The sequence below is a fragment of the Vanacampus margaritifer genome, chromosome 20, assembly GCF_051991255.1.
Source record: "Vanacampus margaritifer isolate UIUO_Vmar chromosome 20, RoL_Vmar_1.0, whole genome shotgun sequence".
Lineage (NCBI taxonomy): Eukaryota > Metazoa > Chordata > Actinopteri > Syngnathiformes > Syngnathidae > Vanacampus > Vanacampus margaritifer.
This window is the reverse complement of record NC_135451.1, coordinates 6,442,540-6,706,597: the sequence shown is the minus strand read 5'-3', so window position 1 is coordinate 6,706,597 and position 264,058 is coordinate 6,442,540. Positions and strand designations below refer to the sequence as shown.

At 38.2% G+C, this 264,058-nt stretch overlaps 7 protein-coding genes and 3 long non-coding RNA genes across 18 annotated transcripts in view; 5 read left to right on the top strand and 5 right to left on the bottom strand.

The window, feature by feature from the left end:
* Nucleotides 1-20,753: 20,753 nt before the first annotated feature.
* Nucleotides 20,754-27,118, top strand: pi15a (peptidase inhibitor 15a). Its single transcript, XM_077554602.1, has 6 exons — nt 20,754-20,817; nt 20,906-21,203; nt 22,489-22,607; nt 23,539-23,671; nt 24,757-24,872; nt 25,847-27,118. The coding sequence occupies exons 2-6, from the start codon at nt 20,943-20,945 to the stop codon at nt 25,980-25,982; spliced, it is 765 nt and encodes a 254-aa protein (XP_077410728.1). The 5' UTR covers nt 20,754-20,817; nt 20,906-20,942; the 3' UTR covers nt 25,983-27,118.
* Nucleotides 27,119-36,555: 9,437 nt separating this feature from the next.
* LOC144040424 (cysteine-rich secretory protein LCCL domain-containing 1-like) lies at nt 36,556-61,208 on the top strand. The gene is made up of 15 exons (XM_077554594.1): nt 36,556-36,787; nt 36,957-37,345; nt 52,592-52,710; nt 54,710-54,842; nt 54,932-55,047; nt 55,939-56,039; nt 56,138-56,326; nt 56,944-57,004; nt 57,287-57,353; nt 57,451-57,581; nt 58,447-58,490; nt 58,569-58,641; nt 58,714-58,789; nt 58,865-58,998; nt 60,244-61,208. The coding sequence occupies exons 2-15, from the start codon at nt 37,070-37,072 to the stop codon at nt 60,293-60,295; spliced, it is 1,572 nt and encodes a 523-aa protein (XP_077410720.1). The 5' UTR covers nt 36,556-36,787; nt 36,957-37,069; the 3' UTR covers nt 60,296-61,208.
* On the bottom strand, nt 39,649-47,032 carry LOC144040426 (uncharacterized). Its single transcript, XR_013289726.1, has 4 exons — nt 46,878-47,032; nt 46,718-46,782; nt 43,907-44,567; nt 39,649-40,850 (listed from the first exon to the last, which is right to left on the bottom strand). It is a non-coding gene; the product is annotated as an uncharacterized LOC144040426 (long non-coding RNA).
* Nucleotides 49,624-50,538, bottom strand: LOC144040425 (GPI alpha-1,2-mannosyltransferase 3-like). Its single transcript, XM_077554595.1, has 4 exons — nt 50,345-50,538; nt 50,104-50,220; nt 49,917-50,022; nt 49,624-49,847 (listed from the first exon to the last, which is right to left on the bottom strand). Exons 1-4 carry the CDS (start codon nt 50,371-50,373, stop codon nt 49,695-49,697), a joined length of 405 nt encoding a protein of 134 aa, XP_077410721.1. The 5' UTR covers nt 50,374-50,538; the 3' UTR covers nt 49,624-49,694.
* An 18,134-nt stretch (nt 61,209-79,342) lies between the features above and the next one.
* Nucleotides 79,343-132,646, top strand: dok6 (docking protein 6). 3 transcript variants are annotated; one of them, XM_077553968.1, is made up of 8 exons: nt 79,343-79,600; nt 111,876-111,983; nt 113,597-113,711; nt 118,573-118,692; nt 122,678-122,867; nt 123,187-123,325; nt 125,234-125,339; nt 131,189-132,646. In XM_077553968.1, the coding sequence occupies exons 1-8, from the start codon at nt 79,535-79,537 to the stop codon at nt 131,365-131,367; spliced, it is 1,023 nt and encodes a 340-aa protein (XP_077410094.1). In that variant the 5' UTR covers nt 79,343-79,534; the 3' UTR covers nt 131,368-132,646. The 3 variants fall into 3 exon arrangements, with proteins under 3 accessions (XP_077410094.1, XP_077410097.1, XP_077410096.1); XM_077553971.1 differs by lacking the exon at nt 79,343-79,600 and adding an exon at nt 80,890-80,910; XM_077553970.1 differs by lacking the exon at nt 79,343-79,600 and adding an exon at nt 102,524-102,644.
* On the bottom strand, nt 118,187-131,266 carry LOC144040119 (uncharacterized). 3 transcript variants are annotated; one of them, XR_013289647.1, is made up of 5 exons: nt 131,134-131,248; nt 128,993-129,066; nt 128,258-128,327; nt 128,121-128,164; nt 127,042-127,823 (listed from the first exon to the last, which is right to left on the bottom strand). It is a non-coding gene; the product is annotated as an uncharacterized LOC144040119 (long non-coding RNA). The 3 variants fall into 3 exon arrangements; XR_013289646.1 differs by lacking the exons at nt 127,042-127,823; nt 128,121-128,164 and adding an exon at nt 118,187-119,090 and having other exon boundaries at nt 131,134-131,266; XR_013289645.1 differs by lacking the exon at nt 128,121-128,164 and having other exon boundaries at nt 131,134-131,266.
* Nucleotides 132,426-140,253, bottom strand: cd226 (CD226 molecule). Of its 2 annotated transcripts, XM_077553967.1 has the most exons (7): nt 138,661-140,253; nt 138,282-138,481; nt 136,325-136,660; nt 134,909-135,283; nt 134,259-134,361; nt 133,095-133,149; nt 132,426-132,849 (listed from the first exon to the last, which is right to left on the bottom strand). In XM_077553967.1, exons 2-7 carry the CDS (start codon nt 138,454-138,456, stop codon nt 132,802-132,804), a joined length of 1,092 nt encoding a protein of 363 aa, XP_077410093.1. In that variant the 5' UTR covers nt 138,457-138,481; nt 138,661-140,253; the 3' UTR covers nt 132,426-132,801. The 2 variants fall into 2 exon arrangements, with proteins under 2 accessions (XP_077410093.1, XP_077410092.1); XM_077553966.1 differs by having other exon boundaries at nt 132,428-132,849; nt 138,282-140,253.
* A 130-nt stretch (nt 140,254-140,383) lies between these two features.
* rttn (rotatin) lies at nt 140,384-182,605 on the bottom strand. Of its 4 annotated transcripts, none has more exons than XM_077553962.1 (49): nt 182,405-182,605; nt 181,902-182,089; nt 181,653-181,842; nt 181,463-181,552; nt 180,953-181,046; nt 180,666-180,780; nt 179,964-180,126; nt 179,549-179,711; nt 179,288-179,472; nt 176,274-176,389; nt 175,109-175,264; nt 174,824-175,036; nt 173,690-173,802; nt 173,494-173,620; nt 173,178-173,303; nt 171,625-171,741; nt 170,967-171,106; nt 170,232-170,403; nt 167,984-168,083; nt 167,378-167,463; nt 166,830-166,947; nt 164,906-165,002; nt 164,712-164,777; nt 164,436-164,624; nt 163,730-163,972; nt 161,877-162,030; nt 159,622-159,788; nt 159,280-159,499; nt 158,383-158,511; nt 156,383-156,493; nt 155,659-155,817; nt 154,033-154,110; nt 153,338-153,539; nt 152,157-152,257; nt 151,988-152,075; nt 150,659-150,851; nt 150,463-150,553; nt 150,058-150,208; nt 149,823-149,960; nt 148,780-148,982; nt 148,593-148,698; nt 146,883-146,980; nt 145,680-145,757; nt 144,164-144,290; nt 141,595-141,788; nt 141,238-141,511; nt 141,057-141,160; nt 140,760-140,829; nt 140,384-140,644 (listed from the first exon to the last, which is right to left on the bottom strand). In XM_077553962.1, exons 1-49 carry the CDS (start codon nt 182,433-182,435, stop codon nt 140,565-140,567), a joined length of 6,714 nt encoding a protein of 2,237 aa, XP_077410088.1. In that variant the 5' UTR covers nt 182,436-182,605; the 3' UTR covers nt 140,384-140,564. The 4 variants fall into 4 exon arrangements, with proteins under 4 accessions (XP_077410088.1, XP_077410090.1, XP_077410089.1 ...); XM_077553964.1 differs by having other exon boundaries at nt 174,836-175,036; XM_077553963.1 differs by having other exon boundaries at nt 179,973-180,126.
* Nucleotides 182,606-186,272: 3,667 nt separating this feature from the next.
* On the top strand, nt 186,273-194,784 carry socs6a (suppressor of cytokine signaling 6a). Its single transcript, XM_077554816.1, has 3 exons — nt 186,273-186,448; nt 187,074-187,148; nt 188,697-194,784. Exon 3 carries the CDS (start codon nt 188,824-188,826, stop codon nt 190,432-190,434), a length of 1,611 nt encoding a protein of 536 aa, XP_077410942.1. The 5' UTR covers nt 186,273-186,448; nt 187,074-187,148; nt 188,697-188,823; the 3' UTR covers nt 190,435-194,784.
* A 63,807-nt stretch (nt 194,785-258,591) lies between these two features.
* The window catches only part of LOC144040048 (uncharacterized), a 6,591-nt gene continuing 1,124 nt past the window's right edge, over nt 258,592-264,058 (top strand). The window contains exons 1-2 of the long non-coding RNA XR_013289616.1: nt 258,592-258,699; nt 259,927-260,108. This is a non-coding gene — a long non-coding RNA (uncharacterized LOC144040048). The remainder of the gene's footprint in view (nt 258,700-259,926; nt 260,109-264,058) is intronic.

Below are 264,058 nucleotides of genomic sequence, written 5' to 3'. Positions count from 1 at the left end.
AAAAACCCACCCGGACCCTTTCAGAACGTCTGCCACGTACTGTTTGCTGAGTGGACAGAGGTGGGAGCTCACCGTGTTGACACTACCGTTAAAATGACCCCCCGCTGGCTCGCCCCTCACAGCTTTGTGATGAAATCCTGTGCCACCATTCATCGCCACATGTGCTCCTCAAATATTTAACCTGGCCCTACATAAACAGCGCTGCGAGTGAACCTGTTGCGTTACAAATCACGGCGCGGCCAAGTCACACACACAAGGTCAGATTTTTTTATTGTGCTAATGAATTTTCACCATCTTCTACTGGTCATGTCGTGACTTCATTGTTATGGCTTGACGCACACTTTTAGTACAGTGGGACCTCCAAATGTGAACACAGCCGACATTTAGTGGTTGACTTCAATTCAGTTGAAGAAATAGTTCTGATGGAAATAATGTAAAGTGATTAGTTTGTTTCGAGGACAAGAACGCTTTGAAATATAAATGTTTAGCTAAGCCTGATGTGTGTTTCATGAATTTTCGTCCATGTTTAGACACTCAAAAACATCATTTTTCTGTGCAAACAGTGCATCGCCATGGCAACAGCGTGTGATGAAATACAAAAGCTTTCAACTTCTTTAGATGAGACACCCAAGTTTGAACATAAGAATATGTAGGAGGAGCTTGTTTAAATATGACCTCTATAAAGGTAAAAAATGGCATCGAATTATAAAAGAAATGCAAAATGTCCGACTTCCTGTTATGTTTAGCATATGACTATGAAATACTTTTTTTGTAGGTCTAGTGCTGTTACATATGCCTCCCAATTTTCACAGATCTAGGCGCAGCATCATTTTTCTTTGGGAACAGTGAATCGCCACGGCAACAGCATGTGACTAATGACTTTTCATTTTAAGCATCTTTAAATGAAACACGCAATTTTGAAACCGATCATATGAATTTTGTAAGGAGTTCTTTAAAAATTACTCATCGTTGAAGACACCTGACATGTAATGAGAAGGTACAGGAAAGTGTAACTTTTATTTTTTATTAATTTGTGTATGTAAGTAGTGTAATTGATTACATTAATTGGGTTGCTGATCTTGTACTGAGCAGCCATTATGTCACAATAAGCACCTGTTTCCTGTTCTGTGGTTGTCATCAAATTTTTTAAACTTGCCATTAATTGTATTGTTCTCTGTACTACTCTGTGTGTGACAAATTTTGATTAAACCCAAATACTACAAATTTTCCAGCATTCAACTTCATTCTTTGGCTATCAGTTAGTGTTATATGTACATAAATGTCATAGCGTTTCCAGTACAAAATCAAAAGTTCATTGAGGAGCCAGCAATATGTTCAAAGGGTCATGGCAGGAATTCTTTCACTACTGAAACAAATTTATCATTACTAGGCTACTAGGCTAAGGAGACGTGTTATTAATAGCAGGTGTATAGCTGTGGCATGCTTTGGTGTAAATATCAAATAGATTAACTCTTTGACTGCCATGGATGTTAAAAGACGTCAAGTAAAAACCTACGGAGGGCCGCCAATGACGTTAAAATACGTCATCCAATTTTTTTATATATATTTTTTTGATACGGGTGGAGGAAAGCCTTGGCCAGCTGCTGTGAAAGTTTCAAGCAGATCTAGTTAGCCTAATGACTATTTTTGGCCCCTAGATGGCAGCAATGACTCTCTTTTGACAAGATTGGGTAGGCGTCAGTAGAAGACGTGAGGCGGAGCTAGAGGGGACAATAGTTGGGGAAGGGAAGAAAACATGGCGACCGGTTGCAAGCAGCTCACGGTCGAGCAGTTTTTTTCAAAGAAGAAAAGCATCGACCAACGCTAAAGAGCACATTGATGATGATGATGGTGACTCCGAGGTTGGAAGCATTGACGCGGCAGTAGAAGACGTGAGGCGGAGCTAGATGGCTGAAGAAGCGAACAATGGCGACCGGTTGCAAGCAGCTCACACTTGGGAATTTTTTTCAAAGACGAAAGGCATTGACCAACGCTAAAGAGCACATTGTTGACGACGATGATCATCATCGATGATGATGATGGTGACTCCGAGGTTGACGCTGAAGTTGCAAGCGTTGACGCGGCGGCTATGACGACGTCATAAAGGTTCACGGGCTAGCGATGCTAACACCGGAAAACGCGGAGCACAACTGAGCACGCTCAGGCAGACGTTCAATCGGACGACGAAGAGTTCCCCGGAGTCCAATGCATATTCACCGGAGTAGTGGGTACAGTCTGCTACTTACTATTCCCCGGAAAAAAAGGCCGTCAAGAAAGTGTAACGTCTGCACGCGAAACGGACAATGAAAGTGAAAGTAATCTGTTGTGCGAATCCTGCTCCCTCTCCTTACACGCAGGAGAGCGTTACAAAAAGAAAAACTGTATTTGAAACATCCACATAATTGTAAGTAGTACCACAGTTGCACACATTTGTAAATAGTTTGCGAAATTCTTTTGTCAAATTGTTACACTGTTGAATGGAAATAAACGTATTTTGCAACCAAAAAACACTTTTTCATTGTTGGTGATAGCGTTTTACAGAAGTAAAGCACTATTTAGGTGTTTGTGGCATCATTCATGGACAAAAAGAAGTGTAGAGTTCACTAGAGTGCATGAAATAACATCGTTTCACAAAAAGCTCTTTTTCTCCGCTTTTTGTTTCAAAACAGAGCATTTCGGTGAAACTAACCATTTTCTATTGTTGATTACTGAAGAACGGAATAAGGTAAAAACAAACTTTTTTTTCTGATGAAAGATGAGAGTTCAATCTTTCATTTGGTAGTATGTGTGTTTCCATAGTCCAAACACAACATTTTCTGTGGACCTTGAAAGATCAGTCAAAATGCTTAAATCGGCTGGCACTGGCGACAACCCGTTTCTGAAAACTTCTGGCAGTGAAAGAGTTAAAAAAATATATATAGACAAATTTTTCGAGCGTACTTCATGCCATGGTGAGATTGGCTAATTCAAGGGCAGATCTGACTTATAGTAATCACAAACAATAAAAAGTCACATTCTTTAATAGTCATTATTTGATTCGCAAGGTACAACATAGCTCAAAAACCGAGTCTGTGACTGGATTATGTGAGCAGACTAACAGGTGAAACTATATATGGTATTCCAAGCAGGCACTGGGAAGCAGATTTTGACATTGGCAAGATTGCGTGGCCTCTTTGCCAAATACAATAGTCAGCATAATGAGAAACACTTGTTCCTCAGAATGAACCATCCACGCAGCCCTCAAGCAAGAGGGAGCCTGGGCATGTTTCACTGTGTTTAACATTATTGATTATGTTTGGTGGCTTTGGCTTAGAGCCACTCAGATATTCCCATACAGTGTCAGCCACGGAAACGCTGGCCTGAGGGATGCAGGAAAGCATGAGGGCAGTAAAGAAATGAAACATTGAATTCATGACTTGGAATAATGCTTCCCCAGAAATGTGACTTTTTCTAAATTGCTGATTGCAAATATTATCCTATTTTATTTCATCTAATAGATGTCCAGTTTACACTATCCATATATCACCACTCAAGTATTTCCTATTCCCAACCAAACTACACTCAGTTTACACTCAAGCTGGCATCCATGTACAGTATTTGACAGTTCATACATCACATTAGCTGAAAAGAAACCTAGCGAAGTAGTGGAGTGAGCTGCCAAGGTAAGATGAATTTGTTCTCATCCATTTGTCATCATTCATTTATTGCTAAGTGACAAGTTGGCACTTGTGTCCGTTTCCTTCATGCTCCATCATGGATGACGGTGAGTCTATACTTTTCTGGCTTAACATAGCATTTAACAAGTGGTACTTTAACATACCGCATGTCCCGATTAGCGCAAGTCATAACACAGAGAATTTTCATTACAGAAAACACATGTTGCTAAATATCATTACATACACATGGTAGTCTTTTTTTTTCGGACGAGTAGCAGTCAGTCAAATGAGATCACCATGTTTTCCCGTGTTGTATTACCATGGCATTGAAGGTGAGAAGGCCACATTGGGAGCTTTATGCTTTTGGAGGTTGGGTGTGAGGGCTCCATTTCTGGATGGCAGCACAGTACTAACAAACACTTGCACTGATATGGAACAACTCCTGAAGCTGAAAACTGTGCTCGCTGTGTTTCGGACCCCGTGAGTCAGACTTCTCCGAAAATGTCGCACGGCAGCAAGCCTAAATATTTTCTCCGTGGATATGGACGCCTTAGCAGAATCCCATGAGATCTTGGTGGTTAATAATGTAAATGAAGCTGTGTGTGGAACGCTAGATACAATGAAAACAGGAAAGGCCCTAGAATTGAACCCTGTGGAACACCATTTGTTATTGTTCTACCTGTGAACTGATATTGCACATATTCGTCCGACCAATTTCTTTTTTTGCAAGCAATTTTTTGGGAACGTAATTACCTGCAGTCAATGATGACCAAGCGAGGCATATAATCATGAATCATGCGTGAGTCTTGACCTCTGCCGAACCCCTGAGATTGACTCACAGAACCCAGGTGAGAGGGTTGAGGTTTATTGCCCAGTTTATTGGTACTTCTACAATGAATAAAGCGTTGTTATGTTCAGTTAATAGCCAGATGCTTTCCCCCGTTGAATGATCCTAACATCTGCTTTGACCACCAATGCCCTCATGCCCCCTCGTTTACTCCACCAGTTCCACGTAGCGGCTCACCTACACAGCCAAAGCAGTGGGCCGGGTCTCAACTGGCCAAAGCCATCTAAATCCCATCATTAACTCAAGGAGGTTCCACATAAAATAAAAGTCCTAAACCACTGGAAAAGTATATTATTTTTGTCTCTTATTGAGGGCAGCACAACTGAATAACCAACAGGTCAAATGAGGTAAGAGGAAGGATTATGTGTCAAGCAATTAAATTTATGTTTGGCTTTATTTGGACTCGCTTGTGGGTGACCGTTATTTGGATTTTGGGGTGGGTGATGTATTATGCTGGATAATTTTATTTCTATTGCACACAAGCAAAATGGAGCATCACTGTACAAATATAACCACAGTTGTGCTCTCTGTCAAGTAAGGCCTGAAAATGAAAAATCACATATGATGCCCTCACATGATATGACCTCAATAAGATCATCCATTTAATTAATTAGCAAAACATTAACTGAGGGCAGAATTCTGTTTCTGAGAAATAATGATTCCACTGAAACTGCAGAAATTTCCATGAAATGAGGGATTTCCAGCAATTAGGAGTAAGAATCCATTTTGAACTGTAGTCATCACTAGATGGGTAGGTGGGTACTTGAGGTCACAGTGAAATATTATATATGTTTATGTTTTCTACTAAAGTTTAAACCAATGTTATCAACTGATTGAATCTGCTCATTGTCTTGTTTTTTCATACTTTTTTTGCAACTTTTATTCCAAAACAAAAAACAGGAGAAGAAAATTATAGGACAGGAAATGTTTCTATTGTTCATAGTATAGTAATTTACGGATTATTTCTAATTCTATTACTCTTTCAGGGACGTGAGGTTAGGGTAGGCAAGTGAGGCAGTGCCTGCTGGCTGTTATCTGCATGTGAAAAATAAAAAAAGAAAGAAAGAAAATAAACTTTATAAGATTACATAAAATTATGTTCCGTTTGAGTTTTATAGTCCGTGCTTTATATTGATTGTGTTGTCAATCCAATAATTATCAATTATTTAATCATTAAAATATCTGAATTTTATAGAAGAGAATTAGGGCCAGTTAAAAGAAAAAAAAATGGTTGGCAGAATTCTGACTTTATAAATATTAATATTAATTCTCACTTCATTCTATTCTGACTTTAAAGTCAGAATTGTGAGAATAAAGTGAGAATTCTGACTTTAAAAAGAGAATTCTCACTTTAATCTAAAGTGAGAATTCTCACTTTAATCTCAGAATTCTGATTTTCAAGTGAGAATTCTGAGATTAAAGTCAGAATTCTCATTTGAAAGTCAGAAATGTGAGAATAAAGTCAGAATCCTGCCAACCTTTTTTTTCTCTTCACTGGCCCTAATCCTCTTCTGTAGAATTTGTCTTTTCTGTTCAAATGCGTGTTCTGAATCAAACAACCCTCCCAGGAGAAACTGTCCCGAAGATAAATGATGGTCCAGATTACGCGTATTTTATGTGCTGCAGAATACTTGGGCAACTGTAAAAGAACATCTGAGCGTGACACGCTTCCAAATCGATGACGTATAAGTTATTTCCCCGAAGCAGACGTAAAGACATGAGCGCTAGCTAATACATCTTGTGCTGAGCAAACAAAAACAAGCGAAAAGCTTTTAAATCATCACTCCTTTGAATGACTTATGCCTGAATTTGTACGAGGCTGTAAAGAGCGCGAAGAGAAGAGAATGTTGTTTCCAGGGTCTTACTAGTCTGTTCTTTGAGCGTGTTTTACGTCACTGCCACCCACTGCTTTTCCTCTACATATGGTTGCCTTGTAGGAATGTGTTTCCTTAGCCTGTTTTTGATGACATGGGTCACCATATTGACACGGCACATGCTGGGAAGAGCTGGACCGGCAATCCTGTGCTGGATTGGTTTTAAGTGCTGTTAAGTGATCATTTTGGATTTCTGCTCAATTTCATGGTTACATTTTTGATTTACGAAACATAAATTCACAGACTTCATGTAAGGTGAATCAATGTCAGAAAAAAAAGTGGTGTTGTCATATGGTGTGAAACAGCTACAATATTTCTTGTTTCCCCGTTTCAGATAATCACATCCAGATCTTCTCATTTAAACATGGTGAGCAGAAATGCAGATTTACCTGCATACAAACACTTTTCGAAATCTACAACTAGTGTCCCTCCAAGGGGTGACTGCACTGTGATTGGCCAGCATTTCAGACACTCCTTGTGCAATCATTGTGGGGTCTCAGGTGAAGGTTATACTTGTACTAGAGAATGCAATTTCTGGAGAAATTGCGAAGGCTAAGCGACTGAATGAAAAATTGAGGAATGAGTTGGAATAATATCGAATGATGTTGAATGATATACAATGACCTGGAATGAGCTGAACATGTTGAATTTGAAATGGTTTGAATGAGAAAAAAAAGAAGAAGTAGAAATTCGAAGAGAAAAACAAATAATAGTAATAATTTTTGGCTTTTATTTTGAAATTTTGAAGAAGAAAAAAATGTTGAAGAGATAAGTTGAAGATTTTAAAGTTGGAATGGTTTAAATCAGTCAAAAAATATTTAAGTAATAATTGTCTTTAATTTTTTTTATATATATATTTTATGTGGTAGAGATAAGATGGACAGTTTAAAATCGGAACTGTTTGAATTGGTCAAAAAAATATAGAAATTAGAGGAGAAGAATAAAAAAAACATCGTCCTTGGCTTTTATTTTCAAAGTTGCCAACAATTTGCGGTAGGGATAAGCTAAACAGTTTAAAGTTTGAATGGTTTGAATTGGTAAAAAAAAAAAAAGAGTAGCAATTAGCAGAGAAATCAAATTGTAATTTTGGGCTTTAACTTTGAATTTACAAAAAATGTGGTAAGGATAAACTGAACAGTTTAAAGTTGGAATTGGTTTAACAAATGTACAAATTAGAGGAGAAAAACAAAAATCATAATTTTTGGCTTTTATTTTGACAAACAGTAAAACAAAAATTAGAAATGAGACAAGAAAAACTAACAAAAAAACTTTGGTTCTTATTTTGAAATATTAGTGGCGGGTGGGAGGAATGCGATAGGGATTAGGTGAAAAAGTTTAAAGCTGGAATGATTTGAATTGTTTAAATAAATGTAGAAATTAAAGAAAAGCACAAAAAATAATGGGAAAAATGTGCTTTTGATAAGCTCAACAGTCTAAAGTTGGCATAGTTTGAATCATTCAAAAAAAATCTAGGCATTTAAGGGGGGAAACAAAAAAATCATATTTGGCTTTTCTTTTGAAATCTTGAAAAAAAGGGGTATGAAAAAGCTGAACAATTTAAAGTTAAAACTGTTTAAGTGGGTCAAATAATGTAAAAATTATTGGGATTTTTATTTGATGATTATTAATTAATCAGCCTCCACACAATTATTAGTAAGTGCTTACCCCGCTTCAAGCAAAACCTGATAAGTGAGTTGAACAGTGGAAAAACAGTAAAGTAACACTTCTTCGGCGCTAATCGTGACCAGCTGGAATGGAAGTGAAGTGAATCTGCAGCTAAAACAGAACGTGCTGGCTCTTGGATTCCCACTCAGATGCCACTTGGATGCGACTGAACGCAAAGTTGAGATATTTATGTCCATTGGAGTTGTGTCTATACACTTTGGTGTCCATCCAGACTTTGCAGCATGTTTGAGACATCAACGTTAATGTGTGTAGCATTTGGCATCAAACGTCAATTTGGCTCTTGGAAATAAGTTGTAAATGATTTATCTATTTACATGCACAACTGTTACAAAAGAACACTTTTTTTTTTTAAATAATCATGCTGCTCAGTTCTGACCTTTGATGCCGTGTGTTCTGCCGTGGGCCAACTGCATACAGCGTGTTTGTTATCTGATGTGAACCCGAGAGAACACCTGTTTTTCTTATTGATGGTCTAAGTAGTTTATATTAAATTCCCAGGCAATAAACTTGGTTGAAGAACGTCATCTGATCCGCGAGTGTTAAACACACTGCAATGCTTGTTGATCATGATAGATTTTACACAAAATGGAGACAACAAACAAAATATCTACTACATGAAACACCTGCTTTTTGTTGTTAACCTCATGATTGGTAATTAATCTGAATAGACCACACAGGTCAAACGTGGGAAGAAAAAGAACTGATATGAAAAAACTGAATATAACCTCTACAGTTGGCCAAAACTGGAATGGGACTGAATCACAGTAATAGTGGTGATGATGCTGCATCAGCACAGACTGCATCCATCTGGAATTACTTTCCCGACTCTGCGGGTCAGAGGTGTAATAGATGATGCTGAACCGTGGTACATCCCATAATAAGAGCAGACAGACAGCACGCGGACATTTATGTTCACTGTCCTGCGATTGGCGGGCATCCAGTTCACTAGACACTCCACTTCAGGCCCAAAATCAGTTGAGATACCCTCTAGATCTGTGGTTCTCAACCGCGGTCCTCGAGTACCCCTATCCAGCCTGTTTTCCATGTCACTTTTAGCCAACACAGGTGTTTCAAACAATCAGCTAATAAACATGCTATGCATGAAGCCTGATAACAATTCTCAGCTGTGTTGGCTGAGGGAGACATGGAAAACAGGCTGGATAGGGGTACTCGAGGACCGGGGCTGAGAACCACTGCTCTAGATGATAGAAAAAGGATGCTTAAAAAAAATCAACTTGTGTGAAAAAAAGAAAGTCACGTACAACAACAAAACAAAAGATGAAACCATCTGACCAAGCCAAGTGAACCACATCAATGATTAAAAGAGCTCAAATATGAGTATATAGGTACAGTATCAGTAAATTCAATAGGGCACCGCCAGGAACGTTTACTTCAGGGTTCATAAAAGAATCTACTTGAGTGTCTGACCACTGCACTCTGATGCCCTTCGTTTAGCCAGCCTGCATTTTTTTTTTGACATGTGACTTAGCGACACGCAATTATATTTTGGCCAATCAAAAGCCTGAAAATGTGACATCAGCTGACTTCATCGTTACTCGTCCGAAATAAATCAATATAAACCCAGTAGGGGTCTGAAGTCTTCAGACTCAGGTCAATTAGAGTTTCAAGCAAACATGGTGAAGTAGCATTTAGCTGTTATGCTACACACAAAACGAAATCAGCTAGCAACAGAAGTGAAGTCAGCTCAAAGTGTCTTTGATTTGACATTTTTCTTTAAAATAATCATTGTTTATTGGGGGGAAATGTAAAAGTGCTAGTGGCATTGGTACTTTAACTCTTTTGTTTGTAAATGCTTTTAAACGTACTTCCAACTATGTGAAGCGCATTGAGTTACAGGCATACTTTTGATAAACATTTTAACAATCTAAAAATGTCAAGACAAGTTAACTATTATAAAATGAAAGTAAACTGAACTAAAACAAAGACTCTTTCAAGATGTTCACCAAATAAATACATAAATAAACAAACAAATAAATAAATAATTGTAAAAACTCTGAATGTCTGTGCACGATAATTAGAAGTGTACACGTTTTGGGCTGTTTAACTTTGGAGGGCCCATAGTATTTCCATTACTCATGAAAAGCTAATCTAAGCCACCTGAAACCACTTTTGTCCATCTTTTGAGGGTCCACACAATAAGAATTATGCCACAGTAGGGAGCGGAAAGCACAAGGCATTTAATGGACTGTTATGAGCTTCATAACTGGTAGAAAAAGCTGAAATAAATCTTATAGTAATGGAAGCCCAAATTGTAGCATGTCAAAGTTTTGTTGGTTTTTCAGTTGATCCCAGACTGTAAAGTATCTGCCGCTATCATTCCTCCTGTCTAACATCTCCCTAGCTCAGCTGCTCAGAGGTAACAAAAACAGACAGTAAGACAAGAAAATGCCTGGTGCTAATTGTAACCATGTGCCGCTGTGTTTCCGTAGCGATTTTCATACGCAGAATGAATCGAGGACGGGAAATGCGCTTGGGCTTAAGGATGATGCGATACGTGTGCGCTCACCGTCCCGCGAGACTGAACAGAAGGCAGCAGCTGGTTGCATTTGTTTTGGCCCAGAGTCCAGCAAGACTCAGACAAATTTCCTGGTCGATAACAACCAAATTCTATCACAAGCAGCAAAGGTTTAAGGAAGAGAAAAGAGATCATAATTACTTTTGTCAATTTTTTTTTTTTTTACAGGATTGGCAGTTAGCAACAATTTTGCTTATAGCATCTTGAAAACAGCTGTCTTCTACAGATGCAAAACTACTTTCAATGTACTATTTTTCCACATTTTTGGTTTTCAATATCACATTTATCTGTCTGTCCATTATTCGAACTTCATTTGTTTGCTTCCCAGACATGTCTACAGCTGAAATCTACATTCTCGGGGAAATGTGGGTAAGCAATACGACGAAATGGAGACGTCAGTGAGAAAGAAGCATGTCATATTACAACCCAGTAGTGACAAACTGGAATCAAAAGAAGCACATGGCTATGACATATTGAGGAAATAGATATTAATGAGTCTTAGTAAACGTAACTTAATGGAATTTTTACCAGAGCAGTAACGTCTTTGTCTTCAAAATTGGTGAAGCAGCATGTGGCCCATTGCCTTAAGTTTTTTTGTATGCTCTATTCCAATTATAAAATGGGTTCCATCTTAAGAAAACAATGGTGGTTGTTTTAAAGAACTCTGTTAATACAGAGTTGAGTGAGGGGAGTCAGCATGATTTGCAATACCAAGTTGAGCAATTAGTTTAGCACAACTGGCTATCTAGCTCACCTAAAGGAACACTTCCTGAAGAGAGCCTGATTGGATGAAAAGGCTACACTCTGTTCATTTTGTTCTTAAGTAAACCTTTCACTCTAACTGGAAGAAAAAAAAAAGTTTAAAAAAAAACCCTGTAATTTTCCGGCCAGAAAAATACTGCGAAATAACAGAAAATTACTTTCTCGTAATTTTTTTATTTTAACAAGATTGTATGTAATATATCAGTAAAAAAAAAATTGTGATTAGTATTTCAAAATATGGCCAATAACTGTTGAAAAACTAGATATTGGGTTTAAAATTGCAACAGTTTACTATTCATGTATCTTATAGCATTTTTCCACCTTTACAAGTCTCAAACTAATTTGCATTTTGACTAGTCATTCCCCCTCTGATGACACAGCATTAGGAGTTAAGTATTTTGCTCAAGGATACTTCAACATGTTCACCAAGGGGTTCAAACCTACAACCTCAGGGATACTAGACGACCACTCTACGACTGATCCACACTGCCACTGTTGTTTATAATTTTAGATCTCATGAAATGTATACTTGGTAGTGCTGATGCCTCAGAGGCTTTTGCTTTGCGTATTATTTACCCTTTCAAGCTTTGCGCTTTACATATATCTCATTAGATGTCCTTTCAAAATAAATGTTAATACAATGAATGCTACTGTCTTGGACATTACAGAAATTGTAGATATTTTTGGTTTAAAAAAAATTGTCAATTCACAAAGAATTATGGTAAAATTATGAATTTTTAGTGTTAATTTCTCAGTACATATTAATGTTTTTTTTCCTGTTTTTTTTTTTATTTTAAAGTTGAATTTTTACATTTTATTGAATTAAATAACAGACAAATGTTTGTGAAATTACAATACATTTGTGAATGATTTTTAACAATCAGTATATGTATTTCTAATGCCCTTTTTTTGGGTAGAAGAACATTAATATTGTGTGTTTTTACATTTACAGTGATTTAACATTATTTAACATTTGACATGTAAAATCAGAGTTTTTTTTGTAAATTTGATATTTTTAAAATACAGGGAAAAAAGTAAAAACATTTAATAAAATTATGTTATATTACAGTTGTTTTTTTTACAGTGTATCTCTTCAATTTGAAAAAACAAAAAAGATTTTATTTTTCAATAAAGACGGATTTGGTGAATGCGCATAGGATGGTGGGGTTCAGTACATCTAACAAGGTTGAAAACCACTACTCTACAATTACCCCTCACTATTTGTGCAGGATTAGGACCGGACCAGTAAACACATTTTGCATTATTGACGCCCACTGTAATGCATTAGGAAAAGTAATAACAATGAAACCGGATAAAAATTCTACACAAGGAAAATGTGGCAAAAAAAAAGTAGACAAACCTGCCCTCCCCCCAAAACTAAATTATTTTAACATATTGGAAAAATATTTAGAGAAATAACGTATACGTTGAAACCTTGGATTATTTATTAACAATATCAGCACAGAACACCTCTGGAGCGAAAAAGATTGTGTTTCCTATGTTTTTTTCATGGATCCGATCAATGACATCATTGATTGACATTACAGCTGATCACCGATTTTGCATAAAAATGCAAATTATCTGCTAATCCAATCCAACCGATCAGATCTGTGTCAAGTAAAGTGGACCTATAATAAAAAATCTGATGATGAAAAATGATTGGAGCCTGTTGCCAACAAAAATTAAGAAATAGACAAAACAAAAAGAGATAGAAAATATAAACAATGCAATCAATGGGATGCACGGTCTTATTTAGGCCACCGTGTCAACGTTTTATTGATACAAGTCGAACATTTACTATGGGGAAAGATTTGGCAGGATGGGATTACAAAACATTCCTGGAGTGATTATGTAATGTTTGGAATGGTGCTCAATATTCGACTTTATAAGCCTGGTTCCATTGGATGTTGATGACGTGCTGTTCCACTCACCGTACTTTACATTTGAGAAAGACAAAGTACACGGCAAAAAAGAAAAGACTTAAGTCGTTGTCAGGAATCCTTTGTGCCAAAAAGATATTCTTTACTTATAGTAGTAGGCCTAACAGTTAAAAACATATATATCTTGCACAAAATGCATAAATATCCTCTAGCAATAATTTCAATGAAAAGCTAAACTATATTTCCTTGCTTGCGTGCAATCAAACCTTCAGGACCAAACACGGCCTCTTCCTTATTTGCTCCATAAATCTTCGTATGTTTGCATTGAACCAGAAGAACCTTGCTAGTAAATTCTTACATGCGATGCCACCTGCTGCAGCGGGTTCCTGACCCACTAAAAAGGGGGGGGGGGGCGCAAAACATGTGAGCTCACCTTGTTTCGAGGGAAAAACAAGCGTGAGGAAAACCAGTGGGTGAGGAATAAGCGAGCCAACCAAATAAGCAACTTCACCAATGCATATTTTTGCCATCAAACATGATGTTTCCAGGCAAAGTTTACCCCAATTTCTTCAAGGCCATCTATGTAAAACTGTTAGCAAGTCACTTCAGGCCTACTAATTGATTATTATTGAACAAAATATGAGTCCTTGGCCAGTCATATCTGACGCACTTTGGAGAAGCTGGGAAACACAAAATCCACTGGCGGGAATGACGAAGACATGGGGCCAAAATTCAACTTACAGCAATCCACGGGGAATTGTGCTTCATCGTAACTTTAAATCCATCACTTTCAGACAACACAGAGCCCAATAAGGCTTGAATGGTTCTGATAAGACGGGTCCAAGAAAAATAGGCCCACTGATGTCATAGCAAACAGAGCCTGTATGAAGGGAATGAGTGATGATTGCTCTTTCATTGGCATTGAACCTAAAGTGGAAAAAAAAAAAGTTAAAACATATTGTATAGGGCCTTTTTTTTTTTTTTAATACAGCATATAAAATCATAATTTTTCAGGAGAGCCCACAAACAATATGTTTGTTCAACCATTAAAATTGCATCATCAAAGAGAGCAAGCCATTTGCAACACTTTGGATTGGTCAATATTTCGTATGACAGCCACCCATGTGGACTGACCAAAAGATTTTGGGGGTCGGGGGGTAATGTGAAATTTACCAAATTGTGACACATATATAAATATATATATATGTTTGATGTGTCTGTTTGTTCTTATATTTTTGACAGTTATAAATGTATGAATTTAAAGCATTGTGACCGGATGTATCAAATATGACACAAATCAAAAGTTGATTTCTCCCCAAAAATGTGGGTTTGTTCAAAAGGACCTATAAATACTTACAAAGAAACATCATTTTCTCTCATATATTTTATAGTTCAGGCTTTATAGGGTTAAATGGCAATGTGTAAATATGCAGCCGTTTTGTTTTTTAAACATTTTCATTCAAAAAAAGGTGTGTTCACGGTTCCTTCGAGTGTGGGAAAATCCTAAGAGATTACAACAAGTGGGGAAGGTGTGTGCGTGTATTTGTGGATAGGGAGGGTGTATGGAGGGGATCCTCAGAAATATGTCGCTTAGATTGTGTATCTATTTTTGACATGCTACATTCCTTCGCACCCCCCTCGCATATTCTCACCCATCTATAAGACATTTACAGCCATCTTTGATGCTCGGGTCTTGTACGATGGTACTGAGGCGGGCTTGTGGTCAAACACAGACATTGCTCAGAGTTCAGCTGTCGGCTGCGAGTGAGACAGACAAACATGGAAAAAAAAAATAGCGGGAAGCTAAAGTTAGAGCAGAGATGTTTTATGGCAAACCTTCCTGACGGCAGGTACGAAAAACTATCACCTGGGACCCAGCAGCAGGCTGCCAAAACCAAAGTTAACCATTACAGAGTTTTATAAAAAGCTTCTATGGTAGTTTTTATATGTGCGTATGCTCCAAACTTTATTTACATTTTATGACAGACAACCTTTATGATTCTTTTAAGATGCTGTGTCCACATTGATTTTTGTTCTTGTTCTTCCCACAAATCTTGCGAAGCACTCAAAATGCAAAAATCTGGACAAGCAATCACTCCACAGCCAAAACGAGTGGAACGTTTTCACCATTACGCCTTGAAGTGTGGACATTATCACAAGGTGAAAGAAAAGCTTCAGTCCTTGTTGCCTAAGTGGGCGTAAGAAGATTTGATCCTTGGCACTTAGAAGGAGCTTTCGAGTGGCGCAGGAATCACGGAGGAAGGCTCCGACTCGCGGAAAATGTGTCCAGAGTGCAGCGGGGACATCTGGAGAACCGTACCATTCACCGTTGGAGAACATGCAAATTGTTATGTGGGATTATTTTATGCCCGCTTATCTTTTTTGAGCCTATTAGGGCCCAATCAAGGAGCTACCTGCCAGAAAACCAAGTACAATACCACAAGTGATACCATTGTTACACTCGTGATTACTTCATTTCAACACATTTATAGGAGGAGCCTTTAACTTGGTTAGTAAAATAAATGGCTGTTACAACCAAAACAATAGATTGAAAATCAATTGTTTATATTTTTCATCAAGTTATTCTTTGGCTAAATAAATCTGACCACGCCAAATTGTCGCAGTAGCACTTGGTTGTAATTTTTGAAAATTCAGCCCTTAACTCTTTTACCGCCCAAAACGCTTAACCACTTATACTAAAATGACAATGAATGCCGCCAAAAACGTTAATTGACGTTTAACGACAGGGTTTTTTCTCAATGGGCAAAGCGTTTGTCACATTAAATCAAATTTGCGGAGCGTCACTAAACAAAAAATATTAGTGTCAAAGTCACTGTTGTGAAGAAAATGTATCTTTTTACAAAAAGCTTGTTTTCTCCTTTTTTTCCATTTTGGCTTGATGTCACTCAAATTACCTATTTTCAAATGGTGATTGATAAAGAACAGAATTAGGTAGAAAGATAGTTTTTTTTCTAATGAAAGAATGGAATCCAATTTTTCATATGATATCCACCATTTTTATGTAGTCATAGCCTTTTGCCTTGAAAGATGAGTGAAAATGCTGGCACTGTCGGGGTTGTTTTTTCGATAAGATTCGGCAGTAAAAGATTAAAGGCGAAGTCAACCCCCAAAATTTTTTGTCCGACAATAATAGGTTTTATGCAGCAGCACTAGCCTAAATATGGTATTCTGGTTGATATCATGTTAGTGGAATATGATTTAAGCAACAAAATTTTTATCCATCTCAGGGGGCGGCCATTTTGCCACTGGTTGTCGACTGAAGATGACATCAATGTTGCTCAGGTCTCAGGTAACAACCAATCAGAGCTCACCTGTTTTCTGAAGCCGAGCTGTGATTGGTTGTTACCTAATCTCAGCAAACATATGGGGCGGCCATTTTGTCACTTGCTGTCGACTGAATATGAAATCAACGTTGCTCAGGGCTCAGGCAACAACCAATCACAGCTCACCTGTTTTCTGAAGCTGTGCTTCAGTGGCAAATGGTTGCTGAAAAATACATCTGTATGAAATGATATTTCTGCACCTGAAAAGTTAATCACTTTCAACAAAATTATGGAGGGAATGAGAGCAGAGGAGGAGAAAAAATGGAGACTCTGGCAACAACTAATCACAGCTCACCTGTTTTCTACAGCTTAGCTGTGATTGGTTGTTACCTGAGACCTGAGCAACATTACATCATCTTCAGTCGACAGCCAGTGACAAAATGGCCGCCCCCTGAGATGGATAAAAATGGCTGGATTTTGCTTCATTTCTGAAAAGATACAGTTTTGGTATGAAACATCAATTTTAGCTAAATTTAATAACGCTCCATAAAACTTAATACCTTCAAATTGTATACTCACATTGAGTCCTCTGTCTGAGGCACCTGCCAAATTTCATGCAACCTTGATGGGCATGGCATGCAAGGTCCAATTTACGATACGGGTCAGCTGTCGACAAATCATCATCCAGACTATCTCGACAACAAGAGGGGCAAACATGCAGTCTGGGGTGAATTCTTGACCTGAGCAAATCAATGTTATGACTTTCGGGTTATACAGGGTGATGGTTGAGCTGTAAGCACTGTACTGTTTACCAACTGTCATTGTAGACATCCTGGGAAAACTATCAGTGATATTTTATAATCACTGCCGTGTATGCAGTCAAAACAGAGTAGGAATTTAATATGGAATCGAACCGAAATCCAGTGAGCGTGCTCTTTGATCCGATTTATTGAATTCATCAACTGCTTATTTCACTTTGGACAAGGGTGGAACAAAGAAGTTCTACGAAGTTGAAACTTTGCAGTCAACAAAGCCTCAACAGAGCCAACAAAGGATTTTCTATAAGTAACGTAACATGATCCAGACTCATTATTCAGCAGCTTTATGTGGAAGACGGCTTGATATTAAGAGACCAGGCTTCACACCAATGTAAACCACTCATGACATGTCACCAATTATTTTTGCCTCATAGCCAACAAAAATCAACTCGTGAATCACAAACTGCCTCTCCCAAATGAACCATATTCCATTTCTTTTTCGTGGAAATTATTGCAGACAAACGCTGCTGAGAGAAATATTCATTTAATTGCTACTACAAATTAAGGATGAAATGGTGCATTAATCTTAGCTTGGCGCACAGGAAGCAGGTGAAGACAATCTACGACGGCGTATTAGGGCCACGTATAAGTATATTTTTTTAGAGAGCAAGGGAAAAATTCTGAGAAAAATAACTTGCAAATTTGCCACTTTATATAGTGGCAAATTTGCGACCTTACTGTATAAAGTAGCAGATTTGCGAGAAAAAAAACTCTTTTTGGTCGGGTTTTAGAATAAGGAGATAGTAATGGCTTTAACCATATCAGGTACAATCAGTGGTACTTTAACTTTAAGCATTCACACTTTGAAGCGTTGGGTACTGCCAGCGACAAAGATGCCTCGCTTTGCGAAGGTCCACATCCTGAGGATCAATCATTGAAGTTAATTTGTTAAAATAAATATTTACTTGTACATTTATGTTTCCAGAGTTATTATTTACAAATTAATACATTTAAAAAAATAAAAAATAATGTTTGTACAAGTAGCTAAGTTGATGTGTCGAATATGCTGCTCTTCGTCATTCACTTGCATTTACCTAAAGTATGCTAGCTTCCGATTGGTTAGTGTTTAGTCAGCTGATAGGGGAACAGGTAGTGTTGTCGCTCTAGCTGCCGTGTATGATGAGTAAAGTTTAAATTAAGAATAAATCCATCACCATCCAGCCTTTTCATTTTATAAACAGTGTCCCATTAACCACCAACTATTTGTCATAAGTTTATGAGTTTTTTTCTCGCAAATCAGCCATTTTATAAAGTTGCAAATTTATGAGTTTTTTTCTCTGAATATTGCCCCCGCCCTCTAAAAAATATATATTTATACGTGGCCCTAATACGCTGTCGTAACAATCCATTGCTTTAGTGTCTTTTTTTAAAGCACATAAATAAAAAAAATAATATTGAGTCACATGCAGAAGAAGCCTTGTGGCCTTCCCATGTGCGGCTGTTGATGCCAGCAAAGTTGCAATAGCTGTGGGTGGAAGGCCCGGGTTTAGCCAAATGTGTGCGCTTTGATTGCTGCTGGAAGAGCAGACTGATGAGATTCAGTTACTTGAATTGAATTGTCAAACGTGAGTCACTTTTTTAGTATTAGTGAGATTTACATCACTTTTTAAGATGTTCTACTTCTTTCTTGCATGGTCCTCATTTGGTCCACACTGGCATCAAAACTGGTCTTTAAGAGGCCTGCTTAAAGGGGAGAGCGAATGCACGGAACGATTAATTGTTGTTAAATAAACGTTCCAAATGAATCAAAGGCTTTTCAAAACAAACATTACCTCAGAGCAGCATACACCCTGAACTCCACCCTAATTATTCTGCTGATAGGCCTTGCAACAAAGTCATTGGGTTCACTTGCTGCGTGGGCCAGCAATTGGAAAGGGAGGGAGCATCATCTGGGGGCCTTGAAGAGGCGGCATGTGAAAAAGATGAGTGTGCGCGCGCGCGTGTGTGTGTGTATACTCAAGAGTGGGAGAAAAGATGAGTGTATCTTGAATTTCCATTCATTTGTTTTGTCCCCAGCCAGTGTCTAAAATACACAATAATCGAATTATGTGGGTTATAATAGAGGTTACATTATGGTCAGTGGATGAAAATATTGAGAACATGTGTGAGTAATACTCCAAATACTTTGCAGATGTAATAATGCAGCGTGACCACAATAGTGAGCGACTCCTCTATAAAAAGCTGACTTTGTTGCTAAATAAAGTAAAGTTATCAACTGAAGTGTTAATTTAACAGTATGCTCATTGTGTCTGGTGCAGGTTACAGTGGCGGCGAATTGATGCAGTGATTCTAGTATTTTGGTGACCCAGAGACACACTATTTGAAGCTTGTGACCTTTGAACCCAGTTATGTTGCAGCATCTTGGATTCAAAATCAATAGGGGTACTCGTAAAACTTCATTGCCTGAAAGTTTAAAAACAGAAGCGGGAGAGATGTTTATAAACATGTTTTGATTTGACAATCATGTCACTCAAAAACATAAGTCCAACAGCGGCAAATGGAAGCTGAAAAAATACCTGTATGAAATATTTCTGCACCTGAAAAGTTCATCACTTTCAACAAAATTATGGAGGGAAAAGAGAGCAGAGGAGGAGAAAAAAATGGAGACGGAGAGGAGGGAAAGAAGGGGGGAAGAGCAGGAAATTTCTTCCTGCGTCACGTTGCTTTAATGCGTTCAGCAGCTGCCAATGAAAATGATGACCGACAGAAGTGTTATTTCTCTCCCCCCCCCCCCACCCTCCTCGCTCTCGGCATCTTGCCCTGGAAAACCACACAACTTTAGCCGCACGACGAACAAGTGTAATCGACGAAACACGAGGCAAAAGTCACCAATTCAGCTACTGCAGCCATCTTTGGAGACACCTGCACGATCCATTTGGGGTCCAGCATAAGAACTGTATAAAAAAGAAACCCACTCAGATTGTTTTTGACACGTTCAATGGTGTGGACGAGAAAAAAAAAACTTGTATGCATGGTGACAAATTTGTTTGGATAATTGATCTACATTTTATAAAAATATTGATTTCAAAAGGGGGGGGGGCTAAACTTTCTATCCAAGGGTTATGGAATGTAACGGACACCATTTTATTAAATGAATACCTTCTTGACAATTAAGAACTGCTCATGCACCTCTTCCATTGGATATGATGGCAATATACTGAACAAAAGCCTCTTATTATTTTAAAACTAAAGCACACCTCCTGGTTGCAAGTTACACTTGAAATGAAATTAACCAAATAATAAATCTAAAGGAGGGTTAATTATAAGTGATGCTGAATTTCAGGTGACCAGGGGAGGGGGAGAGGGTGGTCCTCTACCTCCTCGTGCACTTCCTGCATCGTCCACTGGCTCAACTATATAAACCCTCAGAGACCAACTTCTCCCGTTATAGTTTGCAAAGCTGCAGAAACTTCAGGCAAGGACAACTTCAACCATTTCCTTCATTTTCTCACTTGCTAGCGCTGCACAAGAAAGGTAAGATAATAATTTATTGTCCAACGACAATTTAATTAACTGCTAAATTGCGCTGAGGCAACAAATCTTTTATTCTCTTCCATTGCAGATCCGGCTACGACGCGAAGGATATCCACAGAGCAAACATGCAGCCTCACTTACTTGCGTTCATCTTTTTGTGCGTACATTGTGGAACAAGTGCACTGACTGTCACCGTCACCGCTGCGCCCTCCCACGATCTGCACGCGGCCAATTTCAGCAGCATGGACGCGGGGATGGACGGCATCTCTTCTTCTAAGAGCAGGAGGAAGCGTTACATTAGTCAGACCGACATGGCGGCTATTCTTGATTACCATAACAAAGTGAGGGGCAAGGTGTTCCCCCCGGCGTCTAATATGGAATACATGGTGAGTCTTTAATGAGCACACCATCTTGGAGTAGACTTGCATGGTTAAGATAAATGCATTTAATGGAGCCAAAGTGTTGTTTCGGTCATGTAGTGGAGCGCCACTGGCAAGACTCCAAAATGCACAACGCAGACATTTAAAGGGAAGTCAACCTACAAATGATTTTCATTATTATAATATGTTCTATGCAGCGCCACTAGTCTTAACACAGCATTCTGAATAATATTATATGTGTGGAATATGAATAAAGCAGCAAAATGTATCTTTTTTACCCATGTTGGGGGTGGATATTTTGCCACTTGCTGTTGACTGAAAATGACATCACAGTAAGGTGAGCTGTGATTGGTCGTTACCCGAGCAACTGTTATGGCATTCAGTCAACAGCAAGTGTCAAAATGGCCGCCCCCTGAGATGGATAAAAAATTGGTGGATTTTACTGCTTAATTCATATTCCACAAACGCAATATTAATCATAATGTTGTGTTTAGACTACTGGGGGCTAACATAATATTGTTAATAAAATTTTGAGGTTGACTAAAAAGTCAAAAAACTAAAAAGGTAAGAGTCAATTTGCTTGTTGAAATATTGTAGCAACTAATATTAATAGCAATGTGAAGAAATCATCCTTATTTATTAAACATTTAAAAATGTAAGCACATTTTTTTAAAAATTAATTTACATTGTTTATATAATGTTACTGCTAGTGCATAAATTAAAGCAACTCATGATAATAGCAATGTCAATAAATCATCTTTAAGCTATTTATTCAACATTATATTATCGCTTTATTAAACATTTAAAAATGTTAAATTTAGATTGTTAATATAATGCTAATGGTTTTAACATAATTGTTTAGTTTTTTTTATTTTTCGAAATAATAGCTTTATAGCGATGTGCTGCTCATTGCAGCTCAACTTGGTTACCAAATATGGTTCCTTCTACAAAGTGCTGTTTCTGACTTGTGCTCATATTCATTAATCATTATTCATTCATCAATAAAGCTTTTGTGGAGTTAGGTCATCATTGTATGAGAGTGAAGCAATGATCTACATGTGCACGCGAGTGTTTGGTTATCTAGCCTCCATATTGGAAAACTGGCCAATTTCCTTTTAGAACTGTGAAGAAGAAAAGATTGGATCAAAGCGTCACTTCTCTTCTGTAACAATTTTGATGGATGCCTTATCTCAAATCTGAGTGCTGAATGGGACTTAGATGGAGCGGATCTTGTGTTTATATTTTACTGTACGTGACTTGTGTAATGGTCTCCAATTGCATGTGTGTCTAGTTGTGGGATGATAGCCTGGCCAAGTCAGCTGAGAGCTGGGCCCACGCCTGCATCTGGGAGCACGGCCCGTCTCACCTCCTCAGGTTTCTGGGTCAGAACCTCTCCGTCAGGACAGGACGGTAAGTGAACTTTGAACCCCCACCCAATCAACCGTCCCCGCCCCCCCTGTGCGACATCTGCTGCAGCACTCTCAGCAGGGATGATGCTGCTGCCTTGCGGTCACGGTCATCGCTTTGCAGGCCCCTTTTCCTTTTTCTTCCACTTGAATGGTGACCTAGTGACTGCTGGAGGAATGCTCGTGTGACCCCTCAAATAAACACAAGCTATGTTTTCAGGCTTGACCCATCAGGACAAGGAAGAATCCCGTCAGTCGCTCTTCACTTTGCATGTCAAACATAATTCATCAGTGCATTTTTTTATTGAGCACAACTGCTCAAAGATGGACCTACAGTATGCAAGCAGAACTTCCCACTTTGTATAATTTTCTGTCACGATTCATATCAATTTATTTTCCTCTGGCAAAGGTTTCTGATACAACATTATCTGATAAATTGATCTTCAAATAACACGGAGGGTCAACAATATAGAAATACAACGGCGACTGCATCGTCACATGGCACGCTCATTTCCTGCCATTTTTATTGTTTTTTATATTTATAGCTGAGAAGTGTTTCCATACAAATATCCCTACTAAACATTTTGTGCTCTATATTCGTGCCCAGCGCAAGTCTGGCTCATGATGTAAATCTGCGCATGGGCGGGCTAGAATACTTTTTGGTATACAGTATATATTTTCTTGTGCCGTTGTGGGCGTGAACTCAGCTGACTTGCTTCGTGGCCATTCAAGGAGATTGCAGGTGTTATTTTGCTCTACGTAATAACAATTACCTTGAGTTTAAGATGTTTTTCACCAGTTCCAGTCCTTTAGTGAACGTAAGATCAGTAGTTACTGGCTTGGTTTACGTTTCATTTTGAACTCTGAAGTTTCATGCAGTTTTACAAGCATATTGTATATTTCAGTGTGAGGTTTTGATGGTCTTCTCGTCACAGGTATCGTTCCATCCTTCAGCTTGTGAAGCCGTGGTACGACGAGGTCAAAGATTACTCCTTTCCTTACCCTCGCGATTGCAACCCCCGATGCCCCCTCAGATGCTACGGTCCCATGTGCACCCATTATACGCAGGTAGGCAAGCTGTTATTAGAAGCTGTTATTACAAGCTATTTTTAGGGCCGGAGTGAACAAACAGCCTTTTGAAATTTCTTAGTTTCGTTGACATTATGCACTATATTATTTTTTAGGTCAAATAAATTGACATTTTGAGGGTTCATCCTGGTGAAGCTTTACACAGGGAAAAGTTTCAAGCATGACCGTAAAAATATCACTTGGCAGCATGTTGTACCATGAATAGACCCACACAAAAAAGACTCAGAAAGTCTAATACTTCTGCCTAAGAACACAATCGAAAAACAGTTGGGTCAAAAATAACCCAAATTGGGTCAAAAGGGGACTAACGCAACTTTTTGGGTTATTCAATTAACCCCAAAAGTTGGGTCAAATGAATAAGTCACAAATCAACCCAAAAAGTGGGTTGTTTATTTAACCCATTTAGCCCAACTCTTAGGGGCGAATAATTCAAAAAGGCGGGTCGGTACATTTTTCACCCAATTCCATTGGGTTATTCAATTTACCCCAAAAGTTGGGTCAAGCAAAAAAACCACAAACAACCAACAAATTGGGTTGCTTTGTAAATTATTATTTAATTTGACCCAATGTTTTGGATTAAATAACTCAAAAGGTTGGGTCAGTTCATTGTTGACCAAATTCAGTTGGGATATTTAATTAACCCAAAAAGTTGGATCAAATTAATTACCCCAAAAACAAGTAAAAAAAATAGGTTGCAGTGTGGATTTAAAAAAAACTGTTTTTATATTAATAATTTTATTGATTTGTTAAATAAGTCAAAAAAAAATTGACCCAATTTGAGTTATTTTTTAACCAACTATTTTTAGAGTTCAAAAACAGCAAATTTGTAGAGTTGTTCAGCAAATAATGGAAGATAGGTTCCGAAACTTGAATTTGCAACTCCCATTAAGTTAGCTGCACAAGATCTGAAGAAGGAACAAACTTGTGTGCTATAAAGTTCTGGCCCTGAAGATTTATTTACGATTTATAGGTTAATCATTTATAGGTTTTAACATTGTACTGAAGAGGGTAGGGCGGCTTGTCCATCATAGCATTGAATGACAATTGTTTTGTGTATTCTGCAGATGGTGTGGGCGACCACCAACAAAGTGGGCTGTGCTGTTCACACATGCAACAATATGAACGTTTGGGGTTCCGTGTGGAAACGGGCGACATATTTAGTCTGCAACTACTCGCCAAAGTAAGTAGCTCTCATGTTGCTACATGCCGCTTATACCAATGAACCTGTTAACCTGACGACGGCAGCTCTAAACCTATCGCCCAGTCGGGCCACTCAGTGCCGACCTGTGAAATGCCACCCATGTCGTTGGGGAAATTCAGATAACCTCAATACAAGCCCGTGAGCAGGTACCGCATAACTAAAGCTCTTGAGAAGAAAAGAAAAGGGGGGTGGGGTGGGGGGATTCCAAGAATTAAAGCCAATTTGGATTTACGGGCAAGGTTATTTAATCCCATTGGTTTGAGATATATGTGAGGCACTCTGCCCATTGATGACCTATTTGTTTGACTTGTAAGAGTCGATATGACCTGGTTTTTATCGCTTATTATACCTATTCATCACTTTAGTCTGACTTAACTGCAGCTGCAATTTGGCTGTCATATGCTGGACACACTACAAATGTATCCAACTGTGATTTACGCATGCTGAACACAAATCAAGTTTATTTTTATTTTTATGTGTTTATAACAGTACTTAAGATCTTAATTTGCCCAAAAATGGCAACTGCAAGTAGAGCAACCAAACTTTGATGATAGCTGAGCTGGCTAGCTATCATCAGAGTGTGGTCTTTAGCTAGCTAGGTCGGTAGCTAGCTAGCTAGCTAGCTAGGTCGATAGATAGATAGATAGATAGATAGATAGATAGATAGATAGATAGATAGATAGATAGATAGATAGATAGATAGATAGATAGATAGATAGATAGATAGATAGATAGATAGATAGATAGATAGATAGATAGATAGATAGATAGATAGATAGATAGATAGATAGATAGATAGATAGATAGATAGATAGATAGATAGATAGATATGAAAGACAAGGATGCAGCAGAGATAATGATCCTGCTTTTAAAGTAAAACTGTTTCCTGTTCTTGGTTTTATTCATGCCCACTTTCAGGGTCTCTTCACACTGACCGCTGTTGTGTCTTGTAGGGGTAACTGGATTGGAGAGGCTCCCTACAAAGTCGGGGTCCCATGCTCCGCCTGCCCTCCCAGCTACGGCGGCTCGTGCAGCAACAACATGTGCTTTCCTGCTCTGAAGACGAACTACCTGCACTGGTTCAAATAAACAAGGCCATTGGTCAGCCACTCTACCACAGAGACACTATTACTAGGCGGAAGGATTTGCACAACCGGCATGGACCAGTCTATTTTGTATATATGGCTTATTTAAAAGACATAAAGACCCATTTGAAGGCAGCAGACAATTTTGACGATGTGTACATGAACTGTAAATTAATGTAACTTTACAAGACCTTTTTTGTACTTGCTTAGACTGTTTAGTTTATTTTTATTTATATGTAGAATGGGTCTTTAAAACACACACATACACATGTGGTCCTACGTATATTTGACCATTGACAATGTCGCAATCAAGACCCTAACATCACGATAGCTGCTCATGTCTGCTCACTATGGTGCTATAAGGGCATCACACCTCCATGTTGTGTGCTCTTGCTTTTTTTTGGAATGTTGGGATATAACTTCAAACGGACGCCAGCATAGCAACACCACATGCTTCATTCTTGGGCATCTATTTTTGGCCGGTGAGGAATTGGTAAAAGTGCACTTACTTAGAAAGTTCAAATGTACAGTACATTTTCTTTTTATTGTATTTGTTTTTTTGTTTTTGTTTTTGGATGGCACTGTCGTCAAAAGTCAATGTTTTCCCCCAATGCATTAATTCCATTTTTTTTTTTTTACTTCTCTAATCTGTTTGTCTCAAACTTTTGCTTAGAATTAATGTTTCTAAAGTACAACGTATTGAACCCTTTATTCATTTGATAATCTTATTTGTTTTATTGTTATATTTAATATCCATTTGTTTTGAGATTGGAAAGATCCACTGTTTTCTTTGTGATGCAGTTTTGGAGCAAAACACTCAAGTGCACCTTAATTGTTTGTAAATGTCCAAAATACCCCCCAAAAATGTGTATGTGTACATAATCATTTTTATCTTGATTATCCTTAAACTACAATTAATGTATAAGTTATTCATTTTTATATTGGGGAAATATTTAAATGGCATTCATTTTGTATCGCGTTATGTAGAGATTGTACATAAAACAAAACAACCCGTATGCAGTTCATTGGCAATTAAGCACTAGCACAATATTGGCAAATGCCTTTATTATTTTTTTTTTCAGCATAATTGATCAACTCAAAAACAGGGGGGCTTTGCTGCGAATGAAACAAAACAGGAAATGTTCCGCACTGACTACAAGCTGTTTATGCAATGAACTGCTCACTTGCTTTGAAATGGTTAATAAAATGGTTTAAAAGTGGTCTAAATGTGTGATGATAATTTCAAATTGAGTACAATTTAATAAAATGCATACAAACTTCAAGCAAATATTAACATTGTTGCTCCATGTTGTGTAAACACCTTCTGCACCTCGGGGCAATATAGCGATGCATGGAGTATGAGGAGAGATAACAACAACTCCTCAGCAGCACTAGTGGTCGTTCACAGAGGATAAAGAATATATGCCTGTGATTATTGTTATATTATCTGGCCACGTGTTGCCCAAATGTTCATTTTCAAATATCAGCTGTTTAAAGGTTTTAATCCTACCACATATATGCCAATTATTAGCACTCTATGCATTTTTATTCAAGTGTTAGCATTAGCAGTAAGCTAACTGAATTAAAGGCTAAGATGTGGAAAATGAGATGCTTGAAATAGACAAGATCTAATTCTCTTTCACAGTAAATTTCAGCTTAAAGCCTCCTTTAAAAAAATGCTGATTCATTCCACCTGCCAAAGTGCTGCTTATCAAATTGTGACGTAAATTGAGCCAACTGTCATCTTACAGTGCTCGTATCTCAAGTTCATGCTCGCAAGTCAAAGAAAAAAAAAAGTTAAAATGTCACTTTCCTGTACAGATAAAGGTTTTATGAGAGTGACAGTTTGAGTCTGGAACGGATGAATTAATTTTCTATTCCTTCGACATTCAAACAGCATCCTTACCGAATCATGTTCAACCTTAGAGGTTCCACTCTATCAACATAACCGTTAAACAGTCCAACATCCTGCGTGTGAGAAAAACAGCAAAGAGGAAACACGGGCAAGTTGCAAGGGAGCCTCTTGTCTGAGTTTGTCCAGCGAAAAGCTTTGACCTCAAAGCGGAGCGAGGCGGGAAGCAGACTGGAATGTCAGAAGCCGCAAAGAGCGAATTGAATGTCTGTCACCTCCAGGCACACAAAGCAAGAAATATTTTCTTAAACACTTCGTCAATTAAAGTACACCTGAAGACAATGACAAGGAAAATAGTAGAAGTTGTATCAATGTGTAAAGATGATTTAATGTTTTTTGCAGATGTTTCTGCTTTTTCTCTTTCTTCTCCCCCGTTTGGGATTGCAAGGTATGTGTCTGGGTCAGCCTAAAAGTTGGCGCTGATGTCGGCAGACTATCAAACAAACAAACAACTCAGCCCAATGTTTTATTCATTAGCCAAACACGTGTGAGCCCAGGTGCTCAAAAGACATCTGCACAGGTGGGAATGTAATACAGCCACGCAGCTTTACACAAAAACTTTGCATAGTATGAGGGATTCAAGCCATTTCCTGCACTTTGACAATGCCTGGAATCAAACAAATGAGAGATTTCTAGGAATTGGCTAGTTGAAGTTGGAAAGTGCTTCAGTGTGTGGAGCCAAACCAAAGATTGATGGCTTTTTCATCGGCACAATCAAGATTCGAAAGGCAAGCTTGCCGCTGTGAACGCTCAATCTCGAGGCCACCCAATTTGCATGATAATGATGTTATAGTGATTGCTGGTTTCCTAAAAATTGTCGCTGTTCGGATCTGTTTGTTTAAATTTGATTTCACACCCTCTTCAGCTTCTTGCTTTCCCCCCTTATTTCATATAAGAAAAAATTCACAAGCATCAGTCCAGGTTGACCAGTGGTGTCCAAACTATGGTCCGGGGGCCATTTAGGGGCCGCCCATTTTTTCAACGGCATGCGGCATATACTAAAAACTATATTTGTAGAGTTGATGGAGACTAACACTACTACTAATTAATTCATTTTATATTCTGTAGAGTTTTTCAAGATATGAAAAGATAGAAATTAACTATTAACAAGTAAAATGGGGACATTTATCTTAATAAAATTATGGTGAATTATGGATAATAGTTTCTCCAAATTGTGAGTTTATAACATTGATTAAGTGATTGCTTTAAAAATGTTCAGATTACCACAGATTGCTCTTGTTTTGGTTCTGAATTTACAGATGCGGCTGCTGTTTAGTGCAGGAGCGGCTCTAATCTAATTTGATAAAGGGCTGGGCCACCCCAATATTTTGAAAATAATAATAATCATAAATTGTCTGCCTCATCACATTTTACAATACAATATTTTTTTCAAAGTAACCCGTCCATCCATCCATTTTCTTAACCGCTTATTCCTCAAAAAGGTCGCGGGGTGCTGGAGCCCATCCCAGCTGCCTTCGAGCAGTAGGCGGGGTACACCCTGAACTGGTTGCCACCCAATTTTCAAAGTAACTTAATATATTAACAACATACAATTGCTTGATTTAATAATTTTAGCGTGTTTAATAGATTAAAATTGTATTATTTATTATTAAAAGTTACCCTTGCATCCTTCAATTTTTCTGTATGTGGCCTGAAGTTCTGTATATTACTGAAATAGACCATTTATGTTCAGTGAAATCTATTAAGACTGTTTCATATAAGTAAAAAAAAGGTTGTCTTTATTTTATTTTTTTAATTAAAAAGCACATTACTGTTAAAAATGCACTTCCAATAAAATATTGGCCAAATCAGTTGTCATTTTTATGTTATGTTAAGTAGAACGTCGACGTCTGCTAAAAGTAACTAATAAAGTAACTTGTAATCTAACTTAATCTAACTTTAAAATCAAGTACTAAGTAAAGTAATTAAGTTACCTTTGAAAAAAATCACACAATCAACAAAGTAAACAAGTTACATTTAAAATCAAATAATCAGTAAAGTAACTATGTTACTTTTAAAACCAAGTAACCAGGAGTAACTAAGTTACTTTTAATGTCAAGTAATCAGTAAAGTCACATTGTTAATTTGAAATCAAGTAATCAGCAAAGTGCCGTTACTTTTAAAACCAAGTAATCAATAAAGTTACCAAGTTACTTTTTCAAGGTAACTGTGACAACACTGTATGCGACACAGGTGGCTATGACTGGATGTCGTGAATTGCTAGCATGTTCAGCTAGCATAGGAACCCGTAATTTCTATTTGACGTGTTACACAGAAAGCCATCACATACTGTATTTATGTCCCTCATTTGAAAGTAGAGCAATGTACGTGCATTCACATGATTGTGCCGACATATGTGCTTCCCGGAGCCTGATGTCAGCCACTCGAAGCGTGTTTTGGGAACCTCCTCCAATGTTGGCACAACCATGTTAAAGCCCTTTTGCGACCATAAATCTCTCGGGCAGACCGGCTAACGGTAGGACCACGTTTTTGCACTCGCGCTTCTTTTAAGATGGATGCCCCTGACTTCAAACAAGGCATAAAAAATAGACGTTTTCACATACACAAATCACTCTCAAGGTCTCAGGTGTCTATTTTTGTCCATCAACCTTGTTTGGTTAGGACATACCGCCCTAACATTCAGGAAAGTGTATGCGAGTGACACACACAAACAAGTGAGCGTTTAAAAACTAAAACTCCACGCTGGAGCGGTTGCAGCCTCTTTTCTTAACTACTTGCTTTATCTTGGCAAAGTAAGCTCATCAAACAGTTCCGAAATAAATAAATAAAGAATATTTGGAGTACTGTGGCAGATATTCCCTTTTATGAGGAAGGTCATGAGCTGGAATCAGGACTTATATAGTCTAAATTCACATCATTGATAGATTTAAAAAGTTACAAATAAAAAGTTATGATAGAGTACAAGGTACAAGTCTAGGCCAAGATAAGACGTGATGGCTTAGTAATGCTGTAACATATTGATGCCACAAGATGGCAGCAAAGCGCTGCCTTTACATTAAAACAGGCTTTTGGTCTGAGCACAAAAACAGCAAATATGTGAGAGAGTTTCAGTCAATATTGTCATTACCATTATAAAAAACAAGTCTATTGCACCGTTACTGCCAGAAGAAGTCTACATGAGTAGATTCTAGACCCCTGAGGTCTAAGAACACAAACTGAACCAAAGGTGGCTGACATTTGCTGTTTACCCTTCGTACTCTTTGTCTTGGACGAGGCCCTGCCAGCCTCTTTACAGTTCGGGGCCCAGCAAGGACATCAATCGAGACGTGGGCCAACATCATCATCGTCAGAGCTGAGAAAGTGAGGCCTTAATCAGACAGGCTTCCCTCCACCATTTAAAAAAAAATAAAACTTTGATGCTTCAAAACGGTGCAGACTTCACATGATGCATTGAAGCATTATTAAAACAGAACCGCATTTTCATAGCACACATTTTTACAAGATTGGGTCATGAAAACACTTTATCAGATTAATTTATTATCCTCTCAAAAATGAAGCCAATCCACTTATTAAATCAAAAATTGTGTCCAACTATTTAAAGAAGATATCTGCAGATTAATCCAACAAGCATTTAGTCATACATACCAATATTTGATTCAGACCACAACCAGATGTTTTAAAGAACACTGACACTTAGTGGTGGTCTGAGGTCTGTGTAGAAAAAAAAATTGGTTTGCTTTTATTTTTTGAGTTCGCAGCAGTTTGACATACTGTGCAGAGCCATACACAGAGAGAGTTTGGCCAACTCGGTTTTCGGCAGGGTAACAAGATGGCGTCATGTGACCATGATTAACCACGCTGTGATTGGTCAACTGCTGGTCACATGACAAATGACGCTATCTTGTTACCCTGCTTGAAACCGAATTGGCCAAACTCTCTCTCTCTCTGTATATGGCTCGGGTACTGTGTAGCTAACAGCGCTCTCTACTGGTACAATATTGCTACTGTAACATTTTCTATAAAAACTCTCATGTACCATTTAACAAAGGGGCATCACTAGGTTTCATGAGAAGGAGGGGACTTAGCTGGGCAAACTCGGTCCTCGAGGGCTGGAGTACTGCAGGTTTGGGATGTTTCCCTTCTCCAACACAGTTGATATATGATCAGCTCATCAGCAAGCTCTGCATAAGCCTGATAACGATCCTGTTGATTGGAATCAGCTTGTGTTGGAAGAGGGAAACCTCCAAAACCTGCAGGACTTCGGCCCTCGAGGACCAAGTTTGCCCTCCCCTGCTGTAGGAGATGCACAGATGGACAGATATAAAAGGAATACAATAAAAGTTAAAGTCATCATTAGACTTAAAGTGTTATTTCCATCAGTATTTTAATATGGTACACAAACACATGAAGCATTTTTATAAAATTAACCATATATATATATATATATATATATATATACAGTATATGTGTGTGTGTGTGTGTGTGTGTGTGTGTGTGTGTACACATTGTATACAGTGTACGAAAAACTGTAAGCAAAAAAGGTAGCTGTGTTTGTCATAAAGTGAGTCTAACATTTTCAATTAAGATACATTGAATTAATTATTAACTGATCAACAGAGAACAAATGACATGAATTTGGCTCAAAGCATAGTAACTGTTTGCTCCCAAATACTTCTGATTTTTCGGTGCATATGTGAAGGAAAATATTACTCAATGACTTCTAAATTAAAAATGAAAGTAATATTGAAGTGTGAAGTTTTTTGTTCAGTTTAAAAACTATGTATGTATATATATATATATATATATATATATATATATATATATATATATATATATATATATATATATATATACCATTGCCTATGATTGAGATCTTTCAAAGTTTTTAACCCCAAATTATTTTTCTTACATTAAAAGTTTTATTTGTTCATTTTAAATTTCTAAAATGTAAACGTTTTTCCCGTACTTTGTTAGGTGTCTTTAGTTCTTTTGAGTTTTTTTATTTTTGCTGTACCCTTAATTATATAGCAGACCGAGTTTCCTTGTGTAAGACATGTGCTATAGCTGCCTGCCTTAAACTTGTTTTAAATATCTCCACTTTCTGTTCATTACTCTCAAATTAAATGATGCACCTTGACTGACATGTTTCATATTCATAATATTAAATCCATATTGAGTTTTATATGATTGTTAGACTCTCGCTGTCTCTAAAAACCCGCTTCACATGCATCGTAGAGTAATTATTAGACAATATAGCATAGGACTTTCTGTTGTTAGCTGGGCCGTGGCAACGGCTAACTAATTGCTACTACCAGCAGACAGTGATGAAGACGAACTTTCTTCTTCAGAAACTTCCTTCATTATATCCATCATGACTCTCTTTCTCGGTCGTGATGGACGTTAATGGGCTCTTTGCGCAGCTCAACTACTTCCTGAATTTAACACCACTCCTTTGTTTCCTGTCTTTCACGATTGGACAAATTGATTAATCCAGGTGTGTCTGGCCATTGTCCATCAGTCACGTTATTTTCCTCAATGCTGCTTGTGCATATTTGGAACACTTGGCTGACAGAGACACGTTCAACTACAAGCATGGTCGCAATCGAGACCAGTCAAAACATGGACTGGATTTTTACTAGTAAGGACGTTTTCGACATGATTAAGTGGAATGGATTGGATACTGACACACGAGAAGTGTGGACGACTTTACACTTGGAAGTAAAGTGAAGCCAACAGATTTATGATTATATTTACATAAATAATAAGGTTATGTGCCTGAATATTTAATTCATTGCGCTTTCTGTATACTATACGTTTAAGGTTTTTGATCTTTTTTTTTTTTTGTAAAAAACAAACAAACAATATTTATATATTTATGGGGGGGAGGGGGGTGGAATGAACAACCAATTCATTTAGGGAGGTCTTAAGAACATTTTAGGCAGGCTTGAGCCCCGTAAAATAGGTCTAATGACGCCATTGCCATTTAATCCAATTGGTTATTTATACACTAATCGTTTTACTTGTGGGGATGAATTGTCTTTTTAGTGAGGAGTCAGGACAAAGTTTGTATTGATAATAAATAAATGCTAAAGTGACTTTCCAATCCATTGTGTGACCGACATGAACTGCAATTACATCTTTTCACCACAAAGGGGTAGAGGCAACTAAGCCATGCTGTTGTGTGTGAGCTGGCCACCCCTGCTGATACTGTCTCATCTGCTCGATGGCCTTGACATCCTTTCCTCTCACGCTCACCCCGATGCTGTTCTAAAGAGTTCTGACCTCATTCCAACCCAAAGCATTATTTACAGAGCACTAGCAGATAAGGCGGGCCAACAAAAGTGTTGTTGAAGTTGTTGTGTCTGGCACAGACGATGCTTTCTGCAGGGTTCGTGGAGTTCAATGGAGGAGGGAGTAGATGTAGGGGCCAAGCAAACAATGGCTGCAAGCATGAGATAAAGAAACCTGTTAATTTGAGCTAATGATGCATTACAGTGGATTCTCAAAGAGAAAAGACAAATGCAATCTGTTCTGGATTTGGTCAACCTCCAATTTTATTTTATTTAATTTTTATTATTATTATTTTTTCCTCTTTTTTTCATTCGGTAATTTTACCGATTTGACATGTCATCATCATTGCTCTCTCTTTTTTTAATTTTAATTTAAATTTTTTTAAATTTTATTTTGTATGTGGGTGAGAATGTGTATGTGCGTGTGTGCGTGCGTGTAAGTGTGTATTCATTAGTTCACCTAAAACCTATTAAAAAATCCCATACCGTTCACCTAAACCGAACACTTCCAGCCAGAGTCGTGAGGCCGTCAGGAGACCCAAAGAAGGACCAAAGAAAAAAAAAGAAATTTTATGACATTGATAGGAAATACAGTGCGACCTCCAAAGTTGAACATCTCAAGAGGTACAAAGGTATGTGGGATACAGACAGACCATATTAAATCATTAAATATAGATTTTCCACTCCATAAAAGTCCAATAATGCTTAATGCTAACATATAATGCCAAACACTATAGATGGGCTAATGGAAATTAGCATAGATTATGGTCAGAAGCAACACACACAAACACAGCATACAACAATGCTGCATAATTTCTTTGCTCTGTAGGTACAATGATGAAGACAAGGAGGAGTGTCCGAGTGTCCCCAGGTGCTGTACCATGCCCCAAAACTTTTCCTAGAAGCCTGTTTGTTTCATATAATGGAAAGTTAGCATGCTGAGTCCTCGTGATTAGCTACTGTTTCCACATGTGCCGCATGACAAAAGACAAAATGTGCCTGTTGCCATTATGTTACTGGAATTCGCTCTTGTGTGTTCGAGAAGGGAGGGTGGAAACGCTGACGACAAGTTGGGCCTTCGGAATTAACAGAGCGTTGGTTTGTGTTTTAATCCCTCCCTCCGAGAGAGGTCACCTGTGAACATTTAGGAGAAAAGGGGCCACTCTCACCGCATTGCCCCATTGAGGGGGCACTCTGTTTTAGATTAACACATTTTTCAACAAAGTCAGCCACGGAGGATGCTAAGCAACGTGAAAATTTGGAACTAACAATGTTCGTGTGGATATTAAGTGGTCAAATTATAAAATAATGGATAACCAAGGACTTCAATGTAGGTTAACACAATACAGTGTTCCCTCGCTATAACGCGGTTCACTTTCCGCGGCCTTGCTGTATCGCAGATTTTTTTGGGTGCAATTTTGTATGCATTTTTTATTTTTTTTTACAGTAATGTACTTATTTTTTATTTATTTATGAAGGTTTGAACAATGAGAATCTTTAAACAAGAGAGAAATGTGAGAAATGTGTGGTGATGGGGTTTTAGAGCCTTAAAACATTTATAATAAATGTAAAACATAAAGCTAACTACTTTGCGGATTTATTACGAGTATTTTTGGAACCTAATCAATGTATATGACTGATGTGTATAGTAAGAATCGATGTGGACGGGTTACTAAGCCACGGCTTCTACCCGTCAACCCTTCTTTCGGATGTCATTGTTGCAAATGATGTGATATGATCGATGTAACCTGTAATAATGTGTCCCAAAAGAAAAAAATAATAAAACAAATAAAACAAAACAACCTAACCCCAGAGGAAAATGAGGGAACACTGTACAACAAAATATATCCATTCATCCATTTTGTATTTTCAAGGTCATGGAGGGAGCTGGATCCATTCATGCTGACTTCAAATGAACGGTAGACTCAGCTTACGTCATAATTACGTCACAAGTCAAAATGGTGGTCTTGGTGAATAGAACCTTCCGCTCTTTGAAAAGCATTGGAATTTGGATCGTTGTACTATAATTTGATTTGTGATGATTATTTCAATTTCAAGATGTGATGAAATGTCGTTTGATTACTATAACATCCAACCGCACAACAACCTTTAGGCATGATTTTCTGAGAGCTTTGTACGCTTGTCACAGGAATATCACAAATGCCCGGATGTGCTGAATTTTCCATAGACACTATTCGCTGCACACAAATAAGTCGTCTAAATCAGTATAAATATCTTCTTATAATAATACAAAAAATTACTAAAACATTTTTCTATTAGAAATAGACGTGAATAATATGTCAGAATATATAATAATTAAGAGAAGTTCAAGGCAGACCAAAAAGTGCTCCAGCCACTTGGCAGTGCGCTGGAGGGGCGTGGCCAGGGGCAGCAGCGTGGCGGAGAGCTGTGAGCGGAGGATAAAATGTTGCTAAGCGATGCTTGAGGAGGCTTTGGTGCAAAAACCTCGAAGACTCAAGAAAGTGAAGAAAAGGGCAGCCAAACTTCGGCGCGTGTGTCAGTCTTCACTCCCACCTGAGCTGTCCACGTCACTCAAGCTTTTGAAGGCGGATTTAGAACTATTGCTGCTGCTTGTTGCACACTGCCAGGATTTCATTCAGTGGACTGCAATTTAATCCATTTAAGGTACGTTTTTATGAATAACTACTCTAACTCTTTTGTTCAAGAACTTTAGTCTAGTGGTACTTTTGTCTGTCCAGGTTTTAGAAGTTAAAATGTATTTCTGACATAGTTACCTTTCAGCTGTCTTAACATTTGCTCTAAAGCAGACTGTTATTTTTTTTTTTCTTGCCAGGATAAATAATCCAATGCTGAGGAGTGTATCTCCATCCTAACACTACAGCCATTTCACCTGGCGTTTTCTGGGTGGTGCGCATAAACACTGACAAAAAAAATAAACAATAAAAAATGAGACTGGCGTCACCAAACCGGCTGTCCCTGCTGCCACCGCTGTTACTACTGCTGCTGTCGCTCACCCAAAGGGCCGTTTCCATGGCGATGCATCCCAACTCCACCGACTGGCAGCAGATTCTGGATAAGTACCTGGATGAGGACGGCGACTGGTGGGAGGCCAAGCAAAGGGGGAGGAGGGCTATCACTGACAGTGACGCACAGCTCATACTGGACCTGCACAACAAACTCCGGGGGCAGGTGTACCCTCAAGCATCCAACATGGAGTACATGGTGAGTGGAATACCTTTCTCCTCCATTTTCATTATTTGTTAGCATGTCTAAAGCCAAAACAATAAAACAGTAGTGTTTTGCCACCATATTGTGGCATTTTTCTGCCAAGGAACACAGTTTAAGTGAGTTGAGGGGCTTCATTTGGACACAAGTAGTGCTTTTGCCGCCTTCTTGCAGCATCTTGCTACCAAGCAACACTGTGGAAGTGAGTTTAGGGGATTTATTTTGACACAAGTAGTTCTTTGCTGCCTTTTTGTGGCATCTTTCTGCAAAGTAACACTGTGGGAGTAAGTTGAGGGGCTTCATTTAGACACAAGTAGTGCTTTGCTGACTTTTTGTGGCATCTTTCTGCCAAGGAACACACTTGAAGTTTGTTGAGGGGATTTATTAGACACAAGTAGTGCTTTGCCACCTTCTTGTGGCATGTTCCTGCCAAAGAACCCTGTGGAAGTGAGCTGAGGGGCTTCATTTAGACACAAGCAATGCTTTGACGCCTTCTAGTGGCATCTTTCTGCCAAGGACCACTGAGGGGCTTCTTTAAGACACACGTAGTGCTTTGCTGCCTTCTTGTAAATGGTAAATAGTACTTCATTTTATATAGCGTGGCATCTTGCTGCCAAAGAACACAGTGGATGTGAGTCGAGGGGTTTCATTTAGACACAAGTAGAGCTTTGACAGTTTTGTAGCGTCTTGCTATCAAGCAACTGTGGAAGTGAACTGATGGTGTTTTATTTAGACACAAGTAATGCTTTGCCACCTTCTTTTGGCATCTTGCTGCCAAGAAGCACTGTGGAAGTGAGTTCAGAGGCTTCATTTAGACACAAGTAGTGCTTCGGCGCCTTCTTGCGGCGTCTCGCTGCCAAGAAACACTGTGGAAGTGAGTTGAGAGGCTTCATTTAGACACAAGTAGTGCTTCGGCACCTTCTTGCGGCGTCTCGCTGCCAAGAAACACTGTGGAAGTGAGTTGAGAGGCGTCATTTAGACACAAGTAATGCTCTGCCGCCTGCTTGTGGCATCTATGAGCAATATTAAACATTTTTAGAGGGGTGCCAATTATTCGCAGGTCTTTTTTTCTGCAGGGTTCGGTCCTTACACACTATACATGGGCACTACTACTAAATGATGCACTATTATATGCGACCCCAGTGTGAACTTGAGAAGTGTACTTGTGGGCCGTACAGCTCCGTGACCGCCACCAGAGCAGCTGGCACTATTCCCACTAAACACCTTTATACACATTAATCCCTACACATGTGACTTTGGTTGTTTTTTCTGAAAAAAAAGTCAGACATGATGCCAATATACGCATAACTTTACTCAGGCTATCAGATATAGTACATTTAACTGTAGGCTCTTGGTCCTCGTGTGTATGTGTGTGTGTGTACTGCACCAACTGCAAGATCACTTTTCACCATGCAATTAGAATCAAGAGCACGGCACCCCGACTTGTTTTACCAGCTGCCTCACCCCCACCAAACACACACACACACACACACACACACACACACACACACACAAACCACACACCTCCTCTAAAGTCAAGTGCTCCACGCTCGGCCATCTGGAACGCTAGCAAACACGCTACATGTGTAGCTGCCGCCTGGCCGCCGCCGTCAGTGGCCACCAGCGGGACCGGGGCCCGTTAAAAATCAATACAGCGTCCAGAAAGTAATGACTTTTTTATGTCTCACTTAAAGTGCTACGGAACAAAAGGCAGTATTATTCCACGGTGAAGGAAAATAAACAGTTCCTGCTGGGGGCAATTGCTGGACTATGTAATTGTATAATTGAGAGTTTGGATTTGAGGACCCAGTGTGTGTGTGTGTGTGAGTGTGTATATATGTGTGTGAATGAATTGGGGCTTGGCAGGCTTCTAGGTGAAGCACACTCTTGTGGAGAAATGCTGAGCCAGCAGCCAGCAGTGCATGGCTCCTTTCTACTGTCTCCCGTTACTGTTGGCTGTTTTCTTCCTTTTCTTTGCTACTTTTTTTCCCTCCTCAACATTCAGGGGCACCCAGGGGTGAATTATGGGGAGGAGAGCAACAAGAGGATGTGAGGTTGGAGGGAGCGTTGGCAAAGAATAGGTAAACAGAAACAGGTCTAAAGATGATATACACAGATTTGAAAAATTGAAAGGAGAGAGGGTTTCAAAGATTTGAAAGGCAGATGAGAAAGGTTGAATAATCAAGTGAGGTGAGGGAAAAGTTAAAAAACAAAAACACAATAATGGGTTCTGGAAAGAAACATAAAATCAAACTATGCTGTGCGGTGTTTTGTCAGTAAACCTCAGGAATGAAGTAGAATTATATGCATATTATCACACAATTTTATTTGTGAACATGTTCACATTTTGTGTGTTTATAACAGCACAGATCAAAAATCAGATCCACTTCCGTTTTGGTGGAATGGTGGATGAAACTATTACAAACTCAGCCAAAAGCTAACTAACGGTTGCTAAAGTACACTTAAGCAGGCACTCAGACATTCTATTTGTAATACTTGGGTCAGTAAGTTCTGGTTAAACTTCTGGACGGTCATTTGTGCATTTGAGGACACACGGCTAGAAATGATAAACAAATACTCATTATCCTGCCCAGCTAGTCTGGCTAGCTAGCTGGGCTAGCTAGCTAGCTAGACAGCATTGAAGAGTAATGAAAAAATAATCTTCAGATGTTTATATATGCATTATTAAATATATTACTACTAAATGACGGCTGAGACGATGGCTGTGACAAAGACTTGGCTGTGACGAAGACAAAACACATGGACTTCCACACAACATCGACAATGCACCCACACTGAATGAACCAACACAACAAAGGCCCCCCCCGTCCACACAAAAGCCAGTTTCAATGTATCCTCACCAGTTTCTTACTGTTTAGGCCGTTTGTCCACAAGATGGCGAGGTTTCGGAGATTGAAACCGATCACTTTTGAAACCGGGCTCCATAGTGGAAAGATTTCAATACGCGCCCCGTACGCCGGGCTCCATAGTGGAAAGATTTCAATACGCGCCCCGTACGCATCTGTCTGAACACCATATGCAGAATACTCCTCCAGTGAGGACGTAATGGTCGCAGCTCGATGACGACGCATTGTCGCAGATTGATGACGAATGCGGCAATTCTCGCGTGACTGCGCGTGAACCCTCAGTGTAAAGCCGTGTCATGGTCGTCTTGCGCAGCCTCCTTAGCTTGCTTATGCTTTTGCAGCAAAATATTTTGCGTCTTTGTTCCCACGTTCAACAAGCGGTGTTGTACTTGAATCACCCGCCATTGTCACTTCTCCTGTGTTCATCTTTTTCATGTTTTTGATACATGCAAAGCCATGTTTGCTCTGTAGATTGCAATAAAGTTAGAAAAAAAAGTGCTCGTCTTCTTTGCCGATTCTTCTTCTACGCTTTCTGTAAACTCCCTGTGGCTGCGCTACAGCGCCACTCCAGACTTGGCATGTACATTACAGCCGTTAAACGTCCTCAGCGTCTTCTTTTGAGACTCGAGACACACCTTGGGAAGGGAAAACACACACAGGTGGACATGGTTAGAGATAACGAGACAAGGAAAGAAACCAGGAACACATGACAAAAATACCAACCACAGACAAAAACAGCAAGAACACCCTTAACAAAAACCCAACCCCCAAAGAACTGAAACATGACATTAGTATGACATTAGCGTCAGTTCGTGAGATTTTAGACTACGAAGGGTTCGGACTTACGTACAATTTGCCTTTGTACGACTGAAACATTGTAAACTGAGGACCCCCATGTAATTGAAGGGGGTGGGGGGGGTGGCTTTAAACAATACTTAAAGCACTTTGGAATCAATTTCTTGCTTACAGATACCTTTAGCAGTGGTACGAATTTTCACAAATCAGTACAAGGCATGGGCCATTTTGTTCCAAGATATCCAGAATAGCATAAAAAAATATATATAGAACATTATATATTTTTGGAAAAAAAAATGGTTTTACTGGCTATCAACATCTGTGGGGTTCTTTTATTTTGAAAAATTACTAAAGCTCTTGCCAGTATGTCTTTACTGCTCTACCATGTTTGCCTCATTTATAATGCTGGGTAAATTAAGCCCCCAAGCTAAGCACACCTAACATAATTTAAAAAAAAATTCTATATAGAGTTTCTTTAAAGAGCCAAAATACTGCCAAGATAAACAAAAATACCAGAAGTACAGTTAAATAAGAAGTCATTCATTCGAAGCCTGTTCTTTGTCATGTATGACTAACATTTAAAGTATTTTGCATGGTTGTGGCTGGTCTGGAGAGACGACTTCATTTTGTTTTGAAATGCAAAGAAAATCAATCCACTCCGAAAGTCCAGTAGTGCACATTGTGGTTGTCTATTTGAAAGTAGCTCTGCTTGTTTCCCGACTTCCTTTTTTGGTCCGTGTTGTTGGAGTGCTGTCACCTCTCAGAAAAGCTCACAGCGCCACTCTACTGGAAAGACTTCATGCGCCTCCACTCTGCCAGTACACTCATGCATGCAGATGCAAATCCAAACATCCCTCACGCACATGCACACACATCCGTCCATACGTCCGTCAGCTGTGTTATCGTCTGTTTTGGTATTAAACAAGAACCCGGCTAACCCTCTGTGGCGATCACCTCCGAGACTTTAAGATAACATCAATTCAAATCCCCACATTTCCTCCTCCCCACTTTCCCGCTCACTCTCTGCGTAGCCATCTCCCTCTCCCTGATCCCTGTGGCTTCGTTCCCATTCTGTCATTATACAACACAGAAGGAACAAAATATTCCTCTGGATAACCAAGAGTTCAACACTCTTTAGTGATCCAAAAATCCTAGGTTGGGGACAGCTGTGACTCAACAATGAACATATAAAAACAGAAACATTTGCCTTTATTTTTGGAACAAGTTTTTATGTAAAAATGGCAACAACAAAAAAGACCACATTTAAAAGGTTCTATGCTGTAATTCCAGACCAGACATTTCGTCTGTTTTTATACTTTTGGTTAGATTCTTTTCAATCACTATTGTTTCCATCATGGAGGTCAAGTAAAAAAAAAATATATTTACAATATGTTCCATGTGACACCACTCCAAATATGTTATTGTGATTAATATTTAGTTTGTATAATATGATTTAAGCAACAAAATCCAGCCGTTTTTATACATCTCAGCGGCGGCCATTTTGCTACTTTCTGTCAACTGAAAATGACATCACCGTGCCTAAGGGCTCAGGTAACTACCAATCATGACTCAGCTTGCAATTTTCACATGACCCTAACTCAAAAAGCCAAAACCATGCAGTCAACTCAACATTCAAACAAACTTTTAAGTCTGTCTGGGGTCACATGAAAAGCTTCAAATACAAAATTATACGCTCAGATTTGTTGCAATATGATTGCCTGTCACGTCGCTAGAAGGATATGACGCATATCCCATGACGCGCGCCGTAAGCACGGATGCCGCCATATTGGTGTAGCGTCGCTGGGAGTCTGGAAGCGCTCCTATCCCAGCATGCTTTGCAGTGCTAATGATTGAAAGTGTTTAAAGTACATGTTCTGTGTTAATTATTTCTTTAGTTAGTGGTCTAGTTGTTTTATTAGTGATGCGATCTAGTTCACTTTTATGTGGTGATTTTAGTTTTGCTCTGACACCGTGATTGTGCATGACGTGGAATAATGACTTGCCTACATTGTGTGGTTTTGAAAGTGAAGGTGAGAGAGATCTTCTGCTCACAGAAAGTAAATTGTGAACTGTTCCACACGACCTTGTGAGCGCCACGTTGGGTTTGCGCTCATGAGAGGACAAAAAAATAAAATAAAAAAATGAATGGACCGAACAGAACGTAGGCGGGCCGAACCGGAACTATTAAACCGATCGGCTTTGTCGGTTTTCAAAAACCAGCCGTACAACACACCCACGGAGAATGACAAAACACCCTCAGTAAATCAAAACTACATTTAAAATCTGCCTCCAGATCCAAAAACAAGTAAAACTCACTCACACAATTGTTAAGTTTATAATCGAAATCTCATTACCTATATAATAATTCCATCAAATGTTTGCAATTCCCACTGGTTACCACACTCTACTGTACATGCACAACTCATTATGGAACAGGAAACCCAAATGTGCAAAGGAAGTAAACCCATACTGTTTGGAATGTGTCCAGGACGAGGAGGAGGAGGTGAAAGTTGCTGCAAATGAAGTGTTAAATGAAACAAACAACTGTGTGTGTGGCGAGATGGAAACAATACAAATGATTGTGTCTGCTTAGCACTCGAGCTTGATTCTACGCTGAATTGTGAGCTAGTATTTCCAATTAGCATAGTGAAAACAGGACATTACACACTGGCACTGATTCGCAGCAGAGGTCATTTCGTAACCTAGATAAGGTTTCTGGTCAACAAATGATCTTGATAAGTCATAGAATCAGTGTTTCAACGCTGCTGCCTCTAGTTTGAGTGCTGAGTGTTTTTATTGAACCACATGACAGGAGCAAAATGCTGGAAAGACCTAATAGCATTCAGGGTGGATCCTTAAAAAGTCTTCCTAAAACATATACTAAAAGTTTACATACTTGTAGTACAGTGGCCAAGTCCGGGCCTCGAGATCCCCTATCAAGTCCGTTTTCCTTGTTTTCCTCCTGCAGTGCAGCTGAATCTAATGATCAGCTAATCAGCCAGCTTCGCAGAAGCCCGATAACGATCCTGCTGATGAATCAGGTGTGTTAGTGGAGTCACATGGAAAACAGGACCGAACTTGGGCACCCCTGCTGTAGTATGTATTTAGAAGGCACTCGCTAAGGAACCAAAATTATAGGTTACATTTATTTATAAAGCCCTAAAGATCATACTTTCAAGTAGTGTACTTAAATATACTATAAAGTATACTTGAAAGTATGCTTAAGTATAATTAATATACTTTATAGTATACTTTTAAGTGTACTAAGATGTTCCAATTTAGTCCCAAGGAATTTACTTTTAGTACAACAATAAGTGCACTCGCAAAATAAATTTAGTATATTGTATATTATGTACTTGATGTATACTACTTTTTGTTAAGGAAAAGCCTTGTTAAAGCTTGAGATAATATTAGACATTGTCTGCAAGTTGTTCCAATGGTTGTAATTGTCGTTCATAAATGAAAATTCTTCTTCCAACTCTTCCCTCAGGAAAATGAGTGTGAAATATGTCCGTCGTTTTCTTGTAGTTATTGTCCTGTAGAAACACGGAGATCTCCTGCAACATAAAACACATCAGCATTTAGTAAGCTGTCTGCTTTTAAAGTCACTGATAGCGGCTGCGGGTCATTCAAATGAGGGCAAGCTCTGTTTTTGTTGATTTCCTTTTTTATGCCTCAGACAGATCATCTAATCATCACAGTAGCCGAATGTCTGGGCCGGCCGACTGTTCCATAAACCCCCAGAGATGCTGAGTGTCTAATGGGCAAGAGAAAGCCCAGCATTTATCCAATGACCGTCCAGTTTTGCGTAGTGGAACGACCCACTCTACACGAAGCAGCGTCCGACTGTGTAAATAAATAAATCAAAGTGCCGTGGAACTGCAGAGATGAATTAGAAGAAAGTCATGTCCATTATTTGTGATAAGTAGCTGATTCTGAACAAAAGATGAAGGTATTATAGCACATAAATTGTACACACAGCTGTGCATATTTCCTCACTTTATTTTTTTTCAGGGGGAGGGGCATATAGGGGAAGCTGAGCTTCCCTTGCAGTTTTAGAGAAATAGCCACTGGATAAGTCAATTGGGCATTTATTACCTCAATATCCAATTTAAGAAGGCTCTCGTGATCAGTGAACACTAGTAGTAATATGACTTGGCGTAATACAACTAAATGTTACTTACTAGTGAGGAAAACTGTGCGCTAGCTGACATCTGCAACTCTCCTAGTGAACAGAGGTGGCAAATCCAGGTCCAGAAAGTAAAAACCCTGCCACAGTTTGGCTTTAGCCTCACCTGCTAGTTAGCTAGCTCCCAAGCTAGCTCCCATGGTGCTCGTTTACCTGCTAGCTAGCTAGCACCAGGGGCTAAAGCCAAACTGTGGCACGGTTTTTACTTTCTGGGCCTAGATTTGCCACCTCTGCTAGTGAAGCATTTGTTAGTAGAATTTTATAATGTAGCTCGTTTTACTGGTAGCACAAAATCACCAAGATGCGCAACTAGTCAAAGCAACAAAGGTCCTGTGTAAAAAAAGTACTTGCCTCCTCAATATTCACATGGAAGAATATGACCCAAAGAACATACTAGTACATGGACCTTAAGATGGATATCAAGGATATTGAACAGAGGTGTCAAATCCAGGTCCAGAAACTAAAAACCCTGCCACAGTTTGGCTTTAGCCTCTGATGCTATCTATCTATCTATCTAGCCAGCTAGCTTCCTAGCAGGTAAACGAGCACGTTGGGAGCTAGCTAGCAAACACCTGGGGCCAAAGCCAAACCGTGGCAGGGTTTTTACTTTCTGGACTTGGATTTGCCACTTCTCATACTAAAGAAATGCTAAAATAGCTTTCCACAAGCCACTTTGACAGATGTGACAGTAATTTTATCTTCTCCAAAACGTCAAAGAGAACCAAGTGAGTTGGACGTGACTGTGCGTGTGGAAAAGAAGTCCGCAACCAGAGAAGCGGGTCATCGTAAAATATCTCTGCTGTGTCCACATAGCCCGCTTGGCCAAGATCAGGCGGGCACTCGAGGAATGCCATCTTTAGTGGGCAGTGGACATGGCTGCAAGGAGATAGAAAACTTAACATCCTGTTTCAGGTCTCCATAGCTCGTCATCACCTGTAGTAAGGTGTGGAGTGGCACGGCATGAGGAAGAGGACATCTGGCTCGGGCACTTTGTGACAAAGTGTGCGCATGTGGCTCATGACGTCCAGAGTGCCACGCTGGTGAATCAGGCCCGTGTAAAGGGCTATGAGCAGGTTGGTTGTCAACAAACCACATGCGGCTACTCGGCGCCACGTTCTCATTTGAGCCACCGATATCCCTGTTTGCACACACCAAGGGTGGGCAAAGTGTGACAATCAGCTCCACCAAGCATTCATACTATGGCCTATGAAATACTATAGGGATTTTTTTTTCTTTTAGGAACCCCCAAAATTCTAAAACGAAAAAAAAAGTGTGAATCTGCAAATCTGTAGGTGCCAATATATGGAGTTGACTCTAAATGAAAATGTATTTATTATTTTTTTATAACTATATTTTGTGAATCTATTTTGTAAAATTTATGAAATAATTGTTTAATAGAGTAGGCTATTTTAAATAATAAGAAGTGTCATGTAATTTTTTTTTATGTAACAGAAGAGTGAAACAGACTGTGAGTCTATGGAGTCAATACTGTTGTAAAAGTTTGTAATAGGGACTTACCACAGAAGATCATACAAAAGGGAATAACAGGATAGATGTATCTAAACTCCTTGTGAGGAAGCACACTGAAAACAATTCAAGCATGGCGTGAGGTGACTAAATAGATTAATATCAGTAGGCTTGAGTGGAGAACAAGCAAGTAAGAATTACGATGCATTACCTGTATACACCGATGGTCCAAGCGATGGCCAGCAGCAGAATTCTGTATTTTCTAAAAGCCAGGAAGCATCCGTGAAAAAAGAACGGGAGATGGGGTCCAATTACGACCGGAAAGCCCCGAGTGAGGTACCAGTGCCAGGGGTGGGTGCCGTATAAGTTGGCGTAAGACGTTTATCTTCAGGAAGTTGAACTGTACGAAGATCCACTAAACAGAAAACAGTTGACAAACCAAAAACATTGTTTCATTTACACTACACCAGTGGCGAGCGGTGACCTTTTAAAGTGGGCATGCTGGAGTGACACATAAGTGAGCGGCCGCAAGGGCGCAAGTGAAAAATGTATTTCATTTTTTTTTTTTAAATATTAAATATTTAATTGTTATTTTATACTGTGGTGACTACCACCGCCTTAACGGGAACACACTCAACAAACATTAGTTCCGTGGGGGAATTATGTCAACGAGCACCACAATACCACCGTGTATAACATTATGCGCATGCTCGTTGTCAGACAAGCTGCTTTACTGCCAGGTTTTTTGCCATTCAACTAAAGCACGTACAGAAACCTCTCACAACCAACACAACTTGATTTCTCATTGCGCATGTGCGAAGCAAGATGTTGGCTTTTCAGCTCTCCGCGAGGAAAACAGGACAAATTACACAGGAATTTAAGACCAAAACAGTAGATCTAAGGTATTGTATAATAGAAGACACATGCTTTTATTAAAGGGCATTAGTATCTTATTATGACCGCTCGCTACTGCAGTACACACTATAAATATGTTCTTGAGACAAGGTACACGTTTCAATTTTTTTTATCTCAGGGCACACCATTAAACAAAAATGGACAACATTGTCTAAATGAGGCTCTCACCTCACTTCTTCACTAAAGTTTTTTTTGATTAAAGGTTCCAGTTTCTAGAAACTATTGATCTATTCATCATCTGTAGTACATTAGTGAGTCACGGATGAGATGGGGCCTATCTTTGTTGACTTGAGGCGAGAGGCAGAATCAGAGGTGGCAAATCCAAGTCCAGAAAGTAAAAACCCTGCCACAGTTTGGCTTTAGCCCTAAGTGCTAGCTAGCCCCCATTGTTGTTGTTTTTGCACTCACACAAACACGCACGGTCTCCCAGGCGGGGAAGCGAACCCACGCCATCCTGCATCGTAGGCAAGTGACGGTACCACTCCACCACCTGGAGTGCAGCTAGCTCCTCATGGTGCTCGTTTACTAGCTAGCAGGTAAACAAGCACGATGGTTACTAGCTAGCTACTAGCAGGCAAATGAGCACTATGGGAGCTAGTTAGCTAGCACCTGAAATGCACATGAATCAGGTGTGTTAGTGGAAAAAAACATGGAAAACAGGCTGGATTGGGGCTTTCGAGGACCGAACTTGAGCACCCCTGCTGTAGTATATACTTAGAAGGCACTTGCTAAGTGACCAAGATTATACGTTACATTTAGTTATAAAGCCCTAAAGATTATGTGACTGGATAGCCTAAAGGTTAAGGTCGCTACCTTCAGTACCAGTGTTCGCTGGTTTGATCCCTGTCAATTAATCACTGGGCTTTTTGCCGTAAACTAAACTGTGGACATAAGTGTAACACAAAGTATACTTAATAGTGTACTTAACTCTTTTGCTGCCAAAAACGTTAAATGACGTTTAGTAAAAACCTACGGAGGAGCGCCAAAGACGTTAAAAGACGTTCACCAAGTTTTTTTTGGGGGGGGGGAAACGGGTGGAGGAAAGCCTTGGCCAGCTGTGCTGAAAGTATCAAGCAGATCTAGTTAGTATAATGCCTATTTTTGGCCCCTAGGGTAGGCGTCAGTAGAAGACGTGAGGCGGAGCTAGAGTGTTGAGGGGACAATGGCTGAGGAAGCCATAATGGCAACCGGTTGCAAGCAGCTCACGCTTGAGCATTTTTTTCAAAGACGAAAAGCATCGACCAATGCTAAAGAGCACATTGATGATGATGATGGTGACTCCGAGGTTGACGCCGAAGTTGGAAGCGTTGACACGGCGGCTATGATCACGTCATAAAGCCTCACCGGCTAGCGATGCTAACGCCGGAAAACGCAGAGCACAACCGAGCACGCTCAGGCGGACGTCCAATCGGACGATGCCCCGAGTCCAATGCATATTCATCGGAGGAGTGGGTACAGTCTGATCACGGAGAAGACACTGGTTATGGACTACGATGCCACCATGAATGGAGCGGATAAGATGGATCAACCACCCGGTATAGGAACTGAAGGACAATGAGGAAGCCAGACGTAACACCACCGTAACGTCACCGTATCATGATCCTGAGAGTAGACTTGATGGCAACATGGCCAAACACACTGCAGTATATACTTGCTATACCCCGGAAAAAAAAGCCAGCAAGAAAGTGTAGCGTCTGCACGCTAAGGGGCCATCGCAGTAAAACTAATCTGTTGTGCAAATCCTGCTGCATCCACTTGCACGCAGGGGAGTGTTACAAAAAGAAAAACTGTATTTGAAACATCCACACAATTGTACCACGGTTGCATACATTTGTAAATAGTTTGCCAAATTGTTTTGTCAAATTGTTACACTGTTGAATGTAAATAAACGTATTTTGCTATCAAAAAACACTTTTTCATTGTTGGTGGTAGTGTTTTACAGAAGTAAAGCACTGTTTAGGTGTTTGTGGCATCATTCATGGAAAAAAAGGTGTCAAATTAACTAGAGTGCATGAAATAATATCGGGGGGGGGGGGGGGGGGGATAGGTGTCAGCCAGATACTGATCCCATATAGCAAAATAGAAAGAGAGCCAGAGAATGAGAGAGAGAGTTCTACAATGACCAAGGAGACCTGCTGCTGTGTGTTTTAAATGCTGGCACGGAGAAGTAGGACAGAGCCAGGCAAGTGATGGTGGCCTCCACACTGTTCGTCAGCGTTCTGGTGCAGCAGAACCACGTGAACCACAAGCACATATGGCAGAAGAACTGCACACACACAGGAACACCGATACAGCCAACATAATTGACATTCACCCTGAAAAAAAGTTTACTCACCGTCCATTTTGCAATATCTCGACCTTCAAGTGTTTCGATGAGGAAGAAGTATTTAACGTCTGCAAACGCAGTGACGAGTGCATGAAGTAGTCGGGGCGTCCATATCTGCAAGGAAACCCAACCAGGTTGAATAACAAACCACGTCTGACCTACATATTGCTGAATATAGAAAATAAAAACACGTTCCAGAAGATGCACAGAGTCACAGTGTATCCAGTGTAGTATTTTATAGATGACAGCAAAAAAGACAGGATAGGTGATGCCCCTTATGCCGTCCTTCCATTCCCATGTCATATGCCCATAAGTCACACTGTTAACGCTAAATGCAACTGCCTGGGACCCAGTTAGGTGTTACGCACACTACCACTAGGACAAGCACTCCATAAAATGGGTGAATGGTGTCAAAATGAATTGACTTGAAAGGATATTTGAAGACCATGTGATGGGCGACCTCCATAGACTGCCAGTACTCATCTGGAACAAAGCTGCTCTGAACCAGGAAACAGTTGGCGACACGGAAAATTACAGAAAAAGCTGCAACTCTCAGCACTTCTGTATGGAAAAAGAAGGAGGACTTTACAGTAGAGTGAATAACCGCAATTACCCGAGTTAGAATTAGGAATAACAGCATAAAAAAAATGGCTTGACTACTGTGTTGTAGCAGTTAATATAACAAATCACTATTTCTTATTTTTACATCATTAAAGGCTGCAGTTACGCTTTTAGGCCAGAGGTGGCTATCACGAGTAAAAAAAAAAAAAAAAAAAAAAGTGACCAAGTCCACAATGCTTCTTTAAAGACTACAACGGCTCCCAAACATTATTTTGTATAATACTGCTGAAAATGAAGCAGATGACGAGGATGATAAAACTGCCAGCATTGAAGCAAAAAAATTGTGGGCCAAATGTAACGTCTATCAACATAAGTACTTGAGGTTTTAACAAACTTGCGGACATCCTGTTTGGAGGTTTGTGTTTCTGGAGTAATGAGCAGACGAGGGAAGAGGAGGAGGAGGAGGTGTTAAAAGTAGTGTATGTTTGAGAGTTACAGTATTTCAGTCCTACTCTTGGATGAGATTTCAGCTTTAACTTCCATGGCCCAATGTGTGAAATGTGGGAACCTAATTTAAACTCTCCTGCACACACACATGGGCGCACACACACACACACACACACACATACACATCTACGTAAACACAAATTGACTCTTCCAACCGGTTAAGAGATTGAAGGTGTGCCATTAAAATGTAGAATATGGTGTCCTTCAAAGAAAATGTTGTATATCTGTCGTTAGCATAACATTTTTTACGGTCGAATATAGGTCAGCGTGGAGGGAGATAACTTTTAGCATTCCAAAAATGTAATATGAGTCGCCACAGAGTTGAATTTTAAATTTTCAGAGTCAAATCTTTACCACAAACATATGGTAGGTATTACTTAAATGTTTTTTTTTAAATGGAATATAACTGCATGTTATGAGAAAAGGCAAGTGAGCTGAGTAGTAATGAATAAATCCAACATAATGCTGTGAAGTGTTATGAGTTTCATGGTGGATGACAAAAAACTTTTATGGGATGTTTAAGCAAATCCCTGCGATATGATCCTATCCATCCTTCCATTTTCTGAACTGTTTGTCCACATTAAGGTCGCAGGCAAGCTGGAGCCTATCCCAGCAGATGTTAGGGGAGAGATTGAATACAGCCTGGGTTGGTTAGGGGTGTCAGCGAATTACAGTTTTAAAATCATAATTAATCGCATGACTTCAATAGTTAACTCACAATTAATCGCAATACGCAAATTTTTACGTCGGTTCTAAATGTACAATTAAAGGTGACAGCTCTTTTTATATTATATCTAATCTTTAACATTAAGTAACTTGTGAAATTCTGCACATTTTTCAAATGGTAAAATGCAACTTGACCCGAGTTTCTACAAATATATGCATTATTATTACATTTATTACTGCTAAATTTGGACGTGGATGTGTCTGCTGTGTTGCGACTGGAATTCCTCCAGTACAGGCTTTCCAAGTAAGGGGCAGTCATTAGTCGCGGGTACATTTTTTTTTAAAAGGAACTTTAAATCAACTAAAAATTAACACTCTAATTTTGACACCCCTAGTATATATATATTTCTTTAATAAAATTATATATGAAAAAAAAAATACAGAACCTAAATACTAGGGCTGGGAATCTTTGACTGTCTCACGATTCGATTCGATTCCGATTTTTGGGTCTGCGATTCGATTCAGAACGATTTTAGATACAAGATGACTTGATTGACAATGATTTCTGCTTCAATTTATAGATGCAAAGAATTGTCATGATCTACTCCAGTCTGACTCGCTAATGCTAATTAGCGTGCTACTCGTGGCACTTTTATCACTCAAAAGAACGACTATTCATTCAAAACACTTTTTTGGCACACCCCTACTAAATACAGGATCTAAGAGTGACAATTAGAGGAACATAGCACTACATAGCAACTACAAATATCACAAAGGACATAGCAACTGACAACATCATAACAACACAATTACCCCGTGACCCAACCCAAAACACAATCATAACATCAAGTGTGCTTGCTACAAACTGATTATTTTTCACCCCTAGTTGAAATTGACCATAAAACAAATACGAATAAAACATTGTATATGATATTTCATACCTTGTTCAGGAATGGGACACCGAGCTGGAGCGCACGGCAGAGGAGTGGGCCGAGACCTGCCTGTGGGAGCACGGTCCTGCAGGCTTACTGCCACAGATTGGACAGAATCTGGGAGCTCACTGGGGGAGGTAAATAGAAAATGTCATCAATATACAATCAACATGAAGATTCCGTTTCATGCAGATACAGTTCAAAGCTGAATAACTTAGTAAAGGAATAAATGATCAAATGAAGTACGTTAGACTCAAATGACTGTATTTGATAGTTTTAAATACAAAAATAGTGGGGAGAGCCAAGTTTTAATTGGATAGGGAAGATGTTGCTGGCAATGTGTATTTTCTTTCCTCAAGGGTGGCGACGCAAAAAAAACTGTCATGGTGAGGACGTTTGCCTTCTGCAGGAGTGTTGTCTGTGCGCTCGCTGCCAGCTAACCACTCAACTCCCACGACAGCAAATGAACTGTTTTGTGTAGTTGGAACGGGCAGCGCACACTACACACAGACTAGCTGTCTTTTTTTTTCTTGCAAACAATCATCAATTCTCCCAGAAAAGCTGCAGCCTTAACCTACATCTATTAGTGCTGTGTACATATTGTGTATGCACACTTACTGTAAGTCCATGACAGCCATAGCTCAAATATTCGGTGCTCAAATGATAGCTTTCGTGTGAGCAGCTGCTAATACTTCTTATAACCTGATTGCCCCTTTTGTAAACCACCTGTATCGCTTTAAATGTGAATATAATGTAAACTAATTTGTTTTCTAAATGAAAAGGTTTAGGAATGTCTCTTTCTTAATGTTATGACCTCACATTTTGACACAAAATAATGCTATAGTGGATGTAGCTCAGTTTCCAAATCTGAATGGCAGGTGCAAATGTAATACCCCTGTGCATAACCATGACGAGGAGGTGCATGCAAAATGAAAGGCGAGGGCAGAAGTGATCTTTTCCACATGTGTAAACATTTTTAAAATGCCAGAAACAAAATTTGCGGCGAAATATGATCTATTCAGCAATGCAATGCAGCAATGCAATTTCTGAGCCAATCACAAGAAGGTGTCATGCCATATCCCTTTCAACTCTTCATTTTCTTGCATCTGCATGGGTCATTTCAGCACATGCTGGCAATTTATGCTGTTCAAAATTAGAGCTGTTAAACTATTACATTTTTAATCAGATTGATCACATCTTAGCATTTTGATTAATCATGATTAATCCATCCATCCATCCATTTTCTTGACCGCTTTTCCTTACAAGGGTCGCGAATCATGATTAATCACTTACGGTAATTAAAAAGGCTTTTTTATCAACATTTTTGGCCTGCCATATTTGAAGAACAACAGTTACGTGTTAATTATTTTTACGCTCAATGTTTCGAGGACATCTTCAACATTTTTTTGATCTACTGCACACTCTCGTCCTCCTGTTTTTCTATTTTTCTAATCAGTTAAGCTAAACTTGCATAATTCAATTGCAATATTTTTTGGGTGAGTTAATGCTTTGACTTTGACAGCACTACAGCCATTATATTACCCTTTGTTATGGAAAAAGGGACACTGGGCAGATACATTCTTTTGCCATTCACATGGAGAGAACTGAATCAAACAAATTATGACTTGTATGCAGTTACTTCTTTCCACAAAATTATCTGAATAATGGATTTTTTTCGTGTAACCATTTGTCTTCCACTAACACTTCCAATCCCATCACTTTAAACTTAATTTTGCAATTGCGCAAAACATGGTGGTCTCTCTACCAATTTCAACCCTGTTGCCAACAGTACGCGCAATATGTTAGCACGTGCTATTTGGGATCTTGGGAAATCAGGCCTTTTGTGTCTATTCTGCTTATATAAATTCCAATGATCGTCCAAAGTCCATGTTATAAATATCAAAGATAATTTAAAATTGCTAGTCCCGTGTTATTTGTCACCTTTAATGCCCATTATAGGCTAATAACCTACTAAACAGACACAAGTACTATATGGAAATTGAGTTTGCATTGCTCTGCATTAACTATAAAGACGCTTGAATAGAAAGCAAGACAGTGGCATCTGCCAGAGCTATCGCTGGATATGATATTTCATGTTGTGGTAGAATATTAAATACCTCCTCTCATTCCCTGCAGGTATCGCCCCCCCACCTTCCATGTCCAGGCCTGGTATGATGAAGTGAAAGACTACTCTTTTCCTTATCCCCAGGAGTGTAACCCCTACTGCCCATTCCGATGTTCCGGCCCAGTTTGCACGCATTACACCCAGGTGCAGCTGGACCCGAACCACATTTTCAGGATATTGAAGTCTTTATTGTTATTAAAGACACTTTTTTTTTTATGCTGTGTGTTTTGCAGCTGGTGTGGGCCACCAGCAGTCGGATTGGCTGCGCAGTCAACTTGTGCTACAACATGAATGTGTGGGGACAGATTTGGGCCAAGGCTGTGTACCTTGTGTGCAATTATTCACCGAAGTAAGTCCATAACAAGAGCAAAATGGTAGCCTGATATGGAGGCCCAAAACTGCCCCCCCCCCCCAAAAAAAAGGACTAAATAAATGACTAAAAGTACAAATAAACACGGGTATTAAAAATATAATTAAAAAATAACATACAAAAAATAAATATAAATGGAAATAAAAACAACAAAATTGTCTGCAGAATGAAATAAATAAATGTGAGAGCAGCGCATTTTTATTTATTCATTTTTAATTGTGTTTATGTATTTATTTTGACATCTATATTTGTTTTTATTTTTGGAATCTCATTTTATTTCTGTATTTATTTTTACTATTATTTATCTATTTATTTAGGGATATATATATATAAAACACGTTTTGTTAAATATTTCCATTAAAAAAAATGTAAACATCGATTCGGCCGCATATCGAATCAATTCAAGAATTGCAAGCTGTAATATCGCAATATATTGCCGAATCAATTTTCTTAACACCCCCTTTTGCAGGGGTTTTTCTTGCAAATCTGCCTCTTCATAAAGTAGCAAAAAGTTTTTTCGCGCAAATTTATAAAGTGGCAAATTTGCTAGTTTTTTTCCTCTGAATATTACCCCCCTCTCGAAAAAATAAATAAAAAAAACAATTTTATATATATATATAAAACATTTGTTTGTTTGTTTGTTTTTGTTTTTGGGGTTGTTTTTATTTCCATATAGATTTATTTTTTATATTTAATTTTTTAATTATATTTTTCATAGCTGTTTTTATTTTCACTTTTAGTCATTTATTTATTCATTTATTTATAAGCCGTAGTCGTTATTTATTTATTTTTTTTGGCTGTTATGGTCCTCCATAGCCTGAGAGTGACAAGGTGAGAATTGTTTTTTTGTCTGTTATCTGACTTAAACAGGGGGAACTGGTGGGGCCATGCACCTTACAAACACGGGGCCCCCTGTTCCGCATGCCCTCCCAGTTATGGAGGTAGCTGCAAGGACAACCTCTGTTATAAAGGTTTGTGTAAGCGTGTCTTAATATCAGTCAATTCTAAGGAGAATACTGACAAAATGTTTGCTGTATTGATGCAATGTTTTGTGTTGTTTTATTCAAAGGCCACAGTGCCCACCTTCCTCCGGAGGAACCAGAGGAAAACAACTTTATCGAGCCAGAGGCCGCCCGTACTCCGCAAAAGATCCGGCCTCGGGTTTCAAAGCCTGAGACTCCCACTTTTCCTGCTCCTGCCACCAAGCCCCTCACAGATGACCTGCCAAAGAATGAAGTGGTCAACACACAGCAGATGTGTAAGCTGCCATTTGACTGTTTATTCTGGGTCTTGTTTCATTAAAAAAATAAAATAAAATAAAATAAGCCTTGGGAGGTGCTCAAGGCGGTCAAGTATTGTTACAAAATTGGGTCGTAACCAAAGCATTTATGAATGGTTGCTTGACTAGTGCTGAGCAAGCAATAATGACTTACAAGCACAATTGGGCCTTGAGCGCAAATGTTATTCTTGTAATTAATCCTAAATAGCCTTGATGTTCTGCAGGCTGCAGACTGCAGCCTTTATCTGTCATCTTCCTGACACGTCCTGACACTCGTAACATTACCAGCAGGCAGGCGAGGAATTCTATTTTAGCTTGATTCTTCCGAGTGTGTGTTTTCCTTTTGGCGATATAAATAAATAAATAAATACGTTTTGGGGACCACGGCAATATTTAGAATAGAACGTTTTTATACATTTGTGGGAGCAAATGGATTAAAAGATTCACATTAAAACAATCCTTAATGAAAACACTGTAAGGACTAGGTCAGTTTGGTTGCTTTTTTATAGCCAGTCAGCCGCATCAAGGCAGCTGAATGTTTCATGTTCGTTCTTGTAAGTGCAATCAAAACTCATTTCTTTGCACCTTCCTTACAGCACAGCTCGTGTCCTGTGACACCAAGCTTCGAGATCAGTGTAAAGGAACGACGTGTAATAGGTAAGGATAAAACTATAATGGCACCAAGTAAAAGCTTAGACCTCCACCAAGGCCAAAAACATATTTGGACTAAGACAAAATTATAACCCATATCTCACATGAGCCTGAATTTTGTCATTCAGGTTTATTAATCACTATGAGGCAAATATACTTTTATTTATCTGGATCTGCATAAAATCCCACTCAAAAATAGACAAAAATGCAATGAAATCAATCTTTTTGGCAGAGTTAGTAAAAAGTATTTTTTTTTTTTTTTACATCTCTAATTCTGATAATCCACAGATATGAATGCCCTGCAGGATGCTTAGATGCTACTGGGAAAGTAGTTGGGACAGTTTACTACGAAATGGTGCGTAACACACAACGGGAGTTATCGCTTCCTTGTACAGTAACTGAAAACTGCCAGTTAACATTCCCGTCTTGTTTATGTCATCTTATTTCTGCAGCAATCCAGCGTGTGCCGCGCCGGTCTACACGCTGGTGTCATCGATAATGATGGAGGATGGATGGATGTGACGAGAGAGGGAAGAAAGGACTTTTTCATTAAGTCTAACAAGAATGGAGTCCAGTCACTGGGGTGAGACCGCAGCTTCAGCTCAAAGCGTTGGGGGGGGGGGGGGGGGTTCTGGGGGGACGACACTATATTCTCTAAAGTGTCTACTCAATACCTTCTCAAAATTAAGTTTTTTTTTTTCATTGGCAAACGCACATACAGACAGGTAGCGGCCAGATAGCTAAGAGATAGCTTTTAGCTATGTTAGCTACTTCCTGGTTCATGCATGATGATGGATGGTAATAGATACTGAATTTAATTTTTTAACCTTTCCTAGCCTTAGATAGTTTTGCTCATTGAACAATTACTCATACAGTCAAAATACACACATTTTCCCACCGGCATTAGAGCCAGTTTATTGTGTGCTGAAAGAAGGGACTGTACTCTTTTCATTAGGGATCTGAGCCAGCTTGTGATAGCAAACATTCAAATATTGTGTTATTATTAATTATTCAAATTTACTTGGAACAGGGCGATGAATGAATGAATCACATTCTGCTTCACAATTTCTCAAAACAAATGCAGTATCATTAAGTCATGTGTAGCAGTCAAAATGTTCATTACCAAAACATTTTGGAAATTGGTTGTGCCGTTTCTGTGTAATACTGCTCACAACAGCAACAAAAACAATACATCTCGTATTTTGTTCTTTATGCTTATGCTTGATGGACGTATATTTATGAAATGCCATTTTTGACTGGAGTTCATTCGAACATATTTGCAAATACACAAACATATTTGAAAAAGTTTGAATGTATTTGAGAGTATGTTCGAAGGTACATGCAAATACGTACGTACGTATTTAAACATTTACGCCACATTGGCAGCTCCACTGTATATTTTGACGTCAAGTGCAAGATTGTAATGTTATATTTCTCTCTCTGGACAGGAAATACCAGAGTGCTAATTCATTCACCGTATCCAGAGTAGCAGGTACACAAGCTACTAGCTGACATCTTTGAATTGTAAGTAAGTTACGCTTTAGTCTGTTTTTGCTGTGCTGTGTTGCAGTTAAAGCGATCACCTGTGAGACCACAGTGGCACAACTGTGTCCTTACCAAAGGCCTGTAAAGCACTGCCCAAGGTATGACCTGCCGTACCGGCCGCTTCTTGTGAATAATAAGCATCTCACAGGTTTTATATGTTCCCTTGATAGGTTGTACTGCCCAAGAAACTGTTTAGAAGAGAACTCAAACATATCCAGAGTAATCGGCACCAGAATATACTCTGATGTAAGTATTTTGTCCGCAGTTCATGCGCACTGGAGTACAACAGAACCAAATCATGCGTGTTGCTTGTTCTCGTAGAAGTCCAGCATATGCCGCGCGGCAGTCCATGCCGGGGTCATCAGGAACAATGTGGGCGGTTACATCGATGTGATGCCGGCGGACAAGCGGAAACTCTACATCGCCTCCAGTCAAAATGGCGTCGTCTCAGAAAGGTATTTAATGATGGCCTTGCCAAAATGTGTCCATTTTTAATTCATGCCAGGGGCCGTTTTAGGACATATGGTGATATCTTAACACCTATAAAGATGGTAGCGCAATCAAAGCAGTCAATGTAGAGCCTTGAAATTAATTAGAAAGGGTTGCTTGGAGAGTGAAAGGAGTCATTTGCATACGGAGCAGAAATTAATGGCTCTCAGGTAAAGTGAGCACTTTCTTTCCCCGCTTCTTCCCTTCGTGAATTTAATCTTTTCAAGATACAGGCAGCTTATAACTTCTCATGTTGTTCCTATGGGAGAGTGATAAGTATGCCTCTTGCTTAGAATAATTCATTTTTGGGCAATTACAGTTGAGAAAAAATACTGAAGAGAATGTTCTGAGAAGCACTTAAAGTTTATCAAAGGAGGGAAATGCCAAAATTCAGACATCTGCTGCTGAAGTCTACTCGTATCATGATGCTCCTCTGTTGATCACAGTCCCTGAAGGGACATGGATAGAAAAAAATACACTTCTTGAAAATCTTTTGCAAGAAAACACTCACCCACTGACCAGACTTTAAACAAACACAACAATGATGGAGCCCAGTCACTTTTGGGAGAGGGCAATAAAAAAAAAAATTTTTTGAGCTTGACCTGAATGATAAAGACTTTGAATTTGTGCCAGTAAACACAATTTGCTATAGTGTATCGAAACAGAAAGTGTAAGTTAAAAAGACTTTTAGGTTTAGTAAAGCATTAGTGTGGCTGTTTGGCAATTGGCAGACAGAGGAGGGAGTCGGAGAGAAAGCCGTATTATAATTATTGTTAGTTATTATATTATTATTATTGTTGTTATTATTATTATTATCATCATCATTATGATTTATTGTTATTATTATTATTGTTCGTATCATTATTATCATTATTATTTTTGGCTGAGCAGTCAGGGTAGGCTGGGTAGCCCTGACACCTCCCCTGCATGTGAACAGTAAAAAATAAATTAATAATAATAATAGTAATAGTAATTCCACTCTAAAACTGAATGGTTGAAGTGACAGAATTCCGGTTATGCGTTACGGTAGACCCAATGGAACAAAACACATGGAAGGTTGGAATTGGACCTTTTCCAACAAATTTGCTTCATCGGTGTCCTTTCGTGGCAACGTTGGCGTAGAAAACCTTAAGTGTAAGTGTGTACCTGTCATCCACATCCCTCACCTTCAACCACACTGACTCTTCTTTTTGTGTCTTTTTTCCATCCAGTCTTCAGAATCCTCCCGGCGGGAAGGCGTTTCGGGTGTTTGCCGTCATTTGAGTGACTCCCTCTTGCGCACATCAATAAGGGCGACGTGCCCCAACAGAGAGCACACGCTTGTGGATAGGCGCTAATCAAAGCCTGTTGTCACAGTCAGTGGCTGAAACGTTTTTTGCCTTCGCTACACTGGCAGGGGTCGGAGGTTGTCGCCATGACAGCGTAAACAAACACTTGACACATACATGAAGAGAAGCTGTGTGAACACACCCACCGTACAATTTAGTCTGCTTTTGTGGGAAATGATTATAAACTGTAAATGTATGAAAGTATGAATGGTTTGCTCAAATTGTTTTTTGTACATATTATAACTTTTACTTTATTACTGTGCCTTTTAACAGCTTTCTCTAGAATTTTATTTTTGTGAAACAAAAAAAAAACACATCAAATATATAATTAAATAAAAGATTTATATAAATTATATATCATTACAGTGAAACTTATATAATTTTGCTTGTGTGGCACATTTTTATTGGGCTCTCGAGGTTTGTTTTAAATGTACGTGGACATTTTTAAAATCTATTTTTATATGATTATGCTATTGATGTATGAGATCGGTATGGTGTATAAAGAATACTGCTTTATGTTGTGATATATTTGAAAATTTACAGCGCTTTTCCTGCTGGCAGGAAGTACATAGCCAACCTTGAGAGTGATTTATTCAAAACCTATACATGTTTGACATTATTTGTGTTTGAATATTTTATATTATATATCCCCGTCCATTCAAAAAGCAATTTTGCTGTCATATCTGTAACACTGATTGTGTAACAGTTTTATATTTTGCATTATGGACATACTGTACATATCTTCATCACAGTTCATTTTACTGTGTTTGTCCTAGGCAGTATATTTCCTACCTCAGGTTATTGGGGAAAAATCTTTTTGCAATTAAATATTACAACTCTCCAATTAATATTTGCTATTGATTATTTATGTATTAAGCTTGATGACGTCTAAATGAATTTTATGGTTTTATATGTATCTATGTGATTACATGTGTCATGATGGAACATGAGTGGATGAGGGATGGTGGGCCCAAATGCAGGGAAAGGTAAGCAGACAACCATGACTTGATGGGACTGGACTGGTCTCCATGACTGGACAGGATGTGAGTAGACTGGTCGCCATGACTAGACAGGACGTGACTGGGCCTGATTTGACTTGACTTGCTGTGGAGTGGCTATGATTTGGCTGGGGCTATGGCTACTTGGCTGTGACGAAGACTTGACACACGAACTTCCACACATAACATAGACAACGTACCCACAGCAACTGGACAAACACAACAGACTAAGGCCCCGTCCACATGAAAGCCAATTTCAATGTATCCTTAAAAGTTTCTTACTATTCAGGCCATTTGTCCACACGATGGCGCGTTTTTTGGAGCTTGTAACCGATCACTTTTGAAACCGAAAGATTTCAAAACGCGCCGCGTACGCGTCCGTCTGGACACCACATGCATGATACTCCTCCAGTGATGACGTAATGGTCGCAGCTCAATAACGACGCATTGTCGCAGATTGATGACGTATGCGCCAATTCTCGCGTGACTGCGCGCGAACCGTCAGTCTGTCCACAACAATGGCGGATAGCCGTGTCGTAGTCGTTTTGCGCAGCCTTCTTAGCTTGCTTATGCAGCAAAATATTTTGCTTCTTTATTCCCGCGTTCAACAAGCGGTGTACTTGAATCACCCGCCATTGTCACTTCTCCTGTGTTCGTCTTTTTCATGTTGTTTTAATACATGCAAAGCCATGTTTGTTCTTTAGATTGCAATAAAGTTGTTGTTTTTTTTAAAGTGTCCGTCTTCTTCGCTGATTCTTCTTCTACGATTTCCGTTAAGTCCCTGTGGCTGCGCGACAGTGCCACTTCAAACTTGGCATATACATTACAGTCATTAAACGTCCGCAGCGTCTTCTTTTGGACACATGCAAGTCTTGAAATGCTTCTGTGTGTACAAGATTTGTTTGAGGAACGAAGCCGGCTTGGCTTCTGTCTGGATGGGGCCTAAATACACCAACACTAATGAGACACACCTGGGGAAGGGAAGACACACAAAGGTGGACGTGGTTAGACATAACGAGACAAGGAAAGAATCCCGGAACACATGACAAAAACAACAAGAACACGCATAACAAACAAAAGACTCATCTTATCCCTGCTCCTTGAACATGTAATGGGTCATGATCCTTTCGGTGAAAATGTGCTCTAAGAGCTCATTGCCAATATGTTCTTTCACATTAGCTCCAACCCAATGAATACAGTAAGATGAAATATCCTCTGGGAGTCACCAAAGTGGCCAGCTTGGTGAGTTTTTTTATGACAACTGACTTTCTCACGTGAAACCCCCAGGTTGACCCTTATACTTCAGCACCTTTTCTCCCAGCATCCGTATGGATTATTCATCAAACCTTGGGGAACTGGAGCTTAGAATTGCAAGCTCCCCTTTCAAGGCATGTCAGTAATGTTGTCAACCCTCATTTGCTTCTCAGCAGCTATGAAGTGAATTGACTGATCCATATATGCTTGCACCATATTCATGTCTGACAGCGTTATGACGTCCAGAGGCCTGCCATTGCTTGTGACTCCAGCTGTCAGTCTGAGTTACCCCTGGAGAACAACTGCTAAATCATACATGCTTTTGTGTGCATATGGGAATTTTCCGCAAATTTGTACATCCACCTGCAGCACCAACACAAATACGAATAATGGTGTGCGTGTCTGAGGTGAGCGGACATTAATTTACTCTAATAAAGGGATTTTGAACAGACATTACGGTAGATTCAGGAGACATAAATCTGTGGATTGATCAGCTGCCTGTATATACATTCACAAGATATCAGAGCAGTGTCAATATTACCATGGGAGTGCTGTAGAAGATGGTGGCGAAGGCATCAGAAGAAAAGCAACAATGTGAGAAAGAGATTAAAACGCAGAGAAAAGGATTTAAAAAAAAACGGGGGGAAAAATTAGCTTTTTGTGTTGTCCAATACACAGTGACATCTTGGGGTTTGTTCAGATTTGGAAATTGTTTTTCTGATAATTTTCTTTTGGGGGGTTGGGTTGTATTTTGGAATATTTGTTTTAGTTTCTGTTCTTCAAAAAACTATTTTTTTTGAATTTTTAAAAAATAATTTCCTTCAGTTTTTCTGAATCATTCCCTCCCCCATAAAAAGAAGAAGAAAAACAAAGCTCCCGCCCCAAAAATTATTCAGAAAAAAAGTTACATTTTTTTCCCCCCAAGTGAATGCAATACGCTTCAACTACTGTATATGATGATAATGATGATTTGGAATAGAATGTGCAGTATTCCCATTACATTTGTCTGCATAGAAATAAACGTTATTAAAAAGATTATGAGCTTTACTCTCTTTTTATTTTTAAATACATTACAGTAGGCCTACTAATAATCCAATTTGTACACCCATCACTCCAAAAACAGTTGGGTCAAAAATAACCCATTATGGGTAAAAAATGGACTGATCCTCTACTTGGGTCAATTTGACCATTATTTATGAGTTATATTACACTAAAAGACCCATTTCTTGACCCATAAATTGGATCGGTCCATTTTTGATCCATAATTGGGTTACTTTTGAGTCCAATTGTTTTTAGAGTGTTAAAACTGCTGGGTCAAAAACAATCCAATTTTGGGCAAAAATTGGACCGACACGCTACTTGGGGCAATCTGACCCAAGTTTCTGGGTTTTAATCCAAAGTAGCGGTCCAATTTTTGATCAGAATTGGGTTATTCTTATTTTGACCAACAACTTTGGGTTACTACCCAGAAAGCTGGGTCAAATTGACCCAAGTAGTGGGTTGGTCCAATTTTTGACCAAAATTGGGTTATTTTTGACCCAACCTCTTTAAACCCATAAAACACACACCACAGTCAAGCTGTAAGTCGAGAATCGCTGACTCACGCACCGCGCCTCGAATAATCGCTCTGCGTCTGGGCAAGGACGGGGACCCATTAGATTCAAAGTGACAGAACCACGGGCCCATTAGAACTGGGAAAAGACAGATGAGATGAAAGACAAGACTGCAGCCAGCAGTGGCTCTGCATGGTGCCACCACTGTTTTGAGAGTGTCGCCTAAAATAAGGGAGGCCATTAATAAACTCCTCACTGTTGCTGTCTGGCGCTTCGTGCAGGACTGTGTGAAAGAGACCCGAGGAGAAAGACTTTGTATGTGCTTTGGCATTTGTGCACACTGTATACTTGTGCAAGGCTTGTATATTTGCCTTTAATTGGGTTGAAAGGCTCTCTTTTCACATACGCATGTGTTTGTTTATGTGCTATGTCTGTGCCACGGTGGTTGGATGGGAATAAGATAGTAGCGATGCGTTCAGGGAACACCTCTGTGAGAAGTTAGGCTTGCCAGGTGTAATGACTGTTTTCATTCTTGTCAAACCTTTACTTTGGCATATGAACAAAACATAAACTTTGACAGGGAGGGTTTTTTTGCACCTCATGATCCAGAAATATGACATGCCCATAGCTGCACTGTGAATGTGTTTACCCAAAGATGAAGTGGGCACTTCGGTAGTGGGGGGGAAAAAAAGAAGAAAAAGAGCATTTTCCCTGAGTGGCAAGGTGAGTCATAATTATTAACTTATTTCAGGCGTTCACGCTTTTAAAGAAAACCTCAGACAAATCTCCCTCATTTGATTTGTATTAGTCATCCATGCGGGGGAAAACCCATCCAAAATGACAGAAATTGTCAGCAGGAAGTTAAGTCTTCTAATTCAAATTTAAGACTTGTAATGACTTAATGATAAAGTCAACCTTTATCAAGGCCAAGTCAAGTTCGAGTCCACAAGGTCTGAGTCCAAATCAAGTCCAGATGAGGTCAAGAGTAAACCCTAAGACATAAAAATACTGTTTTCACGATCACAATCATGACTGGATGGGACGTGAGTGGACTAGTCTCCATGACTGAGTGGACTGGTCGCTGGGACTGGAACGAGCGTGACGTGACAGGTCCTGATTTGCCTTGACGTGACTTGCTGTTGAGTGACTTGACATGGCTGGGGCTATGACTTCTTGGCTGTGCCGAGGACGACTTGGTTAGCTGTGACGATGGCAATATGGCTGTGGCGATGACTTGGCTGTGACGAAGACTTGATGCACGAACTTCCTTCCACACATAACATAGGCAATGCACCCACACCGACCAAACGGAAGCAAAGCCGGCTTCGTTCCTCAAACAAATCTTGTACACACAGAAGCATTTCAAGACTTACGTGTGTCCGAAAGAAGACGCTGAGGACCTTTAATGGCCGTAATGTATATGCCAAGTTTGGAGTGGCGCTGTTGCGCAGCCACAGGAGTTAACGGAAATTGTAGAAGAAGAATCAGCGAAGAAGACGGACACTTAAAAAACAAAACAACTTTATTGCAATCTAAAGAACAAACATGGCTTTGCATGTATCAAAACAACATGAAAAAGACGAACACAGGTGAAGTGACAATGGCGGGTGATTCATGTACAACATCGCTTGTTGAACGTGGGAATAAAGAAGCAAAATATTTTGCTGCAAAAGCATAAGCAAGCTATGGCTGCGCAAAATGACTACGACACGGCTATCCGCCATTGTTGTTGACAAACTGACGGTTCGTGCGCAGTCACGCGAGAATTGGCGCAAACGTCATCAATCTGCGGCAATGCGTCATCACTGGAGGAGTATCCTGCATATGGTGTCCAGACGGACGCGTACGCGTTTTGAAATCTTTCCACTCCGCTCCGAAACCGCGCCATCGTGTGGACGAACGGCCTAAACGGTAAGAAACTTGTGAGGATACCAAACTGGCTTTCGTGTGGACGGGGGCTAAATACACCAACACTAATTAGACACACCTGGGGAAGGGAAGACACACACAGGTGGACGTGCTTGGACATATTAAGACAAGGGAAGAGATCAGGAACACAAGACAAAAAACACCAACCAAAGACAACAGACCAGTGGTTCTTAAACGGATACTTTTAGCCATTTTCAGCAGTAAGAAGATCATATTTTGTCTATAATTATTAATGTCATAACATCATTACTTTTCATGTGCAATTAATACCTTAAAAAACACATTTTGCCAATTGCTGTTGACTGAAATTGACATCACAGGTGCTCAGGAAACAGGTAACGACCAATCAATTCATTTTGTTCACCAGTATCTATACTGGTATCGGCCCTCGTCGCAACATCAATACCTTGAAATACAGATACCTGGTATTTGTGCTACTTTTGCCATCACATATACATTAAGTATGATGACATACAGTAAGTATGCCGCAAAGCAGTTGTAATAGCATTCCTACTGTAACTCACTTTGTGGCCAGTGAGTGTATAACATATGGGGAATATTATTCTTTGCAGGTGATTCTAAACCCATTATTGTGGCTGCTTAAATGTCACTGCTTAAATGTCACGTTGTGCAGCAATTCCAAAGCCTTCATGGCCACAAACTGCTGCAGACTAAAGTTGCTGCACAACTACATCAACAATACTATACTCACATTAGGTAGCGAGATGTTTTAGTATTCCACAGCAGCGTCTGGCAGCATCCCCATTCCCCCGTTAAATGACACTTCATAACTAATTCATACTGTATATGTGCTTGGGAGTACTGTAAACATTATACTGTAAGCACACTAGAAATGGTTTGGATCGATATTACAAAGCAGCCGGACGACAGGGTGCGTTTCTCCGAGTCAGCTGTGCAAATGAGCCGGGACCTTCCTGTGTATCCTGCCAGATGTGGGTCAGCTGTGATTGTGTTGACGATAGAATAACAACAGTACCGTAGCCCGAAAATGAGGCAGCACAAAGCCGAAGATAACAGAGGAAACGGGCAAAGTTTCAAAGAGGTCGGGCCGATCCGGGGTGCAATCAGATGAACTGTGTGTAGAACGAGCTCTTGCTTGGAGAGGAAAGGAAAATAAATGTCAAGAGAGAAGTGGAGCAGTGTGCGAGATGCTCTGCACGGCAAAAAGGATCAACAATCCGGCCATGCATTGACAAAGGGCTCGCCCCCTCCTTTTGCATGATACAAGATAAAGGATGTGGGACAGCTTTGGGAAAAAGTATGGAAGACTACAACTACTATTTCTGGAATAGTATTTCAACTAGAAATAGAACATTGCTTGTTTGTTTGTTTCATAGCACATAGCACTGTTTTTCTCTATTGCTCTGCTATTGGTATTGTATATTAATGCAGGGTTTCTTTTTGAAATAATATTTCACAATCCTTGTTGTGATATTAAATGGTTGTGTCAGAGATATTTATCGAAAGTGTGCTATAAACACGTTTTGTATGCGTCAGTGCAACTTTGTGAGCATTCTATTTGAAGGATCATTAAGTGCAACAGCTACAGCGGATCATCCAACATCACCGCAATCTGCTCCGTAATGCTGGCTGACGTCCAAATTTTTCTCATTTCCAAACAATGTCTCCCATTGGAAATGATGTGAAATTGACAAATTTGTTCCAACTATTGCCAATATAAAAGCATTCTTATTTGTACAGGCAATGTCATTTTAACATTTCAAACAGTCATAGACATGTAAAGGGAAGTTAAATAAAATAAACTAAAATACAATCAAATGAGTCAGCCTTTGAAGATTGCATATGCGGTGAAGACGAGTGAACCACTGCACCATCAGTGACTCAAATGTATATAGTATGTTGGATATACTATAGCAATATGTCATGTGATTTTGTATAGATTCTGCTGGAATTAATAACATATCTAAATTGACGTGCAATTTCTGTAGAAATTGCACGTCAAGGCTGAAAGGCTGAACACATAGAAGCATGTGGAATGATGTGGAATTATTTGAAATGATTTTGAATAATATGAAATGATGTGGAATAATTTAGAACAAATTGGAATGAATGTGGAATAATTTAGAACAAATTGGAATGAATGTGGAATTATTTTGAATGATGTGGAATTGGAATTATTTTATATATCAACTGATATGAAATCATGTGGAATGTCTTGGAATGATTTTGTATCACATGGATTGATGTGGATTTAATTGGAATGATATGAAACGATGTGGATTCTGGAATTATTTTGAATGATACAAAGTAATGTGGAATTATATGGAATTATTTGGAAATCATGTGTAATTACTTGGACTGATTTTGAATAATACGGAGTACTGTGGAATGCCTTGGAATGATTTTGTATGATCTGGATTGATGTGGATTTACTTGGAATGATATGAAACAATGTGGATTTATATTGAATTATTTCGAATGATATGGCATGATGTGTAATTAATTGGAATGATATTGAATGACATGGAATTATATACAATGACCCGGAATGAGCTGAATATGTTGAAGTTGGAATGGTTTGAATCAGTCATCTGGAGGTGAAATTTAGTGAATTTTGTGAATCGGAATAATAAATGACGTCGCTTGGATGATCTGAATTTGGGGTGAAATTGTTTACGCAAAATTGGGACATTTTGGACAAGTTTTAAAGGTGAACTAAATGAGCTGAACGATTCAAATTTCAAATGGGAAGAAATGCTAATCTTTTTTGATGATTGTCTCGTTGAGAATGAAAAGGGAATTTATTGTGGGTATTTTAAAAATAAAAATGCTAATTTGTTGGTCAGAAGGAAATTTTGGCATGTTGAAAATCATTTCGAATGATTTGAATTTCAAATGGAAATTATGTAAATGACGTGTAATGTTAGATGTGTCATAGGGAATGAATTGATAACAACTTTTTGGGGTAATTAGGCCACACCAGGAATGAATGGTGAATTTTTGGGTAAAAAAATGTTGAATTTGGGGAAACCTGAATATTTGGAATGACAAAAATACTAGCCCCCTTGGCCTGATATTTTTTGTTGAAATTGAAATGATGTGAAGCGTAACATAACACAGCACCAAGAAAAAGCAAAACACACTTGAGGAGTTTAATCCTTCAGATGCTCACTAAACTGAAGTTGTGTGAATTTTGCTGATGTCACACGCAACGATGGTTTTGACTCCAAGTTTTGTTTGACTTTTGTGGCTCATTTCTTCCAGAAATTTGGCACCCGATGCTTTCTGTGTGTTTTGTGTGTGCTAGGATCACAGAGTTCAAAATATAAATAGTTGCAACAAATCAAGTGCATTGCAATACACTGTAAAAAATAAAAATAATAATGGCAAAGGCTTGCTCGTTGGAGTCTGACGTCATCACTGACCTTTTATGTATTTACAGAGGAGGTTTCAGTTCCACTCTTTTTTTCCACGCTCACACATGAGCCGTTGTGAGGCCAGCCCAGGAGGTAAAAGAGTTGCTTTGTCCCAAACCTGGACGGTGAGCTCTCGAGTGGCGCGCTTCTGCCAATCCCTGAGAAGAGCGCATACAAGAGAAAAGTATCACCTGTTTTATATTAAACCTGTCAGATTAAATAAGAAGCCAACAGCATCACAAGGGTGTGTTTGGGTAAATCTCAGGAGGGCGTCCAAAACGGCAGCAAGGCACCACGAGGGCTGTTCAAAACCAATTAAAAGTAGATTTCATGACCACTTAGGGCCTCTTATTAACTCCTAAAAAGTTTTGGTTGCCTTGGAAGCTGCTTTTCATGGATCCTCTTTCCCATTTGTAGCTCTGAAATGTTTGGGGAAAGGAAAAGGAGGGCAAACTCTCCCAGAGTGGGCTAACACATTAAATAAATAAATAATTCCGACTTGCTGGAATCAGTATTAAATTATGAGGCACCAATCTTGGCAGGAGCAGCAATAAACTGGCACTTTAAAAACCAGCATAAATTTTGCCTTCTACACTGGATACAATGATGCAACTAGTGTCAAAATAATGAAGCAAATATAAAAACAACAACAAGTAAATAGCATGTTGACTAAAAGACCACTTTGTTTTCGAGTGACATGTCAAATGCGACTCATACCCCCTCATGACAATCTATTGAGAGACATATAAAGCAGCGGTCACCTTATCATCCTGAAGCTATATTAGGATATTAAGCAGCCCTGTCAAACAAATCCATATATCACTGCAGACAATATTGCCCTCTACAGGGCGTATATGTTAGTCATGCTTGGCCTCTCTTTGTATTTTTTTCTTGAAGGTGAGAAAAGGCTCAAGCACAGCAGGACTCTCATGAGGCAGCAGACTTCCTCCAAGGTTTAACTATCCGAATTGGAAGAAAATTAAATTGTACACCTCCAGCGATACCAGCCTCCTCTATATGCTTTGTTTGTTTGTTTTCCTCCTTGCATTATAATTCTTGGAAACATTTTGGCGGTAATAATGCATTGTTAATAAAGGCTGGGAAAAATCCACATATTTACCATTTATCTTCCATGTATTTGGATACAATGTAGTCTTACTTATATACCAGTGATGGCAAAATCGAAACTGTGTTTTGGTACGTACTGGTGTCGGTACCAGATGTGATCGGGCTGCTAGATTGTATAGGGTCGCCCACAGATGTCACGCTACAGGATCGGCTGGAAATTGTCCGTTTACAATTGTTCAATAAAGTTATATGAAAAAAAATTGACGGTAAACTATTGGAAATAAATTAATAAAGATTTCATTGAAAAAAACGAAATGTACAGACTAAAATTGTAAAAACGTGAATAAACCTAAGAATATAAAAAGCAGGATACTTTAAGATTGAAGAAATAAGAAAATAGATTGAAGCGCCTTCGCACTTGCTGGTGATGTCACTACTGCAGCACTAACAAATACACGATTCACTTAGGGTTTTTTTTTTTTTTTTAGCTGTTCACAAATCACAATACATCACAGAAACTGTTTAATGATAATAGGAACAACATTCTAAACTGACAATAATTGTCACATCTCAGGCAATTAATTTGTGTATTTATCATTTATTGAATCAATTTTATTATTTATTCAATATATCTTGCGTTTATATTCTTAGGTTTATTTACGTTTTTACAATTTCAGTCCGTACATTTTGTTGTTTAAATTACATCTTTAATATTTTCTTTCCAAAGTTTGACGTCAACTGGATAATTTCCGGCCAATCCTGTAGCGTAACCTGTTCGTTGGGCGATCCCGATACGATCTGGCAGCCCGATCACACCTGATACCGACACCGGAACACAGGCGTTCCCAAATCTGTCTCAGAATCAGGATGTCACGTGATAGTTACCTTTTGCATTCTATTACGCCTCCAATCGTCACATTGTTTCAGCAAGTGAACGTGACCCCTTTTCTAAAATTAAATAGAATCCCACCATTGCACTATATTAAAATGTCTTAAATCTGAAATAAATCCAACCTTAGTATACTTCGTATGTAAAATTGTCCTGGATGCTGATTCATCGCCCTACATGATCAAATGTTAATGGGCGGTAGGTTTAGTGGTAATGCACCCGCACAATGTGCTGAAAATAGTCCGATATGCAGGTAACCCCGGTTCAAATCCCGCTCCGGGCAGCTTGTTTTTGCAGGTCATTCATTCATTTTTCCTCTCTAATGCTTTCTGTCAAAACTCAAGATGATCTGTCGCAAAAAGCAAACAAAACAAATGTAGCTTACAGGTTTTCGATTAAATGTGATAGTACTGTTTTTTTTTTCAAAGCATTAAAGTCGTGTTGAGAGGTGAAATTAAAAACAAACCAAGTATCAGCAACAAAAAGCTCATTTGTACTTCTATACTTATTTTGACGGGGTGGGGGGTTTTCAGTTTTTGTTTCCAAATATTATATTATAATATTTCTCTCTCTTATGACGTTCATTACAATTACAGTATAGGCCGAGTGCCAGTTGTGTAAATGTAAATGTAAAAAAAGGTGATGACAGAGAGCAAATAGTTAGTTTCTTTACTGGGGGACTGGCAACATTGCTCTTTGATTGTAATATTTTACAATTGGCCACCAGATGTCACTGTGGGGAGATGTTTCGGACGTTCCAAAAGATCGATTCCTTTTGTGAATCAATTGTTTCAAATGATTTGATTGTTTCAATGTTCCATTTCTGCCATCCATATACATACCTACATACCTAGCACCATGGCAATACTGTGTGTTTTTAGCCATGTCAGGGGCGGCCATTTTGCCACTAATGCTGCATGAAGTCAGACAGTCCTGACTTCAAACCAGCAAGTGTGTACGGGAACGGGGCTTGAACTCGGAAATCCAACTTCCGAAGTCGGGGGGGAGGACCCCAACCGACCCACTACAATGGGACGTCACTCAACAATGGCGACCGCTTTGGAAACACAGATCGTAAATGGTCAAACACAATTTACCCGAGAATAAAATTAAATAGTTTTCTTCATTCATAAATATTCGACATAAGTTCATGTAACACAATGTTTGTAACGTATGCCGCCATCTCCCTGCAAGAAATTATACATTGAACTACTGAACTGTATGGAATGCTTATGAAATAAGATAAATACAATACATGAAGCAAAATTGCGAGAATTTAAGTTTGCTGGCGGTGTATTTTGAGGACCAAAATAAAAAAAATTGTATCACTTTTTGGTTGTTTACTTTTGCCTGGAGCGCTTTCGACTTCCAACCATCCTCAAATGCAGCATTAGGTAACAATTAATAACGGCTAAGCTTGCGAATGTCACATGACCAAACTCAGAAAACAGGTGAGCCGTGATTGGTCATTACCTGAGCAACTGTGATGTCATTTTCAGTCGACGGCAAGTGACAAAATAGCCGTCCTTTGAGATGGATAAAAACAGGTCAATTTTGCTGCTTTATTCATATTCTACAACACAATATTTATCAGAATGTTTTCAAACTAGTGGTGTTGCATACAACATCGATTTTTTTTGTGTTGACTTATGTATATATATATATATATATATATATATATATATATATATATATATATATATATATATATATATATATATATATATATATATAAAACATGAATAGCCTAAATGACTACATCTATGCATCTAATACATGTAATCATACCTAGCACAATAAGGGTGAGTGCATTATGATCTGGCATTGATACCAAATAAAATAATGTGAAACTGAAGACAAGATACAAGGCATTACTTGAAATGAAGAACATGGCGTGTAAATTTTCAAGCCTTTCACAGCATGGGAACGCTGATTAAAAGTAAGTGGTCACACAATTGACCTGGTCACTGATCCAAAACACTGATGAATTCAGTCACCAGTTCTCCAAATTAACTTTAACGTTAGCGGGGAGTGTGAAAAAAAAAAGTGAGAAATGGAGGGAAAAACATCCCTTCCCTCTCTGGGGAGCGGAAGCTATTTACTCTTTGTCCAAATGGGGAGAGAACGAACATGATGAGCTCTGCTCTTTCTGCGAGAAATGCAAAAGCAGCAGAATAAGTCTCAAGAGAAACGGCCCAGAGTTCAGAACCACCGTGACATTGAACAGACCCCAATTTAGGACACAAAAGACCACCAGGAAGTGGATCCTCTCACTGATAATGATACTTTTACTTTTCTATTCAAGGGTTCTCATGCTCTGCTTTGTAAGCAACAATTCACTCAGGGTTCATTTGCATGTACAATTCTATCTTGCTTGCTAATAGAGACCTTTCTTTTGTAAATGGCTTCTATTGCAAAGCGGACCCTCAAAGAAAGGTGAATAAAGGGGTTTAGTTACTCCATGAATGAAGAACAATCGTAATTTGGATCCGCTATGATGAGTACATTTTTAAAGCTATTTAGTTCATGCACATGGTTGAAGTTTGTCATTAAGATTCACACATTACAATGTTAAAACATTGCAATTCCAAAACTAAAATGCTTGTTTCGTGTGTTCCATCAATCTAAATGCACTCATGTCTCACTTGAAATGTACATATAAGTCAGAGGTGGCAAATCCAGGTCCAGAAAGTAAAAACTCTGCCACAGTTTGGCTTTAGCCCCAGGTGATTGCTAGCTAGCTAGCTCCCTAGCTACAGTAGCTCCTATGGTGCTCGTTTACCTGCTAGGGAGCTAGCTAGCTAGCTGGCTAGCATCAGGGGCTAAAGCCAAACAGTGGCAGGGTTTTTACTTTCTGGACTTGGATTTGCCACCTCTGCAAATCATTTCATGTATTAAACCTGAAGCGAAAAATCCAACCCTCTATGCTCACTGAGCTAACGTCTGATAAAATTTGTTTCACATGACGCTTATAGTGTCATATTTCTAGAAAATCTGGCATAAACTTGAAATTGCACCACTTTCGGGGCATTACACTTTGAAAGTTTCACTGCAGTGCCATTAGGCTTTCACACCTGCCTCAACAATGAACTAAAAGGAACATTTCCCCATTACCCCTCCTGGTGAAGGACGGAGAGGCCCTCCAACCTTTTTTTTTTTTCCTGTATGAAGTAAATCACAAACATGTCATGAGTGAATCCTCTGAGAGTTCAGTCGACCTTAGCTGTTCCACATGGTGTGACCAGCTGACGTCCTTCGAGCATGCATGACCAAGGACCCACTTTTCTGAGAAATGGGCATATCCAGCTTTTTTTTTTTTTATGCCTCTAGGCTTTGACATCTAATCAAAGCCAATTCCCAATGTGCCTATTAACATATCAGGCTGATGGTGGTTGCTGTTAAAAGCTTGAGTACTGAACATTACCATCACTCTGGATCTGCCTACATGTTAAAAAACAACAAGAACATGCTGACCTGGCATCTAGATGCCTTCTCCCACTCAGTCACCCCCTGCTTATCTTTTTGTATTCATTATTTAGCTGCTTGTGTTTGACTATTTGCCAACCAGCGCTGTCGAGCTCATCATTTTGGCTAACTTGAGATTGTTCTCACTTTAGGTATATTTAATTAGTCTCAGTTCATGGTGGGTATAAACAACATCAAATCACACCAGTTAGTTGCACTATATGGGGAAAAAAAGTTAAGGGTTCCAAAATCCAACAAATCCTTGCTAATGTGAGGTTCAGCAAAGCGCGTTGCCTTGACAACAGTTACATAAGGGAGCTCGGCATTTGTGAAAACATTTCTAAATAACGACTAATGTAAACTATTTCATGACAAGGTCCAGGCCTCCTAGAGCTTCAGTAGTGGCTCAGAGTTGTTTTAGCAACACCAAGCAAATGCACATTTGCCTGCTTTGTCTATGACCTTGATGAAGGTCTCTCTTCTTTTGAGCGAGTCTCGCACATCTGACCTTGTTGGCAGCCATTCATGTATGTCGGGGCCATATGCTGAGCTGTGTGTGCGTTCGTTTGTGAGTGTGTTCGCACAGATGCAACTTCTTTACCTGGCCAGATGACCAACGTTGTTTCCACAGAACTAGAGTGACATTATATTATTGTTACATTAATATTACTCCTACTACTACTACAACTATTACCAATAAGAATAATAGCATATAACGCTATATATTTTAATTCTAGACACCAAGAAGGAACAGCATTTCAGATGTTTGGCTTTCAGCTAAAATAGAAATAAATCACAATGGGGTAAAATACTACAAATAAAATACAATAATCTGATTAAATTAAAGGGGACATTTTCTTGACAATAATTTGTTCTATGCTGCCCCGTTAGTCTAAAAAAAGTATTCTGATTAATATTGTATTTGTGGAATAAGAGTTTAGCAGCAATATCCACCTGCTTTTATCCATCTTGGGGAGCGGCCATTTTGATTTCACATTCAAACACATAATTCAGCCTTTTTGGGTAGAAGTCATTGCAAGAGTTATCTAAACATCACATATTTTCTATTGGATTAGATCTGGACTCCAACTAGTATCAACACACATTTTTTACCGGACTAAAACTAAACTAGACTAAAACCCTCATGAATAAACAATAACTGAGACTAAATCAGTACGCATTTTCGTAGACGAATGAAGACGAGATGAAAATGTATGTCACCTAATAAAAACTTGACTAAAATCTATGGACATTTTAGTTCTTGAACAAAAATGAGACAAAAATTATATGATTTTGTAAAGTCTTGTCTGTGACACCGTCATGTGAAACACAGTGACACACCTCCTTTCAAATCTGCACCTAGCGAGTGCAACATGCACAAACACATGGGACAGACGTGAGGTGGATTAACGGTGAAAGGTTTAAAAACAAACAAACAGGAAATATAATTAACATTAATTCAACAGCTATAACATTCCAACAAAAATGTTAATCTGACCGCTAACTAATGCTGGCTATCTTACCATTTCGTAGCATTTAGCCATGGCAGCCACTTGTCGATATACGTACTGTAATTGTTTGTGAAGTTGTTTTTCATCAAAAAGATGAGAGAAAATTTTAGGTTCAACATTATCTGCTGACAAAAAAAAATATATATATATACAGTATATATATATATATATATATATATATATATATACAGGGCTAAAATGATTGTCCTGACTAAAACTAGACTAAAATGTTGACAGTTTTTGTTGATTAAAACTAGACAAATTAAAAAAATAATAATAATCAAACTTGGACTAAAATAAAGATGCTAAATTTATAGTCGACTGAAAATGGACTAAATAAAAATGGGATGAGGTTGACTAACTATGATAAAAACTGACGAGAGTAATTGAAACTGGACTAAAACTAAGACTCAATTTTTAAATGTCTGATATAATTAAAACTAACTCCAACAATTCCAAAACTTTCAAGAGTTGTGTTTACTGTCTATTTCACCTTTATATATATATGTCAAATTTAGGCAACAGTAATCACCATAAGGGCTGGAAAAGAAACATAGTGACAGTGACAACATTGTTTTCTTGGAGAGAGGATGATGAGGTGCACGGTGGAAGTGGAAGACGGCTGCGTCGCACAAAGAGGATTACGGAGCCAAAACAGCCTTGACAAATCTGAAGTTTGAGGACACTTCTAGAGAGATTTGCAGACTATCAGAGACAAGCTGTTGGACGGGTGGCAGATTGCTCTGCCCTTGTGAAAACGATACAAAAAAAAAAGATGCTGAGTTTCACCTTGGGATGCGTGACAGAATTGTGCTCCACAAAAAGGCATCCATGTGGAAAAAAAACACACTTTTTCAATGAAAAGTAGGCCCACGCTCATGAATAAATTGAAGTGCGCGCTACAGGATAACGGTACCCTTTTGTTAAAAAAAAAGTGGCAACCTTCATGGACAGTATGCCTCTTTCTTATTGCAACATTTGAGAGTGTAAATAGAGGATGTTTGATCCTCGCTCACGGCTGCTTATCTTACTCCATTCTATGAGCCATTTATCTTCTTTTCCTTTTAATCTATATAAGTAATGGCAGCCTGTCATATCAATACAGAGTAGCTCAGCCATCTGCTGTCTAATGCCAAGAAAATTCCCCGACCATAATTCAACAAACCGAGCCGCTCGCTCTACCCATTGCTTTGGCTGACATCAAATTTGTCTTCTGTGCATTTATTTTAAGTGCTTTTTGATTGCTTGTCCGCAGCATTGTGCCTGTAGAAGCCTCGCGCCGAGCGATGTGCAGTCTTGGTTCTTGTACAATTTATGTGATCATTTAATAGGGCACTGGACTATCTGCTTTTATTATTGGGCAAATCAAACAACATCAGTTCAAGGCAACCTAATAATGAAAAAATAGTGCTCACATCACACACATAGAGGCAGTCTAAAATTGCATTTCCCTATTAGCAGCCTGTCTGGCAAAAAATATGGAAATGATATTCATACTCATACAGGCAATAACGGAAAGGCAAGGTACAAAGCATGGTACAAATTAGCAGCAACTCTAAGCTCTGTTGTACATTTGCATATTCCCTTTAATCATGGGCGCTAAGGATTTGACTGAAGACTTTAAAAGTTACATTAGAAGTTGTCTAAAAATGTTTCACAGTGTGTGCTTTTCTTTTTTCTCTCCATCATCTTTACCCAGACATACTGTACATATGTCAGTACCTGGCTGCAGACATACATTTATAGACACTTGCCTATGCTATTGACTAAGAAAGTATGTCCAAACTTTTGACTGTTTGCATTGTTCATGCAGAAATTTAGCATAATGAGCAAAACATTTGATTTCATATTGGCAATACAAGTTAATAACTCAGGCAGCTAACATTTTTTGTTTTATAATGCGCTTCTTTCATCTACCCTAATAAGCAAACCAATATTTGACTCGGTTTAATGCTGTGAATTTTGATTCCGCTGTAGATAAAATACATAATCAGATAGCAGCTCTTGCATTGGACTTACCGATTATGAAAAATGTTCAATGTGTATGCCTCAATTTGATATTTGAATTTGATGGACTGTAAACTGCTTTTAAGTGTAAATGTGAGTTTGATTAGTTGTTTGCAACTCTTGCTTGGAGTTGGCGTGTTATGCTAAAGCTAACATGTGACTCTATTTTGCATGATGATGAATGGCTGTCAGGGGGAAGCGAAGCCGCTGGCGGCCATCTTGCGTTGCCACTTGCTATGCCCGCCTAACTTGAATACATTTATCAGTGGGGTTTTACAGCATTTTATTGTGTTTATTTTTTCTTTCTGGTTGATGCATTTGTTTTTTGTGCCCAAACGAATAAAATGTAAACACAAAAAAGGTCTCTTATAAGGTATATCTCCGGTTGCTTTTCTACGATTCATCACCATCATGTTGTCAGAACAATCAACAATCAAGTAAAAGTAAAGACAATCATGAAAAAAATCACTGTGAAATATAAACCTAACTTCTGGAGGTCACGATGTTGAGATAATATACTGTGAATGATCGCTCTTAGAGAGGCTCTCATTACTCCATACAAACAGAGATCCAAACGCACTGATGTGTGATATGTGCGGAAAAAAATAATGCAAGTTGATAGTGGCAACGTAAGATGGCTGCCCTCTGTTGCCCTAATGTGGATGTAAGTTGGTATGGAGAAAAAAAAGTTGTCTGTATGGAATACATTACAATACAATATGTGTTATAACAATATAAGCATTAATATTAGCATAATTAAACTTTAGCACCTTTATTCACGACCCATCCCTGACCCCCTTTTGTGTCACAAATGGTGCGGTCCAAGATTCGCGCGGGTGCCCCTGCTCCAATGAATCAGCTGATGAATGGTATCTCCCGCCTCCCTCCCGCCTCCCTCTTCTCCCCGGATGGACAGCTCCGCTGAAGCCGGGCAGCCTGAGCGCTGACACGAGAGCAGGTTGCCCGCCGCTCGCTTCTCCTCCTTCCGGATGTCTCGCGCACAGAACCTCGAGTGAGACGTTTGGCGTCACGAAGCAAACACGGCAGAAAACAGGGTTGATTTATTTTCACTCGCTAGCGTTGGGGAGCTCCCCCTTCGACCATGGCTTCCAACTTCAACGACATAGTGAAACAGGGATACGTGAGGATACGGAGTAAGAAACTGGGGGTGAGTACTGTTGCACTTGCTGACTAGCCTGGAGGAGGAGGAGGAGGAAGATGTGCTTTTAGCATCAGGGGCATCTGGATTGGAAAATTGGGCTTTAATTGCTCCACTTCCTGCTGTGAGGTCTTCTTAGAGGAGATTAGAGCAAATGTTTCTCATGTCGGGGTAGTTAGGATGATTGACAGTAGAATGTAGACAGTAGAAAGTGCTGTTTTTTTTTATCATTCAGGAAGTTGACTGACTCCATGTGTTTGGCTGCACGTGTAATTACCTCGGAGGACATTTTAGAATACCTTATAAACTATACATCAGCGGAGGGGAACATTTTTCCTGTCAGGGGCCATTTCAGTTACTGCATTAAAAAAATATGAGGCCAACAACAACAAAATTATGAGCATGTTGAGTTCAGCGTTTTTAGTATTTTTTTTCTCCATACCCTGAGGCTGTATTTGTTTTTAGAAGTAAATGGCGAGATGGATAAAATCCTACTGTTCCCCAAGCCAGCTATACATTAAAAAGCCACAAAATTAGGTACATGTATGCCTTTATAAAGATTATAAATGAGTTCTAATTGACATCATAAATACGTATGTATATTATTGTGTTTGTTAGGTACATAACATCGACTTATACTATTTAAAATCAATAGCGTGCTTATTCAAGTGCAGAAACAATTCAGAGAAGTTTAAATGAGACATTTTAATGGCATGCAGTGTAATTCCATATCTCGGGACAATTGCAATTATAAATGTGTTGTATAATTAATACCTGTTTGACGATGTCAATCAAAACTGTAGCTACTGTATTGTGACCAGCGGGTGGATTTCCCCCCACACACACGACCTCCCATGTTTGCTAATAAGTATAACATTTCAAGTCTGCTCATGTTCCATTTTGCACCACGGGCTACAGGTCTCATTAATGAGGTCTAAGGTTGTAATTATCAACCTGGGGTGTACATCCTCATTGTGTATTAGCAACGTATCACCTGGAATTGGTATGACGGAGACCAAATGGCTTGACTACTTAAATCAAAACGAACGACAGGCCGCAGAGTTATTCAATTATAATGGCCATATTGTTGGCAATGGAGCCATCTGGTTTTGCTCATTAATGATAATAGAGGCACACCTTCCCTCTGTTGAGGTGTGATGATGGAGGCTGTGAATTGCGTCATCACACAGCTTCATTCCTCCTCCTTCTTCTGCTCTCTTTGATGCCACTGTGATAGTCATTGTTTTTAACCTTCTCTGCATGGAGTGAGCGCAGAGCTGTTTAGGAGCAGACGGCGTTGGCTGTTAACATGCAAATCGGTGCGTATAAAGTTTTAGGGGATTGATTTTTTTTTTGCATGGGCGCTGAGCTGAATGCATTTCTAGGGAGCAAGCGAGGACGCTGGCGGCGTGGTAGAGTGGAGGTGTTTTTCCCGCTACGCATCCCACCCCGCTTCGTACTCTTGGCCGTCTGGCGTATCATCATGGAGATGAAGCCCTTCAGAGATGGCCTCAGTGGGCCTCTGGCATGTTAAGCGCTTAACGCTTATGAGGTGTTATGCAAGTCTGTTTTACACGGAGATCCTGCAAAATGTCACTTTCACTCTGTGACAAGGCATCCAGCAATCGGAATCAGGTAGAATTCAGTGAGGACTGCGAAGAGACCTGAGGTGCTATTGAACATAGTCAAAGCAGAGAGCTGAATTGATGAACAAACTAGGAATTTATTGACAGTCATTAATGATAATTACATATATTTATATTAGGGATTGCAAATCAAAATCAGCTTGGGCTGGGTATCGATACAAATTTCCTGAATCAATTTGATTTTGATTCACAAGAGTTCAATTTGATTCAATTTTGATTATTTTTCCATTTGATTTGATTAAATTCAGTCCAATATCAATTAATATACATATATTTATGGAACATAATTTCTTCTTAAATATCATGGACATGATCTAAAAAAATAAAAATAAAAACTCCACAAACATTAAATTCGCATGCGCACTTCGAGTGTTTGTAGCAAGTAGCCGCTGAGCTTCGGGTTCAGCCATCATCGTTGTAGCTCCACCGAGTTCACCGCGTTCTTTGAAAATAGCTGAGAGCCACAAGCCTTCTTTGAAGCGAGGCCGGCTGCAGAGATTAAAGAGATTGATGACGATGAAGATGAGGTCGCACGTTAGCGAAATTTGAGAGGCGTTTTCCCTGGACGAGCAGCAGAGCTGGTAGGAGGGTCTTCCGCATGCGCAGTTTTTCAAACGAGACAAACAGACGTTTGGCTTCTACTTTTTGAGAAAATCCTTCAATCCATTTTTTAAACCCAGCCCTATCAGCCGCCTTAATCTTTTGGCCGTTTTACAAGCAGGAAGTAGAAATTAGAAAGGAATGTAATAGAAAATTCCCATCAATTTCATTGAATTTTAAGGAAAAATGTCACGTTGGGATATATAGGTCTTTAAAATTCTAATTTTTTAAAAATCTGTCATTATTTTTTTTTAATTGGATCAAAAATACTAGTATCAATACTTGGTATCGGTGTCAGTGTTTACTCAAGATTTGAGTTCTTGTACTGGTATTGGTCTGAAAAAAAAAGGTCACGAAAATCCCTAATTACTGATTAGTTATACCTTACAAAAATGGTTGAAATTAATTTGATTGATACATTTTTCCATTCAAATCAGCACAACTGATGACGAAAAAAATGTAGCAAAAGTTTTTCATTTTTCTTCAAATATTTGCGACCATTCCCAGCCAGGTTTGGAGCAAATGAGAATTAAGTTTGCGTCCCAGAAAGGCCCTGTGTGTTTTCTTTTTAAAGGTCTCCTAAATATCACATTTCAAGGCAGTTGACCTTCTAATCCTCCCACCTTGCTCTCTAATGTAATGCGGTGCCCTTCAAAATGCGTTAAACTTTTATTTATTTATTCTTTTACCAGAAAACACTCATGAGGTGTCATTAAGAAGAATAAAAATACATCAGCGCTGTAATTGATCATTATCATATTGCATTTCGAAGTTGTGACATTACATTTATGTCAGCTATTTGTAGACCAAAGTTCTACCAAAGTCAAATGAAAATGTGTCAGGCATGCCGACTTCTCCATCACTGTTGCCATGATGGCTTAATTAATCATGATAAATGTTTAATTAGCATGCACATAAAAATGCACTTAATTCTTAATCAGGCTCACTGCTGCTGCTGAGATTGCTACACTTATTTTAATTAAATCAACTTTCTGCAACTTTTCCGCCATCTAGCGAATCCTCCTGATGATATACTGATGATTGTGATTGGGTAACATTTTCCTGTATTTATGCATTTATTGATTCACTCTTTGCATCTAGACACCTGTTTTGTTGCGTAAAGCGCTGTAGCTTGCTTGATCTGGTACCTTCGCCCACAAGCAGTGATTAACGCTCTGCGGCACTAGTAGCTTGTTAAGGCTTTCCTCCCATAATTTGTAATGCAAATGAGATTTCCAGCCTCAGAGGAGTTAAAAAGGAGAGACGAGTTTCATGCTGCGCATTTATAAAGGCTGATTATGACGTGTTTTTCACAGAATCTCAACTTGAGCATTTGGATAGACGGGAAATTGTATATTTACTAAAATAATATTTCCTATTTCTGTTTCAGTGTCAGATTAATTTCTGTTCTGCTAAATTGTGCGACAAGCACACTCACTCGCCTCAACATTTAGGTACACCTGCATGATTTAATGATCTCCAATACCATCCATCCATTTTCTATACTGCTTGTTCTCACAAAGGTTGTGGTGAGCCTGGAGCCTAGCCCAGCTAGATTCACAAAATGATACTTGAAATTATACTTGAAGTACAAGTATCGTAACAGAAAAATTACTTTGTAGAAGGTAAAGCGACCATGTAAGGCACAGGTGTCAAACTCAAGGCCCGGGGGCCAGATCCGGCCCTCCACATCATTTGATGTGGCCCATGAAGGTAAATCATTTGTATCAATGTTTCACGTTTCAAGCTAAAATACCAACATTTTTTAAATAACAATTATAGGTATTGCAAGCTTTTTTTTATTTTTTTTTATTTTTTTATACAATCCCCTCTTTATTTTTCTTCTCTCTTTTTTATTTATTTTATTTTATTTTTACTGTTTTGATGTGTATGCCTGTTAATATGATGGACCATTTATATGTGTTCAAAGTCATAATGACCCACTGAGGGGAACCATAACTACACAACAAAAATTAGTTTGACACACATGATGCTAAAGCTGCTCTATTATGAAAAAAATATTAATCACGATTATTTTGGTAACAATAGAAATCACGATTAGGACAATCAAGTATTATTTTGGTACAAAACAAGAAAATGTTTAAATGTAAAAAAATATTAATACAAATAAAATTCTTTGTAACATTATAATTATGCAAGTTCCTTTTTGATGATTGTCTTTAAATTAAATTAGTTATTTTAAAATTTAAAAAAAGGTGCAAATGAATAAATTTAAACAACTCAAACTCCAAAATTTGTATTAATCTTTTTTGTTACAATTATGCTGATTGTGTAATTGTGGAATGTAATAATTGAAATTGTAATTGAATTTAGATTAATTGCACAGCCCTACATGATGCTAAAGTATTTCTTAAATTAAATTCTTAAAATATCCCAAAAAAATTTAAGTAATTTTAAAATGTAGGTGTTTTAAAAGTTTAAAAGTTAGGGCCTGATTATGGCCCTTCAAACATCATCCAAAATAATCAGCCAAATGGCCGATATTTACAGATTATATTTACTTACATGAACTCTAACCATTTACTGCAGTTGTAAAAATTGTCTCATTATTTACAGTATTACACAAAAATGTATACCATAATCTTGTATCCTTAAATACGTACTGAATACTGTATGAAATTAAATTTGTTGATAAACTATTCAAAACCAAGCAAATCTTAATAGTTTAAAAGCAATTCTTAGGTGAGCAATGCAAGTTGTACAAGGAGTCGACCTGGATGTCACTATTTTACACACAACCTATCACGTCACGATTTGTTTGACAAAAAATAAAATAAAATAAAAAAGTAACAAAAACATCATGCAAATCAAATCAAACATAAATATGCTAAATATGACACACATTCATCTACTAGTAACACAAACACACATATGAGAAGGATGACCTCATACATTCATTAATTACATGCATTTGGCCACGCAATGCATTCTGCGAACTGAAAAGGAAAATTATTTTTTTAACAATATATTAACAGTTGACCCCCAGTTGTTTGCACGAAATAGGGACCAGGCCAGTCTGTATAGTGAATAGTGAAAACGTGTATAATTGACATCCAGTTAAATGCATGAAATGTTACTTTATGCATATTTTTTTTATTTAATTGACCTATCAATTGGTAATCTGTATTTTTTATTTTTTTGCAAAAATTGGCAACGGCTTGAAAAAATCCATATCTGTCGGGCCCCAGAAAGTAAACGTCTTTTGAAACGTCAATTAAAACTTACATGAAGAGTGGAGCAGCGTAGCAAAAGGAAGAAGTCAATGTGTGCAGCTTCGGTAGTTAACTTGACTTTGCTCAAGTAAAATTGAGAGTTTCATGCCGAGAACAATACAAATTGGAGTGCGCCACAGTGGCAAGGAAGTTGCCACGCCAACAGTTTTGGCTGAGCTCATCAGCATCCGTCATTGATTGGCTCATTTCCAAACGTCTTCATGTGTGAAGGTCGAGGTCACGAGGTCAGCGCGGTGTTCTGCAGAGCGATCAAATGATCAAACAACACTTTCCCTCCTTTTTCCCCGCCATTTCTTTTCACCAACTTGACTGGAGTGGATTGGCGACATTAGCCAATTTCTTTGTCTCTTTGTGGGCAGAGGAGAGCATGGCGCAGTGTTCTCGAATGCACCGTCAGTCGCACATATGCTGCCTTTTCCTCACCTCGCATCCCGTTCTCTCAACCACCCCCCCACCCTCCGAGTGTCTCACCCGCCATACACCCCACTTTTCACAGCCTCTCATCTCTGCTATTTTATCTGTCCTCCTCTTTTCTTCCCCTTTATCTCCCTCCTCACCTTTCTGTCCTTCACCGCTTTACAGACAGCACAAAAGCATCCTATTCATCACCCCACACTGCACCTTCCATAACCCCAACGGGCTATTCCCCCTGATACACTGCACAGCCACACACATACGCACACACAGAGGCAATTTGGCACGGCTCAACAGTGAAGAATTGGCACACACATGCATCCAGCAAACAAGAAAACAACCTACTGCTAGAGGACAGTGTATAGATTCTCAATTAATCTTAATCGCCCGGCTTTGTACCGTGCACTTTTCCTTTGCTAGATATCTTGGCCACGAGATACAAAAACAAGTAAATGGGACCCCACGCGGAGGAAAAACATTTAATCTGGCAGTGACACAGCAGAACTCTCAGTACAAAACAAGTGATGCTATCAGCGGCGCAGAAGCGCTGATGACCTTTGAGTCGTTTGACTTTCAGTCCAGGTACCTGTTTGCTGGGTTTAGCTTCATTGGGCTAGATTGGAAAGGTAATCTGTTGAATATTTCCCCACAATTTTATCCAAAGTTTCAACAAGACCTCTCTCTTTTCCACTGAATTAAATCACGGTTCTGAATTTGGCCAAAATGTTTGTGAAATATGGGTCAACGTATGCTGCACCCATAGAGATCCTGACGTTGACGTCACACATCCCAAAATGGCCGTTGGCGCAACCATTTTGGCAGCATAGAAAACTCATCTGCCACTTTGAGTAAACGGCAAACGCCACACTCTAACTATAGACAGGTTTCCATTCAATTGTCTCAAATTTTTTAAGCAAATTTACTGAAAATGCACAAAACGGACATGCGACTTATGCCCGTTTCCATCTGTTCTTCTTTTGCGAATCCATCAGTAATTTAAAAGACCAGGAAGCGACTGCTCTGTGCGTTGACGTCGTTTTGTTTTCTAATTCTTGATACACCGTAGCGTTTCTTAGTTTTTTTCCATCTAAAATAGCATTAATATTCGCTTTTTTAATTTATTCCCAAAAAAGTAGTTTCGTCGTCCCTCCAAACATACCTTACTTTATAGTCCGACATTGCTTTGGGACTACAAACATACGTGTGATGTAATATCCGGTGCGACGTATATCCGGTTTTTCCATTGTCAAAATTCGCATTTTCTTTTTTTGGATACGCTTCAAAATAAAAATAAAAATGTGGCGAATTTTGGGCCCCTTTTCGCATTTCTAGCGTTTCCATTCATTTTTATTTTCACATTTCTTGAAAATTGGAATAAAAATGGGTGGATGGAAACCCAACTAATGATTGACAGCTGTTGTGGACCAGCTGCCACAACGAGAAGAGGCAAACAAAGGATGTAGCATGCTACAGGCTACAAAAAAAAGGAACCAATGCGTAGCCAATGTTGCACTTTGTTCATGGCTGAATCAGCAGATGCTAACTCTTAGCACACGCAAAATGTGGGGGAAATAATCTGTTTCGTTCATTTGTGCTGCTACGGTTTAACAGATATTACAGAGTTGAATTTAATAACCATAAAGAAGACTTTTTACGGTATAAATGACGGCGGCCGCTGACGATTTAGCAGCTGCTTAGTTGCTAACGTGCATAAATAACACTGCAACATTCGCGTCAAACTGCCAACTTCGATGGCATTTTGACCACACATAAAGTGGAAATAAATCCGGATTGTACAAACTTGTAAAGCCTTTGTATGATCAGATTTGAAAACACTCACCGGTGTAAGAGAGGAGGCAATTCCACGTAGCAGCTTCGCCAAGTTGAAAAAAGCCCTCCTGACACTTCATTGGCAATCCAACGTGTCCACCACACGCATGTATATCATGTCCTTTTCATCAAAGTCACTGTCAATGCTCTTGGGCAGCAAGTTGACGGATAAACGCTAGTATTAGCCCTTTAAGGCATTGTAGCCCATTAACGCTGCGTCAATACTTTCCTGCCGCAAGGGGGCGTGTTCAGAGAAATAGTCACGTGTTGTCAGGATCTCTATAGGCAGCCAAGGGTTAGGTTAGGGTTAGGGTTATTATTATATATTTTCTTAAGTAGGGATGGAAATCACTGAGCAACTCACAAAACAAACAAATACTGTATATCAACATACATTCGTGATTTTTTGGGCGGGGGGCATCTTTATCACTGTTAAACATTTCAGATGATTACCATACGCTAGATTTAAAATCTCAAGAAGACAACCAAAGTTAATACATAATGTGGTTTCTAAATGAAAATTGTATTTATCAAGGGGGGAGAATTTAATTACTACAAGTGCTACTTCAGGACTTGGATGACTTGCTGTGATTAATTGAACAATTAACCACCTCGTCTACCAGAAAATCCTTCAAGCGAATGTCGGGCCATCAGTTTGTGCTTTCAAGCTCAAGTGCTTGCAGCAGGACAATGACCCAAAACATATCAGCAAACGAAAAAGAAATATCTCAAAAACCCTCCATTATAAATGAATGTGTTCAAACAATTCTGCATGAGTAGGCCAAAATTCCTCCACAGCAATTCAAAAGAGTCATTACCAATATGGCAAACAAATTGATTTCAGTCATTGCTGGTGGCACAACAACTTTTATGTTTAGGAGGCAATTACTTTTTTTACATGAAATCGGTTAGGTTTGTATTTTCCTCCCTTTATTCAATACAATCTTCATTATAAAACTGCATTTTATATTTGGGTTGTCTTTGCGGCATATTAAAATTTGTGTGATGATCTGAAATGTTTCAATGTGCCAAATAGGCAAATTGGTCATTAATCATGAACGTGCCAAATACTTTTTTATGGCTTTGTATGGATTCGCAATTCTGTCATTAGTGTTTCCATTGTTGGACAGTATGATATGGCCCAATCCCTATAGCTCAATCACACCACATTAAGATTCCAGCAGGCGGTAGATATCCTTCCATCCTACACTTTTTTGACATTTTATTGAATTATTGATATTATGTTAATTGACTCAGAATTGTTTACATCTGCATCACGATCCATCACTTACTCCCACTCCCATTACTCACTATACCAAGAAACACAAATTCAAGAAAATTCACAAACTTATCACCCATATTAATTATGGAGACGTCACGTGAGGTGCAACGTTAGAACCCAAACGCAGACAAGAGGTAGGAACAAAAATACAAAGTAATAACAGAGAGGAACATAGCAAATGTGCAGTATAGCAACTACAAAATAAAAATGACTAGACAAAATAAAACTACAAGGCAAAATAAAACCTCATCATAAGAGAAGGGTAACACTTTTAAAACATCCCTTGCCACTCTGAAATGCATATTTCTTTCTATTCTGACCATATTGGCCATTTTTTCTACTAATGAAATGCCACACTCTCCAACATGTTGCATCACCACCATGAGCTGATGATACAATTAAAAATTAAAAGTAAAGCTACAAACGACTTCCTAAAAGAGAAAATAACAAACTGCAAATGTAATATTAACAGCAATTGTGACATAATAGGGACAACGTTGCTGGTTATTGTGCAGCCCAGCCGTTATGAGAGCACATTGGTCAAAACAAAAACCCATTAAAAATACATTACACCCCGTCCCGGAGTTAGATGTGGAAATATGATTATAGCAGTCGGAATTGTGGCTGTAAACAATGATCAGTAATTCAATAATCAGTGATATACACTGCTGACGTGAAAAGATGATTCATGGTTAATGGACGTACGCAGACCCCTGCCACTCTTGAATAAATGGAGTGACCTTTTAAGATTTGGCATACTTACATATTTGTGGTGTTTAAGTATGTAAGCATATTGGTTTGCTGAATACCAGATTTATTGATTGCCTTGACATGCCTTGTGTCAGCACGGTAATTGGAATTAAATCAATAAAATTCACGTCTCATAAATCTTTATTTTTTCTCTCCAAAAAAAAAACTAAACAGAAAAAACAAAAACAAAAAAAACAAACAAACAAAAAAAAATCTTTATTTCAACACATCAAAATAAAAAGAATGCGGAACTCCATTTATTGTAAAAAGTATGCATAAAATGGTTTGTGTTATTCAGTGCAACCTGCAAAAGAAGAATCGATCCGGTCTTGACTTTGAACCACTTCTTATCGTCCATTATACTAAATCATCACAATATTATCATCCACCGTGCAATAGACCATACATCGAACACAATCCCTTTAATTATCCTCGACTGTAGAAAAACTATTAAACTAGCATGCGAGTGCAAACAAGACCACATTAAATCTTTTTATTATGACTCATATCAGAGTTTATCTTCAGGAGATTACGGCATGAATAGAGCGTTGCAGACTGATAAAAACATGCACGTTAGTCGAGTTATTATTCTTGAAGTCCTTTCCTGACCCCCCCGCTGTCGCTCCATTACTATCCCGGTTTGCACTGCTCCTCCGTATTTGGTAGCTATCAGCTCTTTTATCACGCTTTTGTTGCACTCAGCTGTTTGGGACTAACAAGTGGGTAATTGTGCCCAACGAACTGTGGCCTGGACATGGACAGTGCATATTGTCATGGTGTGTGTGTGCTCCCCCTTTGTATGGCGCAGTGGCACCCACCAAAAACAAAGGGCAAAGAAAGAGAGAATAATGCGCCTATTGTCCCAAGATGGCACAGCCGTTTCAGATAGGCTCTCGCCACTACCGCGCGCTTACCATTAACAATGACAGGGCGTCCGGATTTGTGCACGTAAGGGATTTTTTTCACACCGGGAACTGTACTCCTCTGCGCGGCGTAGAAAAGATAGAGTCAGCAAGACTGGCGGCTATTGAGACTTTGCTTTCTAAACAAGGACAAATGTCACTAAGGTGGTCCAATAAAATCTGTATATGTCCATTTTAGAAATTCCTTCTGATCTCCAATCTACGGGCCACCATTTTTATTTATTTGAGTACCATGTAGAAGTGGAGTGAAGAAAATTGCTTTTTTTTTTTTTAATACCATTGGATTTCTGTCTAACAGTTGCGTGGCATTTCATATCAGCTCTGTTTTGATGGTAATGGAAAATGGGTTTTTGCTTTTCTATCTTGGAATGCTTTGAGACTGTTTCCTCATTAACATGCTGATGACACAACATCGGCAGTAAATGAGCGTTCAGTATCTTGCTGAAGAATGCATTATTGACAAGGATTAAACCCGCAGCCTTCGCGTTGGGAGGCTCCCCTGCCACCTCAGCCAAGCCCACCCCGATGGACTCGTCAAGTGTGATAAACTGTGGCGTGGTCATTTTGTCTTTTGTCTCCAGGTTCTTCTATTAAACAAACACTTGACAAACTATCAGCCCCTATTGGCCCAGATGGATCACATTCGTAACAGGATAGAGGAAACACAGTCCAAAAGTCGTTATTCTTAGTGATTGATGTTCCTCGATTATAGAGTCGCTTTCTTGAATAAATCTGTCCAGTCCGCACTTAAGAATTTGAATCCCGGTGTTGATCAAAAAGCTTGCGCAATTAGTGATGTCTACATCTTGAGAATTTTGGCTGATTTGAATAAACACTGTTTGGTTGCCAGCATGTTCTTCAAATAACTGGACAAGCTTTCATGCTTTTATTTTTTATGTCATGGGATGCTCTTGCTGTCTTGTCGATCAGGCTATTTGTATCTTGCGGGTTTGAATCCCTTCACAAATGCATCTCACCAACTCGTCACCATCCATAACAGTTTTGCTGCAATGTTTTTCAATGAGCTGCTCTGTAAAGTGTTATGTGCAATAATCCTATTGGAGAAATGCCATACGGACTCCTCACAACTATTTAATCTTAGAAAAAAAAATATTCAATACGTTTTAAAACTTCAGTTCAATATGACAAAAATGTTTAATAGTAATGAATCATTGATGAGTTTTGAGATTTAGTAATCTTTTTTCTTTCATTTCCATCCTATCTGCGTGTTTCTTGGCCATAGGTTGCAGTTGTATACAGTTAAAGTTTTGAAACTTCACAAAACCAAATGACATTATCGCAAATAGAGCTGTCAAAATTAACGGATTAATTGACAAGTAATTGATTATCAATTTCATCGTCAACTATTTTAATAATCGAGTAAAGGTTTGGAGCCATTTTTTTTTTCAAAATGGCCCAAATCCTATAATTTCAGCATTTCAACAATAATTGTTCACTGATTTCTGTAGTCCTTCATTAAAGAAGACTTATTATCTTTTAAATAAGACATTTGCAAACATTTACTTTTACTTTGAAAAGCAATGACCGAACCAGTAACTGAATTAGTTTCCAAAAGGTTGGTGAGTACAGCATCAATTTCTCCCATTGATATTGCTGAACTGATCTTTTGTTGGCTTTTTTATCACAAAAAAATACTAAAGGAACTACAACAATTAGTTAATAAACAGTAATTAGGGAAAATTGTTTTGTAATGCACTTTTATGCGAAATAACATTTTATTTTAATCGATGGAATAATCGATAAATAATCGATAGTGACAGCCCTAATCGCAAGTGACTTGCTTGGCAGCTTTGAGCCAGATCTTCCATTCGAGACTTTTGTCCAAAAATGCCAAAAGAAGAATGTGGGCCTTAGATTTTTTTTGGGGGAAAACAGTTGTTTATGACCAGGCAGAACATTGTGTTGCTGGTTTTGTTTTCACACTGTGTGAGTATACAGCCTGTTAGGTTTCATGGTGTCCTTTTGGCAGGTGTTTCTATCACTGAATGTAGGCTTACAGATCTAATCATCTGTGCAAGTTCTAAAATGTTAATTTGAAAGCAGGTTAGGGAAAATTTAATGTACAAAATCAAATAACAGTGGGCCAAGAATGGAACCTCGGGGGACTCCATACGCTGATTAAATATGAACGCTTCAAATGGTTTCCCATAAAGTAGCCAAGGAGCATTTCATCTTTGAACACACTTGATTAGCATGTCACCAGTAACGAAAGTGCATTTCTTTTTGATTACATTTCCTTCCTGTACGTCTTCTTAATAGTTCTTGGCTCAATAACAGTCACTCACAATTTAATGAGTGATAAATAATGTAAGCTGAGTGATTACGACAATGAGTTTTAGTTCCGACATATATTTCACCTCCCATGCAAATCTGAGATTTTACACCTCTCTTCCGTACTGTATTGCTACATTGAGCCCCTACACTTGAGACACACCTATAAAAGACCAGACTGAGAGGAATCCATCATGGTTCCATTAACACTTCCTCTTCATCCTCCTTTCCTGGCCATCCTCCACTCATTAATCAACACACAAGCCCCCCGGGATTTACTCGGCAGTCAAGCTCATGTTCGTGTTTGTGTGTCACACATTGCAATCTTGTATGTTTGCATGTGTGCCTGATGTGCATTTGCAGACTTGTTTGGGTTCAGGGTCACTTTCTGTCACGGGGTTCTGTATGACACATGTTAAAGAATGGGATGCAATTTGTTTGTGCAAAACTCAAGTAAAACTGATGCTAATTGTGAATAAATTATGTCTAAAAAAATTAAGCAGTTTATCTTTTGTTGCCCTCCAATTTTATGGAACCTAAAGACATATTTTCCCCAGTGGCGTGCGACGTTAGAAGTTCTGCTGTCAAAAGATATTTCAGGCAGGGATTTGCAAGACTGATCAAACCGTTTCAAATTCAGATTAGCCGCTGTCGTCCTTTGAGTCCACATTCTAATAAATTACGAACAGACTGTGTTCCACTTTGTATGCGGCGTATCAAAAGAACCAAAATACCCCCTCCCCTTATTTTTAAATCACCTTTGGACTGTATATTGAGATCCACTCCTGCTGTTACCTTTCATCAACCTGCTTGCCACGCATATTCATGCGTAGCCAAATATAGCCCCAGTTTGCCTCTGTCTCCCTGGCTTTGATCCGCTCAACATAGTAAACATTATCATAGTCCTGCTCGGAAAGAGTGTACATATAAAACCTGAGCTGCTTTACACGCAGGTAAATATTCTTGTTGCATCGTGTAAATTTACCCACACTGTCTGTTTTTATGTGGCACTAATTGTTAGGTCGTGTATTATTAATGTGGCGGCAAAACCTTGACCTTGGGTTTGTGTCTGCGTGGGAACGAGGCATCCAGTGAATGTCACCTGTCCACGTGGGAGCTTTGTTTGTTTCTGTTTGTTTGGAGATTAGTTTGCCTCCCCTTCCTCCCTCTTTCAATTCTCATGGGAGTTCTTTTAATAGTAAGGTGACAGTTTATCTCTCTCTGCGCGCCGTCTTGAAACTTTGCAGCTGACTGCCGAGCGTCGCATGCCTAACCGCCTTCTGGTTTTGTTCGTATCGCATCGTTCTAATGAGCAGAAATGACCTCAAGTGTTGCAACAGCTGAGGCAATGGCTTTTTCATATTTCTGCAAGGGTGATTGTTCAGGGAGGGAATTTTAAGCAAGGTCTCGCTTGCCAGGGGAAATGGAGCACACAATAGTAGTGTTGGCAGTGACGCTGTGAGCGGATCATTCAAAGGTCATGAAGGAGAAAAAATGGCTCGTGGGAGTCGTAAACAATTGGAAACAGAAGGTCATTGGGAAAAGTTCGTGGGCGATGCGGAAAGGTCATAATATGCTTATTTACAAGTTGATACTTTACATTAATTTGTAGATAGTAGCGCATCGTCTGTGTGTCTCTGAGTCACATTTCTCTAACCTCAAACCCTTGAATAAATGAGTCAAATGGCCTTTTTAAAAATACTTTAATGTGCATAGTTACTGGGTTTTTTTGCACTCTTGTCTCTCTTCACTATCACAAAGAATTAATTTATAACAATCAATTTGTGATGGATGTGTAGACTTTTAGATTTAATTGTGGGAAGCATTCCCGCATATGTTATTGTGATTTTTATTCTCCAAACTTTTTTTTTTTGCTGTGTTACAACTCCCACATAATGCTTTCCGATTAACACCGTTCAAATTCCAACTTGCTTAAAAAATTCACGCCTCCCGGGGTATATATCGTCTGATTTCACATTACTTACAGTATTGGCACAATTTAACGTTAAATATAAACTTTTCCCCATTCATTTTCAATGGGTCATTAAAAATTTTCAGTCCCACTTCCCACGCCCATACATACACCTTATCATCATTACAACCTTTCTAATACTTCTCAGTGGTGCAGTTGGTAAAGTGCATTGTCCAGTAACCAGGAGGTTGCAGGTTCAAATCCCACCTTCCAATGTACATTACAAATATATCCATGGCCATTATATAAGTGGTATACCAACTGACTACCATATCAAGAAATGCAATATAATTTCACTTAAATGCATGCTAGCTTTCAGCATCAGATGACACTTTTCAAAAATAAATATGCCATTAGCCATAAATTCAAACAAGTCACGTTATCTTAGTGGTTAGAGCAATTACCGTCTAGCATGGAGTATGTGGGTTCAAAACCTGCATGGACTACATTTGAGTAATTTACTTCATAAGCACATTTATTAAAATCTTAGCATTCAGCTAATTGCATTTAGCTTTTCAGCATTCCCACACAATTTCTGCAGATATTGCACTTTGTCTATTTCATAATGTTTAAGTACGATAAAATAAATCATTTAGGAGGAAGCCATTTTATGCTGAGTACCTCCATTTTTAAGGCCTTTAAGAGTGTTTGGACAATTGACTCGCAATAGGTTAATTGGCCAAGCATTCTCCATTCTCTTGTTACTTGATATCAGGTTTTGACAGCATTTGACAGCTGTTTGACTAGTGCTGTGATGTGTGATGTCCACGAAGAGCTAAATGTTAATATTCTGAAATCCATTTTTCCATTGAGCTCAACTGACCATTGCTGTCATGTCCTTGGTTAGATAACAAATATTAGACAATTCCTTGCCAGCCCCAGTTCGCAAGTTTTGTTATTTGATACTTTATATATTTACACTAAATGTGTTTTTTTGGTTGCTGCAACGGGCTAGTTGCATTTCAGTTGGTTTGGGTGGGGAAATTTGATTTCATATACAAGTAAATTGAGTTGACTCTTTAATCAAGGTATCACTGTATGAGAGACTAGATCCACAGTACTGCTCTCCATTTTATTTTTGCCTCAATATCTTCAAAATGTGATTAAAGAACAATAAATTCCACACAAACCATCGACTTCTTAACAATAAATTAATCAGTTCTAATGGCCATCTCACAGATGAGTTATTTTAGTAGCCTTCTCAGCTTGTAAAAATGCAAAGAGTGAAACAGATTGCACTGCAAATGTTCAGTATTGAACTGTGCCAAACTGCACTGCTTGGTAAAAATGAAGCTCGTTTGACTTTAATAAGAAATGGACTAATTAATTTGCTTTGCATTGCTAATGACCCACGATTTGAACTACAAACCAACTTTTCCCATTGCAATGAATACATCAACGCATCAAAGATCCATAACCCATTAATAATTCCTGTGGCAAAATGAAGCCTATTTATTACAACGAACTTTTCACCCCTGGCAGTTGCAGTGGTCGCCTAGTCAGATTAGGATGTAGCACGTTTAACAATGGCGTGTTTAAAGTTCATTGCCCACTCGCACACACCTCCCCCTCCTACCATCCCAGTGGTTCCCTCTCATTTCAGAGCAGTATCTGTTGGCTGAAGTGATAATTGCATTCCTCAATGATTTCATGCTGGGACACACACTAACACTGAACCACAGCCCACTTCCTGCAAAAGGCAGTGTGTGTTCTTTCTGTGGAAGAGAGACAAAAACAATATGACAAATTCCATCGGACACTATTCTGTGACACGAAAGCGCTCTTCCTTCGCACACACGCGTGTTTACTCGCCGGCGTCATCTTTGATTTGCACACTCAGTCAAGTTAGTTCCAGCGAGGACAAATCTTTTTTGTTTGTGAGCCAATGACTGTCGCAAAGCCTGCTGCTTTCCTAGCTATGTTTATCAGAGGAGCAGCCCAAACATTAGTGAGCAAGTACCTCTTCAGAATTAATCCATGAGAGAGGGGGGGGGGGGGATTACTGCTTTTAGGGCCTATGATTAAACTCAAATAACAACTGCACAAAGTACCCTGGAAAACACTCCAGGCTTTATAATGTCCTGTTACAAATTTAAATATTTTCTAGAGCAGCACAGGGTGGTTTCACAGACTTGGTTTATACTGTATGATAAACAAGTGGTCAGCTAATGATAATTAAGCTACACGATTGGTGGAGTTGCGTCATCGCATGGTTGCAAAGGAGCGGCCATTTCATCCTCTGAGTAACCATATTGGTCTTGAACAGAGGCTAGTCCCACATGGAGTGAAGCACGACAGGCTTTGGGTATACAATGCAACCTTGGACCTTGGAAACTGACCTAAGAATTCATTAATAATAGTCCCAAAAATTCAGAGAAGACAAAAAATGCATTTTCTTTGGCTTTTGTGAACATGGCATTACGGATAGAACCATTATTGGCTGGGCAGATGATCGGTGCAGATATTTGTCATTTTGCCTTGTTTACAAATTTGAAAGCCAATCAAGCTGCCATCTCACCGAATGCTTGCAAACTTCGCGAATCTTAGGTTTTTGTCAGGGTTCCTAACATTTTGCAAAAGGTTGCAAAGATGTTATCAGACTGTTTTTCTTACTTGTGGCAAACAGTTTTTCTTGTTGCAGAGAAATGTTGCACATGTTCAGACAAATTTTTACTGCGGACATCTTTTGTAACCTTTTACGAACAAATACCGGACAAATACCTAAAATTCCCTAAGTTTGCAAGCATTCGTAGCTCAGGAGATAACAGCTTGACAGTTTTAAAACTGGTTTAACTTCAGGATTTTTATATATTTAAGTAAAGTGCTGCTCAAACGTTTGTGAAGCTCTTGAGCAATTTGGATTTTCCAATTGATTCAACCTGATTTTTTTGTTCAATCTGAACCATTACATTTTATTTGAAATAACAGGTGTAGGTTTAGTATTTCAATGCATTGTTTTTTAAAAAATATATATATTATTTTTTAAGTCAATTGTGTAGTCAAAACTAAACTAAAAAGAGTTTTTGGTCAGTTCATGTAGGTGCAATAGTAAGTGAACCCTGAGCTGATTTGCTTAAAACAAGCAGTCAAGTAGGATCAGGTAAGACCAATTGGTAGCTCAACTAACCACTGAAATGGACCAGCGAAGAAATTGTGCATCACTGACTGAAACAGAGAGACAAAACCATATCACTTTAGTCTTACCCAGGTGAACCCATACAGGTCAGTCATGCTGAGAGGAAGAGAAATCTCAGGGGACCTCAGGAAGTGGGTAATGACAGCACATCTGTCTGGGGAAAGCTATAAAGTCATCTAAAAAAATGAGCTTCATCATTTCACTGTGAAGCAGATCATTTGCAACTAGAGAACGGTGAAAATTACTACAATCCTGCCTAGAAGTGGATGACCTTCTAAAAATATCAGCAAGAACCACAAGAAAAATGATAATTCAGGTAAAAAGCCTCTCTCGAACATCACATCAAGGGATTTGCAGACCCCTTTTGCTGCATCTGGGACACATGTGCATGCTTCAACAATCAGAAGAAAAGTCAATCGACAAGGCTTTAATGGAAAGCTTGCTAGGTAGAAGCCTTTGCTTTGATCAAAGCTGCCCATCTCAAATTTACCAGAGAGTACCTGGACAAACCTGAAGCTTTTTGAAAGTCCCTTCTGTGGACAGATGAGTCCAAAATTGAACTGTTTGGTCACAACTAAAACAGTCATGTTTGGTGAAAAGTCAACACTGCATACCAGCAAAAGAACCTTCTCCCTACAGTGAAGCAGGGTGGTGAGAATGTTAAGTTCTGTGCTGGCTTTTCATCCTCAGGACCTGGACAGCTCCACATAGTCCAGGGAATTATGAATTCAGAGGAATATTGTGAAATTCTGGATCATAACCTGAAGCCGTTTCTTTGTGAAGTTACAGCCTGGTAGACGATGGATCATGCAACATGACAATAATCCAAAGCATTCCAACAATACAACCAAGGAATGGCTGAAGAACAACAAGATTCATATTCTGGATGTGCCCAGTTAAAATCCTGATTTAACTTCTTTCAAAATACTGTGGCGGGACCTGAAGGGGGACAGTTTATGCTAGACGCCCATCCGACCTCTCTCAATTGGCTGCATTTTGCAAGGAAGAGTGGCAAAAATCCCTCAAAGTAGATAGTAGATAAATCACTAAAGAAAGTGTTTGGATGAAGTTATCATTGCAAAAGGAGGTGCAATGTCTGATTAAGTGAGAGGTTCACATACTTTTGCACCCATGAAATCTGAGTTTTTCTTAAATCAACAACTTTTGCTCAATAATGAATGACAATATTATCATTCTTTTTGTTCAAGTCCATTATTTTCAATGTCAGCATTGTAGATTGGGTTATGCCTAAACATTTAATAAGGTTATTTTAATATTTTATACAAAAAATCTGACCTTGCCTGTAGGGTTCACAAACTTTTGAGCAGCACTGTGTTTATTTCAAATTTAACTTAATTTTATAAGAGATGCTGCTGAAACTGGGACTTCCCTACATTTTTTCGTTTTTGTTCGTAATTAAAAAAATAAAGAAATGAAATATCAGTTGTGTTTTAGATTTTTTTTGCTCAACTCAACTCTTTAAAAATACCATAGAGTTTTGTTTTGTTTTGTGTTTTAGATGAAACCCATGGGCAGCAGATACAATGAAAACAGCAGAGGCCCCAGAATTGAACCCTGTGGAACACCGTATGTTCCGTTATACATGTGAATTCATATTGCACATATTTGCCTGATCACTTTCTTTTTATGCTTGACATAGTATGAAGCGATTACACGAATAAATAAATCACACGACGTGCCATCACAACAGCCACAAGTCGACTACTGAATGCACCAAATTCCCTGCAGCACAGCTAGGCCAAGCAATGTAGCGTGATCACCTGCAGCCATTTTTGGCCAAGTGTGGAGTATCATCATGAATCATTTGAGTCAGGTGTTTGTCTTGATCTCTGCTGAACCCTTGAGACGGACTCACTGAACCCCTGGGGTTTAACCGAACCCAGGTTAAGATCCACTGAACTAAACCTTTCAGGTCCTCATTTCGCTGTTATTAGCGGTGACTAGCTTAGTTTAGTTTTGCACTTAAATTACAATTATTTATGCAAAAATTCACCATATTTAGTGTTTTGTGATGGTAAAAGTGGAAGGATCCACTGTATTTGCTCCCTTGTTGGCCTTAATACAAATCTTAGAAGCCTCAGGCAATACAAGTAGTAACATCCTGATTAATAAGCCTTTGCCCTCACTGCTTGGAAACCTTCAAAGAAGTTTGTTCTGTTGCGCATTTGTAGTTCACTCTCATCTTTTATGCATACAGTTCAGTTGATCATTCAGCCTGGCTAAACGTTTCACATGATTGGACAACTCATCCCAGTCCCTTTTAAGAAAATAACACTGTACTAAATTGTTGCTGTCTCTCTCTCTTCGTGCCAAAGTCAAATCCGTCTTTGTCTGCATGTTATTGTCGGACTGCTGCATGGATTAAATAGAAATTACTGTGTGTTTGGGTGTTTGTGTGCACAAAGGATTGCCTAGTAAAGCAGTAATACATAAAGAGGTTTGAATGAGGGATGGCTAAAGAGCAGGCAGTTGTCATGGCGATGACTTAAAGGGAAATTATTCCTTGCTAATAATGTTTTATACATGCATGTGAGCACACCGTGGCCTCTTGTAAGTGTAAGCAAAAAATATAAATGCTAGCTTGGCTGCAATCAATAATGAATAAAATAGGTTGTAATAACTTGTGAAGTGAGGGTAAATTATCGGCTTGCGATGCCCACGGTGTATCCCTTTCTTTCCGCGTGTGTCTATCTTCAGTAATCTGCAGTTTTATCTGACAAACCCGGCATAATAAACCAATAAAATATATGATCTTGTTGAAAAGCACATTTAGAACTGCCATCATCATAGACCACGGAGAACTCAACCTTGGTCTTTGCTATCAATGTATTTTATTACCACTAATAAAAAAAAAACATGTCTTCACAAAACGACAAAATGTAGCACTAATAGAGAATGCAGTTAAGATGTAGCCGTACAGCGGAACCTCTAAATTTAAACAACCTAAAGGTTGTATGATTTGTAATTGGAAATGAGCTGTTTTTCTAGTCTGATTTTTGAATCACGGCCGATTTTATGCTTTGTGGGCCGTCGTTAGCCGTGCAGCGAAGAATGGAAACGATTGGCAGCTCTCAAGCTTGGACGAGCGTCACATGAATGGATAACTGAATATCTCGGTCAGCCCAGACAGTTATCTCACTGAAGTATAACTGGATTTCCCAAGCTCTGACTCACTTTGCCCTCACTGTGCCTGTGCAAAGTATGTGACGAACTGGCGAAAATCATGCTTCGAAAGCTGCTTTTCATCCATATTCGCATCTGTCGCTGAGTTTTCAGCACACACGGTTAAAAGACGCACATTGCTTTGTTGTTAGCAATGTTTATTGCAGTCATAATCTTAATCCGCAGACGTTTTTTTTATTTTATTTTTATGAATCACTTACTGGTTTGGTTGGTAACATCACAAAATTCGTTGAAATATTGATCATTGATTTCCAAAGTTAAAACAGATGTATTTAAATGTGTTACTTTGATTCAACACAATGAGAATCAGTCTGTAGTCCATGCATTGAGGACTAAAGAAACCTGAGGATATTTACTGTTGAGAGGCTGAAATTCTGAACGTTTGGACAATTATAGGTCTCTAAATGATGAATTGATTATCAAAAATAATTATCAATTCATTTGATTAGCAATCAATTGTCAATTAATTGATTAATCGATGCAGCTCCAAATATATTATTACTACAAAGGATAAAGAGATGGCACGACTGCACTAATTTCATCTCATGTTATTTTGTCACGGCAAAATCAAATGAGTACTTCCAGATGTGTGCCGTGCGACAACCTTTGAATTAGCTTGCTGGTGAGTGGCGTTCGAATGCAGTGATTATGAAAATAAATTCAGCTACGTGATTGCATTGTCGGATTCCAAATCACGGGTGGAATAAAAACAAAAGCAATGTTTCAGTCAGTTGTCATATGAATATACTATTTTTTTTAAATTTAAAGTGTAATGCAAGAAGTGGTCGATAAAACGCTGAATCCACCATTGTCAGAAATGTTACGGCTGTTAATTCATTTTAAAAGCATCATTTAATCTGAATTCACATATGGAGATACGGCCAATTGGAATTCCAACACTAAAAAGTGCACTCTGCACTTCTGCACCGTTTTCTTTTAATGAATAATTCTGGTTCATTTGAACCTGGCACATTTTCCAATAATATGGTCATTGTGGCTCTCTGGGTCACATTAACTCGGGACAAGGATTTAGAGATTCAAGAGTCGCAATTATCGTTTAAGCAATCTTTATTTCCTCTTGGTCCTCATATTTCTTTCATGTCTCCTTTTTAGTGAGATTTTTTTCTGAATTGATGACCTGTCTAATGGTTAGTTCTTTTAAAAAAAAACGTCTGCCCTTGCAGTCCTTGTCATACTGGAGCCTTTTCTTTCATTATTTCATTGCCACATTGTGACAGGGATCCTCAGTTTGCCTTTGAATTGCGCCCCATAGTCACAACCAAGGCCTTAACGAATGAAATAAGGCTTTTGAAATGATATTTTGGCAGCGGTGTGCCTCATGCATGTTAGATGAGAATGCCTAATCATGCATATAAACTGGAGAGAGAAGTGGGCAGTGGCAATGATAGAACAGATACCGAGGATTCGAGGCTAGAGAGAAAGTAAGCTGGGGGAAGTCTGTGTCTTCAGGAAGGAATAGGGGGCAGTGATTACTTGCTGCTGAGGTAGCACTGCATTACACACACCAGGATTTGGAATGGCCCAGATAAACTAATCTATGATTAACTGGGGCACGGCTGGCTCGCCATCCTGCCAACAGCTGTAGTCGGGGGAGAATTACAAAATTACGGCATGTCCAAACATTTGACATGTAGCGGAAAATATATTTAGGCACAAGTAGGGGGGATATGAGTTGTTGGCAGGTTGAGTGTTATGTCTGAAGGCAGAGGTGACAGTCACACCAATTAAGGTAAAAAAAAAAAAATTGTTATTGCATTTGAAACTAACAATGCTGCTGTGATGGTATGCTGTGTGATTTCTTTATTATTGTATTCCCTCCCAAAAAAGAAAGTGGTCGGATGATTATGTGCATTATGAATTTACATGTGCAATGTAGGGGTGGGGGGGAAAAAAAATCCATATTGCAATATATTGTTGTGCTCTCTGTTGCAATAAATATATTTGTAAATGTATTTTATGACAGCAACGCACATAATGGATTTACCCCGTCATTCAGACATGTCAATGAAGCTGGAAACATACACAACGTAACACGCCGCCAACGCTAAGGCTAACTTAAAAAATAAAGCTTTACCAAACAATATGTTGATGCCAAGGCAATTGCCTTGATGGGCTTTTACTTTGAAGTCGGCCTGCGCGGCGTGGATTACGTATTGTCTACCAACATTATCACAATGCCACCCCGGAAGTATATTTAATCGCTAATTTAGGACACTAAGAAACCGGTTGTTAATTACCGGTATGCCTTCATTGTATGATACGCTCTCCATGTTTAAAGGAAGGGAATGTGCCTCAAATTGCATTTCATTATTTTTCATTATATAAAAAAAGAAAAGATAATAGAACTTTGTCTTCATACATTTTATAAATAAATAAATAAAAACATTCAACTCAAAATGTCAAATATTGGCGTTTAGATTTTAGGAAAACAAGCAGTTAATACCTTATTTTACACATGGACAATGTATAATATACAAACGTATCTGCCTCTTATTGCACTTAAAGTTGTGTTCCTAAATCCTAAACGACCAAATTAGACATTTTGAGTTGATTTTTTAAAAATTATTTAATGGGCAAAAGTGTTTTCTAAACACCAACTAAATGATGGTAAAGTAGGCAGAAGCAGTGGCGAAGAACTGGTGTCTAGACACGATTGACAAAGAAGAACAATCAACATGTTTCCACTGTTGCTCACATGCTGAATATCGTGATATATCGCTGATAACTTTTCTGGCAATATATCGAATATCGTAGCTATAACGTATCGTGATATTATTGTTATCGTGGGCCACATATCGTCACAGTATTGAATCGTGAGTTACCCGTATCTTCCCACCCCTAGGGTAATGGAACATATGGTGTTCCACAGGGTTGAATTCTTAGGCCTCTGCTGTTTTCATTGTATCTGTTGCCCCTGAATTTCATCTTAAAAACAAAAATGCACATTTTATTTTTCAATAAAGAAGGGTTTGGTGAATGTGCATAGGAAACTGGTGGGGTTCGGTACCTCCAACAAGGGTAAGGACCATTGTCTTAAAGCAAATGACAAGGTTTATCAATGCATTTGTTACTGTTCTTAATACATGTAAAATATCCCCATAATGGACATGCTAAAAAGCTGGTTGCCATCAAGCCTAAGAGTTATCTATTCTGATTTAAGTGCTCTTGTGCAAGGTATTTTCAGCGAGTGGCGCAGCAATCATCTTTAAATTATACTTTACAGGGCACAGGAATCATCAGGAGGGTAAAAAACCTTCCCACATTTGTCAGAATTTCTTTGAAAGATCCAAAGAGGAGGCGGCACATTTGTGCCTCCAAGGTAACGCGTTTGCCTTTCAATATTCACTCGTACACTGGAGAGTCCAATAGACTGCTATTTTTGATTCTATTGTGTGATTAGTCATTCACTTGAAGAGGGCTGTCATTGGAAATCATTCTCATCTCTTTAGACAGCTTCTTGGTTCGTCCAAATGATGAGTGATTTGTCTGTTTGGCTTGAATACGGACCATAAATTATTGAGAGGGGAGACAGTTTCTCAATAATTGCACAAGTCTGTGATGTGAATGAGACTGTGTTTTTGCGACCACTTCAAAAATGATTAAAGCCTCCAAATGGCTTCTAAATTTGACAAGCCACACCCTCTTCCATGTGGTAGATTCTGATAATAAAACATACAGTATAGGGTGCCTAAATTGAGCTTTCAATGATTTATTGCCACAATTAACATCAGCAATACGGTACTGGAAGCAACATTGTTCCAAATGCAGGAAAAGCAAAATCATTAGGAATTCTATGGATCGTGTTAAATTGATTGTTGATTAATCATGTCTTGAAGCAAAATGAAGTACACAATTTGGCCCAGCAGATCTAGTTGCAACTATTTTGCTGTGACTGTCAACCCCTGCAGGAAGCATTATTTTGCCCAATACAACCCTGGCATCAAAACAAGACTCAAACGATTAATTGATTGTTTATTTTCCAAGATCAAGGCAATTTAATCAAATGTCCATCTAAAGGATACTTGCCTCATTGATTCTGCAATTAAATCTGTTTCTACTCCAAACAGTCTTCTGTCTTCTCCCCATTTTAAGACTTAATTGACTTATAAGCCCGAGTTGCCTTCTGGCTGAATCCGTGTTTTACTCAGGTGAAACTAAGCAGGAACCATCAATAAACTCCCAAGTGCAATCTAACCTCTATTGGAAGGTTTTGTATTGTTATCGACACATTGCTTCTACCTACATTTCAATCTTACTCTTTAGCCACCTCCATAACAGAAATAGTCAAACCTGGTGATGAATAGGGCTGGGTTTAAAAATAAATAAATTAATCAAATCAAATCAAATAAATTTTTCTTTTCATAGCACGATATTTATTCATGAAACCATAAATTACGTAAAACCTTTTAATACACATTTTCCCCTAATGTTTCCCTATTTTTTTGTGTGCATATTGCTGTTTTCTTGAAATTTACCGTTAAGGTCAATTCAAATTAACTGATTTGCTCCTAAAAACGTATGAATACGTTCTATTTTAAATATTACCATGGTCCCAAAGATGTATTTATGTTTTTTTATGCTAGAGCATACAGAAGACTTTGATGCAGCCTCTGAACTGAAGAGAAAGCTTAAAGCAATGGTAGTTATTACAAATAGGGCCTGCAGGTGGCAGTAGAGTATACGAGATCAACCAGGGCCATGTTGCAAAAAAAGTATTTTCCCCAGCGTTTTAAACAAGATTTGTGAATAATGATGAAACTTAGCTATATTCTAATGCTAATTGCTGCAAAACGGAAACAGACACAAATAAACTATATATATATAAATATCCTGCATAAAATCCTTAACTGAATAAAAATCAATTGCAGTGAACTGAATTGGGCCCTTGTGAATCAAATCGATTTTGGAAATCTCAAATCAATACCCAGTTCTAGTGATGAATCCAAAGCATGTGTCTTAAATAAGTGCATAGAAAAAAAAAAGAAAATAAAAAAATAAAAAAATGTGCATACCAAGTCCCTATTTATAACTATCAATATCTACTTTCTCTCATCTGGAGATTTTCTCATCTCATCTGAGACGGTTATTTTGCGAAGTGGTATGCCTCCTCGTACCTGTCACATTTAGGCTACAGCCCTTTTTTGCGAGATGCTCATTTTATTCGGCAGGTGACCTGGTTTTCATGAACCCGTCCTACTTTGCCAAACGCCTCCTGAAGTGTTTGCCTTGCTTCAGACAGACCTCCCCTAAAAGTGAAAAGATTGCCCTTGAAATGTTCTCTGCAGCTGGCTACTTTCACTGATGCCCATTTTACACGCTGGCAAGCTCGGCGTGCTGATGTTGTTGTTTTTCCAACAGTGAAAAATCATCCACAGATGCACTTAGAGCTGCAAAATGTCTCCCTTATTTTATATACAACGCAAGGTTTTAATCATAATGTATCCAATCTTTTAAAATGCCAACTTTATTTGTTAGACTTAAATATTTTTGGTGGAATCAGCTGGAGCAGATTTATATTTTTATTAAATTTTTATTTTTTTTATTTATAATTAAAAAAGATGACAAAAGTTAAAGTACAAATACAGTTGAATCAATGTAGCTATCTGTGCATTTACAGTACTGTTTGTCTGCTAAATCAAATTTACTCATGTATATATCTTTTCATTCACTTTCAATCCCTCCCAAATAGTCATTGAGTTAGGTTTTTAGTTTACGAGCTAACCACATGCACCAAGGAAACTCATTAAACTCGAGTGTTGAAAAAATATTTCTTTAATAAATCATTCTGAGATTGTGATAATTAAGTGTTAAATTTTAATGACCCAATTTGTATTCTGCTGTTGTGTGGGTACATCCCATTGCTCAGAATGTAAATCTGCTCATTATTTTTGATCGTTTTGACCCGCTGATTATGACTCCCTGATTTTTGCTGTTCACTGAAATTATCATCTCATCTATTGGGTCACATTGCTAATGGAGCCTTCCAGAGACTTCGATATACTGGATACATATCACCAGCAATTTAGTTTTAACTTGGAGGGTGGGGAGGGGCTTGTGTGAAGATTTTAATGACAAGTCTCCACCAACACATGAATCAGATTTGAGGACTGGGCCTACTAAGAAGATGAAAGGGAAAGGTAAAGTTTTAGAGTTCATGTTTATTTGTTGAGAGTGTCACTGCCAAATGTCGCTTCTTTTATCTGGCCCCAAAATAAGCACGGAATGGATTTACTGGAACTCTGCTCGCTCACAGTTGTATGTGATTCAGATGTGCCTGGTGGTCTGGTTAAATAAATTCAATAGACTCCAGATCAGTTTGACAACAAGTTGCTGATTTTGTGCCGTTCAATCTGTTCCTAGTGTCAAGGTTTACTTGTGGATCTGAGGATAATAACAGCCATAGTTGAGTGACACACTAAACAGCAACAAATATTTTAGGAGATAAAATGTCGCAATGTAACCCACAATTTCTGAAAGTGAAACGCAATAGATGATACATGACACAAAAATGTGACTACCAGAAATATGACAGCCTGTTACTAGGAACAAAGCCCTACTGAAAAATGCACACTTGCTCATTGAGACAGCTGGGTAAGACAAAGGGGAATAGAAATAGCTGATTAGGTGATACAGAAGGGCATAACAAAAAAGACTAGATGAAACCACAAGAAAGGATTAGAACGAGAGATAAAGAAAGCTTCAACCCATCCATCCGTGATTGGGTTTGTTTTAACCCATATATTACTCTTTAAAGGGGAAGTCAACCCAAAAATGTTCTTTGCAATATGTGGTATGCGCCGCCATTAATATTGCGTTTGTGGAATATGAATTAAGCAGGAAAAAACATCTCAATGGGCAGCCTTTTTGCCACTTGCTGTCAACTGAAAATACCATCACAGTTCCCCGGGGCTCAGGTAACGACCAATCACGGCTCATCTTGCAAGTCACATGACCAATCTCAGAAAACTGGTGAGGCGCGTGACTGGTCGTTACCTGAGCCTTAAGTAAAAGTGATGTCATTTTCGGTTGACGGCAAGTAACAAAATGGCCGCCCCATGAGATGGATAAAAACGGAAAGCTGGGCGTGTCAATGAATTTTGAGTGTCCGTCATTGTCAATTGGTCGATATTTCAAGCTGAACCACAATTTAATTGTCAATCCATCATTCGGCATTTATCAGCGATATTGCCATCCGTCAATGTTTCCGTCATTTGTCAAAAAAATGGGCATTCGATCATTGATGGATTAATAATTTCATTGACGGACCGAAACTGGCAGTGCTTAGTCTGTCCATTTTTTAAAGTTTCTTGTCATTGGTCAATCGTCAACAAAATACGCGTCCTTCATTGACGGATTGCCCACCTCTGCCCAAAACGTAATATTAATCAGAATACCGTATTTAGACCAGTGGAGCTGCATAGAACATTATTGTAAAGATCAAAATGGGTAATGCAATGTTAGAAACTTCTAGATTGTTTCAGTGGCCAAACTGCCCAAGCTGTTGCTTATGTAGGCATCCCACTTGTGTGTTTCTTTTGAAATGATGTGGGCTGTTCTTTCAAAGCTGGTTGAGTTGGCCGCTGTTCTATTATATTCATGCAAACAACATCAACTATTGGTGTAGGCCCAAAGACAATATGGACATTGTCTGACTTTCTTCATAGCAGTTTGTCGAAAGTTGTGGGTTCTCAGCTTTTTGTGAGCAGGGAGGGAGCTAAGCCTTTTCTCCTTTGGCTGATGAAGCACATGGTTATACAAGAGGGGTGGAGGTGAAAATGCAGAGCAAAGCTCCAAATTATAGACCGGGCACATTTTATTTTGAGCATCGCTGTTCTTTTCATCATTACTTTGTTTTCAGTGCTTTCTCTCTATGTGTGTGCATGTTCCGTAGCTTATGAATTGGTTTTCAGCGCCTCACTGTGCCCTAAAATGTTCTGGCATTAAATGAGTCACATCAAACCAGCAGAGCCTCATTCACATCTCTGTAATTACAATCAGTCTAAGAGTGTCTGAATAAGACCCACCGACAGCCTGAGAGTACGACGGACTTGACAAAGCATTGACAACTGTAGAACAGACAAAATTAAACCCTCTCCATTCATATCCCCTAGTTCCTATTATGCACAAGCTATTTTATTGAGCTTCCTTTTGTGCCGGTATAATTACTTAATCTCAGCACTCCTAGGGTGAATTACTTTGTGCGGCATGCAGGGCTCCTCTGACTGGAGCTCCCGCGAGGCAACGTAGGATTGCATTTACTGCTTAAAAAGCACAGATGTGTTATTGTTCATTGTCACGATGGATATTCTTCTTGGGTTCCTCTAAAAGCCGATTTTATTTTTGTGGACGCTAGTCGGAATTAAGATTTTAAATCGTTTTTGTTTCCATTTTATAGACTATGCAGGGACGGATCCACAGTGCATTAGAGTGTTGCACGCACTGTTTTTTCTGTTGTTTGCTGTTCATAATGGGCCTGGGCAACACTTAACTGGAATGGAGGCCCATCAAGGCAGACCGATAAGGACCCAGGGATCCACTCCAGTCAATTACTATTAAAGTGCCAAGTTGAACTCAGCAGGCCTTTTATGAAGTACTGCAGCAGAGTAAACAAATTAATTGTGCGTCTATGGTTTCCCAACACAACCGCATGGCCCGAGGCAATCATACATCTGGCGGAGTGATAGCGGCTGTCTCCGCCAGGAAATAGAAGGATCATGTTCTTAAACATAGAAAACTACTATGGACTCTCTTTGCCATCGCTCGCTCGACTGCACTGTTGGATCTCCATCAGCTTTTTCCACATTGTCCATTTGGAAAATGCTGTTGAATGTAGTCTCTTCTAAACATGGGCACACTAAATTTCACTGATGGTCCAAAGAGGAAAAATTAAAAAAACAATTAACTGATTAATTGGCATTTTTTAGTTTGTGTTTGCAGCCAAGTAGTGGATGCCATTTTTCTTGAGTTTCCAGACATTAATTAATCAATTCCACACAATTGACAAAATTTGAACCCTTATACAATCGACCATACACCATAAGATCAAGGTGACCCAATTTACATGATTGAAAAAGTGATCATTTAAAATTTTGTTGATTTTATATAACTTGCTGATTGTACTCCATCTTGAAGAAATGACTCCACAATTAAGCACTGTACTTCCATTCTGTTTTGTTTTGCACGTTTTGGTATGGTTACAAGAATAGTCTTTGAAATAACATTCTTGATATCAAAACACTTTTTTGTGTGTGTATGTTGCTTATCACGGACGCAGCAGCCGCTTGTTTACGACCTAACTTGTAGCAAACTTAGCTTGTAGCAGAAGTGTGTGACCTCATGCATGTTGTGATCACGTCTCTGATCAACTGCTGAAAGGAGACTGGTTCTCTCCTCTTTCATCCATAACGGCTTCAAACATCAAATCTTATGTAGGGTTGGAAAAAAACGTTTGTTGTGATTGTATGTCTGTGAATGTTTTATGTTATGTACCTCTCATCAAAAACTGCTTTTAAAATTCTCATTTTACTAACTGTTGTACCTGTGATAAATCGTTTGTGTACAATTTGATATAGTTTGGCTTTACACAAAGCAAAAATAAGAAACGTAAACACGATTTAACACATGAGTGTCCAAAAATTGGTGTTTGATTCAAGATTCAAGTGGAAGATGGATAGAAACAGATTTCTGCTTGTGCTTAGCTGTACATTTGACAATGAAGCCAAAGAAAACCCGCACTCAGTATTTGTCTCATCTTCAGCTAGTGGATAAGGCAGAGTGATCCAGTAATCAATACGATGTACAGTAATCCGCAAGCCCAGTGTGTCTGTGCGTGTGTGCAATGTGCTTTGTGTTGTGTAATTGTTAAAACACCGCGTTATGAAATGGAGCATAACTTGCATAACTGTCCCGTTAAAAAGATCTTGAAGCATCCAAACAGAGTTGAGCTATTAATGATTTACTAATTAAATGTGGAACTAGTCATATCATTTTGACATAATTCACCGCAACCAAAATATTTTTGTAAATGATATATTAAACGTGAATTCATCTCATGGGCATTTTAATTTTATATGACACTCATGAATATACCATTTTTAAAAACATTTTATGTAATCCAATTTTGTCAAAAATGGCTGTAAACAACTGAAACCAAGACAATTGAATAGAAACGTTAGTTTATTTATTTTTTATACAGTACAGGCCTTAAGTTTGGACACACTTTCTTATTCAATGCATTTACTTTATTCTCGTGACTGGTTACTTTGGAGATTCTCACTGATGGCATCAAAACTGAAAACATGTTTTCTATTATAGATTCTTCAAAATAGCCATCCTTTGCTCTGGTTACTTTTTTTTGGCATACTCTTGACATTCTTCTGGGAACGCCTTAAAGACGGTTGGAAAACCCTTTCAGGTGACTACCTTTTGAAGCTCATCGAGAGAATGCCAAGAATGTGCAAAAAAAGTAATCTGCGAAATGGGTGGATATTTATTTATGTATTTATTTGATTATTTTCACCTTTTTTTTTGTTAAGTACATAACTCCAAATGTGTTCGTTAGTTGTCATCATAGTTTTGATGCCTTCAGTGAGAATCTACAATGTACATAGTCATGAATAAAGCGTGTATTGAATGAGAAGGTGTGTCCAAACTTTTGGCCAGTACACACCAAGTGCACTAAAGTCTGATCTGTTAATATGATTGTTTGACCAAGAACATCCAATTAAAAATAAGAGTCTTACATGCACATTTCCTACAATTCCATATGACTTCCAAAGGATCCATTGGCTATATTATACCACTTGAGCCAAATAGCCTTTCAACTACATAGACAAAAAAAAAAAAAAAAACCTTCACACACGATTTTAACCATATTTCTCTCCATCCATCCATACGATAAAAGCATATAGAATGTTGGCTTTATTCCAGGTAGTTAATTAGAACCTTCCTCTGTTGGCAGATCTTCCGAAGATGTTGGCTGGTATTCAAAAAGGCGTCCAGTAAAGGGCCACGGCGCTTGGAGAAGTATCCAGATGAAAAGGCCGCCTACTTTAGGAGTTTCCACAAGGTAAAAAAAAACACACACACACTGAGCCCAAATGATACTAATTTCCCATTTTTTCCATCCATCACTCCATCATCTGAACCGTACAAAAAGAGGATCCTTAAAACAATAGAATCGTTTAAATTCGACTTGTAGGAACTGCAATCAGTAAGACATCTTCAACGATCTGACATTTCCGATTGTCCTCAGAAAGCACGCTAGAGTAGAGATGACGTGATAAGATCTCAATGCACCGATTGAAGCCGCTCTCTGTCCCCTGCATCATGTTGTCACGCGGGCCGTCCTGTGGGGTAACACACACCCCTCCGCCGCCACACGGGGCTTCTCATACAAGCGGTGCCGAAGTGAACGATGGGCACGCGCATGCACCAGTGCGCTTGGTAATGCATCCCCACAAAGATCAAGAAAGGTCCCGTCTGAGGGCTTCATTTGACGCCGCTGTGATTTGGGAGGAAATAGGCTGCACTGGTGGCTGATTTACACACTCGACACAAAGAGGATTGGCTTTCTTTACCACTTTTTCTCCACATCTCCATACTCTCTCTCCCTCTTTGCTTGAGTCAGTACGCAGAATAACACAAATCCGGAATATTTTTAGCCCTCTGAAAGGATGTTTTGGGGTTTTTGCGCCTTGAGTATTCCTGACAATTATAAAAATGAAAAACAATGCTGGGCTGGAAGCGTTGCAGGCAAAGCATATTGGTGCTAATATGAGATTAAAGTCAACACCTTTCAATGCAAAAAAAAAAAAAAAAAGTCGGCTGGAATGAGAAATGGGACTCATCTCAAATGATTCCTTTTTTTTTTTTTTTGCCTGAGGCTGGGAAGACAACCAAAATATTTTCCTTTCATATACTGCTACAAACACACAAGTGGAAGGATGCTGGAATTCACGGCTCAGAAATTCCCTCTGTTGACGCTTACTTTGTGTCCGCTTACCTGATGACACACACGTTGTGTATCTACACGTACATAAAATATTTTGATACCATCTTGGAGGGCGATAAGAACACCCGAATTGCATCCTTTCACATTTTTATTATTCCCTCGTAATCTCTCAATTGTAGTGTGTCTTTTCAACATTTATAGCATCAGAAAAAGGAATGTGTGTTCTGCCTATCTTGTTTATATTACACGGTCCTGGCTTTTAATCTTTAATCTTTACATTGTAGCCCAGCTAATTCATCCCCAGCCTTTTTGGCAAAAGGCCTGCAGTAAACACAAGATGGACTACAGTAATGTAATAGTCCCTATCATCAAGGCTGAGTCATGTAGAACAAAATAGCCTGTAAATACGGGTGATATTCAATTAAACGTAATCTTTTGCTTTTCTGTCTTTTCCCATTCTACATCGATCTCTGGCTTAAGGGATTTAGATGCATTTGATTGCACTCTTTATTATCTGAAATGGTATAAAGGGGATGCAGCTAGTCATATGGGGCCTTTAAAAGCGTGTGTGCGTGGATTCTAAAGAGAGACATTGTTTATGTGCAAAAGCCTCTAAACTACAATTGCACTTTCAACAGAGCGACACGAGAGGGTCAATTAAGCGTCATTGCCGCCGTCGACTGCGTTCAAGCGAGTTAATGTGCCGCTGCCAATTCTGTCCTCCCTAGATCACTGAGCTCCATAATATCAAGAACATTAGCAGGATGCCGAGAGAGACTAAGAAGCACGCTGTGGCCATTATCTTCTGTGACGATACATCCAAGACGTTTGCCTGTGAATCAGGTGAGGGCAAGAATTTCAGATTTGCGATAACGTAAACAATGATTTGGACAATTGTGACGACTTGTTTTCTGACTTGTAAAAGATGAGACGTAGAGATCGTAGAAATGTAATAAAATACCCAATCCATTTCTTTATGGTTAAGGACTATAGGCATGGGCCAATATTAAGATTCTGACGGCATGGTAACTCTGAGTAAAAATATCACGCTATGGTATTAAAATTACAGCTCTAAAATGTCCTTACTTGAAATGTTTGGGTAAATAAAAACAGCACTGAACACTATCTATTTTATTTTAAAAATATATATAGAATATTTGGTGCTTTAATAAATATGTTCCATGTTAAGTTTAAATAAATAAATACATTTCAACATTCCTTTGTTATAATTCTTCTTAGCAAGTCACAGTGTATCGTCACTGGTGAGCTATTTTTAGAACAGACCTGTGGGCTACTCATGTTGTCCTTGGGGCCAACTAGTACACACTGGCACCTACACATGTACATTTTTTTTTAAGTGCGATGCTAAAAAAAAAAAAAAAAACTGTCCCCTCTCCTCCTCTTACAACGTTCACCGCTAGCCAAGAATGAGAAACGTTAAAGGTTAATTGTGGGCAGGCAAAAAGCAGATCATTTCCTCAACTTTGCAAGCAACCAGTCATACTGTGCCCTGCTTAGAAGTCCACTCAAAAAAAAGCAATAAAAGAGCTCATTACCTGTGACAGACTGTATTAGCCATTATTGAAACCTTGATATTTTTAATACATGATCTACACTGGTTGCCACAATTTCCATCCATCAATCAATCCATCCATCCAAACCGGGAAGCCCACAATCTGGATGCCAGCCTAAAGGGGCCCCAGAATTCTTCTGTTGGCTCGTGTTTCTCATTGCTGCGTGGAAAACCTCACAACAACTCGATGGGATATATTCCACCCACTGGAGACTTTTAGCGGATATATTTTTATGGTTCCATTTTGATTTTTTACAATTTTAAAGTCTCAATTTATATCCTTTTTTTTCATGTTTATACCTTCAGCGCATGTTTTATCTACTGGGACCTTCACGTTTCTCAAGGTTTATTTGCACTTTACAAACCAGCACATTTGTTTATATCCTGTATTTATTGTGTGAAGGCTGTGACATATGTTAGTCTTGTATCTTTAAACTTTTTTTATTTTATTCCGCTCGTTTTTTGGCATTTATCTACTTCCACATAATTCATCCAATTCCTGTCATTCCAATTTTAACATATTCCAAATATTCACGCCATTCTTGCTTCCATTTTAATTATTCCAAATAATCACGCCTGACCCACAATTTCCAATTTTGTATCCTATTTTCCCCCATTAAGAATGAATGGGAGTTTCAACATTTCACATTTACATCATTTCAGAGTGACATTCAAAACATTTAACTCATTCCTTTCACTTCAGGGATTATTAGTCCATTCCCTACTTAATTCTTCAAACCTTACCCCATTTACTACCTGTTTTTTCACACCTTACCCCATTTACTAATTGATTCTTCATCACTTACTCCATTCACATCATTTCTCAAATTCTTGTCATTCCAATTTTAACTATACTAACTATATTTAACTATATTTAATACTCCAAATATTCATGCCCTGATTAGATCCATGTTTGCTATTCCTAAAATTCACACCTGACCCACAATTCCTGATTTTGTACCCTATTTCCCCCCATTAAGAATGAATGGGAGTTTCAACATTTCACATTTACATTATTTCAGAGTGACATTCAAAACATTTAACTCATTCCTTTCACTTCAGGGATGATTATTAATCCATTCCCTACTTGATTCTTCAAACCTTACCCCATTTACTACCTGTTTTTTCACACCTTACCCCATTTACTAATTTATTCTTCATCACTTACTCCATTCACATCATTTCTCAAATTCTTGTCATTCCAATTTTAACATTTTCCAAATATTCCATGCTCTGATTAGATCCGTGTTTGCTATTCCTAAAATTCACGCCTGACCCACAATTCCGGATTTTGTACCCTACTATTCCCCATTCATTCCCAATGGCAGATTTCACATTTCACATTTACATCCTTTCAAAGGGACATTCAAAACATTTAACTCATTCATTTCACTTTAGGGATGATTATTAGTCCATTCACTACTTGATTCTTCAAAATCTTACCCTTTTTTTTGTTATTTATTCACTAATTCAAATCATTCCAATTTTCTCTTTCTAGGTCATATCATTCCACCGTTTTCATTCAGGCTCACAGCCTTCACACACAATTTCTCCAGTAATTGTATTTTCTTGTCGGATATATTGTTCACTTTGGATTGAACAAAATTGGCTACCATAGCTAGAATGAACGACGTTTTCTTGATGACATTTAATTCCCACATTCTCTCCGTGTGCATGGTTTTGCATTCTTGAGTTCGCCACCCGCCGTATTTTCCTCATGCATAAGCCTGAGCACAGACTGTTTGTTTAGCTCCTTTTCCACTCGGGCCTTAAAAGTGCAGGAGGCACTTACAGGCCATAGTAACTCCGAAAGAGAGAGTGTGAACCGGGGGAGGCATTAAGTAGCTGCCTCCTGTGTTTAAATGTAGTTGCGCTCTCTGATGTCTGTGAATGAAGCGCTTCAGGCACCAACAGACCACCCGCTCACCCCGCTAAGCTGCGCAGATACGTCCCGCTGGAAAGGCGGAATGCGAGAGAGTGCGGCATGAATGAAATTGAAGATACTGCCGCCGATACACACAAATGCATCATATTCTTCCATGAAGAGACACGGGAACATTCCATATGTGTCTGTGTGCACATCGCTGACCACGGTTACATATTCCAGAATCCCACACGGATTCGGAGTTAAGGAGCTGGCAAAAGATAAACAACTCTTGCTTTCGCCTCATTTCATACATCGGTGGCTCCCACCAGAAGCTCATAAGAGACAATTGGAAGTCTTCTCCAAGGAGAACATGATCTGTTCCGACTCATCAAGAAGGAAAATTGGTATTCACAACCAAAACAACCACAAAAACTCATTATTTTGAATAATGACATACTGTAGTCCATAACTAGTATCATAAACACTGTTGACTACAGTATTGAGGAGTTTCACCTTCTAATCAGCAAATTAATCAATCTGGTGTTGGGTTCTAGCCCTTGAATTTAAATTCCGCTTCATCCTTCCTGTACATTTCGGACACTGCGTCTGACAGTTTGGGGAAAGGTCTTTTCTGTCCAAGCGTGACTGTGCAACACTGCACAAGCTAAGGTACTCAAAGGAATGTTTGGAGACTGACTTAAACATACATTGGAACTTTTTGTAACAGTAACGGCTTAGAGACCAACTATTTTGCTCTCAGGATGAAAAAGATTGTACTTAAGCATCTTTTGCTTCAAAATAGTTTCCTGTTTTCACTTCCACACTGATTAGCAAGCTCACGACTTCATTGGATTTTTATCGATTTTAGGAAATAACTTATTGACTGCCCGACTGATGATTCATTAGTTTGGTACCGCGGGCATGCACACATGCGTATTGTCTTCACCAAGGTGGAAGGAAACGATACCACTAGTACTTTCCATACATCAAATTTCAACAATGGCATTTTAAAGAAAGACCTATACATTCCAAAACAGCATTTTCCCTTAAAATTGCATGAAATTAATGGCAATTTTCTATTCTTCTAATTTCTATTTCCTGATCATAAAATGGCTGCAGTCGCGAGTACAGATGCCTTGAAATAAGGTTGTGTATCGGCCCGATACTAGAGATAGACCGATATGTTTTTTTCAGGGTGCCAGTTTTTAGTAGTCAAAGAGGCCGATAACCGATATTTGGAGCCGATATTCATTTTCTGTAAAAAGGGAGTACAACATATTGGCGTCAAAAGTGTTTTTTAAATACAAATGTCAATCTTGAATTTCTTAAAACATATTGAACAATTTTTCAGACTTTTCAAACAAAATGGAGATTTTTTAATATTAAACAATATAAACCCTTTTTTATTTCTAACAAAATGTTCAGGGAACTCCCAAGGTTATCAGTACGTCTTAAAAAGTTTTTTGTTTTTTTTAACATCTTAAAAAGTTAAATGGAAACTCAAACATGTAACTACCATAGCTTTCTGTAGTTTTCTACTGTATTCTTTTCCGAAAATTTAAAGTACCCGAAATCTTAAACATTCACATTTCTTTGTTTCAATGTCGAACAAAAACAAATGGTTCAGGTTCTTATAAAGTTAACTGAAATTTTAAATAAATAGTTCCCTGAGATTAAAATGGTTTTAGATTGACCTTTTATCGGCCGTCAGATTTTTGAAAAAGGTCGATACTGATATTCTTAAAAAAACAATATCGGCGCCAATCAGCCAGGCTGATTATCGGTCTATCCCTAACCGATACCGATACCGATACCTGGTATCGGTGCTTGCCCGTCCTACAATGCAATAATAGTGCAAGCAACAAAGAAGTACAAAGCTTTTTACATTTAAAATAGGACAAAACAACTCAAGAGTGCCACAGAGATTTTCCTACATACAAGTAGTACATCCTCAAGGACACGCGAGCACACACACATACACCCTTACATAAAAGGCAAACGCAGTTATGATGATGACGACACATTTCGAAGAAATAGTCGATTGGCTGTAATAAATATCGGAATACATAACATCACCTTGCGTGATGAGCCTAAAGACAAAGACATAATCATCGGATCTGATTATCTGCTCTGGTAAATATCCTCAAGAGAGATCATAGAGCGGCGGATTGTGTTCCGATGTTTTCGATGATTACTAGCCTTAATGCATTGGATGCGAACCTGCGGTTATTACACCGCTGTGCTGTTGTGTGGCCGACACGCAGAGCTGGATGCGGAGGAATGGTGCAAGCTGCTGAGCGTGGAGTGCCTGGGCAGCCGTCTCAACGACATCAGCCTGGGGGAGCCAGACTTGCTCGCAGCGGGGGTGCAGCGGGAACAGAACGGTGAGTGCCCAATTAGTCCCCGCTTCCATAGACAGACATTGCGGGTCAATCTTCTGATGCCATTCTTCAATTAGGCCTGGCTAATGAGGACTCCCTTTTTGTCAATATCTGCCCCATTTTGACGTTAGTAGATGTTGGTTCGACTTCAGAAGTTGGTGGGAAACATGAGCGTGTATGTGCATGGGTGCACAGATCAGAGGCTGCGGTCAGGGCTCTGTTCCAGGTCCTAATGCGAAGTGCTGTGCATCACTGGCCTTCCTCGTAATGAAGCTTGTCACAGAGATGGATGAGATTATGCTCCCGAAGCTGTGTGAAATAAATGTGCTGCTCCCCCACATATTCCGCTCACAGGAAATGGAATGGAGCTTATTCGCTTATATAGTTTGGGAAGAGGGAATCTAAAAAAAAAAAAGTGTTATCCGTAAATAACAGCATCAACATGTACGACGGCGTACTAGGGCCACGTATATTATTTTCTTTAAGCAGGCGGGGACAATATTCAGAAAGAAAAAAATCCAAAATTTGCCATTTTATTAAGTGGAAAATTTGCAGCTTTATAAAGTCACAAATTTACGAGTTTTTTCTCTTGAAATCTGCCACTTAATAAACTCGCAAATTTGCCACTTTATAGTCGCAAATTTGCCACTTTATGAACTCGCAAATTTATGAGGGTTTTTTTCTCTCGCAAATCTCTCACTTTATAAACTCGCAAATTTGCCACTTTATAGTCGCAAATTTGCCATTTTATGAAGTCGCAAATTTATGAGGTTTTTTTTCTCTCGCAAATCCCCAACTTTATAAACTCGCAAATTTGCCACTTATAAACTTGCAAATTGACACGTTTTTTTCTCTCGCAAATTTGCCACTTTAGTTTTTTTCTTGCAAATCTGCCTCTTAAAGTCGCAAAAAGTTTTTTCTCGCAAATTTATAAAGTGGAAAATTTGCGGGTTTTTTTTCCCTCTGAATATTACCCCCCTCTGGAAAAAATAAATAAATAAATATATATATATATATATATATATATATATATATATATATATATATATATATATATACGTGGCCCTAATACGCCGTCGTATGTTATCGTTGCATTTTCTTACAACTTAAAAGCCAAATTTCATGGCTCCCTATTGCTATCACCATGGCGATACAATTCGTAAGTTTGTAAGGGCCTGCAGTCGTGTTTCAATTAGTAACAACCCCCAACTCCACCAAGCTGCAGGAGGCCATCATTAGATCAGAGTAGCCTAAAAATACACCCAGATATGACATAGCTATTTTCTATCCACAGCAGACACGTCATTGAGTGTAATTAGTGAGAACCCATTTAGATTATTGAGAAGCCCCCACTGCCTCTGACAGTTAAATGGGGTGGAAGAGGGAGGGGGACATGCACGACTCACTCCCAAGTCTGGAACGACTGCAAGGGAATTCATTAGGGATGTTCAGATAAGGGTGACTGTCCCGCTTCTATGACACCAACCTAACCCAAATTTCTACATAAATTGGACACACACTATTTATTGGAATTTTTAATGTGCAATACATTTTAATTCAATCATGTACATTTTTTTCTATTGTGTTAATATTAAATATACGTTTAGGTAATTTTTTACGAACACTTCTTGTTGGCCATGATGGTGGTACTTGGAGAGCTCTCAGTTTTTTTTTAGGCGGTAAAAACTTTGGAGAACCACTGATCCATATCAACAGCAGATGTATTCCCCTTCTATTTTCATGGGTGCCAACTTTTATCTCTATGCGACATCCTGTTGCGTAGTTTCTTTTTAATCGTTTAACCTTTCAGCCACAAAAGGTACTCTTCTTCTAAAGTGGAGTTGATTTTTGTTTGCAATTACTTTGTCGAAACAGCCAACACAACACAGTCATTTGCGTTAATGTTTCATGTTGGTCTTACTAACACAACAAAACAAAACAAATTTAAATGGCCGTGTATTTTGGTTAGTGCTTTACATGGGACAAATACAAAATTTTACCTAAAATGAAATCTCACTTTGACAAATAATCCATCACTCATCCTTTTGCCTTAATCCTGCTTTCATCTCTCATGCTAACGTTTTGTAAGATTTGAACAAAGCCTCATCCCGAAGAGGTTTTATCTTTATTGTAGGATTTGATCTTTTCAAATACACAGCTGTTTTATTTTCAGCTTTCATGTAGGATTTGATATTTACACATACACGGCCGCTTTATATTCAGGCGTGAATGAAAATGTTCATTGTGCGAAGCGTGAATGATTTGTTTACCATTGTGGTTTCTGCAGAGTGACTTTAATTATTTACGTCTGATAGTAAATCTTCAAAGGGGAGAACATCTGTGTGTGTTTGATGAGAGTAAATATGCTCTGACTTGTTCAAATATGGCAATTCAAGGCCCTACAAATGTGTTTTATAATATTAAAAAATACATGCAAATAAACAATTATGCTTAAATAAAATAATTTGGGTATTCTGATTAAAATAATTCACTATATTTCTGCTTGTAGAGCAGCCTGGGGAATTCCTTTATTCCTCTACTCATGGGGGAGGTGAGGTGTCTTGTAGTTGGCAGACATTTTATTGGGATTTGGGAATAATATTAAACAATAAGTGAAACTGGAGTTAAAAGGCAAGAATTGAAGCAGACAGAACACAACATCTTTTTAGATTTTTTTGCTCTCACTGTAAATGTCCGTTTTACAGATGCCATGTCTGTTGTGTTGTGATAACCTGGTGGTATCAGTCATACAGTAAGTAGTCCAAGGTAATCATGTCACCTGTTACAGCCTATGTGACGTATGGCATTTTGATAATCAAGAGAACAATGTACCCACTACCCAGCAGTTAAAGGTACCGTCCCTTCCAAAAGTTTTGGAACGGCAAGGTCAATTCCTTTGTATTTGTTATATACTGAATACATTTCAATACAGATCAATTCTTTCTCCATATTTTGGCCTTTCCTGAGACCAGGATTAACCGCTACAAAAGTGATAAAAATGCTTTAATAAGATCTGCTTATGATCCAAAACACATATGTGTCAGGTTCAGTCAACCTGGAACATTTTAAAAAAAAAAACAGACAAGGAAGGAAGACAAGAGACTGAGATTCTTTTTGCTTGTGAGGAGAACGGACAGAGATTACAATCTCCTACCTGCTCTGAGCCCTCTCTTTTTAGTTTTTTACAGGGTGTTCCTAGTTACACAGCCATTGCTGCTCTAAAGGGGAAGGTGAACACAGCAGCAACATTAAGACCATCGCAATTTGAGTAATTGCGCAGATAACAATACCATTTTTTCCCTTCGGCGCTCCAACAACAAAATGTTTCAGTCCTCGTCTTGTGATAAGGTCACAGTTCCTGTTTTGCAACTGCAGCTTCTGCTCTCTTCACAGATGACACCAAAAACCCACATGGTTCAAACATAGGTCACACTGCTGAATAAATGCTTTGCAATACTATTAGAGTAAATATGGGATAACTCGTGTACATTTATTCTAACAATAAACTCATATGTAAATCATGGTTGAGGTAATATCACGGTTTGGGTTCACATAGCTACAACTGGAATGGGCTCACTAGTCTTTGTTGACGATGTAACTCAAGATGGTAGCAGTTTTTTTGACAGAAAAAAGGCATCTAAACTAACCTGGAGAAGCAACAAAATGGGAAAAAGTGGAAAAGACTGGCCAGCTAAATCACCAGACCTTAATCCAATAGAGTATGCATTTTAATTAGTTTAGTTCATATTTGTCAACTGTGGGCACGTTTTGAGACTCTTTTGTGATATAAATAAACTTGGCTGCAGTAAAGGCCTGGAAAAGCATTTTAAGTGAAGAATGCAACATGAAACCAAAATGTCTTCAGTACACAACAAAAACAAAGGAATTGACCTTACAGCACTTTTGAAGGGGGCTGTAAATGGAGGTGAGGAAATACTCCCAACAGCCATTTTTACAGTTAAACACGAACCCCTTTGAACCTTTTCAGAGCGTTTCAACGTGTACTTAATGCCCACCCCGAACCTGGACATCTACGGGGAGTGCACCATGCAGATCACCCATGAGAACATCTACCTGTGGGACATCCACAACGCGCGTCTCAAACTCGTCATGTGGCCTCTCAGCTCGCTCCGCAGATACGGTCGAGACTCCACCTGGTTCACATTTGAGTCCGGAAGGTGAGTGAGCTTTTTTTACATTTTTATTTCTCTCATGTGCATGTGTGTATGATTGTGGTATAGCAAATAAGTACTTTGGAAGTGTCAGAAAAAGTTGCCAACTAAAGTGGATGTTGAAAGTTGCCAGGATATCATCATGTGCTGCAGAGGCCTCGGGGCGGCGGTTTGACTCAATGTAGTCGTGCGTGCGTGTGCGTGCTCTTACATCAGTGTGTCTCACTGGAAGCGTGCAGTCAAGCGTGCGCTGCGAACAGCGAGCGCCGTCAAAGTGTGTTTACTTCCCCTTTGTGTCCGCGTGTGCGTTTGTTCCGGGCGGCAGGATGTGCGACACGGGCGAGGGCTTGTTCACGTTCCAGACACGAGAGGGGGAAATGATCTACCAGCGCGTCCACTCGGCCACGCTGGCCATCGCCCAGCAGCATGAGAGGATGATGGAGGAGATGGAGAAAAGCTCACAGGTGCGTTCATACCATGCTCGTTAAGTTCACGCAAACACGAATTTCACTTTTTATCATTTGCCCTTGCCACAAAAGTAGAAAAAGAAATGACTGTAAAATCTGGCTAAGTGAGATACATGGTACTTTGATTTATGGATTTATTATAATTTTCACTTTATTAGAAATGATGCTGACAAGAGGAAAACACGAGTTTTTATATTTTTTTAAATAAAAAAAGAAAATAAATTAAGAAATGTTTTTGAAATTTTGAAAAACTTTATTTACATTAGAAAACTTAAGGGAAGTGATGACCCTAGAAGCGGCACAGACTGCAATTTGTTATAATTTTTTAAACAAAGCTGTCAATTAGGCTTTTTACTTTTTACTCTACTGCACTTTGAAATTGCTGAAATATAAAGTGCATTACAAACAAAATGTATTATTATTATTATTATTTGGGATGAGCGAGTACAGATACCAGGTGTCGTATCGGTGCCGATACCAGCCTTATTTTAAGGTATCGGCGACTCGTGACAGTGACCGATACCAGTATCGACTGCATAGTAGCCGTTTTACAATCAGGAACTAGAAATTTGAAATTAGAGGGATAGAAAATTGCCATTAATTTCATGCAATTTTAAGGAAAAATACTATATTGGGATTTATAGGTGTTTAAAAAAAAAATCAATTTTTTCCAAGTCATTTTTGGGGCGGGAATTTAATCTACTAGTGGCATCAGTATCTGGTATCGGTGACTACTCAAGAGTATTGTATTGTATCGGTATCGGTCTAAAAAAAGGTTGTATCAAACATCCCTAATTATTATTATTATTAATATTAATTCTTCATATGTTTAAGACTAAAACTTTTTTAAAATTTCAATTCTGATGCTAATATTTTTCCTTTTACTGCAAATGAATATCGGCTTGAAATATCGGTTATCGGTCTCCTTGACCACTAATAATCGGTATCAGTGAAAAGAAAACACATTGGGTCTATTACTAATATAGACTAGCATTAACACACATTTTAACACCAGTGGACAATTTGGTTTTTCATTTATCATAACTTGTTTTTGGAGGGGGATGTGGAACATAACTGTATTTTACAATAATACTTAATCATATTTACAATTTCATATGGTACTAATGGGTGAAATAGTGAAGCAGAACCTCGAACCTCAGAACTGTGAGACACGTGGTAAACACGATACCACTATACTAGCAGGATTAAATATTACTGTATAATAGTATTATAGTCAAGACCACACTGAGATCAAGGCATTAAAGACTAGAAAGTATCAAGACCGAGACAAGACTGTATAGACCCCCCCCCCTCCAAAAAAAAAGCCAATATCGTTTTTTCCCCATTACATTTGCAACAAAAACTAATTCTATAATAAACGCTCCAAACATTCAACACGATCCTCATTGAATGCAATATGTAGACTCAAGTATTTTTATTTTGCTATTTAAGAGGGGTGCTTTTCCTGAAAATTTACGTTGCATTCGACTTTACAGGTTTCAAAATTACTAATATTGTTCATACACTGCTGGATTCATAAGCGTAACTACCCATAATGATCCAAACATTACACCTAATTCGACTGTACGTGTTTATCTACTATCCAATGAATGCATGCCGCTATCTTCTCCTTCCATTTCTTCCGGCTTCCCTCCTCCTCCTCCCCATCGTCAGTATTCCTTATTTATGTGGGCCTGCCTCATGTTTGATGAGCCTTGACCATCTGGCCGTGCACTTTGGACCCCACCCTTTGGGAATATTCCCAAATGCAGCTTTTTAGCCCCACTAAATCAACTGACCTCTCACAGTTGCATCATGCGTATGTAGCAGCCTCTTATTACATCATAGCACCCACCTTGCACGACTTCTCAATATTCCGCATGTTTCTTGTCCGTCTCCTTGCAGGTGCGCTCTTCAGAGACGCTCAGCAAGTCCATCTCTCTGCCCCGCAGCGCTTACTGGCAGCACATCACGCGGCAGAACAGCGTGGGAGATCTCTTCAGTTACCAAGGTGAGTGCATCAAGTTTGTCACTATCGTGCTCTTCTTAGTGCTTTTTCCTGCTGTCATGGTTCCTTTTTACGCTTGGGATGTGATAGGGCTGGACGATTGAGGTGAATTTGATCGCAATTTCGATTTTGGCTTCGAAACGAATATTGTGCATTTACAAGTTCTCTACGTTGTGAAAGGACCTCGAATTCACCATGTGGCTTGTAGCTAGCCCAGAGTGAATCAGTCTGATTCTGACGTTCCTAAGTGTCCTTTAAGCTGTAAAACCCTTGTAAGGAAAGTCTTTTGGCTTTTAGCTTTTTATAGTAAACATGAGTAAAAATGTCCAAATTTTGGCCCATTGACTCCCATTATAAATAATGTTTTTTGATGGACTGTACACCCAATTTATCCCTTCACCGGGGGCATCAACTAAACGTAGATTTTTTTTTACTTTAGAGTAATAAAAGCCATAATACACCAGATGGCGGTAGAGAGCTAATTATCATTTTTGGTTGAGCTGACTTATGTGCTTCAATGTCCCCATTCTTATGCCAAAAAAAGCACGGTTGGGATCGAGAGCTCAGACCTGTGAGTGTGTGTGGACCAGGGTTATTATAGTTTGGGAATTTTTCATTGTAGTTAGTTTTTATTTAGTTTTTAGAGTTTTGTTTTTTAAATTTAGTTAGTTTTAATTAGTTTTCAATGTGGTTCTGTTAGTTTTTATCAGTTTTAGTTATTTCATAAATGCTTAGTTTTAGTTAGTTTCAATATTGGTTTTAGGTTGTTTTTTTTTGTAAAAAAAAAATGTATTACTTGTGCGCAATATTTAAAAAACACCATGAGAGCAACGTCATCTGAAGGTGCTTTTCTATTGGCTGCTGCTAGATGTTTCAAATGTCCTTATTCAGGTTACTATCGAAATAAATCTACTTAAAATCACTTTTAAAATCATCCCCAAAGGCTCATGCATTAAATGTATTACCAAAGACTAAAACGACAGACATTTTTGCTATAATTATAGTTAGTTTTAGTTAGTTTTGCAAACATAAAATGTAGTTTCAGTTAGTTTTCGTTTATATTTTATTTCTATAACAAAATAGTTTTTTAATTTTTTGTTTTTTCGTTAGTTTTAGTTAAGCAAGATAACCTTGGTGTGGACACTATAATAGTGCACACGCGTATGGGTGTGTGACGAGTGGATGTGCATGCGTGTGTGAATATTCTAATTTGAATGTGTTTTTATATATTTACAGATGATAATTATTTGTACCCTTAGGACAATAGTGCTTCTATTGTCCATAGAGGGCATCAAAAACAAAGAAATAAATAAAAAACTATATGTATGGATAGGTCTGATGCCACTGAACATTTTGAGTGGTCGCAAGTAAAAAAAAAATATTCAGAAATGACTTAGATTTCACACATCACAATAGTGAGCCAAGTTTTGGCTCATTTTACTTATGCGTCGTAAAAAAAAAATTACGTTACAAGGGATTTAATGACACTGCAGTTGAAGTTAACTGTAAAACTAAACACACGATAAGGAGAATTATATACAGTGCATATTTAAATACAAAACATGCTTCATTTTTAACCCATTGCGAGCCTTACGCTAATGCTAATGCAAGTGAATGGAGGATCCCATTCAAATGCTGATGTAAGTTAGCATCAACTCCGGGAGTAATAGTCCTTCAAATAACCACTATTCACACACAAATGCTGTGGAAACACATGCCCACGGGTAAGAGAACACTACGCAAAGGTACAAATTCTTCCCAATTTGTGAAAAACGAGTTATTTTAATAGAATTCAATCGCAACTTTCTTCTGTTCTCATTGTTAGCGTGTACACCATGGATGCTCAGCACCACACTGCCCCTAAGAGGTCAAAACGCGCAAGAACACCCAGTATTTTTTTTTTAGTATACAGTATTTTTTATTTTACTTTTTTTAAATTGTAACTTCTTTTTTCAAAACTTTTTTTTTTTATTCAAAGATTCACAGAATTTTCTTTTCCTCAAATTCAAATATACATATATATCCGAGAACTTTTTTTTTTTTTTTTATAAATCATACCAACACACATTTCCACATTTCAAAATGCAATCCCTGAGGCCCAGTCCCCAGACTTGTGAAAACAACATAAGAAAAAATAAATATGATAAAGAGGGTAATTTAATGCTTAAGTTTAAAAATGAAGAATGCAAATGCAAGAGGCTGAATTTCATAAATGTATAAGGTTATGTTATACTTGACAAAAATAATAGTTTTCAAGAAGAAAGTGTTCAACATGAAGGGATGAATGGGCGTAAGGCTGTGATCATAGTTTTGAGTAGTTATAAAAATATTAAGTTTTCAAATAAATGAATAATTAATTTTTCAATTTCAATCAAAATATACGTGATTATTTTTCCCATAATCATCCAGCCCTATCCTAGCAACCAGCTGACTAGCAGCTCAGTCCGCGGGCACTGCTGAAACTGGAGGCGATGGTTCGAATCCCACCTTAGACAGATTACAGTTTAAGTTTTCTTTTTACTCACTTATCATTCAACTTCAATTCATTCTTTGTCATTTTCACATCATTTATCTTTCAATTTACTTCATAAGCATTCATCTTAGCATTCAGCTATTAGCATTCAGCATTTCCACGCAATTTCTGCAGAAATTGCACTTTGTCTAGTTAACTATAATATTTATCTGGCCACTATTCAGCGTGTTTTTTCTTATGCTATTGTCACACATTCAAAATAATTCATTTAATTGATTCAATCTTTCAACTTATGCTATAGTGGGAATCACCTTGAGCCTCCTTTGTGTGTTGGTTTCTCGCAATGGCGAGGAGTCTGAAATTTTCGAGATTTTCTACCCAATGAGTTTTCCCAAAAATATCTCACAACAATTTTTTTTTTTTAATGCATATTTGATTAATTATGTACCTTCTGCCATCTAGTGGAAGATGATTTAATTGTTCTGCCTGTCACCCCACTCCACTGGGCAGGGATACATCTGAAAAAAAGATACATTATTTGGAGTAAATAAAGAATAATGTTCAGACCAATTACAGTTGCTCATTGATAGCAACGGTCCTTTTGGGCAACAACAGCTGTGTGGTGGCGCACCACTGCACACAAGATGAATATCCAATCAGCGCAAGCAATTTGCTGAGTCATCCTCTGATTGCTTTTAAACAGGTCCAGAGGACTGATTAAGGTAGCACACTTGTTTATTTGTCAGCCTGAGTGAACCTGCTTAGGGCAATATTACACTTGACAACTCCATCACATACGTGCAGGCTATAATGAAACACACTAAGAATGGATGTGATAGAGGAAAGACTCATTGGTGGTGAAACATTAGGAAACTTTTTTTTTTATATATATAATATGGAACTTTTTTTCCTCTTTCTCTTTACTTGTGCTCAGCATTGTAATGGAGCACTTAGTTTGATCACACGGGACTGATAGTAGTAGATTTCACAGTCTCAATGGGCCAGCATGATAAGACTTATCTGCCACCGGCGACATGGATCATAGCAAAAGAAAAATATCGGGGGATTTGCTTTCCTTTTTTTGTATTTGAAAGGGAATTTATAAAAAATGCAAGGAAATACAGGGAAATAAACAACTAAAAATGTTTGATCCACTTGTGATTTGTTTTGTTTTAAAATGTACCTGTACTGACTTCAGGTTGCTCTAAACTGCAAAGCTGGCAAATGCTGTTGGCCTCACATCTGTAAAAATGATACCTGAAAGGGAAATGTATAGCAACTTTATAGCACCATGCATATAAATGCCAATATATGGATGTACTTTGCATTTGACCACACCACTACAACATTCTTTAAATGAAAAATTGATATTATAAGCCACAACTTACTATTTGTCCATTCAAGGACGGCACAAAACTGTTGAACAAGGAACTAACATTAAGTGCAAGAACTCATTTTGTACATTTTCTTGACAAAAAATCAACTTATATTTTTAATGTTATTGAGGTTATACGGTAAATTTGTCCCTATCATTCCAGATCCGTCAAAAAAATCATCAGGTTTCCTCATTATAGACCCGGTGTAAGCAAAACTAAACCATGTCTACCATCTAGTGGTGAATGGTGATATTACAACTCAAATCTACAGCCAACCTGTGCATATTCGCAATTTGGTGCCTGTGTATTGACGTATTATTTTCTTTCTTTCTTTTTCTTCTACTTTTTTATTTTTTTTTTATTTACTTTTTTTGCATTTAACCCCTCCTGGTATTTTCTTTCCAGATTGCCCGTTTTCCGCAAAAAAAAAAAAACGTTTATTGAATTGTTAATCTGCAGTTTTTTGGATAAGAAAGAAAGAAAGAAAGAAAGAAAGAAAGAAGAATTTCTAAAGTTGACTATACCTGCCCCTGATCAGGGGTCACATTTATTTATTTATTTATTTTTGAAAACCAAAATAAATAAATAAATGTCAATTTAAAATGTGTGAACATAAGATGAAATATTGTTTATTATAATAATAATAGTTATATAATCCAATTTTACTTATAATTAGAGCTGTCAAACGATTAAATTTTTTAATCAGATTAATCACATTTTAAAATCTTGATTAATCACGATTAATCGCTTAATAAAAAAAGGCTTTTTTTAAATCAACATTTTTTTCCCCGCCAAATTTGAAGAGCACCAGTTATGTGTTTATTTTTTTTACATTTAATGTTATGAGGAAGTCTTCAGCATTTTTTGATCCATTGCACATGCTCATCCTCATCTTTTTCTAATCAGTTAATTTCTTGCATAATTTAAAATAGGAATAAAGTGACCCCAATATTTATATATATATAACAAATATTTTAAATGTGATACGCAAACATTTATTAAATTCTTTACTTTAATGCATGTAATTATGTTTATTGTTAAAACACAACCTGTGCTACCTTAAACGTAGCCATCCACTGTCATGCTAAAGGATAATCTATGGTCAAAATGAAAAGTGCGATTAATCTGCGTTAATTCATGATTAATGCGATATTTTTTTGAGATTAATTAATCAGTTAACGCTTTAACTTTGACAGCACTACTTATAATTGAAATATATTAATTAAATAGAAGGGGGGTAGCTAATTTTAGAGTGTGGTGTAAAATTGTTAATAAAATAAACATGCTCATTTTTTAAATTTATTTAGTATACATTTAATTGTTATTCTTATTGTTAATTTATGTAACAAAAATAAAGAAATTGTTAATTTGATTACTTTTGGTTGTATTTTTTATAAGATAATATAATGCATGCTCTTTTTTATGTATAATTAATAAACCAATAACTAGTGGACTAAGTAACTATTGCCATGGTGCAAATATGATCTTAAATTGGATTGTCTGAATGTCTGCTAAGTATGTCGTAATGTGAAATTTGTACAACCCAGAATTTTGAGTATTTTAAACACTGAATGAACTTGCCTTCTTAAGTTCTTACCAAACGTTCGCGAGAAAATGGTGCATTTTCACTGCTTTATTATTTTTATTAATTTATTTTGGCAAAAGAAAACGTTACATCACCGGAATAGTCTTTTAAAGACCACTGATTGAATGAAAACATTCTACGCCCAGATATACACACGTGCTGCCGTCTTGGCCAAGACACTTACCTATAAATGTCATTATTGTTACTAGTCTTGGCTAAATAAAACTAATAAATAAATAAATACGGGCCCATTACGTCCACTTGTATGAATCCCTGACAAATACTTTATTGAAAAGTATGTAATGAAGGAAATGTATATATATTTTTTAAGTTATGTTTTTCCAACATAATGCTCAAGCTTACCATAGTTGCTCGGTAACAAGCAGCCTGCTCCTTTTTGGTGGGGGGTTTCTTGCAGCGAGCAGCATGTCGATGACGTTCATCCCTCGAGCTCAAACCTTCCCCAACTTTCTGTCCCACGAGCCCGAACGGGAAGCAGAAGAAGACAAGCTGCAAGAAGGAAGGCGGCGCCAGGAAGAAGCGCCGTCGCCCTCTAGTGGGCTAGCGGCCACTTGCAGCCTGAGGCCGCTTCAATGACGACAGTGGACCGTCTGATTGAGGACACTTGTTGGAGCGGAGCGCCACTGTAGATGTACAACTTTGTGTGTTATATGACGTCATTTACAGATTTCGTCCACCTTGTTTTGTATGTTGTGTGACAGCAGAAGTAGCGTCTTAAACTAAAGGCACCAGACTTGTTGAAATAAATGTCTTTGACCTTGTTATGTTCAAGCTGCCATTTCAGAATGTTCGTAAACAATAAACACCAGGATACTTTCGGGTGGCATAGGACGAATAACTTTATGTTAAACAAACAAAACAAAAAAAGTTGTGTTTTGCGTTGTGTGGCCAGAAAATAATTAAAATAATCATTCAAGCCATTTAATTAATCTGTTTTCTCAATCGTTCTGCCTGAACTTCAACCTTTGCCACCCGAATAACCTTTGACGTCACGGTAAATTGTCCAATAGAACACCTTATAGCAGTTAGACACATTTATAGCTAATTTTGATTGACACTATTAGCTAAGTGTTTATTATTGTGATCGTAGTTTGCACTGGGGTATATTTTGAGGCAGGGGTGGCCACATGTACAAACACTAATTAGAAATAATAGAAACACCAATAAGAAATCAAATGGAAATATCTTCCTTTCTTTATCCATAAATGAATTTGGTCAGAAATACACAACGCTATCAAAAGACATCTCAAATTAGTCATAATAATTGTATTCACTGTCAATAGATAGAAAAGCTACATAATAATAAAAATAAATTTTACGGCGAGATCCTGATAAAATACAAAATATACAATAAAATTGACCAACTAGTTCACTTGAATATTGATTTTGTGCACCCCTCCCCCTGTTTTTTTTTCCCTTTCCATTTTCTGTCCTCATGTAAGAAGTGCCTTCAGACCCACTGCGACCTCTTGTAACCTCCTTGTGGCTTGTCATAGTGTACACGAAAGTTAGCACCGTCTCACCTGCTGGCACATTCATTTGATGTCCAAAAATCCAGAAATGATGACATCATATCAAGATTTTCAAAGTCCTTTGGTGGCAATTTATTTGAATGTTATTGAGTTTGTGTAGAAACAAAGATGATAGAAATGTACAAGCACTTCATTGTCCCACACTACCCCATCATTTGTCACTTTATCTTGTGCGTTTTATTTAAAACAATCTCTAGACGTCATATTTGTTTTAATATGTGGTCAGATTACATCATTAGCACTTTCATTATGTTGCTGTTTTCACTCAATGTAAATATGTTTTTTGATGACAGAGGTAATAAACTTGAATGTTCACTCATGTAGCAGTAGTCTCACTCAAGTCTTTTTTTTATACAGTCAGAAAGTGACACCCTTAAAAACTACAGTAGAGTCATTGAATATGTGCTCTTAATAATACTATTGTTGATCATGACAGAAGAGGAAAAGAACTACAAAGATGGCGTCGTCATTCCACATTTCAGTAGACTTGTCCGCAAAGCTCGTTTGCCCACCACCGCCGCCAACTCTAAGAGATACACATCAGAAAGTTATAGACAAAACATGTACCTAAAAATGGAGATGCATTCTTTTGCTTGGTAATGTTTTTCATATTTAATAATAATAACAATAAAGCTCCATTCCAAATGATTGTCAATCAATTCTGCCTAGCAACAAGCGACGGGGAAAATAGTTGCCACCCCACCAAGTCTATTCTCAAATAAACACATCACTGCTCAATATATTGAGTAAGTTAGCACTTGTAGGTCTTACATGTGGTTGAGATGGGTGCAGCTTATCTCTGCTCTCTTCTCGTCTCGTCTTCTTCCTGTGGTGGTCATCAAATGCCAATGAGCGCACAATACGTTTGCTCAAAAATGTTTCCTGTCATTTCTCTATGTTAACAAAACACACTGATAGACCAGTCTCATGTGCTTAATTGATAATTTTTTAAAGCAAGTCAATGAAAATCTTAATTGCTATCTTTGTTAGGTAAATAAATAGTGTATCCGCCGAATTGTCTATTTTAACCATCAAATAATTCAATCTATTTTTTTTTTTTGCAATCAAATAAAGCGAATGTCAAATTAAGTGTTTCATGTACAATGGTTATTTTTAGAGATGGCCGACTATTGATAAATACTAATACCCTGCCTTATTTCAAGGTCTGGCTCTGGGTACTTGTGACGGCACCCTCTTGTGGCCATTTTACGATAGGAACTAGAAAATAGAAGAAATAGAAAATTGCAATAATTTATTGCAATTATAAGCAAAATTACATACTGAAATATATACATAAGAATTTCTTTAAAATGATCTGTCATTGATATTTCAGAAGTTCCATGTATCAAAAGAACTAGTGGTATTGGTTCTTGGTATCGGTATCGCTAACTACTCAAAACATTGAATAGTCGTTATGATAACGGTTGGAGGGGAAAAAAATGTTATCGAACATCCCGATTAATATTTTAATAACATTTATTTTAATTAATGGATGGATGTTTACAATGATACATTATATTAATATTTACTGATTTACAATGAATTAAACTTTTAATTAAAAATTTATTTTTTTATTTTTAATTTATTTTATTAAAAATATTTTCAATATATTTTATATCTATATCTATTTAATAAGAAAACAAACTTAGGAAATTTGCAAACATATTTTTGGTAAAGACAGTTGGTCAGATTCTTTGTCTTTTTTTGGTGTTTTTTGTTTAGGTTTTTTGAGGGGGGAAAAAGAAAAATTTGTTCAAATAAAAACAATTAAAAAAAATAATAATAATAATAATAATGATAATAATAAATTTTAATCAACTAATTTTATCTACATTACATTACTCCTGATAATGTAAATACAGTACTCAGTGGGTTGGATTAAAATAAATAAATACATTAAAAAAAAAAACATATTTTTCCCCACCCTCTTCTTACCTGCGCCTCAACAAGACGATGAGGAGTACAGTCAGTAAGATCAGTCCAGCAGTTGCGATCACCAAGTAAACATACATCATAAAGACGGACAGGCTGAAGCCACCTGAGAATGACATGACAGTCAACAATTGTCCAAAATGAGAAATAAGAATATTGCTGCAAATGTACTCATATCGGCATGTAGGATGTATGGAAGTATATATGTGCCATCTGACTTTGTATTTCAACTCATAACACAGATTTTTTTTAATCATCTAATATCTTTCACTGATTTCTTTGTCATTTTGTTTGTTTTTAACATGCGGTAAGACTTTCACCGGCAGCCATTTCAAAAAAGAGAAACAATTGAGTGACAACCGATTTAGCGCATTCTGACTGATCAAAAGATTAGACTTTTCTACTTTACTCAATTTTTTAGAGAACTAACAATAAAATCAATAAAAAAAAAAAATTAAAAATAGAAAAACTTGTATTGTAATAATTATTTTTGTGTGTGTAACCAAACTGGCCTGGCTAGCATATGGCAATTTTTCCACTGGCCAATAGTAAAAATTTCTAATCAAATCCTGTGAAATCTGTCCGGCAACAAGAATCCGAGCAATTTCCCCAACTACGATCGCTTCCTTGTGTCGTTAAGTGCGCTTTTCTACCTGACGGCGACACGGTGACCATGACCGTGTTGGTCTGCAGGCCGGCGTCGGTGCTGAAGCTGCAGCGGTACATGCCGCCGTCTTCCCGCGCGACGGGACCCAGTTGCAGACTGACGTCCAGGTTCTGCTCGCAGCTGAGCTGACCCCGCTCGCTGTAATCTTCGATCAGCACGCCGCCCTCCACCAGCTTGCATATGCCGATGATGACCCACGCTTGGCCGAACGGCATGTGCTCCACCACCGCCTGGTGGACGGCGGTGCCGTTGCGCTGGTGGTTGCACTCCACCGTTAGGTTGCCGCTGGGTTCCGCCGTCACGTGCGCGTCGGCCTCCATGACCTCCGCGTTGTCTTCTTTGTCGTCTTCTGGAGGCTCATCTGCATTCACAGGAAGCAACTTATTAAAAGACACCTTAACATCAGCATGACGGCGACTATTATTACTCATTTTTATTCTAACATTTTATTTGATATATTTTCTATCTTGTGTTATTTTCCACTTACTGGGCTAACCTGTTAACTCGGCATTTATTTCGTGCCATGTCATGTGGAAATGTGTGGCAACAACAACAAAAATCCTTAAGACGTTTGAATCCTTGAATTTTGTGCGAAGAAATTCTTTGAATCCTTGAAATATCAACTTTAAATATAACTTGAAATGACAATGACAAAATAAAAAAAAGAACGTGAAAAAAATAATTTACACAAATAATAGCAACTGAAAAAAACAGTAAGAACAAATACTAATGTTGTGCGTTTTGGCCTCTTGGAGGCAGTGTGGTGCTGTTCATCCATGGCGTACACATTTAAAGTGGGTACAGAAGAAAGTTACTGGACTGGCCTCACAGTCACGATTGAATTCTATTAAAATAACTCGTTTTTCACACATTGGGAAGAATCTGTGCCTTTGCGTAATGTTATCTTACCTGTGGGTATGTGTTCACACAGAATTTGTGTGTGAATATTCGTCATTCGAAGTAAAAACACTTCTGAAGTTGATGCTAACTTCCGGTTAATCCTCCCTTTGCTTTTAGCATTAGCGCTAGACTAGCGATGTTGTAAAAACGAAGCATGTTTTGTTTTTAAATATACAGTGGATGTAATTATTATTGTCCTGTGTTTAATTTTACAGTTAACTCCAACTGGGATGTCATTAAATAGCTTAGAGGACGCTTGGGGACAACAGAATAGCCAGAACAACATACGCTACACACTTGCTAATTGCTAATGAAGCGCAAGCAAAATGGTGCATTCAGGGTACTTTCACAGCGTCGAAAACTCCGCTTTTCTTCGATTATAACGTTTTAAGAGGAAAATAATGGGCCATTTGGCCCAATTGACGATTATTTTGGCAGATAATCGGTGGCTGATTAATCGGTCGGGCCTTAATGGAGAGTACAAAATGTATTTGGGTGTTACCTAAATCCTCCACCTGAATGTTTCGGATCCAGGGGCCTTGGGGGAACGTCTGGACAGAGCAGTGATAAACCCCAATATCCTGGTGGGTGACATTCTTCATGGATATGCTTCCGTCCATGGGCGTGCTCCTCAAGAACTCGATCCGTTCGCGGTAATGGTAAGTGGTGGCAACGCCGTACTCCGGGTGGAAAACGGCGATGGAGTTGGTGTCCGGGTCTTTGGTCCATGACACCATCGTGAGGTTTCCATCCCAGGGGCACAAGCAGTCTAGGATCATCCCCTCCTGGAGGTGGATCGTGATGGTCTCGATCTCCGGGGCGGTATCTGAGCATGCTCCTGCGTTTGGTTTCACAAAATGACAATAGAGACATTTTACTTTTTAGTTTAATTTCAAACAAAACATTTTGTCCATAATTTACAACAGTACCCAGGTGTTTTACTAACATCACTCATGGAAGCAGCATAAAAAGTGCTTCATTCAACAGCCACACTAGCTTGAAAGTGGCTCAGGATCTTGCGGGCGTGGTTATTATGTAAATTAGTCTCATTTTCAGAAATTGTTAGACAATTATACACCACTTTAAAAGGCTTTTTAATTAAAAAAAATGCTTTACTTGCTTAATTTCATACTTGATGATGAGCGTTTGAATAATTTGTAATTCAAATACATTTGACATCATGTTCTCTTAAAATATAAAATCTCTTTTAGCTCGTATGACAGTTACAAATGCTAAAATTAGCTGGTTACAATCACCTGTGATGGAATAAAATTAACTGGCATCACCAGGGTTTTGATAGTTTTTCATTATAATTTAAGTTTCGTAGTATTTCCCCCCCAAAAAAATGCTTCATTTTAGTTTTGTAAATTAGTTTTCTTGTTAGTTTTTAAAAATTTGTATTTTTGTATGTTTTTTTTTTTAATTTTTGAGGATATTTAATTTAGTTTAGTTTTTATTAGATTCAGTATTAGTTTTATTTAATTTTTTATATATGAAGTATTATATAAATGCTTTTTAGAAAATGCTTCTTATCAGTTGAGCTTTTATTTGTTTTAGTTTTACAATTTTTAAATATATGAAGTATGTTTTAAATGGAGAAATAAAAAAAAAGGTCACAAGTACAATTCTCAAACAACTGACCTTCCTTCTGTACCCACAGATATTACAATACCAAAGTAAATATTCAAACCTTATAAAGCTCATATGTTATTAATCGGCAAAGACGAAAACGAAGGACATTTATGCTTTAATTCATTTTTGTTAGTTTACTACTCCTCAAATAGGGGGACGTAGTGGAAGTGTAGTTTTTTTTTGCCGTAGTAGAATAAAGTGTAATTGCACCTCCACTACAGTGGGGGCAGTGACACTCATTGACAGAGAGTGCAAGGTTAGTTTTTGTTCCCCCACCCACCTTTAAAAGCATTTTATTTTGTTAACACAAATGTTTTTTCATAATTGTTTTAGTTTGTTATTTCATTACTTTCCATTAACTATAATATAATATGCATCTTGTGCTCAACTTTGGACACTCCACTGTACTTTTCTATAGCTTCAAGTCAGGTTTGGTGTCGGACTAAACGGCCTTGACTGACCTTCACTATCAATTAATCAATAACTTTAATATTGTTTGTGATTAAAGGACACTGAGGTAGGAAAATATATATCTGATAGGGACTAAATCCTGCTTCCAATAGCAAAAAAAAAAATCCATACATCCTTAAAAGTTATAGAATTGCCTATATATGGCACAAGATGGTGGAATTTTTGCCTATTTTTCCCCACAAGGAGTGAACGGCCACATTAACAAAAGTAACAAAAATGATTGCAGTTTTATCTGAACTGAATGACAAACTGTTAGAAAAATTGACTAGTAATAATAAAAATATTCAGGAAAATAAATTAGCATCTCGCACTTTTGTAACAAATAAGAGAAAAAAAGATCATATTTAGTGTCATACCTTGAAGAAAAGTGAGCAAGACAAGTGCCACGAAGTACCAGCGCTCCTTTTGTACGACTTCCATCTTGGCCCGGCGGAGGAGAATGAAAGCTGCATTGATGAGACGAGTGGAACGGCACCCGAGCTGCAACTTCCTGCTCGCTCTCAGGCCACAGAGACACAGCACGCACTTCATGGTAGCTTGCCGCTAGCTCATTGCACTTGCGCACACACAGACAAGCACTTTTATCAGCCAGGGTAGAAAGGAGCAGTGAGCTGATGGCATAATGAAGCATGCTAAAAGTTTTTGTTGTTGGACGAGCCACCACAAAACATGATTCAGCATGTACAGGTCAACACATCAAATATACAACATTAAAATAATCAAAAATATACATACTAAGATAGACAGGTTGCTAGCTTGCGTCCAAGATGCCCTTGAGCAAAAAGAGAACTTTGAGGCTACTTCGTCTTGGGCCTTCATAGTGTAGCAGCACACAGGTGTCAAACTCAAGGCCCCGCCCCTTCCATTTTATATAGCCCTCTGAAGCAATTCTTGTGCATCACCTTCCATGATTCTTGCTAAAATCTCAACCAAAATTTTTAAACGCCAATTGTAGAATAATAACAGAGATTTATTCTTTTTACAGTAAAATGAACAATAGTAAAAAAAAAAAAAGGTTTTTCAATTGTTTTGAATATGTAATATGAGGAAATTAACTCATTCACTGCCATTGACGGCTATAAACGTCAAAAATTCATTTGAACTATGTCTATTAGTTTAACATTGTTTTTTCCACTTTTGTTAACAAGAGTATGAAAACCTTTAAAACAAATTGATTGTACATTTAGAACAGATATAACATTTGCGATTAATCGTGAGTTAACTACTGAAGTCATGCGATTAATTACGATTACAAATTTTAATCACCTTATGCCCCTAATTTTGGATAATTTTTTATTTAGTATTATTAAATCGCATCAGGTGATTACAATTTTTTATATTAATTAATCGCTTGACTTCAACTAATATATTCTGTGGGCCTTGCAAAATCAGCCAAAATCCAGTAAAACAGCCGGGAGCGAAGGGGGTTGCTTCAGTGAAAATGGCTGGGAGTGAATGAGTTAAACATTTGAACATTAAATATTTTTAATCCATCCCGCATACCCCTGCCCCCCGACCCCCATGTTTTCCTTTTTCCAGTCGATGAAACTTGGGGTGCTAATAAGCGACTCATCAAGTTCAACTTCTGTTGGGACTTTGAAGAAAAATTATTTGTGTTTTGTTACATACAATTCTGATTGTGCAGTTTGACAGTAATAATAACCCCTTTTTAAGTTTTTAAATAGCAACAGCCCTAAAACGTTCAATCCTGCTGTGGTGAAATCTGAAACATTCAACTAGCCTTTTTCAGACAGGACATCCATCCATCCATCTATCCCATCCATTTTTTTAACCGCTTGTCCTCACAAGGATCGCGGGGGGCGCTGGAGCCTATCCCAGCTGGCTTCGGGCAGTAGGCGAGGTACACCCTGAACTGGTTGCCAGCCAATCGCAGGGCACACAGAGACGAACAACCATCTACACTCACAATCACACATATGGACAACTTGGAGAGTTTAACCTGCCATGCATGTCTTTGGAATGTGGGAGGAAACCGGAGCACCCGGAGAAAACCCACGCAAGCATGGGGAGAACATGCAAACTCCACCCAGGAAGGCCGAAGCCCGGACTCGATCTCATGTCCTCTGAGGCGGACGTGCTAACCAGTCAGCCCCTTCAGACAGGACAATAAAGACATATTAATAATAATAATAACAATAATAAAGTAATTTATAATCATAAACTGTGAACTAAAAACTGTAATTTTTAAAAATAAATATATAAATATAAGAATATATATATAACAATAATATGTAATAATAATAAGAATATATGTGTGTGTGTGTGTGTATATATACATATATGAATATAAAACAATATAATAATAATAATAACATATACAAAATATATGCATATTACAAAGTTTAAAAAAAAGAAGAAGAATTAATTGTCTCCATCCTGTAAACTGTCGAGGTGCCCTTGAGCAAAGCATTAATAAAGCACCACCACACTAATTCCATTTCTTGATTAAAACTTTAATTAGGGATTAAAATCTGCACTATGAATTAAAAAAAAAATGCAGGAGTTCATCATTGATTAAAGTATATTTTAAAAGAAAATAAGTAATTTAAAATACTTAAATAAGAAAATATTTGGAAAGTACAATACATGACAAAATCAATAATACAAAAAAATGGAAGTCATGTATACAGCAGCTGGGAGAGGCTTTCAAGGCACTTCAACAAGTAGGCGCATAAAGGCTCCTGTTTGTTCTCAGCATCTGTGATGTACAAATGAAATGAAATACAAACAAACAAAAACAAAAAAAGGCTTAAAAATTATTCATCAAAAATATTCCCGCCCAATGGCGGGGATGAATCAAAGCCAACACGTACCCTTCTTAGACATGCGGTGCGCTTCCTCGATCCTCAATCGAACCGAAGGACACTTCAGGGTAATCTTGGCCTTTGAGGGGAAAAGAAGAAAGATTAGGATGTTTTGTGTTAAGTCAGAGTTTTTATAATGAGGACTTGATAATGCAGAGATAACAAATGCTGGTCAGCTGCATTATAAAGCCTTTCTCAAAAATGTTGTCAAGCTTACAGGGAGAAAGGAAGATTTTATTTACACATTGAGATAAAGCCAAAACTCATCCAATGTGCGCACGTGTGTGTATGAGTGTGTGTGTATACCCGTTGGTTATTATGGAGCAAAGCCCAAAGTGCAGACGCTCCCATGCAGCACATCTCCACCTCTTTACTTTCCAGACAGCCGAAGAGGACTGTCATAGCTTTGTCTAAAGAAAGAAAGAAAAAAATAAAATAAATAGGCAAAACCACAAAAGAGTCCCGATTTGGATCAGCCTCTTCGTACCGTTGGCGATGACGTGCGGCTTGTTGGCGGGACAGAAGCAAAGGTTGTGAAGGGTGAGCAGAGCGCCGCGTCGATGCGGCGCCAGATCCACCAGCACTTCCAGCGCCCCGGTGACCCTGAGGATACTCTGCTGGCCGTCGTCGGAAAACGACAGATTGACCAGCAGCCTGAGCCACAGACCCATCAGGCCGCCCCAGCTGTTGACGACGCCCGCGCCCCTGGCGCTACCCGCCTTGGGCACCGGCACAGAGGTGAACGCTTGGAGGAAGTTGTTCTGGGAGAGAGGTAAAAAAAAAAAACATGGTAGCCTCATGTAAAGGTACTGAAAATTGGGTCTGTTTCCATGGCTACTGGTACCTTCTGCAAGACGCCTCGGCAGTCACGGGACATGACCAAGTTAGCCAGCAAGGAGAAGGAAAGCTTCTGGATGGTGCTGTTGTCGGGCGCGATGCCCGAGGCCAACCTCATGATGGAGTGCATTAGCGAGCCACTTGCGGTGCCTTTTGGTCCTGGCGAGACACTCGGACCCATGCCACACAACGAACTGCATGCTGGGACATTAGGGGGAAAAAATACATTGCACGTCCTCTTGGAAAATGGAGAAATCATAATATTTTTCAAGAGATGGATGTTAAAATGTATTTAAATTAGATCATTAAAACATTTTTTTAATACAATTTAATTAATTTAAATGTATTTAAATGAAATTAGTCTGGCAAATAAAATTTTGAATCGTAATTACGTGGCATGACTTTTTGTTAACTCACAATTAATCACACATTTTATATCTGTTCTAAATGTATAATAAAATATTTTTCCCCAAGTTTTCATACTCCATTTTACATAAAAGTGGAAAAAAATGCTACACTAATAGAAATATGGCTGCATCTTTTAGTCATTGATACAGTAATTTCCTAATAATTCATACAATTTAGTTAAAATACTATTAATTTTTTTATTGTACTGTAAAAAATCAGTTATATCTATTTGTGTTGAGGTCATAATTCTGCCACTAGATGGCACCATTGCATTTGTAAGACGTTGGTGACAGCTCAGTGCATTTTTCTTTTCACATTAAGAGTTATCTAATGTTTAACATGAAGTAACTTGTGAAATTATGCATTTTTTAAATTGTAAAATACAACTTGACCCCAGTCTCCACAAATATATGCATTATTATTAAATGTATTACTGCAAAATTTTGACATGGACAAGTCTGCAGCGTTGCGACTGGAATTCCCCCAGTACAGGCTTTCCAAGTAAGGGGTAGCCATTAATTGCGCATTAAAAAAAAAGTGGTGTTAAACGAACTCTAAATTAACACAGTTATTTTGACACCCCTGATTTAAATTAACGATTATTTGCTGTTTTTGTGCACATGCCAAGGCCATATCTAATATAAAAGTAGTACTTTGGCACCATCTTGTGGTATCTAAGGACAATTACAAAATTACATGTGGAGGGTTGGAGGTTTCATGGAATAAAATGCTCACGTAATCTAGAACCTTGCTCAAATATTCATGATATAAACAGGATGAAGTCCAAGTAAAAAAAAAAAACGTGCTAAGCATAATTTACTAGATAATGCCATTTTATTTGCCGTTTTGTATTTCATGCACTGATTTGCATTTTCTAGCTAACAACCAATCAGAGTGAGCAATTGTCACCGACAGCCGACACCATGTTGGTTGATGAGTTTGTTTGATACTGTAAGAAGCAAAAAACATATTTTTTGAGGACGGCTTTGTTTTAAATTTGCATTCAAATCAATTGGAAATGTATTATTTAAAAATGCAGGTAATATAAATTAAGGCAGAGAATGATAGGATGTAATGCAAGGGTGCTCAATACATCCATCGTGATCATCCAGTCGAGTAGTAGGTAGTACATGACAAAAAAAAATTTAATTCAGATGATTGGCGGACCAGTATTTTATCTCATTGGTAGTGCCTGCGCTTTTTCTAAGCAGGTAACTTGTGGAATGATGCTGCTGATTGGCTTGTTGCTAACACATGTATGCTAATGCTAGCCTCAGGCTCTCTCAACACCAGTCAATGAATATCTTCTTCATTATGAATCTATTTCCCGCAGACACATAAATAATTTGCAGCGAGGCAATGAGGATGATTTTTATCTCCCACATTTTGGTATGAATTCTCATCTTTATCATTTTGACTTTTTCTCTGCCTAAAACAATATATATCAAAGTACGCACGCGCAGATGAAAACAAACTGACTGCAAACAAGGCCTTAGATGAAAGGCTTGAGATGAAACGTTCACTTTTGTCTCTGGAGACAAAATGATAGCCGGAGGGCGGATGGTGTAACATTAAGCCTAACCGCGCGCAGCCTCAACACAACCTGCTGTTCGGTTAACCTTTAGGGAAATCCTACCGGCTGACTTTATTGCTTTCTCATGTCTTGGAGCTCTGTGCTTATATGGGGGGTCTGAAGTGCCGGCCCCCGCTGAGGACACGGTGCCAGTCAAATAGAAATCACGACACAGACGCACAGAAAAGTGGTTCACAAGCGTTGCAAATAAAACTTCCGATTTCCATCGCACGAGCGCCGGGCCCGGCGCGAGCACATCAAAGGGACCACGAGCTATTTATCAAAGTAACATTTCCCAGTTTCCTCGCCTTTTCGTCTACTGAAAAACTCCTTTTTCTTACAAGCCTCTCGGCGTTCAAACTTCCAATTAAAGCGGAATGCTAATTACTGAGGCAGAAGCAGAGAGGCTCCAAAAATCAGCTCCCTCTGGTGTGAAAGCTGCTGTCGCACACGCGGCTTCGGCGGGCCTTTCCTCGGCACACTGCGGCCATTGTGGAGCGCTCAGACACACAATGCTCAGTGGGACAATGGGCGCATTGGGCAAACGTGAAGCCAGGCACAGAAGACATACACAACACAGCTGAGACATAAAGACCTGCGGGGCAGTCGGCTGTGTAGACGCAGAGGAGCTCCAGCGCCGCCTCCAGGATGGAGTCGTCCAATAGGAGCCAAGGCCAGAGGGCATGCAACACCAGGGCGAGGCATGTATCTTTGGCCAACACCTACACAAACGGAAAACATCAAAACCCTCATACACAAACACATGGCCATACTTTTAGGTCATTCTGATTAATATTTTGTTTGTGGAATATCAATTTAGCAGCAAAATCCAGCCATTTTTATCCATCCTCAGGGCGGCCATTTTGTCACTTGCCGGTGACATAAAATGACATCACAGTTGCTCAGTAACGACAATTCACAGCAAGCTTAGCCCGGATTGGTTGTTGACTGAGCCCTGAGCAACTGTGATGTCATTTTCAGTCAACAGCAAGTGACAAAATGGCCGCCCCCTGAGATGGATAAAAACGGGTACATTTTGCTTCTTTATTTATATTCCAGAAAAGCAATATTAATCAGAATACCATATTTGACTCATTCACTACCATTGACGGCTATAGACGTCAAAAATTAATTTGAACTATTTCTATTAGTTTAACATTTTTTCTCACTTTTTTTAACAAGAGTTTGAAAACCTAGAATTGGTTTTATTGTATTAAAACCGATGTAAAAAAAATGGGATTAATCGTGAGTTAACTAGTGAAGTCATGCGATTAGTTACGATTAAAAATTGTAATCGCCTGACGCCCCTTTTTAATCATCTTTTCACCCCCCCCCAAAAAAAGTGTATTAATTTTAATTTTTTTAAAGAAAAGAGTAGTAAAAATTAGGGGCATCAGGCGATTAAAATTTGCAATTGTAATTAATCGCATGACTTCACTAGTTAACTCACAATTAATCCCAAATTTTACATCTGTTCTACAAGTACAAAAAAAAATCTAGGTTTTCATACTCTTGTTAACAAAAATGAAAAAAAAAAAGTTAAATAGAAATAGTTCAAATGAATTTTTTATGTCTATAGCCGTCAATGGCAGCGAATGACTTACCAAACTCAAAACACACAGAAAGAAAATGTGTTTGTTTTTTTTAGACTCAGCTCATGCATCGCCAGCATCACATATTCAAAGAACAGACTCGTCTACGAAGTGAAGTGCGGCTTACGGCAAAATACTACTACTCCGAGCAGGCCAGATCTCGTCTGATCTTGGAAAGATACTTCAGGGGCTACGAGCAGCTGTAACTCTTGCGTGCACTTTAGGTCAAGAAGGTTAAGTTATTTTTTGGCAGGTAAAAGAAGGCAATTGTTTGCAAAAAAAAAAAGTCTGGTATTTTGTATTAATGTATACATTATAGACCACCAGTGCCTATACAGTACGTATGTCGATATGTGCTTATGCCACGTGCTTCATGTTAACTTATAGGGATGTGAGTGGAGCCATACCCATATTGGCAGGGATGCTGAACCTCATTTACAAACACAGCGTCGGGGTACTCAGGGGGACCATTTTAAACCAATTAGCAGCGGGGAATTAAAAGACAAGACAGAGGCTCACTTTGCATTCCCGGTTGTGGTAGACAGCACCCCGCAGGATCTCCACAGTCAGCTTAACCTCCTTTAAGTAGCCCTCTTCCTGATGATGTGGGGAAGTCAAATTAAGCACTTGAATGGGCGCACACCATATTTGCTAACTAAATACCTGTGGACAATCACATCTCGTTAAAGTAGTAGAGTCATGAAATTCCTCCAGGAAACAAAGTAAAGGCAAGAAATGAGCATAATTAAAGCTTTAATTACAATCATATGCTGTAGCATACAAAACTGTATTATGTGTCTGTGGAAGTATTATTATTATGAATGCAATGGCATGTTCACAGTTTAGCATTGGCAGTCACTTGTTAGCAAATTTTGGAACCTATCTACCTCTGTGATTCGCAGAAATGCTTATTTGCATTTTTTTTCTTTTTTTTTTAATATTGGCAGCGTTTTATGGGGGGGCGGGGCAAATATTCGTAGATATTCATTATTCACTGTAAGACTCACGAATAGTAGGGTTCAAATGTGATTTTCTTGGTAACATTTTGGAGGTGGGGTAGTGAATTGTGACTCCAGAGGTGACAAACTCATTTTAAGTCAGCGGCCATTTTCATCCAAATTTGACCTCAAGTGGGCCGGACCAGTATACTCTTTGCCTAATGAGCTATAAAATGACAGGCCACAATAGTTCCTGTTTTTTTTTTGGTGCACATAGTTACAATTACAATCTGACAATAGTCCCATTTATTATCATCTTATTGCAGAAAAAGCAGATTTATTTATTTTGTTTTACACAAAAATGAGTGCAAAAATTTTGCATCTAACCCTGAGTAATAGCCAAATTTCAGAATGTCATTTAAGTGGTTGTCAGTGCGTCCTCCAGTGGACAAAAATAGCAACAACAGTTATTTTTTGTGAAAATCTGCAGTTTGTGTTCTGTCCTTATGGGCCAGATTGGACTCTGACAGGCTGGTTCTTGCCCACGGGCCGTATGTTTGGCACCACTCGTATAAGGGTTAATAGAGCCCTTAAACAGTAAGCTAACGTTTTTTATAAGAAAGATATGGGACCGTTCGTCAACGCACTTTCCGACTCTTTCTGGAAACTTCAAATGTTCTGTCAACATGTAAATTGCACCTGAAAGAGTCCTAAAACATCAACACTGTATAGAGAGCAATACATAACTTTACATTTGTTCTTCACATTCGTTTTTTATCCTCACTTTTTTGCGGTGGGAAGGTTTGCCACTTCGGACAGATTCCAGGTTGAGCTGAGTGTAAGTCTGCTTCATCTGCTCCGCGCAGCTGTCAATTAATCCAGCTGTAGCAAGTGCACACACGCGTGAATGCGTGCACACATCAACCCACCCACATGTACCCACGCATGCAAACACACACATGAAGAGAGACATTACATAAATAGTGCATACAGAGGAATTTCACATACCACTAATAAAATAGCAGGGTTTTGTGAAAATGCCAAAATAGACTTCTGAACTTAAAAAAACAACAACAACCTATTATTGTGAACTATTATAGCATAAAGGTTTCATAATAAATATTTTCAAGAGAAACTTGATTCAACATGTGAGAGCATCCATCCATCCATTTTCTTAACCGCTTGTCCTCACAAGGGTCGCGGGGGTCGCTGGAGCCTATCCCAGCTTCGGGCAGTAGGCGGAGTACACTCTGAACTGGTTGCCAGACAATCGCAGGGCACACAGAGACCAACAACCATCCACGCTCACAATCACACCTATAGACAATTTGGAGTGTTCAATTAACCTGCCATGCATGTCTTTGGAATGTGGGAGGAAACCGGAGTACCCGGAGAAATCCCACACAAGCACGGAGAGAACATGCAAACTCCACATAGGAAGGCCGAAGCCCGGACTCGATCTCACGTCCTCTGCACTGAGAGGTAAACGTGCTAACCAGTCAGCCACCGTGCTAACCAGTCAGCCATCGTGCTAACCAGTCAGCCACCGTGCTAACCAGTCAGCCACCGTGCTAACCAGTCAGCCACCATGCTAACCAGTCAGCCACCGTGACTTGATTGATTTAATTCTATATATTTATTTTCATATTTATTTGTACCTATATATATATATATATATATAGATATTCATTATTCACTGTAAGACTGTAAATTATATATATATATATATATATATATATTTATATATATAATTTAATTTTTGAATTATATTTTTATATCTGTTTTTATTTTCACTTTATTTATTTATCTTTTATTTGTAATTTGCCTTTATGTAAAACATTTGCTAATATTTGGGATGATTTACAGTTCCCTCCACAATTTAAGTTCCCTTTTGTTTTTTTTGGTAATGCGCAGTGTTGTTGACTTTTGCGCCTTTCAGAATTATGGCCAAAAGGTTCAAATTTGTCTATTTTTACCTAATTTTGTACATTTTTGCTAAATTTAGCCACATTCTGATGTATTTCTTCATTAAAAAAATGTCCATCTTGTGTCACACCATGTCAGAGAGAGATGTTTGATTATTGTCACACGTAGGTCACAGCTAGCTCGCCTTTGCCAGGAATTCCTGTGGCTCCTTTAATGTTGCTGTAGGCTTCTTCACAGTCTCCCTGACCAGTGTTTTCTCATTTTTTTATTGCACTGTTCACATTATAGTTTAAATTAAAAGGGGGGTACTGGGGTTTACCTTAAACGCCAGCGTAAATAAATGTGTTTTTAAGACTGACTGAAAACACTCAATCAATCAAACAGAGTGAAGAAAACAAAGCCGGGCCTAGTAAAGAGCCTTGGAGCACTCCGCATGTGGGATATACTTTGACGAAAAAGTGCCGACACAAACAGAAAAACAACTTGAACCATTCTCGGATCAGATAATGGATGGATGTGTCAAGACATTTGTATACCGACAAGACAGCGTTACAAAAAGGCACGCTACCTGTAGCAGCATGGATCTGTGCTGCATCGCTGCTGGCCAGTAGAGCCATCAAAGCTCTGGCTGTCAATTTTTTAAGTGGATCCTGAAGAGTCCGCCTTTCAAAACTCTAAAATAAAAAAATAGATAAATAAAAAGTAGTGTATTTTTGAAGTACGGCCACTACAGCATTGTTCATCCCGCTCCTCACCTGCAGCAACACATCACAAAGATGGCTTGCTGACGGACCACTCAGCACGTCAGCTAAAACGGCCCCGTGGTCCGAGTTCAAAGTCATGGCTGCTCCTTCTCGCCTTTTTGCCTCTTCTGATAAAATGGTGGAAAGGAAGTGCAAAGCTTCTTTGTGCAGATGAGGCTCCACAAACTTCTCATGCACGCACAATGAAAGTGTTCCTGCACACAAGAAAACAAGGAAAGCCAAAGCCTGGAATGAATAAAAAGTAGACAAATGATAAAATATCAACCAATATTTATCCATCAGGTAGTATTGCACACTGATGGATCTTTTCATCCACAACAAACCCTGTCATTAATGCAGAAAAAAAGGCTCAAATTGTTCATCTTTTACTGGATTGATTAAAAGTCCCGGCTGTGCCATCTATCTGGGGGAGCCATGAGGAGCTGAGGTGGTTTAAGGACGTGAATAGTAAGGCAAGACAAAAGGCACAGTTGTGTTGCAACCATGGGGGGTGGGGGTGGGATTGGGGACACTGTACTTGGATTTGTGAAAGAAATGTGTCTAGACACAGTGTATTGTTAAAAGCTACAATTGTCACAAGATTTGTCCAAAATGACACAAAGTCTTTCAATAAGTTCTTTATTTTATTTATTTATTTTTATTTTTAAGAAAAAAAAAAGTTCTTTATTTTAATTTTAATTAGTGTATTTTCATATTTTTTTCAAATTCAATAATAAAATTATTATCATTATTATTTTTGAACTTATTTGGTTTCATCTGATACGCAAGGACTTATGTTTTTCCATCAATACAACCACTCGCACTCAGATTCACACCTACGGACAATTTAGATTATGTGTGTCAAACATATGGCCTACGGGCCAGAACCGGCCCATCAGCGGGTCCTGTGAGGTCACAACACAAACTATAGTTTTTCACAAAAATGAACAGTTGTTGCTTATTTTGTCTGACTTTTGGCTGTTAATCAGGATTTGGTGAAAACAAATTGCATTCATCTTTGTTCAGAAATGTCAGATTACGCTGCAATAAAATACCTGTGAACATTCGCCAGCGTCTCCCCAGTGCATCAGAAACAGATGGATACACGGTAAAACTGTCCCTCTTCACCAGAGTAGCCATGAGCGCAAACACATCCGCCCAGCATGCGAGGACGGTATTCCGCGTGTCTGCATCTGGGGTTTAAACATGTAACGTTAAGTCAAATAAATGGCTGAACAAGACGAATATTAGATGAATACTTTATAGATGCTAAAATTACAAGGCCCACACCTAATCCTTCCGTGTTGAGGGTGAGTGCTGCAACAAGGGTGGGCAACAATTGTTTCAGGAAGTCCAATTGGCCAATCAGCTCTTGGCTGAGTGAGACACATGACTGCAGTAGCTTGGAAAAGCCAGACAGGAAGTGAAGAAGCGTGATGAGCTGAGTACAGAAGAAGAAAAACAGACAATTAAATCCTCAGGTGCAGGTGTCCACAGACAATCCACTGTCACTTTGTTTTATGAAAAGCCATTTGAGCATTTATTCAACACGCTCAATATCCAGCTTGAGGTCCTTGAAGTGCACAATAGTAACCAAAAGTGTCACTAGTAGGAGAATTTTTTTTTTTACTAGCACAATAAATGCTCAAAAGTTATTCCATACAGTTTGAGATAAAAACGTCTTTTGACTTTCACCTGACTCTTGATGTTCTCTCTCTCTCCAGGAACTATATTTGGCGCCTTCAGCTCACTGAGACATTTCTCAAATGGCCCAACAGCCACCAAGCTGATGAAAAAACATATATCAAAATGTGTTAACTGCAGAAGATCTTAATTTGATCATTACTTTAGCAGATCATTACAGCATTGAATTTAACCTGTGACCTCTTACCCCGACAAAGCTCTCAAGAGCTGGTTCTGTCGGATGGCCGTCAGGGTAAAATCTGGCAAGATGGCCAGCAAATTCATCAGCAAGCCACAGTGGGCCACAAGAAGGTCAGGAGTAACCATGACGACAGGCTGCGTGGATGAGAGCCGGCTTGGTTGGAGGTCTTGCGAGTCGCTGGTGTCGATGTCGCTTTGGCCTAAGAGAGATGTCACGTATCCACTAAAAATGAGGCTACGGTCTTTTTAAGACGATTTTTTAATGTTGTTGGCTACAAGAATGATTTGGTGCAAATGTGTTGTCATGTGCTAGCCTAGAACCACCAGCTTTTTGGGTTCAAAAGGTCTCTAATTTGAAAAACAAAACAAAAAGATGTACCAGTAAGGTGCATTTTATTTTTCAATTATCTTTACCTAATTTCGTTTTTTTTAATTGTCTTGTTTTGCTCATTCAAAACCTGTTGTCTATCCTGTCAGATTTTAGCTTGCAGCAAAGCTGCGTTCATTTTTTTCCCCCTCTCACAGTATGAGCATTATGCAAGATAATAGAGAGAATTTAATTTGTGTGCAATACGTTTTTTTTTTGTCATTGTGCCAAGTTATTAAAATGAGGGCTATATATATAGTGTATATATAAAGTCAAAACACCCCATTAAAAGTTTTTGTGATATGAAAAAATTAGACCAAGACAAATAACTTTTTGAACAATTAATGTGACTTGTGACCTGCAACTCAATTGGGAAAAACAAAACAAAAACAACAACAATATTTTTGAATGGGGAAGTAAAACCCCAAAAATTCCAGCTCTCCTAGTAAGCTTTTCTTAACTTTTTTTTTTTGCTTTTTAGCAGAAGCGTGATGTATTGCACCGACTGCCATTTTGAATTGTTAATTTTGAACACAGCCAGTAACAAGGTGTGCACAATTATGCAACCATATTATCTCAGTTGTCTATTTGTACTTCTCATCTGGAAAACAATAAATACATAAATAAACAGTACAAAATATAGTTAACTGAAATTGTGGGAAAAATAGTTTTGAAATTATTTATTTTGGTCTTGTTTTTTTAGGGTTGGCAATTGAACGGGGTGTGTAGACTTTTTAAATTAACTAATTGACAGTATAATTTTTTTAATTTTGTACTGCATATTTCAAAGTATTATTTTACTTATAAATACATTTATTATTAATTACCAGCCTTTTACTTTTTAATTAGGACTAATAGTATGAGTGCTTTTACCTACTCAAACTAAATAACTACAGTATAAACATTAAAAATTCACCCACTTTACAGCATTTTCAGGAATTTCAAGGGTGCACACACTGTGATCGCTACCTTGCGCCATTAGCCTGTTAGCAGGAGTGTCTGCAGTGAAGCTCATGGGGGACGCAGCCCTGGAGGTCTCAGACCCCGAACCTCTTACCTGTAACAAACCACATGGATTTGAATTACAACGATAGTGTGTTAGTGGGCACACATTAAAATGGAAAAAGAGCAAGCGAACCGTGGTGCTCGACGTGGACAAGGAGCTGGGAGGTCTGCTGGAATTGGCAGTCGGTGCTGCTGCCGCGGCACTTCTCCAAAACTGCAGAGAATTGTCCGAAACTGGACATGTACGGAGTGCCAAGATTCATAACAATTTTTAACATCAAATTCTAGCCATTTTCATGCACTTTTAAGTCACGTTTTATGCATTTCCACACATTTTTAAGCCGCTGTGCATATTAGTTCATTTCAAGCACTATGTACACTTGTTTTCAGTGTTTCTGCAGGTATCAAGAAATCAGATTTAATGTATTTTAATGCCGTTTTTAATGCAATTTGAAACTAGCTTGATGCCCATTTTGTACTGCATACACACACACACACACATATATATATATATATATATATATATACATATATATACAGACACACACATATGTATATACTGTATATATATATATATATATATATATATATATATATATAAACAGATACATCCATACATATATGCACATGATATTTATATATTAGGTTAATACACTTAATTACAATTTTTAATCGTAATTAATCGCATGAGTTCCATAGCTAACTAGCAATTAATCACAAATTAATTCTATGCTATATCTGCTCCAAATGTACAATCAAATAATTTTTCAAGTTTTTCATACTCTTGTTAATTAACATAAATGTGGGCAAATATGGTTTCCAAATGCAAATGTGGATGTATCATTTAGTTCAATGACACAGTAATTTTATAGTCATTCATAAGGTTTTTTTTTCCAGTTAAAAAGAGTATGAAGCATTGAGACTTGGGAGACATTGATTTGTGGTTAGGTCATTTTTCTGCCACTAGGTGGCATTAGTGTTTCATGTTGGACATTGGATGTGACAGGACTATGAAGCAAATTGTGGATTTTGTTCTTTGTGAGTTCAAACTAGTCATCAGTCCCCACAAAACCTTTTTTTTTCTTTTCAAATCATATTTATTATTGCTAAATTGTGTTATGGTGACTTCATGAAAATAAAGCATGAATGTTTTTACATCAATTGTATTTACATTTTTAATACCTTTAATACATCGCATGTAATACTTTTCAATGTCATTTAAGGACTTAACTTGAGCAAAATCCATTTCAGGACTTTTAATGTTTTTTAATGAGCCGCGGAAACGCTGTATAAAGATGTACTGTGAAAACCTACCAACAGAAGCACCATCTTGAAGCCCAAGTTGACTGGCAGCCCCAGCAACAGTTTTTTGGAGGTGAAAAGTGTACCTGCCCGTGTAACAGGCAGCGGCAGACAGCGCAACGTGCTGGAAATACTGACAGTGGTAAAGCAGAGCCTGGAGCGCAGGAAGACCCACCAAAGACACACCAGACACCTCATTGTGGACGCAAGGGTGCTGGCAGAGGGACAAACAGCAAGATAAGCATAGTGAGTTTTATTTCAATGTTAATGGCAACCTGCTGTAAAATATCAAGCTGATGCATCACAAACAACACAGGAAGACTGTTTAAAAATAACCCACATGGATGGGGCAGCTTTGCTCATGTTTCTTTGCTTTTGTTAAAGATAGAGCTCACAGTGGCCATGGTTTATTCATTTATTTGTTACCTTGGATAAACACCCCCTCTAAAAGAAATATCCAAAAAGATGCTATTGATGTTCCTACAGAAATTCTAACTTTGGTGGGAGTGCTGGGGGCCTGAGAACTCAGTGGTGCTTTAATTCAAACAACTCCCCTCGCTCTGAACCCTGCGGGGCTCAACAAAAGAGGAAATGGGAGTTAGGAATAAAAGGTTTGAGGGTACAAAGAAGAGGAGGGCGAAAGAAAATTAGAGAAAACAGTTCATGGTCCACAAAAAGCTTTTTAACTAGCTGGCAGAGCTGCTGACCTGCCAGTGGGAGTCCTGGGCCTCTTCTGCATTGGCAGGCATGGGCATCACCAGCAGGTTCTGCAGGATAAACGCAGCCTGGACACGCAACAACACAGAAAGGGAGAAAAGGGAATGGGCACACAGTACACACCTTTAAGTTTCAATGTATCAGCAACAGCGCCCTCTGCCTGCTTTTAGCTGCTAGTACATGATTATGTTTCTCATAGCAGATGTGTGAATGAATGCTGAGAATCGAACAATCACAATGTGATTGCTTACTTTCTTTAGTTCCATTCAAAAGATGCTGACAACCCCGCTTAACAAAAAATTGACAACCAGTTTTGCCAACACTTAATTGGAAGTACATTTTTAACAGTGACATTTAAGAATAAAGTTGTTGTTTTTTAAATAAACATAAAATAAAGACAACCATTTTTTGACTTAACATAAGTAATTAATTAATTTGAAAATAAATTAGCCAACATAAATGTTTTTAAGGCAGTCTGTTTTGGCCTGACATATTTTAACTGTTAATATTGTCATGGCATACTTAATATTTATAAAGTACATTGTTTATAAATATAATAATACAATTTTGGGATCTCATACAGTCTTGTGCGTCTTTAAGCTGACATCCATGGTTTTTGTTGTTATTTGACGTAGTGATTTTGTTTTTGAAGCTAGATAAAACGTCAACAGCACAGAATGTGTAACATATCTAAAAAAAAATTTTTTTTGCAGACACAAACTCTGTATTTCCATATTGAAAACACAAATATATCTGCTTCAATTTCTGAAATAGTCATTGTCAACCACATATTTTCACAACACAGCAAGTCTACTGTGGCTCAGTGGGTAGTGCAGCAGAGGTTTGACCAGTAAAGGAGGCATTGGTTCGAATCCCGCTTTTGACTTGTTTCAGTTCACATTTTCTTTTTATTCATTTATCATTCAACTACAATAAACGAGTCATTTTCCTATTTAAAAAAATCAATTTACTTCATAAGCATTCCCCAAGCATTCAAATCTTAGCATTCAGATATTAGCATTAAACTTTCAGCGTTTTGTCTAGTTTATGAATGATTATTTTTAAACGTGTAATTCCTTTTCAAGTGTTGTCAAATGTAACTCACTGCTGCACTCAAGAGGCAGTTAATGGCACTACGACTTGATAGTGAATGATTAGTGTCAGTTAGCTTTTTGCTCGCTGATTATAATTATTTTTAATTACTATACAATAATGATTTGTGATTTTGTAATGTAACTGTAGGGAATAGTCACGCGTTAGATTAGTCATTACTGGCATCACTGGTGAATTCCCATTGGCAAATTTTTTGGAAAACTATTTCATATTTGTTTTTTTATGAAAAACTATAACTACTAAAAACTATTTGCTGCTTTTGTGCTCAAGCTTAAAGCAATAAAAGTGGCAGTGACAAGGCACTATGTAGAAGTGAGTTGAGGAGCTTCTTTTAGACAAAAGTAGTGCTTTGCCACCATTTTGTATCATCGAATGATTATTATAAACCACTTGCAGTGCTTGGTTCCTCACTGACGTTATTCTGATGAGGCTTTCGGGACGACTCTGTTTAGTTTTGTATATGTGACAAAGTCCAAACATGAAAAAGTGAGTCGTTTATCTACCTCTCTGCGGACCATGCTGCTCTCCTGCTGATCAAGCAGGATGTTGAGCAATGTGCCCCACAGGCCTCCGCTGATGTTCTGGCAGCTGGCGCACAGAGCCTGGCACCCGCTCTCCACTGAGGACAGAGCAGCGCCTAAACCCAAACTGGCAAATCTCACCTGTGGGACGATTGGGAAGGATGTAGACAGAAATTTAATTAGAAGGAACAAACAACATTCATCCATTTTCTACACTATACTTCTTGTCCTCATTAGGGACATGGCGAAAGCCCCTGTACTGGTCAGGGATGAACAAAACATCTATTAATTATATATATATATATATATATATATATATATATATATATATATATATATATATTATATTATATTATATTTATATATATCATATTATATTTATATATCATATGGCTATGATGGTAGCTGATGAAGCCTTATAGCATGTGTGTGAGCTTATTTTTCTGTGACAGAGGGAGAATCGGTGCGACTATGTCACACACTCCATTTTCTTTATAGTTGAACTTCTTGTGATGCTCTTTAGGGGTTTTAGCTTGTCTCCGAAAGCCAGGATTCTACAAATGATCACTTTGTGACAGAGAGAGTTTAAGAAGAGCTGGGAGAGATGGTGAACAAGCTGAATACTAAAGACCCCGGTTGCCTAGACATTTTCATAAGATGCTTCACGGGTCATTTGCCTAAAACGAGAGGCATAGGACAGCCATACCTCTTGATCCCTGTCCACCCAGAGTGGGACGAGCCAGGCCAAACCCATCTGCGAGGCGTTTGGTTCATCAGCGGTGCTCTCGTTCCCCAAAGACCACATGGAAATGATGTCCTGGTCCAGGCATAAGGAAAACATTTGCTTGCTTTAAGTAAATGTTTTAATAATGTGCAGCATTGTGCTCGCAGAATATCAATAACAGACATTCACTGCAAGGTCAAATTCGAGCACTTTCAAGATCAGTTTTGAAAACTTTTCCACATAAATATTTAGCGGATTATGTACAGTAGCCTACAAAAGTCGTTACTTCAATACTTCAAGCAATGCTATAATGATAATTTAGGGGCCTAATTGTTAATATATTCAGTTGTGTCACAATCCATTGCTGGCACAGAGAGATTTAAAAACACATTAGTTGAAGCCACCAACATTATGACCTCAATATAACACAATATAATGAAATCCAATACAAATGTCAAATATTCAACCTTTAGACTCTTATACATACTGTAATCTCGCCCAGTATGATACAGTATACCATTCAGTGTCAATCAAAAAATTATAGGGATGTTCGATATCACTTTTTTTCAGATCGATATAAGTATGAGTACTCGACTCTTCAGAAGTCTTTGATACTGATACCAATAGTACTTTTGATACATAAACAATTTCAAACAAATGAAAGATCATTTTAAAGAAAGTCCTTAATATACCAATATTTTTGTTTCTTAAAATTGCATGAAATTAATGGTAATTTTCTATTCTTCTAATTTCTCATTTCTAGTTCCTGATCACAAAACAGCCCCAAGAGAGTATCGGCTGCAATCACGAGTACCAATACATTGAGTTATATCTGGTATTGGTACCCATATCCCAAGAACATTTTCTTTCCATATTTTATACACTTCTCGTATTGATGTGGGATGCTTTTTATATTTTGATACACTGTTTTGTCACTAGGGATGGGCGAGTACCAATAGCAGGTATCGATATACTGTAGGGCCGATACAGGCCTTATTTCAAGCCATCGACACTCATGATGGATACTAGTATCAGCCATCCTCTTTAGGAATTAGAAATTAGAAGAATAGAAAATTGGCAATTTCATGCAATTTTAACCCCTTTAGACACAGATTTTTTCTTCTTTTTCTGTTACATTTTAACATGAGTATCTGTACTTTTGATTTGATACATTTTCAAATCAAGGTCGTTACTGTTGTTTTTAAATGCATGAAAACGATTAAAATACTTGACCTGGAAGAAAAAGCAGTGTTGACGGCTCTTGGCTCCGCCAATCATATGAAGTGTTACATGGCCCCCTACATCCCAGCTTGTGATTGGCTCTACGACACGCAATCACTTGACATGCAATTGGCTAGATTAGAAGAACAACCCGTAAATATGAGGGCAATGCGCGCCGCCACTACACAGGGTAATTTGAACTTGATAGCAAATTAGAGAGTCAATTGGCCGATGTAGCCCAATTTTTGCTTCATTTGAGTTAATATCTTATCTCATACCCTGTACTTTTGTACTTTTACTCGAGTAATTATTTGAGTGAGTAATTTTACTTTTACCAAAGTAGTTTTTTACACAAGTAATTGTACTTTTACTCAAGTAGAGAATGTCAGTACTTTACCCATCGTTGCCCTAGATAATGTTCAACTATTGGATGGCGATGCACATTTAAGTTTGCGTCTGACTGGTCAAATTCAGGTAAAAGCATACAATTCCATATGAAACGTATTGCATGTCTTTGCGATACACATATTGCATGGGCTAATACCGCGAGTATTGGTGAATACTCAAGAGTTGAGTACTCGTACTAGTATCGGTCTGAAAAAAAGTGGTATCAAACATCTTTAATTTATATCATTTTACTGTGCAAGTGTTCCTTAATGTGGCTGCCAATTGTGTGTGAACCATTAAGTCACACAGTTTTCCTTTATATAAATCCTTTCTAGTACACTATATTATTGCAGAACTTGAGAAGAGGCTTCTACCTTTTCCTTGTTCTCCGTCATCATCTCATGAGACAAGTGAAGCAAGCAGACGACAGCATTCTTGGTAACGCCTTTCCCCATGAACGACATGGAGTTGCCTCCCCACTTGACATAAAACGAGGAGATCACCTGTGCAGAAGAAAGAGGTTTCAAAGTTAGCACCACTGTGACCTTCCAAGCAGAAACCACCCAAAAGGATACATGTTGCTCAGTCGGATGTTAACATATGCTCATCACGAATCCAAAAGGCAAGCTTTGATACAGCCGAGACTAATTATGCTGTTTTGATGTGCCATCGGAATGTGGGACTGCACTGAAGAGCAGATGAAGAGCGAATAGCTCAGGCAGTCGGCGGCGCTTTAGGGCTCTTCGGAGCCAGGAGGAACAATCACAAAGGTGTGTGTGTGATGACTGTACAGCCTGTGATCTTAATTCATATTCACAATCAACATGGACAAACTGTTGTTGTTAACACGGCAACCCGTTCCGCAGGGGCTTTAATTGTGAAAGACAAAAGGTTCGGACACACGGCTGCTGTGCAAGCTGGTCCGCCGCTTCACGTTACGGCATCATTTAAATGGGTTGTGGGACAACTGAACAGATGGAGCGGGCAGGCTTGATTAATCTCATCAGTATCGCTGCATTGTGCCATATCTAATCATTGTCATTTTTTTTACCATCAAGTCCCATGAATATCTTTTAACTTTGTTTTAATTAGCTACTCAGAAAGCAGACTTCTTATACTCGTACAGTAGTGTACATTCAGCTTTGTAAATTCTCTCATCTCGAATGAGAGGATTGCTTATCTTGCTTACTGAATGGCCATTCAGTTCTATATTTTTTGGGTATCTCATTAGATATGTCAGTGTCCCTGATCAATTTTTCAAAAACACAGACCTCTAGCAGGCCGCTGAGATACTTGGCGCAGAGGGAGGTGGGCGACAGGTCAAGGCAGTGCGAGCTCCAGCCAGACTGGGCCGTCAGGCTGGCGATGCCCTGCAGAGTCCTCTCCAGACTGGGGAGGCCATAGAAGTGTGGGGCGTCAGACACCCGCAGGCTCTGAAGGAAGCGGAGTGCCAGCTGGCTCTTGAAAGGGCCGGCGAGTGCCAAACATAGCCTGGCACGAGAAGCAGGCGAGACAAACAAGAAAGAACAAACATAAAGAGCTACATAGTAATGGAGGATGAAAATACAAAGATCAACGTTATCGCCTTAAATGTGTTTGTGACACCATCTTACCTGTCTAAGGTGTGTGTCAGCTGACAGAGCAAGTTTTTAAAGAGGTTGGTCAGCTCTCGCTGTAATTTCTGGCTAAGGTGGTTCTTGACTTCCTCTGGCTCGTCTGGGTGTTGGCCCGGGCTTGCAGTCTCCACACCAGGCAGCAAATTAAGGAGGGACACTCTTTCCTAAAGAAGTGAAGATCCAAGAAATGGAATGAGATTTGCGTTCACCAAAAATCACTCTCGATTACCACCGCTGATGGTACCACAAGCTTTTAGACAACACAGTGGGGGTACCGCAAGGGTCCATCCTGGGTCCCTTATTGTTCAGTGTTAATATAAATGACCTTCCATCTGTTTATCCTGAAGTTCTCAGACAAATGTACGCAGATGACGTTGTGATAAATGTTAAAACAAGTCAGAAAGCTGCAGTTTTGCTTCAGGGTGCAATGAAAAAAATATCAGAATGGATGGTGCAAACATACTTGACATTAAATGTTTTTTAAAAAGTCTGCATGTTTTTTTCAACGACATAATATTGATCCTGCACCTGAAATTATTAAAGATATATATATATATATATATATATATATATATATATATATATATATATATATATATATATATATATTATATTTAGGTGTGCTGGACACCACATTGTCTTTCAAAAAGCATGTGTGAAAAAAAATTTTAATTATAAAATTTAGTTTAGATATATTCACCATCAGATGACTGCATTACGAGTTGGTCTCTTGCAAATACAGTGTGACAACCGCTCCATAGCCTGTTCAAACAGGCCCTCAAAATATAAGACCCAAAAAAAATACCTCTCTCATATCACCACTGTAACATAGTTAAAAAAAAAATATATATATATACAGTAATTGCTAACTTAGCATGTCAAAGCGATTTTACATTGACTTTAGCATTAGCACTGGCGATGTTAGTAAACCAAAGCATTTAATATAGATAATATATATGGGTGCTTTCACAAAGTCGGGAACTTGCAAACGCATTGTGCCGTTCGGCACAATAATAATTTTTTCTTTGATGCTTATGTATTTGAAATGCCATAATCAAAATCACGATTAAATATTCTTTAGTCGCCCAGCCCTCCACTGTAAATGTTGCTAATTTAACAGTATTCATTTTTAAAAGTACTGATTTGGCTATCCTGTATTTGTTTATCAATTCTCTCTTAAAAAAAAACCAAGCACACACAGAGAGGAATTGTATCCTAACAACTGGAGTAATGGAGAAATCCCCACTTCTCTGTTGATTATCATCCTTCCCCAGAGTCTGGTCTTAAGTGGTGTTCTGGTCGACACACTGACATGAAGACAGTTTGACTTACCTGAACTAGCAACAGAGGCGCGTATACTTCCACTACACAGCCGCCTGTTACTGGGTCACTCAGAGTTCAATGCTGTGAGTGCAGTTTTTAACTTCCACTTTTGTTTTTGGAGCAGTTTGCATTTTGACAATGAGGTTGACTCTGAAATATATTTCTGTACCCTTTTTTAGTATGGAAACCCAAAACGCCAAAATGAAATAAAAATAAAACATAAAAGTGAAAATAAAAACGGATATAAAAATATATAATTAAAAATAAATAAATACAAAAAATAAATGGAATAAAAATAACATTTATTTTTATATTTATTTTTACCTTCATATATATATATATATATATATATATATATATATATTTTTTTTTTTTTGCTGTTGTAATTTTTGAATTTTATATTATAATTTTATTTATTTATTCATTTATTTTTAATTTTGGCAGTTTTGGTCCTCCATACTTGCATACTGTTGTATGTCGCGAATACATGTGTAGAAAACAGCAGATGCTATTGTGTGATTACAGAAAAGAGAGGGCGGCATGTCTCACTACAACCAGGCATTCAATCTGAAATTATGCCAAGAGTGGGGAGGGGCCTATTGCTTACACAAAAGCCACACACACACATATTAATGAGGAGCTGATTAAATTCTAAAACTAACTAATGCTAGCAGCAAGTATCTTCCTCCAGGCAAAAACATAAATCCAAGCCCAGGAAGTCATCACTGCCGTATATCTGAGACGGATGCTTCAAGCTGTGACATGATTGTTCGTGTGTTTTTGTGGGGGAGTGAAATATTTAGTGTTAGTATTGTTGTTTTGATTACAGGTACAGTATATCGCCATCTGTGTTGGAGAAAAGATTACCATAACAGAGATGCACACATTGCTGCTTTGCGGGATTTTTCTACAAAAAATACACTGCCGACCTCATTGAGAAGCAGCTCCAACATCCAGCGCAGGTCCTTGTCCTCCGGGTCAGACCAGTGTGTGTGCGCATGTTTGAAGTATGCGTTCAGAAATGCAACGATGTACGCCAGCAGCCTCTCATCCTCCACAGAGGCTGGATGCACCTGGAGAAACCTGCAGGGAGGAAGAGCAAAGAGACGGTCAACCATGAGAGAGCACTGAGAAAGAATAGGTTATTTTATCTTCAAGGAAACAAAGCGAATACATGTCTTTGTTTCATCACAAACAATTAAAGCAGGTTTTAAAATGCTTCCGAAATAGGTCTGCTTGAAAGTGTGTCAAAGGGTTAATTAATCGGATCTCCCTTTGAATGCTTTATTAAGCGTGTCGGAACGTTGTGCACTGAAGGAGAAGAAGAAATTACCCTGCTGAGCCATGAAGACATTTAATTTACAGGAAGTGCCGTCCCACACTGTTCTGCAGAGTTGCAGAAGCAGCCAAGATAATGGCGGCCGTAAAAGCCATGCCTTAATTAGCTTCATTCATTTAACTAAACAAGACATACTGAGGAAGAATATATAGACAAAAATGTTACAGTAAGACGCACCGTTTATTTAAATTCATCTCAAGGATTGAACTAAATCCCATGAACTAACTAGGTGCTACACAAAATTCTACGGATGTTCGATACCACTTTTTTTCAGACTGATACCAGTACGAGTATTCAAATAATGAATAGCCGCCAATACCGATATCAAGTACCGACACCACTAGTACTTTTGATTTGGGCTGGGCGAGTGCCGATAACAGGATTGGTCATCATTTTGCGGCCATTTTCCCATCAGGATTAAGAAGTTAGAAATCTATATATATATATATATATATATATATATATATATATATATATATATAGAGAGAGAGAGAGAGAGAGAGAGAGAGAGAGAGAGAGAGAGAGAGAGAGAGAGAGAGAGAGAGAGAGAGAGAGAGAGAGAGAGAGATATCTATATATACTGTATATATAGAGATATATATATAGAGATATATATATATATATAGATATATATCTCTAGAGATATAATATATATATATATATACACGTGGTATTAAACATCACTACTTTTGATACATAACATTTTAAAGATCTATTTATTCGTTACCTTTTTACTTACTTTTCTTTAAAATTGTATAAAATGTCTGGTTGGTGCTGGATTTCACTTTCCTTTCTTTGATCCTTCCTCGGGTCTCCTGACAACCTCACGACTCTAGCTGGATTCTGAAGTATTCGGTTTAGGTGAACGGTATGGGATTTTTAATAGGTTTTAGGTGAACTAATGAGTACACACTCACGCACACATATGCACATACAAAATAAAAAAGAGAGAGCAATGATGATGACATGTCGAATCAGTAAAATTACCGAATGAATAATACTGAGCTCTAAAAAAAAAAATAAAAAAAATTGTATGAAATTAATGGCAATACACTGAAAGTGTATGCTGCTTGTTATTAAACAAACTGGTATCGGCAAAAATCGCGATCAGCAGGTCAGACATTTTAAAAGTTGTTAGTACCGATACTTTATATATCATATATTAAATTCCTGGAAAAAGTGACGCAACAATCAAACAAATGTATTTTATGAACATTTTTGGGTTGATATTTTGCTGGCCATTATATTTATGAGTGAGTTAGCTGCCTCAAAGTTCTGGGTTTGAGGTTCGAAATTTGGCCTGTGTGGTGTTTCAATGTTCACCCCGTCCTGACTTCTACAGGCCTCCTTCCACACTCCAAAAACAAGCATGCTGTTATTGAAGATTCTAATAGGAGTAAATGTGAGTGTCAATGGTCTTTTTTGGAGATTGTGTGTTTGTACCTGGTCACGGCAGCCTGCCAGCTGAGCGAGTGTAGAGTTTCTCTACATCTGTAAGTGGTTGCATCAGGGACGGACATTCTGTCGATCATCAAGTGGATGTTGAGTCTTGAGAGGGCGGCGATCACCGAACTGTGTCCCGCTGCCATGACCACAGCCTGGACGCAATCCTGCAGGGCGCTCGGAAGGTGAGTTGCTCGCAGTGACGCAACCTGGGCCTCCGAAAGCTTCAAGTCAGGATGGAATCTGAGGGTTGAACAACAACGCGTGACTGCTACGGCATACTAAGGCATGTTAGAATGTTTACAAAAATTTTTAACTAAATATGTTAATAAAGGCAGGTCTAAAAGAATATGTGTATGTGTGACATAGGATAGGACAATAGACTAAAAGTAGACTGACAGTATGAAATGTAGCTAGTTTAAACTATATTAGAGCCATGCTCATTTGTTTCAATTAGGCCCCATATCGGGGAAATGAAGACAAATGGAACATAAGATATCAAACCTTCTGAAAACATGTTTCATTATAATTTTTCTCTCTTTATCTGGAACATGAACACAAAATGTTTTTGTAATGTAAGGGCACTTCAGTAAATGTAGTTTTCCACAAAATAAGGGGGATATAAGGGCATACAGTATTTCTTTCGAGCAAAGGAAGAGAGGAACATCCAATGTTATGCAGAACACTAAGCAGCAAAGTATATTACTCGGCATTGTCGGTCGAGCCGTTCCGATCCTCCAGCAGGTTGTCTATACCACAGTGCCATGCAACGTTCCAGACCACCTGCAAGGCTTGACGGGCAGGGGCTAAGGTGAGTAGGTCTGAGGTGGGCATCAGGACGCAACGGTACGGGCTGACAGCATGATGGCTCGCGGCCTTGAAAGGCATGTTGTACCTCGAAGGGTAAACGAGACAGTTAAGTTAGACAGAAACAGATATGAGCAACTAAATTAAGACTGATGAGAGCGGCCTCAAAGTTTACCTGCGAACTACTGACAGCGGGAGGGAGAATGACGGGAGAGTACCATCGTTTGGTGATTTGTCCGACCTGATAAGGCAAAAAAAAAATATATATATATATATATATATATATATATACACTGTAAAAAAAATAAATAAAAATAAAAAGTTCTGAATGGATGCATACTGTGTGATAGCTGAGATGTTAAAACTCACCATGTTACCGTGCTGCTTATTTCATCAAAGAGCAGCAAACTCATTAGGACGGCAGCCTCACCCCGGTTGTTATTGTTTGCCTTCATGATTAGAGATACTATGCACAAGACAGAGCATGTAAGCCAATTTTGTATGTGCTGTACATGCACAATAATAAGGTGCATGCCATTCTCAGTAAATAAAAATACCAAGGAAAAGCTTTGTGCCTCTATAATTCATCCCAAAGGAGCTCCAAGCATTAACTGCACATTAACAAAAACTTTCAGGTGGCCAATTCTTATATAAAAAAATAATTTTTGATTGTTTCTTAAATAATATTGTATTTTAATTTCTTAAAATGGTAAATTTGGCATGCCCGCATTGGTTATCTCCAAGTACAATAAGTATTAGGTTCAAAATCAGTGTTAATTTTGGGTCAATTAAAAAAATCCTTCAACGCCATTCATTTTTTTTAACACGCGATTAATGACTGCCCCTTACTTGGAAAGCCTCTACTGGGAGAATTCCAATCGCAACGCAGCAGACACGTCCATGTCAAAATTTAGCAGCAATAAAAAAAATTTAAATGCATATATTTGTGGAGTTGTGTTTTACAATTTAAAAAATGCAGAATTTCACAAGTTGCTTCATGTTAATTAGATAGCTCTTAATATGAAAAGAAAAATGTCTTACAAATGCAATTATGCCATTTAGTGGCAGAAAAATGACCTCAACACAAATAAATATCACTCGTTTTTTTACAGTACAGTAAAATAATAATAATTTTAACTCAATTTTATGAATTATAATGAAATATAATTACTAAAGCATGCAGTCATATTTCTATTAGTTTAATATATTTCTCTCTTTTATGTTAAAGAGTATGAAGACTTAGGAAAAATATTTTATTGTACATTCTATTGTACGTTTAGAACAGATATAAAATTTGTGATTAATTGTGAGTTAACTATTGAAGTTTTGGGATTAATAACGATTTTAAAAAAAATTCGCCTGACACCCCTAATAATAAATGATAGAAAGAACGTGGATTCGTAGGAATTTGGATGTGTTTATAATTGCTATAGTTGTGTGTTTATTACAGAGGTGGCCAAGTTTGGTTCTCGAGAGCCCCTATCCAGCTTTACATGTTTCACTCCACTAACACACCTGATTCATGATTAGTATCGTTATCAGGCTTCTGCAAAGCTTGCGGATGAGCTGATCGTTATATTCAGCTGCGCTGAAGGAGGGAGACATGGAAATCAGGCTGTATAGTGGTTCTCGGGGAACGAACTTGACCACCCCTGGTCTATAACAATAATGATGTAATTGGCATTCGCAATTTCTTAATAGAATGACTATCATTATCTTTGTTGAAATCCCTGGCAAGCAATGAAGATTTGACTTTTAAGTTTCAAACACCACACAGTATTGTTAGTAACGCTGCCAAATCTGACTGATGCAATACATCTTCAATTCATACGTTAGCATAACTGAACGTTAGCCACTGAAAGCTGGACTATTAATAAAAATATAAAGCATATTTCGTCACTTTATAAGATTCTCATTAAATGTTGGTGGTGGGACTCATACCAGTCACTCAATTATGTCACTGCAAAGCTGTTTTAACCCACCCAAAGAATGAGGAACACAAAGATAGTGAAACACTATAGCTCCATAATTCAGTATTACATATCACATTATTTTAAAAATTATCTATAATGTCTTTAGAAACATGCCTATAAATTTACTGTACAGTTTCTTTAAGACCAAATGTTTCTATTGGCTCTCATCGGATTGTACAATTGTTCCTAATGAAATATCTAGTGAGTATATCACAACGTGGTTACATTTTTGTATCCAAAAGTGCCTATGCACTAACCCCACATTCACAGCAACAAGTGCATTGCATTTCTTAATGAGATATCTTTCTAAAATAATGCACCTCGGAGCAGAGTGACAAGCAGGAGGTTGCGTTGCGCCAGGCTGTTCCTCAGAGATGGATCAGCATACACCAGTTTTCTCAGGATACACACACAAGGCTCCAAAATGCAGTCCAAGCTCTATGCAGGACAATAAATACATTTAGTGTTTAATTGTCGGCAAGAAAATGAGCAGCAGTCTCCCACTCTTCTGCTGACATCCCAGTGACGCGATGGGACAAATAGCACCTGCAGACAGCTCATTCTGTGTCTACTTCAATGTAGCCAAACACAGCGTCTGATTCAAGGCACGGAGGGCTAAAAACACAGCCTACCGGGGCCTGTCTGACACTGTTAATACGGGCCATCTCATCCTTCTATCATCTACGCCTCAGTGGATCTCTTCGACATCCACAGGCAACAAGTGAACTTACATGTGTGCATCAATGAGGGCATACAGAGGAAGTTATTGTTGACTGCACAAACCCGCCCAGGATTCCTTCGTTCCATTTGATTGCATCACTGCAGTGTTTGATGGTTTATTATTTTGTCAAACAAGGTTTGAGTTTACCTTGTTACCGTTGACAGTGTCAGTGAGGAAAGAAATAACTTTGTCAGTTATTCCAAGATTCTTCAGGACTGGATGCATTTTTGTTTCTACAAAGAAGGAAATGAAATACACAGGCTGTAAATATATATATTTATTTATTTTTTTAAACATAGTGGGAAAGCTGTGATATAACCACAAATGTTCTTTTTTTTATGATATCATGCACATAGATTTCAACTACCTGAAACTGGTTAAAAATTGGATTTGTTCAACCTTCTAAAGTGAAATCAATGCATGCTCATCAAGAAATTGTGCCCATAAAGAGAAGTCATTGGTGCAGTTGGATCACCTCCTACTTGTTTTCAAGTGCACTCTGCCGCACTGTTTGAAACTTCAACAGTGATGAGAGCGAGACAGAGTGTGTTGTGAAACCAATTTAGAAAGCAGAAAAGTAAAGTAAGCAAAGGCCAAGAAAAAAACTGTCAGCAGTTTTTCTGGAAAAACATAAATGCTTCCCCCGGTTTGACAGCATTCAGGCAGATGGTAGGAAACGCCGATGTAAACTAAAAGGTGATGTTTAAAGAGTTTATGAGAATTACAGAGAATAGTTTTTTAGAGAAAGCTCACCCTGCAGAACCACAGACAGCTGCTCAGCAGCAGATCTTCTCAGAGCCACGTCGATAGTGTCTGACGACAGCATGGAGAAGAGCTTCTCCACCGCCTCCACCTTAACATCAAACATAGAATATAGGATTGGCACTGAAAACATTTCTTAAAGCAATACTAAGGAACTTTCAGTTGACGTTGATTATGGTGGCACCAAATGGACAAAATGTCTGAAGGAAGACCACATTTCCTATTCCCATTTGTAGTTTTTTGTGTGGCAGTGTTCCTACCATCCTCCTCAAAGTTGCTTCGTGCCAGTAAAAATGATACAGACCCCCTCGGGCCATGGCAAAGGTACTTGAACTAGTTTTAAGTCAATGTTTCATCAGAAGAATTATGAAAATATTTTATTAAGGTTGAAAAGTTCCTTAGTGCTACTTTAATCAATCATGGGGAAAATAACATTAAAGTTGTGTAGTATTTTTCTGTGCTGTTGTAAGATAAATTTAAAAAAAAAATGTCCTTCATGGTACTTTTCCCCAAAATATTACCAACACTGTAAAAATTATTTAGAGGCAAAGTCAACCCAAAAATGTTATGTTGCATGCACCTTCACTAGTCTAACACGGCATTCTGTTTAATATTGCGTTTCTGGAATATGAATTCATCTCAATGTCTGGTGGCGGCCATATTGCTACTTGCTGCCGACTGAAAATTACATCACAGGAAAGGCTCAGGTAACGATCAATCACGGCTACCCTGTTTTTTTTAGTTGGGTCATGTGACGTTGGCAAGATGAACCGTGATTGGAGCCGTGATTGGTCATTAACTCATTTGCTCCCAAAAACGTATAAAAAAATTTATTTTATATATTGCTATAGTCTCACAAACGTATTTATACGTATTTTATGTTTTTTTATGCTACAGCATACAAAAGGCTTTGATGCAGCCTCTGACCTGAAGAGGTCACTTAAAGCAATGGTAGTTGTTACAAAAAACGGCCAGCAGGTGGCAGCAGAATATAAGAGATCAGCCAGGGCCATGTTGCAACAAGCTCTTTTCCCTAATGTTTTCAAAAGTTTGTGAATAATGATGAAACTTAGCTATATTCTAATGCTAATTTCTACAAAACGGAAATACCTGTAGATATTAATATAATGTTTTTCCTGATGAAATAAGAGACTCAAATTTTCTTTTGGTAGGTTCCATGTTTGTATAGCAATAGAACACAATATTCTGTGGGCCTTGCAAAATCAGTCAAAATCTAGTAAAACAGCCAGGAGCGAAGTGGGTTGCTTCAGTGAAAATGGCTGCGAGTGAATGAGTTGAATGAGCTCTGAATAACTGTGATGTCATTTTCAGTCGACAGTAAGTAGCAAAATGGCCGTCCCCTGAGATGGATAAAAACGATTGGATTTTGCTCCTTTATCCATATTTTACAAACGTAATATTAAACAGAATGCTATGTTGAGACTAGGAGGCCTGCATAGGACTTGTTCTAAAGGAAAATGTTGGGTTTATTTCCCCTTTAAATATTACCTGCGTTGTTTCAAGCTAGGAATCTTGAAACAAAACAAAAAGAAGAGAATGTTCAGGGTATAAATTGGTAAAGTAATATGACTGTGCCAACATCATGACAGACTAGATGTACTGAAGCCAAATTTGCTAAGCCAGTTAAACTTACTCTGTTCACTTTCCAGGAGTCTGTCTTTGTATTATGGCCAAATTATATGTTAAAGAAAAATAATTGCAAACAGAGAAACCGACAACCTGGAAGAGTCACTGAAGGGTATAGAACAGGGGTGCTCAAGTTCGGTCCTCGAGAGCCCCTATCCAGCCTGTTTTCCATGTTTCTCTCCACTAACACACCTGATTCATGATGAGGATCGTTATCAGGCTGCTGCAAAGCTTGCTGATTAGCTGATCTTTAGATTCAGCTGTGCTGCAGGAGGGAAAACAGGCTGGATAGGGGCTCTCGAGGACCGAACTTGAGCACCCCTGGTATAGAAGTTGACGTCGTTGAAATTAGAAAATTCTATTTTTATTTAAATTTAAATGTTTTTTTTTTACATTTAATAAATTAATTAATTAATTAAGTTATTTATTGATATCTATTTCATTAATTTGAAAACCGCTGGTTGTAAGTACTAATGCATTAAACAGTTGGACTTGTGCTTTCAAAAGTTTAGTGAAGGTCAAAGTTCACCTGTAGAGGTTATAAATCATTTTAAGTTCATCCTGAGGTTTCATCCTGAATGTCTATTCATACCTTCAGTACAGAGTTGCTGTTGGTGTCAAGAGTGACGTTCACCAGGTATCTTATGCAATAGAGATTGGGAAGCGAAGAGGTCACCGACTGGTCCAGCTGCGGCCTGATTATTTTACCATCGGCTGCTCCAATTAGGTGAGCCATGATGTGTTGAACTGCTGCTATTCTCACCCTGTTTACAATGAACACAGAGAGCACTTAATTGAAAACCCATCCAAGAAAATAATCATCTGCTCACAGCATGACCACATAAATCAACTTTAGTGTTGTCAAGAAATAAGCTTTTTATCTTCATTATGACGGTGCACAAGCCGCTTCAGAGGCAAAATACTCCTCACATAATCGCTAACAAAAGCGTCAAGCAGCGCAGACAAATCGGTTGTGTTGAAAATTCACCGAAGCTCATCGACTGACCGGCTGTGAAATTCCATTTCTATCAATATTCATAGACTGGGACTGAGTAGCTGTTTTACACAGACCTCGCAAAGCATTTAGATGACTTGATGAGCCGATCGGCCGACAGCAACAGACTGTAATAATATGTCCATCACAAAAAGTCTCAAGAGCTTGTCTGGTTTGCTAAAAAAAAATAATTAAAAAAAAAAAGACGTTGAGAGCCAACTAATCACTTTGTCTAAGCCAAGGAACAGAAGACGCACACACATTCTGAGCAGAAATATGGCGCGCGCACACACAGACACACACGGGGAGACATCATTAGAAATGTTGACTCACGTGGGTTGTCTGGTGAAAAGAAGTTTGAGAGCTGCTTTTAACTTGGCTGTGCTTGGGAACGTATCGTCTCTTGCCACCTCCGACATGTCACTTAGCAGCAGGACACAGCTTCCCAGTGACTCCTCGGTGCTGGCATAACCCTGCCTCGCACATGCACACACACATTTTCAAACAGTCTTGGCAGACAGTGAAGTGAACAATGGGGAATTCCTGCTAAGCAGCACAAGAATAAGTCAAATATGCATCACTTTGATTACGGGTGGTTTTCATTTTGTCACTGGCTGACAGGATGGGCACATTTGTGAATGGCCCCCTTGAATTAAATCATGCTCGACAGCCTTGTCACAATCACATGCATATTTATAAGGGCTTTTCAGGCTTTTGGCTGCCTGAAATGGAACAATTAATAACAGCAAGCAGCCCCTCACCCAAAAAGGAAACTATGTAAATGAGACAATAACTAAATATTGCTCTCTGGCAGCTCAATAAACAGCCTTTGTTGGTCCACAAATGCTACATTTGCACTTTTGATCACAGTTATTTTGATTACGGGGGAACATTCAACACCCTCACCCCGCTCTCCCTATTAATATGAGATCATAAATTCAGAGCACTATAGGGCTTTGTGAGCTGTGCAGTACAAATATAATTTTCCAACCTGTAATATGGTGACGACCCGAGAAAGTGCCGCAATGAATCTCTCCCAGGTTGATGTTGTCATCATCAATCGTCCCTTGAGCAGGAATAGTAGGATATCCTTGGCAGCGACATTCACCTGTAGATCACAGGTTAAGTGGTGGAGTGACATTTAGCACTGTGGATAAAGACAGCAGGTAATGCAAGTGACAGACTTTTAAATGTCTAACACGACGGATGCCTGGCAGTTTAACGGCCTTAATATAATGTTGGAGAGCTTTACAAGGCCCGTGATGCACATAACCGGCGCACGAGCCTTTTGTTTAATTACTATTTCTGCTCACAACCAGGATCTAAACTAACATCTCTAAAAAGTGATGGCTGGCCAGAGTCATTTTGCAGGAATGACCTTGCCCCAAAAACCTTAAAATGGGTAGAATTAACATTTTAAAAGGACACAGTGGGGTGTTACAACAGTTAATTAGACTTACTACAGAGTTAAGTCATTTTCAAGGTCACTGTTTAGCTAGTACACCCACAACTTAACTGACATCGTTCACTCTTATGGCTCGCCCTTAGAATAAACTGCATGGGGTGTCTTAAAACATATGTAATGCATTTTAGCACAAACTATAACCATATTATATAAAAATAGATCATATTAGGTCATTCGTCTATAAAAATAAACTGTGTTCTCACATTGAAATAGTAAATAGTGAAGCAAGAAGAAAGTTGGAAGTGGCCGCCCCGATATGATAAAAAACAGATGGCTTTTGCTAATCAGTAAACTTCTATATGTACACTGTAAGATTTGTATGAAAATGTATTTATTTAACTGAAAATTCAGGCTTATAACTGAGTCACTGCATTTTACAAACAGGTTGCAGTCTGTTTCATGTTTGAACAGCACTGAAATAAAATATTAAGGCTTAATGTTCCATTAATATAACATTCTTCCATGCTTAATGTGTGAATGCTAACCCTAAGTAAGACATTTTGTTGAATATTTCCATTAAAAAAATTGATGTTTAAAAATCGATTCGGCCGCATATCGAATCGATTTGAGAATTGCGCGCTGTAATATCGCGATATATTGCCGAATCGATTTTTATTATATACTAGTTGGCCACATATTATTGTAAAGACATCTTTGGGTTGACTTTACTTTTAATAGAAGTTAAGCGGGTTAAAGTTGAAAATTGTACAAATGCTACTGCAGCCGCTTTAACTCAGATTTTGTTTAAAATGTGAGTCAGAGCTCACAACAGGAACAAGAACTGATTTGACATTTCACCTTGCATTGAAATTGTAGAATAATTCATGAAATGGGGGAGAAAATCACTTGAAAATTGTGAATGGACATCCACTGTCCTAATTTGAATTTGGTCAGACTAAAGACACCTTAAACCCAAGTCCCTATTATTTTTTTTTTAATTACTTTCAAAATGAACAGCAATCTTGCTTTGAATGTTTTGGAAAGAATAAGTCTAGCCACTGAACCCTTAAAATTATTACTGCAGGCACATACATATATAACAGATTACATTCAAAAGACAGACAAAAATGTTGGCTTACCTTCTCTGAAGAATCCTGAAGGCCAAAGGCGCTTATTTCATACAGCACCTTGTGGTGCAGGAGGAACTTGACCCCATTGCAGCGTCCCGATTCTGGTTGTGACGTATTCTGGATGCCGAGACACTCCTGTGGGTAGTGTAAATAAACACCACACTGAATAAATGCAGCATGTTATTATTCATCACTATAAGCCGCAGTAAACGTTTAGTGCATGACAGACAGTAACTGCAGTTGATCCACGTGAATTGTTGCTTTAGCCATAAACTCTCATTTAAGCATTGACTGCCCGTTTGTCTGATAAGACACCAGCTCTGACCTTGACGATAGTTAATGCGCACGTGTAGGTTTCTGTCTTGACGGGCAGCAATGGATGAGACAGCAGCTTGAGGAGGAGTCTCTGACTCTCAGTCTGGAGGACTGGACTGGGCTGATCAAACTTCCACCTGATGGGATATCACATCAGTTCAAAAGACTATTAACGTGATCAACATGTTGTGATTAACGTAACTCACAAATGGGAACAGAAATGAATGCATTCTTTGACGACCGGCAAGTGCTCATGAAATGGAAGGCCCTCTATTGCCTGCTCCGCCACTTCCAGCAGCTCCGGCCATTTTTTCTCTCCCTGAATGAAGAAAAAATGTGTTGGCTAACTTGGCTTGAATCGAAGTGACTTGTACACTGTTGTTATGACACAGGTTCCTATTGATAAATGAACAAAAATTCCCACAGACACACAAATATTATGCAAATAAATGTATGTGTTGTTGGTTGTGTGCCTTTAAATAAATGCGTCTCAATTTTTGTTGAAGTTGAAGTTGTTGAAGTTGAAATATTTCACCACCCCAAACTCTCCGCCGCAACTATATGGTAATTAGTATCATTTTTCTATAAAATTGTCACAAAAAAGTACACCTCCGCAGAGGAGCTAATAGTCCTTGCACACTCTCTGACAATGAAAAATCCACTGCCACCTACAGTAGTGGATGTACAATTACACTTTATGGTAGCATGGCAAAAAAAAAAAAGTTCCTTTAAAGCGATGACACAATGAGTAATGAAATGGGCTGAAACTGCTTGACTTTTTTTTTTTTTTTAACTTCAACCAAGCAGTGGCATATAAGAAACTCACTTGTAACTTATGCACGCAATACAAAGCAAAAATAAATAAACGAAAAAAATCAGCCAAGCTCAAATTGCTAATAATTCACAGGTTTGGGCACTCATAAGTCAAGATAAAACAGCACATAAAAAAAAAAATACAGTACACTTCTTATGCTGCCTAACAAATTGATTTAGCAATACGTACAAAAGGCCACTAGGTGACAGTATCGCTCTGCAAACACCTTCTGGTTCTAACAACTTCAAAGTGTGAGTAGCTTTACTTTATTTATTTTTTTACTTAACAGTGACTAATTTATTTTTATACTTATGACAGTATGTTAAAGTGTTAAAATATAAAACATTGCCTGTACGTGATATAAAGGCGCGTGGAATTAAGTCACTCTCACTTTATTTTGGAACTTTAACCAGCATGAGAGAATTTATTGTGTTTGAAATCGGAGGTATCCCTGTACAGTATACTTCATTTCAACGTACAAGCGAGTTGATTTTACTGCAAGTATGTGACATCATGCACATCGTACCTCAGTCTGTACCTCCTTGAGGAAGGTGCAAGTGGATTCCATCCACAGAGCAGCACGGGTCACCCTCCTATAGAGCTCATGACTATCAGCGTTTAACTGCTCCAAGTAGGCCACTGCAGTCTCTTGCATGCTGGGTAGTGCCATTCCAAATGACTTGTCCAGGCACAGGTGAAAAATAGCAGTTACTGTATTCTTTGGGACATTCCCACTAGCCTGTGAGATAAAGCATTGTGTATTATTATTACCAAATGAACTATTTACAGAGTTAGGTTAGCGCACACACACCTTTTCAAGAGGCAGTATGGTCTGCAGGAATTTAATGATGAAGACTGCTGAGCCTGTGTATGCAACTCTGTGGTGAACTTGAGAACCGCTGCTATTGTCCTGGTGGTAACTCAGGACATCTGCAAGTGAGTCCATGCATGTTTGCAGATTCTCCTTCTAAAATACACACAGCAAACAATGTTGTTCCATCATGAATGTTCACTTCATACACATTGTAGAGCTAGTGGCTGACAGCCGAGGGAAATACTTGCTCAACGCAGACATGGGAAATTGAATGTAAGGGAGGATTTGAGTGTTATTTTTGTACAAAATACAGTTGCATCCATCTCACAATGAAGAAACTAGAGCAGTCTATTCTCAGACTCTTTGTTCTGTTAGCAACAGTGATTGATTAATACCAGTAGGGGGCAGTAAGTGTCCTGTTTATTGTTTGGCTGGTTAACTAAGACAAGCGCATTCCCTTTAGACAAAAAAAAAAAAGTGTCTGCCACACAAAACTGCTCTCCACATAAATATGACAAAACAGGCCACAAGACGTTGAATGGCGTGTATTAAACAGCAGAGGGCCTGAGGGCATTCTTTCTTGACAAGTGTACAGTATGAGCCCAACAACAGAGGAATATCATTTTAAACGAAGGGTGAAAATATGGTTCTGAGACACACAGAAAAAGTGTGTATAATACAACTTTTCTTGTTGTTTTAAAAACTGAAGAACACTCTGGATTGGTTGTCAATCAAACACCCCCCCCCCCCCCAAAAAAATCACATTATTAATTTCTATTTTGGGATTCATATACACTGTCAACAACCTGCAGCTAGTCTCTGGTGTCGTCTCTGTTGTGAAAATTCACATGTCTCCATTGAATCCAAACATTGGGAGAATTCCCAGTTTTTCTACATGTAAAGCCAAAATGGCAACAGAAATCCTTTTACTCATACCACATTGGTTGCAAAATGAGAAGAAGTGGTGTAGCATTCTGAAATTCATTCTGCCTAATCACACGCATCAAATCCGCGTTGACTCCTGTCCTGACTAGCGTATGCCTACGTGTTTGTGGCAAATTGCCTGGAGGCAAAACTCAGCACACCAGCCCCCTCCCCCGTTCAAGTCAGGCGCATCCATTCATCTGCATAAGAGGCTGTCACAAGCTGTGTTTTGACTTGCCAGCTCCATCCCCACCAGGCTGCGATCGTCCCAGACCAGTTCACAAATGCTGTCCCCAAGCAGGAGGACGGTGTCGAACAGCAGCTCCAGAACGCGACAGAACACATGTGAAGCATCTGAAAAATGCAAAAGGGTGGGAAGGATGGAGAGATTTTTTTTGACAAGTGTATTATTTGAAGAGCTCTTTTCTAAAATGCTATAAATCCGTTTTAATGAAATTTTTACCCAGAACTGCACATTTGAGATAGGGTTGTTTGATAACACTTTTTTTCAGACCGATACCAGTACATGTACTCTTGAGTTATTATCAATACTGATACCAAGTACCAATACGACTAGAACTTTTGATACATAAAATACATAATAATTTAAATTAATGGCAAATTATATTACTTTATTATTTATTTATTATTTTAATGGTCTCTTTGCACAACTACTTCCTGAACTCAGTACCACTGCTTCATTTCCTGTCTTTCATGATTGGACAAACTGATTAATCCAGGTGTGTCTGACCTCAATCACCATGGCGACAATGGCCAGACACACCTGGATTAATCAGTTTGTCCAATCATGAAAGATAGGAAATGAAGGAGTGGTATTGAGTTCAGGAAGTAGTGGATTTGTGCAAAGAGCCCATTAATATTATTTTAATTTCTAGTTCCTGATCATAAAAAAGCCACAAGGGGGCAGCCGATACGAGTACCGATACCTAGAAATAAGGTCAGTTATCGGACCTGGTATCTGTCCTTGCTCATCCCTAATTTTAAAAGCATTAATTTGATCCTACATTAAAACCATATATTGTCACAAAGTGTTTGTTCAACAATAACTGACCAATGTTACAATTACTTTGCTGACGATGAGAGCAAGATTAAAAAAAAAGAAAAAAAAGAGCAAGATTGGTACCTGGGTATCGATACCAGTACTCAAGAGTAACAAATTTTGGTACTAGTATTGTACTTTTGTCTGTTGGTGGTAATAAATAAATCCTAATTTATTCTATCATAAAATATTTTTTTTATCATTTTACATGTATTTTTCAATATATAGTAAACTTTGACAAATAACAAAACATCAAGAGTTTAAAATAAATGAGCAAAAGAGGTATGGGTAAAATAAATACCAACAATTTGCAAATAATAAAGTATTACATAATATAAAGTGTGACGCAAAGTTTTTTGCAATGAAATGCACAATTAGGGATGGGTGAGTATCGATACCAGGTATCGGTATCGGGCCAATACCAGGTCTTATTTCAAGGAATTGGTACTCGCAGCCTATTTTACAATCAGGAACTAGAAATGATCAATTAGAAGAATAAAAAAAATATGAATTAATTAATTTAATTTAATTAAATTCATGAAATTTTAAGGAAAAATGCTATTGACCATTTGCACTGACGTGATCACGTGACTGCCCTATGATGGACGGCGGAAGGAAATGATTGTTGAATGGAAGTGGACGTGACCCGGAGCGACTTAGTGACTGTTATTTTACAAATGAAAAGTTATTATTGCCCATAGAGCCATGGAATCTACTACTTCAACCAAAGGTCGCTGTCAGTCGAAGTTGCACATGTAGTCGGGACTCATAGAGCACGATATTTACTTAAGTTGGAGATCGCTAGTTTGAAAACAGCCCCTTACCTTCTGTTGCCTGCTGTTTTTACCAAGTTAATCAAATCGCCGACTTTGTCGGAATTCACAGCGCACGACCTATATCATTATGTAGTCAATGCCGTCTCTTCTCCTTACACCGGGGCTGATGTAAAAGCTGGTCGCTAGCTGAGTCTCTGGGACAAGATGCTACGCTCACATCCGGGGGACAATTTACCTTGTAATGCAAAGGTAAAACTTGTTTATCTTGCTAACTGACTTATTTTTACACAGTCTGTTCTTTATTGAAACACTATGATGATTTTATGTTACTATGTTTCTAGAATGGAACAAATGACTATTGTAGTGGCAAGCTATGCAGTAATTTCATGAATATGACTCCGGCTCCAAAGTGAAGAATCCCAAGCACAAAGACGAAATCCCCAATTATTAAACATTCAAATGCACTTAATAGTTTTGAAGAAGGTACATTTTAAAACTAAGCTGTGTGTTCTTGCAGTTGGAGTGGACGCTAACTATCTGGCTCGTTAATGTGATTTGAAACACGCAATTCGACACCTCTGCTACAATCTTTCTTAGAGTGTAGGTTTATTAGTAAAATGTATGAACATTTATCTACTAATTACAACATTTATCTACTAACCTCACAAAAAATAATCGCTGCAAATGTCTTCATTAGTAGCTATGCACTAAAAAGCAAAATTTGGTTTACTCCTTTGTCTGTACAACCTACCGCACAGCAAGATATGACAATTTTATAAGATTAGATCAAGGACTTTACGCTGTACGAGATTCAATGGTTACAATACAAAAAGTGGCTTTTTTTCCGTCCAGCGTCCCGGAGGGGGCATTCCCATGAGGGCTGTGACGTCACGTGCAAAAGGTCAATATTGGAATGCATGTCTTTAAAATTATTTGTCATTGTTTTGTTTTGTTTTGTTTTGTTTTTTTTTGGGGGGGGGGGGGGGTTAAAAATTACTAGTGGTATCGGTATCAATGACTATGGTAATTTTGAATTGAGTACTCATACTGGTATTGGTTTGGAAAAAAAGGGGTATCAAAAATCCCAATGCATAAAGAATGGAGTTAAACAGTAATGCAAAGAATGAAGTGAAATAACAATCATATGGATGCTTGTTTATTATCAGTGCTTGTGTAGTTGTTTTACAAAACAGACCACCAACACGCCGCGTGGTGCCTTCAAACCCAACTTGGACCGAACCATCACAAAAATATCAGTTGAAAGAGGGGGTAAACAAGAATGAAGAGAATATAATATATCGGGATCAAAAGTCTGTACACATTGAATGACATTGCAATATATATAATGTTTTGGGGCCATTGATGACATTTTGAGAAAGAGCTCCGCATTTGGATATGTGGAGCACAAGCACTGACCTGTCTTAAGCAGCGGGATGACATGATCCAGGGTGGCAACAGTGAACTGAGCTAAAGTAAGCTGCTGCAACCCCATCTCTGGGTCATCTTCCAGACCCTGGTCAGGGAGCGCCAAGCGACCCACATCTGGAGGGGGTGTCTGTCTGGCTGTCTGGGCTGCTACTGCACTTCTGTGTGAACTGCCACTAGATGAACACAATATTAGCCACTCATGTTTAAAGACAGAAAGATGTTAAGGGATCATGAAATCCACACGCATACCTGTTGGAAGCTGCATCTCCATCTTGCCCATCACCCCTGACTCTCTGACCTGTTCCCCCGACCACAGATGGCCGAGGAGAGCACTCTGCTGCTGGGGAAGAAGCCTGTGAATGCTGGGTTGCCTGTGCTTCCTGGGAATAGGAGGAATTCTGGGAAAGCGTATCTAAATAGCCAAAGCAAAGATAAACACATTTAAAACAGACTAGTACTCTAAAACCGTTTTAACGAAGCTTCTTATTTGATTACATGAAGACTGAGTGAAGTACTGCACTTTCCAGGAATGAGCCATTTATCTGTATTTTCCTTTATTATTATTATTATTATTATAAATCTCAACACGTTGCCACACTTCTTTAACTTGAACATTAGAATAAAATTCACCCAAACGACGCAAAACACCATCACAGTAACTCACAGGTAGCACCTCCTTGCTTGGCAGAGTGGAAGCTGGGATCTCGATGAAAGCGCAGCCTCTGCCTCAGCCCCACGCAAAGCTGCCTCAGGCAGGAGAGCGCCTGCAAGTGGAGGTGACACACCTCACCTTTACCTGACCCCAGCCTCAGAAGGGACAGAAGAGTCTGAAGACAGGAAAAGACTTCATCAGCGAAGGCAATATTTAATGACATGAATGATTGAGGATATACAGTATGTGTGAGTGTGTCTGTTTTTGTTTTAGCTCTACTAGTTTATTAGTTTAAGATGAGATAGACTATTGGTCTTTAAAAACAAGGCTAAAAATCTGATATGGAGAGATTTTTTTTTAATAAAGGTCAATCTATAAAAAGAGCAAATGACATTGAATTATTGATGATGCAATTTAGTCTAGCAAATCGAAGCTAAAAAATACATGAAAAAATTGTCCTTTTAATGACTCGACTTCAGCATGAAAGTTCACTCGCGCTATGTGGTTTTAAAAATTGATGTAATATTGTAGTTGTAATGTGCTTTAACATACTGAGAGGTGTTTCTAGCGTTTTGGGTACCTTACTGAATAGTGTGAGGATGGCGACGCTCAGTATTGCATCTCATTAAGATTGTGCAGGTGGCAACAGAGTGTATTTTTGGGAACAGGCCAGTGCTTTATGTTTCACCCAAAGCAAGAGTTAAGAGTCCACACCTTTGCAATATTGGGCCTTTGCAGGAAGATTTCAGCAGGGAAGTCCTGCATGATGACGTCACACAATAGCTCACACGTGATCCGCACCAAGTTGGGGTTGCTGCTTCTTAAAGAACTTTTTTGGAAGTAGTGAGTTCGAAAAAAAAAGGGAAAAAAAGGACTCATCAATGATCCAAAATGTCTAATTATATAGTAAATAAATTACATTAGTTATTAGAGGAAATTCATATCTAATTCAATATGCAGAAATATTTTTTATTAGGCCTAATACATAGATTGCCTCTCACCTTTCATTGGAAGATAGAATGTGTCTGTCAGTGTTTGTCAAAGTCAGCCACGGAAACACAGAGAACTTCAAGCACTTCACGGTCTCCTCGCTCACTGTAAAAATCAGGTGGATGAGATAACACAAAGCAACTTAACCAGGAATTAAGTGATAATAAATATACAGTGGAATCTCCAACGTCAAATCCCAATTACAATTTAGAGTTCAACCGTAAAATTATCTTAAAATTATGCCTCAAACACAATTTGCACCTCAAACATCAACCAAGACGTTCAAAAATCTTGTGAGACTCCAGCTCAGTGTATATTTAAATGACTTTTTTTTGTCTTTACAACTGTATTCTTTTTTTTTTAATCACTTAACATCAATTTCTATAAGAATATTTGTTTTAAAGTTACACCTATTGTTTAATAGCACCAATAAAAATAGATATTAATAACTGTTCAACTTTGGAGGTTCTATTGTCTGGTGCATTGTGCAACAAAAAGTAGAAGAAGAAAAAAATCCATGCCTGCTATCTTCAGAGGAGGTACATCCCCTTGGTTAAGCATGCTCTTCTGGAAATATCCCCTTTTCGGAAGATACCCGTCGGATGGTAAATCTGTGGTTGTTTCAGAGGTCACATCACATAAGATATTTGTAAATTAATCTTTATCATTATTGAATGGATTTCATAAACTACTTGTCGGTGCTTGCAGCACCTGTTGGAGGTGTATTGTGGAGACCATGCGTTAAGACGGTAGTGTGACAGGGGATTAGTTCAGGTAGCTGGAACAGCTGGTCCAGGGTTGCGTCAATGACAGCACGAAGTCTCGGTTCCACGTTAGCAGACAGTTGGGAAAGGAAATCGTCCGCCTCTACATCTCTCAGCATCTGGGCAGCACTTGGATGCTTCATGACAAAAACAAAAACAATTATGCAATGAAAACATAGAGGACATAGCCATCTACCTTGGATAAAGTCAAGAGCAAATCCAGGACTTCCTCTTGCATGGGCACCTCCGGGAAATTGAACCATTCCAGGAGATACACAAACAGCATCTTTTCTTGAACAATATCATGGATGGAAATCAGGGAATGCGTCAGTTTACACAGGATGCTCTTCAAAGCTCGAACTCGGATCTCGACCAAAGAGTGGCCTGTTGGTCACAAAAACAAAATACTTCTATTCCAAAAGAAAAACACTTGTAGTTGTATTTTGATGTAAGTAGCAGAAAAAAGTTTTGAATTTTACTGACTTTGATAACTTTACTGAGTTAGCAAACAAAAGCGTTCACATTTGTTTCAAGTACACACACAAGTGCACGTAACATCCAACATAAGAACCGCTAGATAACTCAAGTAAAAAGCAATTTGTTTTTTTGCTACAGTTTTTGTATAGGGGGGCAACAATCGCCGGTTCTGCATAAAACAGCTCACCAAAGCAACTTTTATCCAGCTAACCCTTAGCCTACCTATTTTCTTGATAATGCCAGATAATTCCATATCCCGTGGTCACCGCTTTTAAGGTTTAAATCAAATGTTATCCAAACATAGATGAGGTTCAAATGAGACACTTTAGGGAGTCGATGTCTTCTGCTAGTGTCACATAAAAGACAACGGAACGGACAGATATGAACACAGCTACCCGGGTTTGTTTTCAACATCCGCGCCAGCGTCACTCCACTTCCGGGATAGTGCGAGGATGCGTTCACTGCCTTCAAATGTGTAGGAGAAATTTTATTTTTTGCGCTCTAGTGGTAAACATGCTTTTTGTGGATGAAAAAAAAAAATCGACATTTCATGAGAGCTTCATGAATTCTAACGATAATAACTAAAATACAATGCCTTGTATTAACATTGTCAAGCGTTTAAAAAAAAAATATAGATTAACTTAAAAAACGAATGGAGCCGTTAACATCCGGGCATTTATAATATTTCCGCAATGCAAATGTTCCTTTACACGGTGAAAACTAACAACGTATTAATTGGTTTTGCCTGTGACTAGCAGACAAACTAGGCAGATTGTTATAGTAGTCAAACGACATTTAATCACATTTTGAAATTAAGATAATCCAAATTACAATGAACCAAAGTGACGTCCAAATTGTTTTCAATGAGCAAAGATCTTCCTATGAGTAGGTCCACCGTTTTGACTTCTGACATAGCATAGGATCAGAATTTTCAATTAGGCCTAAAGAATTCTGAGTATCATTTAATCAAATGATTGCCGTACTATAGTACTTGTACAAAAATGTTGAATTTAGTTTACATTCATACTGACACTTTTAACCAAATCAATCATTATTATCACCTAGGTCTACTACTTTGTCTTCCTTTGAAAAGCCTTTCATTTCATTTATTTCAGCTTTAACTCCACAAATATTTGGCACGTCTGGCCTATTTCACATGATCTTACACACACTTCACATGTGTATTATGATTTAACAAGGTGATAATTAACAAATTCAGCTGCATGTATCACATGTTTGACAGTCACCTTGATTTTTATTTATCTATTTTATGTGTATGACACTTTCCTTTATCATCAAGATGATCTGTTTCAAAACGGCTTTTTTGAATGTTTATTTACACTAAAGGGGTGATTGTGAATACTAATTGTTTGACGACGAAGGCTGAAGTGTAAACGTCCCAAACACCACGGGGTTGTCATTCCACAGTCCTTCCTTGCGCTGACGGAGTCCCAGCGGTCCTGTCGTGGATCTGCAGTGCTGACATTCCTTCTGTTCCTGTCCTCCACCACATCGCCAAGGGTAAGAACAGCCACTGAGGAAGACTGTGACACTTGGTGAAAAGAGTCCAATTAAAGCAAATGCTAGGTATTGTGAAAAATAAAATAAAACATTGCCCTCCTTTAAAGCACTACTATATGGTAGTTTCTTTCTATAATGGCAAAGGTATCTAATAAAAAAAATCAATTATTAAGTTTTACCTTTTCTTTCTTTAATTTATGTGTTTATTTCTTTTTTAATCCACAACAAAATGGTACAAGTGTTGGCAAAGAAGAAAAGGTGTGATGCTAGCTATAGAACAGGTTGCGACATTGGAAAGTCCATCCATCCATCCATTTTCTTGGCCGCTTTTTTCCTCACAAGGGTCGCGGGGGTGCTGGAGCCTATCCCAGCTGGCTTCGGGCAGTAGGCGGGGTACACCCTGAACTGGTTGCCAGCCAATCGCAGGGCACACAGAGACGAACAACCACACTCACATTCACACCTAGGGACAATTTGGAGTGTTCAATTAACCTGCCATGCATGTTTTTGGAATGTGGGAGGAAACCGGAGTACCCGGTGAAAAACATTGGAAAGTGTTGCTCAGTAAATTATGTTCAGTACACGTAATTGGATACAGTATCAATTATAAGCGTATGTTAAGATAAATGAGCAATGCCTTAAAGGCCACTTAGTTTTAATTTGAACATTGCCTGTACTGTACAGTTAATAAAGGTTTAATGATGGCAACAGTTGGAGTCTTCAACAAATAAGTTCATTTTTCCTTGTTTCTTAAGGGAAACATTGTTATGAAAAGCAGCAACTTGGATGTCAATCAACATAATGAAACAAATTGTGTTCAACTGCTACTACACTGTACAGTATTGACTTTTTTCTTTTTCTTTCTTTCTTTAATTCTTTCTTTCTTTTAGAGTTGTGTTAAGTTGTGCCTGCATTCTGTTTGACTTTCTGGCTTGCAATATCAAGTGGAGTAAACTTTGTTTGTCAGGTCTAATTTGGCTTGTGGAGACTCATGTGTTGTGGTGCCCTTGGTGCATCATTTCAGAGCTGCCATCCCTCCTTCCTCCTTCTTCCTGCTTTCCTCTATGACTACTTTCCCTCGTGTGCCAGCATATCAACAAAAAAAAAAAAGGTAGCCTGATCAAGCCTAATAAGGCCGAGTAATTAGAGTGCTGCAGAGAGCCTGTCTGCCCATAGCAGCCCCAAGCAGGTTGGGGAAGGACTGCCATACACTTGACAGTGTGGAAAAAAACAACAATGTGATGTTCAGCAGAAACCAAATTAGTGTGGCAGTGGTAAACATCATCCCCTTTAAAAACAATACTGACACTAATTAGGCAACCAACGTTTAGTTTGCTCTATCAACTTGTAGTTGGAGAGTCAACTTGATCTTTTTCAGAATACAAATTAAAAAGACCTATAAGCACAAGTCACCACACTGAATCAGACTCATAAACCACAAATAAGAAAGTTTACTCATTAGTGAATATTTGGACATTGAATATTTTAGAGCAATTATTTTTCTCACACAGCTTCCTTGTATATACTTGTCCTGTCACAATGTGATCACAGCTAAACCACTATGGTCATAGTTTGGTTTAACAAGAAATGAGTTGCAGTCATAGCTACATCAGTTTTCCCAGCTAAAGACCCAAATTAAAAAAGTACTAAAATACATCATTGTCGTAATGTTGACATATAATATACATACGCTATTGATAAAGAACACAGAAGGCATTCATTTACCACAAAAAAGGAGATAATTAAAGATTAATAGTGGCTATAGTGTTAATAATTCACTATTGATTGATTGACTGCAGTATTGTTATTACATTTAACATGGGATATTTATAATAAAAAGTAAACAAAATTAAAAAAATATATATCAATACATGAAATTATTCCGCGTAGTTTACATGTTTACAAAGTTGTATCAACTTATCAGTCACCTTGTTCGCTATACATTTTTAATTTATGTCATGCTATTATAATTGTACTGTAGGTTATTCATTTAATGTATAAAAAAGTAGATCTTTTTTTAAATGCAATATTTTATTGATTGTACAAGCTCTGAAAAAAGTTAAACATGACGTGAGTGCATGAGCCAAATAAATAATATATCCGTCCATCTTCGACACTGCTTATCAATAATCATACTAATGAATAATGTATGAAAAATATACAGTTTCAACTATTGCATTGAGAGAAAGATAATAATTTGTAAACGTGCACAATATAATTTATGCAAAACAGATAAATACCCATGAACACGTCACGTCATTTATTTAATTACATAATTCAGGTTTATGTCCGTTTTAATAAAGTGCAATTTTGTGCATCCCCCCTAAACACAATTTATGTTCCCACAAGTAGAATCAGAGTGTATTTATTTTCAAAATTATATTCAAACTCAGATGGAATACAATTGTGCAAAATTACATTGAAAACTCGTCACTTTATACTGCCTGTTTTTGATCGGTAGCCCTATTTTTTATTATTATTTTTAAGTAGAATATTATTATATATTGCCCGTTTGTGTGTGTGTGCTCGCTCCATCCCAATCTGCTGCCTGCCTCAACTCAACAGGCAACAAAGGAAGAGGCCGGGAGCTAATCAAGTGTGCTAACCTAGTCAGTCAGAAAGGTGTCATTTTATTGTGTCATTGTATTCGAGAATATATCCGCACCTTTCCCCCCAGATGTACCAACCCCGGACATGTAAACGCTGATGCGATTGCTGTGGACCGAAAAGCATCACAGCTGCAAGGTAACGTTATATTGTATGTTTTCGACAACAGGCGTGAAGGAAACTAGCTGATTGGCTTAGGTTGGTAGGAAGCTAACGTTAGCCAAGGTAGCTTTCGTCAGCCAACAAAAGGTGGAAAAGCGAAGCTTTATTTCAAATCGATGTATTTGTTATTGTCATGATCGCAAGTGACGGGGTAGAGGTTTATTTAACCGGTGGTATTATACAATGCGACTTATTATTGATTTACATAGTGAGAAGCAAATATGCTAACAATATAGCTCGTAGTTGTATCATATCTGGCAGATTTTATTATGTTCTATTGACGCGCTATATTCAGGATACAACCATTATTTTTGTCGAGTGCTCATTGATGTTTTTTCTAATGTTTCCTATTATTATAAAGTGGACTTTATTGTTTTAAAATGCTAACTTTAATGGGTAAGCTAGAAGCATGCATCTAAATGTGCAGGCCGTGCTAGGCTATGTCAGGACAAAACCCCGAGTCTGTTTCTATAATAAGATCAGCCAATGAGCACGTTATATAAACTACTAGTTATTAACTCGCTGGTAATAACATGTTAGGTAAGACGGGAGGTGTTTCAACTATGATAACGAGCGTTGTTATTTTTTAATTCTTTTGTAGCATCAAATGAAAGGTGCTTGAAGTGGAACTTGACCCATTCAGTCAAGTCGAGTCACATTTTCGCTGCTCATAATGGTGAGTAATCGGTCTGCAGCTGTCTTATTAACACCTTGTTTGGTCTGTTTTTATCTTGTAATGCCGCTTGTGTCTGTGCATGTGTGTAATTTAATCTCTCACCCATCATGAATGCACTCAAAATTGTTAACAATCACTTTCAAACCACTTCATGTACAATTGCTGAGTCTTTGAGCCTTAAATATTGAATCTGAAAAGTTCTGGCTTAAAGGTTTACGTTGGTGTACAAACAATTATTTAAATTGGGAGTGTTTGAAAAATCGTCTGTGCAGGTGCTAGAGTGAGATTCAATTGAATCTGTTATCCTTAGTACACTCAATGGTTAGTGATGACATTTAAACCACTTGATGTTGAATTGCTAAGTACCTGAATCTTTTACTTTATGCAAGTCAAAATATTTAAACCAGAGTGTTTGGAAATGTCAGCACTCTTTGCCATTGTGGTAGAAATTGAATGTTTCGCAGTCAACAATAATTAATACCCACACCCTATTGTAAACATGTTTTTAAAAGACTGTTGTGTTCTTTCTACAAAAGAGTCAGCAAAGTATCTCTAATATAAACATTATCCAGTATAATCAAAAGCTCTTTTTGCACACTTACATACATGTTAACAATTTAGCTATTACATTTTTACAAACACAGATCAGGGATGATGACAGATTATCGTCCGGGCTGGTTATCAGTGCTGATATTCACTATTTCAGTCCTTTAAAAAATAAAATAAAAATTGACAGCTGATTATAAATCAATTTAAAACTGTGTTAACGTCAGTGAACTATTTATTTATTTATTAAATTTTCCTTAATTTTACAAGAGATGGTGCTGACTGTGGGGAACTAGCTGCACCTTCTTCATTTTATTTTTATTTTTATTATTATTTTCCTTAACTTTATAAGAGATGGTGCTGACTCTGGGAACTATCTATCTGCACCTTCCTATTTATTTATTTATTTTTATTTTTCCTTAACTTTATAAGAGGTGGTGCTGACCCTGGGAACTCTTTGCAACTTCTGTTTTTGTTTAAAATTAAAACTAAGATAAGTGAAAAATAGAAATAGAAATAATAGAAAATATTTACTATTTACTGCAGAAAACAATGGGGACCTATTTATGCTTGAGTTTTTATTTTACTTTTTAAGACAAGCTGATGACCGTGGGAGTTCCCTGAACTTTGTTAGATTTTTTTTTAAATAAAGATGTCTATTGTCTGAAATTAAAAAGATAAATAATCAACATTTTACAAATCTGAAATGTTTTTTAATAAGCATTTGCATTAAGACATTTCAACAAAGTTAAGAGTTGGGAGTTTTTTATTTTTTATTTTGACGCCAATATCGTCCCTTTTAGTTAAAGTGACTATTGGCTCCAAATATTGGTTATTGGCCTTCTTGACTACTAATAATCGCTATCGGCCGTGAAAACAAAAAACTCATTTCGGTCTACCGCAAGTATGAATGCATAAGGTACTGTAAATAAGATGAAGGATACATTGTGCTTGTTTATAATCATGTTTTGTGTGTGTGTGTATTTTTTTCCCTTTCTGAAGGGTTTGGGGGCTCTGCTGTATGCATGACTTATGTACGCCCTGATGGGAGGATACTGTGGCTAGTACTTTCATCAGGCTACAAGGAGAGACATCTCATGCCCCCCACCGTGGCGGAGGGCCAGACAGAATGAAGAAGATCAGCCTTAAGACCATTCGGAAGTCGCTGAGCATAAAGGGCAAAGAGGACGGCGACTTTGTCATGCTCCAGCAGACCCCAGTGGCCGCAGAGTTCTCAAAGGATGAGTCACTTTTTGGTGGCTGCTACACCAAAGACCTTTCCGTGTGCGATCTGGGCGGCGAGGAAGACAAAGGTGGGCAGAATAAGAGCCGTTCAAAGAGTGAAGGCCTGATGGGATCGCTTAAGAGAAGGCTGTCGGCCAAGCAGAAGGCAAAGAGCAAAGCCGGCTCCTCTGCCATTGGCTCGACGGACGATGAGGACACCTTCTCCTCCTCTTCTGTGCCCGTCAGCTTCAACGAAGTTAAAGCCCAGCGACCTCTAAGGTCCGCGTCGCTCCGGAGTCACCACTACAGCCCTTCGCCTTGGCCTCTGCGGCCAGTCAACTCTGACGAAGCGTGTATTAAGATGGAGGTCAAAGTGAAAGCCATGGTGCACTCTCCTAGCCCCAGCCCCACCTTGAACGGCATCCGAAAGGAATTCAGCGATTTTCAGATGGACGGGCTCTTTCAAGACCAACCCGAATCCTTAAAAAACCTCCAGCAGCCACAAAATGGTGAGCTACATCTAAATATTGATGACAATGACGTGCCTGTGGTGCTGGGGTTGATGCCCCAAGACTACATTCAGTACACGATGCCTTTAGATGAGAGAATGTACCCAGAAGGGTCCCACTCCTTCTGTCTGGACAGCGCGTCTCCTATGGAGGTGGCGGCAGAGGCGGACAACGGGTCCCCGCTGATGGATCAGGGACAGGAGGAGCATGACATGGTTGGCGGTTTGCCTCCAGATCTTTTCATGGACACCTCAGTTAACAGTCTTCTACTCGGTTCTGCCGGCGTCATGCTTCAAAGCTCGAGAGGAGAGGGCCCGCCTCCTCTCTCTCCCCTCCTGCCTCCCATGAGCAGTAACGGCCGCTTTCCCAGGACGTTCTCCAGCTTCAGCTCCTCGGACAGCCAGGTTGCCGAGAGAGTCCGGCACCACCTCAACTTTGATCCCAATTCGGCTCCTGGAGTCAGCCGCGTGTATGACTCGGTCCAAAGCAGCGGGCCCATGGTGGTGACCAGCCTGACGGAGGAGTTGAAGAAACTGGCCAGGCAGGGCTGGTACTGGGGCCCCATCACGCGCTGGGAGGCGGAGGAAAAGCTCATCAACTTGGCCGACGGCTCCTTTTTGGTTCGAGACAGCTCGGACGACAGGTACCTGCTCAGCCTGAGTTTCAGGTCACAGGGCAAAACTCTCCACACCCGGATCGAACACTCCAACGGACGCTTCAGCTTTTACGAGCAGCCGGACGTGGAAGGACACACGTCGATCGTGGACCTCATCGAACACTCGATAAAAGACTCTGAGAACGGTGCTTTTTGTTATTCCAGGTCCCGCTTACCGGGGTCTGCAACCTACCCGGTCCGACTCACCAACCCCGTGTCCCGGTTTATGCAAGTGCGCTCCCTGCAGTACCTTTGTCGCTTTGTCATTCGACAGTACACAAGGATAGACCTTATCCAGAAACTGCCCTTACCTAACAAGATGAAAGATTACTTACAAGAGAAGCACTACTGACACACACAGGACAGTGGTGGCTATTTTGCACTTTTTATGTTAGTGAGGTGTACACAAGGTTTACACACACCTAATTAACCCTTTTGAGATGATCAGTTCTACTTGGAGGTCAACCACACACAAAAACGCCACAAGTTATCTTACACAGTAAATTCTGTAGCGTAAATTTCACTCTGTTTAGAGTGGAACCAAATAGACTCAGTTTTAGAGTAATATTTACACTTAGAAGAGAGTAAAATAAAGAATTGGGGAGAGGTCACTCAAGGGTTGTGGAACAAACTCACGACCTTCAGCTTGGGAGACAGCTGATCTACTCCCTGAGCCACAGAGCTCCTGCTGTATGTTACTATATCCTTCGTGTCAGCTAGAATCTTCGTAACAGAGAGTTTGGTCTCCTCTTCGATAAGGTTGTGAGTTCTTTCCTCAACCCTTGAGTCACTTTTGTTTATTTTTTTCCAATTCGTTATTTTACTCTCTTTCTTCCAAATATAAATATTACTCTAAAAATGAGTATTTGGTCCCACTCTAAATAGAGTCAAATTTACTCTACAGAATTTACTGTGCAGTTGCACAATGAAATGCTGGAACAAGGCTTACATCAACTCTAAATTGACTCATCAACTCATTTTTAAAGTCAAGTTGGTAAAATCAAGATTTTCACTCTGATCTTTTGAAAAATATTACCTGAAAAACTGATCAGTTTTAAGCATCAATATCTAGGTCATCACAGAACAGTCATGCGAATGAAAACAACTTTTCATGTTAACCTATATTGATTGTCGAAGAAGCGATTTATTGACCGGGTGTTATGCTATCATATATTAATCTTCGGAAAAGGTGACGTCTTACAAATGTTCTTCACCGTGCGTCAACTGGTGAACACTTTGGTTTTGAGGTAGATCCTTAGAAAGCACAAAGCTATACAATTAGTTTGAGATCAGACAGTTACTCTGTAATATCAAATACAAATGTCACATAGATATGAAATAATCTTTTTAGTTTTTATGTATAAAATTATGTGGCTGTCCAAAATTGAGACATTTGAAACAATTTGGTCATGCACAATGAGCTTTAAATTAACCTCTGGCTATGTAGAGCTATTCTATATTATGCAAGTCTAACGGTACTGATGATGCTGGATTTTTATTATTATATATTTTTTTTATGTTGTGCTGTGTGGAAACGGCATTGTGTTAATCTTGTACCCTGCAAAAAGTGGGACCTATTATGATTTTTCCTGATTTTAAAACAATGTTTTTCATCTAAATCATGTTTCTAATAATACTGTGGCAAATCTATGTTTAGTATTCTATTCTTTCCATGACATCAGCTAATCTCTGATGTCTATATCGGGTTATCTAATATAAGCAACTATTTAGGTCTTAAGAAATACGGACCTGTTTGAACATGAATAATAGCTCGAGATAATTTAGAACTTTACCCAGTTTAAAGTTTGGGCATGATTTCTCAGTCAGTAAAGGGGTTTCAATCCTAATGTTTCCAAATTTTTAAGCGAATTTAGTGAAAATGTGCAAAACAAACGTGATTTATGCCCGTTTCCATTTGTCATTATTTCGAGTATTGAGATGAGACTGCGCCATTAGATGGTGTCATCTGAAATTGTCTCTCTGCCACAAGACACTGTGCTGACTTTCAACAAAAGATTATTTGCTTTTATTAATTTCAGCAATATTTTAATGTTTTTCATCTCCCCCAAACATACCGTATTTGTATGTACGTGTGACGTAATATACGGTCAAAACGTGACGGGCTATCCGGTTTTGTCATTGTTCATTCGCTAAAATGGTTTCAATAACCTTTTATCAAAACTGAAAAATCCACTCCCCAAAATGTAAATTTTTCAAATCTTTTTTTCCTCAGGGTTCTGGTGTTTCCATTCTAGTGTATTTTCTTAATTCTTGAAAATTCAAATAAAAATAGGTGGATGGAAACCCAACTAATTGGAATAGAAAATGTGCCCAAACCTTTGACTGGTCGTCTTTTGCTAGTTTGTTTTTTTGAAAATCTAGTTGAGCATAATAGGTCCCCTTCTAAAGTTTTTTTTGTGTAAGAAATTCTACACAGCAGTTACAATGAAAAACTTTGCTGCTCTTTTTTTTAAAAGTCTGGTTATTTGCATGTAGTGAAGGCTTCAACGGTTGACCTCAATGAGAAAAGATGCCACAATGACGTAAACCCCGATAAAGCCTTGACGTGGTTTTATAATTATCAACAAGTACCCTAGAACCTAAAAGCAGACCTGTCGTGACCTGAATCTGTATGCAGTGACTCTTGTGTCTTAAAGGTCTGACCCAGATCAATTGAATTCCCCAAATGGTGTGAGCCCTGTGTGAAAGGATTTGGGAAATCCATGGTTGGCGTGATGTCAAGGTCTCAGCTCATGACAATTCCATTGCGGTTGTAAGGCTTCATTAGAATAGAGTGACCAGATTTTCCAAATTAAAAACCAGGACGTTACAATTTCACTGAAAATCAAATACTGTATAGGCTATACAATAAATTCTCACCAAGAACTATTTATAACAAATGTAACTGCTAGTCAATCTGGTTGTGTTATTACTTTGGCTAATGCTAAATCGAGCTTGGTTGACAGTTCAAAAGTTGTAAATAAGACAATGCACTCACCATTATTCAATCTTTTTTGCTCTGTCCAGGCAGCTATTGAACACTGACTGTGACATTTACTTAACGCCGGCCATGCATTGTACTTTAGAAATATGCCACCAGAAAAGCTAAACTTGTGTTGGGTCTGAATGGCTAGCAGGACTACATTTCCCATTAATCTTAGACATGGAAGCAGGAATTAGGTCCTGCTAGTAATTTAACAGTTAAATTCCTTTTCAATTTGTTGATCGTACGAATCACTTTGGCTCAAAATCGAGACTGTCACAATTAAGCTGCCACGTCTGCTCACCCTAAATTAGAATTGTGTGAGTTGGGAGGGGAAAAAAACCTCAATAATCACTAGTTTCTCCAGAGAAAAGGGAAAAGCACACACTTCATTACACAAGTGCTTTATACAGATACCTTGATAGGGAATTCTGGTTATGTCAGTTTTGACACTAGCGTCCAAGCATTTGGAGACGTTCCCTCAGACAACTACAGTATAATTGGGCGTTGGTTTTAGTTAGCTGGAAATGATAATGTCTGAGAAATGAGGAACTTTGAATGGTGTTGCATGTTAAAGGTCATACGTAGCGTTTTAAAGCATTTGTGTTGTATAGGAAAGACAGATCTAGCTCATCTTAACTTGTGTACTAGGGATGTTTTCTTTCTATCAAACACGAGTTAGACATTGTTTTCTTTTCCAATCTTGTAGTTTTATTTTTGCGACATTTACCATGTTGGGGGAATTACGCTACACGAAAAGGAATGTGTGCTTGTTTGAATTAGAATTAGGAAAACAAACTACATTGAAGAATACTTTTGCACTTGGATACTATCATTTGACTTCCTGCCAAGAATTGTCCGTCACAGTCGTACGCTAGTCGCTATTTCTTCATGTAAGCGTTTGGTTAACTATATAATGTATTTAGTTTGGTGTCATACAATTTGCGTGGACATGAAGGCACCAGCATCTTATCCAGAATGGCGGATCATGAATGTGGATGTACTTTAGATTGAAATGTGAAAGTAAGATGTTTTTGATACAATGTTCTTTCAGTTGTTTTTCCGTTTTGATTTGCGATTCATTGTCACATTATTGATGAGCGGGAACCCTTTTCAGAAAGCGTTGCTGCTGTAATCCCCCCCACCTCAATACTTCTAATGTAGTTAATGTTAGTGTGTGATTCCAGATGTTGATCGCCTGTTCAGGCTGCTGTTCCGAACTTGTCACTGATTATTTGTGCATCCTGATGAATGAGGGTGATCGTTTACAACATTCTTTTTGGAAATACCCGTCCCCTGTCCATGTTTTGTTGACATCTCTCAAATATATTGGTACAAGACTTTGTCATGTGTTCTACACATTTGTGCTGCTTACGGAAAACGATTGCCTTTCTTGTATTTAATAACGGGGGAACGAATGTCACCAATAGTAATATGTACACACGATGGTGTGTTGTCATTTTGGGAGAGTAACACATTTGTAATTTGTTCAAAATTATCATTCACTTCAAAAGAGCATTAGTAGTGATTAGTAAACACTCGCTAGAATAACTAGTTCAAACCAGTTTACATTGGTTGTCAACTTTCCAAAGTAGACACATTTTTTAAATTTCTTTTGTTAATCAGCAGTGGTTTATTGCACATTTTGGATACAGTTGAAGAAGTTTTTGTATCTGCCAATTATAAATTATAAATAAAAAAACTATATTCTAAAAAGTATTGTTTTGTTTTCCAGTACTTTTAATTTTTCTTATTTAAAGGTGAAGTAAACCCCCCAAAATTTCTATGCGCCCCCACTAATGTAAACACGGCATTTTGATTAATGTTGCATTGGAGCATGAACTAAGCATCAACAATTGTTCCCCCCCATTTCGGGGTGGCCATTTTGACACTTGCTGTTGACTGAAAATGTCATCACAGTTGCTGAGGGCTCAGGTAACAACCAATCACTGCTCACATGTTTTCTGCGTTTGGTCATGTGATGTTAGCGAGCTAAACCGTGGTTGGTTGTTCCCTGGTGACTGAGCAACTGTGATGTCATCTGCAGTTGACAGCAAGTGGAAAAATGGCCGCCCCCTGATATGGAAGGGGAAAATAGGTGGATTTTGCTGCTTAATTTATATTCCAAAAATGGAACAGTAATCATAATACCGTGTTTAGACTAGTGGGGCTAAATTGAATACATTGTGAAGAAAATTTTTGCGTTAACTTCACTTTTCAAACTGGACATGTAGCTTTTGTTGCTATTATTTGTTAAAGTAGACAGTTGATTTCAGTGTAACATTAGTAATGACACAGTTAATCCCTATTTTTACCATCTGTAACATTATACTTGTAGATTTTTAAAATTGTATTTATTGTGTTCGTGCATGTTTAATTATGAGTTAATTTGTTATCATTAAGTTTTTTATTTTATGTTTATGCAGTGTGGCCGTAATAGTTCTCTGTAGACACTATTATGGTTCAGTAGGAAACATTTGTGCTATAGTATTCAACACAAACACTTTCTTCCATTTTGTTTAACATCACAACTATATTTCCATGTAACTTAATTTCATAGTTATCAATACTTATTTTAACTTTATCCATCCCTTAATTGTTTGCATTTACACGCAAACGGAGAACATCTTTAACAAACTTGTGGGTTCATGCGGTAGCTACCCTGATCATGTCAGGTTTTGACTTGGATCTGCTGAAAACACCATCTGCATGGCGATGAGGAGGCAGCCTTTGTTAACTGCAGTGTCTGACAGGCCTCTCTCTCTAGGCATCTGAGGTGAAGATACACAACTGTTTACTCTCCCTCTGCCTGGCTCACAATGATTTATTCATAGCACACTGGTAGTCGTATGTCATATGGAGATGCTTTTGCCCCTCCCTTCAATGAAAACACCCAACACCCTTCTCAGCATTTCATTTTTAATGTTCAAATTTAAAACAAAGCATGAGCGAAGTAAAGTTTCAATCTCAGGTTTAGTAAGAACATAATGACGATGAATGACGTCTATTCTCCCAGATGTCGTGTTCAAGGTTACACTGTTATTTAAAAACAAAAGTTACACTGATCAATTACTGCTAACCCTTACAATCTCAAGTTGAATAACCGCGCAATGTGTGGCGCAGATGCATCTCACTTCAAAAACATTCATCATCACATAAGTGTAAAAGAACTAAGCCATTATAAATAATATGTTCAAATTCTTTATAAGCTTTGACATAACATATGGTGATACTAGAGTCTTATCACTTTGAATGTACATCTACTAGCTTCGTGTAGCATCTGTACAGTACATCCAGTATTCAAGCCCTTGTTGAGACTTTTTTGGAATAATTATGGTAACAATGAAATCCTTGGATGATTAATAAATCCTATGTTTTGTGACTTCAGAGGCTTGCATTTTGGCCCAAAAATTTGGTCAAATTCCAAATTGTATGAGCAGGGGACTTTTTGACCCAAGAAGTTCTACTGTATTCTGCTGGTTGTAGTGCCTTGACTTAATATTTCTGGTTCTTTCAAAGGGAAGTCAACCCCAAAATTTTCATTGCAATATGTTGTATGTGCCCCCACTACTCCAAACACACAATATTCTGACTAATATTGCGTTTGTGGAATATGATTGAAGCAGCAAAATTTCCATCCATTCATTGGGGTGGCCATTTTGCTACTTGTTGACTGAAAATGACATCACAATTGCTCAGAGCCACTGATCTGAATATATCACTCGATAGCCGATAGGCAAAGACTTTTGAAGCCGCGAGGCCGCCATATTGCTCCTCCCATGAGAAAAGTTAATTAGCAGTTTAGTGGTGCTAGGTCTCGGGCTTGTTGGTTGTTAGGCTGGCTAACGTTGACGTTAGCTAGCTGGGTGGGCTAGCGAGTTGATTAGTACTGAGCCGAGTTGTAAACAAAACACAAATAGTAGTCTTGATGACAAAACAGCCGTCATTTTCAGGTTACAGCAAGTGGCAAAATGGCCGCCCCTTAATATGGAAAAAAGTAGGTTGATTTTCTGCTTCACTCATATTCCACAAACATAATATTTATCAGAATACTGTGTTTAAAATTTAGGGGCTGCGTATAACACGTTGTAAAGAATTTTTTGGGGTTGATGTCTTCAAAAGGTGATTTTTTGGAAACACAAAATTTTTACTCCCGATGCATGTCCTCCTTTTCATATAGAAGTGCCTACATGACTTAAGCCTGTTTAGCTACTGTTCCCAGCAGTCAGGGACAAATTTTGCTTGCCTTTCTTGACAAAATTACTGATTTGTGAGCAAATTCCCTCCCTGGGGGTAGTTCTCAGTTTTGAAACAGTTCACTCTGGAGAATCCATCCATCGCATGTCTGCCGGCTGAGATTAATGATCCGACCCTGCCATCTGGTGCGCCGCGTGGCGCACCCATTTTTCACCTCCAAACTGGGATGATGTTGACAGCTTGAATTAGCCAGGAAACATATATATATCCCTTTAAATGGTCATGCCAGGCAAACATGGGTGGGCTAGGGCAGTAATGATGAAGGCAGTGTTGCCTGCTGGCAACAGATGTCTTTGACTGAAAGGTGCAGCTTTATTAATGCTTGAGCCGCTCACACCAGCAGTGCTCAACCCTCTCCTTCTCTATTTGTCATGCATTAGGAGCCTCTAAAGCCCAATTAGCCTTGTTAGACGAGGGACCGCCTTCTTCAACACCAGCGCTCTACTGAAACATCCACCCATCTCAGTGATTATTGTATCCCTACAGGGTAGGTTGGATTTATAGTATGCTACACGGTTTTCTTTGAACATAGGTAAATGTTTACATTTAGAAGATGGTTGCTTATCATGTGCTCAGTTGTGTCTCTGTAAATAAAATTGCAAGGGAACCAGGAAAAACTAGTATCTTCCAAGAAAAAAAAAACCCTTACCATTCCAGATGGCCTTAACCACGGGTTAGCAGACCTGTATATATATATATATATATATATATAAATTTAAAATCCTGGTCAGTTTGACGTGTGATTGATAACCTGTCAAGTCAGTTAGAACCTAGCAAGGTCATTAGTCTAGGAGGACACATCAGAAAATATTCAGTGTATTGATTTTCAGAGGTTTTTATAATCTATTTTTGATCTTAAACTCAATCTCATACAGGTTTTTTGAATGATGGAAATTGAGCACACATTGAGCCTTTGAAAAGTCACGGCAGAAGGAGCCTGCAATGCAATCAAAGCCGCCTTCATTTTCATGATAAAGTATAGGCAGGCAAGGAACAAGAAAATGAGGATAGAGAAATTACCTTTGGGAAATATGGATGGAAAAATATTGCCAAAAATATTCATCAATACATAATATATTCAATATTTTTGAAAAAAGTAAATGGATGAATCTGTTTAATTCATTGCAATAAATTTACATCATATAATGTTTCATTTAGTCATTTTCGCGCCAAGTGATACTTTGATAGTTGCTTAGTGATTAAATAATTTTTAGGTAAGAAATTGCCCCCCAAAAAACGTGTGTAAATGGAACTTGGCTGTCGCTGCAGTGCTTCTAAAACAATAATCTGACAGTGACAATGCACCGCCATGTCTCAGAGGTGTCTTCATCCTTCACTCAAGCAGTGAACATGGCATGTTTCGTTGAGTAGAACAGGTGGCGGTCATCAGGAAATGGACAGGGCATCATTCTGATTTGGAAACCAGCCTCCTTTTCTCAACGTAGTCGCTGGGTGCCAGGAGGCTTGAGGTTGAAGAGAGATTAAGTAGAGAGCAGGTGGCAGTTTGCGGTTAAACCTAGAATGGACTCTTTAGATCAGACAGCGGAACAGGACAAACCACTCTTTCAAATTGTGATTTCTACCCTGCTGATAGTAGCTCTCATTCTTCTTCCTGCTCTATCAGGAGTGAGTAACAGAATACATTAAATGGTTTAGTCCGTTACTGGGCTGAGGCAGGGAAGACAGTTCTGCACTAGATCCAGCAGTCTGCGCTGCATTTCTTTCTTTGTAACACTGAGGAACAATAAAAAATAAAATAAAAAATACACAAAATATTTTTATGCCGATTACAACTAAAATTAGTATGCTGATTCCAAAACCGCTGCCAGTTTTATGCTAGCACGTCAAGTTTTTCGAGATAAGTGAAATCCCAGTGATTAACTGTAGAAAGACTGTAGTAAGAAGAGCAGATTATACGATTGAACTCATCTACAGCTACGTGGTAACTTATTTGTGAGAGGTGTGTGCAGCTACCAATCGGTCAGTAGCCTGCTATCAATATCTGCAAACAGAAAGCTAGCATAGTAGGAATTAAAAAGTATTAGCGCTAGCTTTTCTCTTAACCTTAAGTTCTATTTTGTTTTATGATGTTTGTTTGGATTTAAAATCTTATAACTATTCCATCTTAGTGTTTTATTTTCACATAAACAGATATTTCATTTTTCTTTTTGAGAAAATGGAGATCCTTTAGCTAAAAATGAATTAAAACAGCTGTCAGACATAACTCAACAAAAATTGTGTTCCCCAGAGTAATACTTTGTGCTACTTAATACAGAGAAGTGGCTGAATTGTGGGGGGAAAAAAACTAAAAAACGAGTTGTGGTTGTGATTCATTGAACAATTATTATCCTTAAATATTAATTTTCCAGTAACGTAACACTTTGATAACCAATTAGTTCAGACTGGATCAACAGCACCACTGCTGGTTGCAACAAAGTATTGCATTCTATTTTGCCAGTTGACCAGGAAGTTGATCCATTCCTAACCGTCTTTCTGAATTTAGAAAAGTACACCAGACAGAAAGTGATAGGACTGTAGTTTTCAGAAGTGGTACCCATATAAAAATAAAATAAAACAAAACACCAGATCCACGTATAGTCATGCTGTGTAATGAACCGCGGTTGTTCACCTTCCACTGGTGCTAAAACATTGAGTTCTTCTGGCAATCGTCACACATCTGCCACATTCATACTGTTGTGACAAGCTTTTTATCTTGCATCGAGCAGTGTTATATGGCAGCTGCCTATTGTTTACCGCCAGTTGTCCTTTTATTAGATAACATTTACCAGACAATTAATCCAGAGTTGTAATTTCTCTTTATGCAACTGAAGTGGGGATCCATCATGTTCACTTCATATGACAGTGAGGCTCATGGATCTCATCTCCTTAGTCACAGCTTGAGGGGAGGCGGCATTTGATCCAATCACTGAGATGTATGCTAATTACGCTGCTTCACATCACTGACTGATAGGCATCACAAGCCAAATAAATATTTAGAGCCTTGTTGTTTCCTGGGAATAACTAATACATCAATGTGTGCAAGTGTGTGTTTATGGTGTGTTGGTGCTAAAATTACTCAGCAAAATTGTATCCGCCAGCTGCGGGAGGCACAACTCAGCTCACTGGCTTTACACCATCTTTGCTTTTTTACCTAACCACCAACCATAATATCAGACACAATATGATAAGTTTTTTAAATTTCCTTTATTTAAACAAGTAAAAAAAAAACTAATTGTTCTAAAAGAAAAAACATATGTCTTCCTGAAGAAGAACTCCAATTTAAGCTTCAGTTTTCGAACAATATGCTGATTGTTCAATTGCAGTAGACTAACAATATATTACATAATAATTAATCTGCATACAAATGAAAACAGGCATTTGACACATTTTGACATAGATCATTGGTATAGAAAGGAAACAACAGTGGACCTAGAACAGATCCCTGAGAGACCCCTAGAAAGATGAAGAAAGGAAGAAGACAACCTAATAAAATGTACACATTGGGTTCTCCCTGACAAATCAAAAGAACCAGTGAAAAGCAGCATTAGAAAGACCAATGTCACCAAATCTACTAAGATGCCACAGTCGGCAGTTTTAAAGTGGATAAAAAGTGCATGACAATATTTTGTACAGTCCACGGCGTGTAAAACATCCACTTTCCATAGAGTGCTGACCCGCGTGATTTGGGGCGAAGTGGATCCCCTCACTGTTTGTCTCAGTTAATCTGACTGACATGGTCTCCAGCCAGACATCTAGTGAGTCCATCCATCTGTCAGCCTGTCCCTTCTTCTTTGAGTTCACTTCAGCCATAGGCTCTTCTTGAAATTCTTCAGTCCTATTAGCCTTTGAAAGTTTTTTTTTTGTGCCCAGCGTCCACTTAGAACAAGTCAAGAAGAATTCTTGTCCCAAATCTGTCCTCTTTATTTGTTAAAAGATGTCCATTAAATACAAGTTCACCACGAAATAGTACTTACAGTAATACTGTACAGCATAGCAAATGAAAGAAATTCATAATTCAGAATTTAATGGATGATTCACTGGCATGTAATGCAGGGCCAATTGTTTCCATTTGGTAAATAATGTAGTCTCGATGTGTAAATGTAGCCACAGGCCATACAATAGTAATGACGACTGGGAGCGTGTTTAAGCACAACTGAAATAATTCCGTTTGAGGAGGACGGTTACATTTCCACAGCTGTCATTACGAATTTCTGATGGGATTTGTTCAGATTAAAGAATGGCTTTCTTCATTTATTCATCTCACAAAGTAGCGGGTCCTCTGACAATGTAGTAGTTTAAGTGTGCAATTAGGTAAGACTGTGAGAAATGGTGAGGTTGAAGTTTGATGGAACGATACATGGTTGCAATCTATTTATGTTTAAAATATGATGATTTGTTTGCTACAAATTTAAGACCTCTGTCCTTCTCTACTGTTGGTTTAAAGGTCAAAGCAATCATCCTGAATCAAAACCTGAAGCACTGATGTTGATCATGATGATCAAATTGAGTGTTTCCGAAAAGGGCAATTTGGTGTTTCCTGGTTACATGAGAAGAACAGAAAGAGACGTCGAAGGTGTCTTGGCAGAGTGCAACATAATCAGCAGAACACAAAAAACAACAACAAAAGTTATGTTACACATTCAGAATTATTTTGAGAGATCATACATAAGCCCCTGAAGGGAACATAAACTACTGCTGTAATAAATGAATGACATGTAGCAACAGGTAAAGAAAATTCAAGGATAAAAGCCTTACCAAACATGGTAGAAATAAGCAAATGATTAGTTTTCACTGATAAATTGAGTTTAGGAAGCAAGAAGAGTGACCTTTACTCTTATCTAATAAGACATTTGGACTTTTTTTTGGGTACTTTTGATTGTACTAGGTTGCTAGCTCAGAGCTAAAATAGCAAAGCTTAAGTGCAATTATGGTTCCTATTTATGGCTATTATTTTTATTTAGTCAGTAATAGCATACCTTATCAGGGGCGTACTGTACATAATTCACCATTGCCTTATTTTAAAGTCATGGTTGAATTCACATTTGATACAGAAAGCAAAGAAAATACAAAACAAAACAAAATGGCCGGCTCCTGAGATGGAGAAACATGGGTGGGTTTTGCTGCTTAAATCATAATCAACAAACACAATATTAATCAGAATGCTGTCTTTAGACTAATTGAGGCCCATACAATATATTGATATCAAGAAATTTTTTGGCGTTGAATTTTAAAGCACCAATGAGATAAAATATTTATTAAATTAAAACCTGCACGCTCATGCACCTCTAGGAGTAAGCGCTCCTTCGTTTGGGAATATTTGAGTTGTTGCTGATTGTATAATTCTGTATGGCGCATAGATGTCCTTGTTATGCAAGTTACAGTTTTAGCTCCATTTATTGCAGTTTTGTTCAGTGCATTTATGCACTTTACTGACTGAATAGGTTTCAAACGTGAGATAGTACACCTCGTCCCTGATGACTCAGAAGAGGTTCCCGTGGCAACTTCATCCAACAAAGCCTATGTGTTGTTACTCTGATGCATGTGTTTCACAAAAAAAACTTTCATCATAATCCCTAGCTTCTACACTTTTAATGAATCAACACACACTGCCTGTAATTAATTTAACGTGCTGGTATGATCATCTGGCATAATTATTTCCCTCACAAATGCCAAGCAGATTGCTCTTTTTAATTTCAAGTTCTGGACGGGGTTAAAACATCATGGATTTATTGCTGGAATGTTTTTTTTCCCAATCTGCCCTTTTTATTTTTTATTTTTATTAAGGGACCTTACAAAATGTGTTGAATTTAATCAGATTTGCAGCTTTCAGAATCAAAATCAGAATCAGATTTATTGGATTAGATTTATTTATTATGTAAAAACACAAGGGATTTGTCTTCACAATCACAACCGATCAGAGAAAAAAACTAACTAAAAAACAAAACAAACAATGACCAACAGAGAGATTCAGAACAGGAAGCCTGACGGTTGGCTAATTAGTGTCCTGAGTTTCTTAGATTGAAACAAAAGGAGACATGAAGAAGGAGGGAGGGGGAAAATCCCACAACATTTCATGCAAAAACACAAACTGCAGTTGTATTTGAAAATAAGGGGAAATAATGTGCATCACATATGCGCATTTTCTATACATAACATCTCTTGAGGAGTCTCTGAAGCCACATTTAGAGCAGCCTACGATGAAATACGAAGGTAAAAGACTGTCATCCCCGGCGCCTAGATCTTTGCAGAGTGGGGAGACAAGAGCAATGCGGAGCAGACGTGGGAGGTATTCAAAACCGCAAAGAAATAAATAGATGGCGGAAAACTAAATAAAGAAATAATTCCTCTCTACATCACAAGGCTGATAGCTATCTTCTGCTGCAGGAATCTAAATAGAGCACAAGCAGCGAGGCCACTGCTTAATTCCTTGCGTGTATCCTTGAAACAATAAGTTCTCCCTCTCATCCTCAGTGCTGATTTATTTTTATTCCAAAGATGTTTACGCGTTTTCCCCCCCTCCCCAGGTAGAAATATCACCAGAATAAGCGCGATTTTGCATGTGACTCATCTCACAATGTATTTGTGTGCCAAATTGCTGAAAAAAACGGTGGAAGAATCTGCATATACAGGTACAGCATCACATGCATGGTCAAAACAATCAACGAAAATATGAAATCAGTTGCTCACTGTTGACAGGTAGCCATTCAAAAATGTATTCATGATTGTAGTTTGCTGTAAAGGTGGACTCAAAATCTGATATCATAATACACAAAAAGCAGATTAATGGATGGACATCACAAGTACGTATATTTTACTGAAAAAAAACACCCTCATTCTTTTTGCATATTATGGAAAAATACAAAAAAACTAAAAGTAATTTTTCCACACATAATTTTACCATAAAATATGTCAAGATGAAAAACGAATGAATGTCTTATTATAGTCTTACTGGGGCCGTTGTAAATTAGCCAATCTGATTATTCGTTACCAAAATTCCTCCAAGGCTGGTGGTAAATTTCCACCCTGGTCTCTGTGTAACCCGATAGCGGACCCCCTGGTTGGAAGCTCCACTGCACCGTGGGAGGTCCAAGCTTCATCTGGCTCTGCTTCCGGCGCGGCTGCTAGCCAAAGGCTAGTCCACGACGACCGCAAGGCTTGCCATCGCACAGCGACAGGCTCAGTGAAACACATCTGCTTTGGGTACCTGTACCTGATCGCAGCGCTAACAACGTAGCTCTGAGATCCCAAACGAAAAGGCCTCTCCGCAGCCGACAAGCTGACCTTCTGCCGCCGTGAGGTTCAGATGCCCAGCCGGACAAACTCTCTCTCTCTCTCTCTCTCTTCATCTTCTTCTTCAAAGAACGGGCTTGGTGAATTTCCAATCCAGGCTTTCCGCGTCTTTGAACCAATGCTAGACCATTTGTAAGTGCAACTTTGCATACATTAACCAGATTGTACAATTTGGTGCCTCCAATTGGGTTGAACAATTAGGTTAAATGTGGGTCCCATGTTGGTTTGATTAGGAAATCCATCACCTTGTTTAAAACAATTTCTCCTTCCCTGTTTTTGGTTTTCTTTAATTATCTTATCATTTTAGATCTTGTGTTATTGCCTATCATAGTAGTTAGAGTTTTGCTTCTTTTAAGTTCCAAGTACATTTTCCTGATTGCTTACTGTGTGTGTTTCATTAATTTATAGTAAACTCTAAGCTGAACAAAGAACTCACAAAATCGTACAAAAGGTACAGCCTTCATTTTTAATGACTGATTCAACGAGGTTCTCATCTGTTATCCTGTTAAAACTATAAAAAATAGATGTGGTGTTCCGAGGTTCTGATTTAAATTTAATTTAAATATTCAATTTGAGTCTCCTTCAATTATAAACACTAAACAAAAGTAATTACAAAATACATCTTAACTACCTCTTGGCACTCAAGACAAAATCTGAAAAAGAGCTTTTTCATTGTTCACTGTGCGCCATTCACATGGACCTTTCCTTTTTCTTCTAAAATGAATAACATGATGTAACATTCAGCACAAAGTGCAGTGCTGAATGGTGGTAGTTACGGGAACTGATGAATGAAGAATGACGTCCAAAGAATATACGACAGAAGGTTTGAGATAAACATGTATTAGGAAGGTGCAAGGCACCTATAAATATCATCTTAATCCTTTCAGCGCCTACTGTGTCTCAGTGGGAATGTGCAACTGAGCTCTAATGGCACCTGATGCAACTCATATTGGTCTAAGATGTGTTAACTATTGTCTTCCCTACAAAGTATTTAAAACAATTTTTTTTTTAATGCAATTTGTCATTAAGTATAACATCCATTACTCGTCCAAAATTTGGACACACTTGCCCATTCAGTAGCATGCAAAATTATGTTTGAAATATATATATATATATATATATATATATATATATATATATATATATATATAAAGCTTTTTGTCAAATTTTTTTGCCCGCCGAATTTGAAGAGCACCTGTTATATGTTAATTCTTTCTACATCTAATGTTATGAACACGTCTTCAACATTTGATCCACTGCACACGCTCATTCACGCTTCTTTTTCTAATCAGTTGATTACTTGCATAATTTAAAATGGAAAAAAATTACCCCAATATTTTGACATGAACAAATATTCGAAATGTCATACACAAACATTTATTAAATGCTTTACTTTAATGCATGTAGTTATGTTTATTGTTCAAACACAACCTGTGCTACCCTTTAACGTAGCCATCCGCTGTCAAGATATAGGATAATCTGTGGTCAAAATTAAGTGTGATTAATTTGCATTAATACATGATTAATGCGCTACTTTTTTATGATTAACTAATTAGTTGACGCTTTAACTTTGACAGTACTAATATATATATATATATATATATATATATATATATATATATATATATATATATATTAGGGATGCACCGAAATGAAAATGTTTGGCCGAAACCGAAAACCAAAAATAAAAAAAGATTGTTCAAAAACCAAAATACCCCCAAAAATTATGCCAATTTTCACTATCATTGCATTTATTACAATAATTACAATTATAATATTATTATAAAATATGTATTTAGCACTGGCATTTTAACAAAGCACAATATAAATTGAAATGTGCCCACACCACAGGCATGTTGGCTAATGGTACATTAAACACCAAACAAGGGTTGAGCATTTTCTGGCGGTGGGATTGTACTTTATAGTCAATGTAGTTTGCACACAGGCAGGCACGGATGCGTGCGGCGGGACAAGGTGCGGGGCACTTAAAATCGGCACATTCACATATTCACCAAAAATAAATGAATACATTTGTTCGCACCAGCTAATCGTCTTCAGGTACGGACTTCAAAGTCACACACAAGTCTGTTTCCGTGTTGTAAAACTGTTGATAGCAATAGTGCTAGCATTAGCTAAAATATTTAGCACGGCCACCGGAACGCAGGAGAAAGAGTGGCTCACCTGTACTGCAGTACACGGCAGTTATGTCATTTTTCGACCCGCTTAAATGTTGTACATCAAGTGACGCCCCTTTCCTCCGGTGTGCGCAATGACCGGTGCTGCTGCGACCGACCGGTGCAAACTCACACGGTGAAAAGCCAGCGAGAAGAGAGGTAGACACCCGCGTTTGCTGTTTAATTCAAACAGACGCTTGCTCGCAGCGTTTTTTCCCCACCACAACCTATTTTGGCCATATTCTTTTGGCTTTAATTTTATTTCGGCCAAATGCCAAAAATGGCAAAAATAGCAATTTATATATATATATATATACAGTATATATATATATATAAACTAGTGCTGCCAAACCATTACATTTTTTAAACTAATTAATCGCACATCCTTCCACAATGACGATTAATCACATTTTCTACTTCTGCTTCTACTTTTTTCTTAAAAGCTAGTAACATGGATTTACTTGAGTAAATACAAATCACAATGCACAAATTACTTTATTTAGAGTTTTCAAACCAGCGTTAAGCCAGTAAATCAGAAAGTAAAACAACCTATAGGAGTTAATTTTCTTTAACGCTTTAAGGAATTTAAATTATTCTCCAGAGTAAACGCTTACATTTTTGTAGTCGCAAGCATGTCTTTGTTATATATTATGATGATATGATGTTATGAAAAAGGGTGAAAAAGTAGTGAGGGTTTTTATTTTTATGCCAATTATTTCAACACATTTGAGTGTGACCTGTGAAGCTATACATCAGTTGCGAGCAGCATTGACATCCAAAGTATTCTTCATAGCACCAGCTGGTGCAGCACTTGTGCTTGTTTGATCCTTTGGCAGACTCCTCAATCTGTTTAAAGATTATTTTTAGGATATTAGAACACTGGGATGTGAGGTTACCCACAGAAATGCCAGGTGGATGTATCATCTCACTTCTGCCAGTAGTCGCATTGCTTCTCATCAGTTGTCTGCGCAAGCTATGGTGCGTGTTTCTGTGTGGTGCATTCATCTTTTGGCAAACAGGTTAGGTGGCCAATATGAAGAACTTGTGATCTGAAGTGATGCTTAAACCTTAATGAGCACACTACTACTTACTGTACATGATGAACCGCAACAGTTCGGGTTCACAAATATGTGGCCAGTGGGACATGCATGTTTTTGGAATGTGGGAGGAAGAGAGTAGTGAAACTATAAAGCTGCTTAAAACATCACAGCATGTCAAAGTTATATGCAGCTTGATATCACTAATCTCAAGATAGACTGTATTGTAACTCACTTTTATCTCGGACGACAACGTGGAGAACTTATTCCCTATACTTTTTGCCCTGAGATCCCAATTGTAGGAACAGCAGTTACCACAGTGGCACTGCTTCCAGCAATTAGATGTTTGATGATGTTTTTTGCCAGTGTCTGATGTGATGAACTGTGTAAGAAACTTGTTGGAAGTGATAATTGCTTTCAACACCAGAGAGAGAAGTAAACGTTAGGTGCTGAACTTAACACCCTGATTCCGGCTTTCCGCTAGTCCCTTTCACATAGTTGCCCTCTCCCGCATCCTCATACCTGGCACTGGTGTTGATTTGGCCTACAGTAAGAAACTTCAACCCACATTCTGTGTTGTTTCTATTCAACAGCAACTCAGGAAAGGTGGAAAGTTCTAGAGTGTAAGGGACTTATGCTATGTTCAGAGCAACAGTCAGCAAAGCGTTTCCGGCGGCGGCGCGATTGCATTGCAGTCAATGGACTTCGCGCGAGGTGGGTGGGGGGTGGGGGGTGCACACATTTCGCTACTTCGCCCATTTCATTTTCCATTGGTTGAAATTAACTTTTTTTTTTTTCCTGGAGAGGTCAGTATTTGTTCATTCGGATTTGACATGTCATCATCATTGCTCTCTCTTTTTTTAAATTGTTTGTATGTGGGTGAGTATGTGTACGTGCGTGTGTGCGTGCGTGCGTACAAGTGTGTGTGTGTATTCATTAGTTCACTTAAAACCTATTAAAAAATCCCATACCGTTCACCTAAACCGAACACTTCCAGCCAGAGTCGTGAGGCCGTCAGGAGACCCGAGGAAGGACCAAAGAAAAGAAAGGAAAGTGAAATCCAGCACCAACCAGACACCACCCACCAGGCCACCAACCAGAGTCCTTCACCAATTCACCAAAAAGAAAGATTGAAATGAACTTTTGACGCTGTCGCGCCAGCGACAGCCAATCGGTGTCGAGATAGTCCACGTCACCAAATATGTCACAGTCAAAACACAGGAAGCGGTTGCAGAATGTGTAGCATAGCAATGGAGGTTAGCTTGATCGTCGCGGTTTGCAGACACCCAGAGCTGTACTACACGGCAAGATACGTGCACCGCGACCGGGCCAAAGAGGAGAAGAAGCGTGGATGTTGGCTTACCTGGTGAGTTTGTTTGTTTAATTGTCCAAGTGTGAAGCAAGCTAGCAATGCTACAATAAAGTTAGCACCACCTACCGAAGCGGAAATCCCTCCTCTTGGACATGGGAATTATGCTGCACTCGAGGAATGTAGGAAGTTTTCCGACTTCAAACCAGGAAGTGTGTACGGCAACGCCTCCTTGAACTCAGAAATCCCATTTGCGAAGTCAGAAACAAAACAGGACCCTGACTTCACCGACCGACTTCAATGTGACGTCACTCTACAACGGCAATCCCTATGGAAACGCATACCGTGAATGGTAAAACACAATTTACTCGAGTATAAAACTGGATAGATAGCTTTCTTCATTCATAAACATTTAGCAGAACTTCACGTAACACAACGTACGTGACAGTATGCCGCTATCTCCCTGCATGAAATTATACGGTGAACTGAACTTTATGGAATGCTTATGAAATAAGATAAATACATCAATGAAGCAAAATTGCAAAAGTTTTCTGGAGGTCATAATGTGTTTTGAGGACCAAAACAAACAAACTATTTATCACTAACCGCCATTTTAATTGATTCACCTCGAACGCTTTCAGGTCAGAACTGGAAAAAGCCAACTGGGATAAATCCGACTTTTGTTCTTGAGTGATCGATAATACTTTTAAACAATGCCTGACTGGCACCATGTTAAAGCAGAGTGTATCCAACTTTGTACAGCAAAATAGCAGTCATTTTAAATGTATGCACTTGCTAAACTGAACCGGAAATAAATTATTTTCCATTCTGTTGTACGTCAACCAGAAGGAGTGGCTTTGTAATTTATTGCTGAGCCCTGAGATTTGACTTTTGAGGTCTGCACAATAAATGGCGTCACACATTTGATTTTGTCTCTCTAAAGCACTACGTTCACTTTTCATACAAATGTTCTTCCTTGAATGGCGGATGTCTGCAAAACCATGGCAGTTTGTCTTTTATTGTGCACAAATTCGGAAAAAGTATTCAGCTGTGAAGATTGATGGAGAGCTTAAATCGACGTCTATTGTCTCATTCCTTCTTTCTATCTTTGCTCACATGCGTGTCTGTTGTTTGCCACCTCCTCGGTGCGTTCTTTTTTTCCTTTCAGACTTTAGCTTTAGAATTCTTTTCCCGCTGTGGTATTATTGTGGCACCTCCTTCACATTACTCTGTGTCACAGTCTTGACTTGCCTTCCCTTTGTTAATCGGCAGTAAACAACATGGCTGTCTGGGGAGTCGTGCGTGGTGCCGAGACATATTTTTACCTCTCCAAAAAAAAAGAAACAACAACGGCAACACATGATTAAGGATGATACCTCTCGCACTGAGATGCATGATGATAAAAGGTGCTCAGATATCCGTGTGACAGGTCAAAGCATTGCACATGGCTAATTGAAGCTGCCTCTGAGTGTCACTGTATGCATGCATTTATTTTAATTTTTATTTTAATTTTTATTTTTTACAAAGAAATAATGTGTTTTAGTATTGCTTGCCAGGTATGAGTAGCAAAAGATGTTATGCCTTAAGTCGTCAAGCCTTCAGGAAATATTTGGTTATCTATAAACTAAATCCTCTACAGTGCTAATAATATCATGTTCTTAAAACCAGATTTCAATGAGACGCAGATTTACACGGTGTTGGATTTGAACAGTTTCTAATAATTCATGACATCGTCACCGCTTGCTCTACTATGTGCTAAAATCCACATAATACAGCCCGGCTGGTTTAAAAATGAACTGATTCATCGGGATAGCGAACATGTGTGCAAGAGCATTCGGGGCACTGTTTTAACGGATTAAATATGTGAATATTTAATGGTGACAATTCTCAGCACAGCTGCAGACCGTCGTCAGGTCCGTTCCTTTGGGAACCGCCAAGCTGTTCCTCGTGCTGCAGGAGGAGGCTCGAGCTCGGTTGGAGAGACATGCCGTGTCATTTGCCAAATCTGCCTTCCTCTCCCATAAATACCAAGCACTCGGCACGTTCCGTGCACAAAAGGGACTGTCCCACAGGGCTGGTGGAGTCTTTGGCTTTTAATTGGCTTCTTCACCTAGCGCCCCCTGCACCTCTGCTGTTTACTTCTGTTTGATTATTGTCATCATGCTGAAGAGGTGTCTAGATTTGTAGAAACTACGCCTGTTGCTAGTGGTCGACGTTAACTATGTAGTGTACAGTGAGACATGAGGATCAATTGGCAGCACCTGACCAGTCGTATGACTGACAGATTAATTTCTGGTATGTGAGAAATTTGGTTGCAAACACTTGAAGCAGAGCCAACATTCTCAATTTGCTGGTCACATTATACGCACACATAATGAAAATGTCACTTTGAGAATGAAAAAGTGTTTTTTGGACTTCGTACCAGTTGCAAGGAGCACCCTCGACTGTTATAGCCTAGCGCTGTGCTAATTTTAGCAAGCTAACGATTCACACTCACATTGTGGATACTTTAGACAATTGATCCAATATACATGTTTTTAGCATGTGCTGATGAGCCAAATTGTCTCCAGAAAATACAGGCATACCTGCATGTGTGGTGGCCATCTTACGTTGCCACTCGCTGAGCAAGCCTAACTTGAATACATTGATTTCTCTGCGACTTTTTTAATGTTATTATCTGTGTCTACGGCGAAAATGCCACAGGGTGTATATACTCATATACAGACCTGGAAAAAGTAATGACATTCTCTACTTGACTAAAATTACAATTACTTGAGTGACAAACAACTTTGGTAAAAGTACTCACTCAAATACTTACTCGAGTAAAAGTAAAAAAGTACAGGCTCTGAAATGTACTTAATGAGTAGAAGGAAAAAGTATTTTTACCGGATGTTTTCTCCTGCGTCAATTTGAAAGATATTAGCTAATGGAGCAAAAATGGGTATACATCAGCCAATTGACTCTCTGACTTGCTATCAAGTTATCAAATTAACCTCTCTAGTGGCGGCGCGCATTGGCCTAATATTTAAATGTTGTTCTAATCTAGCCAATTGTGTGTCATGTGATCACGTGTCGTAGAGCCAATCACAAGCCGGGATGTACGGAACCGTGTGAAACGTTTCATATTATTGGCGGAGCCATGAGACATCAGTGGCTGCTTTTTCTTTCAGGTCAAGTATTTAAATTGTTTTCATGCATTTAAAAACAAAAGTAACAACCTTGTTTTGAAAATGTATCAAGTAAAAAGTACAGATACTCATGTTAAAATGTAACGGATAAAAGTAAAAAGTAGTCTAAAAAATAAATACTCAGGAAAGTACAAAGTACAGAGAAAACTACTCAAGTAAAGTAACGAAGTATTTGTACTTTGTTACTTCCCATCTTGGCACATATATGCGTGTTAATACTATAAGTCCATATGTCTGATGTGCAAACCACCGGAAATATACAAGCAGAGGTAAACAAAAATGGCTAAATATGGCAACTTGGCATAGCAGCACACTTTTGGAGCGAGGAAGAAACCGACTATGTTATAGTGGGGTGAATGACATGAATATAATGTATTTTATTTATCGTAGAAAGTTAAAGCAAATGATTTGCATAATGATGTTATCTGCACGTCACGGTTTAGTTTGGGATATGTATACAGGAGTAACTCTGTCAGCTCACTCATGTAAACGGGTTATTCCGAATGTTCTAGAAACCCGAATTTTGACCTTAACCCGAATATTGACTGCATGTAAACATAGTTTCTGTGGTCTTTAGCATTCAATGTTTTCCACTAGTATTCATTCATTTACTGGTCAGCGAAACGGTTGACGGATAATCAGCGCTCTTTTGCAACAACAGCAAAGGAAAGGAAATATCTTGGACAAAGCCTAGTGAATTAACTGTTGGTTATGCTGCGCCATGCTGTTATGATGTCACGCTACATTATTCATGTCTGTCAACACCCCAGAGTGAAAACTCAAGCCGGGTTGGGGGTTAACAGTCCAAAATATTCCCCGTTGAACTGAAACAACATTACTTGGTGGAAGAGAGAAATTCAAAAGATTACGACCATACAAGTTGTCAAGGGCATTTGTCTTTCTTCCCAGTCAGTGTATCAGAAAGAGCTTATGTCTTGTGTCAACCTTGACCCATGAAAGCTACATCCTCACTCGTACCGTATATGAAAGCTCTCCACTCTTGGCCTCTTTTCTATTTATTTACTTGAGCCATTGTAAGTATGAGGCATTGTGTCAATCTTACCTATGCTGTCTTCTGCAATTACCAGTAGAAAAGATGCAGCTCTGGCCTGGAGGATTTTATTCCGGTCTAAAAAAAAAAAAAAAGCAATGGACAGATGTCACTGTTGTTACAGCAAATCCACCCTAGATTTTTTTCCCTCTTTGAGGCTGGTATAGGGAAAGGCTAACTAACCATGTCAGAGCATACAATTTCCCTTTACATCATGTACCCCAATCCTGCCCACAATAACTGACTAGTGTAAATCCCTGTATTTACTCATGCTGCATGCTTGCTGTGCAAACAGGTAAAAGCACATTAGGTAGCCTAGACATGTACTGTACTGTGATCAAATAATAATCATATAATCAGATAACATATGCTGCCCCCTTATAACTGGTTCATACAACAGTACACAGTGGACAATATGCCACAGAGGAGGCGGGACTTCCGACTTCTGGGTTTCCACCCATCAACTTTGTTTCCGGTTTGCGACCTGTGGGTCGCGTCCCAGTACTTGCGCTTCCGCCTTCGTGCCCTTCGGTTGCGCGTTCCCGTCGACGGGTGCGAGGCTGCGAGTGTGTGGTGTCTGTCTCAGTGTCCGAAGCATTTCAGATAGCTGAGAAGCCCTCCTGCCGATGAGCGGGAGCGCGAGGGGTGGGGATGCGAGTGTTGGAACGCGGCCAGCAGTGGCCGGAAACGGCGCTGATCTGTAAAACCCGGAAGTCGGAAGCCAGTGGCATCTACCCCATACCCATGCCCACGACAGGTTATTATGACCGGTTGTGTATATGATCAAATACTGTAAAAATTTATATAATCAGCTTTTACCTCCATCAATTCCAACTATTGAATAATTGGAATTGATGGAGGTAAAAGGTCAGCAACCTTTACTGGCAAAAGAGCCATTTTAGGTCAATTAAATAACCAAAAATCTGTCTGGAGCCTCAAAACATTTGGACATTGTGATGAAGGCAACAGTGTGTTAGTGTAATTAGCTAATTAGGGCTGCACCACAACACAAAAATATGAGAGCAGCATCCAATAATTAGATATTCGTTTTTGTCTACCTTTCGTCTTCCGTTTTTGGCTTTTGTTGTTGTTATTTTTCATATTTATTTTTTTTTGTTTTATATTTTAGACATTTTATTTATGATATTTTTGGCAATTTTGTGGACATTTTATGGTAATTTTTTTTGATTTCTCCTTTAGTTTTTGGACATTTTATGGTTACTTTTTACGTTTTCTTTTCTGCCTCTTTTTAATTTTTTTTTAGTTCTCTGTTATTTATTTTTTGTCAATTTCATGGACATTATATGCAAATTTTCTGCCTTTCTTCTTGCTTTTTGGACATTTTAAGCTATTTTATTTATTTATTTTTATATTTTAGTAATTTTCTGCCTCTCTTCTTCCCTTTTTAGATATTTTATTTCTGACATTTTTGGCAATTTTGTGGACATTTTATGGTAATTTTTTTAGATTTCTTCTTTTGTTTTTGGGCCTTCACTGTTTGAACGTTTTCTTTTCTGGCTTTTTAAAAATTCACTTTTCTGTCATTTTTTGCGGGTCAATTTCATGGACATTTTGTGCTTTTCCTCTTCCTTTTTGGACATTTTAAACTATTTAATTTATTTATTTTACTTTTCATCCACCTTATGCCTCTCATTTTTTGATAACTTAACTTTTGACTGACATTAAAAAAAAATATATATATATATATATATTGATTTAATCATTAATTCATTTAAATATTTAGTCTGTCTGAAAAAAAACGTAAAAAATCAATTTCTACAAAAAGATCCACAGGGAGCCCCAGGAAAGAGGCTAAAGAGCCGCAGGTTGCAGACCCCCTGAACTATTGCATTATCATCTCACTGCAAATGACTAGTGGCCATGAACGAAAACCCGAATTTTGATGTAATGGTGTCACCACAACACGAATCTCTTTGGGTGTGATGATAATGACGGCAACCTTAGAAGAAAGCTGGTGGTTGGAAACAGGCTTATCCACCAGGAACATCCGGAATAACAGGTGGTTAAGGGTATGAGGAATCCCTTACATGGATTTTCTGAATCAGGTTGCATAAAAATGAAGACAGAAAAGGGGATTGGAATTTTGTAAAAGCAAGTTCTCCTTAACACCTGCTCACTACAGCAGCCCCTGCACACTTTGAGTACTGAGCAGTAGTAAGTGGACCTTCTACCTTTGAGGAGTCGGCTCTCTCGGCCTCCTGCTGAGCCCCCGTCATCGACCCCTGCGCTCACATTAGGCGTGCCCTGGAATTATGCTGCTCTCTCTCTCTCTCTCTCTCTTAGGACTTCATTATTCCCTGCATTGTCTTCCAATTCCTCTCAACTGCCTACACACTTACAAATCCAAACGTGCAGGACAAAGGCAATAGAACCTCGTCAAACACAAAGTCTCTGTATTACCTGTATTTCAGTATCAGCTACCCATGTTGACGTGCTGCTTTACTACATCCTCTTTCTAAACTCCTTTTTTCCTCACCGTCTTTTACCTGACAACCGTTCATTTTTCATCTTTACGTCTTTTCATGTGCTCCTACCACTCTCCTTTCCGCGCCACATCCAATATCTGACACACTCTCTGACATACACTCAAGGAGCGTTTCAGAGAAGAAATATGAAAAGAAAGTGCACAATATATACATCACACCTTCTATTTGAAATATTCCTCAACTTTACTTACTAGAACGGAATGGAATGACTTTTTATTGTCATTGCGCATGCACAAGTACAGACTAACAAAATTGACTTAACAGGTACAAGAAGAAGACTCTGCCATTTATACCCTATTTGATTATAACCCTTCTTGAGCCAGTGGTTGGTCTACATATTGTTGTTCCAATTCGATTTTGATATTTTGGACAATTATGTGGCTCCAAATTTATGGACTGGTTTATTATTCCTCACTATGTTGATGTAATGTTGATAACTTGTTTGACTAAAATCAAACATCAGATTGAAGGCAATGAAGAACCTTCCGTGTGTAGAATGAGCAGGGACGTGGAAGTTGGATTTGGATTTGACACCAATTGTTGCGTCTAAAACGATTTTAACTCATTCACTCTCAGCCATTTTCACTGAAGCAACCCCCTTCGCTCCCGGCTGTTTTACTGAATATTGTGTTCTATTGCTATAAAAACATGGAACCTGTATTTGATGTAAATTCTGATATAATTATCGATTTTGATTCCCATTTTTAAATGGCTCGCTGCTAATATAATTGCAAATACATCACTGTTTGTCTCTCAAATTTCAAACTCTGACTCTAATATTTGTGTTTCACCAGCCATAAACCTCAGTGCACATCACTGCACCCGGTTAGCCCAAGTGGAAGCCTATAGGCCAGCAGGCAGGTGACGACGCTCCAACAAGGGCTCTGGGCGACGGTGGTGACTAAACTGTAGCAAATTACTGAGCCATACGAGAGTACTAAACAGTAGGCAAAGCTACTGTTGCTAGCTTGTAGCAAGAATAAGTAAAGCACTAAGCAAGCCCAGGCAAAGCAGCAGAGGTTCTATTAGTTAGAACTAGCAAAACTACTAATGTTACTGTACTGTGGAACATGGCAACAAACAAGTAGGGATGATTTATGTCATTCTACTACATGTGGTTCGAAACAGGATTGAGAAAATACTTTTGAATGGGATAAACTCTGATTGCTTGGTTTTGTTTTCTGTAAGTACAAGTGAATGTAAATAACCTTTATGGGGTAATAACATTGTTACCTGCAACATCGGTGTCCCTCGTGGCTCAACCCTCGGACCACTGCTCAGATCTAAAAACCAAAACAAAATACTGCATGGTTAGCTATGTAATCTCAAATCCAATGTTGAAAACATTTGGCTTTTCCATTCATTGCTATTAGCCCATTCAAAAAAACACAACAAACATAACACCAATTAGATATAAATACAAGTGAGAGTGACAGATTCTGAAGCGTTCTGCAAATTCCATTCTTCTTGATACGCTATTCTATGAAAAGCCAGGCATCGGCAATGCTTGGCATCCGCTTGCTCATGAATTCAAATCAGTTTGACAGCTACACAGTAACATGGAGACATTGTGGTGAATCTGATGAGGCCTGTGAATATTTTCATAGCAAATGAAAGTATATTTTTGAGACATGGGAAGCCACTTGGTTCATTTTTTTTTTTTTAATTAAAATCTTGCTACAAGTAAGTGAGAAAAAGCCCAATGCTTACAAAGAATGACACTGAGCTGCATTTATGCAACAGTAAATTTTTATTTATCATCCATTATCGATATTGTTTGAAAGTTGAATTCTCGCACCCATTTGTCTATTCTTTTACCTGTGCACATCACTCTCCCTTCAAAGAGTATTATCTCACATGTGAGGTGCAAAGTTCACCTAATTAACGTCAAACCCAGCTGAGATCCTGTATGATATCGGTGACACACACACACACACACACACACACACACACACACACACACACACACACGCACACACACACACACACACACACACACACACACACTATAATCTGCTGCGGGGGTTAAAAAAAATAAATAAAAAAATCAGTGTAACACATTGCATGGCTGACAGACCCAGCATCCATTGGCTTTCACTGCGTTCCAATTTTTTTCATGTCCTCCCTCTCGGTGTCACATTGGCACACACCTTTCTCTCCTCTGAATCCATTCTGCTTTCTTCACTGCCTTTTTGCTCTTTCCACCTGCCTTTGCCACCTACACTGCACTCGGATGTACAGTACATAGCAACACCAAGATAACACCCAGACCCAGACAGTCAGACGTTCAGCTTATCAGGTTCTACTCTTGCACAAGGATTCTAACAACAATAACATGCTTTTATCTCTTATTTTTGATATTAGACTAATTAAAGCAAAGCCCCTAAGATATTGGAAAAGCACAATACAGTATGGCAACGTTTGTCTAACGATATTTACCTGTGCGTGCCCCCTTCAAAATGGCTGACACATTGCTACTCGAGATAACGTCATCGTGACTGCCAGAATTGGCTTTGCAAAAAGTTTAAATTATATCACATAAATTATATCACTGGCATATTACTAAAACATATGAAAACGGCTATGAATTGCACACAAAAAAAAGCCAAAAAAGCAACATATCCGTCCTAGTTTGAAATCCCGATTAATTTAAAATTTTCTGTGATGCTTCGGTCATTTGCACCATAGTCCCCCAGAGGTCAATTTTAGGGCCACTGCAATCTTGCCGACATCATCACTACTGACTTATATACTCAAACAATCCAATTTTTATTTTCTTTGAAAGAAGTTGTTATTGCGTTAACAGTGCTGTTTTCTGTCACTTTAAGTATGTCACGAATGTGGAGTATCAACAAAATCATCATCATCATCCCTTAAAAGAAGTAATTCATAGAAATCCACAGAGGCCTGTTTAAAATGTTGCTGGGTTACGTGCTAAAATACATTAGCGTCAGCTTAATTATTTAGATTTAAAACTCAGTTGAAAACACTGGTATCAGACAAATTAATTGATTCAATTTCAGCTATCTTGATCTTCAAGTAAAGGCACTTATTTAGCCATCTAGTCTTCACAGGAGCTGTGTGAAGTGAACTCCATCAATATGCAAATCAAACATACATGTATTAATCATCCTGTTAATATATTTGACCTCTTGAGGGGGTAGAGGACAGAAATCTGTCTTTCTATCACTGCTGCGATCACTGGTGATGCAATATGTGCATATCCAGGAGAGTGTAAAATTTGGTGTTGATCCAAGTAAGGATTGTTTGGCATTGGCATCATGCTGAGATGTGTTTTGTAATATACAGCAAATTGCAAATTTTTGTATTTACCATATCTTTGCTGCTGTATGTTCTAAATCTATTTTAGGTTTAATAGTTTATATGGCTTTTCAGACTTTGCAGGTTTCACTGTATTCGTTAGTTTTGTAGTTAAACTGTCACATGCCGAGAGGACAGCCTTCAGTCAACACTTTAATCTCAATAAGACATCACTCACTCCTTCACCCACTCTCCAAACATATAAATCAGTTTTTGCCATCTGCATGGCTCCTTATAATACATTATTTATTCCAAAATCCATGTTGCTGCAGTCTCAAGGACGTAGCCGCACCAAAGGTTCCGTCCTCACCTCGGAGGTGACTCCCTGTTTCCTCAGTCCTACACTGCATCGTGCCCGTCCATCCATCTGATTGACAGCTTATGAGGCAACCTCTGCATAAATGACTGTGACACACCAGAGTTCCACATTAGCTGGGTTCAATCAATCTCACTTCAGCAATTTTCCGTCAGAACCACGCACGCTAATACGAGACAACAGAGTGGGCAGGTCCACAATAATGTTATCAGATCTCATCTGAGGGGTCCACCGACCCTTCTGTTACTGAATAGAAGAGGATGAGGAATTCTGTTTGAGGAGTGAAAGGGTGTTCAGTGTTTGGATAGTAGAGACAAGGGGCCATGCAGTGTCAGATGTTGGTTACACGGGCGGAAAAAAAAAAATCGCAGCTATCCCTCTCTTAAATGGTTGATAATGACTAAAGGAATGTGGCACAGGGAAGGCGAAAAGGCTGGAATGTATCGTCGGAAATCTTGGTCCCTGTGATCCTGATTGGATCTTAGCAGGGGGAGTAAATTCACCCACGACCCCCTCGAAGGTGAGCAAGTGAACTTTCATTATTGCACATTTTGTCGACCCCCAAACAACTCCACACAGGAGACAGAATGATTGATTCTCTTCATCATCTCTACCTCCCTCCCCTCCTGCCCTTATTCAATTCCAAATAACTGGGAAGCTGTGTCACCCGTACCGAGGACCCCTCCAACACTATTGATCCACAAACACCACCGACCCTTATATGGAAGCGTGGAACTGGCAATGTGGAGTAAACATTTTTGACTGGTAAATCTGTTTAAACGTATTTGCAAGTAAACTAGAATTAATTTAAATATATTCTAATGTATTTTGCATGAACATTTGCATGTATTTCAATACGTTTGAAAGTAAGTCTGTATGAACGGATTTATATATGTTTAAACGTATTTTAGTATTTTCAAGTACGTTAAAATTTATTTATATACATTCGAACGTATTTCAGTAGGTTTGAACGTATTTGCAAGTCTCTTCGAACGGATGTATATACTTTTAAACGTATTTGTAATTACATTCGAACACACAGTATTTCAATACATTTAAACTTATTTGCAAGTAATTTTTCGAATGTATTTATATACGTTCAAACACATTTGCAAGTGCATTTGAACGTACAGTATTTCAAAACGTTTGAACGTATTTGCAAGTACATTCAAACATATTTGAATACATTTAAACATATTTGCAAGTACGTTTGAATGTATTTCAATACGTACAAACACATTTGCAACTGCATTTGAACGTACAGAATTTCAAAACGTTTGAACGTGTTTGCAAGTACTTTCAAACATAGTTGAATACATTAAAAAGTTTTTGCAAGTACGTTTGAATGTATTTATATACAGTATGTTCAAACACATTTGCAAGTGCATTCAAACCTACAGTATTTCAAAACGTTTGAACAGATTTGCAATTACATTCGAACATATTTCAATACATTTGAACATATTTGCAAGTAATTTATAACATTTGTATACGTTTAAATGCATTTGCAAGTCCATTCGAAAGTATTTCAATACATTTGAACGTATTGACAAATATGTTAAAACGTATTTGCAAATAAGTACTTATAGGCTAAATGCTAAAAGCTTTGTTTCTACCCATAATGCCACGGGGTATTGACGTGCACATGCATAAGAAAACAAAATGCTTAATTTAAAAAAAAATATATTATTATTATTATTTTTAGCATTTGGCTTACATTATCCCAATATGTTTGAAAAATATGTTTTTAACATTGTTTATTATTATGTCTGCAGTGCATGATTTCCAAATGCCCCCCCCCCCCCCCCACCCCACACTATGTCACAGGGCCAAGTCAAATCAACCGCGAAAAGGTAATTGCTTGTAACTAGTTGACATGAATTTAAAAAAAAATCTGTTTCATCACAATTTATGCACACACTTTTAAGTTTAGGAAAATAATGAAAAATGCCCAATGCGCAGTAATAAGTGATTCCATTACCTGCCTGACAGAGGTAATTAGTTAATATTATGTTATTATTAAAAAAGTAGACCCCCTCCCCTTCCACTGTGTATACAAGTCATTATGGCTGTCCATTTCCTGAGGATGCTGCGAGTCAGCGTTCTTCTCCACTCTTGAATAGTCATCATATTTCGTGGTATCCCCCCCTCCATCCCCAATCAGGAAGCCCCCGGACTCTTGAGAAGCGTGTTTCTAAATGCAGAAAAACCCAATAGCTGTGTTGTCTGTTTTTAAAAGGTGATAGAGGGAGCCACGCACACGCTGCACAACTCCGTTGACGGGCTTTGCTTCTCGGACCCTCGAGTCTGTGTACACTTCAGCTGTGGTGCAGATTTATCACATCAAAGCTGCCGCCATTCGCTACATAATTCAGTTGAGAAATTCCGCCAAGGCTGCACATAAGGTGAGCGGTGGGAAAACACCGTCTTCATTTGGGGGAGAAAATGGAGCGTTTATTGCGCAAGATTATTACCTCTACAAAGGATGTCTCCGTGGCTGTTTTAAATGCTGCATTCTAGAAGGCTGCGATGGGACCCAAAAGTTAGCAAGTGCAATTTTTTTACTTTAAACTACCAGACGTTATTCCTTCAAAAACATTCTTTACAATAATATATTCTATGCAGCCCCACTAGTCTGAAGACTAGTTGAATGTGAATTAAGCAGTAAAATCGACCCGTTTTTATCCATCTCAGGGGGCGGCCATTTTGAATTGTAATGCCACTTGCTGTCGACTGAAAATGACATCACAATCACTTTGCTCAGGGCTCATGTAAAGACCAATCATAGCTCAGCTTGCGTGTGTCACATGACCAAACTCAGGAAACAGGTGAGCCCTGATTGCTCATTACCTTAACACTGAGCAGCTGTGATGTAATTTCCAGTCAACAGGAAGTGGTAAAATAGCCACCCCCTAAAATGGATAAAAAAAAAAAACGGTGGGTTTTGCTGCTTAATTCATATTCCACAAATACAATATTATTCAAAATGCCGTGTTTAGACAAGTCCCAGATTGTAGAGCATGTTTTTGTGAAAAACATTGTTGACTTGACTTTAATACACGTCATTAAAATTTTGTTTACAGTTCTGGTATGGTTCATGAACCCAAAACCTATGATGGTGTGATGGTATAACGCCAAATAGTTTCATTTCTGAAAGTTTGAATGGCTCAGCAGTCTCTATTGATACCAGGCATGGTCCAAATAAGGCTGGAACTAGATATCGGGAAGGATGAAGGCTCGGAGTGAGAACAACCATTGAGTAAATTAAAGACTGCTTAAATTGCTCAGGAGTACAACCCTCACTTAAGGCCATTTTAAACTGCACTTAATTTGTATGATGGGGCAAGCATGGCCATATTTGATATTGGTTGCTAAGCTGCCAAACAAGGAGTAGCCTGGTGCCTTTCCCCGCTGGTTTGGGTCTTATAATGAGACACCATTGTTTTATATTCAATGTCATATTTGTTAAAATGTTTTTTAGACTGAGCCCCTCTCTCTCTCTCTCTCTCTCTCTCTATATATATATATATATATATGTTATAATAATCAAATACGTATTCAAAGCATTACATAAAAGAGCTCAATCCATATGCCAAGCCACCCAAAAATGTACATTAACAACTGCGCTATCTTCACCAGATCTACCTGAGCAGGGTAAACATTAGAAATGGATGATTAGATGGATGTCATCTGCAGAAGGTGGACTTGCCAAAGCACGGTGCTGTTCTATTTCGGTTTGGTTGTTGTTCCCAAGAACAAAAGTTTTGCCTGAGCTGCCTCCCTTCTGTGTGTTGACCACCTGGTTTTCGTCTGCCGCCAAGATGAGGCGACTGTTCCCATGCTGCTTTGCACAGACGGCTTCGCTCCACGAGCGGGGAAAACTCCAAAGACGAGCCTGAGAATACAACATCTGGCTTAGCGTCCTTATCTTCCCCTCTGTATTCATTCTGCAAACAGACATTCTTCTCCATTTGTACATTCCCCCTCACTTTGCGACGGCGTCTGATGTGATTGATAATCACAGAGTGAGGGTAACTCTCATCTGATAGAGTTGCTCATAAATGGCAATCACTCAACAGCAGGGAAGCACCGGTGTGAGAAGAAATGACGTCAAAACAGACGACCTGATTAGACCAATTTGGGATGGGAGGATCGTCTCCAGTGCTCTCCTCTCCCTTCTTCTTACCATTACCTCGGCCCTGCAGAATATTTGCTTTTTATTTGAATTCATCTCTCCTCCTTTCACGGAGATTGGATTAGTGCCATGAGGAGAAAACAGCCTGATAGCAAAGACAGATGCAGTGCATTCATATACCGTCCTCCGTACATCCCATTCTCTCTTAATGCCCCTAAAATACTGGGCGGCGAGGGTGGACGTAAATGAAAAATGCATAATTCATTTTCCCACATCTAAATGTATCCACTGTGCCAGGATGCCTCATTTGTACACGGGGGAAAAAAAAACAAAAAACAATTTATTATCCTTTTTTTATTGATTTGGCTCTTTTTTTATGGTATCTGCAACTACACCCAGAATCAATTTTTTTTATCCCCCAAAATAAGTTATGCGCAGCAATTCAGCAAACGCCCACCTAGTGTTTTCCTACATTCACTTTCAAAGGATGCACTTGAATAACAATAGGAGAGGATTCACATTTTTTTTTTTTAAATGAATACGACTGAAACCAAAGAGGAGGAAAAAAAAACATTACCTGCTCCTCCCTTCCCAATATGATTTATGAGTCAGTGGGAGAATGCGATGTAATGATTCAGCGAGTTGATCAAGTGTTTGCGCGACGCCGTGTGATCCAGAAATATTGCGGCGGAATAGAGAAGAGACAGCATTGCGGATCAATTACTGCATTGTACATTGTGGCAACTTACCTGCAGCTTGCCAACCATATATTCACTACATCACCTTGACACCATCAGCAATATAGAGTTCAGCCTGGACTCCCTTCATAAATTGTGGAAATTTTACAGTGTAGCCGCTGAGGTCAAAACTTCCAAATTATTTTCTGAAGGGAATAAGGGAAAAATCGGGTGTGGTTGTGTTGGCTGCCGAATCTCGGTTCCCATTCCTTAAATCTAATCCTTTTGTAAATTCAAACTTATTGATAAATGCTAAAAACATAGCATTTTCCCCCATTATGCCATATGTAAGAAGAATTTATGCTTTTCACATTTGGCCTACTTTATACAATATATTCGAAAATGTACGCATTGTTTATTCGAAAATTAAGTATGTACATTATGTAGTATTATGACATCAATACCTCGTGGCATGATGGGGAAAATGCTGTTTTTAACAGTTAGCTTAGATTTTAGCAATATGTTTGAACATATCCCGCAAATATATTATGTTTTCTATGTTCGAATGTATTGATTAAATGTAGGCTAACCATTTCGTAGCGACAGACTGACGATGACAGATTTGGTTGGCTTGAAAATATTACGGGCTTACGAATGACAAACCGGCACAATTTACTAATACAACCATCACTGTTAAGTGATACTTAATTGTCTTTTAACACCCCATGTGAAATAAATGTCACTGAACTAAAGTCTAACAGCTTAGCAAAGTGGCATCATGCATGACGGTAGTATATATTCCAAACATTTGTCCAATTTTGGAATCATATATTTCCAGAATTATTTGTATAATATTTTTATTTATTATAATTGACCACTATAAAAATGACAAATCCTTTTGATTCAACGGTATATTTTAGAATTGGACGAAATCAAGGATGTTGGACTACCGAGGTTCCACTGTATCTCCAAGAGAACGGTGTTCCAACCTTGGTTACATTTCAATATCCTTGTCATTGGACTTGGGCAGCAGGAAAGAGTGTAAATAATTAAGTAGTGATTTGGTCACAGGGCGCTGTATGTACAAAATGAGCAATTACTTCTTTCCTCTTGGGATGAGGGGCAGTTATGGTGTCAGGTCAAAGGGGAAGAAAAGCTCCATGGGGGCAAACTAACATCAAATCCGCTCCATTACTGATTTATCATAGCCATCCTGAGAAGATATGAGCTGGTTGTTGCCATTACCCGCAGCCCCATGAGCATCCATCATGCGACTGGAGACAACTTCGTAGACAGTTAATGTTTTCCTTGATGTATCAAAGTATTGTTTGCTGGTTATGAACCTGAAGTATTGCTGACCTCGGACTTCAAACCATGTTTAATTTTTCATTTTTAGAGGCCGTAACTCTTTTAAGAGGCGATTGGAAGGCGTATTATGAATGTGATTCACGTCGCAGATGAACAAAGGCATACTAAAGGATTGCAATTCCTTTAAAGTCATACGATGAATGAGGATAAAAACAATGCAAAACAAGAAAAACTGTAGAAACATGGCATTAAAGTTGTAATTTTACATATTCTATGTTACAAAAAACAATTTACAACAAGAATAATTTTATGAGGAGAAAAAAAGTTGTAATATGACAAAAATGAAGAATAAAAAGTTATTACCTATTTTTTCAAGGACAGTAACTCTCAAGTGGTTACTTGGACGTCTTAAAAAGGGTTTCTTTGTTATTACGATTCTTCGGCCAAAGAAATATATATTTTTAGGGCTTTTCCATTCTCAAAAATTCATCACATTTCGCAACTGTGTTCATCCTGGTGAACATTTAACAGGTCCTTTTATGACTTTTGACCGGAGGAAGGGAATTTTAATAAAACCATTAGCAACATGAAAGTTGCTTGCTTATTTCAACATTCCTAGTGTTTAATTCAGACACAGAGACGATTGATTTGTGACACGACTGTATCATTACTGTATCTAAGAAATGAAGACGTTGAGGTTGACGTTTTCATTTGCACCAACAGTCCAACAGGATCACTGGTAGGGGGCGCTAACATAAACGGAGCGAGGAGATTCCAAATAAAGGAATGAGAATCAGAAATAAGCCTCATCAGACAAAATTCTGGGTTATTACTAGTGGGATTTCATATTTTCAAGTGCTTGTTCCTAGCTATTAGGTTTGGAATTAGCTTAACATGCTAGCATACCAACATGCTAACAGGATAAATTCCAGTTGCTTGTGACCCTGAATTGGATAAGTTGTAACGAAACTAGATGGATGGAATGATTGGAAAACATTACAAAAAAGTTTTTTAATTTTTTTTTTCCCTTTTTAACATTTCGGGACAGACAATACTGCATATGTGTGGAGCGCCTCATGTGTAGTGGTTAGCTGGATCGCCTCTTGATCAAGAAGTCGAGGTTAAATTTTCAGCTGTGTTAAATTGACATATTCTGCCTAGGATTGAAAACATGAGATTGTCCTAAGGTGTGATGCCCGGACTGGATGGATATTGTATACACTACATGCAACATTGTTCAAGCGAGGCCTGCGTGGTGTGTAAACAGAAATATGAAGGCAAGAAGTGCTGGAGTCTCAAAAAGAATGTATTTAATAAAAAAATAAAAAAATAATAAAGGACAGCAGTTAAACTTTAAGCAAAACAAGTATTAAAACATATAAATAAAAAACAAAACAAGGTTAACCATAACGTGACAAAGGTTACATGACCACTGACAGCAAAATACAGAAACAATGACCCAACACAGACTGACAGAAAAAAGAGAACTAAATACAAGCAAACTGACGAGTGAACGAGTTACACCTGTACCAGAGACAAGCGGCTGAGGGAGCTGATTGGCAGACATTGACGAGAACAGGTGAAACCAAAAACGAGTAGACAGGACATGAACATGGAACACAAGAAAACAAGATACTGTATAACATTAAACAAATCTAAACATAAGATAAAAAATAAAAACACAAATCATGAAATGGTTGCCGAATTATTTGTTAAAAATATTTTGGGCAAACATATCACCCTTGAAAGTCATGCACTGCTAAAATATGAGAAATATCCGACACATTTGATCCATTTTGTTCTAACAAACCTCAAGTCAAATTAAGATGGTCTCTTTAATAGGCTTAAGGAGGAGTGAGCCCCTACCCCTCAAATTCCAACCACCTACCTTGCTCCACCTAACCTCAGGTGTTTTGCGCGCGTCAGTGTGTCTGAAGCGACAACGATCTGCTCCCTTAATCGAGAGAAAATCTCATTCTCGATAATTAGCTGACAAAAGGAGAGAAACCTCATTTTCCTACGAGGCCCGCCGGAAAAAAGAAATCAATAGAGCGGACGTGTAATAGCCAACACATTTGGCTTTATCAGGGGGATGTTAATGCCGAATTAAAAACATGTCAGGTCAATCTGATGTTCTTTTAATCCATACATGCTGTCAGGATGCCGGCTAATAAACACACCCTGCAAATGGGCTGTAAACAACACCGTGCGTTTTCTTCCTTTGCTAATATTTGCTTAACCCTCGCACAAAGTGCAAACATTTGCCGCTTACTTCCTCAACTTGCTCTTGTCTCTGACATTATTCCATTAAAGCCCACGTTGTGCGTTTTGCCGAAGATGACAGCGCTGAGAGCAGATAACGCACGCTGACAAGGACCCCACAGATTTGGTGTGTGACACGTCCTTATTAATGCACTCGTCAGGGATAAATCAGGCCTGCGGTCAACATCCGGCGGCGTTGATAAAGAACTAATTAAAGATGGTAAAAGGTGAATATGATTTTTGGGGGGGATCTGTCAGTAATTGGGCACATTAAAGATATACCTGGCAGGGTGCAGAGCTGCGGCCTGGCTTTGTTGCGAGGCTATATATCCTCTGCTTGTGGGAATACTGTATAATATTGTATTTTAAACGGGTGCACCCGTAGTAGGGGGGAGGTTGCCACGCCCTGCGTCCCTCAGCAGGTGTGAGCCCTGCAGGGGTGCTTGTTGGTGGTGAAAATAAGATTCTTCTCAGTAGAATACGCGGTGCATGTACCGGTGCGTTGTTCAAGACACAAATAGATCTATAGCTAGACACTCATCATACATCAACAACTAATGATGAGACTTGTTAAACAAACTGTATTTGATTAGAAACCCTTGGTAATAATAAATCAATACCAATTTATTAATGTAATGGGCCAATTGTTTAATACAGCTCAACTTAACTTTATTTATAAACCACTTGCAAGCATTGCTGTATAAAAAGTGCTGTTCATGCAGTAAAAGATAAGTAAAACAAGAACAAAACAAACATTGTAAGTAAGTATACAAGTAAATACAATTTATATCAATAAATTAATAACAAGAAGTAGGTATGTGAATAAATACACACATAAATAAATAAATACAATAAACAGGGGTAAACATCGTGGCGCGGCTGGGCCTATTATAACAAGAACTCACAGTGACGGTGACAATCGCGACTTCCCCTGCAGGAATGTTGTGCTGAGCATTTGAAAATGTAAACAGTGGCTGATATTTATAAAAATAAAATGTTGCATATTGATATTTATCACTTTCCCAATTGTTATGAGAAATCATTAACATGATTCATGTCTTAACAAAAATGAGTATAATTAATTTCTAACAATAGTAATATATAATAATAACTATATAAATTAGGGGTGTCAGGCTATTACATTTATTAATCGTAATTAATTGCATGACTTCAATAGTTAAGTCATGATTAATCGCAAATTTTATATATTTTCTAAATGTACAATAAAATATTTTTTTATTAAGTTTTCATACTCTTGTTAACACAAGTAGAAACAAATGTTGAACTAATAGAAATGTGGCTGCATCTTTTAGTGATTGATATAGTAATTTCATAATAATTCATAAAATTGAGTTAAAGTTAAAAATATGTACTCTACTGTAAACAATGAGTGTGATATTGATTTGTGTTGAGGTCATTTTTCTGCCACTAGATGGCATAACTGCATTCGACGTTGGTGACAGCTCAGTGCATTTTTCTTTTCAGATTAAGAGCTATCTAATCTTTAACATGAACTAACTTGTGAAATTCTGCACATTTTTTTAAATTGTAAAATACAACTTGACCCCAGTCTCCGCAAATATATGCATTATTATTAAATGTATTACTGTTAAATTTTGACGTGGACAAGTCTGCTGTATTGCGACTGTAATTCCCCCAGTACAGGCTTTTCAAGTAAGGAGGCGGTCATTAATTGCGCATTAATATATATATTTTTTGTGGCATTAAAGACACTAAAAACGTATATAACAGCCAGAATATTTGACTATTTTACTTCTTTTTTTTTTTTTTAAGGAGAGCTCAGTATTGTTCATTCGATTTGACATCATCATTGCTCTCCTTTTTAAAAAAAAAAAAATAATAATTTTTTAAAAATATATATACATATATATATATATATATACACACATATATATATATATATATATATATATATATATATATATATATATATATAGTATGTGGGTGAGTATGTGTATGTGCGTGTGTGTGTGCGTGCGTGCGTGCGAGCGTGTGTGTATTCATCAGTTCACCTAAAGCCCATTAAAAAAAATCCCATACTAATAATATAATATAATAATAAATTGCAGAAACATCAATGTAAGTTATCACGATGTAGTGGCTCTCGCTAACAGGCAGAATTAAGTAACCAGAATTAGGTTAAAAAATTCTATATACGTAGACCATGTTTCTATAAATTTTGATATTTGTTTTTTATTTGAGGCAGATATTTTTTCCATTAAAATGTGATTTATGAGGAGGTTAGACCATTGGTCGATATTCAGAGTTTGTTTATTTTTCCAGTTAACAAGAATTGTTTTTTTTAGCGATAGTAAGGGCTACAAGTGTAGATTGAAATTGTTTATGTGGTAAGTCAGTTGTTGTTAGGTCACCCAGCAAACACAAGTTTGGAGACAAAGGTATCCTACAGTCCAAAATAGCGGAAAGTTTTTCTAAGACTTTAGTCCAGAAATACATAACCGGAGTACATAACCATAAAGCATGAACATAAGTGTCTGTAGTGTTTTGTAAACATTGGAGACAAATGTCGGAGTCTGAGAGTCCCATTTTCTTCATATATATATTGAGTAATGTATGTTCTATGAATAATTTTATATTGGATAAGTTGTAAATTTGTGTGTTTTGTCATTTTAAATGCGTTTTCACAAACTTGAATCCAAAAGTCAGATTCCGGTGCTATAGACAAGTCTGTCTGTCTTCGAGATGGGTAAAGACATTTTATCAGTATATGAAAGTAGCTTATATATTTTTGAAAGTTTTTTTGTTGTCGGAGAAAGCTTGTTAAAATCTTTAGCTAAAACAGGCGGTTGGAGCGTACCCTGAAGTGTTGGAATTTTTTTCTTTATCATATTTTTAACTTGTAGATAATGTAAAAAAATTTCCGTTTTTTATTTTATATTTTTGGAGCAAGGATGTATATGATATAAACATATTATCTGAGAAGAGATGGTGGAGCTGTGTAATTCCTTTCTGCTCCCACACACCTAAATAAAATGGTTGGTTGTTAAGTTGAAAGTCGGGGTTATGCCATAGGGGAGAAAGCCCACAGGGCTCCACTTGGGCTTTTGTCAATTCTAGTGCCTTCCACCAGGCAGTCAGGGTGGCGGAAATCATTGGGTTTTTAAAACAATTATGTTGCTTAATCGATGTTGTAATAAAATATTTGACTATTTTACAATACTTTGTCCTATATTATTTGGTTAACTATTTCTTTTGTGTATGTGTGGGAGGATGTTTGAACATCGTTATCTTTGTTTTATTCTGTAATGTGTGTTTTTAACGTGTGTTTTTTATGGCTGTTTTTGTTTTTTATTTTTGCCAAATTTTGACTATGTTAAAATAGCTAAAGGTATGTTCCACCTGATTTAATATATACTGTGTGCACTGTAATGTATAGGGCCTGTTCTCTCTTGCGTGGGTTTACTTCAGGTACTCCGGCTTCCTCCCACAAAAACGTGCATGTTAGATAATTAAAAACTCTGAATTATCCATAGGTGGGAATGTGAGTGGAAATAATAGTTTATATGTTCCCTGTGATGGGCTGACCAGCAGTCCAGAGTGTACACCGCCTTGGCGCAACATAATAATAATAATAATAATAATAATAATAATAATAATAATAATAATAATAATAATAATAATAATAATAATAATAATAATAATAATGATGATGATAAGTGACTCTTTGCACCTAATTCCGTTCACTTTGATTGGTCTAAGGATAAATCAATGAAACACAAGCAGCTTTATTAAAGCTTCACTTGCCAATTTGTTATATGGTTGGTATCATTCCTGAATGAATTGAGGATAAATTCTAAATACAGTGCAGCTTTTGCCTTAATGGAAGTTCAGACTATTACAGTTAATGGCAGCTTTTATGTGGTTATTTTATGGCTTCTTGAAATGTCCTCTAGTCTTATTACCTTTTTTTAAGTGTTATTTTTCCCCCGTCAACATTTTTTGTGTATTTTTACTCGTCACAGAAGTTTACAAAGTTTCAGAGGATTCATTTATTGTTTAATTGCTCTCTGAGGAGACAAGTGTCAGCTTGGATCTTAGCTCTTCTTGCATAATGAGTAAGAATGACAGAGAATGGAAGCTGGATGTGGCTAAAAGGTCACATTTTTTACACAAACAAATGGAATTAATGAAAGCAGTTTGTCGTTTGTTTAGGCTCTTATTATTCCCCCCTTTTCGTCGTCATGCTTTCCAGCCCTTTCACTGGATCACTCCGCCTGCTTATCAAGCTTTTCAAGGCAATATTGTCACCGATATGTTTATGTGCTCCTTCAGCAGTCTATCTTTGCATGGTTTAGTTTCCTCAGACAAAAATTAGAGGAAAAACAACAAGAAAAACGAGATTGATATTTTTTACAGGAGGAAACAAAAAATCCCGTGGCATTATGGGAAAGAATGTTTTTAGCATTTAGCCTACGTTTTACAAATATGACTTTATGAAAACGTTTGAACCACTTTGCAGTATGCTTGACATAGATCTGATAGTCATCCACATAGCAGTGGAAGGAAATACCATGCTTTCTCAAGATCGAATCCAAGGACTGCAGATACAATGAAAACAGCAGAGGCCCCGGAATTGATCCCTGTGGAACGCCATACAACTGCGTACGGGACTCAGAGCTTTTTGTAAGCAATTGTGCTTACAAAACAACCAAATGACCTTGGCAGAGGTAAACATTGTCTCCCTCAAGCAAGTTCAGGGTAGATTTTTTTTTTCTTTCTGAATGGACTCCTCCGGTGACTTTGTACTGTCAGGATGAGAATGATTTCTTCTGATGAAGGGAGGATATCAGACTGAACAGTTCCTTTGTCATTCTTCCTCTTTGTGTTTATAAAAGCCATGTGACATGGGGAAGAATAGCGTAGACTTCTGAAGAGGAGAATCATGCCGTCGATATTCTGGGATTTCACCTGGGGGGGTCCTCCGCTGACTCCGCTGACTCCGCTGACGTGTACATGTGGAACACTGCTAAGTTTAGAATTGTGTATGTTTATTCACACAAACACATCTAGTTCATTAATGGCAAATGCAGGGGGTGAAATATTGACAGTGTTTGTGCGCCCACAAATGTATTTAGTGTGTGGATGTGTGTGTGTGTGCGTGTGTGTGTGTGTGTGTTTGGCAGCCACCTGGTTTTATCTCAGTGTGCTACCAAGGAGACATAAGCCATTTCCACCTGCCTCCTTTTTCCAAATGTCTTTGTGCTCCAAATAACAGAAAACCCCCCTCGACTAAGTTTGTTCTTCTTTGTTGGAAAGATCTCTAATTAAAGACTGGAGGATAAGTAGATAACTTTTCCCAACTTTTTTCAAAACTAGCACAGTTTTATTTACTGTATAAATTAAAAATGAATGGATTATCATCCTCTCTATTTCATTATCTTATCTTGGTGGATCGAGGGTTTGTGTGCCCCATAGTCGTAGGAGCTAAGTTGTCTGGGGCGTTATACCATGTGGAAGGTACGCCTCTATGGTAAAGTCTATTCAGAGGTACTGAGGAACTCAGTTAACTCTATTATGGCAAAGTTACGGAAGCGTGGAACTGCCAATGTGAAGGAAACAATTTTAACTGGCAAATGCATTTGAACGTACTTGTAGGCTAAATGCTAAAAACTTTCCCATAATGCCACGGGGCATTGACTTGTACATGTTAAGTGCAAGTTAAAAAAAATCTCTCTCTCTCTCTCTATAAATAAATAAATAAATAAATATATATATATATATTAGTGATGCACCGAATATTCGGCCAGAAAATGGCAAACATATGCATTTTCCGCGAAATAAAAGTCAAGCCGAAAGAATATGGCAGAAACAAGATGTGGTGACGTAAGCAAAAAACAAACAAAAAAAACCACTGCAAGCAAGTGTGTTTGAATTAAACACCAAACACAGGAATGAGTGTCCGCCTTGCTGCTCGCTGGCGTTTGAGTACCGGCAACTTCATTGTGCACACCGGAGAAAGAGTGGGTCGCTTGGTAAACTATCGCCGGGTGAACACAGATCTGTACAGGACTCCGTGTGTGACTTTGCAGTCCGTTCCTCAAGCCGATTGGCTGGTGCGAAGAAATGTATTTATTTTTAAACGTTGGTGAATATGTGAACGTGCTAATTTTAAGTGCGCCTCACTGTGTCCTGCTCCAAATAGCCTACAAATGCGCCATCCGCACCGCACCGCACACATCCGTGCACGCCGGTGCGAACTACTGTACATTGACTATAAAGTACAATTGCACTGCCAGAAAATGCTCAGTTACTCACCCCGTGTTTGGTGTTTAATGTACCATCCGCCAACATGTCTCTGATGTCTGTGGTGTGGACGCATTTCAATTTATAATTTATATTGTGCTTTGTTAAAATGCCCGGTCTAAATGGGCCTAAATATTATGTAATAATATAATCATTTAATAAATGCAATGATAATTTAAAAAAATTGGCATAATTTTTTTTCGCCGTTTCGGTTTTCATTTCCCATGTTCAGTTTTCGGTTTTGGCCCAAAAATTGCATTCGGTGCATCCCTAATATATACTGTGTGTGTGTGTGTGTGTGTGTGTATATATATATATATATATATATATATATTAGGGGTGTCAGGTGTTTTTAATCGTAATGAATTACATTCCTTCAATCGTTAACTCATGATTAATCACAAATTTTATATCTGTTCTAAATATACAATAAAATGTACAATAATTTTTTTTCCCAAGTTTTCATACTCTTGCTAACAAAAGTGGAAAACAGAATAGAAATGTGGCTGCATCTTTTAGTCATTGATACAGTAATTTCATAATAATTCATAAAATTGAGTTAAAATTAAAAAGATGTACTGTATTGTAAAAATGTGTGTGATATTGATTTGATGTCATGGCATCATTGCATTTCTAAGACGTTGGTGACAGCTCAGCGCATTTTTCTTTTTATATTTAGAGCTATCGAATCTTGAATTCTGCACATTTTTCAAATTGTAAAAAACAACTTGACCCCAGTCTCCACAAACATATACATTATTATAAAATTTATTGCTGCTAAATTTTGACGTGGATTTGTCTGCTGCGTTGCGACTGGAATTCCCCCAGTAAGGGGCGGTCATTAATTGCGCGTTAAAAAAATTATTGGTATTAAAAGGAACTTTAAATGAATCCAAAATTAACACAACAATTAATACATTGCATGTTCAAAAATTAAGAAACCATTTTTTATGTTGAATTTGTATGATTTCTTACGTTTGCAGTGCATGATTCCCATTCAGTATTTTTTCCCATAATGCCTTGGTGTATGTGCATAAGCAAGTCAATACCCCATGGCGTTATGGGCAAAATGCTAAGTTTTTAGCATTTAGCTACAAGTACGTTTGAACGTATTTGCAAGTAAGTTCGAACATACTCGTAAATTCGTTCAAATGTATTTAAATACGTTTGAACATACTTGTAAACCCGTAAATGTATTTGCCAGTCAAAAATATTTATTCCACATTGGCAGTTCTACTCTTCGAAGCAACTTCCGGGCACAACAACATAAATAGTTCCCATGTTTTAATCCAGCACTAAGTGGCTACAAAAAAAAAGGGCCTTGTCTTTGTCTAATGAGTGAGCATATTGAACAGGTGTGAATAGGAGACCTATTTCTTCTTTTGGTTTCAGCCTGAAGCGCTTCCCTTCTTTGAGTATATTTGTGTATGCACGTGGCTGCCTCATGCCTGTCATTCTGCGTGAATGCTGCAATTAGCGCTAGCGTGTCTGCAAATTGGATTATTCATCCATGTTGCTGCTATGAAATGAGCGCGCTGATACAAATTATTGTTCCTCCTCAGCAAATATAATATATGATCCTTCCCATTAATCATCATTAATCATACATGCCAAGTTTGCCAACATGGTCCATGTCTAATTGTATGCACTGTGTAAATTGTGTACAAGGTATCAGAACATTTTGTCGAAAGGAACAAATGGCAAGCGAGAATAAGATTTTCAGAATTTCACCAACCCATCCACTGAAAAAAATGCACAATTTCTTTTTTGATTAATCATTCACTATTTGCCTATGTCTGCTTATTATAAAGTGCATTGAAGTAAATTCACTGCCAACATAGAGCTCATATCTAAAGTCTAAAGACACCAGGCAAACAAAGTCTCGTATCTCCAAAAACTATTATGTCAAGTCACTCCTATCTCAAGGCACTACTGAACAATAGTTAGTTCTTTTTTGTTTTATGTGTCAGTTTAAAAAATTAACAGCTTGAAACAAGCACACCTCTGATGTGGAGAACTGTGCAAGGTTAGAGAAATGTATTGAGCAGGTTTAAATGTGTTAAAATCATGTGGGAATGGTAATAAAACTATATTACAAAAATGTTTAGTTTTTTTTTTATCGTGTGTAGGCCTGGAACATACTGTATTCTTCATAACAAACAGTGATTCACTATATTCCCAACAAGTCAACAAGGGGTGTTATTTTAAGTGTAGAACATTTGCGAAATAATAATAATAATAATAATAATGACGGTTGACGTCACATGCATGGCCACCCACATCATCCTTTAACTGTAAGTGCACTTTGCGCATGACAATCTCGATTTGGATTTGGCAGTGTTTCATCCGACAACGGCGCAAACGCCCTCTACAAAATTCCTAAAGAAAGAAGAAGAAGAAGAAGAAGAAGCGTGTTTGCGTCATTTTAGGTCTTCATATTAACAAAAATAAACTTCATTTTACAGCTGTATGGCTGTCAAGAATGATTAAAAGTTCTAATAAAACTGTATGGGATGGCAAGTTTGACCGTGGAACTGATTATTTCCATTATTTAAGTAATATTATTATACATTTCAGCCTGATCTGACAATTTTTTTTTTTATCTTAATATTGTACAATATCCTGTCATCAGAATGTGAATTCAAACCGTTGAATGGTACTACAACTATCATTCATCTTCTCAAATGGAGAGCTTGAAGTGTTGTTACAGATAATTGTGCAGATTTGTGTTAACATAAACATTGTGTTGGCTAATGATGATGTTGCCATAACGACCTGTGCTAATATTTTAACCAGATGGCTGGCCAACTTGCCCTTTAGGAAGCCTGCGATGCGCCGGTCCGTGTGTGTGTGTGTGTGTGTGTGTCTATTTGCATGTGCTGGGAATAAGCAACACAAAGATAAATCTGTCTTCTGTACATGCCAATTGTATGAAACAAATTGACCCATAAAGTGGATCGGTCCATTTTTGGTCCATAATTGGGTTACTTTTGACCCAACAGTTTTTAGAGTGTGCTAAATTGTATATGTCTTTTTGTACATTTTATTTTCAAGGCCAATATGTATAATGTCAAATTCATTTCAAAATGTACTGTTGGATTCTAAAATGAGGTCACTGATGGTGTAGTGGTACACTTGCTTGATTCAATTCTCACTCAGTGACAGTGTGAATTCACTAAATGGATGGATGATGGATTTTAAATTAAGAACAAGGTTAATTTAATTACATGGAAAAATCTAATGAAACAAAGTGGTCTCCTACAAATAGTGACCTCAGGCATGTTTCTACCTAACAGCAGGTGGGGGAAGATAAATAATGGGGAGTGGCAGTGGGCTGTCATTTATTTTTTACTAACATATTTTTTGGAATAAAATTACAACATTATGGAGAAGCATAGTGAATAAACATGGACACGCGCAACATGCTGGGATGTCAGAGTCTACTGGAACACTAATCAAAGTTAAAGACGGCATCTGCACATAACGATCAACTCCAATATTGTTCATGGAGTTTGCAAGTAATAAGAGGCTACTTTAATCCTAGAGTCTGACTCATTACTCACATACAGAGAATCAGGCTGAATTTGAACTTTTTTTTTTCCAAAGTCATCTTAAGTCTGATGATCTGATGCTTCTAAAACCTTTTTCTTCATTAGTTGTTAGGCCACATTTAAAAATCTTGAAAAGTCTAAAAATGGTATACAATGTAAAAAAAAGTTGGTTTAGGTGAGCTCAAAATTTCGAGGCAACAAACTTAAATGAATAAATAAATTGGGCAATTCAACTAAATATTTTAAGCGTTGCTGTTGTGTAAAGTGGCTTTTCTGCAGAAATAAGAGTTTATAGGATTGTTGTCTCTCGTATTATCCGCTCAACTTAAAGAGTAACATACTTGCTTCTATCTATCTATCTATCTATCTATCTATCTATCTATCTATCTATCTATCTATCTATCTATCTATCTATCTATCTATCTATCTATCTATCTATCTATCTATCTATCTATCTATCTATCTATCTATCTATCTATCTATCTATCTATCTATCTATCTATCCATCCATCCATCCATCCATCCATCCATCTATCTATCTATCTATCTATCTATCTATCTTTAAAAAATGCGGGGGATAGGGACTAGCCCAGCCCACAAATGGCCAAAACCCACCTATAATTGACGTCAATTAAAATGCATGGAGAAAAAAAAAATGCTGATAAACAATAAATATAACATGTAATGTCTTATTTCATGGAGCAGATCAATGATGTCATTATTTGATTATTATTATTATTATTATTATTATTATTATTATTATTATTATTATTATTATTATTATTATTATTTGGCATTACAGCCGATCACCGATTTTACACAAAAAAAAAGCTAATTGTCCAATCCCAATCTAGTTGATCTGATTGGTGTAAAGTCTAATACAATTTTTTTAATGGGCAGCGGGAGCTTGCAATAATTTAGGGTTTGTCTTCAAATGAGACAATTTGCAATTTAAATTAGCTGAACAAACATGCCTGGATATTTTTTTAAATGTCCAAACACAGCTTGTCTTTTGGACTCTTGTATTTCCTGATTTGGGGGTCACGTGGAATCTAATTGCAGATGGTTTTGAACATCGCTCAACAAATCTGATGGTTTTGCCTGTGAAAACAAGCTTGGGTTTACTCACACATGTTTGTTGTCGGATTACACTAACATAATCACACTTATTTTCAACAAAGCAATGGCCAAAAAAAGAACACATTTGCAAGAATCCTCTAGCTTAACTATTTGTTTACATTAACCTACGAGGTATGCTCTCCTATTTTATTTTTATATATTTTTTTACACTAGAGAATTCCGAGTAAAAAGTAAGGCACTTGTGAAAGGTTTTCTGGCTTTTTAGCTTGTCGGAGCAATCAAGATCCCCCCCTAAGGATGGTGGCGGGGGGTTGTGAGCAGGTGACTACTGGTATTTTCCTTGCAATCTGTTCTAAGAGTGAGTTTACATTTTGATTTAATAAGGCCCAAAGGCATGGCCCCGAACAAGAATCAATCATGGCGGGCTGCAGCACACGAGGCTGCGGCCGGCGTCAAACATAGATGACTTGCTGGGATCAGTACAGCCGCGACTACCTCACTCACCACTCACTTCACATACACAGACCAAGCAGCGGTTCAGTTTCGTCAGGCCATATCTGTCATAAAAGAAACACTTTTTATCTATCCGACAATGAAAGACTTTGTCTGGCCGCGTTATTGTTTGACTTAAATAAAATATCGCCCCTCTTGCCATGTGAACGAATGCAAATGTATTTAAAGCGCTGAATCACACGCCGCCTGGAGACATCATAGCCTACAGGGCCGCACTTTCTTTCTCTGTGTTCCACTTCTCATTACCTAGCTCCCTTGATACGCCCCCCCAAGCCTCCTGATGGATCATTCATAATTGATTCGGATTCCAGACCCTCATTACCAACAAGTGACTCTCTATCGGTGTGTGCGGATTCAGCTCCAGAGGGCCGCCTTCTTTGGAGTGTGAGTTTTAGTTTCTCTTCTGTCACCCTCCTCTTACTCGCTGTGTGTGTGTGGGAGTGCCTTATGGACACATGCAGTCAAAAAAGGTTGAACTCTTTAGTTGTGTATGCCCACAAAATCACATATTCTAACTGGAGCAGCAGCTGTTGGCAAAACGGTAATGATATAAAAACTGTCATATGCGGCAATTAAACTTGGAGGAAAACAACATCCAAAATAAGTACGGATGATATACAGTAGATCAAAGAGACAAATGTAATTCTAATTCTTCAAATGTCTGATTTCTTTCACTGATGTCAATATGCTGTTATTTGGAAATGGTTTTAGTGGTTTAGACCAGGGGTGTCCAAACTATGGGGGCCATTTGCGGCACGCCATCTATTTTTATGCAGCCCGCGACATATATTAAAAATGACATTTGACATGGTTAGTTAAAACACAAACAAACAAAAAAACAACTAATAAATTGGTTAATATACTTTAGATCGTTTCTAGATATTCAAAGATACAAATAAGTTATTTGTACAATTGTTTAGAACTAAAATAATACTGGTGAAGCATAAATAGTTTCTTCCATTTTAGGGCCGATTTATGAACATTATTGATTCTCAAGTAACTGTCCTAAAAATGATCATCTTACTACAGTTTTATCTTGTTTTGGTTCTCACTGTGGAGATAAAATAAGGCTGATTTCAGTGCAGGGGTGGATTTAGTCCCATGGGATACAGGGCCGTTGGCCACCCCAAAATCTTGAGAAATCTGTAACAATTCAGCGTTAAATAGCATTTTATCAAATTAACTTGAAAATATGCAACATAATTGCTTGATTGATAGCTTATAGCATGTTTAGTAAATTAAAGCTGACAAATTTTACAACTGAATGTGGCTTTTTATGACAGCAAACAAACAAACAAAAAACAGCTGTAGTAAATCATGATGACTAACAAGCAGTCAATGGAGTTTGGCTTTACCACATTAAAAGACATTCTAAAACCTTCAGCACCATCTCATAAAATGCTTAGGTGTACGCAAATACAGTATTTGCCCCTGTGTGGGTTAGAAAAACTAAATAATAAGTAAATTAAAAAATCAAACATACGCAATTGTTGTTTTAAAAATAGAACCTCACGAGGTTAAGCAGTTCAGATAATGGATGGATAAATCTCAAAAAATAAAAACTTTTAGCCACAAATGTACATATTCTCATCAGCAGTGTTGCCAGTAACATTACTCTAAAAAAATGCAAATTTTTGAGTAATGAATAATTTAACACGTTACTTTCTCCACCTGAGTAATCTAACTACAGTTACTCTTCCAACATCACTTCGTTACTTTATGGACATAGTGGCTTCTACGTTCAACTTACATCCCAGAGAGACAGACAGAGAGAAATCTTTCACCAATGCAGGAAGGTGCAAATAACTGCCAGCAGGATGCAAACTTACAAAAAAATAACTACTGTATAGAAAACATAAGAAGGGAGAACTCTCTCCGAAGATAGCGAAAAGCATCGTAGGAGTATTTAAATTCCCATTTCCTCTGAGGGAGTGACATCATCGTTTTCAGCGCACTGACGACTCACGTTGTGTATCCAAAACAGCAATGGAAGAAAGACAGAGATTGTCAAGCTGGAAGTATAGTCACTGTGTTGAAAATATCAAGGTTTGACAGCACATTCCGTGCAAAAAACATTGTACAAGGGGTAACAGAAAAAAATATTGCAAAATCTTAACATTATTTATCACACATGGCAATTTGAAATTCTGGTACAGATTTTAGTGAGAATCATGAAAGTCGACACGTGACATGCTTTCACGGTAGTTATTGTTGTAAGAAGTGGAAACTGCAAACGCTGCTCATACCGACCAAGTGTCCCGATACTTTTGATTGTCTGCAGGTGAAGAGGTCACGGACTTAGCGGGTATGATACCGAAAACGCCCGGCCCAAGTGATGACATAACGAGCCTCGCGTCCTCGACCTTGTCTAATGGCCCCTTGGTCGTATTTACCAAATGGAGTTTGGGCATGCTTGCAAAAGAGATGGATCGACTGACCATACGGCAATCACATACACAAGAGTGTCGGCTTGTTTTGACCACCATCTGCTTTCAACAAACACCAAGGATTTCATCACCGATACATGTTGGGGCAAGGTCATGACCGGCACTTTTTCTGAGGTAGAGAGTGAATTTTTAAACAACAGATTCAGCCTCCACTCCTTGGCATTTGTGTGAATGTCAATGAGAGCTTTTTGTGTCTTTTCATGCACCGCTGAAGGGGCCACAACAGGAGGGGGCGGCAGCAGCATCCAAATTGTGCAGGAGGATGGCCGTGGTGGTAATGGCTGCCAGGCTTGTCAGCCTTGGTGAGACAGAGCATGACACTGCGGGGATAAATACCTGCGTGACAAATAAACGTGTCGGCGAAGAGGTATTCATCGCAGGTTGTGTACGACGTGTGTCCTTATGACAAAGGAGAAAGACATTTGTCAGTCTGTTCCACAGATGGCCCCGTGGCGCTTGTGATGTATGGTCTCGGTGTAATTGGCTGCAGAGCGAGAAAAAACACACATACCGATACTGTCACTGTCCCATGAAAATCTTTAACCAAAAATATTCAAAATATCTGTCTTGTCTATTAAATGTGTAGTCACTGACTACTTTAAGCAGTGTTGGGTATTCGGCCTAAACTCTACCAGAAGCATTGACCTACATTTAAACCAAAATAATTTGTTCTTTCATTAATTTAGTCCCAACCAGTGTGGAGTAAACATCTTTTCATCATCATTTGCAAATAGGTTCAAACGTATTTAAATATGTTCCAACATACTTTGCTAAATTCTACAAACATATTTTTCCATAATGCCACGGGGTATTACTTGCGAGTATGTTCAAACGTATTTAAAGATTTACGTTGAATGGATTTGCGAATAAATCGAACATACTCGCAAATACGTTCGAATATACACCCAAATACATTCAAGCCTACTCTCAAGCACGCTTGAACATAGTCACAAATACGTTTGAACATACTCGCGAGTACATTTGAGCATACTTGTCGGCTAAATGCTACAGACATAGCACATTTTCGGGGTATTACTTGTGAGCACGTTTGAATGTATTTGTGAATACGTTTGAACATGCTCGTAAATACGTTCGAACGCGCTCTAAAATACGTTCAACTTACTCGCAAGTACGTTTGAAAGTACTTGTAGGCTAAATGCTACAAACAGCATATTTCCCCAAAATGCCACTAGGTATTACTTGTATGTTTGAACGTATTTGCGAGTATGTTCAAATGTATTTTAAATACGTTCGAACATACTTGCAAATACATTCAAACATACCAACAAGTATGTTCGAACATAGTTAACAAATACATTCGAGCGTACTTGTCGGCTAAATGCTACAAACATAGCATATTTTCGCATAATGCCCAAGGGGGATTACCAGTGAGTACGTTTGAATGTATTTGTGAATACGTTTAAACATGCTTGTAAATACTTTCGAACATACTCTAAAATACGTTCAACTTATTCACAAGTACGTTTGAAAGTAATTGTAGGCTAAATGCTACAAACATAGCATAGTTTCCCATAATGCCACGGGGTATTACTTGCGAGTATTTTCGAACGTATTTGCAAATACGTTCGAACATACTCGCACATACGTTCAACTTACTTGCAAGTATGTATTTGCGAGTATGTTCAAACATATTTAAATCAGTTCGAATGTACTAGCAAATATGTTCAAACGTAGAAGTACACTTGAACATACTAGCAAATACGTTCAAACATACTTATGTTCGAATATACCCGCGAGTACGTTCCAATGTACTTGTAGGCTAAATGCTATAAACACAACATATTTTCCCATAATGCCACAGAATATTACTTGGGAATATGTTCAAATGTACATCTTGCAAGTAGAGTATGTTTCAACATATTTGCGAGTACATTCGACCATGCGTATGTAGTTTTTCTTTGCTACAAATTTGTCCTCAAAGGGTCAGCAAGGTGAAACTCGATGACTTCAGCATTTTTCTGTCCACTGACTGGTTGGTTATAGGCCAAAACTTACAGCAGCCAACTTGATCCCTTTTTCACACTGCACTCATAAGAGAATCGAGGAGCTACGCAAAATGACCATCTACCAGCGTGCCCATATTTGGAAGTGAATGTTATTGAAGCCTACCAGAAAGTAAAAGCTGAGATTTTGCCGCCAGTTAGACCGCACCTCGACAAGATATATCTTTATCGTAAACGAAAGCCCTCACTTTGCTTGACGGAACCTTGGATAATTTAATCTTGCCATTACTTGTAAATAAGCCCACTAAACTAACACTGTATCACTCTGCCAGTTCCTCTCCAAATGGAGGTGCTTGTTTAACACACCACCTACACAATGAATGGATTTGACACCGCCACGCTGCACCCTGCTAAATGCAGTGTGAAAAGGGCTTTAGACTGGCAAAACAAATCTGTAGATGTGAAATGTATGTTTTTGACATGTTATTCATTACTGTAAATATAGATTCTATGAAAAATGGAAGCTGCAGCAACAAGAATGGTGCATCATTTATGATTGAACCAAGTCAATATTGGGCTCGAAGATAATTGATTGAACCTTTCCTAGTCAATATGTTACATTTATGTACATATGAACACGTTCTATTGAACAACCCAGATGGGGTCATTCAATCAAATCTAGTTGGAGTGCAAAGGGCCAAATCTGTGATGACCCTGTGAACGATGTGAAAGACCCCAACTACTCTAACTGGCAATGCAGTGATTAGTCGCTAGTCAATTAGCCGCTAACACTGGTGCCTACTCCGCGTCTCTGGCGAGCGTCTTCTCACTACTCTCTTACAACTGCTTTAATGACTTTCCCCACTTCATGTTTTATTTTTACGTCTCCAGTGCTCAGCGCAAACTGCAAAGGACACCCTGCGAGCAAAAACGATCAATTATGCATGCCATGAAATATGTATATCTTTTGTTTATTCGATGGGACAACTCTGATATTTCTTTTTTTCTTCTCCCAGCGAATTATCAAGACAATACAGAAGGCATTTGTTTGACTGCTCACACGCCAGACAATGTTGATCTTGGACAGCTCTGATGAGCATGACCCACAGATGACTTCCTGGGTACATCGCTGTCTTGTCAGTGGCATTTTCATTGGCACCTCAAACCAGCCGCTAAATCATTGTACAGTTAAACCTTTTGGCGGACTGCTGGTCCACAATTTGAACTGAGAGAAAATAGATATTCCTGTTTAAGAGAGCTGGAGGTTGCAGGGATTAGAGTGCGCAACAGACTTCATAGCAAGACAGAAACAATGTAGCCTCATTTCAACTACCACCTGGGGCCTGCACACTACTCTTCCCAAAAGGCAGTAAGGGGAAATAGTGATTGTAGGACTAGGGAGCCTTAAATAACCTCTTAAATATCACAACCTGTTGCACAAATGTCAGCTTTCTTTCAGTGCCAATGCCACAATGTCAAATTCTTGTAAAGTGAACCAGGGATGGTTCAAATAATTGATTTAGGGCAATGGGATATTAACTCATTCACTGCCATGAATTCATTAAAAAAAAAGATTACTAAAAATTAGGGGCGGCAGGCGATTAACATTTTTAATTGTAATTAATCGCATGACTTCATTAGTTAACTCACAATTAATCACACATTTTATATCTGTTCTAAATGTACAATAAAAAATTCTAGGTGTTCATATTCTTGTTAACAAAAGTGGAAAAAAATGTTAAACCATTAGAAATAGTTTAAATAATTTTTTTTTACGTTTACAGCCGTCAATGGCAGTGAATAAAAAAAAAAGAGAAAACATTATTAAAAATTTGGGGCGTCAGGCGATTAAAATTTGTAATCATAATTAATCGCATGACTTCATTAGTTAACTCACAATTAATCACAAATTTCATATCTGTTCTAAATGTACAATAAAAAAAATCTAGGTGTTCATATTCTTGTTAACAAAAGTGGAAAAAAATGTTAAACTAATAGAAATAGTTAAAATTAATTTTTGACGGGCGGCACGTGGCTGACTGGTTAGCACGTCCGCCTCCCAGTGCAGAGGACGTGAGATTGAGTCTGGGCTTCGGCCTTCCTGGGTGGAGTTTGCATGTTCTCCCTGTGCTTGTGTGGGTTTCCTCCGGGTACTCCGGTTTCCTCCCACATTCCAAAGACATGCATGGCAGGTTAATTGAACACTCCAAATTGTCCATAGGTGTGATTGTGAGTATGGTTGTTCGTCTCTGTGTGCCCTGCGATTGGCTGGCAACCAGTTCAGGGTGTTCCCCGCCTACTGCCCGAAGCCAGCTGGGATAGGCTCCAGCACCCTCCGTGACCCTTGTGAGGAAAAGTGGTTAAGAAAATGGATGGATGGATGAATTTTTGACATCTATAGCCGTCAATGGCATTGAATGAGTTAAAAGTGATTCAAGCAGTGCATACTCGGCTTTAACCAGCTGGCACGCTGTTGATTTAGTCTCAACTAGTTTGTGCTCCAACAAAGAAAAACATGACAGCAGCGGAGGGAAGTTACAATCACACAGACATCCACTCACGCCAGCATTATTTTGCCCATTACAACTCTGACATTAAAATAGACAATTCAAGTGGTTAAGGGTTGGAATTTTTTTAATTGAATGGGATATTTGACTAATTGAGCCATTTTATGCAATAAAAAGTGAATATTTTGTTCAGAATTAATTTGATAACTTCTTGTACAATTAATACCTTTAAAAATAATTTTTCCCACTTGCTGTCGACTGAAGATGACATCACCTGTGCTGAGGAAGCAGGTCACGACTAATCATGGCTGACCTGCTTTCTGGTTTTGGTCAGTAAACTGAGCCATGATTGGTCATTACCTACTTTGTCAGCACAGATTATGTCATCTTCAGTCGACAGCAAGTGGGAAAATTAGTTTTTAAAGGTATAAATTGTTTATGAAAAATAATTAAGTTATAATATTATTTCTGGACAAAATATTAACATTTTACTGCTGAAAATGGCTCAATGAGTCAAGTATCCCTTTAAGTTATCCTACATTCCAGGAAAATATAGTCAGAATGTTTAATAAGACCACAAACCCTGAAAAAAAAGTGCACTAATTCACTCTAAAAAGAGAATTGTTGAAGCAATTTAAGATTACAAATTGAATTGTTGACCAACGTTGACCAAAATTGCTTCAATGTGGTAGATTCCACGGACTTCCGACTTCGGGTTTCACACATCAGCACCGTTTACTACTGCTGGCCGCGTTCCAACACTCGCACTTCCACCCCTGCGCCCCTCAACTGCAGGGCGTCTCAGCTAACTGAAATGCTTGGAACAACTGAGACAGACACACTACACACTCGCACCCGTCGACGGGAACGCGCAACCGAGGGGCACAAAAGCGGAAGCGCAAGTACTGGGACGCGGCCCATACGTCGCAAACAGGAATCGGAAGCAAAGCTGATGTGTGAAACCCGGAAGTCGGAAGTCCGACTGAAGTTGAAGTGATTTTTTTTGTAAAGTTAATCAACAATTTGTAAACTTAAATTAATTCAACAATTCTCTTTTTAGACTGTTGTTCAAATTTTCACTTTCAAAGTAGAATACAAACAATAAGCCTAGTCCAATATTTAGCAAATTGTCGTGTAAAATGCAAAAAATAATAATCCTGTATATTGTTATGAAGCCACAAAAAGTGGAGGACACCTAAAAAGAATTTTGTATCTCAAGTTAAAAAGCCATAGATTTAAGTTGCATTGGTGTAAATTAAAGCTTCAAGGAGTCCGTTTGCCTGTTGTTTATCTCCATGTGTACTAATGTGATCCGAGCCAAGGGACTCGGGCCTGACCGCTGACCCTAAACACCACTAAGCCACATGGAGACAGATATGGCGATTAAAGCATCCTAATGGAGGAGAAGAAGTGACGCCAATTAGATGAAATTGTGCTGGATATTTACCGAGCCTTCTAATTTTTCTCCTGGCAGAGAACCAGAGAGCAACTTAGACGTGGATAACATAAGTTAATGGTCTCATTACAGTACTGTATACAATTCTTTTAGTCCGAGGAGAGAAGGTGTCATCGGTCATGACATGAACACAAATACGCCGCCTGCACTTAGCGCAGGGAACAAAGTCCTGCTCCACAGCCTGCATGATGTTTCAATATATATTAATATTTGATATGAGGCCACACGGACGATGGGAGGAAAAGCAGAACAAGCTACTTGCCGCGCCCTTTGAATTATTAAGCATTTAAAAATCATCTCCATTCCCCAAAGTCTTGGTTGTATTAATTAATATTGTGTAGTTTAAGAAGCTGCAGAACAAGCTACTGCCCTGATGGTGTCTGACAAGGTAAGGCCATTCCGCTGCTGCACTGGGGTGATTGGGTAGGGTTGTAAGAAAAAAAGCCATGATATTTCAGTATACAGTAAATCCCAAAGAAGTGTGACAATAATTAGTTTGGACTTTTTGATTTCATCATTTTCAGACATGTATTGGTTTGTTTGTACGGAAGTGTATTGCTACCACACAAGAAAAAAAAAGAAGCTCCATATCACATTACATGTGAGTCCTTATCACATTATCCATTACATTACATTATAATGTAATTTTGATTTAACTATTTATGACTCAACATCTTGTAATGAGCAGATTAACACCTTAGCTGTTCACAATGGGTACTCATGCAAGCCTCTATAGTTTTCAGACTTGATTAGAGTACAAATTTCCTGCCCTCTCTGCAGATTTGACATCATGCGCTCAGTCTGTACGTGAAGAAGGGAGTGTGCAGTTTCATTTTTCTGCCACACGTGGCAGTAGCGATTCCGAAATTCAATTTCTTGCTTGCTTTCAGCAGTTGTAAAACGTGATAGGTTATCATGTAAAAATGTGAAAATTAGTATGTAAAACTTCAAACTTGTAAAATGTGAATGTTATCTCGTAAAATTGTGAAAATTATGTGAAATTCAAAACTTATGTAAGAATGTGAAAATTATCATATAAAAATGTGAAAATTGTCATAAAAAAGTGAAAATGATCATGTAAAGTCAAACTTATTGTGTAAAAACATGAAAATTATGTAAAAGCGTGAAACCTATGTAAAAATCTGAAAATCGTGTAAAAATGTGAAAACTGTCATGTAAAAATGTGAAACATTTCATGTACAACTGTGAAAATTATTTAACAATGTGAAACTTATGTATAACGTGAAAATTATCATGGCAAACGTGAAACTTATGTAAAAATGTGAAAATAATGTAAAAATGTCAAACTTATTCAAAACGTAAAACTTCTCATGTCAAAACTTGACAATTAATATACAACATACTTGACAATGTCACATACTAATTGTAAAAATGTGAAACTTTTTGCTAAAAGGAAACTCCCATTTCTAAGGGGAGTGGTTTCATTTCAAAGCCAAAATTTTGTGCTATTATTCTTACGATTAAGTTTGACTGTTTGCCGAAAGGAGGTTGACTTCTCTTTTAAAAGTCTTTAAACGGAGTACTGTACATCGAAGAGCTAAATTCAAGGTCATAACTCCAAAGCAGGAGTTTCAGTGTGTGTGTCAAGAGGTGCAGTACACATCACACAGCATTAACTCAAGGTTGAAGCAGGACGGGAAGAATGTTGAAGTGAGGAGGCAGAAAAAAAGGTGGCGTGGGAGTCAGCATATAAAAATACTCTCAAACAGTCCAAAGTTGTGCAAAAGGTATCAAACATTTGGAAAAGTAGGGCATAAACAGCAGCAGTAAAACACACAGGGAATGGCGAGAGACGCTGATGACGTATTGCAAAAATGATGATAAAACAGAGATTGAAATGGGGAGGAAAATAAACAGACACTAATTATAAAACAATAACAGGTGAATTCTGAAAAGGAGAGGCAGGAAGTAACACAGAGTAGATATAAACAAAAAAGAAAAGAGCAATAACTATATAAGTGCAGGCAATTTTTTTTAAGTAGATTGAATATCATCAACAGTAGTGCCCTGTTTATGTTAGACCACATCGTGGTCAGCAAGCGCTTCGACAACATTAACTCTGATGATAATGATTTTGGTAGAATAAGGCAATTAATTAGATTTATTGGAAAGACACACCCGAAGGCAAGCTGAACTCAATTACACAATTCACATGGAGGGTAGTGTAAAATCATTTGACCTTATCTTTTTGCATTGATTTTCTTTTTCAAATCCAATAATGTCAATGATTTCACCATTGATTTTTTTGAATTTGCGAATAAATAAGCAACTGAAAGTGCACAGCGAAGCAAAGAAAGTACCTTGCCACTGCTAGCAGGTGGCAGTGCTGAGCTAACGTGTAGAAGAAGCGCTGCGCTCTTCCCATCGATATCCAAAACCATGACGTGAAGACTTAGCCGCCATCTTGAACAGGAAGTACCTGGTTAGCTATTCCATTTACTTGAATTGAGGTAGCTATATCCGGCTCCAATAAATTAATCATTACCTGTCAAATTCTTTACCAATTTTGACACGGAATTTAAACTTATTTTAAATATTATTTTGCTTTTCTTGCTGTCACAGGACACAAGATGTCAAACATGGCCGACATATGGGCCGTCGCCTTACATCATTCTCAAATGAACAGCCAGTTTATTATTATTATTATTATTATTTTTATATGAGTTTAAATACATTTAAATAGCTTTCTGGAAGTATTTTTCTCAATATTATATGATATTTCACCTTACTTTATTTTAGGGTTGCTCCACGTAGAGTATCTAGCATAAAAGTGCCTAAAAGACAGAGTGAAATGAATGAGAGAGCCCGCGCAGCTTTTGTGAGAAATATGGCCCATAAAGTGCTCCTACTATTCATTAGCTCTTGACTTGTTCACTCTCTTCGCTACCTTTTTTAGATTTTTTTTCTCTCATATGCTTTACTTCAGCAGCCACTTGATGCTTTTCCTCACTCGGCCCTCAGAGGGATAAGTATAAAGCGGTACCTTGAACCTTCAGCACCATGCTAATAAGGTAGAAAAAAATGATGGTAGAAGGAAAGAGAATGTGTTTTAGTGGCTTGCAGGAGCGTCTTGTAAGTTATTGTGCTCAGAGAATGGATTTGACTTGCAGTTCTTAGTCGCTCCTTAATCTTCATCACTGTCTCAATAGGAGAGCATGGGCATACCATGAACAACATTATGCATTCATACGGTCCAGGAAAATTATTTGCATCTGTGATATTGATTTTAATGATCTGCTGCTGTTTTGGTCAGCAACATATACAGCAACCAAGTTTAAATGGGCTCACAATTAACTATTTAGCCAGTCTGATCTAAACTGAGGTCATTTAAGTTACTACAGTACATGTTGTTTTTACTGAACTTTTATGTGCAACGCATTCGTTCAAACCCCAAAACGTATAATGCGTATTTGAATACTTTGTCCTTCACTCCCAAGAACTTATTTCAATTTTTTTTATGTTTCTTTTCATGCTGGAGCTTCTGAAATGAGGAGGTCGCTTAAAGCAATCGTAGTTATTAGAAAAAAACGGCCAGCAGGTGGCAGCAGAGTATAAGAGATCAGCCAGGGCCATGTTGCAACAAACTCTTTTTGCCATTGTTTTCAACAGGTTTGTGAATAATGATGAAACTTAGCTATATTCCAATACTAATTGCTGCAAAACAGAAACAGATACAAATATATATATACATATATATATTTATTATTATTTGTTTTTATTTATTTTTTGTCCTGATGAAAGAAGAGACTCTAACCTTTCTTTTGGTAGGTTCCATGTTGATATAGCAATAGAACAGAATACTCTGTTAACCTTGCAAAATCAGTCAAAATTCAGTAAAACAACCGGGAGCGAAGGGAGTTGCTTCAGTGAAAATGGCTGGGAGTGAATGAGTTAATTAAATCATTATTTGACATTTTATTTTTTTACCTCACTCCATTCACTGGCTGAAATGTTGAGGGGAAAAAACGCACAAATGATAAACTGTAGATAATCTTCCATTTCATCTCCCTGTGCCCTTGCCAGCGGGAATGGAGGCAATCGGGTTGCCACAAATAATGACATCCTCTAACAATGGCTGAAAGGACATAGAGGGAAAAAAATAAAAAAATAACCCAACATCATTCCTGGATTACAATCATAACGGAAGAAGATGCTGTTTAATGGGAAGTTGAGCAGAAGGACCATCTTCACGTCATTCCCAGAATGAACCAGATGGCAGCATTTTCCTCATCTCTGGTCTATTTGTAAACAAATGTTTATTGCTTGCTCCTGTTGACTCTAATTAAATTCTGAATATGGCAAGAGTGCAAAAAAAGATGACACTGTAAAGCAAGAGTGAAGATTACAGATTAAGCTACTGCCGCCCAATTGTAAGAAACCCAAAATCTATAATCATCTCTTCTGTGATGCTGTTTACATTGAGTGCATGCCACTGATGTACTGTCAATTATGTTGCCATGGACACATCTGAGAATATGCACTCACCAATCAATCAACGTGTGCGAGCCATCCGCTGCTCTCCAGAGGATTTGATGGCTTTCAGATCCCACCCCTCTTATTATGGTCATCGTTACAGTGGGAGAATGGGGGAGGTGAGGGAAGGGAAGTGGATGGAGTGGAGGAAATCCGCTCCCCAGCGTCATTCAGAAAATTCATCGAGGGCCTCAGCAGGGAAATGAGATGGATGGAGTTTTCCCCCTCCTTTTTAATAGAGTCACGGAACTCTTCACAGTGATACGCTTTCACTCTATTTTACCATCCCTCGATATTCGCCGCCATCTCGCAGATGAAGACCCCCGTTTTTCCATTTGGAAAGCTGGCGTCTGGAGATAAAGACGTTGAAAACAAACACACACAAAAGCCAGAAGATGGGATGCTGAGAATGAGTCTGATTAGAAATGACTCTGACGCAACCTTTGGCTGTGTGTCGGGTCAGTCGGGACTCAGGTTGGCTTAAATCAGGCTTCAAGACTTCCTGTGTGGAGTTCTCAGGTCCTACCTCCGGGATGGGCAACTTAAATGTTAGGGGAGCGGGGGCACCATTTTTTTTTAACCCATGTTAGTATGGGCCCACATAGGACGACACACTTCCAAACCTAATATATGACAAAAATGCTCTTTTATTTGGACAAAAATATTTGCTCATTTTATTGTTCATAATACATTTTTCAACGCATGGAAAAAAGATCCACTATCCTAACCCATCAACAAAGGGTTTGTAGGAAAAGACAGGAGACATTGATGCTGCTCTTTTTTACAGATCAAGTAATTTAATAGTTTCTATGCATAAAAAAAAAAGAAAAAAGTAACAACCTTGTTTTGAAAATGTGTCAAGTAAAAAGTACAGATACTCATGTTAAAATGTACCGGATAAAAGTAAAAAGTAGTCTAAAAAAATAAATAATTCGGAAAGTACTGATAAAAAACTACTTAAGTAAAGTAATGAAATATTTGTTCTTTGTTACTTCCCATCTCTGTATGCAACTAATCCATGTGTCCCATGATCCCATCCAGTGGTGATATTACAACCTAAATAGTAAATAGACACAAACTTATATAGCGCTTTTGACACTAACACTACAGTTTAGTTTGGAACCCACAAATTCACAGACTACCCCCACCTCCGTTATTTTTACATTTTTTAATATATTTTTTTTATAAATATTTTGTTTTGTAGCCAGGAATCGGTCCGCCAAGGTCCCCGCCCTTGGCCGGCGCCCATCTCTCTATGCACCCAACCTCTTTGGCCCCTCCCATAGTTGGTGAGCCCATGGGAACCTGGATGCCTCCCTGTTCCGGGCATGTCCCACCAGTGGGAGGCCATGGGGACGACCCAGGACACTCTGGAGAGACTATGTTTCTCGGCTGGCTTGGGAACGTCTTGGGATCCCGCCGGAGGAGCTGGTTGAAGTGGCTGGGGAGAGGAAGGTCTGAGCAGATAATAGATCGATAGATGGATATTTTGTTCTTTTTCCACATATATTTCCAGTATTTTTTCCCCATTTACACCCCAGTTTCTATGGAACATGTCTATTGAATGTTTATCAGCATAGATGGCTTTTTGAGGTTTGTTGAAAAATAACAATAACCCCCACCCCACATTTATTTATTTATTTATTTAATTAAGTGGTCTCGTCCCTGTCCTACCTGTACTTTTTCCGTAGCACATCAAGTTTATGTCATATTTACATTTTAGGAACTATATCTATATTTTAATTTTTTCATATTTTGATTTTTTTATTTAAGTGCATTGCATCATAGCTATTATGTTTGAGGAGAAAAAAAATCCACCTGTTGCTGAACATATCCCTCAATTAATAAATATTAGTGATATATTATTAAATTACATATTACATTATTATGAAAAAAATAATGTGCTCGTGAAAAAAACGAGGGCAGATTCAGAATTTGAAAGTGCAAAAAAATGTGTCTGGAAAAGCTTATTTGTATCACTGATTTTTAAAAAAGTGTTTACAAATGTAATTTTTTCTAGACCATTTTTGTTAGATCCCAAATTTGACCACTTTTGGGTTTTTGGAGTTTTCACTTGAAAAGAATGATCTGACACATTTCTTCACTATTTTCAATTTCTCTGTGTGATAGTGGCCTAAAATAAAAAAAGAGCATCATTGTTACATTGTGAGCGTTAGTACCTTGGATAAAAATGGGAGCTATTTATATGATCGCAAGAAGTATGATGCCGCCGCTCATTTTAGTTTTCACTTCTGTGAGCTTTAAGAAATGTTAAATAAGTACCGTAGTATTTAAATTACTTTTGGTGTATGTTTTAGTCATGCAGATCTAAACTACCTGCAACAATGAAAAATATGTATGTTTGTGTTTTTTTTTGTTGCACTGGTATTGTTGAATAAGGAAGATCTTACACTTAAAAAAATATATTATAGAAGATCCCAGTCCTTCCTCCCTCTCCCATGAAAATTATTATAAAGGCATTACCCCCCTCACATATCATTCATACCCATTAGAGGCGAGCTGCTGAGTGATATTAATGCTTTTTAATACAGAAAAAGTGGTTGCACATGAGGAAGGAGGAAGAGTCAGTGCGGCACTGTATTCAAACATATTGCAGTGTGGGAAAAATGAGGGACTAGTCATCCTTCATGTGAAATGAAAGAGGCCACGCATCACTGTTCCCCACTTCCGACTTATTGCCTCTGTGTGCAGTGTGTGTGTGCATATGCGTGCACATGGAAGATGACATGTTCGCCATGATGTAGCCCCTCATTACGGCATAATCGGTGCAGTGCTAAAATGATTATGGTGTGGCTAAATCACATCTGCAGTGCGATCGACGAGTACTGCCTTGACTGCAGGCTCTGTCATTTTTATTCACATTTTTATGAGGCCAAATTTGAATATTTTATTTATTTGCAAGTGCATGAATTAAATACTTCATTTATTATATAAAAAGTCTTGGAACCTTTAAGACAAGTGAAATAAAGGAAAGTGCAAAATCGAATCTCCATTTTTGATCAATAAATTTCCATATGATGCTACATGAAGCCTTTGCGATGAAAATTCTCACAAGGTCCTGCAAAAAATAAAATGAATGTGTTGTGGATGTAAAACACAAGAACTGGAAAGTAAAAGATGCTGACTGCAGTTATTCCACAGTAGAAAACACAATTGCTCCTCATTCCGCATCTTTTTTTCCTCACTCTGTGACACATTAAGGCCATTGTTAATCTCTCAAACTCAGTACTTCGCCTGTCGTCAAAATTTTTCTTCACAATAGTATGTTAAATGTGCCGCCACTAGCCTAAACATGACGTTCTGATTAATACTGAGTTTGTGGAATATGAATAAGCAAGAAAAATCCACTCGTTTTTATCCATCTCAGGGAGTGGCCATTTTGTCACTTGCTGTCGACTATAAAAATGACATCACAGTCAACACAGGCACTTGTGATGTCAAAATGGCCGCCCCCTGAGATGGATAAAAATGGAAGGATTTTTCTGCCTAATTTATATTCCATAAACACAATATTAATAAGAATACAATGTTTACTAGTGAAGGTGCATTATTGTAAAGAACATTTATGACTTCCCCTTTAAAGCTGAATTGTCACCTCTTGCGAGGGATGAGACTGTCTAGCCTGGAGTGACAGGGACATTATGACAGTAATAAATGCTAAAAAGGAGACTAAAAGTGACCATGCTTAGGCCAAAGGCAATAATCACACTTTTTATATTAACTTGATATTGGATTTTTACACTGGATATCAGAAACTCATGTTCACACAGGTACGTACGAGCTAACATATAAAAGGACATTTTTAACGTTTTAAAATATTATTTAATGCTTTAAAGGATATCCCCTTGGAATGCACCATCTCATTTTCGAGGAGGCCCTTCCAACATATACAAATTATAATATACAAAACAATGATAAAAATGTAATTTAAAAGATAGGTGAGAATCTAGCCAAACACATAAATATTTAAATTCACTTTTCCTAATATTGTGCCATCGCAATCTCTTCTTCTTTAAAAGAAGCTTATTTTCAGAGAACCATTGTTGGACTTGAGTAATATCAGATTGTACTAATTGTTGGATTTGTACAATACCAGAACTAGAACGGTATAATTTATATGTGTTGTCAGCATAAAATGGCATCTGATCGTCAGAATAGACTTTTGGGACCTTATTAATGAAAATAGAGAATAGGAGAGGACCTAAAGATGAACCTTGTGATACACCTTTGTTAATAATCTTGATATCGGATTGACTATTATATTGAAATGAAAGCAAAAAGGGTGTCTGCAAAATTATAAATTTGTAAGAAAAAAATGGACCATTTTGGTAGGTTCAGCAGCATTATTAATTTGTTTGAATACAATGTGATGCAATAAATGTTTGAAATATACATAGGCTAGACATATATTTTTGGAACATATCTACATATCTTCAAACACACACACTACTTTACTTTGTTTTTGTTCTGAGAACTATTGATTAGATTTTGTCTACGTTCTAGCTGTTTCCCAGTAGCAACATTTGCAGTGAAAATAATCTCTTTTGTACCTCCCCGTTAAGTTGTATTTAGTTCTTCACCTTCTTTTGGCCTTAATCTTAGATCGAAGTTTGAGATTGTATGCTAAAGTTTTTGTTTCTGTCCTGTGTCTTGTTTGTCCCTGAGTAGAAGTAGTGTCTGTGCCATAGGGAGCTGTGGTTCTCCAAAACGTCCTCGTTATCGGCTTGTTTTACATCCTTACAGATGTGCCATCAAACTTAATGACAACCTCAAGGTGAACACTATTATAGATTAATGTCTATGTTTAACAGTGGGCTGCAGTTGTAGTCGGGCATGAAATGGTTTGATGCGAGACTCTAAAGATGCAGAGGCTACCGTAAAAAAACCTATACCATAAAACATAAAATGTTCATTTAAATACCCCCAGAATACATTAGTTTAATGAGGTTTTTGCTCCTTTAAGCAGCATAATGTACTGTTTACTTCCAGTAACAGCTTCAGCATGATTTTAATTGCCCCAAAGTATTTTAATACTGCTAATATATAGCATGGCTTGCTAGCTCAGTGGTTAGCTAGGTAACAACTTAATGGGGTTGTGTGGAGAATAGAGAATAACAAAAATGTTTCTAAGATGTGTTTTGCTAGCCTAAATAATGTATACACACATCAGTAAAAGGAAAACTTGTATAAATATTCTCATATTAAATTCAAGATGGAATGCCGGCTATAGTATACATTGTAGTTAACAAGATCATTAAGGAACTGGCTAATTAGTTTACTTTTCGTGATTAATGGCACAAATGTACTCTTTTGATGGTAAAATAGAGAGTGCCCTGGACAAGCAGGCTAGCTTGTAAGATAAATGAGTCAAAGACAACCCAACCAAACATTTTACACACACAGTACCTGTGATAATTGCCTTTCACTAAACCCATGATGGAGGTTTGGTTCCAAGTCTGTCCCTTAAGATTTGGCTAATTTGCTAGCAGGCAGTTTCACACTCTTCGTTGTACAACTATTTACAGCATCCACTTGATTTATCCTCCCCATCCAATGGTTACAATGTATTATTTTTTTAAGGACATTTCTAGGTACATCTGATGGTACGATGCCAAACACAACATCCAAACATCCATCCATCCATTTTCTTGACCGCTTTTCCTCACAAGGGTCGCGGGTGTACTGGAGCCTATCCCAGCTGGCTTCGGGCAGTAGGCGGGGTACACCCTGAACTGGTTGCCAGCCAATCACAGGGCAAACACAACACATTTTTGTAATGTTAATTTTTTTGTAATGCTTTTAACAAGCATTATAAAATCTTACAGTATCTCACAAAAGTGAGTATAGTATAGTAAAGGAGTCAATATATAGCTTATATAACTTTGCAAATTCATTGTTGCGTCAAAATAACTCAAAATACAGCCATTAATAGCTAAACCCCTGGCAACAAAAGTGAGTACATACACCCTTAAGTGAAAATGCCCAAAGTGTCAACATTAAAAGGGAAGTAGGTAATAATATTAAAAATCTCTATATGTGTACCCTACATAAGTAGGTGATGATCTTTGGCCTCATTGTTTACAGTTAGGGTTGCCAACCGTCCCTTGAAATACAGAATCGTCCCATATTTAGAACTATAAGTACAGGTTCCGTATTTAGTAGTCAAGGGACGCATTTTGTCCCGTAATACCGTGAGAGTCAAAAACAGTCCGTAAAATGCCAATGGAATGGAATTAATGAACAGTACCCTTTATGTGACAACTTACGGTAACGCTCCAAGGACCTCCTGCTCTATGACCAATGAGCTGACAGTACATTCATTCCAAGTATGACGATACAGAACCCGCTCATCTCATTGGTCGACGTTATGATGCTTGCGGAAGTACAGCGCAAGAGCGGCAATGGGACCGGTTTCGACGGGGGAGCTCAACTCGACAGAACAACGGCAGTAGCAGAAATTATTGCATACGGAATACTGTACAAGGTACAACTGGGGAGCCCAAGAAAAAAATGTGTTGTCCACGGGGCAACACCAGAGATAGATGTGTAAAGAATGATGCCTCAATATGAAAACGTGCAATGAATGTCAGCGTTGTATGGAAAAGTAAACATATAATATTTTTGGGGTGTTATAAACAAGTAAAATTGATTGACAAGTACGTTAAAATAGATAATGCATAAAAGTAATCATTGATAAATAATACTCAGCATTACATTGATTACAAGTTAAAACAGGTATGTATATTTTTTACTGTACATGAAGTTGATATACAACACTACAAATATATACAGTAGTAAATAGTGCCCCCCCCCCCTAATTTTTGACAGTTGATATACAACACTATAAATATATAAAGTACAATGATTTATTTTTATTTTTATTTATTTAGAGGTGATTGCTGCAGAGGTAGCCCATGTCTATCTTACTGTAAGCATGGTTTGAGCTATAACTCAGCTGACCGTGCTCTAAGGTTGACTGATCAGAACATTGAATGACGATGATGAAATATATGGAAAAAGTATACAATAACAACAATATACACCTAATGTGAAATTGAGCTGAACATAAGTAACAGGATGAATGTTCTGCTTATTACTTATTGTTTTTAAATTAATGTATACAGTTTTAAATTAAGCAGGAAATGTATCTCTTTGAGAGATATTTATTTTGATAAGTTAATTTTGTTAGTTTGTATTAAAGTAAATTTCTGGATCATAAATTTTCCATGTGTTAATATCATTCAAAAATGTGCATCCTATTCAACGTAGGTTTAAATTGTTTCACCTACAAAAAAAATAAATAAATAAATAAATAAACCCTTTTTACAGTTAAAATAATGAGCAAATACTGTACACTTAAAAAACACAGAAGTGGCAAAACCAGGTCCAGAAAGTAAAAACCCTTTCACAGTTTGACTTAAGCCCCAGATGCCTGTTAGCTAGCTAGCTCCCATGGTGGTTGTTTACCTGCTAGGGTGCTAGCTAGCTAGCATCAATGGCTAAAGCCAAACTGTGGCCAGTTTTTTTACTTTCTGGACCTGGATTTGCCACCTCTGAAAACAACGTCCCCTAGACACATTTAGAGTTGCAATGACAATAGTGGCATCAATTAACTCATTCTCAGTGGCAGTCCAGGCTTCAATGTCATGTCTAAATATGTGTGGAAGTCAGGCCCAGGTTGCGGGTCAGTTAATCCCTCCGTGTCCCTCAGCAGGCCTCCCTCAGTGCCGGAGCCCTCGCGAAAGAGCAAACTTCATCTGTAGCAGGTGCAGCTCTAATGATGCTTTGATGCCATCTGTCAAATCCCATCACTTGCTGTGGCGGCTGACATTTACGCTCATGGCTCCTAGCAACAACTTGCCTTCCACGTTGATGCTACATGCTAACAATAAGGTATGAAAACAAGTCAAAACAACAATTGCGAAGGTTGATTTTTTTTTTATTCACCCCTAGCGGCATTCACAACATGAGAAACAATTCCTGAGTGGCTTTGCAAGTTTTACTTTATCTCAGTGATACGTTTGAACATTCGTCTGCGCAGTAGGAGTAAACACTGTCATTATGTCATCAGCTGACAACTTCTGATTAATACGTCAAACCCATAACATGCTCTTTAGACTCTCTCCACAGCCCCCACCCTTAATAAATTGTGCCGTTTTTCTTGTTATTATCATTATAAAGCTCGACACTTGACACTTGTGGGTAACTAGCAATCATCGCACCTGTATGTGATGTGTGCGGCTCTGCCTCGCCCCAGTCAGAATCAAGGAATGGCTACCAAGTGATTGCCTTCATGCTCGTCAATGATGCAGACAGAACTCACTTTTTGTCCTTGTGCAGTGTGTATAAAAGAAACAATAGCGGCACCATGTGTGTTTGTCTTAAGTATCCAAGGCCTTCTGCGTCCTCTGTGGGAATATGGGCTTGAAAAGGAATAGCCAATTAGTAGCTTTGTGTGGAGAGGCCGCTTTGTTTGTATTTGGGTACAACATTTCAATAGACACGCAGTAGACTTATTTTCTGCACTGCCAATGCCTTATCGGTGACTAAAGCAGTTAACAAAGAAAGAGAGAGAGTTTTCCTGTAGTGTTAAGTGTGTTACACTGAAACAGGAATTTCCTTCCTGAGAAAAAAAAAATACTTCTTTAATTGACTACTTAATAAACTCAGGTCGTATTATGATATTATTGATGTGTACCAGCGGGACAAATTTTCTTAGGCCAAATCACCCAGTGGGTTTAGCAAACATATGTTGATTTTAATGAAACTTGGTGTACTTATAGTGTTGTATAGTGATAGTGATGGCACGACACTAAATTTCAAATTATAAGCCAATCGGAGCAGCGGTGTGAGAGGCACGTTTCACCAAATTTGGACATTTTTGGGAGAAAGGTGCGTGGCTGCCTTCTTTTGAACCTTTATATTGACTTTCGCTTTGTAAATCTCTTTAAACTTATTTATCAGTTATAGAGAACATGTGGGTGATTACATTTCATGAAAAGTTTTGTTTGGATCCACAAGGTCAGTTACAAGGTCAAACTATAGGTCAAAGGTCAAGTTATAAATGCATCAATCCTCGTTGAATTCCCTTTCCAACATTGCCTGTTTTGTGAAAATTGACCCTTTGCTTCCTGAGATATAAGGGTTCAAAAGGCAGCCACGCCCCCGTATTATTATTATTTTTTACAGGAAATGTCAAAATTCGGCTTTAGATTTGTTAGATTTTTTAGAATAGTGTGCAAAGTGTACTCTACATTTTGACCACTGTGTATTTTATATGTCCCAGACAAACGCGCCAGACAAACAATTTGAAATTGTGTATGTCTCCTAAACTAAAACTTCACCATAATGAGTGCTTGACTAAAAATAATGTATTACTTTTGCCTCCCCAGGTAAGCATATTTTCCAAGGTATTTTTGCTAAATGCCAATAGCATACAGAGTGACGTGAATGGCCGACAGCAGTTATGCTAATAAGCGTCAATGTTGTCAAAGGTGTATTTTGTCCCCTGATGGCCTCTAATCGGCTCCAGTCGGCTGAGCTTGTCCCACCTGAAGGAGTGGGCTACTGATTTTCTGTCAGAAGGACGAGCACGCCATAATTATGCTTGCCATTTGAAATTCCCTCACTCTCCTTTCGCACCAAAGATGAGATGCGGCTCATTGGAATGTAGGAGTGGGCGCTGCGGGGGATGTTGTCGACGGTAAACCTTGTCTTTTCAATTAAACACGCGGTGGCCTTGGTGGATTGCTTGTGACCCATGGGGGTGATCAGGGGCACTTAAGGGGCCACCCATTGCGTAAAAATGCCTTTAATGTCCCAAGAGGAAGTCAGCCAGGTAGGACTTGACATGTTTGTCGACCGTGACAAGTCAAAAATACCAAACACTGGATAGTAAGGACTGACATATGAATTAATGACATTGATTAAGGAAGGATAAGAGAAAAAATATGATAAATTAACCAAATTAATTATTAAAATATATTTTTTTCAACTTAAGATTAATGACTGCCCCATACTTGGAAAGCCCGCAGCAGACACGTCCACGTCAAAATTTTGCAGCAATAAATGTAATAATAATGCATACATTTTGGGATACTGGGGTCAAGTTATATTTTACAATGAAGTTACTTCATGGTAAAGCTTAGATAGCTCTTAATATGAAAAGAAAAATGCACTGAGCTGTCACTGTCTTAAAATGCAATTATGCCATCTAGTGGCAGAAAAATGACCTCAACACAAATAAATATCACGCTCATTATTATTATTTTTTTTTACAGTAGAGTACATCTTTTTCATTTTAACTCAATTTGATGAATTATTATGAAATTACAGGGACTAGAAGATGCAGCCTTATTGCTATTTTCCCCACTTTTATGTTAACAAGGGTATGAAAACTTTTATTGATTGTATATCAAGAACAGATATAAAATTTGTGATTAATCGTGAGTTAAATATTCATGTGATTAATTATGATTAAAAATGTTAATCGCCTGACACCCCTAATATATATTATTCTACGCACCAAAAATCAAGATGAGTAAATATATTAAAATAAAATAAAAAATAAAAAACACTTTCAATGACCTTGACATTCCCCTCGTCGAAATGCCAGTGGAGCAGCTTGGTTAAGTGAACGATGAGAGACAGGCAGGAGGAGGGAGGACAAAAAAAACAAAACAGAATTATTCTGAGGGGATGCAGGCACTTGAATTTTCCAGCAATATACTTTATGCCAAAAATATTTCTGGCTGAATATGATGGCAAGTTGCCATGGCTGAGGACGTTATTCACTCCTTAATTCACTCTGAGAGGATGAGTTAGTGTCATCACAATCCTTTTTCATGTACAGTATGTGCATGTTTGTTATTTGCCAGAGGCATACGAAAAGACAGGAGGGAGGAAGAAGAGGAGAAAGACATGCTAAAGGCTTTCTGAGTCAGCCGTTAGCCTCCCACCTCACCTCTCGCTTCACTTCCTTTTACCTTTCACCTGTTTTGTGCCTCACGCCTGCAGACAGACGTTGGCCCGTCTTCGCCTCCTTCCTTCTGCACTCGCTACCCGCTTGGACAACAACGTCTGACTGCTCACCTCTGACAACACTGCACCTTTTGGAGGTTGTTCACCTCCCCTCTCAAAACACAAACACAAACACGCACACAAAACCGCAGACGATGCCATGTGGTAACCTTGACCGGCAGCTGGGATTAATCAGTGACATGGAAAGAGCTCAAACTCAGGTGGCACCAAGGATACCTTCGTCAAGGCTGAGCGATAAGGGATGATTTTTGTTGTTGTTTATTTCTGCATGATAGTTATGTAGTTTTACAGTCATTTAGATGTTAGTCCGACAAATGCTAATCACTCGTACATAATTTCACTGTCATTAATGAATCTTTATTGCAATCCTGATGCGCATTTTATAGTTCTTCCTTGGCCCCTGCTAAGGTTTTGCAGAAAGTGGTTCAATTGTTTTTGGATTGGTAGCATTACATACTGTATATATGTATTTTGGAGAGAAAAAAGTCAAATGTAGAACCAGACCGCACAAATTATAATACAGGTGCAATGCTAAAAATCTAAATGTCCCCCCCCCCCCCCCCACATTGCCACAACGTGACTTGTGCATGCAGAACTGTGACATTATGGGAAAAAAACATTCTGTTTCAACCATTTGACCTATTTTACCAATACGTGGAACTGACTTTAGCAAGACATAGAAAGAAGTTTACCAATATGTTGGAATGACTTTAACAATACGTCGAAACGACGTTACCAGGTTGTTTTAAAAGACTATTTTTCACCTGTAATGCCACTGGGTATTGACACACACATGCACAATT

Excerpts from the sequence above, each read along its gene's own strand:
- pi15a (XM_077554602.1), top strand. The coding sequence starts at position 20,943 with ATGCAGCCTCACTTACTTGCGTTCATCTTTTTGTGCGTACATTGTGGA. Across the intron at positions 23,672-24,756 it reads TGTGCACCCATTATACGCAG|ATGGTGTGGGCGACCACCAA; the intron begins GTAGGCAAGCTG and ends TGTATTCTGCAG. Across the intron at positions 24,873-25,846 it reads GTCTGCAACTACTCGCCAAA|GGGTAACTGGATTGGAGAGG; the intron begins GTAAGTAGCTCT and ends TGTGTCTTGTAG.
- rttn (XM_077553962.1), bottom strand. The coding sequence starts at position 182,435 with ATGGAATTATCTGGCATTATCAAGAAAATAG. Across the intron at positions 180,127-180,665 it reads AAAGGCCCAATATTGCAAAG|ACTCTTCTGTCCCTTCTGAG; the intron begins GTGTGGACTCTT and ends TCCTGTCTTCAG. Across the intron at positions 141,161-141,237 it reads GCCGCACGTCATCGCCAACG|ACAAAGCTATGACAGTCCTC; the intron begins GTACGAAGAGGC and ends TTCTTTCTTTAG.
- cd226 (XM_077553967.1), bottom strand. The coding sequence starts at position 138,456 with ATGAAGTGCGTGCTGTGTCTCTGTGGCCTGAGAGCGAGCAGGAAGTTG. Across the intron at positions 134,362-134,908 it reads GGTCACCGTGTCGCCGTCAG|GTGGCTTCAGCCTGTCCGTC; the intron begins GTAGAAAAGCGC and ends TGTCATTCTCAG. Across the intron at positions 132,850-133,094 it reads TGCACCCATCTCAACCACAT|AGTTGGCGGCGGTGGTGGGC; the intron begins GTAAGACCTACA and ends TGTATCTCTTAG.
- socs6a (XM_077554816.1), top strand. The coding sequence starts at position 188,824 with ATGAAGAAGATCAGCCTTAAGACCATTCGGAAGTCGCTGAGCATAAAG.
- dok6 (XM_077553968.1), top strand. The coding sequence starts at position 79,535 with ATGGCTTCCAACTTCAACGACATAGTGAAACAGGGATACGTGAGGATA. Across the intron at positions 113,712-118,572 it reads GACGTTTGCCTGTGAATCAG|AGCTGGATGCGGAGGAATGG; the intron begins GTGAGGGCAAGA and ends GCCGACACGCAG. Across the intron at positions 125,340-131,188 it reads AGATCTCTTCAGTTACCAAG|CGAGCAGCATGTCGATGACG; the intron begins GTGAGTGCATCA and ends GGTTTCTTGCAG.
- LOC144040425 (XM_077554595.1), bottom strand. The coding sequence starts at position 50,373 with ATGGAGGTCGCCCATCACATGGTCTTCAA. Across the intron at positions 50,221-50,344 it reads GCCCATCACATGGTCTTCAA|TTATGGGCATATGACATGGG; the intron begins ATATCCTTTCAA and ends TAACAGTGTGAC. Across the intron at positions 49,848-49,916 it reads GAGATATTGCAAAATGGACG|TTCTTCTGCCATATGTGCTT; the intron begins GTGAGTAAACTT and ends GTGTGTGTGCAG.
- LOC144040424 (XM_077554594.1), top strand. The coding sequence starts at position 37,070 with ATGAGACTGGCGTCACCAAACCGGCTGTCCCTGCTGCCACCGCTGTTA. Across the intron at positions 55,048-55,938 it reads GTGTGCAATTATTCACCGAA|GGGGAACTGGTGGGGCCATG; the intron begins GTAAGTCCATAA and ends TGACTTAAACAG. Across the intron at positions 58,491-58,568 it reads CACCGTATCCAGAGTAGCAG|TTAAAGCGATCACCTGTGAG; the intron begins GTACACAAGCTA and ends GCTGTGTTGCAG.